Source organism: Perissodus microlepis, chromosome 7, assembly GCF_051167445.1.
Source record: "Perissodus microlepis isolate ML-2025 ecotype Zambia chromosome 7, ASM5116744v1, whole genome shotgun sequence".
Lineage (NCBI taxonomy): Eukaryota > Metazoa > Chordata > Actinopteri > Cichliformes > Cichlidae > Perissodus > Perissodus microlepis.
In genome coordinates, this window is record NC_140467.1 from 21,871,566 (window position 1) to 22,142,157 (window position 270,592).

The 270,592-nt window shown below is 39.4% G+C and overlaps 14 protein-coding genes, 1 non-coding gene and 1 pseudogene across 26 annotated transcripts in view; 9 read left to right on the top strand and 7 right to left on the bottom strand.

The window, feature by feature from the left end:
• The window catches only part of rerglb (RERG/RAS-like b), a 10,629-nt gene extending 1,386 nt beyond the window's left edge, over positions 1–9,243 (bottom strand). Inside the window, exons 1-5 of the mRNA XM_084934166.1 lie at positions 8,923–9,243; positions 5,639–5,695; positions 4,802–4,875; positions 3,244–3,392; positions 1–2,437 (exon numbers count right to left, since the gene is read on the bottom strand). The exon at positions 1–2,437 is cut by the window's left edge and continues 1,386 nt beyond it. Coding sequence (XP_084790292.1) covers positions 2,152–2,437; positions 3,244–3,392; positions 4,802–4,875; positions 5,639–5,695; positions 8,923–8,974 — 618 coding nt within the window. The 5' untranslated portion in view covers positions 8,975–9,243 and the 3' untranslated portion in view covers positions 1–2,151. The remainder of the gene's footprint in view (positions 2,438–3,243; positions 3,393–4,801; positions 4,876–5,638; positions 5,696–8,922) is intronic.
• A 4,017-nt stretch (positions 9,244–13,260) lies between these two features.
• On the top strand, positions 13,261–13,337 carry LOC146383046 (U4 spliceosomal RNA; annotated as a pseudogene).
• Positions 13,338–18,047: 4,710 nt separating this feature from the next.
• On the bottom strand, positions 18,048–23,714 carry LOC146383047 (uncharacterized). Its single transcript, XM_084932540.1, has 9 exons — positions 23,309–23,714; positions 22,840–23,037; positions 22,572–22,711; positions 21,709–21,889; positions 21,042–21,622; positions 20,829–20,952; positions 19,849–19,923; positions 19,497–19,649; positions 18,048–18,964 (listed from the first exon to the last, which is right to left on the bottom strand). Exons 2-9 carry the CDS (start codon positions 23,017–23,019, stop codon positions 18,761–18,763), a joined length of 1,638 nt encoding a protein of 545 aa, XP_084788666.1. The 5' UTR covers positions 23,020–23,037; positions 23,309–23,714; the 3' UTR covers positions 18,048–18,760.
• Positions 23,715–26,738: 3,024 nt separating this feature from the next.
• On the top strand, positions 26,739–32,952 carry rpl27a (ribosomal protein L27a). The gene is made up of 7 exons (XM_084936766.1): positions 26,739–26,882; positions 26,980–27,041; positions 28,569–28,671; positions 29,277–29,340; positions 29,436–29,511; positions 31,702–31,876; positions 32,777–32,952. The coding sequence occupies exons 1-7, from the start codon at positions 26,739–26,741 to the stop codon at positions 32,903–32,905; spliced, it is 753 nt and encodes a 250-aa protein (XP_084792892.1). The 3' UTR covers positions 32,906–32,952.
• Positions 31,389–31,519, top strand: LOC146383049 (small nucleolar RNA SNORA3/SNORA45 family). The gene has a single exon (XR_014800947.1). It is a non-coding gene; the product is annotated as a small nucleolar RNA SNORA3/SNORA45 family (small nucleolar RNA).
• A 1,438-nt stretch (positions 32,953–34,390) lies between the features above and the next one.
• Positions 34,391–36,193, top strand: akip1 (A kinase (PRKA) interacting protein 1). Its single transcript, XM_084934167.1, has 5 exons — positions 34,391–34,741; positions 34,865–35,049; positions 35,190–35,264; positions 35,352–35,483; positions 35,853–36,193. The coding sequence occupies exons 1-5, from the start codon at positions 34,681–34,683 to the stop codon at positions 36,000–36,002; spliced, it is 603 nt and encodes a 200-aa protein (XP_084790293.1). The 5' UTR covers positions 34,391–34,680; the 3' UTR covers positions 36,003–36,193.
• Positions 36,194–36,261: 68 nt separating this feature from the next.
• c7h11orf16 (chromosome 7 C11orf16 homolog) lies at positions 36,262–40,166 on the bottom strand. The gene is made up of 7 exons (XM_084934168.1): positions 39,959–40,166; positions 39,209–39,571; positions 38,990–39,114; positions 38,773–38,920; positions 37,965–38,196; positions 37,259–37,741; positions 36,262–36,470 (listed from the first exon to the last, which is right to left on the bottom strand). The coding sequence occupies exons 1-7, from the start codon at positions 40,163–40,165 to the stop codon at positions 36,277–36,279; spliced, it is 1,752 nt and encodes a 583-aa protein (XP_084790294.1). The 5' UTR covers position 40,166; the 3' UTR covers positions 36,262–36,276.
• A 1,874-nt stretch (positions 40,167–42,040) lies between these two features.
• On the bottom strand, positions 42,041–45,140 carry LOC146383052 (nuclear receptor-interacting protein 3-like). Of its 2 annotated transcripts, none has more exons than XM_084934171.1 (7): positions 44,835–45,140; positions 44,107–44,268; positions 43,900–43,982; positions 43,632–43,771; positions 43,478–43,530; positions 43,189–43,277; positions 42,041–42,731 (listed from the first exon to the last, which is right to left on the bottom strand). In XM_084934171.1, exons 1-7 carry the CDS (start codon positions 45,048–45,050, stop codon positions 42,701–42,703), a joined length of 774 nt encoding a protein of 257 aa, XP_084790297.1. In that variant the 5' UTR covers positions 45,051–45,140; the 3' UTR covers positions 42,041–42,700. The 2 variants fall into 2 exon arrangements, with proteins under 2 accessions (XP_084790297.1, XP_084790295.1); XM_084934169.1 differs by having other exon boundaries at positions 44,107–44,271; positions 44,835–45,139.
• Positions 45,141–47,761: 2,621 nt separating this feature from the next.
• On the top strand, positions 47,762–59,219 carry znf143b (zinc finger protein 143b). 6 transcript variants are annotated; one of them, XM_084934173.1, is made up of 15 exons: positions 47,762–48,201; positions 50,190–50,305; positions 50,552–50,740; positions 50,939–51,019; positions 51,523–51,719; positions 52,441–52,509; positions 52,596–52,712; positions 52,861–52,936; positions 53,500–53,625; positions 54,224–54,403; positions 55,009–55,236; positions 55,673–55,821; positions 56,699–56,851; positions 57,784–57,912; positions 58,929–59,219. In XM_084934173.1, exons 2-15 carry the CDS (start codon positions 50,200–50,202, stop codon positions 59,010–59,012), a joined length of 1,884 nt encoding a protein of 627 aa, XP_084790299.1. In that variant the 5' UTR covers positions 47,762–48,201; positions 50,190–50,199; the 3' UTR covers positions 59,013–59,219. The 6 variants fall into 6 exon arrangements, with proteins under 6 accessions (XP_084790299.1, XP_084790301.1, XP_084790300.1 ...); XM_084934175.1 differs by having other exon boundaries at positions 50,193–50,305; XM_084934174.1 differs by lacking the exon at positions 47,762–48,201 and adding an exon at positions 48,227–50,077.
• Positions 59,220–60,382: 1,163 nt separating this feature from the next.
• wee1 (WEE1 G2 checkpoint kinase) lies at positions 60,383–68,236 on the top strand. Its single transcript, XM_084934178.1, has 10 exons — positions 60,383–61,360; positions 61,807–62,021; positions 62,421–62,487; positions 63,371–63,543; positions 63,839–64,107; positions 65,340–65,429; positions 65,523–65,608; positions 65,701–65,871; positions 66,421–66,566; positions 66,986–68,236. The coding sequence occupies exons 1-10, from the start codon at positions 60,872–60,874 to the stop codon at positions 67,137–67,139; spliced, it is 1,860 nt and encodes a 619-aa protein (XP_084790304.1). The 5' UTR covers positions 60,383–60,871; the 3' UTR covers positions 67,140–68,236.
• Positions 68,237–69,468: 1,232 nt separating this feature from the next.
• swap70b (switching B cell complex subunit SWAP70b) lies at positions 69,469–104,309 on the top strand. The gene is made up of 12 exons (XM_084934179.1): positions 69,469–69,689; positions 72,135–72,275; positions 79,580–79,753; positions 81,059–81,286; positions 81,798–81,944; positions 82,179–82,287; positions 83,547–83,728; positions 91,735–91,842; positions 94,863–95,029; positions 97,369–97,567; positions 98,213–98,309; positions 99,990–104,309. Exons 1-12 carry the CDS (start codon positions 69,594–69,596, stop codon positions 100,097–100,099), a joined length of 1,758 nt encoding a protein of 585 aa, XP_084790305.1. The 5' UTR covers positions 69,469–69,593; the 3' UTR covers positions 100,100–104,309.
• A 12,937-nt stretch (positions 104,310–117,246) lies between these two features.
• admb (adrenomedullin b) lies at positions 117,247–121,567 on the top strand. Of its 2 annotated transcripts, XM_084934182.1 has the most exons (4): positions 117,247–118,884; positions 119,128–119,243; positions 119,691–119,816; positions 120,144–121,567. In XM_084934182.1, exons 2-4 carry the CDS (start codon positions 119,140–119,142, stop codon positions 120,427–120,429), a joined length of 516 nt encoding a protein of 171 aa, XP_084790308.1. In that variant the 5' UTR covers positions 117,247–118,884; positions 119,128–119,139; the 3' UTR covers positions 120,430–121,567. The 2 variants fall into 2 exon arrangements, with proteins under 2 accessions (XP_084790308.1, XP_084790307.1); XM_084934181.1 differs by having other exon boundaries at positions 117,247–119,243.
• Positions 121,568–125,710: 4,143 nt separating this feature from the next.
• Positions 125,711–144,253, top strand: ampd3b (adenosine monophosphate deaminase 3b). Of its 2 annotated transcripts, XM_084934183.1 has the most exons (16): positions 125,711–125,945; positions 128,718–128,789; positions 134,075–134,297; positions 134,424–134,586; positions 134,998–135,163; positions 136,588–136,807; positions 136,925–137,054; positions 137,235–137,429; positions 137,678–137,809; positions 139,067–139,230; positions 139,379–139,505; positions 140,424–140,587; positions 140,670–140,790; positions 141,837–142,010; positions 142,241–142,351; positions 143,480–144,253. In XM_084934183.1, the coding sequence occupies exons 2-16, from the start codon at positions 128,729–128,731 to the stop codon at positions 143,654–143,656; spliced, it is 2,328 nt and encodes a 775-aa protein (XP_084790309.1). In that variant the 5' UTR covers positions 125,711–125,945; positions 128,718–128,728; the 3' UTR covers positions 143,657–144,253. The 2 variants fall into 2 exon arrangements, with proteins under 2 accessions (XP_084790309.1, XP_084790310.1); XM_084934184.1 differs by lacking the exons at positions 125,711–125,945; positions 128,718–128,789 and adding an exon at positions 128,808–130,696.
• A 4,589-nt stretch (positions 144,254–148,842) lies between these two features.
• Positions 148,843–151,579, bottom strand: LOC146383058 (RING finger protein 141-like). Its single transcript, XM_084934185.1, has 4 exons — positions 151,347–151,579; positions 150,747–150,843; positions 150,284–150,438; positions 148,843–149,311 (listed from the first exon to the last, which is right to left on the bottom strand). The coding sequence occupies exons 1-4, from the start codon at positions 151,481–151,483 to the stop codon at positions 149,215–149,217; spliced, it is 486 nt and encodes a 161-aa protein (XP_084790311.1). The 5' UTR covers positions 151,484–151,579; the 3' UTR covers positions 148,843–149,214.
• Positions 151,580–154,542: 2,963 nt separating this feature from the next.
• Positions 154,543–161,249, bottom strand: LOC146383059 (RING finger protein 141). The gene is made up of 6 exons (XM_084934186.1): positions 161,132–161,249; positions 159,604–159,807; positions 158,946–159,054; positions 157,788–157,969; positions 157,060–157,167; positions 154,543–156,972 (listed from the first exon to the last, which is right to left on the bottom strand). The coding sequence occupies exons 2-6, from the start codon at positions 159,738–159,740 to the stop codon at positions 156,822–156,824; spliced, it is 687 nt and encodes a 228-aa protein (XP_084790312.1). The 5' UTR covers positions 159,741–159,807; positions 161,132–161,249; the 3' UTR covers positions 154,543–156,821.
• A 4,834-nt stretch (positions 161,250–166,083) lies between these two features.
• LOC146383060 (alpha-1,3-mannosyl-glycoprotein 4-beta-N-acetylglucosaminyltransferase C-like) lies at positions 166,084–242,137 on the bottom strand. Of its 4 annotated transcripts, XM_084934189.1 has the most exons (6): positions 241,823–242,137; positions 233,999–234,093; positions 226,398–226,486; positions 167,839–167,984; positions 167,580–167,727; positions 166,084–167,483 (listed from the first exon to the last, which is right to left on the bottom strand). In XM_084934189.1, exons 4-6 carry the CDS (start codon positions 167,965–167,967, stop codon positions 166,321–166,323), a joined length of 1,440 nt encoding a protein of 479 aa, XP_084790315.1. In that variant the 5' UTR covers positions 167,968–167,984; positions 226,398–226,486; positions 233,999–234,093; positions 241,823–242,137; the 3' UTR covers positions 166,084–166,320. The 4 variants fall into 4 exon arrangements, with proteins under 4 accessions (XP_084790315.1, XP_084790314.1, XP_084790316.1 ...); XM_084934188.1 differs by lacking the exon at positions 226,398–226,486 and having other exon boundaries at positions 234,003–234,093; XM_084934190.1 differs by lacking the exon at positions 226,398–226,486 and having other exon boundaries at positions 167,839–167,981.
• Between the last annotated feature and the right edge of the window lie 28,455 nt (positions 242,138–270,592).

A 270,592-nucleotide genomic window follows, 5' to 3' on the forward strand; every position in this document is an offset into this window, starting at 1 on the left:
TACAGCATTTACAAAAAAGAGCATTCATCAACAAAAAACTGCATAGATGAAGATATTTTTCACGATACACAGTGCATTCCTTCTGTACAAAATCATGGTGACATAACTGAGAAGAAGTTTTTCTTTAGAAGAAAAACAGCATTTTGTTGAATAAATTTCATGGCCTCACTTGGTATGTGTTATTTCTACAGTATGGTGTTAAGTTTTTAGGGCATTTTCTTCTTCTTCTTCTTTTTTTAAACTCAAATAAATACAAGATTAAGATACTGAATCTATACAAAATACATACAGTATACAACCGAAGCTGAGTACAATGTGCAACAATAACAATGTTAAATTAAAATTGATATCACCTTGTAATAGATGCATTATTTTCTAGTCCAATTAAATACTATTTTATCTTATCTGTCATTAAAAGCAAACAGGATACAACAACATATGACATACAGGTTCCACCTTTACAATAAAGTAAGACTAAAGGGTGCATAGGAAGAGTCCAAGTGTCAGTTAAAGGCCAGACAGCCACACAGCCATGCACTGATATAGGTATATGCCTCTCACTTGGCACAGACACTGATGGATGTAGCTGCTGGTTTGTGAAGTTGGTGTTGTTTCGTCTTTTTAAACCACACATCGCCAGTGAAGCAAACCGAGAAGCCAAGGCACACTACACACTGATTGTATTTGACATGTCACTACCCTAAGTATTATAATCTTCTTCATCATCTCCAAAAAAGACCTGAGAATCTGAGAAAGCACACATCTATCCCCGCTATCACAGGGCAAGAGGCTTGGTGCACACTGGACAGATCTCAAGACTCCAAAGCTAACACAGAAGAATCGCCAGTTAACCTAACCCTGTTCATGTCTTTGGACTTTTCCATTCAACTAAATAAATTGTGTTAAATGTAACATTCAGCATTTTAGTGATAATGACCACACTATATATTATGTATTAGACAATCAGAGGATTTACACAGTATGCGTATTACAAATCACAGTTCAGTGATCCAGTAAATAAAACATTATGGTTTCCAAAGAGTGGCATTACTATGAGAATATACATTTAACGTGCATTTAAAATAACCATGTAATATCAATTATACTGTCTCTAAAATATTATACCAGTATAAAAGGATGCTGAGCAAAAGACTACACAACGCTGAACTATAGGGGCAATACTCTGGTAAAGTAAAGCTAACTGAACCAATCACAAACCAATCACCAACAATATGGTGTTGAAAGTTTCATTCAGTGTCATCACTGTTGGCCTACACTGTACTCATGCAGGAGTCGGTGATGCAGTGCAAGCGTTCGACAAATAAAAGACAGCTGATCAGCCTCCCATGTTGTGTTGTTGGAATAAGATAAAAAGATAAAGTGTTAAGGTAACCTTTTTTCATACGTTTAAACTACACCAATAAATCATGTTTTCAGTCTCTCAGCCAGATCCGATCTGTTTTTGGAAAGTGTGACCAAGTACAGTCAGTGATTGGAAACCCATGGTCTAATAATTAACAATAAACATGTTTTTTGACCTCTGCATATTTATACAGGGAGCAAGTGCTCCTACACATAGCTCCTTATATTGATGCTTCTACAGCAGCCCACGATGGACAAGTGGAACTGTTTCTATAGAGAGGCTATTTTGGGGGCCAAATTAGGTTTAGTTACATGCTTAGAAAGTGACAGGTATTTAGTTAGTTGCAATCTTTATCCTCTAGATGCCGGTACTACACACAGGTCCTTTAAATATAAAAAGTAGGCATTTCACCAAAGGTTCAGTTAATACACATTAAGAGGAAAAGAATAAAAAGTGTATGTAGTAAATTTCTTTTTATGCTTCCCTCTCCTGTATAGTGTTGTTCTACTTAACATACCTGCTTTATATATATATATATATATATATATATTTGCCTGTAAATTTAGTAACTATGGCCGTCTGAATCTTTCCACCAACCACTCATGTTGCCCATGATATAAAGAGGCTCACTGTTTCTATCATTGTCTATACACTCAACAGTTTTCTGCTGAGTGTATAGACCAACACATCACACATCAAACCCAACACATTAAGGATGCATCCCCTTAAGGGCCACATACAGCAGGGACATCTCAGCGTCCGATTAGCTGCTAACTGTACTGGGATCATCATACGGACTTCCTCCTCTTGCCAAAAACATTGTTGATGAGTTTGGCCATAGACTTTGAGCCGCTGTAGCGTCGTCTGTCAGCGCGATACTTCAGGTGCTCCATCACCTGCCGGATGAGCTGTGTGAAGAGGTTGGCAATGTCTTGGTAGCTCTCGGCTGCTGAGACCTCCTGGAAATTACAGCGGTTTTCCTGCGCCAGACCGCGGCCTTCATCCTCACGCACCTGACGAGCATGGCAGAGGTCCTGCTTGTTGCCAACCAGGCAAACAGGAACATCCATCTCCCTGAAAAAAAGACAGCAGGGAGGCGTTAACGCCATCAGTCTGCAAGATGACTGAGGATAGCAATATGAAGAGGATGCAGAGGCAAATGTGTTTTATTTTACAGCTTTTGAGTGCTTTTGCTCACAACATTGCAACAATTTTGGCTATTAAGCAACCTATCCTATCTTTCTGAGCGTAAAGTAGATGTTTTGACTAGCTGTGCTTGATTTACATTCACACAATCCAACAGTTCCACTTGTGATCTACACCTACATTCATTCTCAAATACCTGTCATTAGGCTACACAGCTCTTCCCTCCGTGTTATCAGGATGCCTTGGCATGCTGCCAGGCAGCCTGATAGATGTGGATGGCCTGTTTGTTTGTTTTTTTCACACTTAAATTTATCAGACACCTGCGCTGGCAATCCCTGTAAATCATGAATCATTTATGAGTTTGAGTTTGTCGGAGGGCAGTCAGGACTCCCAGCATTCCTCAAATTCAAAAGTGCATGTAGATTCATGTCCAGTTACAAAGAACCTAGGGCACAGATACTCTGTTTTGTTGTTTTCTTGGAGCGTTTTCAGCATGTTCAGTTCATATAGTGGGTGTATATCATTTTCCGGACTTGCCACTTTACTTTAAACCTCTGATTACTGATTCTTTGCATGAGGATTTCATCTGACATTTGAAATTGTAGAATTGAATGTAGGGTTTTGCCTCCATTTCAAAACAGGCATTGTTGTAGCACCCAGAATTACTGTTAAATAACAACCAATCCAAACATCCATTATATGTCAGCAGCATCTGTTATTAAGTTTCTGCTGACCCTTTGCAGTTCTCCATGCGTGTCTCCCGAATCTGCCGCAGGATGTTTTTGGCATTGATGAAGGAAGTGCGGTCACTGATGTTGTACACCACCACAAAGCCATCTGCCCAGTCCACTGGCTCTTCAAGTATACACCTGGCCTCCGAACCCTGCCAAGAAGAGCATGTGCTTTTATGTTGGTATCATCCAGTTTGTTCCGAGTCAACGTGCCGACTGGGTTGTTTTTCCTATGGAGCACGAAAAAAGAGTTGGAGCCTGTATCCTTTACACTGTGTCACTTTCTATGGATGGTATTATAATAATATAGCTGGATACCATTATTATTTCTATAGATATGTTCCAATGCTGAAAACACCTTGTATTTTTATTTTTATTTCCCTGTTTTGAGCAAAACTGAGTTGCTTTTATACTTTTTTGACAAATGCACATTGGCATTACTGTCTTCCCATTGATTATACAGATTGGATTTTATTGCTCTTTTTACTAATCAAGCATCTTACAGTTAGTTTTCATACCTGTAATATTGAAACACTTTCCTTTTATGGATCCATAGCGTATTGGTTTACAAATTTGCTCAGCAAGCAGAGGGTTGCTGGTTCAGTTCCATCCAGAGATACAAATCCCTTTTGGAAAGTGTCAGAAAATGCATCTGGTATAAAACCCTGCCAAAGGAAACTCACAGAGCTATCTGCTGTGGCAACCCTCTGTGACAAGTGAGCAGCTGAAAGTCACTAATACCAGAAAGCATTTCAAAGTGGTGCCTTAACAATATCAGTAACACCAGTAAATAAATTCAGAGTGAGCCTACAAGTGCTTGTGACCTTGACATAAACAGTGTAAGAAGGGCTTGAGGCCTGGCGACACACCTGAGTGCTATAAAACCCAATTTTAAACCTTTTGTCTTTACTGACTTCTTTTAATGCAGTCTGGGTCAGAAGGGCTGGATTGTGACTCTGTGTTCCTTATGGGACAGCAATATTACAGGGGGTCTAAATGACAAAGACAATGACTGGTTTTTGTTTTGAGCCAGGGTACTCCAATAAAACACTAACGTTGTAGTAAAGTCCCTCTCAGGCCTTTAGTTTTGTTGAATGAGAAGTAAGAGGTTTATATGGCTCCCCTTTTTTTCAAAGGGACATTCATCTCCTCAGGATACTGTCATAAATCCTTATATTCCCACACTTGCTAACTCTAAGTGAACACATGACCACAGCTAAGCCACAGGCAGCTCTCCAGCAGCCTGAAAACAAACCACTGTTTTGATAGATAGATGATAGATAGATGAAGGCAAACCAAATTTTGGTTATGGCCCGACAGTCAAACAAAATTACTCAAGAATGTAAAAATTTACTCTTTATGAGTAGTTTAGGTGAATTTTCTTGAAAAGGCATTATTCTCATCAGTGTCAGATTTTAATTTTTTCGGTTTGTTTCCTGTCAGTGGTTTGTCGGTGGTCCTCCAGATGAAATGTTAGAAGAACAACAGGAAAAGTTGGTGGTCCTGCTGCAGCTCTGCTTTTCTAATATATTTCTGTTAATACTAAAAACAAGAGTCTTACCTGAGAGCAGGGGTCAAAAACCTCCAAATTCAGCTGCCTGCCATCGATCGACAGTCTTTTGTGGTACAAAGAGTCTGTGGAGGAGATACAAAATGCATAAATAACTATTATATTATATTATTGATGGATGTCAAAATTACACATGGAACATGTCAAAGATGTGGTGTTTGGGACTTTCATCAGTTTTTAGTAAGACTTTCAAGACACAAATCTATTACCAGGTATTAACATTACCTACCATGAATTTGTCACGAATCTACTTTTACTACAAAGTTTGTTGTTGTTTTACAGGAACTGGACTGCTAGTGTATCAAGCATAATTAAAAAGTTGTGATGGGTCAGACATACATACACAAGTATATATTTTGACTTTATTGTTATTTATTTTAACTTTCCATGTTTATTCACTGCATGACTTGTAATCACGGCTAACAGAGCTAGAGTAGCGTCATTGCTGCAGAAGCATCAATGCCTAAAGCGGTAATGAAAACAGTGAAAACCACAATTACATCATTACAATAAAGGATATAGGATAACAGCATCTTTATGATAAATGCAAATAGAAAATAGTATAAAAAAACAAATCCATTACATATCCAAATATACTATCAGAAATGTTGATGTTGATCGGAGCTAAAACACTGGAAGCTGTGTCAAAACAGCTACACGAGAGGATTGTCTACATTACCTGCCTGCAAAAGGTTTATTACCCAAAAGGACAATATTTTCCTTGTCCATGAATGCACAGGTGAAAATGTTGTCTCTAAGTGGATGAGAGCAGTCTTCTAGACCAAAACCTCATCAAAGTGCCATTATATGAAATCTGGAAACACTTACTGGTATTTGAGGCATATTCACCAATAAAGCGTCTGGTCAGGAAGCGCACAAGGACAGCTGGAGAAAGGAGATGAAATGGAAAACAATAAAATGAATCATGGCATCATTACACACTCATCCCTCTCAGTGAAGAAGGGGGGGGGCAGCCTTGTTCACCCCAGCAGGCACAACACCGTGTTAAATGTCTCCAGGATTGGAGCGATGAAACTGAAGCCCCACATAAAAGAATGCTGCACGGCTTTCCTGGAAGGTCTGTGTGCATATTTGGCAAGCTGAATAGTTAAATCCCCCCCCCAGCCTGTGCTTTGCCTCTACACTGCAAGCTACACATAAAACTGACTGACTGGGCCAGTTTTGGTCCCACAAGACAATCAATTTCAATTAAAGGCTGAAGTTTCAAGTGCTGAACTCTGGAAGCTTGCTCCTAATAGTGGGCCTCTTGAGGGGTTGTACAGAGGTTAGGACACGGTGACACACAAACATGGATATGGACATTCAACACTTAGGACTTAACACAATAGGAATTGTCCTGGTTACATTGTCACACAAAGATACATTCAAAGATAAAAGATGTGTTGAAAGCAACAAATAGAGCAGAAGGGAGCAGAAAAACATGTCGAATGAACTCAAGCACCCACATACAGCTTCCATAAGCTACAGCATCTCCAAGGTAACGGCTCTGCTTCACTGCCAAGCACCAAGAATGGCCATGTCCCATTGTTTTAAAAGGTTTGTACAGTACAGTCTGAACTACCTTCTCACAGACAGAAGCAGAATCATAAGTAATGCTTTCTCCTAGACAGCATTTTTAACAAGAGCTTAAAAATCCAATCTGAAGTGTGTCCAGGAGAACTAAAGTATGGCTGCATGAACTGGTTCTCCGAAGAACCCATAAAAAATACTAAATGGTCCAATATGGACATATGAAACTTAAAATAGACATAGAAAAAAAACAAGCAAAAAAACAAGATAACAAACTATCACTGCGACACATCAAAGCCAGTGAAAGCCAAGATCAAATTACACTCTAAACAACACCACAGGTGGAGCAGCAGGCCGATTGACTTATTGATAAAACATGTTGTGCTTTCCTCTGTCCAGCCTTGAACTAAGCCCTGTCACTGAGGAGTTTTAAAACAAAGGCAGATAATCTCTGGAGGGAGAAATGGTCTTATTAGTTTAGTTAAACCTCAGTGAATGGAGCCAATAATCCACTGTTGTCTTTGGTTATGTAATGCAAAAGCAGAGCTCACACAATGCTGGAAGAAAAGAGAAACATGTTTATTCAAACTTGTGTTCGCAGCTAAAAATAATTACTTTTCATTTCTCAAGGCCACTTTTCCTGGACAGCAAATAACAGTTAAAATCGCATGCCAAAAAAAGTGACATGCAATTAATTAATATTAATTTCTGCTATCATTCAACCTAATGTTTATTTTTTGTTTACCGTGTTTCTGAATGAGCTGTACTTGCACCATAATAGTCACGCACCCAGTCATTTCTGCTGTTTTCATTATGGGTATGACATGAACCCAGCATAAACCTGGTGGTACCCTGGTGATTTGCTTAGCTCTGATTTAAGTTTTAGCTGTAGCCTGTAGAAGTGTCGAGAAACACTAAGAAGAGATTTTTCCACTCTGTGAATTGATTGTGGTTGGGCTCTGTGGGAATATTCATAGTTAATCACACTTTTCAATCACCTTTTCTTGTCAAAGTTTACAAGAACAAAAATCTGTTTTCCTTCTCTCTCCCCAACCGGTTGCGGCAGATGGCTCCGCCCCTCCCTGAGCCTGGTTCTGCCGGAGGTTTCTTCCTGTTAAAAGGGAGTTTTTCCTTCCCGCTGTCACCAAAGTGCTTGCTCATAGGGGATCATATGATTGTTGGGTTTTTCTCTGTATGTATTATTGTAGGGTCTACCTTACAATATAAAGTGCCTTGAGGTTACTTTTGTTGTGATTTGGAGCTGTATAGATAAAACTGAATTGAATCAAAAATCAACTCTCATGCTCCATGGCTGGCTAGTTAAAAAGTACGCCCTCAAAAATTTCAAACAAAACTTGTTTTGTGGTTAAAGTGACATGTTTTCAAGTGTTAGCATATTGCAATCAAGAGATCTATCCAGAAATTACACTTTCCTTTGGTAGAAGAAAAAATAGACAGATCTCAGATAGTTCACAGTCTCAGCAGTATCAGCATGTTTTGACTGGAAAGTTAGAAACAACAACAAAAAACCACCAAAACTTCTTTTCAGATCGCAGCAGATTGCAGCGCCTCCCTGAGCCTGTTTTTTGCCGAGTTTTCGTCCTGTTAAGAGGGAGCTTTTCCTTTCCACTGTTGCCAAAATCTTGCTCAAAGGAGTTTGCTTGCTTGTTGAGGTTTTCTTCAGAATACTGTCAGCTCTTTACATTATAAAGTACCTCGACACAACAGTTGTTATGGTTTGGTGCAATATAAAGACACCCGAATTGAACTAAATAGCTGTTAAATCATTATATGATGGAGAGCTTTTGTTGTTTTACACATCTGCATTACTGTTTAGAGCACATATGTAATAACGTCTCTAAAGTATTTATGCACATAATTCTGTCCGGCGTCTTTTTTGATGAAGACCATGATAAGTTCGCCCAAACTATGCAGAGCAGGATCGTACTCAGATAGAGCCGTGAGTCACATTCTTTAAAATCTTTAGCTCACCTCAGAAAAGTGTGTTAAGCTACATTGTGTATGTTCTATAATAATTACAAAATCTTTGGCCCTAAATTTAATATAACTGAGACACTGAATGTCTGAGAGGGGAAATTCAAACATGTTAAATCAGCCACAATTTGTCACTTTATCATTTAATTGTTTTTAATTTTAGTTAGCAACAATTTTGATAATATTTAATTATCAGTTTTTCAAGAACAAATACCAACTCTGATTTACCAGTTATCTTATGCACTGTACTGTCAACTGAATATTTTTTGAGTTTTTGACTGATAGCTAAGCAAAAACAACACAATGTAGCATATAACCATAAAATTAAGAACTTGATGACATTTGTTGACCAATTGATTAAAAAATAAAATGATGATAAAACACGCCAAACTGCTACATTAGCAGAGACATGTGTTTAAATTCAGGTAATAAGCAAAATAAGCAAGTTAAATGAGGTGGTTTGAAGTTAAGGCATCATAACTTCCTTGTCAGCAGACTTGACAGTTTTTACAGTTTTTATTGAGATACAAGTATAAAGAGACACTTTTTCTCCCTTATAGATCACTAAATCACTCTCAAGTACTTACCTGATTTCCCAGCCCCCTGGCTTCCCAGTAGGGCCAGTTTGATGTCGTTCATGCCTGTGTTGTGTCAGGTCCTCAGCTGTATCTCTAGCTGCAGTTCTGTGTTGCGTTTGGTATTTAGGTTAGCCTCAGCTCACTAAACACTCCTTATCGTTGAAGCAGAGTGGAAGTACATGACTGCCCTCCCCTCTCTTTCTCTTCAAAGAGCTGTTTCACATTTTAAAACCAGAGGCAGAGGAGAGTGGGGAAAACAAGCACCCTCCTCTTTGGTCTCTGTCTCTCTGCCAGGAGCTCTTTTGCGCTCTCTCTCTCTCTCTCTCTCTCTCTCACACGCACCTCTCATTTTTCTGTTTTCTCTCGCGCTCTCTTTTTTCCCCTCAGTCTGTCTGTTTTCCTTCTTTCATTCCTCTCTTGGACCTATTTCTCCTCTCTGTCTCTGCCCCCTCCTATGCAGAGCTTGCTCAAAGGTCATGACTGACTAAACCTATTGTGCCAGTCCTTCTCTTAACATTTTAACTGTGGATTTGCTTTCATCTATGGATTTTAGTGCTATTTTTCATGGGGTAATGGTATAATGGTATGGAAGCCAGTTATGCTTGTTTGCCAAGAAATGGTCAATATAACAAAATATAGAATTACAAGAAGCAAAAATAATGCATTACCGCAACAAGTTACATGGTACTGAAAATATATTTTTAAAGATAAATGACACAAAACCTGTGATAATGTTGAGTGAAAATCTCTTATTATGATACTTATCATAATAATGATAAGTATCATAATAATGATAAGTGATAATGCTTTGAAAATTGTGAAGAAAACTCAAAACTACAGTTTTATATTTTAACACGTTGTAGCTGATATTTTTAAAGCTTTTGCTGTGAATACCATTTACATAATGTTTATCTACAAGAGAAACTAACTTTGAGGGAACATCAGTGCCATATAAATTAAAATAATAGATGGGGGGGTATATTATTAATAAACATATCTGTTTCTGTCCATACATAAAAAGGTTTATTTCTTTTCTCTTCATACAGTATACATACTTCTATGTAGTCCCATATTGCTTCGTTCACAAAAGGTTGATTTATTGTTCTGATTGGACACAATAACTGGATCATGTGACTAGCGACATGTGAAGAGTGAGTGTATGATAGGTAATAATGGGATTGCGGTACACGAGCTGTTGATTTTTCACATTTATTGCTGACTTGTTTTTGTCCCATTCTGTAACTGTGACTGAAGAAAGATTCATATTTTTATTGCTGTGGTTAGTCAGCTTAAGGAAACTTAGTTAAAGAGCAAAAACCTATTTTTTCTGCCAGGACTGGCCTTCCATATAAACCATAATTTATCTTCTTGCCATGCTTACTCTGATGTTTTCCTGTTTTGGTTTCAGGGAAAAGGAATGGCAGTGATATGATGTGGAAAACATTTTGCTGATTTTTAGTTACACACTTTATCAACTGCACAGCTCAAAGTACTGAAGCAATATAGCAGCAATAAAAACACTGATTGGAGCATCAGTCATACTCCTCACATCCAATGAAACTGATTCAGACAAGCAATCCATCTCCTTCAGTGTCAGCCTTCACACAAAATGTGACACTTACAGCCTGTAAATCACCCTGAAATAGCTTTGATTTCACAGGCACTAACTCCAGCCAACAACAATGAATATTCTTCAGACGACAACAGCATTTTTGTATCCACTGACCCTCTTGCTGGTTCATTCTGGGCATTTTAGGTCTATTTATTTGATCTTGTTCTGTGTAAAAAAAAAAAAAAAAAAGTCAGATGTTCTTGTGTTTTATTGGTGAAGGTTGTCTAGACTTGGCTGCACTTGTATTGTCAGGCTTTTACAAAAACAATTACGACACTGTTTAAAGCCTTAATTTGGGGTCGTGGCTTTGGGGTATTTACATAAGTTTTTTTCATTGTTGTGACGATTTGATTAAAGGCAAAAAAAAATCCAGGATTGCCATGTGGTTTCATTTAAACATTACAATGTAAACTCAACTTTTATATTTTGAAATGCATTCAAAATGTCCATGTTCGTGAGCGCTGTCAGTCAATTTTGAAGTGAATCATGTTTCCAAATCACCTTTTCCAGACTCTAAAGTACTTTCATCTTGTTTACTTTAGGACTGTAGATTTATACCATTTTTTAAAAAGCCATAACAATGAAATGAAAACAACCTGACCAAATTTCTATATGTGGGTCCAAATCTATTCATATTGCATGGCATATGGACTGAATGTGCTTTTGGAATGTTTACTAAATTATCCTCTTTCCATTCAGTGATGTTTGGAGATCACATTTCCAGAAAATCAGCTTGCACGAGGAAAAAATAATTGGAACCAGATAACTTCATGTTTTGGGAATTTAGATGAGGACTGAAATCACCAACACATCGCAAGAAATTCTTTAACTCCTCATCAGAACAGAAGAGAGATTAATATTTCATACTGGGGAAATATGCTAGCTCCAATCACTCCTAATCCCAAACCATTAGCTAGAAATCTAATAAGCATTGGTGGCTAAACATTTGATGCATCAGCTATTCATCAGTGCAAAAAATAAAATTTAAATAAAAATCCATTTTCTGTCATGCTTCTTATTCACAGTGGACATTCCCATAGCAATGAGGAATTCCTCTATTCTACTTCCAAGGTGAGCACACAGTGAAGGACCCAGCCATCCATGGAAGCTTTTAATCAAAAACCATTTCTCCTGAGCTGATCAACACGTGGCTGTAAAGAAGCTTTCATGTGCCCACAAAACTACACATACCAGGAAACACGTTACTCTCCCCAGCTGGGTCCACACATGAAACTTCAAAGGGTACCATAGCACTGTCAGCAACATCATTATATACTGACTGTGCACGAGGAAACCTTCTAGAAGATTTCTGTTGATTCTGTGAAATAAGATTATCTGCTATGTATGACATGGGAAATTTTATGTTGAACTTAAACTGGTGAACTGTTGAACTAATTGTCAGATAAATTAGGTCAGTGCTTGCTGAAAGTCATTGCAGTTAGGTAGCCTACTTTCCAGTAGGCCTAATCTACCTTTGTAGGCGTAATATTTATATGACCCTGATTCATCATGCATTTTAGATTTGGTTTGGTTTAGCTTGTGAAATATACTTAGACTTCTCCGGATGCTTCAGTCATCATAGCTTAGCATGATTTAATTTATACAAAGAACTCATGCAGTCTCAAGAACTCACACTCTCTGTACTTTGATTTCATTGGAGTTGCACATAAGAAAGTCCAGAATGAAAGATCCCCTGAAGCGCTGTAGTCCAAAAATGCTGGTTTTGAGGAAGGGAACCATTTTGATTTTACAAATAAAACCACCAAAACCAGATTTCATTTTAGGTTTTGACGTCTAGTTATTATTGGCAAATGTGTGCCACCAAAGGAGTCTTTTTCTGTTTGAAGTCCTTAATTGAAAATTGGGCATGCATTAGCAGAATGCTTTATGCAAGAAAGGAAACAGAAAAAAACTAACAAATATCAAAAAAACAAATTTCTTATGATCAGCATAACCAAGCTTTATGGGAGCTATTTAAAAAATCATTTGTGTATCTTAGCTTCACTTTAGATTCTTAAACTTTACTTAAGTGCAACTAAAGGATGAATAGATGTATAAATACGCCTATTGAAAAGCAATAAAAACATGAACATATTCACTGGAGCTGCTTTGCTATCTTAGCTTAGCTTTCTTTAAATGCTTAGAAAATTGCATCTTAACAAAATAAAGTTCAAAGTGTTTACATGTATTTAAAAAAAAATGAAAATACTAAACCAGAACATGAATTTAAAATGTTCGTTGCAGCCACATGGTATTAGCTTCATATCTGTAGCTAGCAGTTTAGCTAGGTTTATTTTCATGTAGCATAGTTTTTTTAAACTCTCTCTATATATGTAGAGTTATTTAGTGTCTTGGGATAATTTAATTAGACTAATCTGATATAGATAAGCGGGGAAAAATAGCAAATTGGTAGTTAATTAGCTCAATTTAGCTATGCTGCTAATTATCGCATCATGGCTAACAGCAACTTGGCTATACCAATCAATGACATTCATGGCAGGTGAAACAGCCTTCTCAGTTTCTACTGGAGCAGTTTGAATCTACAGCAATCCATATTTAACTTTGTATCTTTTACATTTGTTTTTACATTTATATTTCTGTGACTTTTTATGGATCGGCCATTTGTTAAAAGGTGTTACCCATACACCAAACTTTAAAATACAGCTTGCTGTCTTAATTTTAGCGAACCTTAACAGTTTCACTCATAGGGTCGTGTAATGGGTCGTCTTGGGTCCCCTCAAGTGCAGAGGCAATTTCATAGTCTATGAAGTTCTACTGAGACGAGATTATTGCTGGTTGAAAACTTTACTGTGAGATCAGTGGCGCGATTGGTAATGAAACGGATCTTCAGCCCAAAGGTCCCCTCGAGCTTTTACGCTTACTATTTGTAAAGACTGGATTGTGTGACGCTACAAGCCGGTGTGTTTTATTTATTATTAGGCTACATTTAATTCTATATCCAAGGCTCAAAATTTTGTTGTTAGCTTAGCTTTACTCAGTAACTTAGTAATATGTCCAGAATTAAAATATTAAACTAAAATGTTTAGTTAGTCTGTTTAATTTATTTAATTCGTTTAGTATTAGGTTAACCAAATATGTGTGAAATATTGAAGCATAATAAAGGAAAAAGTAGCTAAGAGGCAGAGACATTACTGGACAATTGTGAAACAGTATACTGACTTCCAGCCAGTCCTACCACACATTATAAATGAGCAACATTTAACAATCAACACATACTTTAACTTTAAATCAGATGAATACATGATTGTCCAGATCTACTAAACCATTTCATCAAAATGTGCAAAAGCTTCACGCAGCTGCAGATGGTGGAAGAACTGATGGCACTGGGGAAAAAACTAAATAAAATTACTGCTGATTCATCCCTTTCGGGGGAGAAACAGCAAAATCCTTTGACTTTGCTTGTGGAAAACGTGGTTCTCATTTCAACAGGAACACATCAATGGGCTGAGATGGCAACTATCAATCTTTCTAACAGAGGTTTCACTTAGTGATTGTTTCAAGAAACCAGAGTGACTTTGGTGTTTAAAACAATACCTATAAATCCAGACATGCCAAATGTCTGTTGGTCTAGTTTTAGTTATCCAGTCAGACAAACTCTCATAAACATCTTGAATATGTTACTGCACTGAACGTCAGGCTCAGACTGGATAGATGACGTGCACAGGCAGCGGTTATCCAACCCACTGACTTCATATGATGTTTCTGTACTGGCCTGCTTCTTTTTCCTTTTCTTTTACCCCCAAATTTTAGTTCCCAAATTTAGTCATAAGAAAAAATCTTCATAATGTTTCCATTATGAGGATTGAATTATGAAGTGAGATGGCCAATGGTGATTAATGGTGGTCTGTGAGCTTCTTCTTTTTTTTTTTAATTTATAGCATTAAAATATCTATGCTGAGCCAAAACAAATGTCAGAGATGATGAGCAGCAGGATCTCCTTTGTCCTGGACAACATAAAAAATTAGGTAAATTTTGGCTTTACACAGCCAGCTTGATGACCACTACAGCATTATCTTCATAAAAGGTGGTACATCCTTTCCAAGAGGGTGTAATAAACCAAATCAGCTATGCTCTCAGTAGCATCCAAAGTCAACAGCATGCACTTAGTCCACTCACAGACACAATAATTCAGTATTTTCATGCAGTAGCTTACCAGGAATGTGAGTGAGGAAGGGAGTTTAAACAACCCTAAATAACACAAAAAGCAAGAGCAAATCATGCAGCAGCTTTTTGGAGGAACGATACATCTTTAACTGTTCTAAAGTGACAATGCTCTTATGATGAATCAAAACTATCAGAGGTACAATCAGGGCTAATGGCTGCTGGTGAGTTTGATCTAAACATTAGATGTAGGTCTTATCTCAGAGACGATATTCTCCATTGCAGCTGGAGGTATGTCAGCATTTTCCTCCTTTTTATACGTTGGTGATTCACCCAGCTTCAGACAGACAGAGTGAGGGGGGCTTTGATGTTATTAAATGAAACATCTGGACACGGGAAAAAAGAAGGAGAAAGAAGAACTGACGAAAGAAAGAAAACAAGAAGGAGACACGTGACTAAGGTTTAATGAACTGAACAAAGTAGATTTCCAAAGTCATTAAACCTCCTGTTAAGGACATCCCAAGGTCAGTTTATGCTATTTTATCTTAAATTAGCCACAGCGATGGCGACCCTGAAAAGCTCGCTCTCATCCCTTTCTGTATGCTTTCTTTCAGTGGCTGACAAATTTTAGATGTGCACACAGTTCAAAGATATTGTTTATAATGGGACCACAGTGGGTTTTATCAGTGGTTGCAACAGATTTTGTCCATTTGAAAGCCTTTCATTGGGTTTATAGAGTGCAGGCACTCATGCAGCACTCACAGAGCGGCTTTCATCACTGATTATACATAAGAGCATTTTGACAATAGACTATAAAAGCATGAGCTTGATGCTCTCTTATGTTTGGCAAATTACAATGAGCTGCAGGAAGGAAGAACAGCAAGAACAAAATGTCCTGAAACATTAAAAAAAATTACACGTTTAAGAGCTGAAAAATTGAAAACCACAATCAGAAAATGACAACAACACAGAGCGAGCCAGCCACAAGGCAGGGCAGCAGAGTCCAGGAGAAACACAGGCTGTCAGGTTTGGCAGACAGATCCACAGCATGATTTTAATGTAAAAATCACCAGGAAGTAACTGTCTTTATCGTTTAAGAAAAAATATATATGGTCAAAAAGAATTAGTGAAGACTGCTGTAAAACAGTGTATTTTATTTATTGTATTTATGCTGCTTGTCCATCCATCCATTTATCCATCCATCTATTCTCTTCTGCTTATCCTTATCTGGGTTGCCAGCAGGCTGGAACCGATCCCATCTACCATAGGGAGAGGGGGGGCGGGGTACACCCTGGACAGGTCGCTAATCTGACCCAGGACTAGTTGCTGATAGGGCTAGTAATCTTAGTCTTAGCATATCTGACATCTGATTGTTTATTGTCAAGCAAACATCTGTTGCAAAATAATTCAACATGTCAATTTTACAATTTTGGTTTTAACAATTATACAGTTATACAAATACCGAATTTCTCTTTGTTGCATATGTTACAACAACTTGTTCTTCATTTTAACTACATGTCTCATGTTATTGTTACTTTTTTATTCAGTTTTTATGGTAAGTCTCCCTTCACATATAGAAGTACAGCAATGGATCAATTGATGTTTATTAAACAATTTGCTAATTAATATTTATTATTTATCAGTCAATTAGCAAGAATAATTGTTAGATTTCTAGGTTGTGGAAAAAAATTACCCTGCAGTATATTTGTAATTATGCTTGTGGATAATAACCAGATAAACAGGTTGAAGCACTACAATAATGCAATGCAATAGGTTTTGTAATAAACTGAAGTATTGTTTTGTACTCTGAAACAACCACAGCTGTTTCAAAGTAAAATGCACATACTATGCATAACTTATGCTGCAAAAGTATTGAGGTAACTCCTGCTGGCAGATAGTACAGCAGATAACGTGTGTGTGTGTTTTTGAAGCACTTTCCTCCAGCCTTCACTGGGTTTTACTAGCTTGGCTCTGCATGATGTCATTTAAGGAGCTCGAGCCGCTGTCTCATATTTCTGAAACACTTGGCAGCTTGTTGTGTGCAGAGTGTCCAGACAGCATGATTTTTTACCAGTTAGTGTCAAGTAGGTTTAATCAAAATGATTACTGCGAAAAATAAGTTATAGTGTTAAAATAAGTTTTGATATCACCTAATCAGTGTTCATTTTGCTAGTGTTGAGGGGAAATTGTAGACTGAAACGTGCCCCGCTTAGATAAACCCTGGCTCCTCCTCTAATTCCTCAATCGGCGCTTGAATAAAGACACCTGAAGCCCATTGCTCAATCCCCCCTTGGCTTTCGGGTTGTATTTTTGTGGGGAAGTTGATTTATTGTACACTCATTATCCAAAGTATGTTTAGTAACTCCTTTTTTTGTTTTGGTTACTGGTGTTTGTGGACCAGTGGAGGTTCACCCCGTGGTGACCCTGTGTTATGCTGCCCTCTGCTTGATGGTGGTGAGTAAGGTTGCAGCAATTAAGGTGGCAAATCAGACTGTAGGAGAGTGGACCCCAGATACAACACCCCCCTCCTCCTTCACACACACACACTGGTTTATCTCTGCTGCTGTCTTGACTAAACCTCTTATTGTACTATAGTTTAAGGCTATTAGCGGCCCTGGACACTCGCTTGCCTGGCTAGCTGCTGTTAACCATTTTTGTGCTGTTATTGTATTTTTTTTAAGAAACATAATAAAGTAACTTAATTATTGAAACTTTGTTGTTTTTGTTTGGGCTTTTTCTTCATTGCAGCTCCAATCTCATTTCTTGATTTCTTTATTTTTATTCTTTATTTGTTACTTTTACTGTCAGCTGGTAATATAATCAAGCTTTAGATTATAATTTAGATTAATATTTCCAAAGGTGCAATTCTCTGGTTGAACACACTGGTAAAAATCCAGACATTAGTTTTACTTTTTCTCCATTTTATATTAACTGTTTCTAGTTTTGGGGCAGAATTTTATTGATTAAATACATCACTTGCTGCCTTTTCAGGCTTTACATCTTTTTTTTTTTCTTTTACTTGTCATAAATTATGAAACTGAATGCTGTCATGGATGAGGATTTATTTTTATGTGAAGTCTAACCACACAATAAGACGAAGGCAGAGCAACTGTAGGTATTAAGAAAGAAAGTGGATAGATAAAGATGAAAGTTGATAGATAAGATGGTATAAATGGGGAGTGGGACACAAAAGCCTCTTGTGCTATAATGGGCTCACTGTCAATAGCATAATTTGCACTGAGGGTACATTCAAAACAGATGTCCTTCCAGTGTTAAGTCTTACACGGGCTCCCCCTGCTGGGGAAAGTTTGTAATAACTGCAGAAGCACAATAACCAACAATCAACCAAAACAATTTTAATGATATTTATTTGTCATCAAACCCACATTGCTGAGATGTATGACACATGTGCCAATGCACCATTATGAAGTAGTTTTTATGAAAAGGTGGAAAGCCTTCTCTCTACTGTATAAAGTATACTTGCATCACCTAAAATCAGTGTTGGGCAGTGATTTAACAATAACAGAGTTAAAGTAGACCTATTGTGCTCATTTACAACTCAATTTTTATTTTTAGTCTTTACGAGAGTAATGCTGGGCCTATGAGCAGCTCCTCAAATAAGCCATTTAGCTTAGTTCTTCTAGCCTTCAAGCTAATGTTCTTCTGGTTGGCTACCACTCATAAACAGAGGTCAGCCAATCAGAGATGTCAGAGATGTGTACCTGAGATTATATTAAGGATATTCCCTTTTATCAACATTATACCAAGCCAATAATAAAACAAACAGCCTGAAACTGAGTATTTAAGGAAGCGATCAGGATAACTTTTACATAAGCTGATATTATTATTTAATATGAGCACTTTAATATGAAAATGATAAATCATGCAACTGATCTGATTTGACTGATTTCATTTAAAAACTGTAAATAGCATCTGTCTCTGTTTCATTCCATGAACATACCTGAAAAATGTGACAAGTTTTCAGTTCCACGATATGTATTTTTAATATAAAAAACACAAGTTATTAATGTTATTGTCACCGTTTTTAAAGACTTAAATTTCAACATGTTTTGTATTAAATGAGAAGCTGTAAGGAAATTAATAAATTGCAAGTTATAGGCAATATTTTTTCCCGCTAAAAACATTTCTCTTCTTTCTGGAGTTTTCCTTGTTCTTCCTGTGGAGCCACTGAAGGCGAGCTCTGTCTGTTGTGCCCTGGTTGGCTGATGGGAATGTCCGGTCTGGAAAAATCTCCTTCAGTTTGCTCAAGAAAAACATCTCCAGGTTTCGACCAGCCTGAGCCACCTCTGAGTCTGGCTGCACAGCACAAGGAGAGAAAAAACAACCCACAGTGACTTACGATGAATTAGCTTACCAGAATAAAGTCATAAATATTTCAGACCAAGCAGGTGCAAGGGGATCCTTCCAGATTCAAAATCAAATTTCTATTTTGGTTAAACTTATTTTAAAATACCTCAGCACTTACTTGATTACCATACAGTTTACACAAATATCCACGTTCCCATGGCATATTGTCTACTATGCCATAACCATGTACTCAGCACTGAGGAGAAAGAAAATCAAAGACTACAGATTTCCTCCAATATACATTATAATAACTGCCTTGGCTGTAAACATCTTCATTCCTGGTAGATATAAGTAGTAAATCCAGAGATTTGATTGATACTTGATTTGCAGATGAACACAACCTTGACTGGCAGGCCCCATGTGAAGAAAGAGGCCCAGCTTGCTGATACGTGTGGAACTTATCTCCACAGACTGCAGTGCAGGAATAACTCAATTATACCAGAAATTAGGTCAAAGTGGGAAATCCGCTCATATTCCTTACGTAATTGAAAGTAGCGCAGTTCTTGAACATCAACAAGACGTCATCAACAAACTGCTCAGCAGTGAAGTAGTGGAGAGTGTTGCTCTTGTCCAGTTTCCTGCGGATCACTGACAGGTCGATGGGCCTTTTGATGATCTGGTAGTAGTTTCGAGCCTGGCACACGAGAGCATAGATTTGATGTAAGGTCACAGAGGTGGAACATTTTACATCCTCAGTTAGGTTGTAAGAATTTCGCTAACAGCGATGTCTTGTAGTTATTGCTGTATATACAAATATGCACTGTATATTTAAACCGTTTGGTGCTCATGTATGTTACATTACTGCTGAGGTGATTTGTTGTTGTTGGACTGACCAGAGGGCTGACAGGTTCATGGAAAGGAGCGCTGAGGATTTGACAGTATAGCAGCAGAGTCAACTTCTCACATCTCTGCAGACAAAAGAGCAAAATCAGTTCAAGCTTCTTTACAGTGGAGCACAACACGGATTTATTACACCGGATAGAGGCGAGTGTGAAAACGCAGTCTGATCTGGTTTGTGTAATAAACATTGATAACCCTCACGTGACACGGTATTTTAGTCATTTATGGCCCAAATATATTTCACACAGGAATACTTTATTAATACTATACTGTTTTCTTTAATTATTACAGATATTATAAAGTGTTATTAATTATGGTTTTTAATAAATGGTAAATGGCTCTTATACAGCAAATTTTCTACTCTATCAAAGCACTCAAAGCACTTTGCACAGGAGATTGTTTGCTTCAGAAAAATCTGGATGCAATCCACTTAGTTTTGGTGAGGGAGCAGTCTGGGCAGAGGGGGCAATAAACCAATCTGTTTTCACCATCACTCTGGCCATTAACTGTCTAATAGAAAGCTTCTGCACCAATAAATATTACTGTTGTAAGTCTGTTAATCATTGTTGACCCCAAACTGGACTCAAAAACTGCAATAAAATCAAAGCTTAAACCTTAACAAATGTATATATATAGAGAGAGAGAGTCATAAATGAGTCTACACAACTTAAAATTGTGTGGATTCTTGCCACACCGGTGGATCAATTTCAGTTGGAGAGTAGCCCTTTAATAGTTAATAGTCCTTTAATTTCACAGTAAGCGAGTGAACGTGTGTGTGTGACCTGGCGTTTTCACACTCTTCCCCAGGCAGCTCTCTCACCAAAACTAAGTGAATTGTTTCCAGATTTGTCTGAACCAAACAATCTCCTGTAAGAAAGGATCAACATTTAAGGCCATCCTCACAGCAACAGAATGAAAATAAGCATTATAGCTGTACTTTTCCCCTTTAATTTAGGAATTAAACCAGCCTTACCCTCTGGTCCAGGTTGGATAGTGTATAAGGTGCCTTGACTCCCTCGCAGGAGTCCATGATCTCACAGTCGTAAGCCTCCACGGGCTCCTGCTCACTTCTACACAGAGTACACACCCAGTCACCTCTGTGGAATACACAGGACCACAGTCCATGAAAAAATACATTAAACCCATATGTCATATATCCAGATTTGTATGTTCACACAGCACTTACAGCGGGAAGCTGCTGAGAGGAGGTATATGACAGCCTATGTGATAAACTTTGGGGCAGCGGTCACAGCAGAGCAGCTCTCCTCCATTCAGACAAGCAGCGCAGAAATCTTCACTCTCCTCAGTCCCAGCCTCAGCTCCAGGCTGCTGGGTGGATGAGAAGGGCTGTTCTCCCAAGCATCTAATTTCACCTCTTTGATCTTCACCATCGTCCACTTCGATTATATCAACCACACATGTACTTTCAACTTCATCCTCCGGGGGCAGGCATTGATCCTGATCTGCTTCTTCTTCTCCTGGATCCAGTTCGATAACCAGAGTCTGCTCTGGATCTGGATCCAGATAAAATGCTTCAGATTCAGCTTTCCCATCATCAGATCCACAATCAAACAGGATGTAAGGCTGATCTGGATTAGAGTCACAGTCAAAGCCTGAGTCCTGCTCTGGCTCTCCAGAAAGGGAGCTGTCAGGACAATATGGTTCAGTCCAGGATGTTGGACTGAGATCACATGGCTCTACTGGTTTAGGCTGGAATGATCCTTCAGTTAGCTCCAGTATATCTTCCTCAGTTTGACTGAATCCATTCTGTTAGCAGAGATCAAGACACAGAGGTTAAAAAAAGAAACTTATCTTTGTTGTACATGAAAGTGTTTAGACCTTCAGCTCTGTACCTGTTCAGAAATATTTAATGACACATTGTCACAGAGCTCAGCTTGTTTTTGGCACGGCAGACGTTGCAAAGACACCACAGGCTGCAGTGATGATAAAGACACAGACTGGAAGTTCAGACGCTCCAGGCTCACTACAGGTATGCAGGAATTACCCAGAATCCTCTGGGCCTCTGGGTGAATCCTGTGAAAATGAAGGTGTCTTATGGCAGTGTCTTCAATTCCATTACCAAGATTATTGTCAGCATAAAGTCTCAGTGAGGCTAAATTTCTAAACCGGATTCACCCAAAAATGGAAAAAACAACACTGATAAAGAAATAGTTCAGCATTTTCCAAGACTTTGGAGAAGTGCATTGATAGGGCAAGCTTTTAAAAGTGATTATCAAAGGTTAGCATTAAGAGTGTAAAATTCATAAGAACATTTTCCATTTTAAACCCATGGAAAGAACAAACAAAAACAATCCTGCCTAAACATTGTTGCAGATCAAGAAAACCACTTTGAGGCAACAACATTCCCCAGTGACTCCCCAAAAAAGGGCAATACATAACAGAAACAATTTAGGAACAGGCATGACAAGGACCCCAAACCTATATCACCCTGCTTTTGCTGGGCTTTATGATCATGCAGCTACAGAAACTATAAATAGCACTCAAGTCCAAATGAATGTATTCTACTACACTGTGGACCATGGATATCTGTCACCATCTGATCTGGCAATAAAAGTGTCTATAAACTGGCTGCCCAGTCTGTAACGTACCAAAGCATAGATTGGTTTGGATAAAGAGAACTTTAGGTTCATCCATTGCTCTGTTGTCATCCTTTAAAATCAACATGGCTTTACAACAGCATACTCCCCTTTTTTACCTTAATCTTCTCAATAAAGCTTTCACACTTTTGTCTGGAGGCCTTTCCCATTTTTCAGATGACGGAGATGCTGCTTTTGTTTTTCTGTCATAAGACTGGTTTGGCTCCTTTTCCACCTCACAGAATCCAGTCATGCTGACCTATTTTGTTTAAAAATTCAAAAAAAGAGACTTTGCATTATTTTCATCTTTCTAAAATCCCATTTACTCATCTCTCATTTACTACTAGTTGTAGTGATGAATCCCTCCTTCTTTAAACCATTGTTTACATCTATATTCACATGTTCTGCCCGGGGGGTTGGTTCCTCTGCTGTGGTTGCCAGATTTGGACCAGTCTCAGATGGCATGGCCTCCAGTGCCAGCCTTACCCTACACTTGGCTACCCATGGTAACATGGTGGCTCGCCTTTGTGGGAAGTTGCCATGGCGTCTGCGAGGCAAGTCTGCCATCTCCAGGAGACTGGGCCTCTTGGGGTGAAAAAACAGAAGAGAAAACAGAGAAGAAGCCGATGGTTTAAAATCTTCTGTGTGCTCAGTGTTTGACAGTGAAAAAAAAAATAGTACAAAACCATAAAAGAGGTAGATTAAGAATCAGCAATGTAACACTAATATAACTGCTCATTTGCACAAAGAGTAACTTTTACAACACAAAAAGAGACATTATGAGCATAACAAAAAGTTACATCACATTAACATACAGAAGGAATCAGGTATAAGGTGAATTGTAATCAAAAATTACCTTAGTTTGAAGGCAAGTGATGAAAAAACAAGATGTCTGCTTCAGAAAGTCAGGTGAATGTGTCCTCAGGTGGATGTGAGCTGAGCAGGAGAGGAATAGAAATGTTCCATGTGTCCAGTGTCAAGGGGAACTCAAATGATTTGATTGGTGGAGTGAAGATTCAGCCTCAGCCCCCTGATATTTCAGCACAGCTCACAAATAGAAACTGCAAACAGGTGTTTAATATTTAATGCGTTTTCCAAGTAATCATGTGATGCCTTTTTGTGCAGTAGGTAAAAGATATATTGAGGGTGTAAAAATAAAAGCTCTGCATGTAAATCAGCTATGAAAATATTTGTATATTGTAAAGCCAAAAACAATGTGACAGTGTGTGTGGTTGCTAATAAATCTGTAGCTCTATCAATGGTTGGCCACAAAACAACCCCTATGCTTTATTTTCAAACTTTATTAATGACATAAAAAGAATTTTTTTACAAAACAGCTTTGTTTTGTAAAAATGATGGAATTCCTCTTTAACGTACAAACCAAAGTCTAAAAACGTTTGGACACTGTTCCATTCTGCTTTTATTTACAGTTTTGCACAATTTGCAAATCTCATATTTCATTTACATAGAAAAGGTATCAAATGATTAAATTGAGAAAAACTATCATTTATAATGAGATGATTTTGAATTTGAAGGCAGAAACACATCTCAACAAAGTTACATTAATGAAATGAAAAGTTAATATTTGTCTAAAATTGGTGCATTTTCTCATTTTAAAGATTTAACGCGTTGTCTACATTGTGATTGTTGTGAACAAAATTGTTGTGAACAAAACATTTGAGATGGACTCTTTGACATGATACATTTTTCCCCTTTTAAGCCAAATGAAGTCTTTATCATGGTTTAGTGTGAGTAAAGTGGCATGAAATGGAAATACTTCAAAGCAGAACAAAACTTTGGGACACGCTTCTACAGAATTATTTATCTCTTATATTGACCTTATTCATTTCCTTGTTTCTGAAATAGAGACAAAAAGTATAACTTCAAACACATTAAATATATATACACAAGATAGATTAGGGATTAATAACAAAAATGTCCTTACTTGTTCAGTGATGCTGATCTCTAGGGCTGCAAAAAGCTGGTGGCATGGCAGAGGTGTGTCTTATCTTCCTTCAGAGGCTGATTTTGCAACCTGTTATTCTGGCCAGTGACAAGTTACACGCTGGACATTTCACTCAAACTTTGAATAACAGACTGACTTTATGTAAATCACCTTTAACTGTGTCTGTTTGCGGTTGCGTCGCCACAGAAACCCAATAAAGCTACGTGGACATGTATGACTACACGTCATCTTTAACTGTGTGCACGTGATCCAAGCCTGTGTGTGTTTTTACTCAGGGTTTATATTCTCTGCATAATGTGTCAGGGTACTGTTTTGTTACACACATTAGTGACTAATATTTTCTTTAAAATGGAGCATCATATAACACCTGAGTAATAAACAAGTTTAAAGAGTTCACTCCTTGTAAATCGGTCAAAGATTAACCCCTGAGTGTGGTGCTGACGTCAGATTATTTATTCAGAGTGTGTACAAATCATCACTATAATTGGCAAACACTATGAAACTGGTATTAAAGGGGCGGGGCAACAGCTTACTAATGTAATGATGAAGAAGGGGGAAAAAGCAGCATATTCAATTTGTTTCAGTCAACATTTAAATCTGCATAGACAGAAATGTAAGCAGAGCGTGTCATAGACTGACAGTCTGCCACATAATGATTTAGTTACGTTATTGTTTTATATCTCTAGATTGGTGGGAGAATAGAGTCTATAGGCTAATGTGTTTAATCAAAGCCCAGCATTACTGTCATTTTCTTTTGTAAGTTGTTTTTAGTTTTCTTTTCCCTAAAGATCTAGTTCTTTTTTTATTTCAATAGTTTTGGTTTAGCTGTAATAAACTCTAATAATCTTGTTAAGGACATTATATAAGCGCTCTAGTCTGATTTATATATGATGATTATATGTTGAAATAGTTATTATTATATCATAGTCTTGTAAGACCCGGCATTTCACTTTTGTCCTCTGTGGAGGACATGTGTCTGAGACCACTACATCAAGCCCCATGTGTGGAATCTATGTGGCTCCTAATGAACTGTCGAGATGTTTATGGCATGAGTCAGATAACCTAGCATCCAAATTTGCTAGTTCCTAGTTATAGTCAGTTCAAGAAGTCGAGACAGATTCTTCAAGATTAGGCAGTCCATCAAAGTTATCTCTTATAAGAGGAAAAGAATAAAGCCCTCTTGAAGGTGAGACCCCTCTTAAGCACTTTTTATCCATAATTGACGTTGGATCTTATTATTTTAGCCCTGCTCAGGGTCCTCAAAAACTGGTACATCCCGAGCATTCTCCTTCCTAATGTCTGATCGCCATCTCAGCAACTATCTCACTCAGCCCTCTGTCAACCATGTATGGTCATTTTAGAATTATTTCTGTCAAGGTTCGGCTGTATAGCAGGCAGAGGTAGGAGCCAAACACAGGACTCAGAAACAAAGAGATCAACTAAAAGAGGCAGCTTTATTTCCTTAAAGACGAAACTCCACCCAAAAATTAAAAACTCTGAAACTAGAACCTGGGAACTATAAGCTAGAAACAGACAACTAGCAATTAGCAGCCAGGAAGTTACAAGGGAAACACAGTACACAAGGACCCACACGACGCCACAATGAGCAGAGGGAGACTGAGGACTAAAACAGGATAACAAGAGGTTGGACCACAGGTGGGAGCACAGCTAGAACTAATTACAAACTAACAGGACATCGAAAGCAAAACAGAACACAGTGCACACAGGGCAAAGACTACCAAAATAAAACAGGAAACAGATGGACCAAACACAAAAGGCCAGGGGAAACGAATACTGAGACGAAACAGACTGGATACACTGAACACAGGGAGGGAACAGAGACAAGGCTACGAAGACAAGTGCAAAAACACTGAAGATGGAGAGAAAGGGCGAGAGCGAGGAGCAGAGAGTGAGAGTTAGGGAAGGGAGAGACACAGAGAGGGGAGATGTAAAAGGAACTACACCTAACAAATCTAAATCACAAGCAATATACAATAAAATCAGAAAACTCATAAGTTTCCTTGTGAAAAAGTCCTCTTAGATTAAAGACTGGTCCTACTCACCGACTGGCCTCCCCTATAGTCCAGTCATCCACATGGGCAGTTACAAACACTTTAGTACACATTGCTGATGCACCCATCACATTAGAAATGGGGAAGTAGTTTATAGTATTCCACTAAATTTGAATGTCAAAAGTGAACTTTAATTAAATGTTAATTTTGAATATATTAGTGTTTGTTGCTTTAGTGTGAAACATTCGATTTCATTTTCTTTCCTCATGTTTGTCCTCAGCCATCCAGGATACTTTGGTAAGGTGGGCATGAGACATTACCACCTGAAGAGGAATACCTCCCACTGCCCTACCATCAACCTGGACAAGCTGTGGACACTGGTGAGCGAGCAGACCAGGATCAACTACAGCAAGAAGCCCAGTGGACCCGCCCCCATCAATGTTGTGCGTGCTGTAAGTATTGCCAAATGTTGCCATTATTAGAAATGTTCTCTCATTAAAATGTCTCTAATTAGCAGTTTTTGTCATAATAATTCGACCTTTCATTCAGTTAAAAGGACTAGATCACATCTTTATGGGAGTTCTTGTTGCTCTACTTTACTGTAGCTTGGAGTAGGTGGTGGCATGTCGACTTGCCATTTATATTTATTTAGAGTTTGTTTCTCCAATAGATCCTTCTGTGTCAATTTCAGTAATTACTTCCTCCAAACCACCAACGTGTCTTTTAGACCTCATTCCTACAAAACTGCTCAAAGAAGTTCTGCCATTTATTAATGCTTTAATCTTAAATTTAATCAACCTATATTCCTATGTAGCACAGGCCTTCAAGCTAGCAGCAGTTAAACCATTACTTAAAAAGCCATCTCTTGACCCAGCAGTCTTAGCTAATTATAGGCCAATGTCCAACCTTACTTTCATCTCAAAAATCCTTGAAAGAGTAGTTGTCAAACAGCTAACAGATCAACTGCAGAGGAATGGCTTATTTGAAGAGTTTCAGTCAGGTTTCAGAGCTCATCACAGCACAGAAACAGCTTTATTTAAGGTTACAAATAATCTTTTTATGGCATCTGACAGTGGACTCATCTCTGTGGTTATCTGGCTAGACCTCAGTGCAGCGTTCGATACTGTTGACCAGAATATTCTATTAGAGCAATCAGAGCATACTGTAGGCATTACAGGTACTGTGCTGCAGTGGTTTGAATCATATCTAACTAATAGACTCCAATTTGTTCATGTAAATGGAGAGTCCTCTTCACACAGTTGTTATGGAGTTCCACAGGATTCCTTAATTCTGTTTACATTATACATGCTGCCTGCAGAATCATTAGAAGGCATAGCAGCCATTTTCACTTCTACGCAGTTTACTCCCAACTTTATCTGTCCATGAAGCCAGCAGGCTTAGATTTCCCGAGTGTGATGAACAGACAGGGACCCAGTGAAGTGCTTGCTCATAGGGGTCATATGATTGTTGGGTTTTTCTCTGTACCTATGAAGTGCCTTGAGGTGACTTTTGTTGTGATTTGGTGCTATATAAATAAAATTGAATTGAATTGAATTGACTTGGGTTCAGGTTCTGGTGTCCCTCGGGTACATGCAGAGGTCGTGACAGGTGGCGGCGTGATGGCGGCGTGAGGTCCGCGGCACGTGGCGGCATCCATGGCTGCACAAAATTGTAGAAATGGATGATTTCTGTAAATGTTAGATTTCCATTCATCTAATTGTAATTTTCATGAAATAAAAAGACATTGTACCAGAAACAGAAACAATGTTGTTATATTACATCACATCATTCTGTAAACAAACAAAACTTTAGTCAACTTTTGTTTATCAGTCACTGTACTTAAATTATCTAAAGAAAATATCTAAATAGTTTTTTTCTTCTGGATCTCAGAAGGATATTCATGTATTATTTTTGCATAGTGATTAGTTATTATCATTAGCTTGTGTTTTCAAATATATATTTGCTTGATGTAACATGAGAATTTAATTGCTAAAATACAAGTAGAACCCGTTTAATTCTATCAATGTCAGACTTTAATCGTATCACTTTTTTGTTAAATTCACAATTGTCTTCTTGGACTAAAAAAAGAAAGCGAATTTTCAGTTGACTCTTGTGTCGTTTCTATCATCAATCACCAGATGTCGCTATGGAATTATTGCACTTTGTATTGTTGGGGGCAAATCTCGCACAAAATCGCGTTCGTTCCGAATCCCGTTCCTCTTTCAACTAGCCTCCAAGATGGTAGGTTCTACGTTTTATCCCTGTGCTTCCAAACTGGGTTAAATCTACTTCCATCCTTACTAACCTGTATAAAATAATCCACTTTAGATGGTGTCTTATAATATACTCATGTTGTAGGAATAAATGTTGGGTGTTATTACCGTTATTTACTCATTTTTGTGAGGACTTTGATGGGTTCACTGTGTGATATGTCGCTTCTCCTGGGCCTCGGCGCTAGCAGGGAACCTACAGTTTTACCCACACGCAGAAAACAAACATTTGTAAATTTTTTGACAACGGTAGTGAGAGTTAAATGTGCAAGGTGGTGGTGGTGTAACCCTGAAACAACCATTGGCATAAAGCGTTAAACCTGCGATAAAGGTGGTTGAGCTAGCATTAGCCTCCTACCTGCTAAGCAGCATGCAAGTACTCGGACAAACTCAGCGGTTTACTTTAGCGTTTCTGTGGGGAAAACATGCTATGTATACTCATTACAGATTCTTAGCAGACTAACATCACAGTCGACCTGCCGGACTGTTAAGTCTGTTGCTTTGCTAGACGGGAGCTAATGTTTCAAATAAACCTCATCCTTTCTTTAACAATACCTGCAAAATCTTTGCTTACAGCCTACCAAGAAGTCGAAGACCAGGAAACTCCGAGGACATGTCAGCCACGGACATGGTCGCGTTGGTGAGTATACTCTTTTTGACACAAGTTTTAATTGATTGTTTTTCATCCCCGGACGATATGGAGATGGAGTAAACGTTTACCGACTCTCTCCACAGGCAAGCACAGGAAGCATCCTGGAGGTCGTGGTAATGCTGGTGGCATGCATCATCACAGAATCAATTTCGACAAATAGTAAGTCACTCATAATGATATTAGTGAAATTTGAGTACAGTGTGACTACTGTAAAGTGGAACTCAAGTAAACCTGGCTTCCCTGTATTTGGCCATAAAAGTCTTTGTAAGGTAATATGTCTAAAAATACAAAGAAGTATGCTTTTACCTCAGATATTTAAGTTAGATTATGATGTCCCTAAGTGTTGCCTGATATGATTTGGGTTGTTGTGTTGGATTCCTTTAGCGATAAAGCCAGGTTTTGTGGCTTAAGCAGTAGGGCTGAGTAATATGAGGAAAATCTAATGTCACAATATTTTTGGCTGTATCACAAAAAAAAACTATTTTCAGCCATATAGAGCTTAAAATTGCACTGCTATACTCTTTCAAATTAACTGTTTTATATTTTTGACAATAATATATCTGAATGAATTGAAATGTTTGGGGGGGGGTCCATTTGTTGCACACAGAGGTTTTTGACAAATGGCAATACTGTCACAGTAAGTCTCTTTCTGTGGTCAACACTAGATGTTTAACAAACAAAAGATCATAGCAACAAAAAAGGACATCGGCAAGAATTCACGAGACAAATTAAAACAATTGAGATTAGAAAGATGCTCTTTTGTTCTTATAACATAAAAATTATGAACCAAAAAATGTGATGGCCTTAAATTACAGGAACGAACGTTTAGATAGTGGCTATAAAAACAACTAACCTACAACCGTCACAGGTACCACAGCTGGTTTATTTAACGTTTTCTTTGCTGTGTGGGAGACGCTGACATGCAGGGTTTAAAACAGGCTTCATTTTGCAGTGGATGACTTTTCAGCTGATGGAATAAATTCGTGATACTTTTTGTGTCAGTAGGTTTATGGCATGTCTTGCAAATTACCGTATTTTGTCTCCTCCTTGTGAAATCCAAACAACAGTCTCATTCGCTCGCTCCTCTGTAACTCCGGCTGTCACCATATTTTTCCTTATCAGGTAGTAAACACGCATGCTCAGCGCAGGTAAAATGTTTTCCGGTTGGGAGGGGGAATTAATGATGCATTTGCAGCGTGTAGGAGGAAAAAAAAACTGACAGTGAATTGCATGCAGACAGCTTTATATTGCGGCAATTTCCACTTGATGTTTATGTTAAAACCATTTTAATCATCGTTCGTGGAAAACACGTGATACATCAAGTATATTCGATGTATCACCCTATTCTATATAGCTGTAGTGTTTCCTAGATGAGGCTTTACAGTAATAGTTTATTTTAACAATATATTATTGTGTACTATAGAGCTTGCTGTAATATATAACAAAATTAATCGGCGGCAAATTCAGCAAGTCCCTCAACCTGTAGACAGACTCGAGTTATATCAGCTGAGTTGTGGCTGCTGACAATAGTCCCTGTTCTGCTCCGCAGCCTTGGTGAGCTACAGCAGAACAAGGACTACTGTCACTGTAGGGCAGTGGAATTGGAGTGTACCTCACACAGGCAGAAGAGAGTTGAGGTAGCTGATTGAGATGCCACCACAGCAGCTTGGTCAGTCTTTCTGTAGATTAATACCTAAACAGCTGCATTTTCAAAGAAAGAGTAAAGATTTCATCCAGTAAATCAGAAACATGGTAGACCATCCCCACTACGGAGCTTATTTACTCAACCCAAGTCTACTTGGTGAAAACTGCCATGCAATATATTATTGAAAGATATGGAGAGCAGTGCACTGATACTGTATATTATGAACACAAAGAATTTATTAAACTTTCTCCCAATTTGGGGACTGTGCTCATCTATGGAACACATTTATGCAGGGTTAGTTCTGCTGTCCAGTTAAGAGATGTGCTGATTAGTTTTTACCTGCTTGTAAAAAAAGGCTGTAGGAAGAGAAATGCATTTATCTAATGTTTCTATAGAGACTAGAGTCTCATCTTGACAGACTTCATTGTCTTGGTGTGCTTGAGTCCTCTTAGATTAAAGACTGGTCCTACTCACCGACTGGCCTCCCCTATAGTCCAGTCATCCACATGGGCAGTTACAAACACTCTAATACACCTTGCTGATGCACCCATCACATTAGAATTGGGGCAGTAGTTTATAGTATTCCACTAAATTTGAATGTCAAAAGTGAACTTCAATTAAACGTTAATATTTAAAATATTAGTGTTTGTTGCTGTAGTTTGAAAACATTCGATTTCATTTTCTTTCCTCGTGTTTGTCCTCAGCCATCCAGGATACTTTGGTAAGGTGGGCATGAGACATTACCACCTGAAGAGGAATACCTCCCACTGCCCTACCATCAACCTGGACAAGCTGTGGACACTGGTGAGCGAGCAGACCAGGATCAACTACAGCAAGAAGCCCGATGGACCCGCCCCCATCATCGATGCTGTGCGCGCTGTAAGTATTGCTAAATCTTGCTATTATTAAAAATGTTCTCTTGTCATAATAATTGGACCTTTCAAATCTTTACGGGAGTTCTTGTTCCTCTACTGTAGCTTGGAGTAGGTGGTGGCATGTCAACTTGTCGGTATTGAGTATCACCTTAGGAAATTGGATTGTTGTTGAGCAGCTGGAATCAGACATCAGAAACAGTTTTCTTGGTTTTGTCTTTTTTTTTAAAGAACAGGTGTCCTTTAAACAGTTGAAACACTCATAGTGCAAAGTTAAACCTTTTGGATGGGTTTCTGATGAATTTGGTGCAAAAGTGTACATGGTGCTAATAAAACAGATTTAAGACTTCTTGGTTTTCCTTAATTTTTCTGCTTTCAGGACTTTTTTTCCTCCATTTTACACAAAATTATACTCAGACATTTACATTTTTAAAGAGCTATAAATTCTGGATTTGTACCAGATAATTTTCCTGTTTTCAGTCATTGAAAATTATTTCTTTTTGTAAACATACTTTCATTTTTATAGAATAGTTACTCTTGTCTATTAAAACTTGACTTTTGTTTGTTTGTTTGGCTGCATTTTGCTTATTGTGCTCACGTTAGCACACTCCCTTCTTACAGAAAGTTATACTGGGCATAGCTCTACCTGATGCAACCCCAAAGGGGATTTGTGTCTCTGGCTAGAGTTGAACCAGCATCCTTTTTCCTCGCCAAGCCAATGTCTAACGTTTGAGTTTTGTTGGGTCGACAGACTTTTTTACTTAACTAGTGTGGTTTTGTTTGTGGTGGTTATCAGTTCATCTTAGGTTGGCTTACATGTCGTAGTTTTAGCTGTTAGTCTTATAAGATAATATTACAGTGTATTGTCAGATAAAATAATGATCTCCACCTGTGCTTTACTTTGCAGGGTTATTACAAAGTCCTGGGCAAAGGCAAGCTGCCCAAGCAGCCTGTGATCGTCAAGGCCAAGTTCTTCAGCCGACAGGCCGAGGAGAAGATCAAGGCAGTGGGAGGAGCCTGCGTGCTGATGGCATAACGATCTTGTCTGTGTTTTTTTGCAGAAATAAACTGTATAAATGGAAACTGGTGTGTGTGTGTAATTTTTTTTTCTCCCCCCACTCCTAAGTTGCAATTTGATTGGCATGGAAACTGAAGAGATGCTGTTAATTTTGATTGAAAGGTGTGAGGAGCAGAGGAAACTTTTTCATGTGAGGAAATCACCTGGATCCTCAGCACTGTTGGTCTTGTCCTTGTAAAATCTTTTTGACAAGTGTCCAAGTTGCAGACTGAACAATCTTTAAAAATGCACAGACTTCCTGTTTTGTTCTTTTAATATAGCAAAAGTCAGTCGTTTCTAATGACTTACAATGAAACGGTATTGCTATGCTTTTTGGTAATAATAATAATATAAACTCACCAAAAAAATACAAATGTTGCCGTATGTGCTTCAGAAAGTCAGCACTGCATTGAACAGTTAAAGAAATGGTCAGAAAGTTAATTCTGATGTTTTTTGTCACGTCATTCCAATTAGAGGCAAAATGTATGTATATTCAAATTTCTGAGGAACTTGTTTATATAGTGCTTAATGAGCTGCTTTTAAACTGCTACCTTTAAAAGAATTTTGTTTATTGGGACGTGGTGATACCCAACACAAACTACCAGATATAACTTAACAGCTTGTTTTGTAGTCCGGAGGCCCGAAATGGTGCATCTAACAAGTCATGTATAGAATAAAACAGTCAAAAATAAAACTTTAATATCAGTAAATATTAAAGTTTTCTCAATTGTATCTGTGTGCAAGCAAAGCTGAAACAATTCAGTAATTGTTTGTCATGAAAGTTGTCCATCATTTTAAGAGCTTTCCTTGGAAACACTGGCAGTGTGCTAGATATGGCAACATGAACTTAAGAAGTTCAATTATGAATTTCACTGCAGATTAAGGATAGTTAGGGACAGTCCTGCTTTTAGTTGGTTTTCCTTTTTATTCTTTTTATTTGAAGTTATATGAATTAACTAGCTGATTGATAGAAACAGAAATGCAGACTAATCCACAATCAAAATATTCATTATTTGCTTTCCACAAAACCGCACAGAAAAGATAACAAGGTAAGGTAAACGCATAAATTTCACCCTGGTTCATGATTTGAATACTTCCTCCACCACTAAGGGGCGGGCTTTAATATGTAGGATTTCCTGCCGTGTCATTTGAAAGCAGCTAAAACCGTGACGTGAATGCGACTGAAACGAGGGAAACGTCAAAGCCAGAGCATAAGTGTACGGAGCACAGTTTTCTCTAACTTTGCATTCAGTAACCTGCGTACATGTTAAACGTGCAGAGCAGGTAGACGAAGTCTCCTGACACGAGGTTTGTTGACGGTTCCTGGAATAAGCAGAATGTGCTCTACATGTGACAACGTCATGCTCTAGAATGTGAGGCGTGCACTTCGAAGTGTTTCACGTCTCAGTGTTCCTGAGCTTCCATCGAGGGAAACGGATCTGTGTTTAACAGTTGAAAGTAAGTAGCTTCAGAAAGAAGTGACAGCCCAGCTGATTTAATTTGCACGCATGCGCTGTTTCTAGGATATCCGTCCCATATGTTCCTGTTTCCCACACTGCATTTAAGGTGATTATAGTTGGTTCAAACCTTGTCGGAGGAAAAAAAAAACATTGATCTTTGTTAACTGGCCAAAATTTGTTAACACAGTCTTATTTTTGTACTGATGTAGCTCTGTTAACTTGTTTTCTGACATATTGTGTTTCTTACGAAGCAGCTGAAAAAGGGTTTTCTCAATATCAGATTAGAAAAATCAGATGCCTATTAGATATGCTGGATCCACAGAGCAGTTTGACATCTTAGTTTTAAAAAATCCCAGTAAGTGATAAATTCTTTTGTTGTATTATATTGGTATATTTACAATTAAATTCTTGTCTTTTCAATATTTGTGTCCTGTAAAGCGATCTTAAAGCGTTCTTTGTGCCCGTTCCTTGGGTGAAGGGCACCTGAGTTTTTCCCTCCACCTGCCCATGGACAGCCAAGCCTGGCTGGAGTCCTCCCTGCAGCGCTCTGCCAGTCTGGGCTTGGAGGTGCTGCAGCGAGCCTCCAGGCGGAGTGTGGACTGGGCGAGCACTGCATCCCAAAACCCCACTATGGCAGATGAAGACACAGATATAGCTGACGAGGTGCTTTTATCTTTCGCCTTTAATATTTATAATAATATAACCTTATAATGTAATCTAAATATAAATACTTTTAATTCTTTGTTCAAAGTTTGTTTTTGTTTTTTTATCAGCTTGTCTCTTTTCATCTCTTGCTTTTCCAGAGAAATCCCACAGAGCTTGATGATGCCTTTGCAAAAATCGCTGAGTTCATGGCACAAACCACTAGTCATTGCAAAGTTAGTGACTATGTCCCAAAGCACCTCTATGTGGACTTACAGCTACAGACCTGGGAGAATAAAATATGGATTTTGTCTTTGTTGCAGAGATTTTACAAGTCTGGTTGTTGCACGCAGCCCAGTGACATTGAAAAGAATCACATGTCCAGGTTTCACACACAGCCAGCATCTGCAAAGACATCAGCTGCGCTACCAACCAGGAAATGCGACAAATGCCAAGTAATTCTGCGTTGTTAAGAGTGTTTTTGATTATCTGGAATAGGAAAAGCTCAGAGGCTGACGAACCCAGAGCATTTAAGGCTTTATATTTAAGCAAATTACAGTAGGTAATTTGTTGGCCAAAAAAGTGGCTTGATCATGAGGAAAAGGGAAACAAAAAATTGAGTTGGAGGCTTCAGAAAGTTAGCATGGCATAGACAGTACCAGCAGAATTCAGGAAACTCCTTTGAAGTTGTATAGATGAAGTTTGCATTTCAGTTTGGGAGCCTGAGTTTTACTATTTACATGTTGTCAAAAAGTTTGACTTTAATTAATCTAAAATGTAAAAAATAATCATTGCATTAAAATCTTTTTATTTGTTGCTTTCAGAACCGCGCGTCTGGATCCAGTGAGGATTTTTATATCGAGCTTTCACCTGGAACATATGCCATCACTGCCAGTGTGGCAGCGTCACAGCAGCAGACTCAGCTGGTCAGTGTTAAAGCTGGGGAGAGTGTCAACCTCACCTTTGACCTCTGACCCCTCAGCTGACCAAACCTGTCACCCTTCAATAACAACTGACCATTGCACATGCTCTTTGTTTCTTGCTTCTTGTATATAGATTTTTGCATTAAGAGTTTACATTTTATTTTACTGTAATGCACTTAAACACATTCTTACCTGCACTAAGACTACATCAGTGTATTGAAATAAAATATTTTTGTAATCAGTTTTTTGTTTGGCTCTTCAACATGCACTGTACACTGTACACGAGTTTACACTGAGATAATATGTCAATATATTGGCATTGTTCTCAGAGAGACTGCAGTCCCACTGGTGGTCGAGGTTTGAAGCTGGTTGTGGACAAAATGTCTCTAATGTTTGCTCTTCTTCCTCTGGTGCCAGGAAGTGACTGAAACAGGGAGCTGTGATTTGGTGAGGTACTAATTTGTGGTTCAGGGATGCTGAAACTCACAGGTTGGGTTGTCCTCCTGGGACCAGCACTCCCTGCACAAAAAATAAATTCCATCTGAGCTCATGCATATTGCACACATATCAGAACGCATACTGTATACTGCTATCATCAAAAACAGCATGTTGCATCTTTATTGACATTTTGTGAGACAAGTTTGCACTTATTTGTGACCATTAAACATGAGGGTAAAGGGACTGGGAATGCATTTATATTTACAATACATCAAAAATAACATGCATGTGTTCATGTGCGCTCACACTGTGTAGCAAGCAGCATCTGCTATAAAGGTAACAGAGAATAACATTTAGTCAAAATATGAAAAACATCATCGAAAGGGTTTCAGGACCACTCTACACAGCACTTACTGGGGTCCCCAGTAAAACACCCAAAAAAGGCAAAGAGGATTGGATGTTTTTAAGATTGGATAAGAACAGACTAGCAGATGGAAATACACTGATTTTTTTTCAAGTTATTTATGAGTTTACTAACAAAAATTCAACCAGGTAACATAAGGTCAGGTACAGTGTCTTTTAAAATGTTTAATTTCATACACTTAAGTAGATGATGTCAAAATAAGGGATTTTAAACATGATGTGATTAAGTCTTCAATTTCAATATTTCCTGTCTTCTAACAGTAACACTCCAGTGTTCTCAGTAAATCTGTCATTAACCTCAAACACTGTAGGACCCATTTGTTTATGTGATATCTCCAGTGGAATCTTCCTGTGATCTATTTTTTCACAAGGTTTCCTTTTTTTTTGCCCAGTTTTCTTTTGAACTTCTTCAGAACTTATTAACTCAGTGTGTGTCTGATTTTCACCTGGCTGCCTGTGCTGTGGTTCTGGTCCAGTTCTTCTCCAGTATCTCCAGGGAGGACGCTGTTGTTTACTTCTTATCTTCACTGAAGGAGAAGTTGATGCTCTGGTCTCATCATGGGAAAGAGATGAGGAGGAGGAGGAAGATGGCAACTCGGGGTCACTCGTCCTCACATCTGCATCTCTGCGGTCCACCTGCTTGACTTGCTCTGTTTTATCAAGTTCATCTGATTTTCCAAAGCTAGCTCCAAGACTGGGTGGAACTAAACAGGACGAACAGTAGCAAGAGGCACATGCTGAATGGCAGCAGTCGGTGCAGTACAGCTGGGGGGCACAAAGCCAGCTGCAGCACTGATTGTGAGTGACTGCTTGGAGCTCCCGTACTATTCTGGCATGGCGAGAAGCAGAAATGGGCAAAAGCAGACTTTCAGGAAGCACATACACACAACTATTCCACATCAGCACCTGGAGGCTTCTAACACCGTTACCTACAGGAAGGAAGAATGAGCCCTTTGAGTGGATTACAGATGGTGATCATGAACAGACATTGGTGATTTATCATGTGAATATTTATCTTAGGAAACAAGTCTCCCGTTTGAAAACCTTCTCATTAGAATTATTGACTATAAAGAAAAATATCCTTGATTGTATCCACACCACTGAATGTCATATGATGATGTTATAATATAAAATATACGACTTCTGCCGTACCTCCATAACCATCTCTATGTTCTGTGGCTGCCACCACTTGACCTGGACCATATCTTCTCAGATCTTGTTCCCATGGTGACAGGACAGCGTCGCCAGGAGCCAACCTGCATGTGCAACCTCTGCTGTCATTGACCATGTCAAGTGAACAAACGAGCTGGCGCTGGGAGGAGGCAATCTCAAACGTTGCACTTTCTGCATGGTCAAAGTCAACCATCCAAATTCCACTGCAGCCCTAAAATTGGAAGTCAGTCTTCAAATATTTACTCGTCCCTTTTTTAAAATTTGATTTTTAGTCCGTTAGCGTCTGACTTTTGGATAAGAGCAGTGACTTTGAGACTAAAACTTTTTTTTTAAACTTTGGCTCATCAGGTTATATTTTTATGATCAGTTTTTGTTGGATTGTACTGAAGCTGCGTCACAATAGATTAAATGCTCTATATTTATTCTGCTTTTCCTCTGAAGACCAGGAGCTTTTCCGCCACTTTTTAAATCTACCCCAGCACTGACCCTGTCACAGCTGGGACAGATGGGAAAATTGGGAAAACACTGGGCACAATTTTCGGGCAAAGTGCTTATTAAAGCAGTCAGTCAATGAGAGCCCTGCTCAGTGCAGCTGATGTGCCCCTGTGCACTCATCCAGATGGTAATACATTAAAAGTGGTGTGGCTGAATACCCTTAAACTTAAAGTCAGCAAATACTGTAAATGTATAGTTTCATTTTTAAAACGGTTGTGCTTTTGCAGGAGTAAATAACTGAATTAGCCCGTATTAGCTGCAGTAGAAACAATATTCAACAGTCATGTGTCACCTGTATTTGCTTTATGATAGTGCCCATGTAATAAAGGCCATCCCGCACTCTCCTGGCCAGGACTCTGCATCCTGGGAAGAATTCTGGGCTGCTTAGGGTTGACAGGATACAGGAGGTAACCGGAAGATTGGGATTACTCCGACTGCTCCTATAGTGTTAAATTGTTGTTAAAACAATGCTCAAAATTTAAAAAGATAGAAAAATTGTGCAACTAGACCTGAGCAGGGGTGAAGATATGTGGTGCAGCTGTGGTATTGTGACAGAGGTGGGGGGACAGCACCACTTGGCTGGATTGAAGCTTGGCAGTGATGGTTGGCTCTCAGCAACGTACAGAGGAATCACCTGACAGCAGTAATAGAACCACACATACTCAGACTCACAGTCACTGTGGGGCCTATTTTTTTAGAACTACCGAGCAATTCTCAGTCGCCTATACCTTCTCCAGCGTGCCATTCAAATCGAATGGAATCAGATAACAGCTCCCCCTTGTGGTCTGTGTGAAAGACTGCAGATAGTCCCTAGTGTTTCTGTCCAGTTTATTTCCTATATCTTGCAGGTAGAAAACGTTCACAGGCCTCCCAACTGCCAGTGCAGGAAGAGCTCTCAGCACGGCCTCTGGTTGATCAGGAAAGCCTGTGAAAAGAAGGTGAACGGCATGACAGGCAGGGTCGGTGAGAGCAATACTCAGAGCAGACAAGAGATCTCTGCCTGAGCTGCAGCTGATGGAGTGAATCCAGGACAGAGCTGTGTACACTGTGTCAGGAGCACAGGAGCACATGTGGCGGGACCAGCAGGTCACCTTCAAGGGAAAGAAAGACTCAGTAAATCTGAGGTTCTGCTCAAGCTTAAAAAAAATGTCCTCAAAGTACTAAAAGCTCAGGGTGAGATAAAAAAAAATGAAGAAAAGGAAAAAATAAGAGTGATTAGTTATTTAAAAATCAAATCATATAAAGCTGAGGTAGTATACTATATGAGTTTACTCAATTTTGCACTTGACTGACTTCATGCACAGCTGGGATCAAAAGCCCTGTGTGTGAATTCACTGGATCAAAAATCCAAAAGAAATTCAAACTTGTGCACCTGATTCTTGTTTTAAGTTAATAGTATGCTGTACAACCATTCTACCCTGGAAATGAGCATATACAAAGAAATTACTAAAAGCCCCAAATTACCAGATCCCCCTCACCTTGCTTGAAAAGCTCATGATGTTAAAGAGAGAGTCCCTGTGAGACACTTTATTCAGCAACGTCTGGATCAGCAGGTGTTTCACTGACCCCAGAACAGCTCTCATGTTCTCAGAGCTTTCCAGGACAAACGTGATGTTGCATCCCTGCTTTCCCAGGAGCAGTGGTATCAGTGCAGCCTCACATGTCACCATCTGTCCAGATGTCATAGTAACACTGTGGTAATGGGAAGGAATCACACAGTTTTCTTTTATTTTTTGCCTTTTTTGTAAACTGTAATAGTGAAAAGACAGTGAGAGAGGGCGAGGAATCACCTGAAAATCTTTGAACTATATTTAGGCCAAATGTAACATATTATCAAAAAGCACAAAACACATAGCAATGAAAATATCTACATATCTTGTGAACATTTTTTAATCTTTATTTCGATTTTTTTTTGTTTTAGAACACACTTTACCAAATTTTAAACTGAGCGCCTGCATCAATTTTTATGAAAAATAATCAACTTGCGCACTTTTCTAAATGTATAGATAAATTAGACAGATTTATAGATAAATTACAGTTTTTGTTTTTAATGTTATGTTTTTAATAATTATTCCAATTAGCCATAATGCAAAGAGGCCAACGTTAGAACTGTCTGTATTACTGGATCATATTGGAATAACTGATATACTAATGTGTACGTCTCTTTAATGTTGCAATAGGTGAAGATGGGACTCATTTAATTACTTTCATGTGTGACTATATATACTGAACATATACTGTATATATATATTGTATATACTAACTTTATATTTTGCTGGGTAGTAGTTTTTTACATTTTAATATATATGTTGGGTCTGTATTTCCACAAGCCCCGCTAATTCTAGAGACTTATTCATCATGAAGAAAACAAGACAGTCGATTGATCGATTATTTGCGCAAGGGAGGCCTCGTCTGTGTCCACCACGAAAATGACCCCCAGATCTGACCTCCTCCTGCTACCTTTTATTGGGAGACAGTTCACACAAAACACGTCAGAACAAAGCCACGCCCACATGGTCCTAAGACAAGGCACTTGTATGTATATGTGTGAACTTCTGTAAGAATATGTGTGTGTGTGTGTGTGTGTGTGTGTGTGTGTGTGTGTGTGTGTGTGTGTGTGTGTGTGTGTGTGTGTGTGTGTCAGACCTCCTGCTGACCAAAGGGTCGTAAACCCAGGAAGCTTACATCAAAAGAAACAGATCTTTCAGATAGGATGTATCTACAATAAAACCTCCCCCAGCACAGAGTGGTTGGAGAGGTGGTCAGGATCAAAGGAATGGCTTTGATCCTACTGCTTGAACTAAGACTGTACAAATTTAAGAAACACAATGGCAACATTCAACAATTAGACTTAACAATATATATTTTTAATATTATATATATCTTTTCTTATTTTATTGTACTTTGTAATATCACCCCAAATCTACAAATTCACCATACCATCAGATAAATGTAGTGGAATAAAAGCATGTAGTCTAATCAAATGTAAAGTTAGAGGACTTAAGTAAATCTACTTCCATCAAGTTGACTCAAATACGGAGAGAAACTTGAAACATTTCTTTCTATGTCCGCAAAAATAGCAAACACAGTTATTAACCTCCTTCAGTAAAGAAAGCAGCTACAAACATGAGTCACTACAATTGAAATATAACACATTTAAAACACAGATTACATTACCTACATTTTTTGTGTCGATCACAGTCAGCTGCAGACAACAACTTCAACCCATTGTTTATGTCGGTTTCCATGGTGTTCAAGCCCGAGCTGGCCCTCTTCATAACCACTGGTGGGCCTGTTTACCTGCCAGTCGGCAGGCCGGGTCACACTACAGTTGCTATGGTACAGCTACACAAAAACAGCAGCTGTGAAAAATGACACTAATCTCTGCAGATGTGTCAGGAGTTTTCTTCTCCTAACTCTATTTGATTTTCCCTCTAATTAACAACTCTAATTAGGTCACCTTCAGCTGGTCCCACATTCATAAATGGCTCTCAGATAAAATGGCACTGATAAGATTTTCATGGTGCTACAGCTCATGTGAAAAAATGAGCAAAGGCACAAAAATGTCACTGTTTATTTGTTTATTCAGTGGTACACTTTTGCCTCCGTTGGGTGATAAAACCTATCACAAGTGTCACTACAATCCTGTAAACATTAAAAGGCAGTGACCTCAATGCAAATACATGATTCAACTAGAAAATACATTTACAACATTATCAAATATAGTAGAGAAACGTCTAATCTGTATTCAATAGATTGTGCTGAGCTCCTAATCTACACAAACTAACAGTTGTTCTCCACGGCTGCAGAATACCATGTCTGGCATAATACTAATTTGCTGGATATTACAAAGAGCTAAAAATCACAGTTATATAACAATTTTAGAGATTACAGCTTCTGTTAACTACCTGCACAGCACGTACTACTGTAGCGACTGCTAATACAAGACTCACACACTCTGGGCTAAAAGAACGCTACATGTTAACCTGCAGGTGCGAGCAGCTGCAGAGTGAGAACGGCTGCCTTAAAGGCTGCCAACATTAAGATCAGTGAAGTCATTGTGGAGCATCAGGATTTCTAAACGCAGCAAGCAAACCGGCAAACAGAAACTGAAAGTGTGTGAAGGTAGAAATCTGAAGTTCTCCAATGAGGCATCTGGTTGTAGGAGTAAATGTTCCTATTGCTTTTGGTCAGTGTGGGTTTATTTGTGGGTAGGAAGATTAGTAACCCAGGTCTCTGAAGTCTGTGGAGCTGCAGAGACGAAAGTGGGGGGAGAAGAGGCAGATTTGGTTAGACTTACACAAAGATGATCTGGCTTTGCCAACTTAATTAATAATTAAAGCTAAGCAAGGGTTAACATTAATGAAAGTCACCATTATTATGTTTTCCATATACTGCTACAATAATGAAAATGCAAAACTACTCCAGAAAACAAAATGTGGTGCTTGAAATAAGCAGTGAACGGATATTTTTTTTCACTGCGTGAATGCGTGAAAAACTCCCAGCAATGCACAACTTTCTATAAGTAGTGGATTACACCCTAATTTAAAAATGAGAGTTTTGTGAAGGTTTTGAATGTTTGATTGCACCTCATGATACTAATTTGTAGGTATGATAAACTGCATGATACCTTATTTTGAAAGGTATAAATATAATTTGCACAAGAAAAAAATGTTTTTAAAGCTAAAAGATGAGAAAAACATCTTACCCTTCACTGAATTGCTTTTTGGCAAAATGAATCTGCTCCCTCACAGTTGTCCCAATCACCATGATCTGCTTTTCTGTATCGATCACACACTGCAAAAACAGAAATGTCAAAACATTACAGAACCGCGTTGGTTATAGTAGAGCCATTTTAGTTAGTGTAGTTAATCATCTAGCTTTTATCTTGTATCTGTTTACATCACTGTGTTGTTTCCCCTCCAGGATGGATGGTGGTGATGGATGGTGGTGATGGATGGTGGTGATGGATGGTGGTGGCAAAGCAGAAGATTTACCTTGAGTGTCTTTAAAGTCTTGCTGCCCAAGGACATGAGGTGCTTGTTACTTTCTGAAAATAGATGTAATAGATGAACAGTAATATGATGACACCGCTTCATATAAAAGTGTTCTTATAATTTTCATTCAGGCAACGATTGTTGTGTTCCTTACCCACTATGGCAAATGAGCAAGTTATCCTGATTTGTCCGACGGTCAGGCCGAGCTCCTTGATGTGACCATCGATGCAGAGCCTGCGCTGAAATGGGAAGCCATCGGTCTCCATTTTGATCTCTTCGACCAGTTCTTTTAAACTGAAAGGGAAACAAAATGAGTCAACAGTTCTCACCTCACATGCTGCAGGTGTTTGCAGTACATACTTAGGAGACACTGAAAAATGAACTGGTGTCAGGAAAATGAAAAATTAGTGAAGACATCTCACCCAAATCTCTCTGCAGTCACAGAGGACATCAGATTCAACTTGCAACCTGTATCAATCAGCAAATCCACTTCCTGTCCTAAACACTGTATACACAGGGGAGGTGCATGTCAGATAGGAGAAAAAAGAAAGAAAAAAATCCTTTATACAAACAATTCACGGATATTTTGTGCTTGAAAAGAATTTTTAAGTAGCCCAACTTCCACCCACCTTGCAGGGCACGAGGATGAAGTCATCCTCCTCATCCTCCTGTGAATTTACATGGCTGTGGCTCAGACGAACTTCTCCATTGTTTGGTGTAACTCCACACATGTTTATCCTGCCTCTGCACAGCTTCGCCTCCAGTAGGCGCTTCTGGAGAATATTGTGTGGCTGCTACAACAGAGATTACAAACAATACAAGCACGCCTACTGAATATATATCCTCAGTATTGTCGAAGCCTAAGATCAGATCTACAGTCTGAGCTAAAAATGCTATAATATAAAGACCATCTTTAAGCTCATGTATACAGTTTAGAAAGTACTGTATCGCCTGACTTTGACATATTTTTGTGTTATGGATTCTTCACAGAATCCAGAGTCATCCATGTTTGGCTCATTGGTGATTCTAAATTGGCCCTTGGTGTGAATGTGGAAGCAAATTAAATAGCTGTCTGTCTCTTTAGCCCTGTGATGGACTGGCAGTCTCTCCAGAGTATACCTTGCCTCTCACCGGGTGGCAGCTGAGATGTGCTCCAGCCACCCTGCTAGAAGTGGTTAGGAAAATGGATAGACTGATAACAATATAGATTAAGGTTTCACACACACTCACACACACACACACACACACAGAGAGAGAGAAAGAGAGAGGCAATGGTTCTCCTCCCCATCACCTATATAATGTCTATATAATAATGTCTATAACTATAATAATGGAAGGCCTTAGATATGAGGCTCACCCCCTGCTTAGAAGTCCCGAGTTTCTTTAGTCCATCCAAAGGAAGCAGATCAGCGGAGTCCTTATGGAGGAACTGGATCGCCTGTTTCAGCCTCCTCTGTTGCCTCAGAGTCGCTGCATCCAGGACCCCCTTTTCTCCGCGGTTCTCTGTCCGCATCCCTGTAAACATGATGGCGGGCGTGTGCGTGTGTTGCCCCGGCTCTCTGACTGCCTGCATACAACCGAGCCTAATGAGGAATCCCCGATGCGTCAAGTCCACTTGAGAAGAGGAGACTCCCCCGTTACATGACAGGTAGTTAAGACAGCCCAAGTTGTAAAAATGAATCCTGCTGTGAACTTTCAAAATAAAACCCATTTTCCAAACGCTGCATAGCCCATCGCGCAATGAACACGGATGGATGTTTTTAATGCTGCATTACAGATTCATGAACTGCTCAACTCTGAGACCCCTGAAAAGTGGATTTACTTCGTTCTTCCACTAACACAACCCTGAATTTATGTTTTTATTGTACAACCTTTAAAAACACTCAAAATAATTTTTCTTTCTGTGTACAAAATGCTGAATTAAGAATATTTCAGTTAAAAGTAAGATTTTTTTGCTTGCCATGTCAGAAAAAGATTGAGAACTGCTACAATGCGAATCTGGTAAGCTATGTTCATTTGCTTCAGATAACTCAGACTACAGTCTATTAAAGTGCCTACAGCTCACTGTTTACAAAGACCAGCTGTACTGCATATGTCCGCGCCACAAGTTTATTTATTTATTTATTGTGTTTCATATAAATGTTCAAGGAACATAAATGATTAGAAAACGGAAAAGACGATGGGCCAATAATTCACTGGAACAAAACAGATGCAAACATCAAAAAGTAAAAGAAACACTGTGGTGCACTGAATGTTTAATAATGACTGATAGCGCTTGCACATAATCCACAATATGTTATATTCATGTATGCATTTCTTGGGTGTTTGCCAGCGCTTTAGTGGGATGACAAAATTTAGAACTTTCTGAATTCTCACCGGTTTTATTTTGACAGCAGCTTCCGGTCTCATTCAGTATGTTTGCGTGACTTTGCTTTTACTTGAGGCAGGTAGAACGAAAACAGGGAAACATACGTCACTTTGCTGCAGCGTGACTCCAATAACACGCTCTCACGTGGAAAAACCACTTGCACAAAATGTGAAGCTCTATGAGCAGCAGGCCTGTAAGAGTTAACTCACGTTTTGCACAACAAAGGCTTTTTGGTGAGGGTTACAACAGGAAATAAAACTTTTTATCAAATCCCTTTTTTTCTAAATTCTATTTTTAATAACATTTTATTGTTTGTTAGAAAATATGAATCACTAAAAAGAAAGCAGGAGCACTGGGCTACAGCAAATAATTCAAAAATATTCTCTCTATTCAAATGGGGAAAAAATTTATATATATGACAGCACTGTCCAAATGTTCTTTCAGTGAGCAGCTCACCCTTGCTTTCACCAAAAAGGAGGGATATCCACAAAGCCATCTCCTCTCTCATTTTGCCATCACTGTCATTTGCATCCGAGCAGGAGACAGTGGTTTATGCTCCCTAACAGGACAGACTGGTATTCCTGACATTTAATTCATTTCAATTCAATAGACGATGAAGCGTTCCCTTCGTGTTTGTTCTGTTTCGTGTCTCTGAGGTTATAAGTGTTGGTTTCAGATAAGAAGGCTCAAAACTGTCCCAAGCTGGTTGTGTTTGAAACCTAAATATTGACATCAGTTGGAGCTACTACATTTACATCATGCAGGTAGTTGTTTACTTAATTAAAAGCAATAATACAAGACTAACAAAATCATTTCTCATTACAAATCCATATTTTTGCTCTGAGGTCAAAGTTTATAATGTGAAAGAATTTACTGAAAGTGTAAAAAAAAGTCTTACAGATAATTAAATCATTATTTTCTGTGCATGTGTGTAATTAACATTTAGTTTTTCTCCATTCCATAGAAATCACTTTAAGCAGTTTGTTTACTTTATTATTTTATCTTTTTAATTGATTTTACTAGTTTATTTTCTTTTTTCAGTATGACATATAGATCAGTATTATTATTGTCATATCAATCTATTTGGATTTTTTAAAACTTTAATTGCATCTTTGTCAGGGTTGAACTCAAGGTTGTCAAACATTCCAACATCCCAAATCTGTCCCACCAAAGAGTCCAACGCGGCCCACTGTATGACTTTGCAAAGTGTGAAAACTGTAGCCAAGTATTTCTAGATTTTTACAAAGTTATGATTCATGTGAACATTTGGTGTCTTTCCTCCTGTGATCTTTAAATGAAATGAAATTCTTCTTCTTTTAATGAATGCAAATGTAATGATAGTAGACTCAATGAATGTCAAAGAACTGAGATGTATTTTTGAAAATTGATTTTTCTTTAGATATCCAATGCTAATTATCTATTTTGGTAAATAGTCCTGTCATCTAGAAGACTTGGGAGGGCAAAGGATATCTATCAGTGTGGCTTATGGTTTAACATTTTTAAAATCTTAGTTACCTATACCAGGTGAACTTTCATTCAGATGTACTTCTTTACATTTAATGAAATGATAACATTTGATGGGATTTTCTTATGCAATGACGTTATTAATCTGCTCAACTTCAGATCTAATCGGGCAGTATCTGATCCATGAAATACAAATAGACAACCCTGAATCCTGCATTTCTACAGTCATTCTCGCCTTATTGAGGACTACATCTCTACGTCTTTTCAGCTTCTTTTGTAGGTGTTCATGAGGTGAAATTGTATCTGCAACTTTTAAAAGATGATTATCTGATGTCCTGGGTGTAGTTTGTAGTGTCATGTGTCATTTTATCCCACCGAGCCTCTTTTCACTGCATTGCCCACATTCCCCCTTTTTTTACCCACACGACCTTGTTTTCAACATGGATGCCGAAAATTCTTCCACCACAGCGCAGTTTATGTCGCTGGCGAACCCATTTAACCACATTTTGTGTCGCACGGTGGCTCGGAATCTACAATGTCGGCTGACTATCGCCTACCTTTCATGCTTAAATAATTATTTTGTAACGACGTAGCAGCGCATTTACAGTCAAAAAGCCGAGACAATGCGAAAACGGACGCGGAATGGCGTCTGCCAGGGGCCCGGGAGGCTGAATAACAGCAGTATAGACTCGAATGAACGTAACAGGCACACGCCTAACCCAATAGGAGCGGGCTTTGCGAGTCGGTGACCAATCCCTCAATAGAGAATAGGCGGGACAACACAGTAAGGATAGTTCTGTCATACATGTTCCCGGGTTGTGAACATCGCCGACCGTTTCCTGCACTGTTGCATGGTGGTCGAACAGGAGGAATTGTTGGAAATTTTTCGGAGGTTAGTATATAAATTGGTTTTTACCCAGTGTGCATTATTCCCTCAGCCATCTCTGTGAGAGGGAGTGACAGGTTGCGGTGGGGATTCAGTCCAAGAATGGGAGACGGCTGTTTAATCATAAAATAAAATTGACACCCACCGAGCCAAAATGCTTATGTTATCATTAATTAGCTCGCGGATTCCTCGCTCTTGTTTTCCAACTGCGTCGCTCGTTAGTCAAACGGGAAGCTGTATGGCGTGAGTTAGCTAGCCCTCCATTTGTCATTCCAGAGCCCTTTTAGACTTCACAAAATCATTTCGAAGTCTCTGTGATCTCGATAACCGCAGTCATTGAGAAACAGTTCGCCAACAACCGCTGTGAAAGTCGTGACAGCGCTGCTTGTCATAATTAGCAATGTCGTTAGCCTACGAAGCGGCTATCAAGCTTACTCCATTACGGCATGTTTCTGTGGCTGTAGTCGTCAACTCAGTGTTTAGACACGCTGTCAGTGTGATAACTGAATCCTGGGATACCAAAGCCGGTTAAATACACTTGTTTGATATACAACAGACTTGACTAATGTGGCAAGTCATAGTTGTGCTACATCGTAAGTAGCTAGCTCCAAGTATTGAGTCCAAATCAACAAGCGCCAAAAGCACATCAGCTGTGAGATTATATGCTTATAATTAACGTAAGGTCAAAAAATAATAACTCTTCAGCTGTTAAGGGGAAAAAGCAAGTAATGTTGACGTTAAGTTATTGATAAGACACTAGTAAAAGATTGAATTACCAAATGTGAGCTGAGCAGAGCTGTTAGACTGGTTTATTATAGTTTAATAATAAACTATTATAATAAGTGATGTCATGTTTATGACTTGAACTTGAAAACAGAGCAAGTCAGAAGAACGCTATAACGAATCTTAATATGTTTCTTCTTTCTGCGTTTAATATCCACAATATGTCTGATTAGGTCACCAGAGTTGTAGGGATTTCTTGACATTTTTATTTTGTATTTGTGTTAGATTTTCTGTTCATTTAACTTCCAGAGTTAGTTTGTTCGTTTCGGTTCACTTTTTGTTAGAGATGTTGTAATATATCAGCTGAACAATGTTATCAACCAGTATCGGCCTTATTGACTCATATCACCTATTGGCAAACACATGACATTTACAGATGTTTATCTTTTATGCAACATAAATTTTCCACTTAATAAATGTTAAAAGGTGTGATGAAGATTTGAAATTTTGCTTATTTTTTTATGACGATAAAAGAAACAAAATATATGAGATTACTTTGTTTCCTTGGTACAAAAAAGAAAATGAATAAAACAATGCAAACACCTAACACTGGTATCAATTCCATTGAGTCAATAGAAATAGATTAACTATGAAGCCTGATATGAAGCAGGTTGTTACATTGGCTCCAATTTTACAAGTGTTGTATCTTTAGTTTGAATGAGGGGTATTTGTCTGGGGCTGAGCTTAGAATAAGAAATATATGTTGCAGACATTTCATAAACAAACTTGACTCACTTCGCAGGTAAATATGTGCTAATGTTGTTTGTGTTCACACATGTTACCATGCTGAAACTGGCAAAACAAAAAATTTCATGTAGTGCAGAAAATCTCAAGTTAATTTTTGTTTATAAAAAAATCTATTTTTGTTTTACTCTTTCACTTAACTTATTTTGTTCCACACTTAGGTTAGGTTATTCTAGTAAATCAAAACAAAGTTATAACACAATATTTCTATGCAGTTGTATGGTTGTTTGCCAGTTTGTTGGTTGTATTTACTGAGTATGTTTAGACACTGAAAAAAACATTTATATATGTATGTATTGCACATATTGGAGGAATAGCGATGATTTGGGGGGCACTGCAACAGCAACAACATTAAGTAAGATTCTTAATGGTTACATCCAGTTATCAAATAACTGCACAGTATCTGCATTTCCAGTGCCTGTGTCAGTATGCATTTCATTTGAGTGTCTTGCCTGTTTCCCCTGCAGCAGCTAAAGCATGCTCTTGGCCCAGATAAACCGGGACTCCCAGGGAATGGCAGAGTTTCATGATGCAGATGGGCAGCCGGTCACACTCTGTCTAGCAGAGGCTGTGACAGTGGGAGGTGAGCCTTTAAACTTTCTATTGTTACAAAAAAATTTACTGACATCACTGCAGAACTGTACATCTAGTCACATTTGAATTTCAGTCCCAGTTTTGGTTGAGGATGGCAAAACTGTGTCCAGAAGTAATCGGGTATTAGCTGGGACAAAGTGCATCACATCGCAGTCCTGTTGTTTCATTTTGTGACGATCTACTCCATTACTCCTTAAACTAAAAGTCTATGTTTTACTACTCTCTTATTTCCCAGATGCAGATCAGATGGAGAGTATGGACACAGTGAGTCTGCAGGCTGTTACACTTGCGGATGGATCCACTGCATATATCCAGCATGACACCAAAGGTTCCTTTTCAGATGGACAGATTATGGACGGCCAAGTTATCCAGCTGGAGGATGGCTCTGCTGCCTACGTTCAGCATGTGCCCATGCCTAAAACAGGTAAATAAAATGGAAATATTGTAATACCAATAGCAGAGTAGAGCTTATTCTTTGTGTACTGTGTTTGTGGCACAGTGCAAGGCTGTAATTTAATTGCATGTCATCTATAATATGTAACAAAAGCTCACTAGTAGCTAACCAAGAACACACTAATGAAGAAGTGAATGTGAGTATTGTTTATTTTTAATGCATTTTTAGGGGGGGGCAGTTTACAGCTTGAAGATGGACAGGCTGTTCAGTTAGAAGACGGAACAACCGCCTATATTCACACACCCAAAGGTAAATAGCATCTAATCAAACTGAATTGAATTTTAAGCATCTTTCATCTATTTAGTTGATTATTTTAATGTTTCATTGCATCAGTAAAAGAAAATGGTCAAAAGACATCTGCTTATCCTTTATTATATTCCCTTCCTATAAACTCTTTTTTATAAATTTTAATAAATTTATTTGCAGAGTTTGGCTAAGCTGCAAGTTCACAGACATTAAAAATGTTCATGTGCATGTGTATCTTCTTTTTTAAAAACCAGTCTATTCATGGGACAACACGGTTACATAAAAATGGTTACATAAATGTTAGTGTTGGACTAGAAAATGTACAAAACATTTATAAATAAAAACTCTTAAGGTGAGGGATTTCACCACAAAGAAGCATTAAGTTTGGGTCCAGACATGCAGGAAACTATTATTTCCCTCCCCAAACTTTTTGATTTTTACTGGAACAAAGCTCAGTTTCATCAGTGAGTTTCAGTTTCTGCGTCCTTCTCCTAATTTCTGTGCAGAAACATATGATCAGGGTGGCCTGCAGGAGGTACAGCTGGAGGATGGGAGCACCGCCTACATTCAGCACACTGTGCACATGCCCCAGTCCAACACCATCCTGGCAATCCAGGCTGATGGCACCATCGCAGACCTGCAGGCGGAGGCGGCAGCTATTGACCCAGAGACCATCAGCGTGCTGGAACAGTATACCACTAAGGTATGTGTGCTTTGTCTTTGTACTGGTGTGGTACCAGCTCTACATTTTGTGTGTGTGCGTGTGTGTGTGTTGACACAGAATTATGACAGCGAGAAAGTGGTGGGGTATGCAGTATAAGTGACAGGTGGATTCAAGGATGGGGGTGGGGTGGTACCATCTGAGGCCCTTCTTGTTTGGAAAGGTGATGGTCACGCAGAAGGCTCTGTGGTCTGTGATGTTTACAGATGACACTATGATCTGTAATGAGAGTAGGGAGCAGGTGGAAGAGCTCGGAGAGGTGGAGTGCACTGGAGAGAAGAGGAATGAATGTCAGTAGAAGCGAGACAGAACACGTGTGTGAGTAAGAGGCAGACAGGTGTAACAGTGAGGATGCAAAGAGTAATATTGATATGAGCTTGCAACGTAGTGGCATTTTATCATGTCACACAATATTTTTAGGTAAAAGAAAATCACTAATACCATTGTGTTCTGCACACATGTAATTGGCTTGTGTAAAAAGTTATTATCTTGTTATCTTGGCAAGATGGTCACTTGTGAATATGAGATTAAATATTATCTTATTCATAGGCTTTATAAATTTGCCTGTTTTTGAATGTTCCATTTTTGCTGTAATAATGGTTTATCAATTTTAAATATTCTAGTTTCATATTTCATATCCCTTGGTTTAATATATTTATGATCATCCAGTAGATATTAAAATACCCTTTCTTTTCCCTCAAAGGTGGAGAATATAGAGAACCCCCTGGGGACCTTTGGCAGAGTTGAAGCAGACAATGGTGTCCACATGCGGGTAATGTTTCTTTTTATTTATTTCTCCTTTTTTTTCTCTTTACGTTAAGTCTAACATTGAATACATAATTGTGCCTTGTCTTTCAGATTGTGTTACAGGGACAAGACAACAGGCCAGGAAGGGTCTCCAATGTTGGGGAAAAGTCCTTTCGCTGTGAATATGAAGGCTGTGGAAAGCTGTACACCACTGCCCACCATCTTAAGGTAAGTGTGGGTGCTTTGTTTTTCTAAAAAGTTTTTTTTTTTTTTTTTTTTTTGCCTCCTCAAGTGTAGATTATTTAAAGATAACATTTTGTAAGATTTTGCCATTTACTGAAATGCAATGCTTTACAGTTTTGTTTGTGTTCTGCAGGTACATGAGCGTTCCCACACTGGAGACAAACCGTACATCTGTGACTATCCCAACTGTGGAAAGAAGTTTGCAACAGGTAGCAACGGATAATATAATTTTACAAATTCACTCATGGCTAATTTCTTTTATTTTTGTTGCCAAATTTAATTTTTTTTAAACCCTTGATTAAAATCTCATTGTCACCATAGTGATGTTGACAATTGAACTAGTCAGGTTATTACTGTGTAAGTAAGTTTTTTTTTTTTTCCTTTTAATGAAGGCTGTAATTGAGTGGGATTTAATTTACTTGCAAAAAAAATAAATTTTTTTGTTTGTCAAATGACTTAATGTGTGGAAAATGCAGACTCTTCAGTAAAGCGCCCCAGACAAACTGCCTTAATTACCACTTGTAAACACAAGTTTAGTCAACCCCATTCAATTAAATTCTATTCTTTTTATAGAGCACCAAATCACAACAACAGTTGCCTGTTATGTTATATTGTAATATAAAACAGTATATTGAAAGGTCTGTTTTGAGCTGGAAAAAACTCTTGCTGTTAAACGTAAGACCATATCTGAGATCAGTATAAATATGGAATAGGCTGCTTGTAGGCATGGAATAATAATTTAGCTGAATGTCAAATTGTGTGATTCTTTAAGGCTATGGACTGAAGAGTCACTCGCGCACACACACGGGGGAGAAGCCATACAGATGTCAGGAGTTAAACTGCTGCAAGTCCTTCAAAACCTCTGGAGACCTTCAAAAGCACACAAGGACACATACAGGTAAACAACCACACCCAGAAACTCACTGACAAGTCACAATGTTGTTGCAACACTCAATAAGCCTGATAAGGTTTGTAAACAAACCCAGGAGATTAACTGTTGTTTGCTACTGCTGGTAAAAGCTACATTACTTCAGGGCTGTTAATACAGAAGGGGCTGTGTAAGGAGTGTTTGGAATCAAAATGGAAGGAACTAACTAGCCACACAGCACTGTTTTTTTTTTTTAAACAAACAACACATGGTGGTGAAGAGCTAGGATTGGCTGAACAACTTGAGGTGGTTGTGTCAAGTTGTTCAGCCAATCCTGAACAACAGATGAGGGGAGCTGAAATTTTTCAAAGCCACCATAGTGCTGCAGGAGCACAGGCACATGGTCATCACGAGAAGCATGACGCCAAGTCCCTCCTGCTTGTTTTTTAAAACACAGCAGACATTTTGCAGTTGGAATCACACTGGTTATTTATAAAGGCCTGAAGGCTACTTTCATACCAGCATTAGTCATGTTAAACAGCTGCTTACAGTGTTGTGTCCTATTTCTGTCAGGTTTACAATTCTATAGATTTCAAGCTGCAGGGTTGACGTACTTCATGTTTTGCAGGAGAGAAGCCTTTTAAATGCCCAGTTGAAGGCTGCGGCAGGTCATTTACCACCTCCAATATCCGTAAAGTTCACATCCGAACACACACCGGAGAACGGCCATACTACTGCTCTGAACCAAGCTGTGGACGGTCATTTGCCAGTGCCACTAACTACAAGAATCATATGCGAATTCACACTGGTGAGTCTTCGGTATTTTATGACTCAGCTTGCTGAGTCGTTGTGAGTCACTAAGTGCTCTCCAGTTGAACCCCTGGATCTCAGCACAGTTTTTTTTTTTCACAGAAGCTGTTCAAAAAGCTTTTAAGCTGTTAATTGATAAAGTTTCAAGATGGCTTAAATCATCATGTCTAACACTGAAGTTTGAAAAACTCTGTTTTACTAGGAAGAACAAACAAACATTATTTCCATATATTTTTAAAACTATCTAGAATATCTATAGAATATCTAGATTTTTAGTCTTTTTGTGGACATTTAATCCTTTTACTGGTCTTCTATATAGGATATGTATTTGGATTTCATAGCTTAATGCTAGCTCTAATGTTGTCTATATGTGCAGATGGAAATAAGCTAGTAAACTATAACTGGGAACAATCCCTCTGTTCACTGTTCTTCACTACATTGTGATCTTACATATAGAGAAAACATGATGTAAAAGTAAAGCACATATTAATTCTTGAGTGCTGAAACAACACACCAATAAAGATGGGGGTCTTCACTTCTCTTGCAGTTTAATAAATGAAGTCAAAAGCTCATTGTCTTACTGTTTTTTTTTTTCCACTTCAGGTGAGAAGCCGTATGTGTGCACAGTGCCTGGGTGTGAAAAACGCTTCACAGAATACTCCAGCCTTTACAAACACCATGTTGTTCATACGCCCTGTAAACCTTACAACTGCAATCATTGTGGGAAAACCTACAAGCAGATTTCCACGCTTGCCATGCACAAAAGAACAGCGCACAACGACACCGAGCCCATCGAAGAGGAGCAGGAAGCCTACTTTGAACCCCCAACAGGTCAGTAAAATGTAACAAAACAGAACGAATATTTTAAATGTTTTTTCATCATCATCATCTTTATTTATAAAGCACTTTAAAAACAACCACAGCTGACACAAAGTGCTGTACATTAGAACGAAATAATACAATCACATAAGATATAAATAAAAGCCAAAAAAACCCCAATAATAATAATTAATTTGTTAGTTAATAAATAATTTAATTAAAAGAGAAACTAAGTCTCACTACGGTCAAAAGCCAAAGAATAAAAATGGGTTTTAACGTGTGTTTTAAAAGTGGACAGTGAAGGGGCCTCTCTAACGGCCTCTCTTTTTTGATAAGTCTGTGAGGGATGTAGGAATTTTAGAATGGAAACAGATGTTAACAATAGTTCAGATAAAACTGTCTATTTATTAACTTACAAAATTCTAATGAATCCTTAATGTCAATTCAGATGCCATCGATGACCCCAGTGTGAGCTACACGACAGCTGTAGTGGAGGCAGATGACTCCGGATCAGAGCCGGTTCCAGTGGAAAGCTCCGACATGGTTGGTCAGCAGCATGTTGCCCTGGTAACACAGGAAGATGGAACACAACAACAGGTAAGAGAATACAACGACATCATGACTATAAACATATTGCAAATAACAATAAGAAGAAGAAGAAGAAGAAGCAGCGAGTATGCTCATCATATACCGTATGTGAAGCAAACGCCTCAGAAATCCCTTAAAACTACATTCATGATGATGGTCACTAGTGGCAATAGCCATGACTGCAAAATGACATCTGATCCCTGAAAACTATATAGGGAAAGCGACCTTCTGCCCTGACTTTTGTAAACATTTTCCTAATGTTTGTGGGATCAGTCACCAATGTCAGGTCATGTTAAATAAAACATAAAATTCATTTCTTCTACGAGTCAGGAAGGAGGGAAGCCCAGGATGGTAATTGGCTAACAACTAGTAATTGACAAATGGTTAGACGATGAGCAGACTGACCTCTCACTCTTTACGTTCGGTGTCAAATGACCAAAACAGCTCTGGTGAAAATGCTCTTTACAAACAATGTAGTGACAAATTACTAAATCCATCATTTGAACTGTTAGTTGGCAGTAATCACATAGCTGAAACTGTTGTGAACTTCTATTGTGCATACTTGTCAGCGCAACTAGACAGCTGGCTGATATGTTTCCTAGTTTGGATGTTCATTAGGTCTTTGAGGGAAGGGCACATCAACCATCATTAGCATTTCAGAATTTTCCCACGCAATAAATTGTCTTTTTAATTTATATTTTTATAGCAATAAAGTTGCTTTTTTTTAAATGCTTTTTTGTATCAAGTGACAGCTGCAAAGTCTCATGACTGTTTGTCTACTATTGAAAAGACAATTTCTAATCTCAGTGGGACTTTGACCTGGCTAAAGGATGCAATCTGAAGTTGTCAGAGTGTAATTCAGACTCAATGTTCTTTTCTCTTTCAGGTCAGTATCTCCGAGGCAGACCTTCAAGCTATGGGTGGCACAATTACCATGGTAACCCAAGAAGGCACAACCATAACTATCCCAGCCCATGAGCTGGCAACTCAGGGTGCTCACTCAGTCACCATGGTAACAACAGATGGCTCAGATGAACAGGTAAACAACTCTCATAGCTCAGTAGACTGCACTCAGAATAATGTGAAGGGCTTTTTTTCTATTTAGAGGGCTTCAGTGTGGCGTTGTATTCAGCTTAAATAACTGAGCTGAAAATCAAGTCTATATATTATAAAAGTAACTTAAGAAATATCAGTTGCTTTTATTTTTAGTATTTTTTTTTAAATCAGGTTTTCAATTTTAATTTATTATTTATTCGGTTTTCTGGTAAACTTCCATGATGGAATCTATGGAAGCCCGTTTCCGCCACTAAATAAAAACAAAAAAGCTAGTATCCATAACTCGAAATTTCGAGTTATTTTCTCGAAATTTCGAGTTAGCTCTGCCAATCAAAAATATACGTAAATGAGGTCGCTTTCTTGTTACCCGGAAGCATATGGCGCAGAGGAACGTGCACTCAAAAACGGATCCCAACAAATTGGCGCTTTCGCGAGTACGTTTGCTGATAGTAACACCATGTGATTCAGCTAATAACACAGGGATTTCATCATTTGTGAAGCCAGGCTGAAAACACTCAGCAATCTGTGCATTCACGACTGGATGTAATACCGGTAGCTTAGCTGTAGCATTTGTAGCTGAGGGCTTCAGCTTCCGGGTAACGAGGAAATGACGTCATTCACGTAGAGTACTGATTGGCAGCGCTAACTCGAAATTTCGAGTTACTTTTTTCAAAATTTTGAGTTAATAAATCGAAATTTTGAGTTAATATGTCGAAATTTTGAGAAAGTAACTCGGAATTTTGAGAAAATAACTCGGAATTTCGAGAAAATAACTCGAAATTTTGAGTTATGGATCCTTTTTTTTTTTTTTAGTGGCGGAAACGGGCTTCCATAGGAATCAGATGTGTTTTAAAAATATATTTGTGGCTCAAAAATTAAGCTGTAATTTGAGTACAATGTTTTTGTTGCCCCCAGGTGGCCATCATGACACCTGACATGGCTTCATTCCAAACTGTGGAGGAGGCAGGTTACAGCCAAGAGCAAGATGATATTCATCCTGTCACATTACTGGCCACATCCAACGGCACACACATCGCTGTACAGGTTGGTAAAGATCATCAGAGGGACCGAGTTCCAGTCATTAAATGTATTTAGTTCACTTTAAGAAGAAGATAAAGGAAAAATTTGGAAAATGTTACATCTTTAAGTCTGGTTGGAACAGGCTCTGCAGTACAGAGGCCCCACCCTGAAAATATATTTGCCTAAAGGCTTTTGTAAATATAGTGAGCAGGTGGGGTTCATCTCAGGAGTGGTAGGTGTGCTGTTGTCCTCTTACTGGTTCAGTCAATTCGGGATCAAACCAAAACTTAGTATGGATGTTATTCAAATTCATGGTGACTGCTAACTTGTTATGCAAAAAAGAAAACCAGCGCTGTAAATAATTGTTTGTTTTTCATTGACACACAATCTTATTATGGAAAGTAAAGGGTTTGGTTGTTTTTTTTAAATGCCTCTACATATGGGAGAATGATTTATTTGTTAAAGTGCAGATGTTATCTTTATGTTTATCTAATAAATTCACTAACATTTATCCACTTAAAATACCCTTTTTTTTAGCTATGTATTAGAGTATCATGCTTAATTTACTATCAAGGCCAAACCCTTAAGGGTATTATAGTTACATCAAAGGGCTAACAACCTTTTTATTTCCCTCCACTGTCTTTATTTAACAAATTGCACTGTTTCTGTTATGTTAATGATTTAGCAAAGGCTTATTTTGCATCTTTTCCGTCATGTGACAGTCATCCTCCAGCAGCCTGTTGGGCAATGGTGGTGGTATTGTTTTTGAGAGGGTTGGGAGTATGAATGCATTTACTTCCATATGTGTTTAGACATTGGCACAACTTTTATTTTAGCTCCTTTATTTAAGTTGCAATTAAAGTGCTAACTCTCTGAAGTACTTTGAAGGATATTCATGCTCAAGGGATTACAGCACTTTAATATGTGCGCCTTTATTTTGAAGGGACCAAAACCTTGTATGTGCTAATTCTAGTACTGCTCACCTGTGGTCATCAAAATGTCAATATTGTTTGCATTGTTTTCCTCTCTCTTTTTTATAGCTTAGTGATCAGCCTTCGCTGGAGGAAGCCATCAGAATAGCATCAAGAATACAGCAAGGAGAGTCACCAGGCCTGGATGATTGATCGATAAGGACAGTGATTATGAATTAAGACTAATTTCAAATGGACTATGTCAGTGGGAGAAATCATGAGTCTTCCTCAATGTTTTTCCACAAAAGAATTTAGCTTTTATGTGTACATAGAATTTTGATAACTGGAGTTCTGGTGTGCTATTTTGTCCCTCTACATAAAATGTGAGAGGATGAGGGGGGTGGGGAGGGGGGGGGCTTTCTAATGTTTATGGTGCACAGTACTGCAGTGTACAGCTAATGCTATTTCTAATAAAAAAAAACAAAAACAAAAAAGTGTGATTGTGTGACTGCAGTTGATTTTCAACACCCACGTGCTTATTAACTTTGTCTCCTTTCAACCTTGCTCCATTTAGAAGGTAAAAATACCTAGAGGACAAAGGGAAACTGTATAACACAAAATTTTTATAAAAGATTACAGAAAGATATGAATGACAAGCACAATAAAAAAAAGATCCAGAATAGTTAAAAAGAGCATTGTGCAAACACATTACAGTACATGGAAAACTTTTTCAACTACCCTGAGGAGTGAAGTGTACTGGTACTGATTTTCAAAGAGCAGAGCTGTAGTAACTACACGGGAATAAAGTTGATGAGCACTACCATGAAGATGTGTGAAAAAAATGTCTAAGTTAGGCTTCATTCTGAGAAAGCACACTATAGATGTGTTGTTTGCTTCGAGACTGTTGATGGACCCTAGGTCAGAAAGTTTCACTGTGTCTTTGTGGATGTAGATAAAGCAGACAATAGGGTGCCAAGAGAGAAACTGGTACTGCATGAAGAAGTTGGGAATGGGATTTTTGCACGAAATCTTCTTTTTAGCCACATTTTTTTTAATCTAGTGTGTTTTACGCGTCTCCCATACTCCGTTGATGAATTTTGCACCATTTCAACACCTTCGTGCACAAAATCTGCCATAGAATCCTCATACAACAGTATATTTTTCTGCTTTTTTTCATAAATCACTTAATCAACTTGAGCCCTTTTCAAAATTATTAAACATTAATTTATTTTCAAAAATGTAAACTTTTAATGACAGTTTCAGATATTTGAATTATTAAGCATTTATTGAAAAAACTTTGTCAATAAACTTACTAACTACTATAAACATACTAACTCGCATAACTTGTATATAACGGGTGGGTGTTTATGTTAATGGTTTACTTGATCTTTATCTATCGCGGCGTCTTTGATCTTTCCGCCTGAATAAATTGTCCTTAATGGTCGCGTCTCGGTCAGCGTGTAAAGGCACGCGTTCGCGCCAGATTGTTGCTTTGCTATTCATGACGTAACGTCTCCCGAAACCACACTGGAACGCCCATCTTTCAAAAGTTAGGGACGAGATGTGATTGGCTGCGCATGGCATGTGACCAACGGTCGCGGGAAGTCCTTTCCCACGCGCGTGATAGGAAGGAGTTGGTAGTTGACTCATTCAAACTTTTTGTAAACATTGGAATGGTTTAATTGTGGAAAGACGTGTTTCTCTGTCAGCGAGCCGTCAAGAAGGTAGTGACGGACACTCACACCCGTCGGGTGGGGGCTTTATTTTTCGGAATTAATTCAATATCAGCTCAACTTCGGACGTTGTTCTCGGGGCCATTTTTCAGCGTTGGATGGGCGTGTGAGATTCAGCAAACACGTTAACTTTGTAGGCGAAGCTTCTGAAGGTAAAAGTCGTTCTTTTCAGGCTTTTGGATCAGTACCTTTAATTTGAGGCAACTAGAAGTGTTCTATCTCATTAAAAAGAAAACCAAACGTCATTTCAGCAGTGCTGTGGATCCGCCGCGTGCTTTTCAGTTTTGGGGTTTTTGGTTTTTTTACGGCGTCAACGAAGCCGGGTTTTAAATCCTGAAAATGTCGAGCTACAGCCGCCATCGGCACGGATCTCCTTCTCCCAAAAGTCGGCCAATCCGTCAGAAATTACAGTTCACATGCAGCGACGGAGAGGACGACATCATCGAGGACATCAATAACAGCACAGGGGGAGAGTCTGGCTTCACGGAGATGGATTCCCCGATGCCAGTGCGACGGATCATCGCCGATAAATGCCTGGACGGGAGCAGCAGCCCCCTGAATCAGTCCGGTGGGGACGAAGACGTGGAGCTATGGGACGAGGAGGAGAGTTTTGGATCCCCAACTCACCTACAGTCACCCAGCAGTGTTATATTTGCCAACTGCTCGCCATCCCCTCGGAAAAACTCTCGGCTGTTTGGAGGGTCTCCCTGTCGTCCCGGATCTCCGGACGACGGGGGATCCAGCTCCCCGATCCCGGACTGTCCAGACACCCCCCCGCACAAAACCTTCAAGAAACTGCGGCTTTTTGACACACCTCACACACCAAAGGTAAATATAATTTAATTTTTGAGACATTATTCATAATCGGACTCTTGCAAAACCGAACATTTGAGTGCACTTGTCTTGTCTCTGTAGTTTAGCTTACTGCTTCGATCGTTTCTCTGTCTTTTCGGGCCTAAAAGTGGAAAGAGACCAGGCCTTTTAGCAAACACACTGATTCAAATTTTTGAACTCCTGGAGAGTCCGTTAATCACCCACTGACCGACTTAATGTATAGCTGTACTTATTGCATAACGTTATAGTCATCCAAACAGTTGTATGTCTGGGCATGTCTATCAACGAGTGAGCATTTAATTTAAAGTACCTTTACATTATAAATACCAGTTATTGTTCTTAGCTTATTTTATACGCATTTTGGTTGAAACAGATGGGTTTTTGGTGTTTTTAGTCCTTCTGCTCTGTTATTCACTCAACTCTAAAACTGACTTTTGCAGAGTTTATTGTCCAGAGCTAGAAGCTCAGGCCCGGGGTCCTCCAGCAGGAGAGTTTCCTTATTCAAGAAAGTGGACGTTTCAGGAAAGTCACTTATTGACAGTGGCAAGAGACAGCAGACCCCCCTGGTCAACTTTAACCCCTTCACCCCTGACTCCCTCCTCATTCAGTCTGCCACACAGCAGAGAATCAACAGAAAGCGAGCACACTGGAATGAGTAAGCTCATAATTTTATATCTTGCATCTTTAGATCAGTCCTCAAAAACCGCGCGTTACACGTCATTGTACTTGAAATGTGGCTGTTGGAGTCGATAAACTGCTGTCAATGATTTTGTTCCAGATTTCCCAGCCATAACAGTTAGTCTTTATTTACCTTAATGTTAATACAGCTATGCAACAATCGTTAAACACACAATGTAGTAGCCGATTTTGTAGACCTGTATTAAACTTTACCTGCTTCCTTCAGCACTTTCAGAATATCTAAACATTTGGCAGTATAAGACCCGAGGTTTACCACGACCTCACTGAACTCTGCCATGTGCTCTTGAAGTCCTCAGTGCTGCCCCCTGCTGTACAGAATGCTAACCCACATTATTCTTTATCTTTAAACTTGTAGCTCCTGTGGAGAAGACATGGAGGCAAGTGACGGTGAAGGAGAGGAGGAAGTGGTGCCACCATCTAAGGTATTTAGATGTTCTTGTCATTTCTAGTCAGATTCAGTGCCTCTATTTTATTGTTGGGGTGTGTTGCTGGCACTGCAAACCAGAAAAGTTTTCTTTATTCTGTCCGGGTGTGAATAGTGTTTTCTAGGAGTCTGAGAGATTTGAGGTTTTATAAATGACTAAATTGTCATATATTTAAGCCTTCCGTCAGCAGATGTCAAACTCTATAAATATGTGTGGTGTATTTTGGGCTTGTTAAATACATCTTTCCATCACCATCAGTAAGAGCACCAAATGAGAGAATATTTTTCGAGAAATGGTTTTCCATCTGTAGGTAAAGGTCTAGAATTCTGTTTTGGTTATGTTTTTTGTTTTTTTTTTGTTTTTTGGATGGAAGCCACATATAAACATAAGTAAAATGAATTGCTCTTATAGGGCAAATTATGTGAAGAAAAGTTTGCTGCTATTTAAATTTTATTTGGTTCCTTTTAAATTTGTAGCTACAGATGTAAAATTTGTGAAACATACCACGGAAGTTAAAAACAAAACCAAAAAAACAAAACACGAACCACACAGGTTAACTTTTTTTTTTAAATTAATTAACGAATCTACAACAAAGGAAAATTTGGTAATTGTTGAAGTTATAAATGTCGTGGAACGAGATTTAAATGGAAATTCCAAAACGAGTATGTTGCACAATGCTCGTTGTTATTCTAAACACAACATAGAAAAGGCTCATTCACATGTGTATTTCATATGTAAATTGCCTCAAAACTATTAGCTGGGTAAACCTGTTGGTTTCTGTGGTAACTGGACTGGAAAAGTGAGCTTCGTGCTGGTTGATAGTTGGATTTAAATGATTGTATCAGATTTTCTTTTGTTAAAACTCCTCTCCCGCCCTCAGAGGATCACAATGATGGAAAGCAACATGACGTCCCGGTATGCTTCAGAGTTCCTCGAGTTGGAGAAAATCGGCTGCGGGGAGTTCGGTGCTGTGTTCAAGTGCGTGAAAAGGCTTGACGGCTGCATGTATGCCATCAAGAGGTCAAAGAAACCTCTGGCGGGATCAGTAGACGAGTAAGTAGATTGGTTTGTTCAAACTACGCAAAAGAAGATCATATTTATTTGTGGTGAATATTGGATACAAATTGGATGAGTGGAAAGATGGCTGGATTATTCAAACTTACCTGTACTACTGTGTTTGTAATAAGACACATGTGTATATACCCAAAGAGACCCATGTTTCCTCTTTCATGTTTTTAAAGGAGCTCACTAAAAGTTCTTTTACTGGAAAGTTTTGACCTCCACTCATGTGAACTACAAAACCAGCTCCAGTCACGTCCTAATTAAAACGGTCTGTTCTCCTTCACAGGCAAAATGCCTTACGGGAGGTGTATGCTCATGCCGTGCTGGGCCAACATCCCCATGTGGTACGCTACTACTCAGCCTGGGCTGAAGATGACCACATGCTCATCCAGAATGAGTACTGCAACTGCGGCACGCTGTCTGACGTCATCGCAGAGAACTACAGACGGCTCGGCTACCTGTCGGTGCTTGAGCTGAAAGATCTGCTTGTGCAGGTCACACAGGGACTAAAGTACATCCACTCAACCTCTCTGGTGCACATGGATATCAAACCAAGTGAGTAATTGATCTTGATGTTAAAATATTGGGAGTTGCAATATTTGATGTATTTTTTTTTTAAAGCAAAAAAGAATGGCCGTCGAACTTATTGAGAAGTTGGATTATTGGGCTTTCCTGCTTGAAAAAATGTTTCGGGGATCTCGGCAAGTTCAAGACAGCCAGAAAAATCATGCACATTGGTTAAAACGAACAGTCATTACAGACTTGATGACTTGTTTGTTACTCAAAAGTAATATACATTTTGTTATTATTAAATAACAGGAAATAACTGTTATCTGTCATCACTTTATCTTTAGGCTTTTTGTCTTTGCTATATGCCATGAATGGGCAAAATTAAGACAGGCTCTCTTCTGACAGGGCTGTGTTTCCTGGTTCAGTTCAGTTGTTCAAAGTCTGTCCCCTAGCTTTACCCTAGACCAGGGGTGTCAAACATGAGGCCTGGGGGCCAGAATCAGCCCAGGAAAAACAATCTGGCTCACTGCATGGCTTTGGAAAATGTGAAGGAGGACATACATTTTTAGACTTCTAACTGTATTTTCTTAAGTTTTACAGCTTTTCCTATATTCTTGATACATCTAAGTAATTAGGACTAGAAATCTACCTTAGAAATTTTAGCTTTTTTTCTTTTCTTTAAATGAACTCACAACTTAAAACCCTCGTTTTCTAATTACAAGACAGTCTGAGCAATGAGATGTCAAAACCTTTTCTACAGTTTTTACACACTTTTTACTATTTAAGCTATTTGTATAGTAATGGCTACTATTTAATTGACTAGTGCAGCTTTTCTTTATCATGTTGAAAAACCTTTATGATGTATAGTTGAAATTGCACTACTTTTCTTATATTACAATGTCTCATAGGTTTACACTGACAGCAGGGGAGTTTCAGAGGCCACGCCTTGAGGCGACCATTGTTGTGATTTAGCGCTATGTAAATTGGATTTAACTGAAGTGGCCCAGCCCACTTGAAGTGAAAGTGGGTTGTATGTAGCCCACAGCGTAAAATGGGTTTGCTCCTTTAAAGAAATGTGTACCCCTGCTTTATGTGGCCCATTCATGCTGATCTGCATAGCTGCCCCCCAATATGCCCATTTTAAAACAGGAAAAATCCACACTAAGGTATTTGAAGTTGCGACTGGCCTTCATTCTTATATTTTGTAGAAAAGGAGATGAGACATTTAACATTAGTTTCGGACTAGGAAACTTTAATGGAAGCTTTCTTTGTTTTAGGCAACATCTTTATTTCACGGAAATCCATAGTGAGCTGTGATGAATGTGACGAGGATGAAGGACTGACTCATACTGTCATCTACAAAATTGGTACGCTCACTCCAAAGCTCTATAATATCTAGTTTGTCATTTTATTAAATGTCAGATAGCTCATTCTCACATTCACCTGCGTTCCCTCTCCAGGTGATCTTGGTCATGTGACAAGAGTGAACAATCCACAGGTTGAAGAGGGCGACAGCAGATACCTGGCTAATGAAGTTTTACAAGAGGTTTGTTTTCCTGCTTAAAAAAACAAACCGAAAAAAAAAATGCTTGTATTTATTCTGCTGCACTTCCAACATAATTTTTGTTTTCTCTTTAGGACTACAGTAACCTGAGAAAAGCAGACATCTTTGCTTTGGCCCTGACTGTTGTCAGCGCGTCAGGGGCCGAACCTCTACCCACCAATGGAGAGAAATGGCACGAGATCAGACGGGGCAAACTCCCTGCCATTCCTCAAGTGCTTTCTCCAGAGTTTCTCAGTCTTCTTAAGGTAACTGCACAACACTTGTCTTTCCTTTTAGATCCTTTTAGAGTTTATAAGAATGGGTGTTATTATGTCTTAGCTTTTGTGCTAATCTGAGCCAAGCTGTATGTTCCCAATTACTTTAATGTATAAAGATAAACTTTATTTTTCTGTGAGACAGTGCAGGCCAGTTCAAGTTTTTCAAGCGGCCCTTTTCAAGCACTTTCATTGGGTGCTTGAAAAGTTTAACATTTTAGCTTTCATTCTGATTGGACATGAGAGAGCAGACAGGTCAGTAGGGAGTGAGTGAGAGGGAATTTCACATGAGATGGGCCGAGGTGGATTCAAACCCTGGCCTCTGGCATGAGTCATTGACAAATCAGATAAGCTATATTAGCCTTCCTGTGGAAAAGTTTCTTGAATGTTTTTATTTATTTTATGAACCAAACAACTGATCTAATAATTGAATTGTAGTTAATGTATTTCTTCTATTTTTTGTAAATCTGAGCACTGTCAACCTCAGCTTTTAGTTTTCTGGTGAATTTGTTTATAGGTTTTTGTTTTGTTTTCCCCCAGCTTATGATCCACCCTGATCCAACAAGGCGCCCATCAACCTCTGACCTCATCAAACACCCGGTACTTCTGACCACTGCCAGAATGAGTGCTGATCAGCTCCGAGTAGAGCTCAACGCAGAGAAGTTTAAGAACGCCCTGCTTCAAAAGTACGTACTGCACAGAAGCTTACCAAGTGTTTATTGTCTTCACTCATCAGTGGTTTGACAGTCTGAAAATTCCTAGTTTGTTGGGACAAGTTGTGTGATGGCAGAAAATAAGCCAGTTATGGAGTACCTATCCTGCACCAGTGTTAAAGGAGGGGGCTGGGAATCATTGCTCTGTCACTTTGAAAAATAAAAGTAGCAAACACATTATAAGAAATATGTATTCAGCAATTTGTTTGTATTCCTTAGTTAAAATAATAAACAGTGAGCATAGTGAGCTTGAGGGAGAAACCCAAGGATTGTGCTCAGTTATCTTAGCTCATTTGGTTACAGTTTTCAGTTAAGTCTAGGACTGTTCTTAGTGTGGTCTACCATCTCCCACGTGTCTCATTTATTCCCTTTTTTCTTTTAATGTTCTTCAGAGAGCTGAAGAAAGCCCAGCAGGCTAGAGCAGCAGCCGAGGAGAAAGTTTTATCCACGGACAGGATCTTAACCCGCTCCACAGTCCAGAACTCCAGAACCACCAGGCTTATTGGGAAAAAAATGAGCCGATCGGTCAGCCTCACAATCTACTGAGACTTTATTCCATCCCGATAAGAAGTAAAACACGAAGGCTTATGGACCTTGTAACCAGAACTGATCACTTAAAAAAGAAAAAAAACAACAACAACTTTTTGTTTTGGAGGGACAACCCTGTCAGTTGAGGAGTTGGGCTCCTCTGTCCAATCAAAGCTGTAGAGTGTTGACGCACCAGACTTGAACTCATCTCACTAGACTCTTTGCCAATATAGTTCAGTCCTTTCACCAGTGGACTTCTTTTTTTCTTTTTGAAAGGAAGGTAGTTGCTTTACCTTTTACACTTTGTCATTCTTTAGGTTTGCATAGATGTCAGACAATTCTCTCCATTCCTGTCCTTGCACTTCTCTCGACTAAGTCGAAGCGCATTTCAGCAGATCAAAAACTGCAGTGAAGCTTCCCCTCCCCCAATGTGTGAATGTACTCAATGTAGCCGTGCGCACCTTACTGCCTGTCGCATGCCTGATGCTGGCTACTAGAGGATCTGAGAACTTACAGTTTCTGTGTTTGTAATGGAGCACTTTGGAGGTAACATGTGGCGCTTACCACATTGTTTCAAAAGAGAAAAAAAAAAAGAAAGAAAAGAAAATGAAAACCTGCTGCTATCGATGTTTTTGTGTGTCAGGGTTTGGTCGGTTTCAGGTTGGATCGTTAATTGTCACTGGCTCTTATTTTCAAGTAGGAGGAGCTCCTGTTTCCATCCTGTTTTGTATCTGGTCGGATGGAAATGGATCATGCTAAAAAAAAATAAAAAAAATTATCCAATGTCTGTGAAGTACCGCAACCAGTGAACCAACTTGTTATCTATGAGGTTAGAATTGATCCATGCTTTTAATCTTGCCTATTGATCAGTGCTGCCAACCCTGCCTGTAGCATTACTACAATCATCGTCCCGTTCTTACGATTCTCATGTGTTCTGTTGGTTTGTTCTTTCTTCTGTCTGTTTTTCATAACGCTTGTCTTCGATTACTGTTTAGGCGAGTATTCCTCAACCTTTTGTTCTTGTAACCCCATAACAGTAACTTTTCTGTTGTCTGTTCTGTTGTTGTACCATGTACATATGTTCTTTTTAATAAATTCTCACCATCTACACTTCACCTTCTGTTCAGTGGCATTTTTATGAGAGAAAAACCTTCAGAAAGATTGAAAATGAATCTTTAAGCACAAATGATTATTTGTGTTTAACAAAAAATAGAAACAACATCCAGCATAGTGATATACAACAAAGTATATCAGCATTAGTATTTCTCACACCAAAGATGTTTGGGCAATAGCATGTGGCACTTCTAAATCACATGATAAGTATTACAGGTCAGGCCATCTAGAATTAGTCACAAATTTGGTACAAATTTATTTTCCTGGAGTTTTAATCATAACTATTTCATTTTTAAACCCAAGTAAAAATTCACTGTGTAAAAACAAAAAATTCATTATATAAATTTTTTTGCATAAAATAACATATAAACTTGACTTGGTTCTATCTGAGATTTCCACAGAAGTTCAGATGAGGATATTAAATCTTTAGTCAAAACTTTAGAGTTTCTCCTATAAGTGAACTGTATCGTCTACAGTTTAATCCAAAAATTGAGACCGTCACTTCACTTTGTAAAATATTTTCAGAATATTCAAGTACTTTTAGCCATCTAGATTTTAACACAAACATATTCTCAGTTACATTTTAGCGCCTTAATCAAGCAACATTTTTAAATCCAGAAATTTTATATTTTAATCTTTAATTTCCCATTTTTAAGTTGTCAGAAAACCGCTGAAAAATAAAGAGATAAAAGGCTTACATGACACCACAGATAAATGAATGTCATTAAATATTAGAGAAAGGCATGTGTACACGATCTCTGGACTGATGTCAATCAATCAACAGGTGAACTTAACAACATGGCACACCTTTGTATGAATCTACAAAACATCTATATACACATGCAAGTTTTTATCAAAATGAATGCCTAAAATATTATTATTTATTTACATATAATTGGCATACTACTACTAATAATAATATTTTTGTGATTTTTAAAAGTTTAGTAATTTTGAGCTGGCAGTTTAGGTTTTCCATATATTCATATGTTAACGACTGTCTCTTTTTTAGCAAGGTCGTTTCAAACACCTATTATCTGTAATATTTTACATAAAAAATAAATAATGTTTTTTTACCCACAAAGTCCTCACATACCCTCCGCACAGAGCGTCAGTGACACACACTCGTGCCTGATGTGTGTGCGCTCCTCTCGCTGAGCGGTGCTGCAGTTCTTCCTCATGATGCCGAGCACGCAGCAGCTGACGGCGGGTCACGTGACCTTTCCCCGTCGTATCCAACAGCAGAAGAGAGACAGTTCACACAGCAAGAGAGTAAGAGTGACACACACGCAGCCGGAGAGGAGAGAAGAGAAGTAAGAGGAAAAAAGTACAGGAGAAGAAGACGAGGTATATTCCACCGATATGGCCTTGCGGGATGAACTTTTAAAGTCCATTTGGCACGCCTTCACAGCGCTGGATGTGGACAAAAGCGGGAAAGTCTCTAAATCTCAGCTGAAGGTAAGCTGCTTTCCTTGATGGTTTTGAGTTTCGTTTGGCCGCTGGAGGTTTTAACTTTTAGGATCTTTGGCTTTTTTCGAAATAGTGAACCCGTTTCTTCCTATTCTGATTTGCGTGGAAAAAAACAAACGCACACACTTCTGTTAGGCAGCATCAGCTGAGACGCACCTGTTGACAGTTTGCACATCGATTAAAGGAGAATCCCACACTAAAAACCACCACAGAACAAGTAGAGCCAACAGATGTTTGAAAAGGAGGCATTAACGCAGATGAAAGTAAAGTTATTCAAAAGATCTGCCTACACCTCTCATCACTGGAAGAATCCACTTTAAAACACAGACAAGTAGAAGATATTTTTATATGAGTACAAATTTCCTGGAGATGCCTCCGTGTATGTAAACAACACGCACTCACACTCCTGTGCCAGCCAAACATTGTTCAGGAACGGATGGAAAAAAACAAAAACACTTTTCACTTCAGGAGCATCAAACCAAAGTGAAAATGGTTGCTGGCATGGGACGGCATAGGCCCTTCCTGGGTTCCCACCCTCTATTGCCAATGTACCTGCCATCCATCTTGTTCTCCTTATCCATTCAGGGTCGGGTTCTAACCCAGTTCTCATAGGGTGAGGGGCAGGGTACACCCTGGACAGTGCCAGTCTGTCACAGGGCTAACACAGACACACACCTATTCAATCCTGCAGTCAATGTGGAATCGCCAGTGAACCCAACATGCATGTCTTTGGACTGTGGAAGGGTGAGGAACCTGGGGTACATGGAGAGAACCCAGGCAAACACAGGGAGAACATGCAGACTCCACACAGAAAGCCTCCAGCCGGTGGATTCAAACCCAGAATCCTCTTGCTGTGAGGTGCCAACCACTACACTACTTTGCTGCACCCAGCAGATTATAGTCTTTGGTTATCTAACAATGCCAAACACCACTGGATGAGAGCATGAATAGGAACAATGGCTGAATGTAGCTCAAGTACTTGTTGTTGTCGTTTAAGTATTTCTATTTAATAAGTGGAGCTGAAGGTTATACAGTGGGTTTTAACATGGCAAAACCAGGGGTGTAAACTTTTCATTAGTCATCACCATTCACTACAACTGGTAGTTTATCTTTGCTGGAATAGAAAATATTGTTTGACAGAGCTCAGTTGACTGACTAATATTCCGAACAATAAAATTGCGCAGTGAAGATCTGAGAAGGAGAACAGTAGATTTACACAAGCTGGGAAGGTCTTTTTGGAGCCATTTCTAAACAACTGCAGATTCCAAGATCATCCCTTCAAACAACTCCACGCAAGTACAAGTTATTCTGCCTACAGTGAAGTGACTTTTACATCTTCATTGACTAAGAGGGTGCTGACCAAGACTACTTCAAATTTGACACATTCAAGTGCCACTGAAATTTGCAGCTGTCCACACGGACAAGCCAAATGCCTCCTGGAGAAAGGTTTTATATGAGACATGACGAATACTGAGGTTTCTGGTCACAATCACGAGAAGTATGTTTGGAGGAGTAAAGGTGACTCTGTCAAAACTAAGAACACGAACATAAATGTCAAGCAAGGGCTGTTGTGCTGCCAGTGATACTGCTACATTGCACAAAGTGGATGAAATGATGACGGAGGGCTACCTTCGTATTCTTCAACTTTACCTCAAATCAACAGTAGATGGTTGAAACTTGGAGACAGTTGGATGTTCCAACAGGACAGTGATCCCAAACGCACATCAGAACTACCTACATATGCTTGGCGACTGTCTGAAATACTTACTCAAAACAAAACCATCTTTAAATTCTTGTACAGCTATTGCATCGATGATAATGCATAATAACTGCATTGTCATTGGTACCAGGGCACAGGGCTGCATACGTGCACACCGTGTCTTCAACATTAGTTGTCTGTAGTATACTTATTTTAAATATTCTGATCTGGTTCCCCCCTTTTTTATTATTATCCTGGGAATGTCCCTGTTGCTACTTGCACAATAGTTAGACTAGTTTCTACACAACTGTGGTCTAAAAAAGGAGAAAAAAATGCAATGCAGCTTTAAGACGCTCCACGTCTGTTGAAAATGGTGAAACACCTTCCTTTGTGGTTCTCTTGGTTGTGCCACACTTGTTCTCCAATTACTGCTGTCATGTCCACATGTGCAACCCCACATGGCTGCGAGTCGTCAAAAGGAATTCTGAGCAGGGGCCTTTGTATGACAGGGAACAGTATTTACATTTTGTTTTATTTTGTAAATGTCGACTGTAACCTACGACTTTAACCCTACGCTGTGACCTTTCATGTAACCTCAAGTGCATTTCTCAAGAAATGTAACCAAGACATGGCTTAAATGGAATGTAACTCATAACTATTAGCTGAAATTGAGTTAAACATATCAATCGATCGTTATAATAACTAGTAAGTATTGTTTTCACCTCTGATTTCAGGTGCTGTCCCACAACTTATGTACAGTCATGAACATTCCCCATGACCCGGTGGCTCTGGAGGAGCACTTCAAAGATGATGACGAGGGTCCTGTCTCCAACCAGGGATACATGCCATACCTGAACAAGTTCATTCTGGATAAGGTCAGTCAGCTGTGTAAGCACATTCAGTCACACTTTGTCAGCCTAGGATAGTAAAGTGGTGTTTATTATATCTAGGGCGCTGTCTTTTTCAGTGTCAACACACTGACAAACAATAAGTGCCATTGTTATAGAGGAAATAATAATGGCAAATTATCAGTCTGCGCTACAACTCTTCATTACTTTGCTTTGAAAATGATACATTAGCTGAAGGCTGTTCAGAGGCTTGACCAGCCATAACAAGTACTTTGTGGGCGTTTTATCTATTTTCTACTAAGGCAGGAGATTGGAGTCATGTTATAGTTGCTGATTGTTTGTCCCTGAGAGCAACAGTCCTGAGTCTTCGTCAGGGCTGCAAAAGCTGCCTGTATGGGCCACTCATAAATAGTGGTGTGATGCTCCTCTCAATCACAATTCTAGACAAATAAAATCAGAATTATTTTCAAAGTAGCCAATTCTTTTTGAAATACATGTTCTTTTCTCTCAAGCAGTTATTTCAATTTCTTGTTTTCTTGCATCATCCTAACTTATTTTAACAGCTGACCTGATATTGTTCTGTAAATTTTCTCCAATCCATAATTTCTTGGGTAAAATATTAAACGCCACCAACTGTGAAACATCATCGGGTGTCTGAGAGAGTGCTGTATGTGTAGAGTTAAAGCACTGAATGACTGGTTGAGAAGACCAGAAAAACTATATAAATCGGGTCCATTTTTAGCATCCGGGCCTTCACATAGCAAACTAGTGTCAAACCTCAGTGCTTCCTCCACCATGCTTAACAGTTGACATGTGTTTTTTCATTTATTTATTTATTTTTGGTTGGGCAGTGTTTGCAGAACCATTCTCAATCAGTATCTGCTTCGTACTCAACAGAATGGGCACAGATTCAGATTTCTGCAAGTCTTTGCCGTAGTTTAACGTCTTTGTGTAATCTTTATAAGATATCCTCTGCTATGGGATGTAGCAGCTTTTGATTTCGTAGACATTTTGTCTTACGGTAGATGTTTGAAAATGGGGCATTTAGACATGAAACTGAGAAAGTTGTGATCAAGATATGATTCATACTGACCGGTCTTTCTTGATATGAGGAGACTTTTTCATTAAGTAGACTTTGTGCATCTCTGAATACTTTTAAAACCTGATCACGGGTAGCTTTTGGAGTCTTGATCTTAATGCTACTGAGGTGCTGTGGCATGGGCTGACATTTTGTACAAACATGCCAATATAATTGTATTAAAAACCACGTTTTGGGAGTAATGTTCCCAAATTCTCATAAGTGTCATAAGCAACTACTTATCTTATAGAGGGTGTTGAAGCTAAATGTGTTTTTTTTTTTGTTTTTTTTTAGTTACTAAACCAAGAGCTGGCATACTTTTCCCAGCCTGCATTGTGACTGATTACGCTGTGTTAAATAAAGACTTAAAGCTATTTGTCTGTCTGTCACTTGATCTAAGATTGGAACCCACTGTGACCAAAGGGTTCACAAACTTTCTCATGCAGAAACCTTGGGTTTTTTTTGTTTTTTTTGATCATGTTTAAAGGTTATTTATTAGTCATATTTAATCGTGCACTACAAAGGTCCATTGATGGACACAGTGTATTAGTAGCTACATTGTGCTGGTGTCACCCTCTGTGTCCATCCATCATTGTATTGCTCCGAGACGGCGGCACAAAACCATTTATTGAACATCAGACCTTTGTGATGATGTAATAACGGGGTCACGGAATGAATGGAGCGTTTGTGATTGCATAGCTGGACATCATGACAAGAGAAAATGCTTATTTAGTCATGTCATGAGCAGCAGTGAGCTCTAGTGGAATTCCTTCTGAATGTTTGGAATTCTTGTATAACATCAGTGCTAAATGGCTATTGCCATGATTTAAAAAGGTCCTTGAACTCTGTCTTAATGAAGGGTTTAAGACTTCTTATTCTTGAATGTTGCTGATTTTATTTTATTTATTTTATATTTTCCAGTAGTTTAGTGTGGCGTTTGTTTGTTTGTTTGTTTGTTTGTTTTTTGTACAACTTCCATTTCAGTCATTTTAAAGATGTATGTAAGAAAAAATAGATACTTGTAAAAATATGAGTTCTGATTGGCTACCTGATAGACTGTGCTCACTGTTAACTTCATGTCTCAATAATCTGTGACACTTTATTAAATTGATCTGTTAATTAACTGATCAATGAATATAAAATACTTTTTCTCCCCTGCTTTATATAATTAAATGACCGGCGTATAGAAAAATCTTTTGTTTTGCCCTTAAAATGAATTGACTATTTCCAGCAGACCAGTTGGTTCAGCTGGAGCTTCAATATATAAAAAGCTTGGATTAACACTAGTTTAGAGAGGCTGTTTGTATTTGTTTATCCTCTTCGTTGTCTCTGTGGCAGTGCACATTTCTGACTGTTTTATGTCTGAAGTGATTTGTGATAAAGCTGCTTAAATTTCTTTCTGGACAAACAGACATACTTGACATACGTGTTGTGTAGATAAGACGTGCTCGTGATTGGTGCTGAAAAATTCTAACCACATTTTCTTTAAAGAAACTAAATGCTGGATTTAGTTTGAGGAACACACACACACACACACACACACACACACACACACACACACACACACACACACACACACTTGTATTTTTTTCACACACAACCATCCCACCCATGCATTGGAGTTGGATGGTGTTCAAAGCATTCAACTTCACTCACTCCTGAGGAAACTCCACCCTGTCACACAAGGAAAGTGTGTGTGTGTGAATCAGAAACCCAAAACCCAGGAGAGCAAGTATCTTATTTTACAAGTGAACACAGTTGCTAGTCAGGAAAAACTTTAAACTGCGTGTGTGTTTGTGCCTTTGTACAGCAGACAGGAAGTGCAGATGGGGCAGTCTGTACTCACCCTCACCAACTCACCCGTATAGTGCAGCAGAAAATAAAAGGCAGACCTCTAACATTTTCTTTTATAAGAGCACAGAGACGTGTGTTGGTGTGATGAGATTGTTGAACTCTGTACCATGACCCTGAAACACTTACCACTGCTGATGTAGCAGAAAAGTGATGATGATGTTGAAGCTCAGGGCCGCACACTTTGTTGTGTGATAGCATGTTGCACTACATAGAAATGTGTGTGCGTGTGTGTGTGTGTGCTTGTGTTACAAACAGAGATTACTTAATTGTTCCAAGTCAAGAATTTTGACACACACAGTCACTGAAAGTGTTGACTGTTGTGGTGACTCCTCTTGTTGCAATAGTTCTCTGCTGTTAGGAAAGATGGAGGACAAAATCCTGAGTCCTCACTTCATGAAAAAATGCGTTGAAGCTAATTGAGGTTTCACCAGTCTGAGACTGATCGGGCGGGTTTGTAAGGCACAGTGTTTCCTTGCTAAGCTGCAGCAGATTGGCAGTAAGACATTTGTGCTAACATGCCTTAAAGCGATTATCTTAATTTGAAATCCATTCTTCTGAAACATCACATTTAATAGGGAACACAGAAATTTAAAATGCATTCATGCACAGAACATGGACTGTTCTGTTAAGGGTTAAGAGCTTAATGGGCTGGTTTCTCTGTTTAGGAACTTTACAAATAAAATAAGAATTCCTTGAATTTATTTTATTTATTTATTTAACACAGTTGTGCATGTAAATAATGTCAGATCTGGAGTAATCTGTGTTCTTGCTGCAGAGCGTGTCTTAGAGTTCAGATTTGGTGAACTTTGTCATTCAAATTCACACTAACCACAAAAGACATGGAGAGGAAGATTTGGCTACAGTAACTGGAGGATGCTTTCATAGTTGTATCGCAATATACACCTTTAGTTCTCTGCTAATGAGAGCCTCAGCAGTCTGTGTTTAGATTTATGTATATTTATTACGCTTTTTTTTTTTTTTTTTTTTTAAAGAAATGAGGATGTTGATGCCAGATGTTGGTGATGAACCATCCTAACAGCACCTGTTTTGTGCTGTGGACCATTAAAAAAGCACTTTGTTACTACTTCCCCCTTTTCAAATGCTTTCATATCACATCATACCGTGTTGAACATTCAGCTGCTCCTTCACCGGTGTGATTCTCATTCCACTCAAGTCTGTGATTTTTAAAAAGCAGACAGTCCGGTTGAACTGGTAACAAGATTTTCTTTTTGTCTTCCAGTTTATTCTAGTCTGACTCCACTTGTTACATTTCTGTGTTGTGTTGTTTCGGTGTGAGATAAGGTTGAAGTTTAGATCCTGAATCCTAATGAACATGTGGCAGTGGAGAGGAGGGGGCGATTTGCTGACAAAGATCTCACTGTTGAAGGGAAAAGACCGAGAGGGATCTTGAAGGGGAGGAGGAGAAAAGACAGCGAGAACCAGCGAGCTAAGAACAAAATGAAAACAAGACGAGCGTGACACAAAGAGAAGCTCTTTCGTAACAAATCCTGCTTTCACGACTTCCCCTTTGCCCTATCCTCGCATGTTGTGCTGCTGCAGAGTGATTAAGCATTCAGAACCACAAACATGATGTGAACACATTCAGCTACCTGAACACATCATCATGAGAGACTCGTCCTTATTTATAACAACAGCAGAATATGTTGTTTTTGAGTCAGACTTACTGCCAGAACCATTGACGAATGGCAAAATATTCATGATGGGAGGAGCCTCTTTACACCAGCATGTAACTTTTTTCATTTTACTCCACCCAAAATCTATTTTTAGCCTTACAAACAATCTTTACCTGTTACAGTCTTTAATAGTTGCCAGTAATTTCACCTTCACAAAAGACCTGCAGCTGTTTTCAGCTTCAGTAATCTCCAGAAAGCTCCCAACAGCAACAAATATTCAATACACATTTGTACCATCTGAACACGTACAGAGAATCAGCATGACTGATAAGTTACTGGTAGGCAAACCCACATTTAATCTGCATAGCTAAAGTAAATGAGGATATCTATTTTGCTTATTTATTATTGAATACACACTTAATTTATTGCTGCTAAGGTACATGAAATACATTTTTATTTTCTCTCATTTTTTATTTTTGCATTTTCTTCTGTCTTGGCTTGAAAAGGCTCTGAATGATGTCATAGAGATTGGCTATCTCTGATGGGAGAGGTGACGATGCAGAGGCCAATTAAAGAGAAGTTTGGCTGTCGTGTTTCTGTAAACACAGTAGCTGGAGAAGTTTGAACAAATTCTGATAAATCTTTGTAGGTGTGTGGAGTGGAGTCATGTTTGCGATGACTTTATAAAGATTCAAAATATTATGTCACATTTGACCTCTGACCTTTCCATCAAGGTCAATAGATTGAGCTGAAGGCCAAAGTGATAAATACAGAGAATAGGGGGTGAGTTGAATTTGCTGAAGTTTGTGCTGTCTGAGTGCTTCTTGTTTTAAAATAATAATTTAGAACATAGACGCACAGAGAAAAGAGTAATACACTACAGGAATGTTTGTTTTTGTTTTTTGTGAATTTAAAAAAAGTGTTTTACTTCATTTAGACGTCAACTTTAATTGACGTTTAGTCCTAGTTTGCAGTGTTGAGTAAAGCAATGCTTCAGGGTGACTCTCAAAAGTTGAGGAAGTACTATCGCTTTAACATCTAAGACAGGTTTCTACACAGGCACTCAACCTAAATGAGCACAATAGCAGGTTACATCAGATCTTGAGAACCGTTCAGGCTTTCAAGCTGGATGTTTGTCTCTCTCTGTCACAGCATGGAAAATGGATTCAGGTTCGGGACTAGCTGAAGCAGCACACAAGTCAAAGGTTTATTATCATGTGAACATAATTCACAAACTCACTGTTCTGTATGTTGCCTGTGAAAAAAGGACATTTTAATGAAGCATTTGATAAAACACACAAGCTCAGAAGCTATTTGCTTTGTAAATAACTACTTGCTTATTTTAGCGTTGTGCATGTTAGTGTGGCTGAGCCCCTCCCTCTGAAAGCGTTAGTCTTCCCCACATTTACACAGAGGAAAAAGGAGTGACTTCCCACGCAGCTCTGTAAAGGGGACTGCAAAGCACATTCTGGAGAGTTCAGCTGGAGGTGATACTTTTAGGTGTTCCTTCCCTGAAGAGCTCAGTTCTCCTGCTTAAAGAACTCAAACAAAGACAGGGCTATGAGTAAACACCAGGCCGCCTCTCTGAGATGATAAACTGAGAGGGGAAAATTTTTCAAGTAATGAGGTCAGCAAATGACAAATAATGCCTTTGTAAGCTCAGTCTCCAGATTTGTACACACTTGGTTTCACACATCCCTCCCCCCGACACTCTTGCCTCTGTATGATGTCATAGAGGATATCCTTAGTATGGTCAGCTAAGTTGTGCCCACAGAAGCTACAAACCTATTTGAACAGTAGTCTTTAAAATAAAGACGACTTATAGGGGAAGGAGCTAAATGGTTTGTTAGCCAGTTAACTGGGGGTCTCCACTAAGGCTTAGTGTAAGAAAATCGAGGATTATTTTAAATGGAGAATAATGCAAAGCTGCTCAGAATAAAAATAAAAAATCTGGAGATGAAAATGGGTGGTAGTTCCACTAAAGTTTGTACTGTGTTAAAGGCTGAGTGTTCAACAGCAATATGAAGTGCTACTGAATGTCCTGAATGCCACCTTAAACCAGTGTTTCTAAAAACTGTGTGATGGCCACTGCAGGTGCCGTAACCATGGTTTTGAGCAGGATTCATGGACTGTAAATATAATAGTTGATGAATCCAGTTACAGGGTTGACTGGTTTCTAATTGCGGCAAACGTTGGAAGATGTTTTGGGATCATTTGCTGGTGGTTGGATTTGCGGGGCGACTGCCAGCAGGACAAGATGTGCTTCTCATCCAAACGACTGCGCACTCAGCCAGCCGGTAGTCTCCATGGAGATGCTACTGTTCACTGGCTCAAAGAAAACATCCCCTCCACACCACTGACTAGACCTTTTTAAGAACTTTCCTCCTACTTGGCTCTGGAATTTAAACCCTAGAGGCACTTTTTCTTTTTGTCCCTTCTCAGTTTCTGTGTGCGTCTTACTGTAATACACAATCTGTCTTTCCGAATACTCCTGCACACATGTACATCTTATATACCCTTATGACATCATTTTGCCTAGCCACCCTGGACTAACTAGCATGGGCATGTGCTAGTAGATGAAACGCATGTTGTACGTTACTAAAATTTGTGTATTATGGATTTGATAAATGGATATATCCCATATGTATAATATCTATGCTCTGTGGTTTGAAACGTCAGCTTTGCAAAAATGTGAGCGTCTGGAAAAGCAGACTGTTCTCCTTTGGTGTGGAACATAACCTGATGATGTTTCTGTTGTGCCACAGGTGAAGGATAACTTTAACCGTCAGGACTTCAACAAAATGTGCTGGACGTTGTCGTATAGGAAGAACCTGGAGCAGAATGAGCTGAAGATCTGTAACGATGACGCCTTCAAGATCTGGTGCATCTTCAACTTCCTGTCTGAAGACAGATACCCCCTGATCATCGTCACTGAGGAGGTCAGAAAACATGGGATGCTGTTGTGTTGTAGTACGCCCTTGTTTTTCCTTTTCTTTTTTTTGTGGCCCTTCCCTCAGTTGGTGTCATAGAGGGTTGGTTAGTATTAGATTTACTGATTAAATCATTAAATTGAAAAACGTGACATTACTGGGTTTTGTACTTTTGCAGATCCACTTTGAAGTGCTCTGTAGTGCACATATAAGTACCCAAGGCTGTTGATGTGTTACGTAAATAGATGTTAAATTAAACGTGAATACTTTTAGAAAGCCTTGTGTACATTAAAACAAAAGCACTTTGCAGTTGTTTTACCGCTCCGTCCTACTTGAGATCTCATTCACTGGTATGTGGCTCATGAAGTAAAATGACTTTGACACCTCTGGTCTGGATGTAAGAGAAGTGACATTAAAAGAAAACAATTCATGTAAACACCAGATGGCTCTAGAAAGGAAGAGACAAATTCTGGGTGAGTTCTAGGTGTCGTTTTTTTGTTCACATCTCCAACTTAACATGGAGTAAAGCAACATCGAAAGAAACTGAAGAAGCTAAATTAGGTTTTGAAAAAATTGAGACCACACCAATTGTGTGTAAAGACGCAGCTTTGGGATGCCATCTATGCCACATAATTAGCTTAACCACTTTTCTGACAAAAGCCCTGCCTTGCACCCTGCCGTCATAAAACCACAGCACTGAACACAAACGTCCTTGTGAGCTGTCTTTGCATCAAAAGTGCTTCAGAAGCTACGCAGTAAGACGCTAACCTGTGAGGATGCCATTGACTGGTTCAGGAATCACATTAAGGTTTTTTTTTTTTTTTCTTTTTTTTTTTTTTTTTTTCAAGAGACAGTAAACATCTTACATTTTAGACTGGAGCACTTTTTTTCAAAGTGCTTACTAAAAGGGGAAAAACTGGCGTGAACAGCCTTTTTATTCATCTGTAGTCTGTTTTATTTGCAGCATATGATATTGTACGTGTCCCTTCACTGTGTCACTTAGTAGCCAGTGGAAAAAGTCCGTTGCTCAAGAGCAGAAAAGGAAGTTTCGAGCTTCCTGTTCTTTTACAAATGCTGGAAGATTTATTGTTGTGTAGGAAAAACATCAGAACTCAAACACAGGAAGATTGTTTGCAAAAGAAATGCACATTTTGCTGCTGCAGTCATGTAAGGATGAATTGTGGGAAAAATGCAGAAATGGTGAAAGTTATCTTTTATTGTAAATGAACAGCTGTGCTTTTGATGAAAAATGACTCTGTGCATGTGATGTGTGTGTGTGTCTTTGTGTGTCTGTGTGCATGTCTGCATGTACAGATTGAGTACTTCTTGCGTAAGTTGACAGAGGCGATGGGGGGAAGCTGGGTGGAGGAGCGCTTCGAGGACTATAAGCTGCAGCTGAACTCAAAGCAGCAGTGTCTGAATGCATGGGAGCTCATCAGCCTAGTTGGGTCGGGTCACTTCAGTAAGGGCATGGACCATCAGACGCTCTCAATGGGAATCGGTGAAGTATACCAGGAACTCATTCTCGACGTGCTCAAACAGGTGGGCAGCACATCAGCACAGACTGATGGTACAGTCTTCATCGCAAAGCTCTGTCATCTTACTCTGATTTCAAAGAGTGCCGATGCAGCCTACTGTAATAACTGTGAAGCATATACCACTTTAAATGATAGGAGTCATAGATTTCACACTAAATTAAACAGCACGTTTAGCACCTGGCAATGAAAATGTCAAAATCCCTCTAAATGTCTTAGTTCACAGTAGAAAAAAGGCCCCAAAAAATGCGCAAGTTTTTCGATATTTCGATTAATTCTGCTAAAAACTAAAACTGTTTTTTTAAAAAAAAAAAAAAAAAAAAAACGCTGTTTGGGACCAAGCATTTTGAAAATAATTACAAATGAAATTCTAATCACAAATGCAAATCATTGATTAAAAATAGTGTCAAATAATGACATTTCAGTTCATAAAGTGTTAATTATTGATTTATAATAAAGCCTGCTGTTAGGAGGATGTGAATGTTATTTAAGCCGCTAAGTATTCTGTCTTACTGCAGGGCTATATGATGAAGAAAGGGCACAAGAGAAAGAACTGGACAGAGCGCTGGTTTGTGCTGAAGCCAAACACAATCTCATACTATGTTGGTGAAGACTTGGCTGAAAAGAAAGGAGACGTCCTGTTGGATGGAAACTGCAGTGTGGAGGCAAGAGCCTGCTGTCTGTAGTAAAACTCTGTTTCAGCTTCCTGGCCTTGATTTCTATGAGAACAGCAGCGGAAGAGAATATAAACATGTGAAACACAGAGATTAATACCCTATGCACATAAGAAATAAAAGACCAGAGAACCTCTTATAAAAAAAAAAAAAAAAAAAAAGTATGTTTTGTTATTGTTTTTTGTCTGTGTATTTTCAGCTTGTAAATTCTGTTTTTCTTTGCAGCATTTACAAGATAAAGAGGGAAAGAAGTGCCTCTTTCTCATCAAGTCATCACAAAAAAGCTTTGAAATCAGTGCATCAGACAAGAAGAAGAAGCAGGAGTGGATCCAAGGTGAGTTCTATCGAAGCTGCTCGATAGTAGTTCGATAATAGTTTTCTGCTGTCTGCCTCATTGTTAATAAACAGTAAATTAGTTGTTCACTACTTCTACTGCAAATAAACCTCTGGTAGTTCGACACAGTTAAAGAAAAACTTTGTTCTGCTCAAAACACCTGACCTACAAGGTATCCAGGAGCCTGCTGTAGTTGTTCGGATGACTGAACTACTTCATCTTACGCCTTTTTGATGCGGACAAGTAGCAGCTCTACTTTGAACCATTCCCAAATGACTGAGCTCCTCCCTCTATCCCTAAGGGAGTCTCCAGCCACCCTTTGGAGGAAGCTCATGTCCACTGCTTGTTTCAGCCATCTCTTTTTTTTTCTCTCTCACTATTCAGTGTAACGTCAGTAACAGCTGAATTTCTCTCTTTATGAGAATACCCAGGACATGTAGCTGCAGGTCTGATGAAATGATTACAGAATCAATCATCGACCTGTGACTTAGGGTGTCCTGGGGCCAAGTGCACATATGAACATCGTGAATTGTATGTTCAAACACGATGGTCATTATGGACAAGCAAACCATGGCTCAGGCGGTCCCTCCCATTCGCATATCCCCAGATTGTGTCGTCACTAATCTAGTGACAATTCAAGTTGCCTGAAGGGGACAATGGAGTCCCCGGAAGGGGCACCTTCAGTCATCCCATGCATATACCTACCCCTGACTGCCTGACGATTGCCTTTGAGCAATGGCAACTCCAGAGTAGTATAGAGCCCAGGCTGTGTATTGAGGCAAGCCCAAGTATCTCTAGCAGTACTTCCCAACCCCTCACACTGGCTCAGGTGCCTTCCTGCCCAAAGAGGTGATATTCCATGTTCCTAAAGCTAGATTTGTCATCTGTGGATTGGACAGTGAGGGCATCCAACCATGACTGCGGCCTGATCCACAAAACACCAAACTCTCATATCCCCTACTGTTAGTGGTGGTCCCACAAGAGAGCAAACCCATGTAGTGCTTTCAGACTGTGCCCAGCCAGACCCCATATGTTAAAGCTCAGCCTCCTTACTGTGACCTCTCACCCAGGACCAGTTTGCCTTGAGTGATCCTTCCAGGGTTGAATTGCCCCTGACAACATAGCTGCTGGGATCACGCTGGCATGCAAAACTGTCCTCCAGGAAAAAAGTGGCAATTCATAGAGGGGCTTGGAAAAACCAAAACATGAAACAGGAAGCTCTAAAACTAAAGATTTTTTGTGTGATATCCATGTCTCAGCTGTTCAGAACTGCGTGACTCTGCTGCGTCAGGGCAGACCAGCGCCGCACCGCGAGGCTCGACAGAAGCGCAGAGAGCTGCGGCTGAAACAGCAGGCTGAACAGGAAGAACTGGAGCTGAGGATGAGGGAGCTACAGACAGCCAATGAGGCCAAGCAGCATGAACTGGAAAATATGAGGAAGGTAGGAGATGAAACTCACACAGGCAATAGTCCCCCGTGGATCCAGTCTGGTCAGATAAAGTCTGCCTCACTATCACTTCTGTTTCGTAGCATCTCAAAGGTGAAAATGAACAGAAGTGAAAGATGCAGAGATTGTCAAAAATATAACAGATAAAATCGCAAAGCGGGGGAGGAAAAAACGAGAGACTTAAAGCAGCTCTTGGCCATCTTCACTATGCTGTTTGTATTGAAACAGGGAAGTTGATCTTTGTGGTCATGTGAGACAGAGGTCCATATCTTCATGGGAAAAACTGAGTGAGTGTGCATCATTTAGAGACAAAAAGCTATAATAAGTGCAAACTGTACATATAGTACAAGATCAACATGTGATCCTCAGACATTAGAAACACCATGTAAAGTGAAGCCACCGACTTTCATCCTCTGAGCTAAAAATAAAAATAAAAGTTTATTTTCCTTTGTTAAAATGGAAAAAAAGAAGAGAGCTTATCAGAAAACAGCCCGACGGTTGGGCAGGCAGTAATAACAGTAATTAAAACAGCCTTTCTCTTGAGAACTTCTTGAAAATAGGAAGTGCACGTAAGGGAGATGTGGTTACTGAGGTTATAACGAGAGAAACGTCTGCATATAAGGCTGGAGGTGCATCTGTTGGATCACAGATGAACACCAGGATGTTTAAATAAGATTAATTATGAATGGAGCAGAAAAAACGTCTGTGCATTCTTTAGTGAGCGAGACAAACCTGAGGGATTTCCCTCACTGAAGTTCTGAACTTGTATGTTCGAAAACGGCACTCCTCAAAGCACAGCTCAGTACTCAGTCTCAGATTAAAGAATGAGGAAGGATGGGAGGCATTCCTCTTCCAGCATCCAGCATAAAGTGCACTGGAGCAACTGCACCTCACTGTCGAACTATTCACACAATGTTACAGCACACTGGTGGTTAAAGACCAGCTAATTTGTGTTCTCACATTCATGTCAGAGAAGTCTTAGAAATGTTCAGGGCTCAACTGTATGTGTGAAGAATTTGCAGTGTTAAAGATGCAAGCCTGTCCTCCATTTTTCAGACAGTCTCCACAGGAAGGTGCTCACTATGTGGCACTAATTTTGGGAAAGTGCCTGAAGTATCTGAAAACAATGTTCTGCCTGCCTTGCCTTTTATGGAATTATATTTCCTTCAAAAGACAGCAAATAATTTGTTGCCATTTATGCAAATAGAACTCGACAGCCAAGTGCACAAAGGAGCCATCATGCAGGCGAGCGCGTCTCTGCTTAGCTGTAGCTAATTTATGCTCTTGCAGATGGCTCTGCTGTCGGAGCTGACTTCTGCTTGCTTGCGTCAAACTGACTTTTGAGAGCTTGTGGAGGGGGGAAGCCCAAAGAAAGAAGGCCTCTGATGGGCCTAGCTACTTTCAAAGCAATCACACCTTTAAGCCTCGGTGGATGGTTTTTTTGAGGTTCTTTGGATGTATGGTTTATTTGGTTTGTTTTTATGAGCGATTCGGTCCCTGTACGACCACAGTGAGAAGTTGGTCTGCATTGCAGGACGTGAGCCCTAGTGGGTGTTGAACTCTGCCAGGGCTGCCCTCTGTAATTGATTACAGTCATCATTTTTTATGAACAGGCATAGCCAAGTGTTGATATACTCCTAGCTTCATCTGTGGTTACAAACTGTGGGGTAGTGACCAAAAGAATGAGTTTGTGGATACTAGCTGTGAAAACGAGCTTCCTGTAGAGGCTGGCTTCTTGCTCAAAGCTGAGGTGAGGAGTTAAGTCATTCGAGACTGACTCGAACAGCCGCCACTTTTGCACACTGAAAAAAGTCAGTTGAAGTGGTTCAGGTATAAGTGTAGGATGTTTCCTTGATGAGGTGTTCCAGGCATGTCCTGTCAAGAGGAAGCCCTGGTGTAGACCAAGGACACGCTGGGGAGATTATTTCTCAGCTGACCTGGGATTGCCTCAGTTTTCCCACAGATGCGTTGGAGGTGGCTGGGGAGAAGGGGGTTTGGGCTTCTCTTCTTAGACTGCTGCTTCTGTGTGACCTGGCCTTAGATACTAGCAAAAACTGGATGGATGGTAATGGAGCTAACAAAATGGTCCAGTCTGGTTACAACTATAACTGTTTTCATAAATCTCTCCCCCCCAGACCATAGACATATACTGGCTATGGTCAGCAGCCTGCCACCTCTCTCTGTGGCCACCCACTGCACTGTGAAGTGATAAAACTAAACGGATAGAGCCGACTGGCACAGATACAGCAACTTAGAAGTACCAAGATGTCTCTAACTATTATGGTATAATGTTGGGATTGCATCTTGCTTAACCAGTGTTAAGAAGGCGGTTTGTGGCCAAGAAGGAACCACTGTTTTCAGTCAGGTATGTCATCACGGCTGTCAATGTCTAAATTAAGTGTCAAAACCAATCCAGCAACATTCCTCTAAGATCGCATCACAACTTAAAATAATCATTCAATAATCATTATCTTGCGCACTTTTAGAAGTGACAGTGTATTTTTGTGTCGCACACTGCAGGGTTACACACACGTCTCATGCAACTATTTGAAGTAGGTCAACTAAAAACCCTCGTTACCACTGAAACTTGCTGCCAGCTCATGAATGCCAACAATAGACCAGCTCCACCCTGCAGTCTCTGACTAATAAATAGTCCATCACTTCCTGCAAATAAAGGAATGTGGATTGAAAGAGCAATGTGGGGGCAGGGGGTGCAGCAGCCATTAAACATGTTGCTCCAGAAAATCCTCCTGCTGAACCTCACTCTCTCTGCTGCTACCAACACTGCTGATTTCTGCAATTTCATTTGTCTTTTTCAAATGCTGATAATTAGTGGCTGCTCGCTGCTAATTCTGAGAAATAACAGGAAGTGCCATCTTCAATATTGTCGTGGTTAAGTATTTTTCTCATTGCTGTTATTCATCTGTGAGAAATCTGTTTGTTTGTACTGTCCTTCTGCAAGGTGGGCAAATGTTACAAATGTTATGAAATAGTCTCTCAACTGTTTGATTTTGTGATTTTTGTTATAGGAAAAAAACATCATTGCAGAGCAGATGGGCTATGAATAATTAAAAAAGGCCTCTTATCTGACTCAAGGGGTCAGATAAATCTTCTGAGAATGGTATTGTTTAGTTAAACTTAAATCACCGCATTGACCACGTATCAGTGGTTAGGTTTTCAGTTCAGTGTAGGACCGGGGGGTTTGCAGCCAGCATTGTGAGTAAAGCTAAGTTGCAGTCAGACTGGTTCACGCTGCGCTCGTCTAACAGACTGAAGAACAGGACAAGAGTTCTTTGTCTGGAACAGCGACCTCTAAACTCACAACAATCTACCATTGAGGTGTAAGTGTACAACTCGCATAGTTAGCTTCATGAATTAACAATGAACACAAACATGTGTAGCCACACACAGGCATACAGTAGACATTCTCACACACTGCTGCTATAAGAGGAGCACTGTGACAGTCTGCAGACAGTTCACATCAGGGGTGAAGCAAAAAGAGGTTATTGATCAACCACTAGCACAGTTTAATTTACCGAAATGTTTTTCCCTGTTATGTTCGGTTTTGTTTCGAAACAAACCCACGCTCTACACCAACAGCCGGCAAACTTAAAAATGTGTTTTCATAAATTGTTTGTATATTCTAGTATTGTTGGTGTCACATTCCTCATAGGTCAGTGAGATGCCAAGAGGCCAAAAACAGCTACACACAGTTCGCACAAGACTGTGTTGCCATTTATACGCTTCACAATGTATTTAAATGATTGTAGAACAAAAACAATGGCAGCAATTATAAAAGTTTAACCTTGCAGTATATAGGCTAGGTTGGACTTTTAAATGTATTTTAGTTTAGTTAGTATTATTCTAGTATTTTTGAACCTTTGCTTCTTTTATAAATACAAAAGCTGACCATATAAAGTTTTTAGAGCTGATTTGATTGACTTGGAGAAAGAGTTTCGTTACTCATCCAAGTGACTTCTTCACTCTCAGCTGACTGCAGGTTTCCCCAACCTTATAAACAGGTTTGACTCTCATCATCCACTGGAGCACAAACTGTATGTCATCAGGATGCTACAGCACAGAGCAAACACCATTCCCACAGTCACAGAGGCCAGGGAAGCAGAAGAACATCATATCAAGAAGGTCCTGAGTAAATGTGGTTATCCCAGCTGGACATTTGTCAAAACTGAGAAGGCGCCAAAAGAACGCTCCAGGAGAGAAGGACAACCGCTGCCTAAGTGAAAACTCCCGCATCTCTGTGGTTTTTAAACCCCAAAACACACTGCACCAAAAATTGGTCCACCCCAAGGATTGGGTCCTGCGACACAAACAGACTGACATAGTGTACGCTGTAAAGTGCCAGGAGGATTGCCAGGATTAAACATCAGGGAAACCAAACAACCTCTGGCTAAGCTGATGGCACAACACAGAAGAGCTACCTCGTTAGGCCAGGACTCTACAGTCTGTCCACTGCCCTGTAGGTGTAAATAATGATGAGGATGTACACATCCTGGACAGGGAGGAATGCTGGTTTGAGTGCGGAGTCAAGGAGGGCATTTACGTGAAAAGGGAAAGACCATCTCTGAATCGAGGAGGGGGGGGTCTGAATCGAGGAGGGGGCCTAAGGGTACATCTTTCGCCAACTTACAATGCTGTGATTGCAGCCATTCCCCAACTCTCTGTGAATGGTACTCATGGTACCATTCGCACTGATCAGTGGTCTTTGATCAATGGTTGTTGATCAGTGGTCATGAGAATTTGCACATTAATGATCAAGGAACCAACCTCACAGCCCATTGTTCCTTCAGTGGTGCTAGTTTCAGTCATTGTACAAAGGTACTTTTTATAAGTTTGGGGAAACCTGCAGTCAGCTGAGACTGAAGAAGTCACTTGGATGAGTGATGAAACATTTCTCCCACTGAAAATGCTACGTCCAGATGAACAGAATCAACTTTTTGGGATGTTGTCTTTATATATCAGGTAAATTGCAATTATGGTCAATTTCTTCTTGGAACTAAATTTTGATTGCGTTTCTATTACAGCATACGGGGAAGATTTGTCTTTATTGAAAAAAAACCCAGAAGTATAAAGTGTTGTTACAGCCTGGCAAGATAATGAAACTGGGCAATTTAAATAAATGGATGTAAATGAAAATGGAGTTAATGAAACTGCTGCTGCTACATTTTGTAATAAATTCAGGGACCTCTAGAAACATCTAGAAGCACCAAACCTACTTATGCTCCTGATAATATTTTATCAAATGTCCTGTTTCAACAGTCGCCTGCAATTCCACATTGATAGCAACTTGTGTTGTATTTTATAACTTTGTCATTCAGAAAGTTAAATGAGGGAAAAGTCTTGAAACAGGCAACAAAACTTGTAGCGTGCACTCAACATTCTCTCTTCTCTAAATCTAAAAGGAGACTCATGGTGAGACAGTGCAAATCAAGCCTCGTCACACTTGTTTGCTGGGTGTGTTTCACAAATGGCTAAACTGAATTTCCCTTCATTCACAACCAGCTGTGGCAGATAGCTGCCCCTCCCCGAGGTTGGTGGTGCTGAAAGGTATACTCCTATTTTTAAAGGGAGTTTTTCCTTCCCACTGTTGCCCATTACTTGCTGATAGAGGGCCTGGTGATGGTTCTTTCTAATATTGTTGGTATTGTATCCTAGAAAGTGCCATGAGGCAGCTTTTTTTTTTTTTTTTTCTTTTTTTCTTTTTTCTTTTTTTTTCTCTTTAAATTGGTGCTATATAAATTTTTTTTGATCTTCATGTTATCAATGCGGGTGATTGTGGCTCAAGAGTTGGGAGTTTGCCTTGTAATCGGAAGGTTGCCGGTTTGAGCCCCGGCTTGGACAGTCTCGGTCGTTGTGTCCTTGGGCAAGACACTTCACCCGTTGCCTACTGGTGGTGGTCAGAGGGCCTGGTGGCGCCAGTGTCTGGCAGCCTCGCCTCTGTCAGTGCGCCCCAGGGTGGCTGTGGCTACAATGTAGCTTGCCATCACCAGTGTGTGAATGGGTGGATGACTGGATGTGTAAAGCACTTTGGGGTCCTTAGGGACTAGTAAAAGCGCTATACAAATACAGGCCATTTACCATAGTTTAAAAATGGTCAAATATGATACCAGTATGTGAAGTAACTGGCTAGCATGCTTACCACTGTCTGAAATCCTGATTATTTATCAGCCATAAAATCCTGATGGGTATTGTCATTAACTGGCCTTGCAGGTAGTGTGGACCCCCAACTCTGTGATTGCGATAACGATCGAGAACTAGGCAGTGTAAGATTTTCAAGTTGATACCATGTTTGAATCTAATAGGATGCTGAGCGGCAGCACTGGCAGGCAACAGTTTTCACATTTTGTGTTTATATTACTTGTGTTTTAAATTAGCACTGTAGCACAGTGCCATCTCCATTGTGTTGGTCTATTTCAATTGTTTTTTTGTTATTAAATTGAGATTTTAGCAATCAGCAATAACATGGATCGATAGCAGAGTTGGGGTGCATTGATTAACCATGTAGAGTCTGCAATGACAAGGCTAAGTGTGTGTGTGTGTGTGTGTGTGTGTGTGTGTAACTGTAACTGTAATGGTTACATCAACCCGGATAAACGTGGAAGGTCATGAGAGAATGACTAGTAGTCTTCTTCTTCTTTTACTTTTTTTTTTTTTTTTAATAAAAACAAAAAAAACAAACAAAAATAAAATGCAACCGCAATGGTAAAACATTTGTTATTCCAAGAAGTCTGAACTCTGCAGGAAAAATGATTTCAGTGTGTATTACTTCATGCTCAATTTGCCTTCATAGAGCACTGCTGGTGTTACATTTGCATACCTATTCAGAGGCAGCGTATTCATTTCTGTTAGTCTGTTATAAACCACAGTCTTACAACTAAAATTAAACATGCAGCAATCCCCCCCGACAGGTCTTTGCTGAAACTTCCCCCTCACACCAGTTTCGTTGTTTGTTTTCCTTTTTTCATTCTGTGGTTTTTAAAATAGAGAAACTGCTTTTTAATTTCAAGTTTATTTAAAAGTTATGATGTAGTTCGCCAGTTTCAAAATGGAGCATGAAACTGATGTGCTGCATACTATATATGTGTTACTACTTTTCAGTTCTCATCCTTGGCTAACCTTTTGTCTGCACAGCAGTTTCATAAAACTACTAGATGCTTAAAACAAAATAAAACATAATAGATATAATTACCAAGCTTTAGAAGGGAAAATTAAATTAGAAGAGCTACAGTTCTGGTTGGTTTTTAGCCAATCCCTAACCTTTACTGCAAAATCATTTATCTCCTCAACTAGACTTCACTTGGCAATATGTCTCAAAATGTTGGCACTTTAAGGAGAAACTGTACAAATTAAGTATTACAATTACGGCCATAGCTATGAGGACGCCAAAACAAAACACAAACTGGCACATGTGCGCTCTAGATGGCTTTTTCTTTGAAAACACTGGACATGTTGCCAAATTGATATCATTCCCCCCAGTGTGTCGAGTTGGACTGTAGCATGACTCATTAAGAATGATGACTGATGATTGGTTAAGGTACGAGGAGTGAATCGAAGGTAAAGCCAGTTAATAGTAGGTAACTTTTGCCTTGTGTTATTTTAATTCCAATAAAGGATGAAGTCCACGCTTTATCTTGTTTTTTTTGTCATTAGTATACACCCACAGCACATATTTCAAATTTTCATATATGTAGTTGGTTCTGCAAAAGCAGGAAGAGTGAAGCCCTTTACAGTTTTCAAAATTCCAGGCTTTTTTTTTTTTTGGCTGTTTTACGACTCTAGGACTTTAATATATTGAGAAGTGTAGCTTTTCTAAGCCCTGGTTATATCCCTGACTAGAGTGTGATATTTTAGTGAATGTAAAAGTAACGCCACCAAACAGTCTCTTTAACCTGACACTACAAGGGTGTAAAATGTGTGATTTCACATACTGCTTTAGTCCACTCTGCATTTCATTTTTGGCTTGTCTGTTGCTCTTTTGGCAGGCTCTGGAGGAGGCAGCAGCTAACGCAGCAGAAGAAGAAAAAAGACGCCTTCAGACCCAAACTGAGCTCCAGGACCGCTACAGGAGGGACCTGGAGAGAGAGAAACTGGTCTGTCAATCCTTTTCATCTGCATGTAATGTCTAATGTCTAGCCAGTTGGACTTAATATCATACATGGACATTTCCTCTGCACCATTACCACAAACCTCTGATTACTCTGCCTGACAACATCTTAATATTGTTGCGCTACACTTGATTAAGTACACTCTAGTACTGGATCTTCCGATCTTCTGATTAAAATGCCAATTTAGAGTTATTTACTTTAATTCCTGAACAGAAAAACTATTTTAGTGGTTTAGTGGTTCCTACTTCCTACTGTTTAAGTTAATTCTGCATCTCCTCACTGTATCTCTGCATAATTTCCATGATGGCTGTTCATCAGTGCAATTCCACTCAGTCTTTGGTCAGTTATCTGAGATATTTATTGAAACATCAGTAGTAGATATGTGCAAATGTCATCAATGGTGGCCTCCATAGTTGAAGTGCCACATTAAAATGACAGCAATATTAGCACTGCATACTCCTTGTGTAGTCTTAAGTACTATTACAGATAAAACAAAAAATAAGCAAAGTCGAACACTACCAGGTCCTGAGTTAGACCCCACCATCTGGCCGGAGCCTTTCTGTGTGGAGTTTGCATGTTCTCCCCGTGCTTGTGCGGGTTCTCTCCGGGTACTCTGGCTTCCTCCCACAGTCCAAAGACATGCAGATAGCAAGGTTAGGTTAACTGATGATTCTAAATGTGAATGTGAGTGCGAATGGTTGTCTGTCTCGCTGTGTTAGCCGTGAGACAGACTGTGACTAGACCTGTCCAGGGTGTACCCCAACTCTCACCCCATAATAGCTGGAATAGACTCCAGCCCCCCTGACATGGATGGATTGGGGGGGGGGGCACCAGACTGGTCAATTACTGCACTTGCTTTATATTCAGGGACATTAATCCTCAATTATCAGGCTGCAAATATATTTATAATAATGCATTTTATTTGAGGGCACCTTTCAGAAACCCAAGGTCACCTTACAAGGAACAAAATTAATAAAAGGAACAATATATCACTGTATTATTGAGAGCATGCAATAATGGGTAAGTCGGAACAATTTTCTTGCAACATTGTTTTGCTATGACATAATTCATCCATTTCAATTTGACATAAACCTGTTAAATACATAAACTGAGATTAGCTACTAAAATAAACACAAAACAGAAAAGTACTGCAGAGTCTTGGGCAGCAATTTGGAGAGACTTGAATGGATGTTGTTTGTTGCCTCACATTTAAGAACATAGTGTGTGGTTAGGAAGAGTCTATGAGGCTCAGCTGACACTGATGGCGTTTTCTTTCTTACTCACAAACACTTGTTTGTAAAAGAGCCCCGTTTCACTGTGCTCGAATGCCACTGATAACATCTTGACATGCTTGCTACACAGCATGGATGTGGTGAAATGGCAGAGAGATGTTTAACTGTGGTTCTTTAGTCACAGTTCTGCTCTTGGATGTCCCACTTAGTTGATCCTAAGAGACGGCGTAATTTTGATTTGTATTTCTTACTTAATCTTATACATCATTAATATGTTACTTGGTTTAAGTTGGTTGTAACAGCACTTCGCTTAACTCCACTTTCTCTCACACTCGTCCACACCAGCTGAGCTACCCACTGAGAATAGCATGAGGTTTTTAGTGTTTGCTCAAGATCATCTCCACTAATGAGTTAAAACTCATTCTGCTGATCAATCCTGATGGCCCATTGATCAGTTGATTATAAAAACTGCTGATTAAGATTGTGTGTGCTAATTCATAAACTTCTGATCCCAGAGGTGTTATATGAAGCAGTGTTAATGCTAATAAGTATGTTATACTTCTTCCTACTCCATTTCAGACTTAATAATTGTAATTTCATGTCATTTAGACTCTATTTTATTTTATTTATTTTACTTTTTTGTTTTGTCTGAGCACATACATGTGTGTATTTACATATATATTCGTATTTGTACATGTAAATGCAAGTATGTGTACTTGTATATATCATTTTTTTCTGTATATGTCTGAAATAAAGATACAATAACAATGAGTTAGTGAGGTACGCTGAGCTCTAAGGTGACTCTCAAATGCTTTCATTGAGGCTTTTCCCGTCAATAAGCTCCAAGTGGGATTTGAATAATACAGCAGCCTTTTGAAGGCTGTTGAACAGCAATAATATTCAGTCAACAGAAAATATTTAAATTTGATCTGAGCATAAACTAAAGTGATTTACAGCCCTCCATCAGAAGGCTTTGGGACAGTGTCACAATGCACTTTAAATGCACCCACAATATCAGAAATAAACAGCAGCACTCAGGACGTAAAGACTGCTAGAATAAATATTAACTTATGAACTCACAAGGCTGATTTTTTTTTTGTCATATTTTGCTGTTATATTTCTTTGCTGTCACCTGTTCCTCTGTCTCTGGATGTAGGCGGCCCTTTTTTATGTGAACGCACTTGGAGCAGAAAGCCTGAGTTTACAGAGAGCTGATAGCAGTTATCTCTGACTGAGGTTTTAGGTTGCACCTGTCTATGTCTGTTTATTTTACACGTCTAATATCAAACTCGGGTTTCCTGTGAGATGTCGATTAATCATGACAGGAGTACTTTAGATATGCGCACCTGCCGTGGCACTTTAGAGTTGGCACCAATATGCAAACTCCAACACTTAATTCAAGTCAAGTCAGTTTTTAAAAAAAAAAAATATATATATATATATATGTATATAGCATGAAATCATTACCAGTCCCCTTAAGGCGCTTTATATTGCAAAAAGACCTGTAAAGACCCGACAATGAGAAAGAAAACCCTGAAAATTAGATGATCCCCTATGAGCAAGCAGTTTGGAAACAGTGGGAAGGAAATCCTCGCTTTCAACAGGAAATAACATCCAGCAAGAGATGGGACAAAAAAAACACACTGAGGAAGGGCCACAGATTAATAATATCTAATGATTGCAGAGTGGTGTATAAACACATACGAATGGATCTTATGAGTATTAATTTTGAATTCCAGGTGAAGTATACTTCTGTGTTTCCTGGTTTTAAAGGTGCGGCAGCAGATTGAGAAAAACCTGGCTGAGAAGTCCACTGAGCTGGAGCAGTACCTGCAGAGGGTCCATGAGCTGGAAGACATGTATCGCCAACTGGAGCACGCTTTGGAAGACGAGAGGCGTGCCAGACAGGATGAGGAAATCATCCGTAAGCTGCAGACACGGTGAGTCAAAGGGTGTGCGGAGGGAGAAATGTTTGGGTTTGTATAAAGAATATTCCTCACAGAGCCTCACTCAGATCCTCTGATGAGGAAACTTAGGTCACTCGGATCTTTGCATACTTCTCCTATCTGGAAAGCATAACACTGGGATAAATATATTCATAGAAATTCTTTTTTGTTACCTTAACAATCCAGCACTGGTGCTACCAAATTTCAGTGAAGCATGAAACTTAATATTCCTAATGAAGTGCATCACATGAACCTCTGTCCAAAGAGCTGAGTCTAAGTCTTTGTTTTCCTAATATAGGAGGCTATACACAGCCAGACTTTCAACTTCTCCTTCATACACTCGACATTTCCTCCCTCATCTTTCCTTCCTATCTGCTGATGAATACATTCCAGGTCACGTTTGAGAAGTCACCAGCGAGTATTTCCTTTAAATGTAGTCGTTGTGTTAAAAATGGCAATCAGTTCTTTAGAAGAGGACAATTTTCAGTGGCTGTTTTTTCTCTACAACCACAGTTAAATGAGTAAAATATGCCTGAGACCTAAATGGCAGTGTTTTATAATGAAACGTATAGGTGCTTAATGAGATACAAGAAATATTAAAGACTTGCCACTGAAATTTTGAGAGAGGAGATTTGCAAGGGGCACAGTTGTGCAGCACTATATACATATGAACAGTCTCAGTGTCAAAAAATATCAACTATACAAATCATGACATCACCATTATGTTTGTATATATTTATGTTTATTATATTTACTTTATATTTACTTGTCTAACTACACTATTGCACCACCTGCTGACACATCTGTTTACAACTGATTTATACATTAGCTTCTTTATTATTCTTTTTTTTTCTTTTTAAAACAATTATACTTTTACAGCCTGGAAATATATTTCTCTTTTATTTGTGAAAAAGTGTTTGTCTCCTGCCTGATTTTCTCTTTTTTGTGTGTTTTTGTCACACTTAAATATTTCAGATAATCCAAACAAATTTAAATGTTAGACAAACATAATGCAAGTAAACACAAAATTAAGTTTCTAAATGAAGGTGAGCTGATTGCCCCCTAAACCGAATAACTGGTTGGAGCACCCTTAAAACTGCAACCAAGCTATAAGTGGTAATGAGTCTTTTACAGCACTGTGGAGAATTTTGGTCCACTCATCTTTGCAGAATTGTCGTAGTTCGGTCACACTGGAGGGTTTTCGAGCATGAACTGCCTTTTTAAGGTCATGCCATAGCATCTCAATCGGATTTAAGTCAGGACAAGGCAACTCAAAAGTCTGCATTTTGTTTTTCTTAAGACATTCAGAGGTGGACTTGCTAATGTGTTTTGGATCATTGTCCTGCTGCCAAATCCAAGTTTGCTTCAGCTTGAGGTCACAAACAGACGGCCGGACGTTCTCCTTCAGGGCGTTTTGGTAGACAGCAGGATTCATGGTTCATTTACCACAGCAAGTCTTCCAGGTCCTAAGGCAGCACACAGACCCAGACCATCACACTACCACCACCGTGTTCTACTGTTGGCATGATGATCGTTTTCTGAAATGACACACACCTTTTTGTCTCGTCAGTCCACAGAGTATTTTCCCAAAAGTCTTGGGGATGATTAAGATGTTTTCGGGCAAAACGAGACGAGCCTTTATGTTCGTTTTGCTCAGCAGTGGTTTTTTGTCTTGAAACTCCCATGCAGGCCACTTTTGCCCAGTCTCTTTCTTAAGGTGGAGTCATGAACACTGACCTTAACTGAGGCAAGTGAGGCCTGCAGTTCTTTGGATGTTGTTTTGGGGTTGTTTGTGACCTCTTGGATGAGTCGTCGCTGTGCTCTTGAGGTAATTTTGGTCAGCTGGGCACTCCTGGGAAGGTTCACCACTGTTCCATGTTTTCACCATTTGTGGATAGTGGAATCACTTTTTCCACACAGGGCCATGTAGGTTTGGATTCTTTTTCCTCTTAAGAGTAAGCACCTTCATTTAGAAACTGCCTTTTGTGTTTACTTGTGTTATTCTTTGACATATATTTACATTTTTTGATGATCTGAAACATTAATGTGTGACAAACATACAAAAATTAGAAACTTAGGAAGGGGGCAAACACTTTTTCGTGTGTGTGTGTGTGTGTGTGTGTGTGTGTGTGTGTACAGTATACAGTGCACAGTGCACACACTGTTGATAATAGTAACTACACAGGGTCTAATATTTTTCTCAAGAAGTGTCAAATCTGTGGAAAACGCATGTATGGTCCACATGCTTTGTTTATGCAGTGATCTGACGCTCCTGGGGGTAGGGCCCATGCTGAAGCCTGCCTGTAGTAAATGATATATGTACTGTGGACCAGATTACTGGAGGAGGAGGCCAAGAAGAGAGCAGAGTTGGAGCAGATCCATTTGCAGCAGAAGCAGGCCATCTCCGTCACGGTGGCTGAGAAAGAGGAACTGGAGAAGGAGCGTCTGGCCAAGGAGAGCGCCCTGCAAGCTGCAATGAAGCAGCTGGAGCAGCTGGAGCTGGAGAGGCAGGGGGCACTGGAGCAGTATGAGGTCAGTGATGGGGGGTATGAATATGGATGCAATAGGACTAGTGTGAAAACTCCTCTGTGGAACGGAGCTGTTACCCACAAATAAATCATTAAAACAATAAAAAGGGAAAAACTCAACTTATCATCATTTCTATGAATGTTGACATTTTATGACTAAATTGTGCCTCTTGCTGTAGTTCAAAGCAGTTACTGAGCAGTCTTTGAGGTTTGCACCTAACATGTGTCCTCAAAGCTGCTTTCAGTTGTCCTTCCTCATATGTAGCACACAGCAGGAGACGGTCTGCTCCACAAACTACAGAAGCTGCTACATGTGGTTTAGAGGTGGGGGCCACCTGCATGCAGGAGGCAGAACATGCAGCATCCACCTTGCTAGCAGTGACTGGACTATTTGCACAGCAGCTTTCCATGCAAATATGCAGACTCATCATGTGATTAGTCTGTCATTCCCAAAAGAATTCACATTTAATCAAATACTTTGTGGAAGCCTCAGGGACACCTGTTCAGGCTTAGCCATTTAGACAAGATTTCTTTAGACAAGAAATTTAATACTAACCACTTGTGAATCAGTATGCTGATAGGTGCCATTTTTACATCTATTAAACCTCATACATGTGTTGCGTTTTCTGTTTCTCCATGTGTGAGCCAGACGGTAAAGAAGAAGCTGGAAACTGCGACCAACAACACCAAGACCTGGAAGCACAAAGTGGCTGAACATGAGGGGTTGTTACGGCTCATTCAACCAGGTAAACAGAAACCCAATGAGCATCCGCCTGCACCATGTGGTGCTTTTCTTAAGAGCTGTTTGACAGTTAAAATTCAAGTTTAAGGTTAGGGTTGGGATTATTTTTAGGTGATAGTGATATATTCAGAATATCATACATCTGTTTATTCATATAAAAAATATAAAATGAGTTGTTTTTTTTCACTATAACATAAATTCAGATTAAAAAAAATAGTAAAAACACTTTAAAAAGCTTTGGACAACCTAATCACAATGATAGTTAGGATTTTAAAAAATGTTGTATTATAATAAATGCCATTCTATTTCATGTAAAAACTGACCTATGATATGTTATAAACTGTGCAGTCAATTGCAGCTGGTTATAATCAGGTGTGCACATAAGTGGTCTGCAGGTGCGCATTCGCTGTCAAAATAAAAGACGCGCACCAGATAAGAAGTTGCAACGCGCGTTTGCGTTCATAAGATTTTCTGGAGGAGGACAGACATTTGTTTAGAACTCTTAAAGATGTCGGAGAAGCTCCTTTAAGCAATTACTTTGGTTTTCCTCCACCTCCAAAGAAATGACAGAAGGAGTCCAAACCACAAAAGAAGCGCGTATTCTTGGAAAAGTGGTTGCAGGAGGTGAGCTGGCTTCAAACAAATGATGAACGCACAGAGATGTGGTTTAGAATGTGCCGTGAAAATCCCACTCTAGCGGACAAAAACAGTGCCTTTTTATATGTACGCAAATGCGCGTTGCAACTTCTTATCTGGTGCGCGTCTTTTATTTTGACAGCGAATGCGCACCTGCGGACCATTTATGTGCACCCCTGGTTATAATCATAGAAGTTGTCAGTACACTCTCGGTGTCTCTCTCCGTGTCTGCACCATTGCAGACGCTGAGACAACGGGACGCACAGCAGTCCTGTCATTAGTCAAGACTGAGATAAACTGTATCTGGAACCATGCATGTGGTTTGGTTGTTGCAATAGTTGGCAGCACAGCTGGTCGTAGTTGTGTGTGTCGAGTAATGGTTTTGCTCGCTGATTTACAGCAATGACTCCAGTGAGCGTGATGTTGGACAGCGCCACCTCCTCGAAGGGCATTAAATCACATGCCAGTAGAGGAAGGCATAAAAGTAGAAGGCTACACTCTGCAGGGACAGAGTGTAGATAAGGGAGAACTCTGTGGGTTTGGTAAACATTTCCTCTGTGGTCTACTCTGTAGCTGCTAATCAGACAGAGGCTATCATCTAGAGTCCTGCAACTTTTTTGCAATGCTAGCTTAATTTGAAGAAAAATGGCAGTTACACATACAATAAATCCTCAGATTTTTAGCTGAGGATCAGCTGTTGTGGTCTCTTTTTTAAGACTTTTTTTTGGGGGGGGGGGGGGGGGTTGTGCTTGGGATCATTGCCTTGTTGCATGACCCAGTTTGGGTCAAACCTAAGATGTTTATTAGATGGCCTCAAAAATTTACTCCAGAATACTTTGGTGCACAGAGGAGACTCAGTGACTGCATGGAGCCTGGGTCCTGTGGGTGCAAATTAAGCTCAAATCATCACTGCTCCATTGCTGCGCTTTACTGTTGGTATGGCAAATTTGTGATAGTATGCTGTGTGGTTTCCGCTATAAACAGTTTTGCTGTGTGTGTGTGTATTTGCCATGCAGCAATGTTTTTTCTGTTTCTGTTTCTTGCTCAGGTGCCAAGGGGCAGCAGAATATCACAAACTGGGGCCCTGCAGCCTTTTCTGAAGCAGAGCTCAGTCTGAGGGAGAAACAATGGCAGGAGACGAAGAACCAGGCAACTTAAGCTCAGTAAAGCTGTTGTAAACCATTATCATAACCTTAAACATGTTTAACTAACAAGGGAAAGATGAGACAGGCCTGCTGGGATGTACTGGAACGTCTCTGATGAAGCATATCTTTGCCGGGATAAAAAGGCATTTTATAATAAGGTGGCATTAACTAATCAATAAATCTCACGTTACCCTGTAGGAAGCACAGATAGAACTGATAAACTTGACTCTGCGGCCACCATTGATTATCTCTAAAACCACCAACAAGAAAAAGTCACCTCATAATTTAGGGAACGAGATTTAAAATGATAATTATTGCAAAATAACTTTTCCTCAGTAGAAATATGAGAGATAATCAGCACAAAATCAATAGAAGGCATTCGGTTTATATTTTTACACACAACGTGACAGTGACAATGGGAGTAGTGCCAAACCGAACCAGTGACTATGACAACAAACACGGTCCACGGCTCAAAAGACGAAGACGTTGTTGAACAGAGGGATCCAAAGAATTCGGTATTGTGGAGATTTGTAGCTGTCCAACATAGGAGTGGAATATCATACACTGCAGATACTGCACATACGTGCCTTTATGTGAAAGCATGTTTCAACAAAGCCACGTAACACCACAAAATAGTTTTTGCCGTCCTTGCAAAGTGCAAAACTGACAGTTTCTCTGCAAGATTTTACAGTGTACATTTTATTGTAAAAGAAATGATGGCAGTAAGGACAGTGGCTGATTAAAGTAACTGACCCTCCTTAGCAACTCCCTTGCCGTAAGCATTTCTCTCAGATAAGTGCAGGCACGTGTCGGACATGCGATCCACACGAGTGCAGTTTTACCAAAATGTCAGCAAAACCCACATCAAACCACAGACGTCCACAGATTATGTGTAATGATGAGAAATGTCACAGGGAAAAAGTATTGAACACATGAAGAAAGCGAGGCACAAAAAGGAATGGAAAGTCATGACACCAGCTGAAATCTATCAGTAATTAGAAAATAATCCTGACGCTTAGTGCAAATTAATGTCAGCTGGTTCAGTCCAAACCGACAGCTTATAAAAAGGTGACTCATTACCAGTGTGTCACAGAAGAGACTTCTCATGATGGGTAAGACTAATGAGCTCTCTCAAGACCTTCACAACCTTATTGTTGGAAAGCATGCTGATGGCACCAGTTACAGAATTTCTAAAATAATCCAGAGGTGAAAAGAACATTTTTCACCATAAGCCGACCACAACCAGGTGCTCCCCGCAAGATTTCAGACAGAGGAGTGGAAAGAATTGTCAGAGTTGTCCCAGAGCCAAGGAGCACTTGTGGAGAGCTACAGAAAGACCTGGAATCAGCAGAAGGCACTGCACATCACCCCCAAAACACCATACCAACAGTGAAGGTTGGAGGTGGGATCATCATGTGTGGGGCTGTTTTTCAGCATACAGCACCGGCACACTTCATATTATTGAAAGAAGGATGAATTGAAAAATGTACTGAGACATTCCTGATATAAATTTGCTGCCATCTACCAGGATGATGACGATGAAACGCTTCAGCAAGATGATGTTCCCAAACACACAGCCAAGGAAACTCTCAATTGGTTTCAGCGAAAGAAAATGCAGCTGTAAGAATGGCTCAGCCAGTCATCTGACCTGAATCCAACTGGAAATGTATGGAAAGAACCAAATTTCAGAGTTTATAGAAGAGAGGTGTGGAATCAGGATTTGAAGATGTTTGTGTGGAAGACTGGGCCAAAATCACACATGAGCAATTTTGAAGCTGTTGTCACCAACACAGGCTTTTGTACCAAGTATTAAATGACTCAATATCAAATGTATAAATTATTAAATTATATAAATTTATTATTAATTATATAAATTAATTTAAAAAATTGTTCAATACTTTTCCACTGTGTCATTTTTCATTCTGTCACATACATTTTGGACATTTTGTGTCAATGGGACCTTTAGAGATAATTGATGATGTGTTCAATACTTTACCTGCTGTATACAGAATGTTTGTTGGGTTTTTGCCTATAAATCTTTCTTGCAGTTATTTGCAAACCATTTAAAACTGTAAGAATCGGCAAGATCCTTGTGATTTCATTTTTTTATCAATATCTACATTATTGTTTCTCGAACTGACCATAACCACAACTTAGTTTTCCATTTTGTGTTCATGTGTAACACATCCGGCATCTGTACGATGATTGTGGAAGGTGACTTTGAGCTGTATGATCTCCTGTAGGACCAATGGGAACCTTACCCGTTACCTTGATACAAAGTTAATAAAGAGTAGAGTACTTAGAAGTTAACAGTGGTCAGTGCCTGTTGTCTGTAAAGGCAGGCCATAGTCCAAATAGACCTGAGCTAACAATATACATGATTTGAAATTGGTTTTAAGACATTCAGCTTTATTAAAAACACAAAAAAGAAAACTGTTCTGTTTTAACAGGTTTCATGGATGGAGAACTGTAAAGTAATATGGCCATTTCAGGCAGCTAATATCTGTGTTTTTGGTTTGACTCTAGGAAAAACAAACTCTTCATGTAAAACTTGTTTTTGGTCAAATATGGAATAATTATTTTTTTTCTTTCCTGAATCTCTGCAATGAAGGTGGAGAGTATAAATTTAGCATGACCCACAAAAACACAATAACCTCATTAACAGGAAATACACAAGGATGAAACACAATGAAACTAGCCTTTAAGCCACGAGTATAAACAATGTGCACACCAGTGCTTTGCACCGTTTTTCTTCTTCCAGTTTGTCTCGACTGTGTCCATGATATGCACTACTTTTGATCAGAGTCTGACCCGTCTAACAAGAATTAGCCAAAGTGTATTTTAGGTTCTTTGTTTTAATCCTTTTAAAGAAGCAGAAACTACTAAAACTGCTAAAAACTACTCTACAAACTAGTCTCCTTAAGATCATTTTTACATTGAAATGTAAGTGTTTGTACATATTTAGTCGGCTTTATGTTTTAACAATGTTACCTTCAAAAGAATGTAAACTATCATGTACAATTCACTAAATGTTTTATCGTCAAAGAGCTGTTTTCAATACTTTGTTTCATCAAGCTTGATTTCTAAGTGACTCTGGAACATTTCTTGTTTCTAAATATTGTTAGCAGGATTATTTTACTGAAGTCTAACTCCCAGCACAGATGCTAACTGCAGAAAGTTTGTTATTTTAGAACAACCAGTGACTTTGATACTGTAAAAATTGAAAATTGTGATTTTTTTTTTTAAAATATATATGTGTGTGTGTGTGTGTGTGTGTGTGTGTGTGTGTGTGTGTGTGTGTAAAAAAAAAAAAAAAAAAAAAAAAAAAAAAAAGCTCGAAACTGAACCATATAATAAATCACATCTTGAATAACTGACTTTTTTTTCTAACACCGTAGAAGAGTTACAACGATCCATTTAACAAGCTTCTTCCACTTATCGAATTCGGGGATGGGGCTCTTGCTCTCAGCAAGGCAGACGATGTGTATCTGCTAATCTACAGGTAACATTAGACGGACAGATATTTGACCTAAAGGCATTTAAATAAGGTAATGTGCTATTTATCCTAAGGTGAGAAGTGGGAGCATCTAAACATGAAAGACTATAACAAAATGACTTAAACAGGTAAAATAAATAAATATATAGCTCAATTTAAAAAAAATCAAAATCAAAAAAAAAAATCCAATATGACATGAATTTAATTGAACACTGGATATAAGTGGCCTTGCAATCAATGTCTCTGAAATGGAGAAATTCTCAAGATACTCCTACTTTTATCTCTCAAACTCCAGAAACTTTGGTTTACTTTGACACATCTCTCTCCGGCCAGTCAGAAATGAATCTGTGTATGAAAGAGGTCAGCTGACTTCCAGTTTGTTTGTGCATTAAGAAATGTTGTGGGGAAAAAAGACATTTGAGCGATTCAAATTAAATATTAAAACAAATTCAAATATGAAATATTCAAATTCAGGTTATATTTGCACATATTTCCTCTACCCTATTAGCCAGTTTATAAAGTAATAACTGTTTTAACCATGAGTGATCACTAGAGGGCGCTACACTGTCATAAAATGTGTGCTGTGAGTTTATAAAGCAGCAAAACGGTAAGAGTAAAATGTTAACTGGAGCTCATCTGGGGACAGGATAGTGACAAATGTTGACTTCATTTCTGTGACTTCACTGTCTAAACCTTTAGTTTTACAAAAATAAAGCTCATCACTGTCTCATGTCTCCTGTCTGGTTGTTATAATACAGACAAGATCATAGATACTGCATTTTTCTACAGTTATGTAACAGAAATGACATTAATTAAATTGCCATCCTTGCATTGTATTATTGAGTAATGAGGAAATTGCTTAATATGAGGTCCAGAGCATACAGGGAGATAACATTAGTCAAATATGAGCCAAATATAAAGACGATGATAATATTTGGAAAAACCAGATGCAAGACAAGAACAGCAAGAATTATGGAAATTTATTTGTATTATTTTAAATGTATCTTTTCGGATTAATCGTTTCAGTGTTGTTATTTAATAATTTAGTAGTACTATATTTCTATGTTCCATTGAATCATTGTGATTTAGACATCTGGCTGTTGTTTCAGTGTACCAAAAAGGAATCTGAAAGTACATCTGACATTCTTCGAGTTTCTCTGGTTTTGTTCCAGGAAGTTTAAAAAAACCAAACAAAAAGCAAAACGTTGACTTTCAAATGTTCCAGTTCCAAAACAACTGATTAGAGTTGATTTAATCCCAGATTTGTTCAGAGTTAAACAAATGCTTTGTGAATGGAAAATAAGGCATCATTATTTAAGACTCTGATACTATGATTCAACATAGCAGTGAGTAAATAAAGAACATCTTATTCCAGCGGAAGCAGAATGTGACCGTGCACATTTATCTTCATCTCACGCAGCAACGGGAGCAATGAATGGCTTGAAATGGAGCACGGAAAAGAGTCAATAAACAAGCATCGCACAGTGTTTATGCTGCAGTTCACTCATTCACAGCGGCACAGGTAAAGCTGAGTTCAAATTTCGGCCGTCTGCCCTACATTTTAAACGTTTTCTTCAAGATCGCTGAAATTTTAAAGCAGCAAAGTTAAACCACCATGAATTATGGAATGTTAAGAATATATGCAGCCTATATTTAAAAGCTTACTTTAAATCTTTAAAGCTGCACTACAAACATCCTCAATCAGAATTACACATAATTCCATGTATGCTGTATTATGCTGTGCTGAAGTTAAATGTTTGAATATCTTGAAATTACAGATTTATTTAAACCAAACATGACAGAACAGATTAGACCGACATGGTAATTGTATCATATAAATAAGGTAGACATGAATGCATAATGACTGTTGGCCAATTAAAAGTATGACATTGTATTTTTTTTGATGACACAGTATTGACATAATGGCTAATTAAAAAATGAATGGTTAGTAAAACTAATGATAAACTTTACCCAAGCAACAGTTCATCTGGACGTAGCATAAAATATGGAAATCCCGATGAAAGCAATGACTTCATTATCAAGGCTGAAGCTCTGGTCACCTTGATGTCCAACTTGTATTTGTTTAATTCAGTTAAATTGTATTTATATAGAGCCAAATTACCACGGTGGTTGCATCAAGGCGCTTTATATTGTGAGGTAAAGACCCTACAATAATACAAAGAAGACCCCAGGAGTCACGGACCCACTGTGTGCAAGGACTTGGCGACAGTGGGGAGGAAAAACTCCCTTTTAAAAGGAAGAAACCAGGCTCAGGGAGGGGCAGCTGCCATTACTGGTTGGGGGGTGAAGGGAAAAGAATTCACTTCAGTCTGTCACAATATTTAATTAATCCTAAAATGTCTCAAATGAGCACATAACCAATGGAAACTACAACTTTAAACTGTAATCTTCCCTTTATTTTGATCACTTTAATATATAAACAGCCATCTTTCTGTACAGTGTTTTTATAAGCTTACATTACAAAGTGTTTTAGCCAGGGTGGCAGCTTTATAATGGGAAACTTTTTGCTACCTTAACATAATTTTCATTATTTCCAAAAAATAGAATATTTTTCATGATGATCTGCATCACTTTGCAGCACCATTTTCAACCTTTCCTTTCCTTTATTAAAGGATGGTCCAGTGTATCCTGTCTTAAAGGAAGTATTGGAGGACACTCTGAAATATCTTTCCTTAGTATTACTGTGCTTTCTAGGTTCCTAACTGAGTGACGTGACCTGGAAATGTCTGCTTGGCGGCAATAATAAGCAAAATTTTCTACTTGGCCGCAACCTTGATCTTCTGCAGCTCACTAATTTTTTCCTCTGTTGCAATCAACCTAGAGTGTCTAATATGATTCAGAGGAATGTGACTGACACAGTGTAAGTAAACACTGTTCAAAACAGACTAGATTGTAAAGTCTCCACTTTTAGATCACCCCCCGCCCCCACACACTCCCCCAGCTTCTCCCCGTATGATCCCCTGCTAAGTTAATTCGCTCCATCCTCTCTCCGTATCGTGCAATAGTCGTTAATTTGAGTGAGACTGGGCAGACCAAACAAACACACACAAAATGCGTTCCCAAATCTGTGGTCCAGATGCGCTCGGCACATACCACAGCTGCACTAACATTGCTTTTCTGCAACAACATGGCCTGTCAATAACGTCAAATACTGCACCGGACGCACCCCCACCCCCAGAAACGTCTGTATCCCATCATCATCCTTTCCTTTTAAACATCCTCACATTCATCAGCTTGGGGTTATGAGGCTTGTGGCACGTGTGCCGCATTCCTGGGAGGTGATGCGAAACAGAAATGCATTAAATTCCAGATCTGGAATCCATCGCAGGGGGTGTACATGAGCGTGTGTGTGTGTGTGTGTGTAAATATGTCTGTGTGTGAAGGGGTGTAGGGTAAAGTGGTTAACAGGTCTCATTGCCCTCTTGAGTACGAGAACATCCGAGTGTCTGAAATGTCTGAGGAACTCAAAATATACAGCATTTGAAGGTTTTAGGAATTCTGGGCATTTACAGCAAATGGGGCTCTCGCAAACCCCCTGGAGCCTGCGGAGGTTTGCGGAGCAGAAGCGTGCTGTTGGGACTGTAAAATAAAATGTCTGCAGAACATTGACTTTCTATCACAGTATCGCATGTGACTTTTCATGGACCCCAGGGGTGTGATGTGAGAGTATTAAGAGTTCAGGAAAGCATCTGGTGAGAGAGTAGACAAAAATAGCATATCGCAGCATCTTCACATTGTAGATCTCGAACGGATGATTAAAAGGTCCCCAGAGAATTCCTGTAAGGGTTGACTATGCAAGCAGATGTCCTCCCCTGCCTCATAAAAATGAAAAACACCAAAAGTGGGTCCAGAAGAGTGAGGAATTAACAGCAGCCTTCCACTTCACAACAACTACAATAACTATTACTATTAAAAGGCTGTCTTTGCCTCCCTTTGAGACTTCACCTTCGACCTCATTTCACCTGCACGTCAACTTTCTTTTCCAACAGTGCGTTTTTTATCCCGCCGCATCGCCCTCCTGATATTTCACAACATTAGATTTCAGTTGGATTTGTGTAATGTGGGACTTTTAGGTTTCGTGAGGTTGAAGGATGTGAGGATTTGGAATCTGGGACAAAGGATCTGGCTCCAATCAGAGCATCAGATTGAGGTTGACTCTGCACCCACAGGAAGGTCAAACCCGAGGCCGCAGAGGAGAACTCAAACCCATCTTTCTCAATTGTTCATACCTGATAAAAATATCTCCTGGCAATGCAAAGAGCCAAGCTAAAGGTGAGCCTTGTGCCACTCTGACCTCGAATTTGTGTTTTTACCAACATAGGTCAAAAGTTACTCGTAATACATGCAAGAGTTCATGAACCAGTCAGCTTGCCTCCTGTAAATATTATGCAAATGGACATACAGATGAATACAGGTGTTTAAGCTGCACACCTGACACGAATACCAGCACTCAAATGCATGTATTTCCTGCCTGCAAACACGGAGGACACAAATGCAGCAAGCATGCAATTGTACCTAAATGTGCAACAGATAAGAAGAAGAAAAAACACCAACACATGCACGCACAGGCAAATTTTTAATTCAAGTCAGTCAGAGGAAAACTATAACAGGGAAGCAGTGAGAAGTGACTGCTTGGCTGAGTGGTCCAACTCCATCGGTGAGGAATGCTTTACGTGACAAGACCGCAAGACTTCAAAAGTCAGCATCTCATCTTCTTCCTCCCCCATGAACACAAAAGAATGTGTGGCAAGGCGCAAATATAAAACACAAGTGTTCCTGTTAAGAAAAAACCTACAACCCCCATGGACTGCACTGCACTCGTTCCAGCACATGAAGTTATTTCTTTTTTTCCGTTGAAACCGTCTGACTTTTTATGACTAAGCCAAGTTTGGAGTTGGCCTCCAACCAGAGCATTGTTTACCAGCATCCGACTTAATTACAGCTTTATGAAATCATGCTAAAAATATCCAAGAGCAGCAGGCTCGAAGAAAAGAAGTCAACGAGTCAGCAGAGCTCTCCTTTACCAGGTGAAAGTCGTGCATGCGTGTGTGTCGGGGGTGGGGTTACCTGCACAGTACTGTCAACATTTCGTTATTGATGACACACCCTTCCTCCAGGGTAAGAGGGTCATGAAGGTAAACATAGGGCTGCTATTTCAGACTGGAGAGGAACAGAAGCTGCTTTGTCCTCACACCCAAAAAGAAAAAAAAACACAACAGGAGAGCACGGCACTTAATCTTAACTTCTCAGGCTTTGAATGTGGAGCTCTGCCACAGGTCTACCTCCAGCATCCTCACTGGCAGTTTATGTTGAACAAACTGATGAGGAAGCTGCTTTGAATGTGTAACAGTTACTTGACATTGAATGCTGTTCAACTACATCGAAGCTAGCTGAGGAAAAAGTAGGTTTTAAATTTTTGAAATTGACAGTGTACGGTGATGTGAAGGTACAAAATCTTAACATACAAACGTTTTTTTAAAAAGCCACTGAGTTGTGTTTATTTCAACGATGGCTCATTTATTCAGAGGTCATCCAGAAAAATATAATGAACTACTTTGTTCTGGATAAAATGTAGAAAAGTCAGCTCAGCTACTGAATATAATGGCCACCAGTTTCAGCTTGCATAGCTCACAGGTAAAAGCTTGAGTCATGCAGAACAAGTCAGTGTTGTGTATTTGCATAAGGCTGTGGCGATGCTCATCCACGATGACAATGCTGCTGATTGAGCACCACCCTGCACTACACAAGGGTCCAGTGTGTTGCTTGTGCTGGCCTGATGAGTGCTTTGCCCAGTCGTTCACAGCCATCAGGATGAAAGAATAAAGAGAAAAAGGGTTCAGCTTAGAAGGAGAAGGGTACTTTTTGGGTTCAGGTATAATTCAAAAATAATTTAATTTAGTGTGCAGATAGTTAACTACATAGAAAAGGATTAAACTTATGTAAGAAAAATATATGAATATTATTACCTCCACCGAGGAGGTTGTGTTTTTTGTAGTATTTGCATGAATGTGTGTCACTTTGTCAATCTGTAAACACCATAGCTCAAAAGGTTTTGAATGAATTTTAAAAAAACGTTGTAGGGGTGTAGAGTGGGGTCATGTTAACAGTCCATTATAATTTTCTTTACATCCACCAAGGTCTTTAAAGTCAACTGAATCATTTATTGGCTGAAAAATGACAAACAGCCTTTTAACTATGATTCTTACAACTGTGGTTTGTATAGTCGACATATATAAAGTACTGTATAAAGATTTAAAATATCAAATATGGGTATAAAATATCAAATTTCACATTTGACCTCTGACCTCTCCTTCAAAGTCTTTTTTTAAGGTACTTTTTGAGTATAGTTGATGAATTTGATTATAGCTTTGTTATGCACATTACAATAACAGGTTATAACCTTCCAAGATTTTCAGTACATGTACTATGTTCCCGAATAAGTTCTTTTTTGGGAAGAAAATAAAAATGTGTCATATTATTATTAATTATCAGAAACTATGCGTTAAAAAAACACCTACTCACAATCGTTCCTCCACTAAATATCCTATGTTATATAAATATCCTATTTATGTTGTAACCTGTGAGAAATTAGCAATCAAAAGACAGTTTTATGTGATTCTGTGCAAAAATACAATCACATTATTATAATTAGGAATAATTAAAATAAAAGGTAAATGAACAGCATTTTCTCATCCTTCCAAAGTGCTTACCACTGCAAGCCACTTTCAACCACTTACACTTTTCATCTAGTCACAGCCTTTCTTCACCTCACACACACTCACGCTGATGATACACTGGGGGTGTTTAAGGGGTTCAGTTTCTTGCCCAGATGCCAAAATATTTTATAGTTTTTACAGTGAAAAGCACAAACATTCCACAAACTCATGAATTTCACACCATAATGTTATAAATTATAGACAGAACTTCCTTGTCGTGCACCTGGCATGTAATGAACAAGTCCAAATGAAATCCACACGTTACACAATCCTTCTCTCCACTTCGTTTGAAAGTCATGAAACATGTCTTAAACTATAAAGTTGTAATGAGGACAATATGACAGTAATCCTTTGGTTCCAAAACTACAGATTAACTCCCCAGTTCTAATGAGGTGTTATACAATCGCTTAGCTCGCTGGAGTGCCAGGTTCACATTTCAAATAGGCTGCATCACCCAGCGTGCGTGATGGTCAGCGATGCTGGCAAGATTTGCTGTTTTGATCCCTTATGGATTCAGTGTCGGGTGATGCTCGCTTCCTGCATGCAACGCTGGCGTGACAGCGATGACTCACGATGGCAGAATGCGATGAAGCAGGAAAGATCATTTCCAATTACACGATTAGCTTCGGAAGAATTACTATAGTAAACATGCTATTTTCAAAACACATGTATGGGCCACTTGTGGGATATCCATCTCTCAGAATTGGAGAAGACAACGTGGAATAAAGCCCCGAAACATCTTGGAAATGCGATCTACATTTTCTCCACTTGTTGCCTTAGTTCAAAAATAAACAGGATAAACAAGGCAGCAAGGAGTACACACCAGTGAACCACAGCAGCATGACCACTCACAGATGCACGGATGTTCTGAGTAACTGATGATCTTATGATGACAGAACATGTGAAGTTAATCTGGACCCAATATTTAGTGTGTTGGATATGAGAGGAATGGGCTCGCCTGAGAGTCAAGCTGTTAAGGCCAGGTGACTGGGTTTGAGCCAGTGCAGGGTAGTAAGACCATAAATCAGTATCACAGAATATTTTAAGATTCTGGCAGGATACTCTTGTGTTATTTATATTACTATTATTTTGGTATAAGTGGCCCTTTACGGAAGAATAGGTCATTCTTCTGTCAGGCCAATGTGGAAAATAAAACATGTTGTATCATAATAAAAAAAAAGAGAAATTAAACATAAACCAAACCAATAAATATCATCCTCTTAAGCTTGTTCACAAAGATTAAATACAGGATGTGTGATATAGTGTTTGGTTATGGTTGGTTACTGTTTTTTTTTTTTTGTTGCTACTAGATAGAGCAGAGATCTGAAGCTTTAAAAATTTGGACATACCCTTTCACAAACTTAAGGCACAAATTCAGTTGTCCTCAGGAGAAACGGCTGTGATTAGGTTTGCCTCACCTGTTTTCCTGTCACTGTTTGTGGAAATGAAGCAAAACAAGTCCAATAAATTTTTATAAGTGAAATTGCAAACAGCAGACATGACTCTTTAGATAAATCTGTGGTCTCTTTTCTTCATTCCTATTCTGTTTGTTTTCTTAACCCTCCCATGTCAAGTACATAGCTACGGTGGACGGTGCAGGACTAACAACTCTATAAAACTTTGTGAAAGAAGTCAGATTAAGTGTATGAGTCAGTGAAGCTCACTTCTGTCTGATGATGTTAGACTGAGGTGAGCCACAGACAAAGAATTCAGTTAGTTGGAACTGGGATGTCCATCTGTGTTCAAGATGCATTTGTTCCTAATTCTAAGCTCATGAGAACACATCAATTTGTTGGAAAACACAATTACAAAATTCTTTTTTTCTGTTCAATAAGCCCCAAAATGACTGATTGTACCTTTAAAGGCACAGCTTACGCTGCGGTGCCACCTTCAGCTCTGCTTTGTCTACTGAGTTAAACTGTGTCTGAGTGAAAATATATCTGAGTTTAATAACAACAGACAAGAAATGTTCAAGGTACAAGAACTTTTCTCTCTTTTTTTTAGCCTAGCAGGGATGAGGGAACGCCTATTTTTGAACAAAACAAGCGTCTCTGGCATTAAACTGAGACGTTTACAGAAAAACAGGACAAGTTCATGAATATTGTTTGAGTTCATAAAGCTGAAAGTAGCAGTAGCAAAAGAAAGAAAGAAAAAGAAATAATAACAATATGGCTCCACAATAGACTCCACCAGTGCACATGTTAGCAAAGCTGGTAAATAAACAACAACCCCCACCCACCCCCTTTAAATATTGCCAGAAATGTTAATACTCTGTCCTAGAAATATAGCTATGTTTAAAAAAGCTGCAAATTTTACAACATTACAAGGAGGGAAGAAAAGCAGCTGAGAGTTAGAAAGGTTCAGTCTTCAAATCTTCACAAGAAAACAACACCTGCAGAGTCAGAGACGATATTAAAACGCTCAAATGTTGCTCGGTGGTGGTTGTTTTGATACCGCGTGTGTCAGGCAACTAACAGGTGGGAATCTGTGAAATATTTTATCAGAATATTTGATCATAATTTGGTTCGTTAATGCCAGCTTGTTACATAAGCATGCATGTCAGAGGTTGTTAGCACGAGCAACAGCTGTTTTGAAATCAAGCAGAAGCACGACGCCCGTGCTGACAACACAACGTTGTGTGAGATTTCTATAAATATTTACAAGACTAAGAAGTAAGATATTTATTGGCCAATGGTGCAAATGTAAAATTTATCTACGCGGTTGACAGCGTTGTTAATAAATATCAGTCAAGACTCTGCCAGGTGCTGAAGTTTCTGGCTCTCAAAGCCCACTTTCCATCCTACATCCCACCCATTGGAATTTTAGGAGTCTCCAAATGGATCCCTGACGAGGGAAAAAAGCAAATTTAGGTGTAGGGTGTTGTGGGATACATCTAAATACAACTAAATGACCACTGATGCAGGAGGTAATATGAGCGACCCGTAAACACGATCGCTCAAGCTTTAAATTTTGTAGCGGTATATGTTGATTCGTGTTAACATTGGAATAAAATTTAGCTTAGATCCACCAAGGTCTTCAAGACACAAAACCTTATAACTTAGAAACTACGATTCTTACTTCTTACGTGTGGTGTGCATTATCAACAGAAAGTCCCATTTAAAGGTTTAAAATGTCACACGTGACCTCTGACCTCTCCTTGATCGGGGATAATAATGCTACACAGAACTATTTAAAATGATGTTTCTTCCTGTCATTGTTTGTATTGAGAGCGTGTAGGCATATGGGAAATAATATTTGGGGATCCTAAACATCATGTCATGTTGGACTGCTGACCTCTTCTTCAAGGTCAAATAAGGTAAAACCTTCAACTTTTAAAATGTGTTTTATCTGTAAAAGTATGCTGAAACTTTTGCTGCTTTACTGCTTTTGTTTTTATTTGCAACATTTAGGAAATGAAATCTAACATGATGAAAATGGATTAAACTGGTGACTCCATCAAATGGACCAATCTGTATGCAAGAAGGCTGTATCGGGGGAAAAGGAATATAAACCAGAGTTTTCTTTTAATTTTCTGAATTAAAGCAAAAAGTCTAGATTGTGAGTTTAATGTGATCCCTGTTTCCTTTTGGTGTAACTGAGTTTGACATCAAGCAACATGCTGAACAAAAGTTCCCAATCTGGAATGAATATTATGTAACATTTAAATGACCAGCTGTTTTATTTGGTACGCCATACTGGGAATGAGTTCTTTGGCCTTCAGAACCTGACTTAATTTTTTAACCATCCTAACAGATTTTGCTCCACATTCAGAATCAAAATCAGAATCAGAATCAGAAAGGGTTTTTTTTTTTTGCCAAATGTTGAGCAGGTTTACAACATTAGGAAATTGCTGCAGTACTTAGTGCAAAACATACTGTAAGACAACACTTAAATAAACATAAAAATAAGTGCTAAGCAGATAGATAAATACATGAATTTCCTGTAAAAGATGCTCTGTTGGATTGAGATCTGGTAACTGTGGAGGCCATTTGAGTGCAGTGAACTCATTGTCATGTTTAAGAAACCAGTTTGTGATGATTTGATCTTTGTGACATGGTCCATTATCCTGCTGGAAGCACGCTGTCATAAAGATGAACACAGTCAGTACAAATACTCGATAAGCTGTGGTGTTTAAATGGTGCTCAGTTGGTGCCCAAAGTGTGTCAATACAATATATCCCACACCACCAGGCAGGATTCATGCATTCAAGTTGTTTATGTCATAGCATGACTCTGCCATCTGAATGTTGCAGCAGAAACTGAAACATATCCAACCAGCCACTGTTGTTCCAAATATTTGTTGTCCAATTTCATTGTGTTTGTGTGAATGACGGCCTCAGTTTCCTGTTCTTAGCTGCAAGGGTTGGTCTTCTGCTGCTGTAGCCCATCGTCTAATTTAAGAGAAGAGGTGCTCTTCTGCATATTTTGGTTGTAATGATTGATTGTTTGGGTTAATTTCACCAATCTATCAGGTCGTGGCCCTCTGAACACTCTTATCTCATCTCTGGCATCATATTTTCTCTTCTTCCAGGCCGTTTTATATAAACCTTACAGATGCTTATGTGGGGAAAATCCCAGTAGATTCAGTAACACTCAGACCAACCAGTCACTTTAGGAGCGACCTAAATCAATACTCATGTTAACTAAAAGTTGAACAGGGATACATAACAAAGTGCCAGGTGAGGTGATTTGAAATGAACCAAGCTACATTATCCATTAATGTAGCTTGGTTTTTTTTTTCTTGCTTTATTGGCTAGGCAGACAAAAAACTGGAAAAATAAGTCATTAAATGCTACTGAAAAAACAAAACAAAAAATGAAATGGAAGATATGGATTTGTGGACAGGTGTGTTTTAGACACATAACAAGTTGAAAGTATCTATAACTGATTGATTGATTGTAATCTGTGTAATCTGTGTGTCTGTTTTCCAAACAGAAAAAAACCCTCATATTGTAACTTTCCGTTCGTTGGAAAGGAACAAAAAGGAATGTAAGGGCCCCACATTTAGGAAAGCACAATTCCAGGAAGAAGGCTATTGCATACCAGAGCAAATAAAGAGTTAATAAAATTCCTACAGTGCCTGCCCTTTTATCTCAGTAGTAATAAAAACAGAGTGAAATAAGTAACTATGAATAGACCATGAATATCACATAATGGATGTCTGCCAAAAGTGAGCTCACACTGTGTTCTACTGACCCTTGGCTGTGGAAGTGTATCAGATTCACTCGTCTCCAAACCAAACACTACACTGTCTTTGAACTTGTCAAAATGTATTAATGAACAACAACAACAACAACAACAACAACAAACTGATTTGGATACAACAGCCGTTTGGTCCTGGGTGGTTAGATTTTTATCATTAGTACACTTTGTTTTGGAAATTCTGCAGCAGGAAATGCGCCAACAGCTTGCAAAGCAAATAAAGTACAACTAATTTAAGAACGGGAAGGGATCACGTTGAAACAGATCACTGACTCATCTTTTGGCCCGTGGAAGCTGCAGTGGCGTTGCCATGACACCACTGTGTACATGTATTCTTGGCATCTAAACTCCGATAGACCACAAAGCTGACACCTGACAGTGGTCCAAAGCTTCTAAAAAGTTACATCAGCTGCTTGCAGGTCAATACATGTTGAAGGCAAGATATTATGAACAAACTGGGAAGAACTTTCAATCTACTACTACTAATACAGTTCATCAAAAGATGCAGAGAAAATAGAAAATGTCTTCACTGCTTTTAAAAGAAGCTTTTTTGTCATAGTTTATTAAGCAGAGTCACTGTTGAATATTTGTTTAGTACTGTGCTATAGCTTTTAGTAGGGTAGTATTGCAGTATTATATTATACTAGGGTATTTAGAGATTATATCTCCTAACTTTCTCTATAAAAAAGGTACTTTTTGCAATTACCCAATGCAAATTTCAACTAAATAAAATTCACCACTAAAGGGCAGCGTTTCACCAAAAACATATATTATACACTGCTGTGGGAAAAAAACAAAACACAGCATTTATTTTGAGATCCGGTGCAAATTGTCTGGTAGATAGCTATGAAGCACAAACTGTCTACTCCAGTGGAAAGCTCCCCTGATACTTTCTCTCGTTTTTAGAATTGTACCTTTTTTTTTTTTGTAAATCCCCAAAAGTTGATTCTGTTCTTCTGGACGAGGCATTTTCAGTGGAAGAAATGTTTTGTCCAGAAGAACAAAATCAACTTTGGCCCCACAGGAGTTAGTGTAAGAGTTGGAGTTGGAATAACATTCTCTTACCATTATTTGCTGTCCCATTTATTAGAACATCTGTCCTTCCACACTAATGTCAGTTTATTTGTAAAATCCTCACATACTGTATATGGGTTTTAAAAATAAGTAGAAAATAAAAATAAGATACTGTACGCCTACCCTAGATATAATAATCTTAGGCTTGATCTTGAACTTCTACACCCATTGCTCTTAACCAGCCACAGCAAGTTTCAGGTTAGCATTCACAATATATGCAGCTGTTGAAACACAAGCAACAGCAAAGACGATAAACTTCTATGGGGGATACAGGAACAAGGCCTCTAAAACACAGCACAGATGATTCATTTTACCACACCTTCTTTTTAAGCCCGTTGTTGCCTCGACCACAGGAGGTGCAGTTTCAGTTTCTGCGGGTAATAAGCCTGTGTATATACAACACATAGTCGGAACCACAATTGGACCCAGAAGAAAGACAGATGCATGCGTTCATGCATTGGCTTTACAGTTTTCAATACTACTTGTATTGTGATCATTTATTTAAGTATTTGCACCATCAGGGTGTGCCAACAAAAAGGCAGCTCAGCTTAGAGAGAAAATAAACAGTAATCTACACGCAGTCCGTGTTTATTGGCTTCAAATCTTGACGTTTCCACAGTTTTTAACATCGCGTTTCTCCAGCCTGGGAGCACACCACCAAAACCTACAGTGCCATTAGCCACGCACTGTACTTTTAAAAAAAATTACTGTGGGGACATAAAGGCCCATCAAACAACTGAACATCTGGCCTACTTTGCTTGTGGCGAAGGCATTTATAGTTGAGTTAACAGAATCGGTTCTTTCAAGGATGTAAAATTGGCGCACTGTGAGGCAGTTACTCATTCTTTTTTTTTAAGGATGCTCCAAACTAGCCACTAAAGAGATCATTACTCAAATGTTTTACATGGAAGAAAAGGACAGGCTGCCAAAAAGACGTGTAAGGCAGTTTACGGGCAGTATTTTCTGTGGAAGGGAGTGAACTCCCTTTTCCTGGACTTTGGCTTGTGTTAAAAATAGTGCGTGTTGTAGAAATGCACTGCAATCAGAAATAGATCAAATCCATAGAAGCATGGTGTGGGTTGAGATATGTAACATCTTTTTCAAGTCGAGCTGATTTTAAGTTTAATATTGTAGTAAATTAAATAATAAATTTAATAGCTAACCTTAGCCGTTAGCTCGTATCATTTTTTCATATTGCACCGCTAATTAATGAAGCATTTTATGGTTTCTGATCATTCAACATAGAGTACATGCCTGGCAGCTACATCCCCAATCTGGAGGACTAACCAAGTTTTTTTTTTTTCTTTATTTTGGTAATTTGCAGTTTTGATGCAAAGATCGGCCTCTTAAATATCTGAAAACGTTAGCTGTAGCGGACAGAGATCGAAAAACATGTTTAACCTTTATACCTTTGTTAATTAGGATGCCTGCAAGCAGCTACCAGTGATTGAGAGCAGCACTTTGAACGATTTAAGAGATCACTTGGAAGTGCACAAAAGCACACTCTTCTTTCTTAAATTGCCACACTGCATGCGGTTGCCATAACAGCACAGCGCTAATTTACACATGGTTAGCTTTTTGCAGCTACTTAAAACTAACAGATGGCTCGCTAACACTCAAACGGAGTCATCCAACACACACATTTCAATTTATTTCAGTTATTAACACATTTAAACCCAAAATAACTGCCTTAAAGCATGCAAGACCACAGAGTGTCCTCTGTTAACCCCTCTAAACAACCGATTCCTTCACAGTTGCTGAAAGAAAAGACCAAAAATATGTAAATGGACTTGCAAACAAGTCTTCCATTTGCACAATCAAATACAAACCTTTGACAGAGAGAAGCAATGTAGTTAGGTCAATTTGCAAAACCCCTGAAATGCAAAAAATTCTTTCAACACTTTCTCAAAGAGAGAGGTGGGGGGTGGAGTAATAAATCAGAATTATGTAAGTATCTATTAGTCACGCTATTTGCGGACTGCTGGGTCGATTATAGTCTCTATCTACGTGTTTTTGGTCTGACTGACTGTACATGTGGGGTGGATGGGGTTGACATGAACTGTCCCACAGTCCCTCCCACTGGGTATGGCATTCAGGTACAACTCCCTCCCTTCTACTATAAAGCCTCTCATGTTAGCAGCATAAACTTCAGACTTCAACTCATGGTAAAGTCTTTACAGCTTTCACCAAAAAAACAAAACAAAAAAAACCCACACAGCTAAAGTAGTAAAGAACAAACTTGGATGTGCACCATTAATTTTGTACATCACAACACAAACTAGAGCCAGAGGTAAGTGAATTTGTCGCTGATTTCTATTTGAGTAAGTTTTGTAAAGAATTTAAATTCTGCAAAATTGGTGAAAAAATTCTGAATCACTGGAAGAAAATATTTTATTTACTTATGCTGTTCTGTGCAGATAACTCTACATGTTACTGCAATAATGTGTCTAAAAGAGCTTCATCGCTCAGATGTTGTGGTAATAGATAAGGCATGACTGCTTCAGTGCCATTTCTGTCTGTTTACCATTGGCAGCTCCCAGCCAACATGAGATTATCTCTGCACACCATCATCTGCTGCTGTGTTTTCACCACAGTCCTGCCATTGGTAAAAGGGGCCACAGGAGAGACCAACGCCAGCCTGAGAAAAAGGTAAGCTCTCAGAACATTGTGTTCATTCTACATTCATCTAGTAGAATAAGATGCCCACTGTTGGTAACACAAGGAACTTTTATGCCAAGTAGATTCTGAATTTTAGTTTTTTCTTGACATAAGGGATTATTAAGCCAATAATGATAGATATATGTTCTTTTTTTTTACTTGAATATAGCATAGCTACATCAGCACTACATTTCATAAAGGGCAAAGTTGTAGTGTCTTCAGTGGACACTGTCTCTGAATGTCTTTGGCATTTATTCATTGCTATTTCCTTTTACTCACCACATGTACGTGTGTATGAACATATTTAGATTGTATAAAGTGCTTTGAGTGGTTGAGTAGGGTAGAAAAGTGCTATATATATATATATCACTTAACATCAGTGATAATGTGACAGAGTTGAAGTTCTGTGGTTAACAACCTGTTTGTTCTTTGTGGCAGGTCTAGAGTATGGCTGCAGAGCCATATGAAGAGAGACTTGCGCAGTCGCTTAGTGACAGGCGATGACCAACACTTTGGTGGACCGCAGCAGGACAGGCTTGCCAAAACTCTCCCAACCCCATCAAGGTAACAAGAAACATTGGATTGGTGACCTAGAGTCACATAGTCATTCAGTGTGCTCCTAGTTATTTTCCTACTTAGAATACCCCCATGGCTGTCATTTATGAGAGGTGTTCAAATTTTAAAAGTGTTAAAATTCAGAATTTTGAAGCATCTATTTTTGTTCAAGACGCTACAAATGAAGTCTGAAAATGATCCATTCTCTACTGGATAAAACATGCAAAAATCTAGATATGAAACATTTTGGATTTTACACACTGTGAACATATTATGTGTTGCCAAGCTAGACTTAACAGCACCTCTAAAGCAGTAAATCTTCCCCCTTTTTTCCAGCTTTGGCCCAAATATAAGGTCCAGGAGGTCAACGTCAAGTCAATCTGGTTGCCTCCTAATCACATGTATATACCACGACTTGTTCTACCGATTGAGCCTGACAAAGAAGAACGCTCAAACAGACACCACTGCTCCTAAATCAAAGATGGGACCGGGTGGCTTTGGACGTCGCCGCCGCTCACTTCTGGATGCCACTCAGCTCGTCTTCGAGACAGGAACGCATAGATGGAGCACGGAAACTGGTCAGCGAGTCAGCAACCCCAAAAGCACCCACACGGTGGCCTAAGGCAGGCATGAGAAAGCAAAGAAGAGTCCCTGTTGGGGTTATGTGAGCACTGCAGATGAAGATTAGTCCACGCAGAACTTTTATTCCACAGATTCGGCGCTAGATATAGCGAAAGACTGGCTGCTACATCTGCACAGCCCATCAGAGGAAGCTCAAACCACTCTGGATGAAAGGAAGATTGAAATAAATCAAACTGAGACGTTTGTGTGCACATGCTTAGGTTCAGGTTTCAGTGTCTCTGAACAAGTGTTTGATTTATTGATGAATTCAAGCCAGACCTATGGGACTTGACAAGAATGTCTGTCTCTTCTTCAGCATCCAAAGCGAGCTTGGCAGCTGAGACAGAAGACAATTCATGAGGATCTTCTCCGAAACACAAAGCTTGGAGGAACACATTCTGCAACAAGGGAGCCTTTTTATTTTACTTTTTCTTCAAGGAATCAGCATTACTGGGCCCCAAACTATCAAATGCAGAATCCTCACAAAACTGAACTGAATGTACTGAATTGCTTGTTAGCTACAATTTTTATATATAGATAAACATATAAAATATGTACCTTATATGTTAAAATATGAAAGACTACCTTATAATGTATGCAACTATAATTTCCAGCAACAAAACTACATATTAAACATCTTTAGTTTAACTTCAGTGAAGTATCTGATGTATCTGAAATGTGTCAATTTTTTTGTTTTGCTTTTTTATTTCTATGTATGTATCTAAACAATGAGTTGTACCATTTGCCTTCACTTGATTACACCTTTTTGGAACTTACTCATATTTAACATGTCTTATGGATATTTATCTGCACCTGAAGCAAAGCAGGCCTTTTAGTTTGGGGCTGAGCTTTCACTTAAAGGGAAGGAGAAGGATCGATGAGCTGATGAAAGTACTGTGCTGCCATCTAGCTTTGTAGCGGGCTTATGTGTAACAAATGCAGGCCAAGCCATTTCAAAGCATCTACTTTGGTGTGTTAAATGTTAGGTGTGACATTTATCGCCTCCTATATTTGAATGTTATAAATCATAATCAGTTGCTCACAATTCAGCTGAAATTACTTGAAAAGGTATTACTGAACCAGATTAATGTCTTGCTTCGAATACCAGGAACTGTAATAATTTTCAGTAATAAATGAACAAATAAAACAATAAAATAAACTTGAAGAAACCTTATTTATTCTGTGATCCACATCAATTATTTACCTTGTGTGTGTGTGTGTGTGTGTGTGTGTGTGTGTGTGTGTGTGTGTGTGTGTGTGCGTTCGTGTTAGGGGGAAATACATGGCGTGTCCTTGTCATTTAAGGATTGCGTGTGCTGTTTAATAAAATTAAACTCTGAGTCATATTGAGAGCAAAATATGTGACCCAGTGGTTTACATTCCATTCTAAAAATAGTACTACTCATCGCCTGCACTGTCTCAAGAAACACATGTACTAAAATTACATTTGTATTGGGTAAACATGTTGCTCGGATTGTGTAAGTTCGACCTCTCGGGACAATAAATTACGTTTTGGCAAAAACGTGACAGTCCAAGTTCTGCTTAATGGAGAGGAGAGTGGTGTGCTCTTTTATATATTAGAAACACTTACATGAGGGCTAGAAAGATATAATCACTGTGGAATGTGACCCCCCACCCAACCCACACACACACACACACGCACGCACCTCCCTGTATGCTGAGTGGTCACAGTGCCCTGAAATGATAAACAGATTTGACATAAATGACATAAATTTGACATAAAAACATCAACTTCCCCTCTAGGAGGATTAAATGCTATGATGGTCTCTGGCTTTGCTATGGGTTTGTTTGCAAAGAATCCTACAAACATTTGAAATATTCAATTATAAAAAGCTCATATTTCACCCATTGCTGTTGCCTGTGTTATTTAATGTGCAAGTAATGAACAAATGGCACACAGACATGTGAAGTTTTCTTCCTCTTGTCAAGTCCAGTAAAGAACTATCTGGGCCAATGGAACTCTGCAACAAGCACTGCGATAAAAACAGCCTGCGTTACATTTCCATTTCTGCCAAGTGGAAGATTCATGATATATCCAGTCCACAAAATAAAGATGTTGGAGTGGTTCATCAACATATTGCATGTGCAGTATCTTGAAAATGGTCAAAGTACACCCTTTCATTTCTAAGGATTTACATATCAGGACATACAGTAAAAGCCAAATTGCAGAAGCTGTGTATGTAAAACTAAGCATACTCTTATTGCTACCATAGGAATTCAAAGGTTAGGTAACAACCAGGTGCTGTTAATCAAGTGCACCTAATTAACTGATCAACAGCAAGTTTGAGTGCCTCAATAAAAACACAGACATTCTGTCAGTTTGCTGGTGTGGAGCATTCAGGTACATGTTAATACGTTAAAATGTCACTCATCCAAGCGACTTCCTCAGTCTCAGCTGACTGCAGGTTTCCCCAATCTTATAAACACTACCTTTGCACGATGACTGAAACCAGCCCACTGAAGGAACAATGGGCTGTGAGGTCAGTTCTTTGATCATTAATATGCACATTTTCATGAGTACTACTTACAGAGTTGGGGAATGGCTGCAGTCACAGCATTGTCAGATGGCCTCCTTGACTCTCCGCTCAAACCAGCATTCCTCCCTGTCCAGGGTATATACATCCTCATGGCCCTGGCCTGTAGGTGTAGACAGACTGCGGAGTCCTGGCCTGATGAGTTAGCTCTTCTGTGTTATGACATCTCGTCAGGCCAGGACTCTGCATTTATGCTAGTTTGAGTCATTATGCACATGTACTGTTTCTCCCACTGAAAACGCTACATCCAGATGAACAGAATACATTTTGGGGGATTTCCTTACCTGGAAGATAGAGCATGCATCAGGACACTCTGAGGGTCATGTTTTTCGACTTTTCTAGAGGATACAATACCATCAGGCTAACCCTCCTGGGTCATAAGCTGACAGGAATGCAAGTGGATACCTCTCTTGTGACCCGGATTATTGATTACCTGACAGGAAGACCACAATATGTGTCTTCAACATTGTGTGTGTGTCTGACAAGGTGATCAGCAACACGAGGCCACCACAAAGTACCGTCCTCTCCTTTCCTCTTCACCCTCTACACCACAGACTTCAGCCACTACACAGAGACCTGCCATCTTCAGAAGTTTTCTGATTACTCTGCAGTGGTTGGATGCATCAGTGAGGGTGATGAGTCAGAGTACCGGGCTGTGGTTGACCCATTTGTCACATGGTGTGAGCAGAATCATCTGCAGCTCAACGTGACAAAGACCGAAAAATTGATCATAAATACCTTGGAGAACACATAGATAATAAACTGGACTGGGACCTTAAGTGCATGAACGCATGTCTGCAAATGTGAATGAAGTGAAGCAACGCTGAAAAGATGAGTGAGCCAAGATTTCTCCACAACAATCTGAGAGACTGATATGTCATACAGAAAATGATTACTTCAGCTTATTTGTGCTAAAGGTGGGTCTACAAGCTATTAACAGATGGGCAACATGATGCTATGTCAACACAAGACAACCCCGAGTCTCCACTTTTGTGTTAAAAGTTTGGACTTCAAACTTTATACCAGTTTTTAAATTGTGTTGATAAGACACGTAAAACCAGTTATGCTAAAAATGTACATAATGTTTTTCCTGAATACTATTGTTATGTTTACTGCAGGAAGAAACTGTAAAAACAGCGTTTTCTAAGGAGAGCGCTCGAAAGCACTCTCAGCTTGCAAGCAAAAACAAAAACCATGTAAACAGGAGGAGTGATACACCTCCTGCTTTCAGGCCTGCAGGTATCAGGCTTATGATGTTTCATTTATCTTATAGTGGACAGAAATTATTATTTGAAGTGGCAAAAATAATTTGTGTGGCATCTTATTTGATGCAGAACGCCTGATTGTTCTGCAAATAGTTAGAAATGGATATATAAAAACAAAAACACTTTGGCTGTGTTTTTATGTAAATAGCTGCATATAACTTTGTTGTTCGCAAAAGTTGAGCATAGGTTTTTAAAATTTACAATAATATTGTAACTCAGTTACTAACTCAGTTACTTTTCTGAAGAAGTAACTAATAACAATAATTAACCCTGTCATGCATGAATTATGACAACCTCAATCAGGATTTTTTGCTTGAGTATTTTTATTCATCTTTAGGCATGAAAAGATGAATAAAAATACTTACAATAACAATAACAATAATTACAATGGAACACGTCATACATCTATAGGCACATTAAACGACCAGTGGGCGGCAGGGTATGGAGTGACACATCAGTGTCCATTGTAGTTGTTTATGTGCAAGTATACCATCAGCACCGACACCAATACAAGAAAACAGCCTTTGCATAGCTGTCCACTGTAGTGACCACTATGCGTGAAACGGCTAATTACTTTATCAAAGTAAGTTGTTCAACACTGCTAATAAAAAATAACAAACTGCAGTGCACCAATGTTAAAGTAATATCAACATTTTATAAATTTAGAGTCACCCTAAATTTGAAGTTTGACCAGGTTGACCTGTCCACCTGCTGAATGCGCAGCTGCTGTGGCACTGTATGCTACAGCAGCATAGGACCATAAACCTGAAGAACTGCGACTTTAGAGTTTTAAATGTGTCACGTAAAAGAAAGAGAGATAAAATACTCAATTTTTTAGAAGAAGTATCATGACTACACAAAGGAGTATAAGGCTTAAAAAAAATTATCTAGCCAACCGAGGAGAATGAATTTTCCTTCGCTGTCCAGATGGTGGTGTTGCAAGCATTACAGTAGCATTACCTTATTCTGAGCATACTCAGGACCAGTTTACTAGTATTTCAGACAAGTGTGTAGCAGCGGTATGCTACACACACACACACACACACACACACCACCACCACCACCATGACCACCATTTCTAAATCAGGGTCCTTATATATCAGTGCTCTGTTGACCAGGTCAGGATCGAACATCTTGACCTTGGTCACAGGAACCTTAAATAAAAAAAAAATAAAAAAAACTTTGTCAAAATTTACTTCTCTTTTCAAAGTGGTGGAGAAAGCAATCCTTTTATAGAAAACAAAAGTCACTTCCCCATGTTTGTTTATATTTGCACACACACACACACACACACACACACACACACACACACACACACACACACTTTCTCTAATCAAATACCCTAAAAGGAGACGGTGACTTGTCGCCAGCCCAGTGAATTACACATACAACTTAAGTTGACAAAGAGGGGTGGGGCTTATGAAGTCTCGAGGCTTTTAAAAAAGTGACACAGAACTGCTTGTTCATACAAACGCTTCCTCCTGCACTTCCTCTACTGCCAAACAACACTGATGCAGATTACTTCCTTGTTTGCAACACCAACTTTGTACCTCCTTCATACTTCAACCCGGCAGTGACAGCCCGAACCAGCCCGGTGTCTGCTGGAACCTGCACTGACAAGGCTTCAGTCTGCTGACACCTGACAACGGTCTCTACAGTCCCAGGACGTTTTAGCTTTGTGCAAAGCCCTGCCAACAGTAAGTACACGGCAGTCATAATGATTCTTTGTGTTTCCATTGTTTATATTAACTTTATGTCAGCATTGCTTTTAGCACTTACCTCATTTGCATGGTGAGCTCTGGCAGACATACCTAGATATAGTTTGCATATAGATTAAATATCTTAATATGAAGGTGCATATTTCTGTTTCTTTTTCTTTTTGCTTTTTTGGCTTCCAAAGGAGTGAGCATCTGTAGGTATTAAAACAAAATAAATGATATATCTTAAACTGCAATCTTAAGGCACAGTCAAACTTTTTTTAAGGCAACAGTTAGCTGTGGTTAAAACTGCTGCCTGACATCAAAATGTTTCTTTTTTCCTTTTTTCTTTTATTCTGAAACTTTGCTCCAAAACAAGCCTGATCAAGTACGGCAGCCACACATTTCCCAACAGGTACCAACATGTGTCTTAGTTAACTAATACAAAAATAAATGGAAAAAACCCAAACAAAACTAGATGCCGACTAATTGCCTTAAAAATAGGACTGGGTGGTATTCATTCTGTTTCCTCTGTTGTAGAGGAATAAATACAAGACTGCGTTACACCCTAGAAAGACACGAACCCGTGATACAGATCTAGTCAAATGACACTGATGAGCTTATGCATGGCATAAGAATAGTTCATGCACTTCAAAGAAGACACTGTGGCAACGACAAGTTTCCCACAAGTACCAAGTTGTCAGAATCTCCTTTGAAATGCTTAGTTTGCACATACCTTTAGAGGTTTTGCACTGGTTTGCTGTTGTTTTCTCTGGGCTATTTACACCAACAAAGCAACATAACTGTGAAGCCACATGATTGCTACTTTAGCTTGTGACAACTTTAGCTTTTATGTGAGATCTGGAATATCAGACAGATTTTATTCATTCACATTCTTTCAATCAGGTAATTTGTTAATGATTCAATTATTTTTGTATTTTTTTAGACAAATTCTTCTAGACAGCTAAAATTCCCACGACTACCTCCTTAAGTATAATCCACTACAACACTGAGATAACACCTGATGGCAGCTGACAGGATTCAGTCATGTTGGCATTGTGAATATCTGAGCCTGGTTCTATTAGATGTCACTTCCTGTTACAAATGACTTCTTTTTTTACCCTGTGGCACCAAGTACTTCTTCATAGAAAACTGCTAGATAGTTGAGTTTACGATGTTGTAGCCTTTAATCTAAAATTATAAGAGGAGTTCTCATAACGGGTGTGAACTGGTGATAGAGAAATTAATTTTTTTTTTAAAAAAGTTACACTTCAACACATAGTTAAGTAGTTAAAATGTGTTATAGAATCAGCACTCGCATCTGATGCTCAGCAACTGTCTGCACATACCAGGAAAGTAATGTTTCTGAAATGAGCTCTTTTCAGTCTTTAACTGCTAATGCATTATGTGGATATTTTTTAATTCTATTGTTCATGTTTAAAATGATTGTAAATGGCATTCTATAGTAAAAAATGACTACAGGACTTTTCACATGGATGTTGTGACAACACTGACACTACATGCTGGTATAGAACTTTGAGACATGCAAAACTGTGTGTAATGTAATGTTGTGTAATGTATACACAGAATTATAAACCCTAAACTAACAAAACATAAAAAAAAAGCTTGTGAAACACAACAGCCAAAGACATTAATTTGGCCTCCAAACTTCCCAGATTCCAATCCGATCAAGCAACCACGAACTCTATCAAGTCAAATCTAAAGGCATTAAGGATCCACCTCCTTCATTTTGGTTCCACACAGCACAAGACACTCCCAAAGGTGTCCCAACAATGGCCATACTGGTTAGAGCAGTTTTTGTCAGCAATTTACTGAAATGACAGTTGATCAATGCAAACAAAACAAATTAAGTGGGATGTTTTTTTGTTGTTGTTTTTTTAACTAATGTTTTGCCCAAAACACAAAATACTTCATTTTACAAAAGTCAAATTAGAGTTCCAGTCCCTTAAAATATGTCAAGTAAACAGCTACATTCAATTTATGATGGCAACATTAAATAAAAAAGTAATAAACAAAACTAACTGCTCATATAAAACCAAACTCAAGCTAAACAAACCAAAGCTAAACAAACCAAAGCTAAACAAAAATGGGAGCTTAAATATTGGCTGATGATCCCTAAAACTTTCCTCTTTTTAACATAATGTGAACACTCCAAATACAAGTAATGCATTTCAACTTCTTCTTTTGGCTACTCCCTTTATGGGTTGCCACATTGGATCATTTTCCTCCACTTCACACTATCCCTAGCATCCTCCTGTCACAACTTTGCATGTTCACCTTCTATCGGGTCCGGCCAACAGCAGCACAGTCTGCACCGTCACCCTGTCTGCTAACAGTACCAGAGATGCTCCGGTATGGAAATCTCATTCTTGATGATCTCCATGTTTGACTTGTCACAGACTTTTTGTCCTTCCTGACGCAAACCTCCCCACTTTCCAGTTCACTGACTTCCTTTCAACAAATTCCAAGTTAAATCAGAGCATAATACACGAGCATTTCAAAAACTACGATAACTCAAACAGTCAAGTCAAAGTTGTGTAAAATCATGGTCCTCGGGGTGTGACTTTGGGTGTGACCGTCACTCTAGCAAACAAAGGTAAGGAAGAAGGGATTGTGATGCGAGATAAGGCTGTACTGCTTTGCTAGGAGCCATTAAATGACACCTTTAACCAATGTCAAGTTTGAGTAAATGCTGCCTTACTGAACAACATATGTGTACAGTGTTATTTATTAAACCTTTGTTTCTTCTAGATCAACTCAAAATGAGTAAGAAAATCAACATGGCCCTTTGGAAGCAACAGTCGACACCATGCATGGGAAAGGGTGAGTAAATAAAACCATGCAGGACAAACATAATATACAAAAGCACAACAAACAGCGATCTCACTAAACTAACACAGGCATTCGTCTCACTCCCACGTATTCAAATGCAGCTATTACACGGTTTATCACGCATCTGTTCACACACCAGTTAAGTTAAACTGTCTGCTGTCTGCAACCTTGAGTGGCTTTTTTGAACAGTGCGCGCTCCTTATAGGTGTGCTAAAAGTGAGGGCAGTGAACAGATGATTCCAACTAACCAAACCACTAAATAATTTGCATACAAAGATGGACTGTTACCAGCAATGTGCTTTCTTTTACTGCAGTAAAGTTCATACTTGTGTTCTTCAGATTCTTTGCTACACAAATGCTTTTATGAATGATCTCTAATAGTATGTAAAATGGACTACTTGGTGTGTTTTGGATCATTGTCTGGCTGCATAACTCTGGTGAGGCGTGGTCGGCGGTGCCATGCGGACTCACCTGCACGGCATCCGTAATCGCGCCCGCCTGTTAAAACACGGGGACTCAGTTGCTGGTGGATTTTTGTGGTGTGTTGCATGTGCGGATGGCAGCCTGTGAGCTGCAGCCCCAGCAAATAAAAATGGCTCAAAGCAACAACCTGTGGTCCCGCCGTGCCTTATTCACGCCACAATAACCCAAGTGCTTCAGCTGAGCTCCAGGTCCTAAAGTAGGAAACAAGTCCAGATGACACTACCACAACAACTTGACCGTGGGAATGATGTTCACATTAATCCACAGAATATCTTGTCTTAAAATACCTAAAAGGCCTTTTTTGGTAAATGTGAGATGGGCTTTTTTTGGTCAGCAGTGGTTTTCACCTGGAACTCTTTCTTTCTTTCTCCCAATTTCTTATTATTGAATCGTGAACTCAAATCGTGAACTGAGGAAAGTGAGGCCCGCAGTTCTTTGGATGTTGTTCTGGGATCTTTTGTGGCCACCTGGATGAGTTGTCGATGCACTCTTGGAGCAGTTCTGGTAGGCTGACCACTCCTGGGAAGCTTCACCACTGTTCCAGGTGTTCTCCATTTGTGGATAATGGCTTTCACTGTGGTATGCTAGAGTCCCAAAACCTTCGAAATTGCTTTGTAACCCTTTCTGGACTGATAGATGCCAGTCATTCTGTTTCTCGTTTGTTCTTGAGTTTCTTTAAATTTGCGGTCTCTAGCCTGCTAACATACCTCTATAATTGATTTGTTGGTTCAGCAGGTCTGGCTGTTGTCATGCCTGGGTGTGGCTCGTGAAAATGAGCTCAGTTTCCCAAGAAGTCTGTTACTCACAGTTAATTAATAATTTAGCAAGAGGAGACCATTACTTTTTCCTACAGGGCCAGCTAAGTTTGATGGCTTTTTCCCCTTACTTTAGTGTTTACATGGTAAACACAGTGACTGTAGCTGCCAGTACTTACTTTTTGCCCTACTGCCCCATATCACAGATCAGAGCTCACATGTTAGCAGCCAGTTGTGACATACCAGCTTGGATTAGCACCCCATGTTACCCTGACGCGCTCAATACCCTAAAATAGAGATAGAAGGACACTCAATACAACAACAACTAGCAGCTGCATCATACATACAGGCAGTGGACCAAATAAACAGCAGAGCAAAGCCCGACAGAGTCAGTCAGAGAGAAAACCCTGAAGAGAAGCATCACAGATACGAGCAATATACAGTCACCAGAACTCAGGACAGTTTACATAGGTGTTGTGTCAGCAGCACTCAGATGTTTTGTAAGTCCTGCCACTGAGTGCCATACCTGTAGAAGTGGCGGTGCAAAAGCTAAGAGGTAAGGGGTCCACAAGAGACAGAACCAGATACGTGAAAGCTGAAATACCTGACTCAACAGGCAAAGACCGAAAGAGCCAAACATGGCCCAAATCACGACAGAAGGTAAGAGACAGATAGTGCTACCCCTACTGATTTTATGTTTCTATTAAAAAAAGACTATGAAATGTGATGACAACTATTCAAAGAATAATTTCAAAGAAGAGTTTCAAAGCTGTTTATTCAGTGGCTACTGCCTGAGGCACAGAAGCAGCTAGATTTGACTTTCTGAGTGATGCTATAAGTACAGCAGTCTTTAACTGAGGAAGCAGGTGGATATTTATATATACTATAAGTGAGTATTATGAAATACTGGCACATTTTATTGATTTTTTTTCTTTTTGTGTTACACACTGAAAACTTAAAAATCATTCCAAAATTGAAATTTTATCATAATATTTCAGAATTTCAGTTTAATTGACGTTTCCAACATAGTCAGAGGCTTTGTGAATGTTAGGTTTTTATAACTGGGGTGTGTAATCAAGGTCATCCAAGAGACTGTTGAGCTGTTCCAGCAGGGAGAGAGTGCACGTGCTGAAAGGCTCATCAGAAACAGCAGCTCCCAAAATGTGCTAGCCAAGGAACGGGCAGCAAGCGTGTCAGTGTGAGGGCAAATGTTAACGGTATCATCTGTGAAGAATTCCAGATCACTCAGAGGTTTCAGACAGAGTGTTGTGTAAACCAGTAGGGATGCAGTGTGCAGCTGAGAAGTTTGGCATCTGATACACTGGAGCTGCATGTGCTATCGTGTGCTTGTTGATTCCAGTATCCTCACACGGATATATTCTGGATGTGTCCCAGTGACCCCTATGGACTGCAACGTTAATATCCACAGTGATGACACGGTGATCAGAATATCCAAACATCTCGACTGATGATGGGATGTTGGGTAGCAACAGTAGCTGTCGCACTGTGGGAATTAAACAAGGGGGAGAAGCTATTAAAAAATATAAAACCAATCTGCTGTCATTCATCTGCTGAAAATACAAGATCAGGGGGTCCTGAGTTCAGAAATAGCATGCCATGCATGTATGAGAGAATGAGATTAATACAAATAAACTTGACTGTTTTCCCACCAAAAAGCCTTGAGAACCAAAATGATGGCATGCTCATAACTGCTGCTCTAACAACGGGGTCAAATATTTCCTTTCCATGTACAAGCCTGGAAGAATCCTGTGAACTACATACAGGATATCTGTCTGAAGATTCTTAAATGTACTTTACTGATGCCTACCATTCAATAGCAGACCTGTATCAGGTCTGTATCAGACCTGTAACACCCTTGCAAACCTAAAACAATGTAACATAAGCCAATCAATATTTGCATGAGCCTGAACTAACCTTCTGATAATATTACATGGTAAATGTCAAAATAAGGAAAGACGGACTTCCCAGGGCAAACTGCAGCGGCAATGATAATATAAACTTCAACAGCTGTGCTTTTCCACATGTTTGAATGTGGCACGTTTGTTGGTGCCAGACAGGCGAGTATTTTTGAAGCCGCTTTTCTTCTGGGATTTTCCCACAAATATATCTGTAGGGTTTACAGAGGATGGTTTGAACGGCAGTTCTCTGGGCAAAATCAGAGGGGACTGGCCAGGCTGCTACAGGCTGATAGGAAGCAAACAGCAAATAAGACCACACCAGGTGCGAAACTGAGGCTACAGTTCACACATGGTCATCAAAAGTGGACAACAGAAGACTGGAAAAATGTTGCCTGGTCTGTCTCGGTTTTTTAGCATAAACACCATCAAAGCACCGATTTATCCTGCCTTGGATCAGTGGGTCAAAGTAGTGGTGGAGTAACGGTGTGGCACAACTTATCATTACTGAAACACTACATTTTAAACAGTAATGTGTTTAAATGCTGACCATTTAAATGCCTGTATTACAGTGTAAAGTTTACAATGTACCATCTTCTGATGGTTGCTTGCAGCAGGATAGTGCAGCATGAGTTCAGATCATCTCAAACTCATTTCTTGACCACATTGCACTCAAACGGCCTCCACAGTCCCCGGACCTCAATCCGACAGGGAACCCTTGGGATGTGGTGGAACAGATTGGTAGCCTCCATATTTACAGCAGCTGTGCGATGCTATGAAGCCAATATGGACCAAAATGTTTCCAGCAGTTTGTTGAATGCGTGACACAAAGAGTTAAAGTTGTTCCAACCTGGAACGAGGTGCAACCCAATGAAGTGCCCGCTGACTGTATATTATTTATTACAAAATAAACATGAAACTAATGGTGTCACAATATACCAGTAAGGATGATGACAACCATAAATAATAAAAATAAATAAATACAACCTTACGAATCATTATGTAATTTTTGTTTTGCAAATGTTTACGCAGCTCTGGTTTCACAAGTTCCATCAACATGATATTTCCTACATAAAAATATCTTGCTTATCATCACAGCACTTCAGTCACATCTAATTAACACGCGGCGATGCACCGACAGAGGTGCACTGTGTAAGCAGGAGCTTTCAGTGTTGTTGCTTTTCCTGCTGTCACATACCGTCCTCAGTGCGGTGTGCTCTCAGAACACGCGGCCAGACTTGGACACACAGATTTGTTTACTGTAACTTACCTGTTGCACTGGCAGCAAGCACTGAAACACGAGTTAGCCACTGTTAACGATCAACACTTTACCGAGTTCTTTTGATTCCTCGGAGGCATCCGATGGAAGACAAAACACTGCTCAGTAGACCATTTAACACTTTATTTCTCTTTCACATTACTTCTAGAAGGGAGATGCGTCCTGCATGACACGTTGCCGCGGATCTCAAAATGGTGGTGCGCCCCTAACAGTTTTATTACAGAAGCTCTCTTATTCTAGTCTAAACAACAGTGTCTCAGTAACTTTCCACTAGAGATGGTCCCCTCTTATCTACTTTTTCCAAGGCAAGTGTGAGCGAGCGTCTACAGCTTTCTACTCCCCAAGGACACATGATCTAATGCCTTTATTTTTCAGGGCTGTGTCCACTCAATACTACACTATATGACTTTATAACACTTATTAATAAAAAAGCATAGCATTATTGAGGCACTGCAAATTATTTAATTCCAACACCACTCAAGACACGTTCTCTGGTCTGTGTGTTGAAATGAGAAGCTGGAAAACAGCCCCACAACCCACCGTCGTCACTCCGGATTATGTTTCTGGTATTCATGTTTACTGTCATTACTAAGATAATGTTATTTCATCTTTCGGCACTCCCATATTTAAACCCGTTTATGAGACGAGTTATAACATGTCAGTATTTTGTTCCATTTTAGATTTCAAACATAATTATGACATAACTCCACTCCGACTAATAATGACCAATATTGGAATGACAGAAGCATTCTGAAATATGATTAGATTACATTTTTAAACACTACTTTTACTGGTAAGAAAAATACAGGTAGTTGCTAAAAAAATGTTCTCAATACTTTTCAGATTTACCACGCCTTTTCCCAAAAGTGTCAATACACGAGGTGGATGAGAGGGTTCGTCTGATGGCAGAGAAGGTGTACGCCTCTGCTCTGAAGGAGGAAGACAGCAAGGATACTCTGGCTCTGTTCACTGTCCCAGAAGACTGTCCCATTGGTCTGAAAGAGACTAGAGAGAAGGAGCTGCAAAAGGAGCTGGCTGAACAGCAGTCTCAGGAGTCAGTTAAGAGGTATGGATTAGAAACATGCTTAACTGAACATGTCTCTCTTTCTGGATAGCCAAAAAAGAACAAATAAAACCATCAAAAAATACTCAGCATAAATAGTGCTTGCTTCTTTTCCCTCTGTGTAACTAGGAAGAAGAGTTTCAAGTTGAAGCGGTCACAGTCGGTATCTTTGCAGATGCCTCCTGATTGGACACCTACCCCAGCGCAAACACCCGCCACTGCTGAATCTTTGCTTTCAGACTCCTTCCCAGACTTCCAGAGAGTTACCATCAGTGGAGATTACTGTGCAGGGGTAATCAACGAGACTAGTCCATATGTTGAAATATAAAAGATGGACCACAGCCTAGTGAGGAAATATACCATAAAAAACAACTAATTTTTAAATTCAGACCAATGATGTGGTAAAATGCATGTTTGGCCTATGAGAGACATATTTTTACCCAGAATTAAAAAGTCGATCCACTCTATACTTATAAAATGGCATTTTCACACAAGAAAAAGAAAAACATGACAGTTGTTCTTTTCTTGTTAAAACTTCATTCATGGCTGTAAGCTGACAGGGCAACAGGAGAGATCCTTCATTTAGCTCGGTGCCATAGTTTAAATAGATTATTGCAATCTTTAAAGGCCATCTTGAACCTTTAAGACACCGTGGTTAAACACAAACAAAAGTCAAAAATTAACAACCTCACGATGTTTCCAGATCACAGTTGAGGACTATGAGCAAGCAACCAAGGGTCTCCTCAAAGCCCTGTTCATCCGAGAGAAGTACTCCAGGCTCGCCTACCACCGATTTCCAAGGACCACTGCCCTGTTCCTGCGAAATGCTGAAAATGAGAGGTGGCTAGAAGAGGATGAAGTCCTGCCAGGTTTACTAAACTTTTCCTTTTTGGTGTCAAAAATGTCCAATTTAATCTTCCAGCAAAAGTGCACATTTTGTAATTTTCCATCTACTCGCTCACACACAGCAAGAGGTTATGTACAACATGCGCAAGTGCAGGTGTTTAACCAGCTCAGCTGTTTAACCAATGAAATACTCCGACATGGAGAGGAAAAGGAGCAAGGCCATTAATATTAAAGGTTCAGGTTTCAGTTCACCGTTAACCTCAAACAATTCACACAGAGAGCAGAAACAATATTAAACTTACGAAGGATGCCAACTCCAATATCCAATAAAAGTGCTCAGACCTCTTTAAACAACTCACTAATGATTTGATGTTTAGTTGTGTATTGGAGATAAAGATAAAACTTACTGTGTGCCACCTATTCTATGCAGAGCTAATTTAAGACCTCTCTGTATGTGTGCCAGAGATGGTGTGAAGTGTCTGTGAGCCAAGGTCAGTCAGCCTGTTTCTGACAACAGATAATGTCGTCAGAAACAGAACCTGAGAATAATCCAGACAACAGATAAAGAAAATGTACAATCTCAAATATAACTCCAGTGTAATAAAGTTTACCGGCCTTAAATTACCTTACTATTTGTTATAATTTTTGCTCATTTTGATACATTTAAGGTTCAATCACTTGCTGTTACTTGCTGTACAAAATAAAAAGTAAAACAAACACACAAAGAGAACAAAACAAAACTCAGTCATAATTAAAAGCCAAAGTTTAGGTTTAAGTGAAACATAAATAAAAGATACTGTATAATTTCACCCTTCCTGAATACACTGGGAAGGTTATACAAGCATGGAAATATCACAGCTCAAACCTGATTGGGCGATGCCTGACACAGAGCCTAAAAAAACTGACCTCAAGTGAGTCAAGAGAAAGACTTGGAGAGTTGGAATTATCTACTAGCCATCATTTCATTCAAATGTCAGAGGTCTATTCGACTCATTTCCAGTTCCTGTTTTTGTATTCTCACACTTCACCAGAGAAGCTTTGCATGATTTTGCACACTTCAAAACAATACTTCTTTATCTCAGCCCCTGGGTACATCTCAATGTGTGAAACAAGCCATCTTAGCTCCTTTACCTGCCCTCACACAGTCTTTCTTCTGATTGGATCTCCCTCATAAACAGAAGGTCTAAATAACAGGTGTGTGGCCAGGGCTTTGAGCCTGAAATGAAGGTATTAACGATATTTGCTCTCTTTGATGAGGTTGACATCCTTATTTAAAATTGCCAGTATTCAATAGGAGTAATTATAAATTTAACAGTATATTTGTATGTGGTAGAAAATAAGGAAAAATACACTTTAAGAATCTTTATTCTATAACCAACACTTCAGAGAGTGACTGTTTTTGCAAATGTGAAATAACTTCTGATTGACCTGCTGTCATCATCTGCAGACATCTGGCCTTACCCTCATGAAGGGGAGGACCCATACTCCATGGAGGGTATTCCTGAAAACCTGAACTATGAGCTGCAGATAAAGGATGGTATAATTCATGTTTATGAGAATGCTGAGGCCCTGAAACAAGAGCAAGCTTACAGCCTTCCTTACCCCGACCTCGAGACCTTTGCTATAGACCTGAGCCATGTACTTGCAATGATAGCTGACGGCCCAACGTGAGTGCAAAAGCTTAGTCAATATTTCTAACAGATTGCCATTACAAACCTTTTGACTGATACCGAATGACATTTATTACATTTTACTCGTAACTGTTTCGTTATTTTGCTTCGCAGAAAATCCTACTGCCACAGACGGCTGAACTTCCTGGGCTCCAAATTCTACCTGCATGAAATGCTGAATGAAATGGCGGAGCTAAAAGAGCTGAAAAGAGTCCCACACAGAGACTTCTACAACGTTAGAAAGGTTGGCTGAAATCTTTCTGCTCAGTCTGCGATGCCCCAGACAGAGGAGAGGGGCTGACGCACTTAGAGCAGAAGCTATTCATAACTTTAGTGCTCTCAGTATAAATAAATATCACTTTATAGGGATGCTGTGAGTTGTCCAGTAAGCCCCGTGCCACTGTCTGACTTGTGTCAAACACAGGTGGACACACATATACATGCTGCCGCTTGCATGAACCAGAAGCATCTGCTGAGATTCATACAGACCACATACCAGACTGAAGCAGATCGAGTGGTCTTGGAAAAAGGCAATAAGAAGCTCACACTCAAGGAAGTCTTTGACAGCCTCCACATGGACCCGTACGACCTCACTGTAGACTCTCTGGACGTGCACGCTGTAAGAGAACTCAAAGCTTTCTACTTGTTCCTATGTCAGCATTACCTTGTATAAATAGAAATTGTCCTTGATGCAAACAGTTGAGGCAATAACTCAGTGACTATAAGTGAGTTTGGTTGTTTATCTTTACAAACAGCTTAACAGTCCCTGTTAATTTCTACTGCAGTCCCTTTAATGAAATGAAAATGTTGTGATCGCAAACTGCGCTGCATGAGCCTCACTGTCTGACCGATCAATTATTCTTCTAGGGAAGGCAAACCTTTCATCGGTTTGATAAGTTCAACTCAAAATACAACCCTGTGGGGGCCAGCGAACTGCGGGAGATTTACCTGAAAGCGGACAACTACATCAAAGGAGAATACTTTGCACGTCTCATTAAGGTATAGTATGAGTTAAAGCACTAACACCACTTGAAGGCCTGCTTAGCTGTAGCTAAACTGAAATTATGTAAAGGCACCAAACTACATGCAGAATTTATTTGCTCTTGTTTTGGCCTGTCATGTTTGACACGCGTGCGTGCAGGTAAATAGCCAAGGTGGAGAACAAAAAAAGGAACAACTTTACATTATTCATGTTGAAACAGATCCAGATGGTGACAAAATAGGAGGCACAGATGCAATTCAACAATTAAATAATGACATTTATACTTTTCTTCTGTCAGTCTCTTTGAGACAGATAACTGAAGGACATTATCAGCTGCTTCTCAAGTGAATCTCTATTAAGTATAAATTCATTTAGAGCTACAGATGTACAGTTCTTGTCCTGGTTTGCAGTCTCAGTGTGCCAGTTGATCTACAGTGCAGAACAAGCACTACCAATGAGAGCTACAGCCTCATATTGAGCTTTACAAGATCCTGTTAGCAACTGAATAATAATGAGGACAACTAGTTAGTAGAGCCAGCTGTCATGGAAAGCATGAAGGCCTTTTTTTCCCATTCAGACAAAAGATATACAAAAATACAAAATGCTAAAGCAAGCCAACAAATATGAGGCGTGACCTAATAAAGCCTATGTGTGGGAAACAGTGCATTTACTCATGTTTAAATTTGAAACTGTAGCCTGTTGTTTGACTACATTTGACATTTTTATCAGCGCAACTTGAACTGATCCCACAGAAAAGGAGGAAACTGGCCTGGATATAAACTGGCTACAGTTAAAGCAATGAAGTACAGGCCACCATCCCCAGAGATTCAATTATAAGATGCTAACTCATATGTTCAGGATGTTCCCAGTTTTGTTCCCATATATTTTTCTAGACATTATGACACTACTGTGGAAAAAGCCCAAACATAAATAATCAAATGAACAATGGCTAAATTCCACAAAGCTGCTTTTACTTTTTAAGGCCCTGGTGTTGTGCATGCTGAGTCACTGTGACATTTTGATACAATCAAATGTTGCTACACGTACAAAGATTTGAGTCATATTCATTATGAATTGGAATAAGATATATATATGCCTCACACGCACTGGTAGTGCTGCTCATCTAAGCGATGCTTTGGAATATGCAGTAAAAAGCACTTTGCTGAAACTTGGAAACAGTGTTGCCATATCCGTCCACTGAGCAGTTACAACTAGTCACTTCTGCTTTATCAAGAAACATCCTGTTTCTTCCTGTGGTTTGTTATCCGTTTCAGGAAGTCGCCGCAGAGCTAGAGGAGAGCAAATACCAACATGCCGAGCCCCGTCTGTCAATTTACGGCCGCTCTGCGAGCGAGTGGGAGAGCCTAGCGACGTGGTTCATCCAGCATAAGGTCCACTCGCCCAACATGAGATGGATGATCCAAGTGCCCAGGATTTAGTAAGCATCAACTGAAAGCTAAATCCAGCATAATTGGGTTCTGAATAATTACACTTCTCAGTCAGCTGTTTTCAATAAGCAAACAAACTGTAAAATGTTTGTGTCACATGCAGGAAGATGGGTTAAATTTGCTCATCTTGTCTTGCAGTGATATTTTCAAGTCAAAGAAATTAATCCCAAGCTTTGCCAAGATACTGGAGAATGTGTTCCGCCCCCTCTTTGAGGCTACAATCAACCCTCAAAAGCACAAAGCAGTCCACGTGTTCTTAAAATATGTAAGTGTCAAAAGGGAGAAGTTTTAATGTGCAATAGCAACCATATACAGACATGAAAAAATTTAATGGTTCCTTTCCACAATTAAATAAACAAAAAACATAATCATCTGATTCTTATATCAGCTTACAGAAGAATCAGATGATTATTTTATGCTACTTAACAAAATGAAAATGGCAGGACAAAAAACAAGGTGGTGGCCTTAATATAATACTTTGTGGCAACACATTTTGCAGCCATCAGTGCCAACAAGTGATCTCTGTACTTCACAATAAGACGTCTGCATTTCCAAACAACAGGTAGTTTGGCCCACTCTCTCATGTTTGACGGATCCTGACTCCACACTGCACTTTCAGATGTTTCCATAGATGCTTAATAGGATTAAGATCCTGTCTCATGGAGTGCCATTTAAGAATAGTCCAAAGTTTTATTCCCAGCTATACATGCTTTTAGCTGCATGTATTGGGTCATTATCCATGACTTGCGACTGAGGCTGAGCTTTCTGACACTGGGCAGTATTTTTCACACCAGCATGCCTTGGTACTCTCTAGACTTCATTGTGCTCTGCCCAGATTATATGTTTCCTGTGTCAGATGAAACAAAGCTGCCCCAAAACAAAAGCACCCCCTTACATGTTTCACAGTAGGCTTGGTGTTCTTCTCTTATAAGGGTTCATTTTTCCTTTAAACAAAGAGCTGATGTGGGTGGCCAAAAAGCTCCAGCTCTTTCTCCTCAGTCCAAAGGACATTTTCTTAGAAACTTTGGAGCTCGTTTTGGTGAATTCCATTGAAATGATTCATTGTTTCAATAAACTGCAAGGAAACAAACAAATGTATCCACGTCCGTCCGTTCATTTCAGTGTTGTGTTATATATACTTTATGTTTTGCAAATGTGCTGATGTGAATCTGTTTTCCTGTAGGTGACGGGATTTGACAGCGTGGATGACGAATCTAAACACAGCGACCACATGTTCTCTTACAAGAGCCCGAAGCCTGAGGCATGGACCACAGATGACAATCCTCCCTACACCTATTATCTGTTCTACATGTATGCCAACATAATGGTTCTCAACAACCTCCGCAAGTAAGCCCTGCCCATTAATCTCATTTAATCAAACATGGCTTCCATGTAGTAGTGCACAAAGTAACTATGGATCGTTCTACAGGCAACGAGGGCTGAACACCTTCCTGTTCCGTCCCCACTGTGGAGAGGCGGGTTCCATCACTCATCTTGTCTCCGCCTTCCTGACAGCTGACAACATCTCCCATGGACTCAACCTTAAGAAGGTTAAAACCTTAAAATCATATTGAGGTTTGATACTCAAACGCACAAGATGCTGGCAGATGATATTTTCTGCAAACAGGTCCATCAGTAACGAGCAGTGACACGCTAATCCACACGAGTGCTTGTTTTTAACTGTCACATTTTAGCTTTGCATTAAGCTTAATTTCAGCATCTTGCCAAACCCCAAGTCCCTCTCCGATGTGCTCATAGGAGAATAAAAACAGCTTGCTTGAGTAAGATGTGTTGGGTAGAATACCATTTACCATCCAGTTGATGTCTAAACACCAGAGAAGTTCCTGCTGTGTAATATAATATCCGACTAAATGTGAAGAGAAAAATAAACAGCCAACAGATGAGGTTAAACACTGCATGTATAAATGTGTAGCAAAGATTTAAAACAGTTAATCACATTCTCTAATAATTGCATCATGTTTTCAATACTGCTCAAATTTGGAACACATTGCATTATTGCACACAGACGACATTAGATTAGTATGACAAGTGTTGCTAAGATTAGCGCTGCAGCCCTTAACATCCAAATGCCTGTGCAAAGAATGTGGCTACATGTTGCTTTAGTCAGTTATGTCAGTTTACATGGACACATCCTCCATACAAGCACTTTCCAGAGTGCATGTTTAAAGCTTTTTCTCTGTCACAGAGAGAGAGGGGAGTGCTGCCATCTTCTGGGCTCCATAGCCCAAGGTTTGTTGTGTCATAACATAAGATATGGTTTCTAAAAGCACCAATTAAACATCTTGTCATCTACTTATGCACATCTGCAAGGAAAAAAAGACAATATGACAACTCAAAAACTTTGCAGGACAAAAACCTTTTGAATTTTGATGAGAAAGTCAATATTGATTTAACGCTTAGTTTTTAATAACTTCTTATAATTAGGAAGACTTGCGTGTCTGCACCACCTACAAAAAGTTTCCCTTGAACTTCTACTTGTTCTGCTTGTAATTTCATTTAGTTTTCCCACAAATAAAATGAAAATAACAAAACAAAATCGTTCTATTCGCATTACTATGTTGTGTCTCGTCCCCAGAGCCCAGTGTTGCAGTATCTATACTACCTGGCCCAGGTCCCAATTGCCATGTCTCCACTGAGCAACAACAGCCTGTTCCTGGAGTACTCCAAGAACCCCTTGAGAGAGTTTCTGCACAAGGGCCTGTGTGTGTCCCTGTCCACCGACGACCCCATGCAGTTCCACTACACCAAGGTCAGAAACACAGGAGAATATTTTATTTACCGTTTCACAGTCACTTTGATCACAGTAATTTGCTCCAGTCTGGTGACATCTGTGAGACTAATTGAATAATCACTGTCAGTATGTGGTGCACAGAGAAATACAAGAAATTTCTCTCTTCTTGAAGGGTGCTGTACAAATAGACCTCCCAGCCTAATCATAACATTTCATTTGCTAATATCAGTTTTTTTGAAACATTTCAGGAGGCCTTGATGGAGGAGTATGCCATTGCAGCTCAGCTGTGGAAGCTGAGCACTTGTGATTTGTGTGAGATTGCCAGGAACAGTGTCGTGCAGAGCGGCCTCTCACATGAGGTAAGGTCAGACCTTTTGTGCTTGGGGGATGCTCTCTTTAAAAGTCCTTATTGTAAAATGATGCATTTGAAAACAGATACAATGGATAAAATAATAGATAAACTAAAAACTTCTTTATTTTTTTGTCCCAAACTTTTGTATTAAACATGAACTCAAGTTGATCTGCTGCCAGGGTTGTTTAAAAAGACAAAAGCAGTACTTTTTGGAAGTTTGAAATCCTGTTACTTCTGGTGTAAAACAGCATTTCATTAAAAAAAAGTTTTTATACAAACAGTCACATATAAAGGTGGTAGTGTGATGGTCTGGGGCTGCTTTGCTTCTTCAGGAGCTATTAATAAAAGATCAGTTCATGCCCTGAAGTTCAAACTGACTTGGGCTTAAACAGCAGGACGCTGATCTCAAACACACCATCAGCTGCACTGCTCAAAAATACTAAGACAAAGCTTTTAATGCGGTTCAATCAAAGTCTGCACTTAAATCCAATTGAGTTGCTTTGGCATGACCTCAAACACACTGTTCATGTTCAATTAAAGCAAATCAGCAACGAAGAGTGAACAAAAATTTCCCCACAGCGATTTGAAAGACTCATTGCCAGTTATTGCTAATGACTGACTGTAGTTAACAACCAGTTATTAGGTTTAGGGGTAATTACTTTTTTCACATAGGGTCAGATAGGTTTGTGTTTGTGTTAATAAATGGAATCATCATTTAAAAACTGCTTTTTTGCTGTATTTGGGTTTTCTTTGTGTAACCCAAATGAGGGGTCAAATACTTTTTTGAGGCACTAAATAGCAGTGCAGACTTACTGAAAGCTAACTAATTTCCCAAAATTCTACAATATTCCAGTAATTTCTTTAGAAAACTTTATTGCTCACAAAAATGTCAATCGGCACATCCAAGAAGAACCCTAAAATATGTCCTTCAGATTAGTACCGACCCTATTACCACTGAAAAGCTAGACAAGAGAATGTCTGACAGTCCAATAGTACTGACTTCATTGACTGCATATTTATTCTGTGCAATCTCTTTTTTTTAATGAAATTCAAACTCCACAATGAGTTAATTCTGGAAATATTATATCTATTTGCAACTTTCCAACCTACATCTTTTTAACCGTGCTCCCTATAGGAGAAGAAACACTTCATTGGGCCCAACTACCTACAGGATGGACCGAAGGGCAATGACATCAGGCGGACAAATGTAGCACAAATCCGCATGGCCTATCGCTACGAGACTCTGTGCAATGAGCTCAGTTTTCTAGTGGATGCAGTGAAAACCGAGTTTGGCCACAGTTCAGCTCAGTGACCGAACACACCAACACAAACTGTGCTTGGATATGTCACACAGGGATAAAGGGGCACAGGCTAGACAGCACAATCTTTTAAACACCCTCTAAAGGTTCCTGATACTTATTAGGAAAAAATGCAGTGTTTTCTACATATTTGATGCTTGTTGGTAAAGGTGCCGGTGTTTTGACCTCGTGTCACAAAATGAAAATGTGATTGTGACACCTTCCAGTCAGCATGTATATCGTTTCATTAGAATAACAGTCTATTTTCATTTTGCAAGTTGTTTACTGTGGATGTGGCTATTGGATTGACACATTAAGAAGGGGGATATGGTTTAAAAGTTAGAAAGCAACAATTGATTTTTGTTCTGCATGTTCTCTGCTTGAAGATAATATACATTTGGGGTCAGACTATGCCGTGTGCATGGATTTCAGGCACGAGCATAATTTTGACAGACGTTAATGAAAGGCCAGGTAAACCGTTACAGTGAAACCTGTATTTAAGACCTGCGTTACACTCGCAAACATGTAACTGTTTAGAATTTTCTTTTTATATATGTGATGTCATTTTTAAATAGTTTTCCATTCCTAAAATAAAGGCTACAGAAATGTCAGAGATGTTTGTCATGAACTTTCTTTGAACCAACCTGCCAATAAGTTACAGAGGAAACAGATGCTGTTGAAACTGAGCAATCGTCTGCTGTCTGCACACGGCATGCAAGGGGAGAGGTTTCAAAACCTTCCACACATGTGAGTGTTTTATCATCATGATAGCAGAAGCAGGCACAGTTGTGATCAGGAATACAAATTTCTAATTGCAAAAGAGGGATCATAATGTCAGCAAATATTTCTGAATCTCTTTTGAAGCCAAACATCTGACACTAATTTGATAAGAATGCTAGCTGATGTTTAAAAAATAAATAAATCATTTAAAAAAACTGACAGTCTCTCAGCAGCTTATGTGTAACCTTAACTTTTGAAGGCTTTTGAGGGCGTTAACTCTTGAAAGGTTAAAATACCTTATCACAAAGTTCAGTTAAAAAACAAAAACAATATATCTTATTTTTCACTTTTTAATTTTTCTTTTCTTTTTTTTTTATTTGGAGCCTAAGCCAAGTGGAAGGACTAGTCATTAGGGATAAGTCAATCAATAACTTTCAGTCATGAAACAGTGCCCAAGCCTGAAGGCAACATGTTAGATAATAATCATTTGCAAAGTTGATACAAAGACACTAAGACAAGCTTTTTAAGTTTTGTATCTTAACTACAACATAGCAGACAACTACCAGAGCAGCTCTGGCCTCTGAAGGTCAGACCCAAAATAAATAACAGGTCAAAATGATCCCCATATGCCCATTTGCAAATGTTATCACTTTAAATTCTCAATAACCTTTGTTTTTTTAATGCGGTCATTAAACCACACGAAGAAGTACTTTTTACTCTTATTTCTAAATGAACCTCCCACACAGCTATTGTTCAGACCTGTAGAACAATGCTAATGTGAGCCATTTAAAACTCAATAACTAAAGACTCTGAATTTTGCCTTTACATTCATCAGAGGCCCCACACTGACAGTGGCTATGACATCAACTATTCACACTTGTGAAACAGACTGTAGTGAGTTGACTTGAAACAGTTAAACGGGGGTTGTTTTTTTGTTTTGAACATCTAATTACTTGGCTTGATTAAAGGGAGACTGTACAGAAATTTTACTTTTTAACACAACAAAAAATATATAAATATATAAAAAAAAAAATGAAAACAGGCATCCAGTCCACCGGAACACAAACCCATGAAGTACAAAATAGTGAGCATCTTTTTATTAATGATAATGCTATAAGAACGCATCTGTTTTATTACACTTCTTTTCACTCACTTTCAAATTAAAAAGTATCCTTTACTGATGCTTGGACTCCTTTCAGAAGCAATGCAGGATAATGCTGCCACCTCATGGTTGCAACATCATATACATCCCACACAGCAGTTTATGTTTTAGGGCATGTTTAAAATATGAAACTGGTTTATGTAGATTCAGATGCAGGTATGCTCTTTAAGTTTTAAAATTTAAAGTTTTTTGGAACACTTGCTGACCTGACCACACAGTCATGTAACCACAAGATCAGATGCCATTTTCTGAAGAACTTGTTGAAAGAGCTGCACATCTTTTGAGCCTGTAAAATCTCAACTTGAATGAATGGATTAAATTGCCAGATAACATTTTATGAATCTCTTTGTTACTTTGCAGGAAAACCCAGAGAACTGAGGTGTCAAAACGTGACAGCAGTGGAAAAAAAGAAAAAAAATACCCAAAAGTTTTACCTTTGGTCACATAAAATTCTAACTTTAGTATAGTTGAACTGAAATAATATTAAAGAAAATTCCAAAATTGTTGTCTCCTACATAAAAAATACTTATAATAAGTTAAAATACAGGGTGGGCCATTTATATGGATACACCGTAATAACATGGGAATAGTTGGTGATATTAAAGTCCTGTTTGTGGCACATTAGTATATGTGAGGGGGCAAACTCCTCAAGATGGGTGGTGACCATGGTGGCCATTTAGAAGTCGGCCATCTTGGATACAACTTTTGTTTTTTCAATAGGAAGAGGGCCATGTGACACATCAAACTTATTGGTAATGTCACAAGAAAAACAATGGTGTGCTTGGTTTCAACGTAACTTTATTCTTTCATGAGTTATTTACAAGTTTCTGACCACTTATAAAATGTGTTCAATGTGCTGCCCATTGTGCTGGATTGTCAATGCAACCCTCTTCCCCCACTCTTCACACACTGATAGCAACACCGCAGGAGAAATGCCAGCACAGGCATCCAGTATCCGTAGTTTCAGGTGCTGCACATCTCGTATCTTCACACCATAGACAATTGCCTTCAGATGACCCCAAAGATAAAAGTCTAAGGGGGTCAGATCGGGAGACCTTGGGGGCCATTCAACTGGCCCATGACGACCAATCCACTTTCCAGGAAACTGTTCATCTAGGAATGCTCGGACCTGGCACCCATAATGTGATGGTGCACCATCTTGCTGGGAAAACTCAGGGAACGTGCCAGCTTCAGTGCATAAAGAGGGAAACACATCATCATGTAGCAATTTCAAATATCCAGTGGCCTTGAGGTTTCCATTGATGAAGAATGGACCCACTATCGTTGTACCCCATATACCACACCAAACCATCACTTTTGTTGTTCCAACAGTCTTGGAGGGATCCATCCAATGTGGGTTAGTGTCAGACCAATAGCGGTGGTTTTGTTTGTTAACTTCACCGTTCACATAAAAGTTTGCCTCATCACTGAACAAAATCTATTGAAAAAAACAAAAGTTGTATCCAAGATGGCCGACTTCTAAATGGCCACCATGGTCACCACCCATCTTGAGGAGTTTGCCCCCTCACATATACTAATGTGCCACAAACAGGACTTTAATATCACCAACCATTCCCATGTTATTACGGTGTATCCATATAAATGGCCCACCCTGTATATGTGATCAAATGCAAAAACTGAAATTCACACAACAAAGACCTAGATAACCAATTTCTTTAAATACAACTTTAATTAAGGATTTAATAAATAATAAAGATTAAGGCTACTGCATATTTACATTTAATAAAATCAACACTTTAAATCCACTTAAACAAAACAATTTTAACTCATAACTGTAAATTATATATGATATCAACTTGGATGGATGGAAAAGATTTCTACAACAGTGAGATTAAAATCATCCTAACAAATAAATGTAAATACTTTTAGAGAAATCAGCACAGCTGACAGGCAAGGTGATTTACAACAGTTAAGACACCACAACGAGCCAAGTCATTAAAATCACATGAGACTATTCAGTCCTGTGTCCTGAACTGCACCAGAACAGGATTTTAGTACAGATTCACATAACACAGCTCATGGTCCATGTCATGTGGGGTACAAACATGCAGGGATACATTGCACAGACATCCAAACAGCTTTATAGATGGAACATAAATTTTCACTTTACTGCTTGTCCAGAAGCCCTGGCAAATACAACAAGTATGTTTGGTGTCTTGGATTTGAACATGAAGGAAGAATAGGACATTTTGGGAAATAATACTTATTTGCTCTTTGCCAGGGGTTTAAGATTTGATCAATACCAATTTACTGTCTGTATGTTCACTGCAAGGCCAGAGTCAGTTCCCAAATTTAGCACAGAGACTACAAACAGAATGAAAAGAGCCTGATGCTGTCCAAAAGTTGAAAACAGTCCTGCAGGGACTTCATGAAGCAACTTAGCCATGAATCAGTCGTATTAAACAAATTAGATATAATTAAATATAACATATTCAAAGATGATTTAATAACACTTGCTACAGCCGGCCCTTTCTCCTTGTTTCCAGTCTTTGTGTGAGGATAATCTAACTGCTGTCCTACATTTACAGACATCTGACTTTCCCTGGACAGCAAACAAGACACTTTCCCAAAATATCAAAGTGATGATTTAAATTATATGAATGAGAGTCATACTTATCAAACTTTACAAGAAAGTGCAACTGTGTCTCTCTCATTCATATCGAAGGAAGGCAATGTCAACATTTATCAGCATTTGTTTTATAAAGTGCCTAGTTAACCCCAACCACCTCTTCTTCAGTAGTACTTTAAGCAACATTTGGTTATTCTGGGTTCCATTAATAGAATAGAATAGCCTTTATTGTCATTGTACAGAGTACAACGAAATTGGAGTGCCACTCCCTTGGTGCAAGTTTCAATAATAAATACAAATGTAAAATATAAAAAGTACAAAAAAATCCAAAAAACAATCGTATTACTCAAACAATAGTATGTACAATATATACAGGAATTAAAATGTTGATGTCAACATGGCGGCGCACAGTAGAGCAGCGGCTACTCATGCTCCCGGAGAACGCGTCTATTCTAATGTTTTATGTCACTTTATCAATGCTGGTCATTATGCCCTTTGCTGCTAAAATATTTATTTACACCTATATTTATACCCACACTCCTTACCCATACTCCATACTGGTACTCAGGTTGTTGCACTCTAGTTATAGTATTATTTATTGTATTGTCTTATTACTTGTCATTTCTGTTTGTTAAAAAAAACAAAAAACAAAACAAAACAACCCAACTATTTATTCGAACTTTAAGAAAAAATTTCTGTTTCTTCATTATTTTTGTTTCTTTTCACTCCGGACCGTGTGTACATAATTTCGTTCCACCTCATGTTAACATGTGATGTGAATGACAAATAAAGCTCCTTGGATCCTTGAATGTTACAATTTATTGTAATATACAAATACAGATTTATTTTTCACTTCAAACAACATATCACAAAACTGGTTTCAAAAAGCATCCTGGGATTTTTAGGACTTAAAAGAGGAGATTTTCATTTTCAGAGGCTGTCACAAAGAATATAAAGAGAAGAAATCTGCTGGATTCTTTTCTATCTTGCTCTTTAGGAGGAAAAAGTCTTCTTATGTGGGTATATCTCCATTTCCTTTGTACTTAGCTAAGTATTCGACATTTTAAAGCATGTATGGGTGGCCTCCCTCATTAGTCACATTAGGGAAGTAATCTCTGAAGATCAGATATTACCCACGATTCGCTGTCAGCAGTCACATGCAGATGACATGCTAGGTCGCTTAGGCTCTGACCACTCCTACAGAAACAGAAGAGGGTGTGGAATAATTACTGTGTGTGTGTGTGTGTGTGAATAACAGAAAGTTTAGATTTTTCAGTAACAAATTTTCATCATCAATTCATCAATTGCTGCTTGTATACAGAGAAAACATAAACTGTTTTATTATTTATCTACAGAGGAAGGCAACTTAAATTAGCTTTTCTACCTTTTTTAGTAGAAATATGTCTGATAAATCCCGAGGGTTTGCAATCAAGGAATTGAGAAAATAATATCCCTCTGTGTTCTAAAAATGTCCGAAAGTTTTAACACGACCCATCAATCAATCAGCCCCCTAGCCTTGCCTCTGGATGAGAAATCACTCTGCTGCAAAGAAATTACATAATTTATGCAGATTGTGGGGCATTAAAGAAATATTTCTGTAGTCTTACAGCACTGACACCTGTGGTGAGCAGGAAAAACTGCATTAACTGCATTGTTAGGCCACTTGGAGATTCGGGCCGGAAACACAACATTTGATATTAGCACAAGTGTAATGGTTTTAATGGCACGTACGTTCCAACATTATCATTACTGCTCAGCTGGCAAATATAAGATCAAGTGGGTGTATTCAAAGGGACTGAATGCATTTGCATAAGAATCTGTGGGAGCTGGGGATCACACATGCTCTTCCTGAAGTCTTTAAAGGAGTCCTTTTTTGTTCCAAACAAAACAACGACCAACCTGTGGTTAAATTGTCCAGAAAAGCTTTAGCTGAAACCTTTTAAATAGCTTTTTAAAATGGTAACCCTACAGCTGAGTTTCTAGACCACAAACATGCCCAAGTAGTGAGGTCCCACTTTGATTTGGCTGCAATGACCTTTGGTGTATGTTGTTCCCATGCTCTCTTTCCCCCTATTTCCTGTTCATTGTCACTATCAAATAAAGTCATAAAAGTACTTATAATTGCTGAATGTGCTATAAAATGTATGCTTTATGTCATGGCTGCCTGACCTGCTGGCCTGGCAGGAGTCAGCCAGGAGCTCAGTAGAGGGGCTCTTTGCACACGGCACCTGAAGACTCTGGCTGGTGATGTCATGATACAGCTTGATGAACTGATACAGGTTCATGATCTGCGATGCTTCCACCATGCCATTCTCCTTACTGATCTGTGAGGAAGAAAAGGCAATCATGTGACTTAATGACTGGTAGTGCATGCAGTTTCAGTCTTACACTGTGCCAAAATAGTTGGCTATAACCCACCAATGACAGGCTTCTCAAGCCCAGCACGGTTTTTTAATCCAAGCTACCAGTTGATAGCTGCTATCAGCAATCTATTACAGGATGTATTTCTCTAGGGGCAGAATTACCTTTCCCCTTTTACAGGAGTATGGTTTCACTCACATCTGTCCCTCTCTGTCATAAATGTGTGGGCAGATGCCTCTGTTGGCATGTGGGGAAGGCTCTTTGGTCTCACCTTGGTACACACAACCCTGACAGCCACTTTCCACAAGGCTGTAGCATCAGATCCTGGCTGCACTTCAAACAGCAGGTCATTCTGCTGTTCAGCAGTACTGACAGAGAAGAATGAGAGAGGGGAGAAGTTATGTTTCTCTCCATAAACCATTCAGCCAAATGACAAAGCAGTGCCACAATATTCATAACAGAATTTTTACATTTATTTTTCATCATGCTGAATTTCAAAAATGTATTTTCATTACTAATACTTAACAACACTGCTCTGTGCTGTTCACCTCGTGTTTTTATTTCACCTTCAGCTGCACTATCATGCCTTGCAGTTATTACCTCCAGGAGCTTGTAAGCTAAAAAAAAAAACCTAGCTAGTAAACTAGCAGAAATGTATGTAATGCTAGAAAATAAGGAAGGTTAAATCCCAGATATCATAAAAGCACTGACGCTAGCTCTCAAATTGAAAAGTCTACGTAAAATCAGCCCAAAGGTACACTTTTGAACTAGGTTAAGTTTCTCCGCCTGTTCATTCTGCACAAAACTGTTTTATGTTAAAGAAAAGCCACTTGCTGTTCTCTAAAGCTGTCTTTAACGACCTGTCACTTACATGTCATTAAGTTCAGCCAGTCTTCCCAGGAACTCCTCGTAAGTTAAGTAGCGACTGTCACGAACCAGTTCTAAACATTTCTCCAGCTTCTGACGGAGCTGGTTCATAACTCCCTGACCTGAGATCTGCTGACCCATCCCGATGTTGTGTTAAAAGCACCAGTAACACTCGCAAACCAACAGAGGAAAAATATTTTTCTAAGTGGAGGATGAAGCTGGCGGTTGGTTTAGCAGTTTCCGGTTGCCTAGGTAACGTATTTACCCGAGCCATTTGGTAAGCCAGTTATTTGGAGCACTTTAATGGTCACAGGTTAATAATAGCTATATTTGTAACTAGTAAAATCTTATAAAAAGCCAAAGATTTGTGACTTGCAGTGACTTACTGCAAAAACAGATTCATGCTGGTCTTTGAACAGTCATAGTAAAACAGCATAGGAGTGATCACACATGGCACACATAGGAACAAAGGTTATACAGAAGTTAGAGAGTGCCTTGACACAGGAATATCTGAATCATTACACTGTGGTGGTACAGTGATTAGCACTGTTGCCTCAGAGCAATAAAGTTCCTGGTGCAAATCCCAGCTGTCACAACTGACTCATGAAAAATGAAAAATTCTTGAAAGATGGGTTGTAAAACAGCTAACTGATTATTTACAGAAACAATGTTAGTGGAGGTTACAAATGATCTTCTTATGGCCTCTGACAGTGGACTCATTTCTGTGCTTGTCCTGCTAGACCTCAGTAGAGCATTCGGTACTGTTAGCAATAGTTTATTACAGCAATTGGAACATGCTGTAGGTATTAAAGGTATTGCAATTTGAATTCTCAATAATCCTCGGCTTCACTGTGTCTTTACCTCCGTAAAAGCTATGATGGGGTATTGTTATCACTCTGCTGGGCGGGTGGGCAAGCAGCTTGGACACCTTAGTTTGTGAGTTAGGTGTTCTCAATAACTCAAGAACGAGGCAGTGTAGAAGCTTCAAATTGACACCATAGGTGTAACTACAAAAAGTCAGATGAGTTAGAATCTCAGTGACTTCGACCTCAAGGTCAAGGTCAAAGGTAAAGTTTTATGAAAATCTTATGAATATGATAACCTAAGAATAAGGTGATGTAGGAGCTTCAAATTGATACCACGGGTGCAACAACTAAAAATATTCGATGAATTTGAATCTCAGTGACCTCGACCTCAAAGTCAGAGAATCTTGTGAATGCAGTAACTTGAGAACAAGGCAAAGTAGTCTAGTAGGAGGCTGAGGTGTAGCACTGGCAGTTGCCAGTTTCCTTTACCATTTTTTGTCCCCATCCATCTTCTTCGGGTTATCCACGGCCAGCTAGCGGGGGCAGCAGCCTAAGCAGAGAAGGCCAGACCTCCCTCTCCCTGGCCACCTCCAGCTTATCAGGAGGGACACCAAGGTGTTCCCAGGCCAGCCGAAATATATAATCTCTCCAGCATGTCCTGGGTGTGCCCCGGGGCCTCCTCCTGGTGGGACATGCCTGGAAACCGTCCAGAAGGCATCCTTATCAGATGCCCGAACCACCTCAACTGGCTCCTTTCGATGCGGAGGAGCAGCGGCTCTACTCTGAGCCCCTCCCGGATGGCTGAACTTCTCACCCTATCTTTAAGGGAGAGGCCAGCCCCCCGTCGTAGGAACCCCATTGCCACCGCTTCTATCCGCAATCTCGTTCTTTCGATCACTACCCACACCTCGTGACCACAGGTGAGGGTAGCAACGTAGATCGACCGGTAAATTGAGAGCTTCGCTTTTACATTCAGCTCTCTCTTCACCACAGTGGACCAGTACAATGTCTACATCACTGCAGGTGCAGCACCAATCCGTCTGTCGATCTCCCGTTCCCTTCTCCTGTCACTCGTGAACAAGGCCCTGAGATACTTAAACTACTCCACTTGGGGCAGGAACTTGTTCCTGACCCAGAGTGGGTACTCCACCCTATTCCGGCTGAGGACTATGGCCTCCGATTTGAAGGTGCCGATCCTCATTCCCACTGCTTCACACTCGGCTACAAACCGTTCCGGTGCAAGCTGGAGGCCATCACCTGATGAAGCCAACAGAACCACATCACCACAGCCTTCCACCACTTGGCTACACCTAGAAATTCTGTATATAAAAATTATGAACAGAATCGGTCACAAAGGGCAGCTCTGGTAGAGTGCTTCACCCACTGGGAACAAGTTCGACTTATTGCCGGCTATGCAGACCAAGCTCTTGTAACGGTTATATAAGGCTCAAATGGCCCGTAACAATGGGCCAGACACCGCATACTCCCAAAGCACCTCCCACAGGACACTCCGAGGGACACGGTCGAATGCCTTCTCCGGGTCCACAAAACACATATAGACTGGTTGGGCAAACTCACATGCACCCTCAAATATCCTTGAGAGGATAAAGATCTGGTCCAATGTTGCACGACCAGGACGAAAACAGCATTGTTCCTCCTGTATCCGACTAACGGACGAACTCTCCTTTCCAGCACCCTGGCATAGACTTTCCCAGGGAGCCTGAGGAGTGTGATCCCCCTATAGTTGGAACACACCCTGCGGTCCGGTAAACATGGGAACCACCATCCTGGTCTTCCAATCCAGAGGTACCGCCCCTGATCTCCATGCAACATTGTAGAGGCATGTCAACCAAGACAGTCCTACGACATCCAGAGTCTTCAGGAACTCAGGGCGGACCTCATCCACCCGAGGTGCTCTGCCAGGCTCTGGGTCTGGAATTATTTAACTGCCTCAAGTGAGAGGCCGGACCAGGGGGACAAGGGCCCGGACAACATATCTCCTGGGATCCCTGGGACACACAAACCACTCCACCATGATAAGGTAGCAATTCGCGGAGGGGTATGGTTAACGTGTAAACCACATGAACAACTAGGTTTCACTCTTTTTTTATTTTAAAATGAAATGTCCCACACCGCCATTGAGTTTACATGTTCAAACCTGTAAAACAATGCCAATGTTAGCCATGTAAAACTCATAAGATTAAGCATTTATGATTTTTTCCTTTACATCTTAACACCAGTCTGATACAGTAGGCTACATCACTTAGACTTTTATTGCCAAAGAAAATCTTGTTTCCAAACAGAATAAGCTGTATAAAAATGCAGCTTATACAGTTTATTGCATATTAAACAACTTATTAACAAAAGTTGTAAAAACTTTCAATTCAACAGTCATAAAGTGCCAAAAATTGAGTATCTGTTTATTAAGGATAATACAGTAAGAATGGTTCTGTTATTACACTTCCCTTCATTCACTATAACAAATACAATGTCTGTACTATGCCAGGACCCCAGAAGGAATACAGGATAATGCTACCATCTTATGGTTGCAACCTCACATTACACAACAGTTTATGTTTTTAGGGCATGTTTAAAAATATGCCCTAAAAACATAAACTTTATAATGTAAATATTAAAAACTTTCTTTGACATTTTTCTGAATGGACCATGCAGTCATGCAACAAGATCAGACACAGTTTGCTAAAGAGCTTGTAAAAGACTTCTCTTACTGCTGCACATCTCTGGGGTGTGTATATTTCAGTTTGAATGAAAGGATTAAAGCGCCAAAATAACATTTATGAAGGCAAATATAATCATCTCCATCAACTACGCACAAACACCCATAGCAGTGAGGTGTCAAAATGTCATTTGATAGATAAACAAAATGAACAGAACTGAAATATTACTGATATTTCAAAACTATAGACTCATATATGGAACAAATTGCTAAAATAAATGTGAAAAAATGCTAAACTGAAGAATTCACTGAACTTCACACAACAAAGATCTAAATAAGTCATTTCTTTAATACAACTTTAAATGAAGAATTGGATTTGAGTAAAACAGAAATGAAATCTATAAGGTTCATACATATTCACATTTAATAAAATATTTCCGGAAGAATCAACTTCGAGTGTCACAGCTATGTCAACTTAAACTGAAAGTGCCACTAGGGATCGGTTAGACCCAGGGGGAAACAAAAAAACTAAACACAATTTCAGTGATTTACTTAACTGTTCCCCTACAAGCTGCCCCTCTCTCAGTCATTAAGTTGCTTTTAATTACAGTCACGTCGAAGCACAGAGTGCAGTTTTGGGAGTGCAAACTAAAAGATTTCTACAGAATTCATAATAAAATAGTGTAAATAAAGATGAGAGAAAAATAATTAGAAAAAAATTCATAAAAGTAAAAAGAGGAGAACAACTTATGTGACAGGCAAGGTGATTTAAAACAGTTAAGACACCACAACGAGCCAAGTCATTAAAATCACATGAGACTATTCAGTCCTGTGTCCTGAACTGCACCAGAACAGGATTTTAGTACAGATTCACATAACACAGCTCATGGTCCATGTCATGTGGGGTACAAACATGCAGGGATACATTGCACAGACATCCAAACAGCTTTATAGATGGAACATAAATTTTCACTTTACTGCTTGTCCAGAAGCCCTGGCAAATACAACAAGTATGTTTGGTGTCTTGGATTTGCACATGAAGGAAGAATAGGACATTTTGGGAAATAATGCTTATTTGCTCTTTGCCAGAGGTTTAAGATTTGATCAATACCAATTTACTGTCTGTATGTTCACTGCAAGGCCAGAGTCAGTTCCCAAATTTAACACAGAGACTACAAACAGAATGAAAAGAGCCTGATGCTGTCCAAAAGTTGAAAACAGTCCTGCAGGGACTTCATGAAGCAACTTAGCCATGAATCAGTCTACAGCAAAAAAAAAATCACCTTTAAACTTCTCTATTTTTCACATTTAGATATAGTTAAATATAACAAATTCAAAGATGATTTAATAACACTGGCTACAGCCGGCCCTTTCTCCTTGTTTCCAGTCTTTGTATGAGGATAATCTAACTGCTGTCCTACATTTACAGACATCTGACTTTCCCTGGACAGCAAACAAGACACTTTCCCAAAATATCAAAGTGATGATTTAAATTATATGAATGAGAGTCATACTTATCAAACTTTACAAGAAAGTGCAACTGTGTCTCTCTCATTCATATCGAAGGAAGGCAATGTCAACATTTATCAGCATTTGTTTTATAAAGTGCCTAGTTAACCCCAACCACCTCTTAGTAGTACTTTAAGCAACATTTGGTTATTCTGGGTTCCATTAAAATTTTACAATTTATTGTAATATACAAATACAATTTTTTCACTTCAAACAACATATCACAAAACTCCATAAAGTAGCACATCAACAATACTCTGGTTTCAAAAAGCATCCTGGGATTTTTAGGACTTAAAAGAGGAGATTTTCAGAAGCTGTCACAAAGAATATAAAGAGAAGACACCTGCTGGATTCTTTTCTGTTTTGCTCTTTAGGGGGGGAAAAAAGAAACCTCTCAGTGAAAGCGGTGTTTTGTGTTTCAGTATGTAAAGTCTACTGAAGTGGGTATATTTCCCTTTGCTATCTACTTGGCTCAGTATTATGCATGTTAAGGCCTGTGTGGGTGGCCCGCCTCATCAGCCAGGTTGAGGATGTAGCCGGCTATGTCATCCTCTGTGGGGATATCAGACATTACCCACGATTCGTTGGCAGCAGTCACTTGCAGACGGCAGATTGGGCAATTTCGGCTCTGGCCACTCCTACAGAAACAGAAGAGGGTGTGTAATTTAATGTTTTACAATGCTATAGATGAATTCAAATAATTCAAGCTTATTTGATTATCTCACCATTTATCAATGCATTTCTGACAGAAGCTATGTGCACAGGGCAGGATGAGGTCAGATTTTCCATCCATGCAGATGCAACACTCCTCTTCATCGGTCAGCTGCTTCACTCTGCATGGAAATGTATACAGAAGAGGGGAAAACAATTTCATTATTTTCTTTAGCGCTAGGCACACTTTATTTTCATTTTTTAGAAATGAAAACAAAAAGCACAAGAAGTGTTTTAGAAACACTTCTTTATGCTCAGGATTCGCCTGAGGATAAATATCTCTTGGGGTTATAAAATGTGTACAACCTTAAAAATATATAATTCATGCAGATGGTGGGGCATTAAAAAAACATTTTCTGTAGTATTGCATCAGTAACACCTGTGCTGAGCAGGGAAACTACATTTTGGGCACTTGGAGGCTAAAGCTGGAAACAGCATTGATATTTGCACAAGTGTAACATTTTTAATAGCGCATATGTTCACAAACATCATTACTGCTCAGCTGACAAATAAAAGTCCAATATTCATTATTTTTTCAGGTCTGTTGTAGGAAAACTCTCCTTCAAAATCTGGCAGTGATTACAAGTGAGTGCATTCACTGAACAAAGACCTCTGCTGCATGTTGTACCACTGCTCTCTTTTCCCATAATCCCTGTCCATCTTCACTATTAAAAAACGTCATAAAAATCGAATTGTTGTGTGTGCACTTTATATCATAGCTGTCCATTTCCTGGTAACTGACCTGCCCATCCACATGCTGGCCTGGCAGGAGTCAGTGGAGGGAAGCTCGGTTGAGGGGCCCTTAGTGGCACCCTCTACAGACAACACTTCAGCTGCCTGGCTGGTGATGTCACGATAGAGTTGGATGAACTGATACAGGTTCATGATCCGCGATGCTTCAACCATGCCATTCTCCTTATTGATCTGGAAGGAAGCAAAGGCAATCACAAGAGCACTCACAGAGCAACTCCCACCAAAGGGCAAAGGTTATACTAAAACTGTCATGTTTTCATGACAACGTGCTGATGTAAGTAGTTCTCATAGATCATTTATGCTGATGTGAGCATTGTTAATATGGAAATCTAGTGTAGCATATTAATCTTGTTGTTCATTGTGATTATAATGTATTAAAAAATAATTTTTAAAGAGTTCAAAGAAAGGAAGTGCTTATGCTACTCAATGATTATTATACTGCTTTATTTTATTATTTTAACCATATGATTGAAGCAGAATTGGCTGACATCTTTTAGCTTCTATAACCTGTAAAAACATGAGACTTTAACATCTATTCATGCAGTATGTGATTTTGTGGAACTTTATGGTGTCATGTTATGACTCAAGTTGTTATTAGTATCTACCATCACACAAAATTTGAAAATGATATCTTGGAAACTGCGGACAGTTGACATCTAACAGACAGACACAAACAAATGCAACCAACTACATACACAACTTTTTGTTTCTTCATATTAATTATGAAGAAACAAAAACTTTCTATTTTTGTTTGGCCTGGTCAGTGGCAGTGTTACATTACGTTTACAGTACGTGTTACATTACGTTTACAGTACGTGTTACATTACGTTTAAAGTTAAAAACCGATGTGGAACAATGAGTTAAACTGCCAGGGATCTATTACCCTCACCTACCCTGTAATATTATTATGATCCCCAGAAAGGGCTTGATTTTTGTGAAATAGTAAACATCATTCTGATAGGAGTCCATTTCCAAACAATAAATTGGTTTCAACACTTGCAGACATCCCAGGAGATCCCTCAGAGCACGGTTTCCACATATAAACACAATTTACAGGAGTATGGTTTCACTCACATCTGTCCCTCTCTGTCATAAATGTGTGGGCAGATGCCTCTGTTGGCATGTGGGGAAGGCTCTTTGGTCTCACCTTGGTACACACAACCCTGACAGCCACTTTCCACAAGGCTGTAGCATCAGATCCTGGCTGCACCTCAAACAGCAGGTGCTTCTGCTGTCCAGCAGCTAGCTTGGCCGTACTGAGAGAGACGCAGGAGAGAGGGGAAAAGGTTATGTTTATCTCCATAAACCATTCCAACCATCCTCCATAAAGCACGCAGATTTTTGATTTATTTCTCATCATGATGAATGTTTAAAAAAAACTATTTTCATTGCACCTTCTTTTTCAGGTGTTTTCAATGATTATTTTCATCAATAACACTGCACTGTGCTGTTTATTTTGTTGTCACATTAATCTTTTTTTCAGAATTGCTGTAACAAAACCTTTCTCTACTCCACCTTCTGCTGCATTATCATGCCTTGCAGCTATTACCTCTAGGAGTTTGTAAGCTAAAGGTAAACTGGCAGAACTGTGTCTAATGCTGGGGGAATAAGGAAGGACAAATCCCATATGTCATAAAAGTACTGATGCCATCGCTCAATTTGAAGAGTCTATGTAAAACTAGCCCAAAGGTACACTTTGTGAAATAGGTCAAGTTTCTCCACCTATCCATTCTGCACAAAAACTGTTTGTCTTAAAGAAAAGCTATTTGTTGTATGGGAAAGCTAATCATCTTTAACAGACTTACACGTCATTAAGTTCAGCCACTCTTGCTAGAAACTCCTCGTAGCTTAGGTAGCCGCTGTCACGAACCAATCCGGCATGTTTCACCAGCTTCTCAGGCAGATGGTTCATCACCGCCTGACCTGAGATCTGCTGACCCATCCCGGCAGCAGTAGAACTCACACAAGAGCAGAGGCAAAAGGCAGCACCTCATTCAGTTCTTCCAAACCTGGTGGGAAATGATTGCCTTAAATTATTAGTGCCTTAGATTAATATTTTAGTTAAAGAAAGACATACAAAATATAGTGAAAACATAAAAAAATGAAGTGTGCATTCATCTATATTAAAATATGCTGTGGCACAGATGATCGTAGGCATTAGAAAATATGGCAAGTACATGAAGCATACCAAGACCCAGAATTTAACAAACCAAAATTTCACAAAGGAGCAAAAGGCATAGGACCAAGATAAAGAAGTGTACCTTTCTTTCTGGGATTAGTTAAAGGTCACCCTCTCACATTCAGCTGGTTCAGAATGCAACAGCTCGGCTTCTTAGTGGACAGTGTCACATCACCAAAGTCTTTGCTTTTCTCTACTGGCTCTCTGTACATTTTAGAGCTGACTTTTAAAGCATGTTTGGGTCCTTGCTTCCTAACGGAGATATTGGTCCCAAATGAGCCGGTTTGCAGCCTTAGCTTCACAGCTGGGCTTTCTTGGCCATCCCACATTTTTGGCTTAAATCTATGCATCTAGTCGTTCTAAGAAACACGTTTATCAAATTGCTTTCACATGATATTGTTTGTTTTTTGCGTTTTTCCTTTAATCATCACTTATGGTTTCATAATGGTTTGTGTATTGCTTTTAACTGAATTTTCTTGTGTACTTTACTGTTATAGTTGTTTGCCCGGCCTTTGATTTTTTTATTTTTGTATTTGCTCGTCTAAAAAGTTACTATTACACTAGTAATCCCTTTAAAACTTAGTTGGAAAGGGACAGAATATTAATAAAACACGACTAGATAATTAAAAACACTTAGATGACTATCAGGTAATAACAAACTCATCCTGTCCCACCAACTACCTCGAGACTTCTTGTGGCTGCATGCATACATAGAACATATCGATGTGTCAAACCTCACGTAGACCTGACAATAATCTATAAGTCATAAAAAAATAAACAGCCAAATGCTCGCAGGGACAGCAGCTCTGCTGTATTAGCTAATTTAGCATCAACATCCAGCGACGCTAACAACGTCGGCGTTTATTTTAGACTTCAACGTAATAACCGCATAGCAGCAGCGCTCCTTCTTCGAAAGTACTTATAGTACTTATAGCTGCAGAGTTTTAGACCACTCCAGACAGTAAACCTCAGTTTAAACTTCACAACTGTAGTAACAGCGTAATATTACTGAGGAGCTCTCTGCTAACAACTAGCTGCATTACTTTGCTTGAAACTTAACCAATACCTGAAGAAGCGAAACGTAGAAAATAAATAAATAAAAATGGGATAAATATGATCCTCTGCTGCAACTGTGACACGTAGGTGCTTCTTACCAAACAGTGCAGAGTCCACGTAGGAGGCACCATCCAAATTTCACCACTAGCCTCGCTTTTAGCTTCTGTTTGTCTTGGTACCACAACACTGGCGCGGCTTCATGACGTTGGAGTGTGACGACTTTACGTCAGTCGTTTGCGTTAGTAATAATAATACGATTATTGATAAACAAACAAACAAACAAACAATTAATTATTTAAATAAATATTAGGCCTACACAACATTTACCCGCTTCTGAAACTTGTTTTGAAAAGATTCAAAATAAATAATAAGTTTGGTCTATAAATTAATTCGTTCCCTGTCATTTTTCCATTCATTTTTTTCCTTATCATTTTATACATTCAAGAATGATCTGGATTTAAAAAAAGAAAACTTTACTGAATGCCTGCTGTAGTATTTATAAGTCAAAATAACAGTAAATAATAAATAAATAAATAAAGTAACATAAATATAACTAATAATAAAATTATTAAAAAAAAAAAAAAACTAAACAAAAAACAGGAACCAAGCCAACTTTCCTACATTTCCTTAGAGATTAAACAATATAGGACCATCTTATCGTGAAGTATCGTGTTTTTTTGTTTTTGTTTTGTTTTGTTTTTTATTGTTGGTGTACAGTTTTTCTTTTCCCCACCTCAGTTTATTATGCTGAAGAAAATACAGATCCAAGAAAGTTGTGTAGTTGTGTTTTATAAAACACATTAAAATAAGAATGCTGCCACCAGAATCACCCACTGATTCTGTTTATCTTTATGCATCTTCAGTGAACTTCATCCAGCATTCATGAAAAAAACTTGTGCTTTTTATTTCCTAGTCTGTTATTTCTGATACAAAGGTTTTAACAGTTAGATTAGATGACTTTGGTTGCACCAAATATATTTTTAATGTTACTGTTATTTCTGCAGTGTCATTTTAAATATATTGCATAGATTCATACATACAAATAACACAAGCCAGATATCAATGCTCTTAATCTCCTGAGACCCGCACATGAGGGCATCACATTTTTCTTCTTGTGCTTCATCAGTATTGGCTTGGACAAAAGGTGTCAAAATAGCAGCCAGCTCACCAAAATTAAAGTTTAAAAGTTCTTCTAGATCCAAGTTGTTTGGATTATATTGTGTTGTTTCAAACACTATAAATCTGACTGTTTCGTGCTTTTATCCAGAGATAAAACAGAGTCAGATATGGCCAGCGATCTACAGTGAATGTTGTCCTCATCAATGAGATGAGGACAACATTCATAATGTAGCACATGACTTTTAGAACTAATAATGTGAATCCTTTCTGGAATATATTTCTTTATCTAGAGCCCAGACTGCATGCTATATACAGTCTGTGAATAACTGTAGTGATTCTTGAGCACTGTGGTTCTCTCTGTAGGATCTTTACTGTAACATAGAACACACTTTGAGAGGATTGATATGGTGAATTACTGCTATATAAATAAAACTGCACTGTACTCATTAATTGTACTTTGGTCAGCGATGATGGCAAAGTGTGCTCATCCTTTTAGTGAAAAGGTGTAAAAAGGTGGAGAAGGAAATGCTCAAAACAAAACAGTTATCTGCTTTATCAAGTTGCTCTTTCACATTAACAGTCTCGGGAGAATGTTTAGCAGGACTGGAGTCTGCCCGTGCTGCTGTTAGTGGTCCTCCATGTGAATGGATGATAAAAACCTTCTGACTGACTAGCAGGTGTATAAGCCCTCTACTGGCTCTTATCTAGAGGGGCTCATTACCACTAATAATGTTCACTGAATGACATACAAAACATCTTTTATCAATCGCACTGCTTTAGTTCATTGAGGTTGGCAGGTATTTGGATATACACAGCTCTCTTAAGCTTTCAATGTCACATTTCATCAGGTTTAAGTCTGGACTGTGACTTTTCTTTTTCAGCCATTGTTAAACAGACTGGTTACTATATGGCACTTTTCTGCTCTACTTTAGCCCTGAAGGTGCTTTATACAACATGTCACCCATTCATACCCATTCAAACTAGCACTTTTTTCTACACCTAAGTGCTTTCTATCTAACATTCATGCACATTCGTACTCAATCAATCATTTCATTTGATTGTTGGTTTTTTTTCTCTATATGTATTATTGTAGGGTCTACCTTACAATATAAAGCGCCTTGAGGTGACTGTTGCTGTAATTTGGTGTTATATAAATAAAATTGAATTGAATTGAATTCAATAACTGCATCAGAGGAATTTAGGGTTCAGTGTTTTGCCCAAGAATACTTTGGCATGCAGACTGGAGCAGCCAGAGTTTGAAGCACCAACCTTCCAATAAGTAGATGATCTGCTCTCCTGAGCTGCATCCTCGTCCTGCATGACCCAGTCTGGGCAAAACAAATGGCCTCACATGTGATTTTAGAATACTTTGGCATGCATGGTTGACTGCATGGTGCCCAGACTCTGTGGCTGCAAAACAATCACTCCGACAACACTGTGCTTGACAGTCAGTGTGAGCTGTTTGTGCTGATATGCTGTGTTTGGTTCTGTGCATTATGGCCAAATGTTGGTCTCATCTGTTTGTTTACATTAGTAACTTTGCAGATCTATGCCATGTTGCCATGTTCTTTTCAGAGAGAAGAGGCTTTCTGGGAAGGATTCCAAACAAGCCAAACTTGTTCAGTCTTTTTCCAATTTTGCTCTCATGAACTTTAACATTTTACATGCTAACTGAGACCTATAGAGTGAGATGTAGTTCTTGGGTTTTTTGCAGTTTTTCTGAACATTGCACAGTCTGATCTTGGCATGAGTTTGCTGAGACGTCCACTCCTGAGAAGATTATGGCGTTGCTTTTACACATGCCTGAATGCTCCAGACCTGCAAACTACTAGCTTTTGTTTTAACAGAGGTTGTCACACTTGGTGATTAGTTAATCAAGTGCAGAGCATTAAAGGTGTACTTAGCTTTTCACATGACTGTACATTATAATTTCTAGACAACCATGTTGACGCACAGAATTAAGTTTTATTGTCAGGCACAGTCAAATAAATTCATGCTTACAATTTTTTAACTTATCAGGTCCTAATATTTCCAAGTAATTGAAGAAATAGGAATATTAATGATCAGATGTCTGGTATAAGGTTGAAAAATAGTGGTTCTGTAATCTTTCTCTTCTAAAAGTGCAGGGGGACGCTGATGTGAAAGTGATTTGGATTGCACATGATGGCAGGAGGTCAGGGCGGCAGAAGGTGATTTTTTTTTTTTTAAAAAGCAAGAGGAGGTAGTGAATGTGATGAGGAAAGGATGAAAGGGACAATACATTAGACTGGAAGCTACCTGGAGACAGATATAAGTGAATATAATGTAAGCCTCAAGAGGAAGACATCACAAAGTAAAAGGTGAAAAAACACTTACACCTGAACCGAAGCATGAGGAGAAAAGTCCCAGAAGATTGCTGCTGAAAATGAGGTTTAGGATGTGCACAGGATGAATAAAAATGAAGGAAAAGCATTGAACTTAGTTCTTGTGAGCTGAAAACTTATTTGGTGTTTGGCTCCATCAGTAATCATGCCATCTGTTTATTTCTGGCAACCTCAACACCTGAACACATGGCTTACTGTGCTTCATACATGGTTGCACTTTGTTTATTTACAGTCAGCCCCGCGCCTCTGCAGCGTAATGATATTCCTTCTGTTTACTATGCATAATATTTATTTGCATATCTGTTCATCCTGAAAGAAGAATTATGTCCCATAAGTTTCCCAGATGGTGAAGCATCTTCAGGCAAAATTGTGAATCTTTCTGGGACACACACACACACACACACACACACACACACACAGATTTACTATAAAAAGTTCCAAAATGGTATTATGTTAAAATATAAATATTTAATCATTTAAGCTCTAGAGCCAGGTTTCTCAAAGTGTGGCCCGTGGTACCGCATACAAAAAACATACTATGGCACATTTCACACTTTATGTATAATTCTGATATTGCTCTTCAGGACAAAACTGTGGTTTACTCTTGCTTTGTAGATTTTGACATATCGCTGCATGAAACAGAGAGTGTAAATTATGACATTATAATTTAGATGCCTCACTTTCTGCGCTGCCTGTTAGAGTTATAAGATTTTTAAAAGTTACTCTTTATTTTACTTGTAATTACACTATAGTGTATAGACTATTATTATATATATATAACAGTCTATACACCTTCAATGCACAATTTTTGTCATATTTTATGATATATGTACCTCTTAGGTCAATAGGTAATCTGTATATTTTCCGTTGTTATTTTTATAATTTACCACAAGGTGGCAGCAAAGTACTCCAAAGAGCATATTTGTCAACTCTCATAGATTCGTTTAAAACTCACAAAAACGACCTAATGACAAAAACAAGAGCTTGTAGTTAATATTATAGTCTTTAATTAAATTTCTTGCCCATCTAATTTTTTTGCCAGTTCATTTTGCATTTGTTAGAGTAACCTCACACAGGTGGTAGATTCTTTTTACTCAATTCAGGGATGATGATCGTCTGAATTTTTTTTTAACAGTATTACACAGCTTGACTTCTCTTTTTTAGGCATGTACTTGCACTGAACAGCAGGTGGAACCTTATTTTTTGTAAATCATTAACAGATTGTCAGACAGCTCTATCTCAGGAACTTAGAAGTCCTCACTCGACACATCACGCATAGTTTAATGAGCTTTGAAAACACTTCCCTATAGTTTTTGAAAACGGTGTTTAATATTAGATGTAGGTAACAGCTATTCTATGCTCTTGCTCACTTCTGTTAGACAATACTAACAAAAAGGTAGCTGATGAGTCTTTGTGCCATAAAAATGTTTTTGTTTATTTTACACTTGTGTATTTTGCCCCCCACTGTGGATTTAAAAAGTAAGCAGCAAGTTTATCTTTTGAACCACAGACTCTGTGGAAAAACCCTTGGGGTTCACTAATTGAAAAAAAAGAGATATAATACCAGCCAAGTTTGAATATTTTTATACACAGATTTTCTGAAAATGAACAGAAGTATAAAAGCTCCATACTGTACACATCAGTCAATTTAATACATCACAATGAAAACATACAGCAGATCTCTGGCCAACCCAAGAAAAATGTGGATTGATTTGAATTCAGCAAACAGTAGAAGTCCCAAATGAAGTCATAGCATCTGCATCCAAAATCACCATGAGCAGAGAATCGTTTAAAAAGCTTTATTTCTATATTTGAGCGACAGGCTGCGCGGTCCATAAACTGACACTTCTTATGATGAGCCATTCTTTCTGGCTGGCAGTTATGACAATTCGTACGCACTCAATATCAAAGCCTATCTTGTGGTCCACATTGTTAACCTCAATGTTTCCAACTTTAAACTCTCCCAGTGTGATGTAGGATGTGCACTGCCTGCCCTGTTTGGTGTCCACAGACTTCTGGCCCACTTCCAGAGCTCCGTGGTGAAGAATGTCATTTTGTCTGTCCTCTGTGCCGGTCAGGATTTTAATTCTGGTGATTTTTGTTGGTTTGTTAAAGATTATGATAAAGAAGTCTCCAGTGCACGGAGGTTTCCCCCAAAAATACTCATCAACAATACTGCTGTAAGCCTTGGTGACATCATAGTTTTCAAAGACATTGATGTTTGTGTAAAGGCTGGCGGGGGGGTTGTCGGGAATGTCTATGGAGTCTTCCTCAAAGTCATCGTCCTTCAGCTTGTTCTCTGCACCTTTATAAGAGGAGTAGTAGCCCATGTGCTGGAACAGTGAAGGCTTGAAGCGGATCACGTCCTTCTGTGCCAGCAGGCCTCTGAAGTGGATGAGGAGCCAGTCGCAGGGCATTTCCTGGTAGAACATGAGCAGGAAATGAGCCAGGCGCGGCAGGTCTCTCGAGTGATACAGCTTCCCGATGTAGCCCAGCTTGGAGAATTCCAACATCACCCAGTAGGAACCTTCTCTGGAAGTGATCACCTTCTTCAGTGCCGTCAGGAAGTTCCTGGAGCAGCGCACATCGTCCTCTAACATCATGTAGAAGTCGGAGAGGTTTGTGCAGAAGTTGAGCAGGAAAGCGTAGTCCACGTTCTGCTTGGAGCGGAAACGGACCCTGTCCTCTGGGTCGTTGTAGTTCCTTTTCAATCCGTCCAGAGACGGATAGTACTCCTCTGGAGCTTGGATTACTAAGAGACGTCCAGCTATGATGTGGTGTGCAAACTTCCTGGTGATTTCCTGCACTAGGTTCTCACACCAGACCAGGTCGAAGTCCGCCAGATGGACGACAACCACAATCTCTTTCAGTTCCTCGTAACTGGACTGATCAAATATGGATTTGATCGTTTCCAGGAGGTAGTTTCCCTTTTTCCTCTTGACCGACGACAAGCCAATGGTGAGGTACTCTGTTCCAACAGTGAAAAACAGTTAGTTCAGTCAGTAAATATTTTCCTGTTCGAAGTAAAAATGAATTCAAACTGGTATCTGGTAGAAATGCCTACTTTTACGTGGTAAAGGAAGCCCCGCAAGGTAGCGGTACGTCACGTTAATGGTCCCAGAGAAATTGGACAAGTCTCTGAACGTGTGCACGTATCTTTCAGAGTTCGGAGGATGGATCAGCGTCTCTCCTAGCTGTCTTTTTTCAGCCTCCTAAATCACACACAAACATGCAAACACAAAGAGTAACACCTGTAGGAACACTTCAGGCAGAAGAGTCAAAATTTCAAAAAACAAAACAAACAACAACATGATTAAAGTTACCAGCACATATCCATCATCCATATAATGGTTGAAAAAGAGCAGAAAGGCGATGAGAAAGCCGAGGAAAGGGAAGATGGATCGTTTCCTGAAGCACCTCATCTTGTCCATGGACTTCCACATTACCCTCATGATCACGTCTCTCACTGCTGAACATGACAGATAAAACAGAAATGTAGACATCAAAAAGCAAATAAAACTTTATGAGAGCTTGGCAAAGTAATTTCGGTTTTATTTCAATCCCTGTGAACACTGGGATTACAATATCGTTATGAAGGATTAGTGGAAGACTTACGGTAATAGAATAACAAGGACTCGTAATCTGTTTTAATCAGGAGCTGTAATTTAATTTGTGTATTGTGAAGACTACAGAGCAAGGTATGCTGACCTCATGTTTAACTGGAAAAGAAGTCCTGAAAGTGCTGATAGGAGTTGCCAATAAACCATTTTGTAAATTTACAACATTTCTATTTATTTTTGTTAACAGAGCTGCTTTATGTAATTTATCTTTCCAAAAAAGCCCAATACTCACAGGTTTCAGATTCTTATGTGACAATTTTTCCACCTCAGAGATTCTCTTTTTAAAAAATCTTTAATTAAAAGAATAAAACATGACATATAAAGAAGAAAAACACATAAAGGAAGAAAATCACAGGCAGGGCAGAGTTGTTAAAGAAAACAAAAGAGAGGTAATCGTGACCGCTTGTAGTGAGTGAGGTTGCTCAATTTGCTGGAAAGAAAAAAAATAATAGGAAAATTTCTCATTTCAAACTAAACTCTGTGTTTGCACTGAATAAACTTCAAAGAGCTTTTCAGAAACTTGTAACATTTTAAAGGATTTACAATTGATTAAATCATTCACAAATGACATCTGTTGTATTAAATAAGGAAAAATGTCTTTATGGCTTCTGGTGGTTGGCGTGCAAACTATAAATATAACAGTAAGATGTTATCACCTTCTCTGGCTGTTATGGCTGATGTGTTATCACCTTTTCATGCATCTACCAGTAACATTAGTATTCATTTGAGATGTTGTTGCCTGGCACTTGACATGTTTATGGCCAATATTTACACTCTTGTTGCTAACGCCACTAATTCCAGAGAAAAACCTAACCAAGGTAAGTCTCTGTGTGCTTTTGCTTCTTTTTTGCATTAAAAGGTGTAAGCCATAGAAATACAGACACTAAAAAGCTTTGTGGAGCAGAGGGAACTGTGAAGTCAGATGGTAACCCTCTCTGTTGTCAAGCTAGTAACATTTGATCCATTCGTACTGTCTGTGACCTGGGGATGTCCTTTAACTCCCACATTAAGCAAATCTCTGCCTATTTTTATCCGCGTCACATTGTCAACACTGCAGACAGTCTGTGTCAGAGTGACACTGAACAGTAAATGCCTTCTTTTCTATTAGACTGGACTGCAGTAATTCCATATAGTACTGTGCAATTTCTTGACCCGCCCCAGATTTCTTCATATTGTGCCTCCACACAGGCTTGCTCCTCCCCCTTTTGTGAGTGTGGACGCTTCCTCTCTTTGCTCTTTAAATGCTTTGCTTCTTTTATTGATTTTTATTGATTTTTATGCTGATTTTTTCCCTTTTTTTCCATATGAGCTTACCTGCGATAGCTTCTGGACACTTATAGATCATTAGGACTAAAGTGTTCTTAACAGAAACAGCAACATTTTTATAGTTACCGTATCTTCAGCGCTCCGTGTGTCTGTGGCCTAGACACAGCTGAAGCCTGATTACAGCGTCTGGGCACCGAACAGCCTCAATAGCCTGGAAAGGTGCTAACCGCTAGGCTAACTAGCAACAAGATGCCTTCCCTCTCCACAGATGACTACCACAGCCTCCTGCAGAAGATTGCAGTACTGGAGACAAAAATTCATCGCTTAGAAGTAAACGTGGAGGTAAATGGACTGTGTGGAAATGAAACAACCTTGCCTTTGATTCAAAACAATGGCGATGAGCAAGCTAGTACACAGCTAGGAGCACAGATAACATGACCAAGAAAGTAGACTGTGCATTATAATAAATCCTCAAGCGATAATCCCCCCTTGGACTGTCTTGGTGCAAAACCAAGACATAAATCATGTCTCCTGGAAGGGGGAGGACGTATCACAGGCAGGGCACAGCGAGCTGAAATCTCTGAAACCGACTGGCCTTCACTTCCTACAAGACAGAGAAGCTCTTCTACCCCTGTATACGGGAGGAAACAGGACTGGACAACCGTGAATAGGAAGGTTAACAACAAACCTCCAAAACAACTGAATGTGAAGTAAGGTCTGAAAATCTGTTGAAAAGTAAAAGGCCATAGGGAAAGCTAAAGGCTAGGCCTGAAACTCTGATTGTGGCTGACTCTGCCGTAAAGGATGTACAAAGGATGTGTGGTAAGAACACTAAAGTCCTCTGCTTTCCTAAGAATATGGTCAACAACCTGAAGGAGGGAATTCTTCAAATTGCAGATGAATATCCAACTGTGACAAACATTGTTCTGCATACAGGATCAAACGATGCATCCAAACAACAGACGGAGGAACAAACAGTACTCCAAGAACAGACAAAGCCCAGCAGAAACCTTGAGGAGGAGCCTCATCTGCCCCCACCTGGGATGAGCTTCAGAAAGGAGAGACATCAGAGGCAAGAAGAGGGGTCCCTATTTGCCTCCAACTCTCTCAACAACACCAACGACCAGGACCAGGGACCACGACCTTTGCCAGTCCCCCAAACCCCTGACAGGCCATCACCCTCCTCCCCCTCCCTTTCTCCCTCCTCCCCACACCTGAAATTCACTGAGGAGATGATGGAGCGGGTCAATGCTGGGCTCAGATCTACCCCCCGGCCCAATCCCTTTTTGTCCCCCATAAACCCCCCACCAGAGCAGCCAATGGTTCGCCATCGAGCCCCACCCTCAACAGAGCAATCAAAGTTACATTGCCCAGCCTCGCCCCCCTTAGTTCCTCCTTACCACCTTCATGCTCTGTCTCCACAGTCTGATGTGTGATGTGTGGAGGGTCCGGGCTGCGAGGATTATGGCAGTGGTGACTTTTCCCAGGAGAAGCTAGGACCCTGTTTACTAGAAGGTTTTAAAATTTCTGTACTTTTAGGTGACAGAAGGAGACATGTGGCCTGGTCAAAACACAGAGAGCTGCACTCTAAAAGACCTTTAAATATAGTAAACATACCTTGTGTGCCACAGACTGCTCCCAAACACGAGGGGCAAATAATACCTCTAAAACACTTAAGTTGGCTTTATTAAACGTTAGATCTTTAGCTGGGAAAACATTTTTAATTAATGATTTAATCACTGTGCACAGCCTTGATTTTATGTTTTTAACTGAAACTTGGTTGGACCAAAGTAACAGTGGAGCTGTTCTCATCGAGACGACCCCTCCTAACTACAGTTTTATCAGTGAGGCCAGGGTGAGCAGAAGAGGAGGGGGGGTTGCTGTCTTATTTAATGAATCATTTCAATGTAAGCAGCTATTTCCTGGAAGTTTTCAGTCTTTTGAATATGTGGCTTTACAGCTGAACGCCCCATCCAAAGTTGTGATTCTTAATGTTTACAGGCCTCCCAAATACTGCACTGACTTTTTTAATGATCTCAGTGAACTGCTGTCTGTGATCTGTGTTGATTTCGACTGTGTAATTATTGTTGGGGATTTTAACATCCATGTGGACAACCCTCAGGACAAAGGGACTAAAGACCTGAGTAACTCTGGGCAACTTTGGGCTGACTCAGCATGTAACAGAGGCCACACATAATAGAGGACACACTCTTGACCCACTGATCTCCAAGGGCCTGAGCATTTCGAAGGTTACTGTGTCTGATGTGGGCCTGTCTGATCATTACTGTGTTTTCTTTGAAAGTAAAATTTCAGCCCACACAAATATATCAACAGCAGTGATCACAAAACGGTGTATAACTGAAGACAGTAGTGAGATCTTTAACCAGGTCTTCCCATTAACACCTGGCCTGTCCAGAGGTTCAGTCAATGAGCTCGTCAATAGCTTCAATGTTAAAATGTTAAATGTAATGGACACTATTGCTCCCATTAAGGTGAAGGTTATCTCTGGAAGGAAAAAGTCTCCCTGGAGAAACTCCACACTGGTGAAAAAAGAAAAAAGAGAGTGTAGGGAAGCTGAGCGCAGATGGAGAAAAACAAACCTCCAGGTTCATTATGACATCTGTAAAGAGAAACTTCACAATTATAATTTACAACTGAGGAGTGCTAGGAGGTCCTACTTCTCTGACATCATCACCAAAAACAGTCATAATGCTCGGGTCTTATTTTCTACAGTTGACAGGTTAACAAACCCTCCTGTGTCAGTGGCAGCTGAACTTCATTCGACCATGGCCTACAATGACTTCGCCAAATTCTTCACAGACAAAATCCAAAAGATTAGACAAGCAATTGGTACATCAACAGCAGATTCAGGATATGTACTGCAGCGGTCCCCAACCCCCGGGCCTCGGACTGGTACCGGTCCGTGAGTCGTTTGGTACCGGGCCGCGAGAGTTGAGGCTCAGGTGTGAAATGTGTGGTTTTCAAGGTTTTTATCGGTTTTCAGCGTTATTTTGTTATCGTTTTTATCGTTAACTCGGTTTTCCTGGGTCTTTTCACGTGTGTTATGAATAAATCTTCTTTTTTTCAGTGGCGGTACTAGTTTTATTTTGTTGTATTTTTCCGCGACACCTTAAAGGCCGTTCCGTGAAAATATTGTCGGGCATAAACCGGTCCGTGGCGGAAAAAAGGTTGGGGACCGCTGATGTACTGTGTCCACCGAAAAACTGTTTAAACACCATCAAACAGTTTCACCCTATTAACAGCAAAGACCTGGAGGACATCTTAGGGCAACTGAACTCCTCCTCCTGCTGTTTAGATGTCCTGCCAACAAGTTTTTTCAAAAAGGTCTCAAAGACTTTGGAGTCAGACCTGTTACAGATCGTCAACTTTTCTTTAATGTCAGGTGTGTTTCCAGAACCACTAAAAACTGCTGTAATTAAACCTATACTGAAAAAGGACAATCTTGACAAGACACAAATGAACAACTACAGGCCAATCTCAAATCTCCCATTTTTAAGTAAGATCATTGAAAAAGCAGTTTCTCAACAGCTCAATTACTTCTTAAAACAGAATAACTGCTATGATGCCTTCCAGTCAGGTTTTAGACAGAACCACAGCACTGAAACTGCTCTGACCAAAGTGTTCAATGACATATGTCTGAATACAGACAATGGAAAAATGTCAGTCTTAGTTTTGCTAGATCTCAGTGCAGCATTTGATACAGTTGACCACAACATATTACTCAAACGACTGGAGAACTGGGCAGGTCTTTCAGGAACTGTACTAAACTGGTTCAAAACATACTTAGAAAACAGGAAATACTTTGTATCAATAGGTAACTTCACATCTGAGCAGACAAGTATCACATGTGGAGTTCCCCAAGGTTCCATCTTGGGACCCCTTCTGTTTAACATTTACATGCTCCCACTGGCACAGATTATAAAGAACAACAAAATAAACTATCATAGCTATGCAGATGACACACAAATATATATCACAATGTCACCAGGAGACCGAGGCCCTGTACAGGCTCTTGGTAAATGCATTGAGGAAATTAATGACTGGTTGTGCCACAATTTTCTCCAGCTAAACAAAAACAAAACTGAAGTAATAGTCTTTGGTGCCAAAGAAAAACGATTACAGGTCACCAGCGAACTTCAATCTATACACCTAAAAACCACCAACCAGGTGAGAAATTTGGGTGTAGTGATGGATCCAGACCTAAACTTAGAAAAACACATTAAGACAATAACAAAATCAGCTTACTATCACCTTAAGGATATATCAAGGATAAAAGATCTGATGTCTCAACAGGACCTGGAAAAACTAGTCCATGCATTCATCTTTAGTAGGCTTGACTACTGTAACAGCATCTTTACAGGTCTACCTAAAACATCAGTCAGACAACTACAGCTCATTCAGAACTCTGCTGCTCGAGTCCTCACTAAGACCAAAAAAGTGGACCACATCAGTCCAGCTCTGAGGTCTTTACACTGGCTGCCTGTCCGTCAGAGGATAGACTTTAAAGTTCTGATGCTGGTCTATAAAGCTCTGAATGGTTTAGGACCAAAATACATCAGTGACCTCCTGACCTAGTATGAACCTTCCGGATCCCTCAGGTCATCTGGATCTGGTTTTTTATCAGTTCCCAGAGTCAGAACCAGACACGGAGAAGCTGCATTCAGCTTTTATGTTCCATATATCTGGAACAAACTCCCAGAAAGCCTCAGATCAGCTGAAACACTCAGTTTATTTAAATCCAGGTTGAAGACTCACCTGTTCTCAGCTGCATTTGAATAAAGCACCAAATCCACACTTTTAAGCTTAAATTTCAAAACTTATATTTTAACTACTGATTTTATCTACTGTTCTGATTTTATCTACTGTTTTTTTAATCAAATTTAAATCATGCTTTTTATTGTTTTTGTTTTTTAATGTCTCTGTAAAGCACTTTGAATCACCTTGTTGTTGAATTGTGCTATATAAATAAACTTGCCTTGCCTTGTTATTTGTGGTCTTGAGCAATAGCTCTCCAGGATTTCAAAGTTTTTCTTGACTGCTTCTTCATTTTCAGTCCAGTCCTTGCACCTGCTAATTTTCAGAGGACTGTTTTTTGCTTGTTAAGCCATTTAACACTGACCTATGAATTATTCAGTCATAAAAAAATAAACCAATTCAAGGGATGAACTAATGTTGTGTCTACACGTGAAAGACAGCCCAGCAAAGGACCAATTTATAGATTGTGTCTTTAGAACTTTGTTACTACAAATCACAAAGATACAAAGCATCAAACATCTTCTGCAGGACCATCAACACCACAAGTACAGTATGCCAGAGCCAGATAGTCACACTATCATTAACATCTACAACAGCAGTGATCTGCAAAGCTGTCCTCAGGCTGTGTATGTCCTTAGGATGTTTGAGCCACCACGCTATGATACACTGTGGGCTCATCCTCCACTCACTCCTTTTCACTAAGTTCTGTCTAGTCTCCTGTAGCCTGCGTTTTGTCCTTTTTCTCCTCATTTGTGGTTTCTCTATGTTCTCCCTACTGTTCTCATTCCCATCACACCCAAACTGTCATGGCAGAAGGATGCCCGTCCTCGAGCCGGGTTCAGCCGTCGGTTTCTTCCTGTTAAAAGGGAGTTTGTTTTTTCCTTTGCACTGTCACAGAGAGTTTGCTCATAGGAAAGCTGATCACTGCGGTCCTTTCTATAATATTGTGGGATCTTTACTTTATAATATGAAACACCTGTTCTATAGTTATATAGTTCTACAGTTGCTATACAAGAAACTGAATTTTAAAAAAAATTGAATTAGTGCAGCTTTAAAGGGGCGTTTCACTCCGAATTCAAAAATACATGTTTTTCCTGTGGCCCGTGTTACTTTTGATCCAGCTTCATTGTTTTGTTGAAAAACTCTACAGCCATGTATCACTCCCAGAAATCCTGACCCAGTTACTTGGAAAAATCCAGAAACTCAGTGAACAGATTTAACCTTCTAGGACCTGGCGTCCACATATGTGGACATCACATTTTGGGTTATTTAGACCAAAATACTGAATTTTGCTCTACAAGGGCCTGACATCCACTTACAAGGACATTATACTGCCACTGTTCTATCAAAATTTTATATTAATATCCTCATATGTCGCTCTCATTTTTCTTAGAAACAAAAATTAGATTAAAAAAAAAAAAAAATCTGGCAATTCTTTGTTTTTACATTCATCAGGTCCCAATCAGCCCAAATCAAGAGAAATTAAAAATGCATGCCATGGAAGAGTTCGGGTCTTAGGAGGTTAAACCAGTGTTAAGGGTCGACTTGGGTCAGAGTGATGTAAATGGCATTACCGGATTGGAATGCGAGGCTCTAGCAGCATTTGATCCTATGTTATTGTCTGTGACCTGGGCTGTCCTTTAACACCCACAGACTGGAATGGAAGGCTCTGTGTAGGAAAAAAATCTAATAGGAATGACAGTGTCTATGTGCATGTCTGCAACTGAGTGCATAGGAGCCATTTCTAACTAGAACAAGTTCACTGCTACCATCCCATGACACTTTCACCCACACAGAGAGCCAGCTGCTCCTATTGTTCCACAGAAAATGGAGACATCTCTACAGCTGACATCACCAAAACTGGATAACTTCCACGAAACAATATAGATGCATAAATAGCACTAAAGGCCAGACCAAAAACATTTATTTCCAATTGTTTCAAAGTGGTCCCTGTATCAGGACGAGGTTATTTAATAAAAACACTACCACTATGACTTCATGAGAGCTGGAACTGAGAATTTTTAAAGCTGGTTGAGTAGCATCAGTACTACACTGATTCCCTGTTGCAAGGCTGCTGCGCGCTCTGGTTTAGATTCATCATCATCTGACTTTGTGGTTCAGGCTAGCTCAGAGACTTTTTGTGTTCCAATAGTTTCTCCAACAAACAGGGTTCAATGCTCATTTTGGCCACACAGTTTTTGAGCCGTTTTTACATCAAACTAGGCCTTAAGGGCTTAATCAAAAAATAATAATTGCTGGTTTTTGCAGCCCTGGAGTATCAATCACAAAGCTGGAAGGATATCCATCTTTAATTAGATTCTGATGAGCTGCTCAACATGACAGATGTGGCCAATGGCAACGGCACAAATAGGCTATAGAAGGCTGATTTTGAAGGTTTATCATTGGATTATGCAAAACGGCTGCTATTAATGGATAATTTCTGTCATTAATCTACCTGCTTGTGCAGGGGTCTGTCGGTCATCTGTTTAGCTTGCGTGCAGAAGGAACACACGCCCAGTGATGTTTCAGAAGTCATTAAACATCAGTGACATCTCTCGAAAGAAAACAAACGCTCCCAGGCCTGTTTGGGGTGATATATGCTCAGTGTCTTCTAACGAAAAAGAATCACCCCGACTACACAGTATGTCCTATTTGGAACCTCATCTAAAAAAACAAAAATTAAGCATCCCAGGACACGCTCTCTAATTTTGATGTTTCGTAACATGAAAACGCAGCATTCAGTGTGAGAAACCACAAGCTCCCCGGTTACAGGGACAATTTTGGCAAAGGCCTGCTGCTGGGCCCAATAACTGAATAAACAACTTATTATTCATTGTGTTATTCATTGCTTGAGTTCCATTTTAGAGGTGGGGGAGAAAAAAAACAAAAGATCTGCCATCTGCAAGAGAAATAAGCCATTTTATGTTTCTGTCATGAAAAAGCTCTAAACGGCGGCACCTGAGAGATGCAGCGGTGAAAATAAGTGGAAAGACAACGACGGCTGTAAGTCAATATTATGAACATCTTCCCTAAACCACCTCCACCTACACACCAACTCACACATGAACCGTCGTTTTAGATAGAAGCCTGCGAACATCAGATATTGAGACAATGAAAGAATGTCCAACAAGGCCAAATAAGAGCCACATGCCTGCGCTGCAAGAGAAAATACTAAGAAATTAGATTTTTGTTTGCTTTCTCTCAGTGAGTCTAAACAACAAACAGGCCCCTTATAGGTCACATACATTTATATGGAAATGAAGGTGCGTCTGTGAATAAATAAGCACCATTTGTTAGTGTGTTTGCTTTAGTTTAAAATGTTTCTCTGCCAAGTTGTTATTTTTTTCTCCCCCTCAGCAAATTATCAGTGCGTCTGCCCTGTGAGCTCATTTCTAGGACTGAAGTCATTTTAGATTAGAGCCGGTGAAATAATAACAGGTAGAGGGGAATACCAATGAGTTCCAACGTTAAAAATTGTTATGCGTCCTAGGAGGGTTTATGTTAAGTGCTGCGCATTAACAACAGTCTCTCCAAAAACGGAAATGAGAGGGAGATTTGTCCTGCTCAGTAATATTTTTGTTTTACAAACACAACAGGGAAAAAAAAAGGAGCAAGAACGGTGGTAATTTCCTTTTTTACTGACGTGTTTTCTTAAACCGACGGAAAGAAAGGGAAATTGCTGCAATGCGTAAAGGGATTAGAAGCCAGGTCGTCCTGGCTAAGGTTTTTGGAGGAAAAATAAATTTTTTGAGAAAACTAAATAAATGCTGCTTCAAATACAGCGTGGAGACATTTTACGTAGTCCTGAATTGCTCTGAGAAGTCAGAGAATTGCAGAAAACTTTATTAAATTAGAGTGACTGTTCTTGAACTGCATATTCAAGCTGCCAGAAATCAAAGCCATTTTTATAGCCCAGCTGACAGGGTTTCAGTTTTTCCTCCTTTTGTATCTCCTTACCAAATGGGATGTATGTATCTGTCTATGTATATATTGTCTATACTGTCTATATTGTCGCTTTCTTTTTAACCCCAGTCATTAGAAAAAGCAGGGAAAGATTTATTTAAATTGATATGGAAAAGTGAAAAAGAACACAGCTTGCCTTTGCAGCTCCTAAGTGTTGCAATTTCAAGCTTGCTTGATCTTCTTCAGGAAGCTTCAAGAAGTAGTTTCTTTACACTACTGATATCTCAGTTTCCGTTAATATTTAAAGGGATAGAGTTTCAGGACAACAAGGTCAAACACTGAGGCAGTTTAGGTCAGCATATGCCACCTTTTACACCCCATAATGGATACTGCAGATATGTCAAGACGCAGGATACACTAGTTTGATTAGGTAGGTTCCTCTGATAGTGAGGGTTCTGTGAGACAATGAGCTACACTATATGGACAAAAGTACTGGGCCATCTACAGGAGTTGCTCAGCCCTATAAACTCGTGCCACTGAGCTCTGGTGGAGAGTTTTTGAGCTGATGTTTATGCCAGGAGAAGATCTGGAACTATGCAGCTACTGAGTCAGCAGATCGTTGGTGACTTTACACACTATGCACCACTGTAACTTTATATGGTCTTCCACTTTATAGCTGAAGTGGCTGTGGTTCCTCAGTGCTTCCACCGCATAATATCACTTACAGTCGATCGTGGAATATTTAGAAGAGAAGGAATTTCACAAACTGTCTTGTTCCAGCGGTGGCATCCTATTACAGTACCAAGCTAGTGTAGTGCTCCCTGTTGCCAGACCTGAACGCGATGTTCCTCTCCTTTAGCAGCTGCTTGACCTCCCGGGTCATCCAGGGCTTTTGGTTGGGATAAGCCCGGATACATTTGACTGCTGCAACAGTGTCTATGCAGTGTTTTATATAGCAGAGAACACTGTGAACATTTCCAAGTCCTGATGTTCAAAGATATCCCAGTTAGTCCTGTCAAAACAGTCCTGCAGCTGCTGAGAGGCCATATGGTAATATTCTTTGTGATGGTAGGAGCAGTTTTCTTGAGGGGGGCATATACAGGGATTAGAAACAGTGACAAGTGGTCAGACTAACCCAGATGTGGCAAAGGTCTGGCCCTGTAGCCCATTTTGATGTTGGAATAAACTTTGTCCAGAATCTTGTCACCCCTAGTGGCACACTTGACATGCTGGTGGAATTTGAGGATTGCTGTTTTTAAGTCTGCGTGATTGAAGTCCCCTGCTACGATATGTACAGTGTCAGGGTAAATGCTCTGTTTATTACTGATGTTTGTGTGCAGGAGTGTGATCGCCGAGTTAGCATTAGCATCTGGTGGTATGTAAACAGCTGTTATTATGACAACGGTGAACTCCCTAGGTAGGTAGATGGGCCTGCATTTGACAGTCAGATATTCAATGTCCGGTGAACAGTGACGGTCTGTTATCACTGTGTTGGTACACCAGCTGTTGTTCATATACATACAGAGCCCCCCTCCTTTGCGCTTACCGGAGTCCACTGTTCGGTCATGTCGCTGTGTGGTGTAGCCTGCAAGCTCAATAGCTTCTATTTCTTTTCCATATTGATCCTCTTGGCAGATGCACAGGTTATCACAACACATTATTTAAATATGGAAAGTATGTACAGTCGGTGGGCCCTCTTTGAGCTTCTGCAACAACAGCTCTGTAGTTTCCAAACATATGAAACCTTTTGGCAGCAATGTTCTCTCTAATTTTTCATGTGTCTGAGCGAACACACAAACTCCCTGAGCGATCCCCTGGACCACTGTGAGCAACATTAGACGTGTGCACTGTGGTCACGCCAGCATCGAATCCATCCAAGTTACATGGTTTATTAAAATAATCAAATTACAGCATTTACATTTATGTTAGACTACTTTTAATTAACTGCTTTAGCCCACTTACAATGAAAATTAAAAAAAAAAAATCTTGTTCATGACCTGTGTAGTATGTTAACACTATTGGAAGTAAAAATAACTTGAACTCCAATTTTGAAAACACAACTTTCTTTTGTTTTTTTTATAAAGCTCTGACTTGTATCATGAGTATGAGTCTGTGGTCTGGGAGAGAGTCTGTAACTCTCTGTCTGCAAAATACAGTATATAATGACCAATGTTGGGCAATTAATTTAGAGATGGCACGATACCACTTTTTTATGTCCGATACCGATACCGATATCATAAATTTGGATATCTGCCGATACCGATATGAATCTGATATAGTGTATTTTTTAATCAATAAAACATTTTTTTAATATCTTGCTGCATTTTGTATAAGTTTATACTCAAGTTTAAATAAATAACAACACTAAAGCTATTCTGTTATACCTGTATGTAAAAAATACACTGCGCCCAAAATATTTCATAGTTCAGCAAAACCAATCAATCTAATAAACTTAAACCTACTCCATCCTCCCTATTCTGGTATTTTAAAGAGTACTTAGCAGAAATATTAAGCAACCTAACTAATAGGGTTGCAAACTCCCAGCAAAAAAAAATAGGGAACCACCCTCCACCTCATGATGCTTAATCGATGTAATCAAATTTAATTTGATGCAGGGTGAAAAATGCACAGAAATAAATTCTTTTTCAAGAATAATTAAATAGATTCAACATCTTTCTTCAACAGAATTGCAGACTGCACAGATGGTATCTTCCCAAAGGAAAAAGTACTATAGCTTACTAGGGTATATTAGACTTAACAGTTACTATATACAGTAATGGACTTCTATATATTTTACACCAGATTAAAACTTTGGGTGTAAGATTCAGATAATTATTTATTAAAAGCTAGACATTTTAAATGAGAGTAAGAAAGAAAAGTATGTCTTTGTGCCCCCTTTTCCCTGTTCATGCCCTATCGGCCCCCCTGGCTAAACTTTGCTAGATCCGCCCCTGCACAGTTACCAGCTACGTAGAAAAAGATCCTGGTGTAGAAAGTAATATTAAATAAATTCTAACAACAGCTTATCAAGCTTAATAGTGCTGCTGTTGTTCAACCGCTGGTTTCCTCTTTCTGGTGAGAAGTGGGCCAAAAACTAAGAAGAGAGACGGACTCGTGACAGAAAAGCCGATCAGCTGATCATTAAGCAGTTTCACGATTGAAGTAGCAGCAGGAGAGAGAGAGAGAGAGAGAGAGGCGGTCACTCCATATATCTGTTGTTAAGCTTAACGCTAAAATGCTTTACAAACATTCAGAGATGAACTTACACACTTGCTTTACTTCTCTCTGGGATAACTTCCTCGGAGATGAAATGCTGGTTTGGTAGCGAAGCTACAAATACACACAGCCGCTCTATCACGTGATGCATACTGCTGCAACGTGCTACGGTTATGAGCCGAGTTACGCCGTGTAGCAAGTTTTGTGAGGTGCTTTTTTGATATTTAATGGATCGGATTACATTTTTTATTTCTCACCGATATCCGATCCAGTAATTTGGGTCAGTATCGGACCGATACCGATACGTAATATCGGATCGGTCCATCTCTAAATTAATTATATAGTTACTTCTTCAAAAAAACAGTAACTGAGTTTTGCAAACAACAAAGTTTTTTGCAGCTGTTTACCTAAAAATGCAGCCAAGATGGTTTTTTAAATAAACCTTTCAAAATATTTACAGAACAATCAGCTGTTCTGCATCAAATTTGATGCCACACAAATTATTTGTGCCACTCCAAAAAATAATTAATGCCCACTATGAGATAAGGGAGAACATCACAAACTTGATAGCTGCAGGCCTGACAGCAGGAGATGTATCACTCCTGTAACACCTGTAACATTCAGCAGTCGCATCATTGTTCTGACACACACAAGAAAACTATTGACTACACTGCATACTAACTACACAAGACAACACACTAACTTTAGACTCCAAACACGCTAAACGTTGCAAATCTCTCACATCTCAAAACACTGCCAACACTCCTAAAACTTCCCCCTTTCCTAAACAACTAAATGCCATGTTGCCATATCATTTTTTGATTGGTCGACATGGTACATTTTTCGACCAACAGGAAAGAGTGGAGGGTTTTTTTGGTTTTGGTTTTGCTCACAGGCGGAGAGTGCATTCGAGCGTTTTCCTTTTAAAACGCCGTTTTTACTGTTTCTTCCCGCAGTAAATATAAACAACAACAGTATTCAGGAAGAAAACAAACATTGCATATATTTTTATCATAACTCTGGTTTTACGTGGCCTATCAACACAATTTAAAAACTGGTATAAAGTTCACACAATTGTTCCGTCTGTCCTGCTCACATCTCCAATGGTTGTACACGCTTCACTCCACATCAGCCACGCCGCTTTGCCAGCTAAAACACCGGTGTCGGCACATAAAGACGCTGTCATAGCCTGTCAACCACGTTGATTAGCTGCGTATATACGAATGTGAATCGCATCATTGGCTGGACTATGGGATAAGGTGGCATCGTTCTAATCCCTTTTTTTTGTGTGTGCGCAACGCAGATTTTCTGTGCGCAGAGACCGTGCCAGCAGTGCGCAATTGCGCACGCGTGCAGTTTAGAAGGAACATTGTCAGTATTTTAGCTTCAGACCACAATATGGAGCAAATATGAATCTGACATAAATATTAGAGCTTTTTTATTCAATGTATTCTCTGTTTCAAACTCCAATGTGCCTAGTTCTTCATTCCAACTCTAAAATGAAGATTTAGAGCTTCTTTAAAAAAAAAAGAAAAAGAAAAAGTCTGATTTGGGGAATAATTTGGAAAATTGAAGGCCTGAAGCCTGTATGAAAGTTATAGGAGCCAAGCTTGTGAAGCTTTAATAAGTGAGTGTGTTGTGAAAAGTGCTGTGAAAGTGTGATCAGAGAAAATAAATGAGAAATGCTTTGAATTCAACAACTCCCATCTAGGTACCCTTCAGCAAGGCACTTAATCCCCATTAGTGTCAGTAGCAGCACTAGGAGACTGTGATTGTACTGGGAGGCTCCCAAGTGGGAACGCGTGTAACTGTGTGAAATGCTGAAACAGAAACCGCTTGCTCAGCAAAACTCTCGCCTGTATACATTTAGACAGGAAAAGATGGATGAGATACTTGTTGCAGCAGAGAAATTGCTGAGAGACGCCACAGGGATGTATTCTTATACATGACAGCTGGCTCATTATTGACTCGATGAACACGGATGATTTAAAATAATTAATGACACTAGCAGAGACTGTACCACATCTGCTGTGTAAAGACATTCATCAAAGATAGCTCTCAGCCACATTACCCCTCCCTACAGCTCCGTGCAAACTGGGCTTTTGGACGACGACAAGGAATGGGGAACAAGACACGGTGGTAAGTTAGAAAATTAAAATGTAAGTACTAAAACATAACTCAATTAAGAGTGGGTGTTTTTCCGCAGGTCAGTAGTGAACTACATGCACAAACAATCGCAGGAAGAAAAAGAACCACACTGGGCAAAGTCAGGAAGCCAGGAAGAGCCTGAGGGACGGTTTGGAGGAAGAAAGTGGCTTTTACAGCTAACCGTGCCCAGGTGTAGCTCATGAAGCTAATTACCATCAATTAGCTTCTGCCACACAAAGCAAGGCACAACTAAAACAGAGCAGAGACAGCTAGTGCCTGGATGATCGTCACACTTCAGCCTGAAAAAGCAGAAATGAAAGAAAGGTACCGTATAACACAGTGAAGGGGCACCATTATCTTTAACAGGTTTCAGAACAAAAGTTAAAGTCAAAACACATGTCCTCTGTTTTATTCCCAAGCTTTTTTTTTCTTTCCTGCTCTCTATTTTCATTGTGTGTTTTAAAGTAGGAGCTTCACTTAAAGGCAAATGCTGTAAACGCCTCTCAGGGAAAAGAAAACAGCAACATGCTACTGTCAGCAGACTCGAGACATACTCGTTTTTCCTCCTGATTCAGTCGTTGCTGATTCTCTAGATGTGAAACTCCAAAACCGATTGTTCATATTGTTTATATCAATTTGGATGATGGCTGGAATTGATATAATTTATTTGCAGATTTTTTAGCCCCCTGTTATTTAATTCAAGTGTTGTCATTTAAAAATGTCTTTAATAACTGTTTTAAGTCTGTTTTCTCCACGCTGTCTTCATTATATTCGACCATTTAGTCAGTGCAAAACTCATGTCACACGAGAGATAAATATGAGCACGTGACTCCGATAAAAGCCATTTAGCGACAGGCGGATATCAGTCAACAAGGCAAATATTGCCCGATACTTGTATTCAAGCTTGTTCATTCCTGGAACATCAATTAGTTTTGTCACAGCCGCCGACTGGGTAATGATGCCATTTTTCAAGCCCGGTGTATTTTCCCTCACATAACAACCTTTTCCTAAACATAACATAAGTCAGTTTAAGTGCCTAAACCAAAGAAAGATCCTCAATGAATGCAAACCACAGTCTGCTGGTTGAATAACCAACTCATCCCACCTCCACCACCATCACTCCAACCTTCTAACACACACTGGTGATTCTGATTCTAAAATGGGAGCATTAACTTGGTATGCCCAGACACCAGCCTCAGGAGGATATCTTGTATGAAACATTAAAACATGTGCGCTCTGACAAAACTGCATTATAGTACCGTACCACAAAAAAAACCAGACAATTTTAGATTAGGTCAGTGACAAGATTGGGTGTAAAAAGATGATCCTAGAGAGGCAGAGTTCCTCAGAGGTAAAGATGGGCAGAGATTCAACAATCTGCAAAAAACTGCATTTACAAACTGTGGAGCATTTTAATTGTTTCATCGTCTTTCTTCTTCTTATTATCAAATTCAGTGGCTGTTACAGTCTACAGTACATAACATCTGGAAAAATGTCTGTGTGCAAAGGACAAGGCTGAAAACCAATATTGGACGCACATTAAAAACTGTCGTGGAAATCATTGTGTGGCCTCTTCCACGCTTCCAGAAATCATTGTCCGTGAACACGCTTCACCATGGCGTCTACCAATGCAGTTTAAAGTTCTGTCATGTACAGAAGTCGTGTGTGAGCATGATCCAGAAGCACTTCTGTCTTCTCTGGGCCAAAACTCATTTAAAATAGATTGAGGCAAAGTAGAACAACTCTGTTGTGGTCTCTGCATCTCTGACTGTATGGGGCTGCATTACTGCCTCTGAACGCACTCGAGCAGCTTTCATATGATATGAAAACTATATATAGAAGTTTATAGTATACAGGAGTAACATATGCTTCCAGTCTGATGAAGTCTTTGAGGGAATGCATTGGATATTTCAGCAAGACAATGCCAAACCACATCCATCGTCATCTGCAGCTGAAATTAGCTCTTATATATATGTAAACTGATTTTCTATAGTGAGATTTGCATTTTTATTAATTTTTTGTTTCTTACAGACAGCATGACTTCAAAAAATCTCTCAAATTTTGCAGAGAAAGAAATAAGTCTGCATCCGCTGATCTGCTAGACTGTGGATGATACATTTAAAACTGTTTTTGAAATTAAGAAAATGTTGATGTTAGGTGCATTTAACTAGATATAAAGTATATTCCCACACTCCTTATCACTATAATTTTATTTTCAAAAACAAATATAAGAACAACCTTTTGCTCATGATCACACAGAGCATTTATCTTTTAAACGATCAGTCTGATATTGCTGCATAAAGGAGTCAGTCCATTTGTTTCCACTGAAGATAAAAAAAACAAAACAAAAAACAACAGAAGAAATAAATCTCATAAATGTGTAGTTCATTTATTTTTAACAAACTCAGTCTTTTCCTCACACTTGTTCAAATATGTGGAAATAGTGGATTTGCTGCTGACTGTTTTTGGCTTCACATTAGCATAGGCATTAACAGCGGTGCCCACTGATTTCTTGTTACGTTAGTTTGATAATTATAGATTAAAAATCTGATTAGATACAGCATATATAGCTTCAATTTGCTGCTTTTGTGACTTCCAGCATGCAAAATGCTAGCACTCCCGTCACATGTCTCAGATTTTTCCATTTCAGTCTTTTATCCCACTAAAAAGCCTAAAATAAAAGGAGTTCCTTGTGTGTCACCTTGAACAAAATAAAAGCGCCCTGAGTGAGTGATGTTACATCAAATTTATTGCATTCAAAGTCACTGCAGTCTGAACAATAGTAATGACAATGCTTTTGCAGAAAGGTTGTTTCACTTGTGATTTAGAACAGATAATATAGCGATCATAGCGCTGAGACGTGCTTGGGAATCTGTGCCAAGGGCTCTTAATGGCTTTTTTAAAATCCCCTCCAGTTTATGAACTTCATGCCGTCTTGTGGAACTCTTGTGAATATAATTTAACACACATTGTACGTCTCACACTCTATCCTGCTATTATTCTCCATCTCCATCCTGCCTCGGCGGGCCCTGGGCAGAGAGCTAATGTGGGTCAAAGCACTGACTGCTGTGGAAAGCCCATCCTCATTACAGTCGCCACCACTGGGACCGCAAAAGCCTTTTATGTTTGTCTATGACCTGAAAGGTAAATACGCTCCAGCTGCAGTTTACATGTACTGCAGGCCTGCAGCACACATCATGCTTTAGAAGTAGAGAATTATGTGTGCTTAGGGCGAAAGCCTACTTTAATCACTAATACAGAGCATCTGCACTTTGCAGTAACTCACAGAGATCTGATTATTTTAGGCAAAAATCTGAGACCGTTACTGGGACTACTACAGCTCGAGTATCCTATACTTGCATGATTTTACTCAGACAGTTTTAAGTAGGTATACATATTTTGGAGCTGTGGAAAATTTCACCCTTTGATTACGTATAACACTCCAGTTAAACTCACAACTGTTTGAAACGAAGAAAAAAAAATCTGCAGGAGCAGGAGCAGAGATATCATCTTTTCTATTCCATGCATTCTACTTCCTGCTACCCTGAAGCGCAGATTAGGTCCAGTCTAGAGAGGTCTGATAAGCTCACGTCTTTCTAACTATGCAGCTCCCCATCCACAGATCTTTTGTTTTGTTTTTTTCATTTTTCAAACGTGTGCTCTTCACCCCCCTGTGCGAGAACTGCAAACAGACTTTGATGTGTAAAATCGGTGCAGTTACCCTCTAAGGTAAATTCAGTCCCTGCAATGAACAACTAAGATCTGCTGCTCAGCATAAATGCTACATGCTGCACCTTTTTAATATCCCAATTACACGAATCATTATCAAAAATGTTTTGTTTTTTGAGGGGAACCTGGAGAGAACTATGGGGGAAAAACACCTCAACAGACCCGTCCATAGAACAACAGTCCAAAAGCTGCAGTTTAAATGTTTTCCATCAGTACGTACTGGAGGCTTTTTTGTTTTTCATCTGATTGCTGATTTCTGTTGTGGACAGTTTGTTGTCTCTGTGTGATGCTGATATGCAATTCAGTCACAGTCTCATGATAGTATAATCAAATAATTAGGCACAATTTGGTGTAAAAAGCTGAATCTTTTGTAATCTTTTGTTTGTAGTCCATTTAGACTTTTTATCAATATATACTCACTGGTCACACATCTGGCTAGTATTGGGTTTGTCCCCCTTTTGCCTTTAGAACTGCACAAGTTCTTCATGACAGGGGGTCATCAAGGTGAGAGACTTTGGTCCATATTTACATGAAATCACACTTGTAGATTTGTCAGATGCACAGTCAGATGGAAACTTCCTGTTCCTCCACATCACAAAGGTGTAATATTGGTCTGAGATCTGGTTACTGAGTACGGTAAACTCTGTCATGTTCAAGAAACAAGTTTGAAATGATTTGAGCTTTGTAACATGGCGCCTTGTCCTCCTCAAAGCAGCCATCAGAGCATGGGTGCACTGTGTCCATAAACGGATGGACGTGGTCAGCAAAAATACTCACGTAGGCTGTTGCATTTAAACGGTGCGTAGTTGGTACTAAGGGGTTCAAAGTGTGCCAAGAAAAATATCCCCCACACCATTACATCATCACCACCAGCCTGAATGGTGCTTTCATGATGTTTATAGCATGTTCTGACTCTATCTGAATGTTGATGCAGAGCTGAGACTCAGGACATGCAATGTTTTCCAATCCTCTACTGTCCGATTTTGGCGAGTTTCCTGTTCTTAGCTGACAGGAGTGGCACCCAGTGTGATCTGCTGCCGCTGTAGTCCATCGCTTCAAGTCTGGATGTTGTGTTTATTTAAAGATGCTGTTTGCTACACGTTGGTTGTAACAACTGTGTATTTGAGTAACTTTCTTGGGCATTAAAAGCTAAGCAGGTGTACCTGATGAACATACTGAGAGTATATTCTATTTTTGATTGCTCTTCTTTCTTTTTCTTTCTTCTGTGTTTGGGTGTTGTGCTACTATAAAGACTGTTTACACTTGATTTCCTAGATTCAAAACTACTAAAAAACTTAACAATCAAAGAAAAGTCTTAAACACACCCACTGAAAGGATAACGTCCTTGCAGCATCAATGGTTTGTGGCTTTTTAAGAATGACATATTTTTAAAGTATGATCTCTGTTCTTCAACCAGCATTTACTCTTTTTTAAAAATAAATTTCGACTAACTTCAATGTACGGCCACTGACAAAAACCAAAATGCAAAAACTGAAATAATGATAACGCTGTTATTTTCTTTGGTGCTGTGAAGTTGAGATAAACTCACAGTAAACAGATAAACGTGATGTACAGGTGATCATCGCCAGTCAGAAAACAGAAGAAGAAATAATCCAGTTAAAAATAGACTGCCTTTGTACTTGATATCAACTTCAGGCAAAGCTGGGCATTACCATAAAACACTTATTAATAATTATATTTATTAGAATATTGTTATGAAATTAGTTGGTATCTTACAACATTTTGTTTTTGTTTTTATCATATAGCCTATACATTTACCAGATAGTTTGTTAGGTATAAGGCCTTTAGGTATGTGGACATGGTTAAAATGATCTGCTGAAGTTCAAAGTGAGCATAAGTATGTGGAACAAGGTCATTTAAGTGACTTTAACATGGTAAAAACTGTTGATCTGCTGGGATTTTCTCACACAACCATCTTCATGGTTTATAACAATGGTCCAAAACAGAGAAAAATCCAGTGATCAGCAGCAGTTCTCTGAGCAATAAAGCTTTGCTAATGAGGTCAGTGGAGACAGCTTCAACCTGATGGGTAGGCAACAAATGCACAGAATACACAACACGGCAAACTACAATTTGCATGGGGTCCCCAAAATTGGACAATACAAGAGTGGACAAACACTGATTCGCCCGAGTGTTTCTTTGTGGTATGACCAGAATTTGGTGTAAGCAACGCAAAAGAACGGATAGACCAGGGGTCAGCAACCTTTAAGACCCAAAGAGCCACTTGGAGCCGGTTTCCACACAAAAAAAACCCCACTGGGAGCCGCAAATACTTTTTGACATCTAAAATGAAGATAACACTGCATATATTGTTTTTTACCTTTATGCTTTGTGTGAACAACTAAGGTATGTTGCTTATGAAATCCATGAAGTGCTACAGAGAAAATTACATTTTATTTATGTAATTAACACATTTTGAACTCTTAAAGAAATATAACAAAAGGAAAGACACCAGCTGAACTAAAATGATCCATGTAGCAAACAAAAACTGTTGTGCGTCGCCACCCTTATATCGCCTTTGGGCGATATAAGGGTGGTGCTGCTAAAAAAAATGAGGCGTGGTCTGCAGCGCCGCTGTAGGGGAGGAGGACACACCTGAGTGGCACCCGCAATCACGCCTTGCCACCTTAAAGTCTGTGCCATCTATGCTGTTGTTGGTATGTGTTGGGCTGTGAGCTGAAAAGCTACAGCCGGCTGTATGCGTACAGCAACCGTGTGTGAAAAGTGGTCAATAAAGAGATGCTGAAAAGCATGTTCATGGAAACATCGTCGGGTCTGCCGTGGTATGTTTACAATGGGACTTCTGCTCCTGAACCTCTGTGCACAGCGTCTGGAAATCGGGGCTGTACGAAGTCACTTTCATCTTTACGCAGGACTGTAAGCTGTCATCTGTGAGGCGTGAGCGGTGTTTGTTTTTAACATAGTTCACAGTGGAGAACAGCTGCTGACATAATGTGGATCCGAAGATCCATAACTGGCCTACCTGGGGTTGAAAGTCTGGATATATGCACGGCGTTTCGGCGGGTATACCGGCTTCCGCGAGTGTGACGCTTATTTTGAGCGATGAAAAAATAATAAAATATAATTTTATTTTTATATTTCAATGTCACAATAATCTTCCAATTTAGAACTACAAGTTAAAAAAAAGAACTAACATAAATAAAATACACTTCAGCTAAATACTAATTTATTTTCCCAAACCACGCGGAGCCGCACTATACGGACTAAAGAGCTGCATGCGGCTCCGGAGCCGCAGGTTGCCGACCCCTGGGATAGACTTAGAGCTTTTTATTGTCATTGTGCAGTTTCTTGCACAGCGAAATTGGGTAGCTGGACCACAAAGGTGCAAAAGTAAGAAGAAGAGAAACCAATATACAACGAGGGGGAAAATAAATAAATAAAATAAAATAAAAAGCAATGTATATGTATACATATATGTGAGTGAAACTATATACATGGTGTATGTGTAAGAAACATTGAAACAGAAACATTGTGGGTCTGTATACAAGGGCAGTTATATAATATAATAATTAAATAAGGATGGAGGGGCTATGGTCATTTAGGGTGGAGATGGTAGTTCTACTGGGACCAAAATATTGCACATAGATGATCAACAGCAGTGTCAGAGTGGATGTGTTGGGGAAGTCTTTACACACTCTTAGTTTGCATTAAGAGTTCTGACAGCCCACGGGAAGAAGCTGTTCTTTAGTCTGTTGGTTTTGCACCTGATGGATCTGAGCCTTTTTCCAGAGGGCAGGATGTTGAAGAGGTGGTGGTTAGGATGGAGGTGGTCCTTTATAATTGCCCTGGCTCTGGAGAGACATCTTGAGCTGGCAATTAAGTCCAGGGAGGGGAGTGGACAGCCGATCACCTTCTCTGCAGTTCTGATGACCCTCTGTAGTCTCTTCTTGTCAGCTGTTGTGCAACCAGCGTACCACACAGGGATGGCGTGCGCCAGCACACTCCTGATAGTGGCACGGTTCAGTCTGCAGCCTGTTCCATCTCAAAACCCTCAAGAAATGGAGGCGCTGCTGGGCTTTATAAGGATACATCCTTATATTAGTGGTTCAGGTTGGGAGTGTTGTTGCAATGGTGCGAGAGATATTTTAGGCCCCTCGGTACATATTTTTAAATGCTACAGCCTACCTGACTATTGATGCTGACCATGTTATTTTTTTATAACCACAGTGTACCCATCTTGTTTGCGACATAATTCAGAATAATGTGCCACGTCACAAAGCTCAAATCATCTCAAACTGGTTTCTTGAACGTGACAGTAAGTTCACTGTACTCGAATAGCCCCTACAGTTTCAATCCAATATAGCACCTTTCGAATGTGGTGAAATAGGAGATTTCATCATGGATGTGCAGCCAATACATCTGCAACAACTGTGTGACGCTATCATGTGAATATTGACCAAAATCTTCGAGGAATGTTTCCAGCACCTTGTTGAATTTCTGCCATGAAGAATTAAGGTTGTTCTACCTGCAAAGCAGGTACTAATATACTAACCACTGAGTTTAAAAGACAGATGTAGCCATGGTGATGCCATGTGTTGTTTTGTTTTATTGATTGCGATTTTGAATACTCACTTATGTCATATTTGTCTTTGCTGTTTTTTGTTTTGTTTTTGTTTTTAAGTTAGAGGTTACCATATTAGTGCTAAGCACCAAAGATCAGAGCTCATTTGGTCGTATTTTCTGAATTTAATTAGACAATGGTTTCTACGTCATTAGTGAGCTCAGGTCAACACACTCCAAATTCCTTGTTAGGATTGTTTTCCATAAACGCACCAAGCTAATTAACAGTTAATAGGCTGTAGGCACTGATGCACACATACATTTGGACAATGTTATAGACAAGATGACAGCATCTCATTCAAGTCAGCTGTTTCAAAGATTTTGTTTGGCACGACATGTAAATGTAGCCACAAAAACAACACAGCAAGACATACTGTCAGGGTTATACAATGATCATTAGCGTGATAACACCAGGTTGACAATTCGTATGAAATAAAACACGGAGAACTGTGTCTGACTTTAACCTCCTAAGACCCGAACTCTTTCATGGCATGCATTTTTAATTTTTCTTTGCTATTTGGGTTGATTGAGACCCGATGAATGTAAAAACAAAGAATTACCAGATTTTTTTTCTTTACCTAATTTTTACCTCTGAGAAAAATGAGATCCACATATGAGGACATTCGTTTCAAATTTTGATAGAACAGTAGCAGTGTAATGTCCTCGTAAGTGGATATCAGGCCCTTGTAGAGAAAAATTAAGTATTTTGGTTTAGACATCCCAAAATGTGATGTCCACATATGTAGACGCCAGGTCCTAGGAGGTTAAAGCAAAATCAGTAAAATGATAATTAGCTTCTCATTCATCCACCACAAGCAACTATCCGTGCAGAATTTGTTACTATGTAACAATCCGGTCAGACATTACTCCTACAACCCCCCCAAATTTTTTTTCTCATTTAGATGCAAAAAAATGTGCGGGTGCATTTTTTGAATTGACTGATGCTGTAATTTGTCTTGAGAGAAAAGACTGAGCTTGTAAGATACGATCAAATGCTCTATTGCAGATAAGAGGATGTGATTGTGTTCTGAGATCAGCATTGAAATTTGAACTTATAGCGTTTATGGCTGACTGAAGATAATTATGAAGATCAGTGGAATTTACTGAAAGCTACAAAACAGCTACTAGACGAATCTTGTGCTTTTTGTTAACCTCGGCTTGACAGAAGATCAGTGGAAGATAAATTTTTGGACATTTCATTAGTTTAGCAGCAGAAATGTCAAAAGCAAAAAAGCTTAAAATTTAGCATCTGTGTGTACACCATCGCAGCTCCGCCTTTGCCTCATTTCCTACCCATTTCCTAAGCTTCCTGTAATATGAATATCAACAGCTATTATGGTCACGGAAAATCCATATGCAATGCGGAATAATAATGAAGAGAACGTGGTTTCACAGAATGCAAATAATCTCTTAAAACTGCTGCTCAGCGCCTGTAATGAGATGCCATTTTAATAAGCCTGCGTGTTGAACAACAAAGCCATTTGGTAAACACCATTGTTCATTTGCCTGTTGACACCAGGGCAGCACATGAACTGACGCGGACACTGCTGAGCTGCTGTGTGTTTGTGGGTTGGAGTGTGTGGGTGTGTCGGGAAAACAGGCATCAGGAAAGCTTTTGATGAAGGGAGAACATTTTAGTGTTTTCACATCGCATGTTTTTCAATGATTCTTTTAAATGAAGTTTTCTAATATATTCAACATGATAAATGTTACGCAAGTAATTTTTTTTAAACTTTGAGTTTTTATTTACAGAGGAGTCTGTTTACACCGTGGTCACCGTACTAAAACTACACAGACTCATTTATGGTAGGAATTATTTTGAAAAATAGACTACGGGGACACCTGGCGTCTTTGTTTTATGTTTGTCTTTCCAAATGAAAAAGCACAAAAATTTGATGTATGTTTTGTTGGTGACTTAAGAAAAAATTACTCTTAAATTGCCATTTAGGGCGCTAACAAAAATGAATTGCTATCAGCTAGTACTGAAGTGTACATGCTGGCTGAAAAAATACATACTGTACATGTCAATCTTTTTTTATCCAATAATTTTGATCTTCTGCAGATTTATTTTTTGAGCCGTGTTTGTATTTTTCAGAACAAGTATCAGAACAAGCTTTATTTTGGAAGCTTAGTTTATACACTGAAAGAAAGTTATTTCACAAAAAATACAAACTAGAGGGTAAAAGTAATTATTTGCTTCATAATAATAGTCAGTTGTGTATTCTTTTTGCTGGATAACATCATTTGTTGTACTTTTCAACAAGTCTCACACGTGTCTCCTGAGAAACTGCAACCTATTCTTGTTTGGCAAATCTCTCAAGTTCTTCCAGATTTGATGGTCTTGTTGGATGGAACTTGGACTTCAGTCACAGGTTTTCAGTGGGATTTGTGCAGCCCAGTTCATAACGTTCACCTTGGTCTTCTGGAGGTAGTTATTTAGTGACAGTTTTGGGTCATATTGGAAGACAAAGTGGCGACTCAGAGGGTTTTTTTCAAAATCTTTGCACGTCTTTTTTTCTTCATGATTCCCTCCACCTGTACGAGATTCTCGGTTCCAGATGGGCTGAAGCATTCCCACTGCATAATAATCCCACCACCATGTCTCATTGTGGGGATGGTATTCTTTTTTTCTTTCTCCAAATATAAACAGCACCTCCACCACCAAAGAGCTTCAATTTAATCTCATCTGACCAACAGGCACACTTCCAGTACCCATAATCTTTCTCCAGGTTGTTCTTAGCATACGTCAGTCTGGTTTGAAGGTGTCTCTTCTGCAGAAGTGGAGTTTTTCTTGGTCTGCAATTTTGCATTTCTGTGTAAGGTTATAGTGACTGTCTTCTAGGCAAAGTCATTCACTCGTGTCTTGGCAGATGTCTTCAGACACATCTCTCACTAGTTTTCTTTTCTGGTGTCTTTGAACTCTCTCACTTCCTATCTCTGCCAGACTTGTTCTGTGCTGTGTTGCTCTCTATGAATTTCTTGATGATGATCCAATCTTGGCACTTGGAAACACTGTGATAACTTTGTATATTCATTTCTTGCTCTGTGAACATCAACAATTCTTTTATCAAGTCCAAATGAATATCTTTTGTTTGAAGTTTGATGCTTTCTCATGTGACAGCTCAAACTTACTGTATGCAAATTGGAAGATAACACTCAGCTGTAACTTGGTTTTACAAGCTTTGAGTATTACAAAGTTAAAGCATTGTACTGCACTAATTTGTGCTATGGCTCAATACAAAGGTCAGTTTTTCACAGGCCCAATTATATTTACCCTGTTAATTCTTCCTAAAATCATTCTGTTACAAATAGAGATAATTTATTCTTCTTAAAGAAAACTAGTTTACAAATGCTATGTTGTAAATCCTTTGCTTTGTTGAAAAAACTCCCCCACTTGCCCTCGTTAAGGCCAAAATACTAGCTGGAGGTAGGCGTAGTGAGTGGAGCAGTGAGCGTATGCTGCCGTATCTTTCTGCCGCTGCTCTCTGTATGTTTGTTTATTTGGTTTCGTTTTATTTTCACTGTAAAGTATTTAACGTACCATTTAGCCCTTGAGCACTATCTTTGATTTGACTCTGGAAAACCTGGGCTGTATCGTTTATCGTGCTAATCAACTCCTCTGAGCACCTAACTCACCAGCCTAACACGAGCCCTCACTGCTGTTTGGTTGGTTAACGCACCTCAAGTATCTGGCTTCTCAAGCTGTGGGTCGTATACAAAGTGCCAAGCAGGTAATTACAACTACTTTTCTGGCAGCGGCTTGTTAATCGTAGCCCTGTGGCTTGTTGGCTAACGTGGTTTAACCTGGCTGTGTGAACAAATGGAGAAACTATGACTCCTTTTTTAACTGTATGCTTGCCGAGTGTTGCTTGGCTTTATTGTTGGACTGTGCTGTTTTTATAGCCATATCAAAAGCTTGGACCTTTATGTGAATAGTGAAATGCTTCCTATTCAAAATCTGAACTTCTACATCTAAATACGAGGACTCTGCTGCCTCCCCAAACTTATGTGTGCTGTGGCCCCTTGGGGATCGTTTGAAGCCCACGCTATGCATGCATTTACTCGTTTTTTGGGAAACTGACTTTTTCTGCAAGTCCCATCTATCTGGACAGTCTCTAATTTTTCTCAACTAGACTGGATTCTCCGCCCCTTAAAATGGTGTTCAGTGAAAGTTCTGTGGTGAATAAGACTTTCATCTTCCATGACCTCTTTGTCTCCTATGGTTTCGCCTTTTTTTAATGACAGAAATTTGGCTACCAGCCGGTGATTTAGCTCCTTTTGTTAAACTGATTCCTGAAAACTGTAATTTCCTCAACACATGAGGTTACCACCTGGCAACCTCATGGCAACCTCATGTTGCCAGGCCACCTCCACAACAGTTTTCAGAGATCACTTTGAATGCAGAGTGATGCTCAGAAGGGACTACAGTACTTCTGTACTAGAGCTGTTCGTGATGGATCTGTCCTCTCCTGTACTCGGCGCTTTAGTGTATAGACGTGTTCTTATCAAAGATTTCATCCAGGAATTTTCAGACTTTTCGTTTGTGACAATGCCGCCAATGATAAGCTTCTAATTCTTGGTAACTTCAATATTTACTCCTCCAAACTTTCGTTTGCTGAATTTTTACAACTTTGGAGTCATTTAATTTAACCCAGTATGTCAATGGCCCTACATACAAGGACACACAGACCTCATCTTGATTGATGTGTGTCCATCTGATCATAAACTCATTTTCTTCAATATTCCCATTCCTCACTCACCTCCTAAACAAACCCTCACCCCCTTTTTAATACGCCCTAAACGTCTCAACCTTCCCCATTTTTCTGCTGCTTTTGCTACATCTCCTTTATTAATGAAAGTTCTATTCATCGCAATATTCCTGATGAGCTACTTGCATGCTGTAGTTCACCTCGCACCAACATTATGGACTCAAGTGTTCATTTCAAATGCAGACGGTATAAACTAAAACTCAACCTTGGTTAAATAATGCCACTCGTGCAGTAAGACAGGAAAGTAGAATGTGTTTAGAGACTATCTGAATAACTATTAGCGCACCATCAAGGCAGAAAGAGCTAAATATTTCACTAAGATTATTACAAAGAATTCTGGTAATCCTAAAGTCCTATTTAACACAATTAATTCTGTACTGCATCCCGCCACTGCAGCCATAGCTGAGACTGCCTCACACACACGAGGTTCATTACTAAAAAAAATTCTAATATCAGAGCAAATATTCTGCTCTAATCTCAAGACCCCTGTGAGCCACAAACATGCTCTTCTTTTCTCACTTATTTCAAACCAGTCTCTTTAGCTAATCTTACTGATATAATCATGCACATGAAACCAACTACTTCCTCTCTGGACGTGTTCCCTACGCCATTTTTCAGAGATGTGGTGAAGACAGTTGACTCCAACATCCTTGCTATTGTTATAGCAGTGTCTCCAAAGGGACTGTTCCTCATTCTCTTAAAATATTGTCTAGCCGCTTCTAAAAAAAACTGGTTTGGATTTATCATTTCTAAGCAATTTAAGACTGATTTCTAAGCTGCCATTTCTGTCTAAGGTTCTGGAGAAACTCGTCTTCCTTCCTTTCCTCTTCTCTTTCAAGGATGCCAATATTCACATTTTGGACAGAGAAGACAGATGGTGGTTTGACAGAGGAGTGAAAGCAGCCATCTATGCTCGATGTGAACAACCATCTTTGAACAGAGGGGGTGGCCAAAAATCACCTACACCTGTCACCTACAATCCAGTTTTGAGATCCCTTATGAGGGATCTCAACACTCATTCCCATCTTGCATCAGTTGAGGCAAGGTCTCACAATAGTTTCGCCTGAAACCTCTGCTGATAATGATCCAAACACTTTTTCAAACTTTGGCACATGTGATGAGCCATATGATCAAAAGTGGGTCAACAACCCTCTTAAGGGACAACTCCCAGTATGGTTTAAAGATCTGGGACCCTCCACTGTCTTAGAACTGAAGAAGCTTCTTGGATGAGCGGTGAAAGGTCTTCAAGAAACTTACAGAACTGCAGTCGCTGTTCTTTCCAAGCTCCTTAGGTTACTATGACCTAGATGACTGAGAACCTACACCGAACTATGTCTTCCACCAGTTGTCCTCATTCTTGAATACACACAGTATTCTGGATAAATATCACTGTTATGCAGCTGATACACAGTTCTATCTCTCTCTGAAGCCAGGTGATGATGGTACATTACAGAAAGTTTCAGATTGTCTTAGTGACATAAACTGCTGGATGCCCTAGTTCTCAAACTAAACCACGACAATATTGACATTATAATTTTCACCAACCACAAGTCTGTCTTATAAGAAATAACTTGTGCCCACTATCAGCTAATGTACCTCTCCACATTTAAAACCTTCATTTCATTTTCAGTTCTACTCTCAAGCTGGACAAAAGACTAAACTCAGTTGTTTCATGGCAGTTTTTTCCAACTCAAGAACATTTTTAAACGTAAACTTATCTTATCATCTAAGGACCTGGAAAGAGTTATCCATGCTTTTATTTTGTCCTGTCTTGATTACTGTAACTCTCTCTATTTAGGCAACTGTCAGTCAAGTCTGTTCTGCCTGCAACGTGTTCAAAATGCAGCTGCAAAGATTTTGACAGCAAAAAGAGAGACAGTATTACTCCAACACTTGCATCTTTACATGGCTGCCAGGTAAGTACAGCGTCGATTTCAAGGCTCTCTCTCTCTCTCTCTCTCTCTCAAAAAGGAGCAACAGGATTATTGGTCTATGCTAAAAAAACAACAGTAACATATATATTAAAACATATATATATTTAAAATCTAGCAGAAAGAAAGCGGCCTAACCAGTTTGTCTAAAAATAAGCAAATTTGCAACACCTGTTATCACATTTGTAATTTTTTTTAATGCATGAGATTCCCTTAAAAAACTCTCTCTGCCCACTTCAATCACTGAGGACACACTAAACACAATCTCTCAACAGGAAAAACCCACTGTTGCTCTATCTCTGGCTGATTGGCAGAGTAGTTGTTTAACAACACAGCAGGCATGTCAGGCGCTTTGAATCAGAAACTCAGGTAAATAAAGAGTTATGCAAAAGCCACTTTATTAAAAGCCAACTATCAAGACCGAGAAGATTTTTGCATATATTTTAATTAGAGTTGCTCTGAGTATGATTGAGGCACTAAAATTGAATCTCCCGGCCAGAATTAAAGTTGATGCAGGAATCCAGACTCAAAGGAAAATGTTAATAGAGTTCAGAGAGTGCGAGCAGTGGAATTATCAGCAAGTAAACAGCATTTCTTCCAGAAGAAAGCAAATCTTCTTGCTTCCAGCTGGGAATTTTACCAACTGCATCTCTGCCTGGTTCGATGTGTTTACTTATTCATCAAGGTGGACGCGGCCAGCAAGTTTCTTAGACTCCAACAGTTACCATCTTCCTGCTGTTGTACATGAGGGGTAGACGTGATTAAAAATGAATGGGAACATGTGCAATTGCAAGACCTGTGAGGAGTATTCATGCGCTCATGCTGCATGTTTGGTTGCAGCACACAGAGATGATGTGGCTCTCTGATGTGGTGAATATGGTAGTAACAAGATACACATTAGCTAATCACATTTTTTTGGATATGCATTGTTTTTAAGATGTTTTTAAGCAACAACTATAAAGCTAGCTGTTATACATATGTCTTTATGGTTTATTGTCATAATCAACTGCTAACTGTACAAAAAAAGAAAACACCCTGAAAGAGCCAGAAGAAAAAAAATATACAAATGAGGAATAAATAAGAATCAGGAAAATGTTACGACTTTTACTTTAAGTGTTTCAGCTTGTATCTGTCCCTTGAGTTCAGTCACTAATTATGGCAGACCAAAACACAGTCAGCGCTCTGCTTCTCCCTCTCTTTCTTTCACTTGTTCTCCTCACAGTGGCAGCAGTGTGTATGACTTGCTGTGGGGTTAATTTTAGGCTACTAAGAGGCTGAAGCAAGGAGAGCAGGCCTATGCCAAACAGCTGTTCTGTTCTGACACAGAGTGCGTGTTACTGTGGAAAAGCAACTTTACATTCACAGAGTGTTGCTAGCAGCCTTTTTGTTGTTGTTTTTTTTCCCACAATAGATTATACATTTTCATAGTTTAATACTTGAACTGCCAAGGGAGTGATTATGACACCTTTGAATTTTAAAAATCATTTATCGCTGTTAAAATTCATGGCTTTTCCTAAAATGCGTTTGTTCGTCATATAGTGAATTTAGTTTGAGTGAAACAAAAAGGCAAACAAACGAATAACAATAACGGTCACCTTATACCTGGAACTGCCAAGGACATAATTCTCACCCACATAGAAATGTTACTACAAAGTTGTTTATAGCCTGTGCATCAATATGCTGGTCTTTTTATTTGACATCACATCCTCTGGCGTACACCACCGTATTTGTGGCACTTCGGTCGGTCGTGCATCTCTTGATATTTGTAACTTGCCACCACTGCCACAGCTGGGTGAAAGACACGAATGTACAGTCATATTTTACCGCCTTTTAAAAATAATATTCCAGTACAGAAACTCAGATATACAACTGGATATGTTGCACCAGTTTGAAAACTTGAGACTTTGTGCAAAAAAAGACACACACCAAAGTCCACTTTTGACTTTTTCTCTTGCTATATCAGCGCCTATGTGGTGGTATTGTCTTTGTGGCGACTCCTGTCGCTCAGGACAATACCGCAACAGCTTTGTGCGTTTTAACAGCTTGCATAAATTGAAGTGATGGTGAGATGATGTTGCAGCGCTGTGCAAAGCGACCGATGTGGAGGGTGTACTAGCGCTTCGCACGACAGGGGGTGCGTGGCAAGCATAAAACCAGCATTGTACCCTGCTTCTTCCTTACTTGTCACGTTCAGCGTCTATGTATGTCATCCATACGTCAATTACGATCACCAAAATTTGCCTTTGTGACAAAACTTTGTTTGCATCAACATCAAATGCGGAATAAACACCTTGAAAAAGTGCTGCAGCCTAATTAACATAAAGCAGCAGTTGTGGCATTCCATGTATTGTTTACACACATTTTGATATGAAGCGAGAGCTAGCTAGTTATGATTGACATAACTGCACAGGTGAAGAGCTGTAAGCTGAGGCTGCATGCCTACACAATACATGGAAGTCCACCAGACAGCTGAAATATTACAGGGATTACAAGTCACAGCATCATCAGTAGGGATGGGTATTGATAAGATTTTCACGATTCCGATTCCAGTTTCGATTCTGTTTAACGATTCGATTCTTTATCGATTCTCTTATCGATTCTTTTTAAAAAAGGAGAACACTAAGGTCGATTAGCTTAGAACTTTGTTTTATATCTTCTCTTTGAACAAGATAGAAATTTAGGAGTAACATGGCCTTACAAACCCAACAGTGAGATCTTAAGAGATCCAGCCTACGGCTCTTCCATGGGGTGTCACAGGGTCCCCAGGAAAAAAAAATAGTAAATGTAAAATAATAAAATAAATATTCTTCTGTAGCAATAACAAAGTATAACATAAATTATTCTGTAGCAATTACACAAGAATATCCAGTAATTTCCCTGCCTACAATTAAACACATTCACTTACCGAAAATCGGGGCATGTACTGTGGCAAATAGGTGCAAGCCTTTGACCACAAACTTAGTCACTGCTCGGTGACATTCGTCTATCCTGGCCTGAAAGGAGACGCTACCGGTAAACTGCAGCGAGAACTGCCAGCATCTGAGCCAGCCAGACTGTCGCTCTCATCATGGTCACCTAAATGCACAGTAATGGCAGGTTTTGTGATAAGGCAGATCGCGCTAACATAATATGCACTGTTAGTTGATTATTTACCTGCAGCATTAACGGGAGAGGACGTGCAAACGTTACCGCTGCTGCTGGGTTGAGATTCACGAGTCCGGAGCGGAATTAAAAACACGACATTCATTTCAGGTCATCGCGTGTTTTGTGAGCAAATGCTTTTGCATATTCGTAGTGTTTCCTCCCTTAAATGAAATATCTACTTTGCGAGTATTGCAAGCTGCCCAGTTGTCATCCGTTCTCGTAAAGTATAACCAAACTTTTGAGCGTTTGAGCCGCCATGTTTCCTGCCAGGTAAATGACGCTCCGCAACGTGGTGACGTCATTCGGGGCGACTGGAATCGATAAGGGAATCGTTTGCAAAAATGGCAAACAATTCCAAGGAATTGAAACAGTGGGAACCGGTTCTCAACAAGAACCGGTTTTCGATACCCATCCCTAATCATCAGCTTGGAATGAAACATCACTGAAGTGTTGTAAAAATGGCAACAAGGTCTCTGCCTAATCCTAATCCTCAGATTATTGTTGAGGATTAAATTCTAACACTGACACAAACAAGGCAGACCAGTTTAGATTGCACAGCTGTTGGTCGAGTTTTGCCGTCTAACTGATTTTATTCTGGACATGAAACCAAGTTCTTCATGCAAGTTCTCATTCAAAAATGATCAGTTTATGATTTAAACTAAAGGACACGCACGGCCTGCAGTAAAGAGTGGGAAGAAAAGTGTTAATTGAAGTTTAGCTTCTTTTTTTGACAGCTGTGATTTTTTTTTTTGTTTAACCAAGGGGAGAGAAGGAAACATAGCGGGGAGGCGGTGATGCAAGTTTTAGTTCTGAGAGGTGGTATCAGTAAAAAACAACTATCAAAACAAGATATGACAACCCAAACTTTCATCTCTAGAAACCTGACTTGTATAATTAAGTGGGGGATGACATCAAGTGGGTGGCTAACTGAAGCAACATTTTTTACGCATGACATGCTCCACAAAAAGAGCGGTAAAAAGCTCAAGTCACATGTGATGCAGTGTAATGTGTCTGTTAATGATAGAGAGGGTGAACCACATTGACAGTTTTTAGAATTTGTCTGCAAGTTTTATGCTTACACTAATAATCTGTAACATGTTCTCACTTTTGTTCTGAATGTCTAAAATGTCAGCTAGGTTTTGGAGGGAATACTTTTATACACAGACAAGAATTTGGAAACAATCAGTATATTAGACCTGTTTTTAGGTTTTGGGGCCTTTTTCTCAACTCACAATACAAGTAGGATGACAGAACAGCAAAAGTTAACATTCGGACCAGAAATATGTAATCTTCAGACCTCAAACATTTTACTTCAACTGTCATGACTTGATACTTGTAAATGGCCTGTATTTGTATAGCACTTTACTAGTCCCTAAGGACCCCAAAGTGCTTTACACATCCAGTCATCCAGACATTCACACACACATTCACACACTGGTGATGGCAAGCTACATTGTAGCCACAGCCACCCTGGGGCGCACTGACAGAGGCGAGGCTGCCGGACACTGGCGCCACCGGGCCCTCTGACCACCACCAGTAGGCAACGGGTAAAGTGTCTTGCCCAAGGACACAACGACCGAGACTGTCCAAGCCGAGGCTCGAACCGGCAACCTTCCGATTACAAGGCGAACTCCCAACTCTTGAGCCACGATCGCCAAATCACTTGTATACTTTCCAGTTAAAGAACTTGTCTTTACATAGACTGCATATAAAAGATGGACAAATCCCTGAAAACATGATTTGTGGATGACCACTTTGAAGTGCTGAGTTTGACATTTTGGCCATTGTCATTTTGTTTTTTAGTTTTGTTTTTGTTTCTTGAGCCAGAATTTACTATATTTGGATGCAAGGGAAGAGTGTTAAATTATTACACTTCAGAATACTTGTTTTCTTAGTATGATGCTTCCATGGACTGCGCGATACAGATAACATCTGATTAGTGCTAACACATAAAATACTAGAAACTAGAAATTCATGGACCAAAAAACAAACTCAGTCCTAGCCTAGCCTAGAATTAAACCCACATTATATTTTATATTTGAGAATTACATTTGAATGTTCCAGCATGCAGTGGGACAAACTGGCAGGTGTTACAACAAATGGGTGTTGCAAATGTGAAAAAGAAAAAATGTCATCCTAGCAATGAATGGATATTTTTGCATTGTATAATACACTAGGACGTGTTATGCAAGTTAGTGATGAAAACTAATTATGTTGTTGATGTTCATGAGGGTGAGGAGAGCACTGAATATATAAAGGCCGTTTATTGCACTTTTGGAGGCGAATGAGACTGAACATGGTGACATAGGCTAACACACGGGTGTCAGGTGGCTCAGCCTGGGCTAAAAAGAGTATGGGACATGAGAGCAGAAATTCACGAGCTTTGTGAAAACAAAGGCAAGGATAATGTGGGACTCCCAGATGCAGAATGGAAGGCAGATCTTACATTTGCTGTTCACGTGACGGTCCATCGCATTTCCTACCTCAGACACTGAATTCGACTGAACTGAAAGAAAAAAAGAATCTGCAGATAAAGTAACTGAACTATGAGCAAAATAGCAAGTCTTCAAAATTTTACAAAAACATGCAATTTTTTTTTCATAATTGGTTTTGGAAATGTTGATTTAGTAGTGAAAAAATGTTGCAGTTTGTACTATGCCATTTTCGTTGCCTAATTGTAACATCTATTCTTACCAGTAGCAGTTTATAAAGAGATCAAATGAATACCGAGCAAAACTAAATTTAGCTTATTGGTGCGGCCCTCCACAACAGTCCCAGTTTCACATGCAGCCCCTTGAGAAAATTAATTGCCCGCCCCTGCTGTACAGACATATCAGTAATCCTGCAATTTAATTGCACGTTACTCTGTGTGAGACAAGTCTAACAAAAGCTTGGCCGTAGCCAGTTTCAGGCTGTATGATATCTATTTTGGTCAGATCCAGCAGTGCAATAACAGTACGATGAACGGCAGCCCAAGAATCAAAGAATAAAATGCAAGGAGAGCCTCTCAGGTCATCTATCTACGTTGCTCTTTGATCCTAAACTTCTAACACTTGCAGAGTTTTCCGAAGCGCCTCTTTTGTCTCCAAAGCTCTAAATCTTGCTGTTGGTGGGTGCGTCTCACAATGAAAAATGGGGCCAGTCTTTTGAACACCACCATCACCGCATTTCTCTCCCAGAGTCACACAGTGTAAAGTGCTCTGACAAGTCAAGCGTACAATCTACAAAGCCCCAGCACCAGAGGTTCGGTTGGTGTCGGTAGCTTCTAAATGTAGAATTGATGAAATTAACATCAAGATAAAACATTAATATGTAAGAGAAGATTTGTAGGTACAGAAAGCAGAGGATGTTAGTGTTTATTTCATCTGCCAAAGGCTAAATTATTTTTAATACTGCTAATTTTTCATATAAATCATTTTCCGCCTCTTCAACTTGTTTTGCTTGATGCTAACAAACTGCCTGTAAGCGTATAGGAAAAAACACTGATACAAGCAAAGTTATGACAGAAGGAGAAGAGTTTCAAAGTGAATCAATCTCCCAGGAAACATTACGCCTGTTTCAACGCTGATGTAGCCTTCAAAAACACTTTGTAATATATTTCGCTTTCATCATCTGTCAGTCAGCAGAACTGTGGAAAATACTGTATATTTTAAATGTAGCTTATGCAGATGAGAGCTTTCAGCTCTGAGCAAAGGGGGAAATAAAGCCTGTCTGACTACAAGGTTAAAGCATAAATATGTCTATTATTGTTTAAAAGATGTTTTTAAAGTAGTTTGGTTCATTATTATTAAAGAACAGGCTTGCTCGTCTCAGCGTTCTCTGCATTCAGTGTGTCGGTCTTTTCGTTGGAGCCAGGATGCAAAAAGCTCGACTGATTATTATGTAGTGTCAGGATCAATGATGGGGCGTGGTTACTATCCCAGTGAGCTTTTTTCTCCCCAAGGTTTTTGGGATGTCAAAGCTGAGCTGAATGTCGGAAAATGATAAAATTCTGTAGAAATGTTAGGAGGTGGTTGGTTTTGTGGTGGTAGCGGGGGAGTGAGTAGCGCTGGGTCAGTTTGAGAAACATGGTAGCCTTGGAAACATTAATAGCCTTTGATGACTTTGATAAAATTTTCTTCCTCCATTAATTTATCACAGGAAAGTCAGTCAGTGTGATGCTTTCAGCAGCGCCGGCTATAGAAGTACACCGGGAACTGACAAGGACAACAGGTCAGATGCCTTGCTCAAAGGTATTTAAGAGCAAAACCTTAAAAACTGAGAAAGAGAGAGAGAGACATTTTGAAAGAGATGTTTTCATTTGGTCAGGTTTCTTCATGCTTGGTTCACACAAAGGTCTCAGCTCTATCTGTGCTCTAGGTGTTTATCTGAGTCCAGCAGTATTTAGTGGCAGATATAATGACTCACAGTGAGAAATTACTGCCATGGTAGTACAGGTCTTTACAGCAAAAAACTGATAAAAAGAAATCTGATATTCACTGGGAACTATGGGACGCTTCTGCAAAGATCTCCTCCACCCCAAACTGCTCTTAAATGACTGCTTACTTGGGGTACAATTATGGCATGTCAGATTTATCAGGCAGAGTTGCAACTAATTTTTAATATATTTTCAGAACTTTTTGACGGCTGTAGTAGTTTGTTTGATTTGTGCAGTAGTATCTAATTTCACCATACCACACCTTTGTTATTGTTCTTTAATGGTAGTTCAGTCACCTTCTGATAGTATCAGTTTAACATTGTAATAATGTAACATCCTTCCAACAACTGCATTTCCCACCAATGTATTTTCTTCCACAGGGCAGCAGCCTAAGCAGAGAACCCCAGACCTCCTTCCCCCCAGCCTTCTCCATCTTATCCAAGCGAACGCCGAGGTGTTCCCAGGCCATCTGAGAGATATAATCTCTCCAGTATGTCCCGGGGCCTCACCCAGAATCCAGCCAGGAGGCATGCAAGTCAGATGCTCGTGAATCACCGCCTTACCATGGTGGAGGACAGGCTTGTGAGGGTGCACAGGACCAAGGAAAATTGGTTCTGGATGAAGGGCCAGATGAAGAGAGTATCAGGCAACCTGTGAGAGGCAAACCATGGAACCAGTTTACCTTGCTTAGGATAAGGTTACTGGGGCCCCACCCTGGAGCCAGGCCTGGGGAGGGTGCCCAAGGGTTGCCTCTAGTGGCCTTAGCCCATAGGTCCTGGCTGGGAACAGCGTGAAGAAGAGGTATGGGTGTAACATCCTGTAAGCCCACTATCTGCAACACATGCAGTTGAGTGTAGCGTGCACTGGGTGGCATTCAAGGATGCTACATGCCCCATCCAATCCTTTTTGAGAGCTGCCATCAATTTAAAATAAGCTAAATGTTTTTTTCAAAAGTGGTACATTTTCTCACAATAAACATTTAATGTTTTCTGTGTTCTCCGGTGACTAAAATATGGATTTATAAGACTGGCAAATTATTGCATTGCAAATGTTCCAGATTGGAGATACAAAATTAACCAGTTCATTTAATCCAAGAAAAGCAGTGGGGATGAAAAAAAAGGTAAAGGGAAGAAAGAGGACAAGAGGAAGTGGGACAGAAAATCTGACAAACAATAAAGAAAGAATTTCATATGTGATGAAATTTTAGTGTATTTCACACATGCTCAGCAGCCCTCATTACTCAACAGAGGTGCATGTGAGAGTGCATAAGAGTTCAAACACTCAGCCTGCCAGCTCCTTGTTAGAAAGTCTGTGTGGTGTTACATAACATCCACGTGACACTTCTGCAGGTAACTGTCGCACTCTAACACCACCAGCATGATCATCTAAGAGAAATGGTATATTTCTAGTAGTTAGAATTACAATTCATGTCGTGCAACGCTGAAAAATTCACAGCATCATTCTCTCAGCATTTCCTTCTGTTAAAAGCTTTTGTGAGCTTATCGCAGGTCAATTCTTAATCAAGTATATTTTACTGCAAGAAAGTTATGTGGTGAACCCCCCCCCACCCCCCCCGCCGCAAAAAACAAAAAACAAAAAACAAAAAACAACAACCCAGAAAATCTAAATTAATACACAAAACTATAAATCACCAAAACATTGTGAGAGGAAAAAGGATTCAAATATTTGTGTTGAGAGTGTGAGTGTCCTGGACTAAAATAGGTGAATCCAGCTGCTTCATTTCATCCTGTCATTGTTTCATTGATGGACAGTTTGATGGTACTGCTGTGTGGTTTAAGGGCACTTCAGCAGAATTTACTGAGGATGCAGGTGTTATCAGACGGCTACAAGCAACATAACATTTTGTTTGTTGCACAAAATGCAGGAAAACATTAAAATATATTATATTTTTTACATCACATCTGGTACACTGTACCAGGGGTCATATAATAATTTTTATGATTATTATCATTATTACCTTTGTCAAGGAGGTTGTGTTTTTGTAGTAGTAAGTTAGCCAGTTCGGTGAAATGCTTCTGTAGTAAATAAAAGAAATCTGTCAGTATGACTCGTATCGACTATATAGATTTTAAGGTTATGTGTATAATTACATGAATCTATAATTAAATTGCTCCCAGTTACCTGCTAAGCTAATCATCAAAACACAATCTAGCTGGTCCAGGGATATAAACCAGGAACCAGGCATAACTCTGCAAAAATATTTTCCTGCATTTACCTTTTTTTTAATGCCTCAGGACTGACACGCTGCTGATCTACCTGTGTGAAAATGTGTTTGTGTGGGCAGTTATAGAAGCTCTGTGACTCATTAAACATTCATCGGGCAGGCGAGCGTCTGCTGAGAGCTGATTCTTGGCATTTAGACGAGAGGGAGACTACAGTAAACACATTTTCTGAGTGCTGCTCTGTGGTCCACATATAATCAATTCTGCTGTTATTGCATTTGACTTGCTGTGGGGCAATAGGGTGAAGGGATCTGATATCACAGAGGACCTGCCAATATTAAATTTCAACACGTGAGAAAAGCCCAAGGGGTGGGGGTTGTTCTGGGAAGTGTCAAGCTAGTCTGAACCACATTTTCAGTAACAAACAGCGCTCCTGTGAGAAGTCAACAATGCCCCAAGGTGAGAAGAATGCTATTTGTCACTGTAGACGCATGACAATGTGTGCTGCATCAGTGCAAATCACGCACTAGCTGCCCGCAGTGAGATTTCACATCTGAAATGAAACTGCCTGAGTGGGAAATACAGACGATATTAAGTATTCTCAAAGCACATCACTTCCTCTCAGTTTTGCAGGAACAAGGGAAATCCGCACAGAGCATTAAAAAGGGCGCAGTCTCATTGCCACTACTTTGGGCGGTACATATGTGGGAAACAGAAAAGATTTAGAGATGCAGCAGAATATGGGGGAGAGGATGTTGGTCTCCATGGCGACAAGTGTAATAGAAACATCAGTGTGAGCTCAGTGGAAGACTGGCATTGAGATGCCCGAATCTTTGTGACTCTGAAACGATACAGCTCACTCTGAAATCATCCCACACCTCTACAGAGAGCGAGAGGAGGGAGAGGTGTCAGAGCGCACAAAGCTCTACTCTGAAGCGCACGCTGTCACTTAAATTCCCAGGTTTTTTTTTCGCCCAGAAATATGATCATCATCAAAAAATAGAGCTTGATTCACACTACAGCTTGGTGTCCTAATTCAGAAGTGTTATAGAGGAAGTGATGCGCGGAAACAGCATGTGATATAAAGCAAGTCGTCACCATGTGACACGTAGTGAGTTCTGATGACAGAACGGAGGAAACTGAACAGTAGGGATGGAAATCAAAGATCACTCAACTGATTTAAATAATTTGAAGGATTATGAAGATTCTGCTTTTGTAGTCTGCTTTTTCAGTTCAAATCCACTTCACTAATTACAGCAGTGATGAGAAGACAGCACCATTCAAACTGTTGTCAGTGCAGCCACAATAAGTCTGATGTTTGAGGCTTATTCAGTTCAGTAGAGCATTCAGACTATTATTTATCCAAGCTGTCACCTTGAGCTCACTACCAAAAAACAAAAAAATGTACGAGTTCAGTCAGTCAGCAGGCTAAATGAGCAGACTCATGATAATTCCTCTGGCTTCAAGGAAAGTCAGTTTAAAAGTTTGTTGGCTTTGCACAAAAATAAGGTTTAAAAAGCAAGTTGTACTTCTGCTCCGCATGTATTACATTATACATTCCTTAATGGCCCTAGCCTCTACCCACCTCTACTCATCCCACACAAGCAATTCAATTCAAATAAATCTTATTTTATTTATATAGTGCCAAATCACAACAGTATTTGCCTCAAGGTGCTTGATACCATGAGGTATGTAAAGACCCTACAATAGTAGATTGTCCTCTGGTTGTTGAGGTTTTCAATGAGCAAATACGGAGGGAAGAAAAAATCTATTTTAACAGGAAGAAACCTCTGGCAGACCCAGGCTCCAAGAACAAAAAAAGTCACTATACCACAATCAGAGGTTGAAATCTATGCCTTCTACTATGACGTAGAAATAGTTGTAATACAGAACACAGAACATTCACTGTGAGTAACAACATGTTTGGCTTAAATGTTTCCTGTTTCAGCTGTTAAGTGGCTATTTGTGGGCAAACTGTCCTAATAGCGTCTCAAAATTCTACCATAGGTTAGAGGAAACCCACAAACTTGGAAACTATTAGAGATGCATGGATTGCAATTCTCTTGGCACATGACAAATAGCACATTGCTATTTCCTTTCTAAGAATTACATCAAGAAAAAAAAATTGTTCGATGCAAAATATTATTTTCATAATGAAAAAAAAATTGCTTTGAAAATTTTGATCCTTTGTTTTGATCCCTGCTGCTGGCTTGTGGCTGGCTTTGGGCTCTGGATAGCTTTGGCTTTAGTCACTTTTCCTTTGTTAGCTTCTTTCAAATATTAAGCTAAGGGGGATTTACGTGTCTGATTCGGTCTGTTGTCGCAAGCGTTTTCATTGTATTGTCGCACGTTTTATTTAAACAAACTTTGTGTTTTTACATACTGTGACAACCTTTAACACTATAAATATATTAGTGTGTGGCTGTGAGTGTGTGTGCAACTATTTGCATGCGCCACTGTGTGGATGTTGTGTATGCATGAAACAATCAGCTCATAATTGTAAGCAGCAGGCTGACCAGATGCTCTCGGACCGAGAAAGCTGGAAATTGGCCAAATTAAGTCCCTGGCTGGTTGATCGGTGCATCCCTAGAAACTATAACACCTATCTTACTTTAAGCTCAACCCATATGAAGGAAACTCATTCCAGCTGTTTGCGTTTCTAACCTCATGATCTCATTCTTTCAGTATTTGCAGTCATGGCCTTATGCAAGGATTAGAGTAGAGATTTAAACTCCAGTTAAGGTGATTTTTCAAGTATATATATTTACAAATGTACCTGATGTTAATGAGCTCTGTCTGGCATTTTTAGCCCATTCATCGCCTCAAAGCTGTGCTCAAAAGATTACAAGCATTAAAAAAATAGTAAGCGGGAATTCCCACATCAACTAAGGACTACATGTAACTGACCTGTCAGTTCATCAGGTGTGGGTTTACAGTTGATACAGTCCACAGGGTCTTGCATCACATTAAATTTGACTGCTATGTGCCACTGTGATGACCAGTGTTGGTCAAGTTACTTGAAAAAAGTAATCAGTAACTAATTACTGATTATTTCCCCCCAAAAGTAATCCCGTTACTTTTCTGATTACTTATTTTCAAAAGTAATTAGTTACTTAGTTACCTTTTTTAAAAAATGATTTACAACCTGAATAGGTGATAAAGCGATAGATCTTTCAGCCCAATTCTATTTTTTATGCATAATTCATCATATAAAATGTAATCAAATGAAAAAGTTTCGTTTTGAAACTAGTTTTATTAGTTTTAATCTTTTAACTTTACGCATGAAGCAAACATTAAATTATATGCAACATTCTCTGACTGGAAGAAGAAAGTTACTTGTAACGCGTTACTGCCCATCTCTGATAATGACATTATTTAGTTGTAGTAATATCACTCTATACAATCAAATTAAGTTTTATTGGCATTAGTCCACCAACTGTTCATCATCATTATCATCACTACAATCTTTAACTAATGTTGTTTTTGTGTAGGCCTAATGTTGCCTGGTCATATTTTTTCTTTCCCTGTTTAGACTGACGTTGGATACATGACAGTTTTGCCGTTAATCACAGAGCATTCCATGAGAAATGGTTGTTATGTAGAGTCCTGTCATTAAGAAATCAAGGATTTGCTCTTCAAAAAGTAACAAGTAAGCAAAAACTGTGTGAAAAATTAAACCTTCCTCCTGTTTTGCTGCAATGCAACAGACAGAAGAAATATTTCAGGAAAAACTCTGAACTCTTCCACAACAAGGAGATCCAGTGCCTCAGCTGTGTAGTGGAGGGGTGCATTTCCAGCATGGTTTCATCTGTCTACTTCTAACTTTCCTGTGATGGCACATTTCTGTCTTGACTAGTGTAATCTATAGAGCGTGAAATATGACCGAACGGCTTTATGGCTTTGCAGTGATCAGATTTCAACCAGTGTGTAGACAGGACTGGTAGCTGAATATAACTTTGTAAATTATATTCTATATTAGAGTCAAAGACAAGTCAAACCCTTGGAGAAAGGATGAGTATGTTGGCCATTTGATCTTTCAGGTTTCATATAAAAACATGTAGCAAGTGATTTGTGCATTGAAACTAATGAAAGGATGCTTAAAAGTCCATTCACAAACTTAATTTCACGAGGATTAAATTCAAAGTAAAGCCTACAAAACTATGGCTAAGTACCAGTATGTGTTTTAAATTATATAATTTTTCATGCATTACAGCAGCGCAGTAAAGATGATAACTAGCCAGGACTGTCGGGAATGTCCTGAGAAAACAGGACATCGTGAGCAGGAAAACGCTGGAGGAGTGATGAGTTGCCAGTTTGAGTAACAGTGAAGTTGTAAATGATAGCTGCAGTCTGTAATTATTTACATCAGTCTAAAAAGGAATGTCAGTTATTCACAAGATGAAGCAAAGCAACAGTGAAACAAGATGCTTTCCAGGAGCAAGTCAACCCCTCACATGTCTGACTGATGAGCATTCTGGGAAACATCAGTCTGAACTCCCGGTGATCTCCAAAGGATTTATTAGCATTCTATTATGTTCATCTTATAGTAGCAGCTTCCTGTGCACACTTTTGGCAGACAGCTGAAAAATGATGGCTTGCTGTTTTTCTGCACTCTCTAGCTACATTTACAATGTGGGTTTTGGGCTTGTTTCCAAATTACTGCTCCTGTCTGATTTTTTGGATCACTGTTTACATCTCTGCTTGGATGTAATAAATATCTGATATGAATGTGGGCTGACAGCAGTGTCACGAAGCGTTCAAGGGATAAGAAAAGCCTCCACGCTTTTACTGCTCAAATTAACACCCAAGGTAGTGATAACCAAAATCATGATTGCATGCCAAGAAGAAGATGGATAAATAACAATTCTGAAATTCAGACTTGTATTTATGGAGCAGGTATAATAAAGTTACCCCCCTCCACTACTATTAAAGATGATATCATGAGTTAGGCACAATGTTTAAAGTGTAAGGAGCAGCATGCATGTGGACCTGCTAAACTGAGCAAGTAAAATACAAAGTAGGCTTTGTATTTTATCAAACAACAGGACACCATCTGCACCATCCATCCATTTTTTGTCGGTCTGGGCCTTGGGAATTGGAACAGCAGTCTATGAAGAGATGCCCACACCTCCCTTTCCACGGCTACCTCTTCCACTTCTTTGGTGGGACACCAAAGAAGTGGAAGGGGTCTCTCCTCAAGCAACTAAGAGGAGACCCTAAACCTACATGTTGAAGAGATTATGACTTTTGGCTGGCTTGGGAAGGCCTTGGCATTCCCCCAGAAAAGCTAGAGGCTGGTGGCTGAGTAGAGGTCTGGGCATCTCTATAGACTGCTGCCTCAGCGACCTAGACCCAGATAAACAGCAGAGGATGGATGGATGGATTTTTATATATTATCCTGACCACTTCTATTAAAGAAACAATTGTGTAACTGTTACCCAATTAATGTTTTAGGGCCACAGCTCTGTTGGGCCCTGTTTATTCTGGACAATCTAAAATGTACTGGCTTGTTCTTAGTTTATGAAACATATGCATAAGCCCATGTTTATGGAAGGGAATTAAAATAGATAGGGACAGGCTGCAGGTAGAGGGTTGACTGCTTACAGCAAGTATTTTTTTTTCCGCCTTATAGATTTTGGATGGATGGATTTTAGCTAATGCAGCTTTAGGCTAAGTAAGACATTTTGTTGTCAAGACTGAACTTCAGTGCTCACTGTGAAACACATCTTATGAAATCCACACAAACATATTTATATTTGACATGTTCCTGTCTCACTTTGGAAAACATGTCTGACACCAGGGGTTTTGAAACTGTCATCGTGAGGTTCCCTCATCATGCTGACACGAAAATTGCCCGACTGACACAGTTTGTCGGTAATAAAACGAACCTTTAACGTGTGTGAAAATGTCACATGAAGATTGTTGAGCGGTTTTGATGGGAATTTCATATTTCAGATTAGATGAAATTGGAGTGGATTGGATTAGACTGGATATACCTATAATAACTTAAGTTAGAAAAAAGAAAAAACATGACTTACGGACTTTTATATAAGAGGATTTGCTGTTTGGTCCTCTAAGACGAAAAGAAGTTGAAATGCTAAACCAAACTGTCCTACATCACTTCTAAATTCTTTTTAAATTAGTAGCAATAAATGAATAGATGAATATTAATCAGCTAATACTTAGCTGCTGTAAGCCTCCTTGTTCCTAAAGATTTCATCAGCATTAACACAGGATTGTTGGGGTGGGATTTTGTTTGTGTGTTCTCAAAAGGATTAGCTGAGGACATCCCACAGTCTCACAGTTTATCTTTCCACTTTAAAGTGGAGATGTGGATGTGCTGGGAGAAAAGGTTTCTCTTTTTTTCTTTCTTGGCAGAGAGCAGAGTCTCGCTCCCTGACGGTTTTTCTTCACAGAGGCGCCGTTTTGACGAGAAGAGAAAGCGACAGAGAAGGACCTGCACATCAACCTCAGCTTCATCAATTAAGATTTTTAAGCCATCTGAAGTTACTCTCATTTTGAGTCTGAGAACTGCACGCCTGCCTGGAAGAATAATGAGAGGATGGCTCTACCAGAGGTTTACTTCGACTACGAGTATAACAATTCACTGCAGGAAGTGTAAACCATCTTCTCTCTGCTGACCGGATCAATTCTAATTTTGTTCCTAAAGTCAATACTTCCCTCATATCCCCCTTTTTTCCCCTGCAACGACCTTATTTATTGGACCTTTGTGTGGATGTAGACGGTTAAATTCAATCTGATTTTCTCACTGATCTCGTAATGTGTGATGCATTTTTGTACGGTTCTCACTTCCACTTTGTGATCTGATGTGGCACCTTTTTTGTTCAAAGACACAGATATCTCGTCCACTGTGATTCTGTTTCTCATCTTTAGGGAGACCTCCTTATGTAACACTCTACTGTGGGCTCCTCTGTGAAATGGCATGACGGCATAACTCTATTAAACAAACCTGTTCAATTCACAGCAAAAATAAAGATGAAAATTTACATTTTTTCATGAAGGAGTGATGCTGCTTCACTTTTCAAGGCTGAGTTGGAAAGAAATTAGCATATTTGAACTCTTGAGATCAAATATGCAAATATCTTCTAAATGGTATTAGAAGACAAACAACACCTATTTCCAACCATGTCAGTAAGGCAGACATGCTGGCAGCACAGGTGACTATGTTCAGGCACTGTTTACATTTCACGCTGCAGGGGGTCCTGTTGAGTCACACGGACTTCTAACTGATTTTGAGATCGTCTGTGCATTTTACAACTTTTGATTTTCAGTTATAGACTACGCACATTTGGGGGAAATTTTAATTACAGTGAATATCTAACTGAAAATGCAGTAACCAAATTTAAAGAAGTTAATTTAATGTGAGGCAAAGTACGGCTCCTACTTCTGACAGTATGTGAGAGCAAAGTTATTAATGTATTTGTGTCTTTCATGGGTTCTTTTTTCTGTATTGCACTTTTTTTTTGCAGTCTTTGTCTCTGAAGTTTGCCCAGTGGCCCAATAGTGTGGTTTGCACACTTGTCTAACTAGTAAAAGATCCCTGGTTCAGTCCTAGGAGGAAGCCCAGATCCCTTTGGGGTTGTTTCAAGAAGTGCATCTGGCATCTGCCAAATCAAACATGAGGAGTGACATCTTGTCAATAAGCGAACAGCTGAAAGAAGGTTTCATTCACAGAATGTCACCTCCTTCCTTCCTTTATTTTTATATTATTTATTTATTTAGTTAGTTTTACTATAGTTGCCTTAATTAACATGCAGAAATAAAAGTATACTCAAACTTGAGTATTAAGTATCTGTCTTCATTTATTTATATTCAGGATGTGCATGAAGCATGTTTAACCTTTGCAGTATTCATCTAAAACCTTAAAGTAGCCGTTGAGGTGTTTTAGGGTGGGTGCTGGTTGACCTTTAACCTTGATGGATTTTTTTTTTTTTTAGCCTGAACTTCATTTACTCAAGAAGCTTTGCCTATTGCCAAGCTGCCATTACATATAGGAACGGGGTCTTCACAACTTGCTGGTACACTGGTGTTACCTGAAAGTACAGCCAAGTCCCAAATGAACTTGAGCTGATAACAACATAATATGAAGATGTTTGGACCGACCCCCTCATCCCAGTCCCTCGGACTCGCCACTGGCTGTTCTAGAAGTTAAGAAGTCTCTCGGAAGAAGGGCGAAATATCCATTTGCCTTTTTCAAGCTCTCAGCACTACTATAACCCAACAAGTTCTCACTCCCAACGCTAGGTGACAAATCGTCAACATGTTACGCTTCCGGGCACACAACACGGAAGATCGGAAAAAAATGAGGAAACATGAGAACCGTTTGGAATCAATCTACACATGTTCGTTCATTTTACTTAAATCGCTTTGGAAAATACTATTTAACGTCATTAAAGTGCTGGTTAAGGTTAGGGTTAGAGCTGGAATACATGGCTGGAACGTATACAGGGAGTGCAGAATTATTAGGCAAATGAGTATTTTGTCCACATCATCCTCTTCATGCATGTTGTCTTACTCCAAGCTGTATAGGCTTGAAAGCCTACTACCAATTAAGCATATTAGGTGATGTGCATCGCTGTAATGAGAAGGGGTGTGGTCTAATGACATCAACACCCTATATCAGGTGTGCATAATTATTAGGCAACGTCCTTTCCTTTGGCAAAATGGGTCAAAATAAGGACTTGACGGGCTCAGAAAAGTCAAAAATAGTGAGATTTCTTGCAGAGGGATGCAGCAGTCTCAAAATTGCAAAGCTTCTGAAGCGTGATCATCGAACAATCAAGCGTTTCATTCAAAATAGTCAACAGGGTCGCAAGAAGCGTGTGGAAAAACCAAGGCGCAAAATAACTGCCCATGAACTGAGAAAAGTCAAGCGTGCAGCTGCCAAGATGCCACTTGCCACCAGTTTGGCCATATTTCAGAGCTGCAACATCACTGGAGTGCCCAAAAGCACAAGGTGTGCAATACTCAGAGACATGGCCAAGGTAAGAAAGGCTGAAAGACGACCACCACTGAACAAGACACACAAGCTGAAACATCAAGACTGGGCCAAGAAATATCTCAAGACTGATTTTTCTAAGGTTTTATGGACTGATGAAATGAGAGTGAGTCTTGATGGGCCAGATGGATGGGCCCGTGGCTGGATTGGTAAAGGGCAGAGAGCTCCAGTCCGACTCAGACGCCAGCAAGGTGGAGGTGGAATACTGGTTTGGGCTGGTATCATCAAAGATGAGCTTGTGGGGCCTTTTCGGGTTGAGGATGGAGTCAAGCTCAACTCCCAGTCCTACTGCCAGTTTCTGGAAGACACCTTCTTCAAGCAGTGGTACAGGAAGAAGTCTGCATCCTTCAAGAAAAACATGATTTTCATGCAGGACAATGCTCCATCACACGGGTCCAAGTACTCCACAGCGTGGCTGGCAAGAAAGGGTATAAAAGAAGAAAAACTAATGCATGGCCACCTTGTTCACCTGATCTGAACCCCATTGAGAACCTGTGGTCCATCATCAAATGTGAGATTTACAAGGAGGGAAAACAGTACACCTCTCTGAACAGTGTCTGGGAGGCTGTGGTTGCTGCTGCACGCAATGTTGATGGTGAACAGATCAAAACACTGACAGAATCCATGGATGGCAGGCTTTTGAGTGTCCTTGCAAAGAAAGGTGGCTATATTGGTCGCTGATTTGTTTTTGTTTTGTTTTTGAATGTCAGAAATGTATATTTGTGAATGTGGAGATGTTATATTGGTTTCACTGGTAAAAATAAATAATTGAAATGGGTATATATTTGTTTTTTGTTAAGTTGCCTAATAATTATGCACAGTACTAGTCACCTGCACACACAGATATCCCCCTAAAATAGCTAAAACTAAAAACAAACTAAAAACTACTTCCAAAAACATTCAGCTGTGATATTAATGAGTTTTTTGGGTTCATTGAGAACATGGTTGTTGTTCAATAATAAAATTATTCCTCAAAAATACAACTTGCCTAATAATTCTGCACTCCCTGTATTACCGCGGGACCATCATTCTACTGTATTTCACCCATAACCCGGCACGTAGCATAAGAATGCGGAAGGTCACCTTTCGCGTTCCTCAGGAACGTCGCGGGACGTGACAAATCGTCAGGATGTTACGCCTCGGCAGTGAGAACGGGCTGTATAACCTGGATGAATGCAAATCTACACAGACAGCTGTTTACTCAGTATTCACAGGGATGGTTGTTCAGTATCTGACCACCAGGGGTGCAACAATACTCGTATCGATATTGAACCGTTCGATACAGTGCTTTCGGTTCGGTACGCATATGTATCGAACAATACAAAATTTTTAATTTATTTTATCAACTTTCCTTCTGAGATGCTGTCTGTGTTGAGCGCTCAGTGGATCTGCGCTCGACAGTGCAGCCTAGGCGGAGTAGTCGAACGCAGATTCACTGAGCGCAGGGCACGCTAGCGAGACAGAAGTTAAGCTCTCGTTGCAACATGGCAAATTGAACCTCCCCCACCCTCATTCAGATCTGGCGTTTGGAACTATTTTGGTTTTCATGGGACGTATGACCCTGAAGGTAAGCGCGTCATGGACTAAAGTAAAACAGTATGTTGGATGTGCCACGCAATGCTCAATTACATGGGTGGGAGCTAGTGTGTTAGCGCAGTTAGCTCGTTAACGCGTTGGACGTCCAGCCCCACGCACGGGGCGATTCGCGGTAGCTCGTTAACGGAGATTTGCCGTGTTGTGGCGTTAACGTCATTTCAACGAGATTAATCTCTCTTGTGGGAACACAACGAATATGACTGCACATTTACGCCGACATCATCCTAGTGCAAAGACAAGTGGAAGCAGACAAAAACAACAAGCACGCATGCTACAAACTTTACCCAAGTCATTTAGACAGCCGTTAGCACATGATTCTCCTTATGGGGACCTGATGTTTAATATGCTGCTGAGAATATAGCCCAGAAGAAGCGTATAGTATAGCTTTTATTTTGGAAAGAGACATTTCTCTGTAATAAACTCTCTTTTCCAAAGATGAGTGATTCCTCAATCAGATACAGGGCTCGCAAAATCGCTAGCCCGACGTCCCGGGGCTAGCGATTTTTCCAGTCGGGCTACCAAAATCTATCTCAGCCCTGCCCGCCGGCCTATTGTAGGAAGGTAAAATATATGTCAATGCTTTTGCATTCTTTCGGAAATGTAGCTGGGTAATTATGTCATTGGCATCGGTGAGCCACTGTCAATATGTGACATATTGAAATCGCGTTTGAATTTGCGCTTGTTTTTTGCTTTCACTTTGCAATCGCGCGAACTGTGTATAGAGAGAGACAGCACTGATTGGTGAGTGATGATAATTTGCGCACCAATTCCTCTGACATCGTCTTATCAATCGTTAGCTTACTATGCAAACATGACAAGTGAAATCTCCCGCAGCAAGCTTAAACATGTGAGAGGTTGATCGCGCAGAGAATCGCTGAGCGTTATGTGAGTGCGTGTGTAAAAGCAGCAGGATATATATTTTAGTTCTGCTGAGCCAAATAAGACAGGTCAGGGTGAAGAAGTGACAGCCAAAGAAAAGCTTACCACAAAACGGAAAAGTTATGACAAATCAGACTATAAGGCAAAAAGAAAGTGCAGCTTTATGGTTTCATGGACAAAAGAATTTCTGTGGCTGCAATATGACGAGCTAAATAACCAGGGGTGCGCATAAGTGGTCCGCAGGTGCGCATTCGCTGTCAAAATAAAAAACGGGCACAAGATAAGAAGTTGCAATGCGTGTTTGCGTACATAAGATTTTCAGGAGGAGGACAGACATTTGTTTAGAACTCTTAAAGATGTTGAAGAAGCTCCTTTAAGCAATTACTGTGATGTTCCTCCACCTCCAAAGAAATGTCAGAAGGAGTCCGAACCACAAAAGAAGCACGTATTCTCGGAAAAGTAGTTGCAGGAGGTGAGCTGGCTTCAAACAAATGATGAACGCACAGAGATGTGGTGCAGAATGTGCCGTGAAAATTTAATAAATGACAAATTAAAAAGGCATGAACATTTTTTTTTTGTATCGAAAAAATATCGAACCGTGACACCAAAGTATCGAACCGAACCGTGAATTTTCTGTATCGTTGCACCCCTACTGACCACCCATCTAAATATTGTTGCAAACTACAAGAAACCACCAGCTCCTAACATTGCTTAGATCCTAACACGCAGACATCTTCTTTCTGATTTGTAGAGACCTTGGCTTGAGGACAGCTGGATTCAAACCATCAGATCTGACACAAGAAAAGTAATTTTAAAGAGCAACTCCCACTGTAACCCCTTTAAAGTATGTTGGGAGTTTCATTTTTTTATAGCTGCTCTAAGAATGTGGTGAGCCAGCGCCTTTGTTCCCGTAGAAAATAACTCTGTAATGCCTTTTTTTTCTTGCTGCCCACATTCACGATAATCAAAAGGATCTGTCAGGAAACTTTGAAACTGGGTCCTTCACAAGGTGTGGCTGTCTGGCAAACCTGCCACCAACAGAAGAGACAGGCTGAGCTTGTTAGGACTGGAGGAGCCGCATATTGTATATAGCTGCCAACTGGGATCTTTAAACATCGCAGCAAGGCAAACTTTGCATCATCTTGCACACAATAATCTCAGAACAATTGCCAAACCATACTGCCCCAGTTTAAGCACATTCTGCTTTATATTATGCATGCCTGCAAGCTGAAAGAAAAGAATCTTCTACTGTTAAACTGTATTTGAATCTGTATGCTGTCTGCTTTTATCCTTTACCTTTTTATGGATTTTATTTTTCTTTGCTTGTCTTGTGTAGTAGGGGAATTCCAACACTGAAAGGAAAGGGTGATATGTAGAAAACAATGTGTGTAGAAATAGGGTCTGGTGTGGAATAATGCAGTTTGTCCCACCTACTCACAGACTAATAGTAGAGGTCGACCTTTTCCTTTCGCGTGTCTTTCCTATCAAACACGACCGGCTGCGAAGTTAAGCGTGACTAAAGCCGTCTACAGTTTAATGACTGAATCAGCAGAAGGCCTTGTGAAATCTGTGTTCTTAATGAAACCTGAAAGCCAACTAACAAAGTCTCAACAGACAGAAAAAAATGATGCATTCAGGTGCATCTTGCATACTTGTAAAATTAAACATTTTCAATTCCCCATTCCTTGAATTACTGTCAATGTTCCTATGTCGTGACTTGATGACTACTGTTTTTAAGCCTTGTGGCGAGAATAAGGCACGGCGGGACCACGGAGTATCATTTAGAGCCATCTTTATTCACATCTCACCACAACACAACCCCCACACACCTGAGTCCCCGTGTTTTAACCCGGCGGGCGTGATTACGGATGCCGTGCAGGTGCGTCCGCCCTCCCTGCACGGCACCGCAGACCACGCCCCACCACAAGCCTCTAGTTTGGAATTTTGGTCATCACCGTCCTGTTTTTTGCAATCCAGTGACAAATCTGAATGGTGAATGGAATGAAAATAGTATAAAATGATACAAAAGTCACCACAAACTACTGTGAAAGTGTGTGAGGCTCACCCAACATTACGCAAATTACATTTATTGACCGTCAAGGAACCAAACTATTTTGGTAACTAAAATATAATTTATAACTAATATGGCAGTATTTTAACACCCGAAAATAGATGAACTGGGGACTGATCACAGAATAGAAATAGTAGTAAAAGGGCACAGAGAAGAAGAAGAACCTTAAGAGGCTGAAATTTAAAGCAGAGTATATCTGAAAAATATTACCAGCATTTTACTTCTTCTACATTTTTTCATGTTAAAGCTTTATACCAGAATTAATTAAATTAATTTTTCTCCTCCAAATTCTACACATAATACCCCATAATGACAAAGTGAAACAAAAATATTATTGGAAAAAACATATATAACATGTGCATAAGTATTCACAGCCTAGATTCAATACTTAGTTGAAGCACCTTTGGAAGCAAATACATGCTGAAGTCTTTGACTATGATGCTACAAACTTGGAAACCCTATTTTTGGGAAGTTTCTTCCATTTTTCTTTGAAGAACCTCTCAAACTCAGTCAGGATCAGGAGGTTCGGTGCACAGACATGTTCAGATCTCTCTAAAGTAGGTTCAAGTCTGGGCTCTGGCTGGTTAACTCGTGGACATTTACCCAATAGTCCTGAAGCCACTCATTTTGTTATCTTGGTAGTGTGCTTAGGGTCATCGTCCTGTTGGAAGCTGAACTTTCGCCCTAGTTGAAAGTCTAGAGCGCTCTGGAGCAGGACATCATCAAGGATATCTTTGTACATTGCTACATTCATCTTTCCCTTAACCTTGACTAGTCAGTGTCCCAGTTCCTGCTACTGACAAACATCTCCACACAATGCTTTAATGTAGAAATGGTATTGGACAGGTGATGAGTTGTGCCTGGTTTCTTCCAGACAAGATACTTGGCATTTAGGAAAAAGAGTTCAATCTTTGTTTCTTCAGACCAGAAAATGTTGTGTCTCATTGTCTGAGAGTCTTTCAGGTGCCTTTTGGCAATCTCCAGGCTGACTGTCATCTGCCTTTTACTGAGGAGTGGCTTCCATCTAGCCACTCTACCACAAAGACACAAATATTGGTGGAGTGCTACATAAAATGTTTTCCTTTTGGAAGGATTGCCTCTCTCCACAGACTAATGCAGGAGTGCTTTCAGGTCCTCGGTCACCTCGCTGACTAAATACCTTCTACCCTGATTGCTCAGATTGGCTGGGCGACCAGCTCTTAAAAGAGTCCTGATGTAACGATATATCTATCTTTGGGCAATAAGCATCTATCAATGACTGTCTGTAGCCATAAATCTTTCTACTCTAGTTCTGTCAGGAAGTTTACTGCATTAAAAGTGAAAAATTACAATACAATGAAAGCTTATAATGTTAAAAAGTATATATAAAAATTTCCATCATCATTGCCACACCAGTGGGCCAACTGTGGCAGAAATATGAATAAGAGAAACAGACTGACCAATTTAGCGTAGGACATATTTTTCAGATTAAAAATACCCCAAAGGCCCCCTCAGTCACTTACATGCAAACTAGAATCATTTATGTAATTTATTTCACATACTGGAGGGCCAAAGTAAAAAAGAAAAATCACTATTTTATTGTAAGCATAGACTATATCTGGTTAGTTGTGTAAAGTTCATTTCAAATTGCAGTTTGACACACTTAAAGCTAGATCCTGAGTGCATTTCTGCTTTATGCTTCTACTTTTAAAATGCCCTTAAGGGCTGTTTTGCAGAAGAAGTACTCAATGAAGTCAAGGGTAACAGAATAATAGAATGAAAGAAGCCAGCTTACTTTTATTTGTCTACATATGACAGTTGGGGGGGAAAAAGAAGATGGGCAGCAGCTTTTCACTCTGAGAATTCAAGAGCCTTTTACTGTTTTTCTCTTCTGAAATGACTCAAGATAGATGGCGAAAAGCACGAGTTGGAAGGGCACTGGATTGAGAAGTAAATCTTCCTTTACATCACTTATGAAGAATTTCTCTTTTGTTAAAAAGTATTTGATCATACTTATTATTTAAAGTGTTAAATAAATCTTAAGGATTAAAAAAATGTCCTTTAAATTGTTTTTTTTAAATAACCCTAAACCGTTAAGAATCTGTTATTGTTAATTTACACATGTGGTCTTCCTACTGTGACATCTCAAAATGTCTTCCTCGAATAAGGAATTATTTGTTTTAGTTAGAACAGCTGTGGCCTTACCTAAGCTTGCACTACTTGCAGTGCACTACCAAGTGTCCAGATGCTGGTGCTTGTTGCAATCAAAATGAATGAATGCTGAAAGTTTCAAATGTTCAAAGGTTATCATATTGACTACATATTTTGCTGAAGAGGAGGAGCTAATAATTTTTGAGCCAGTAGGGTCGGCCCCCCTGGCAGTCATGGTTTCTAGAAAAAAATGTGTATTCCTCAGCTGGTTGGTGACTGGCTGTTGGTTATTACTAGTTGAAGTTGGTTGCAAACAGGCGTATGGAGGTCACTGTCAGGTTGCTCTGGTTCCCCACAGTTTGCCTGGAAGATGACAACATATCTATAAACATCTCCTTACCACTTGGTAAGTAGTTGGCAAGTGTTTGCAGACAAGCTTGCATCATCTATGCAACAACCAACCATGGCAACCTGCCAACACCTAAACCAATTACAACGAGGTTTTTGGTGCAGCACCCTTTTTGTGACCAGTTTTACATACTGTATCAGCAGCCAGGGACTTCCAGCAACCATTTACCAACTGATTGGGGAATGTTTTTTTCCCGAGCCAACTGTGATTGCCAGGGGGTCACTAACCCATTTTATGGTCTGAGTGAGTGAGCCCTAACAGCATCAGATTTTTTTTATGTATTTTTACTCAATGATGTTTTCTTTTGTGGCACTGTTTGTTAAATTGTCAAAATTTTTGTTTTCTATGTAGTCAGGGGACTGGCAGCGTGCTCATATTTGCAAAAATCACTCAACTATAATTTTAGTAGAGTGAAAATTTGTTGTGTTCTGTTTCAGACAATATAACCCTGTCAAAAATGTAGAAAACACAGAAAAACTATCGCTGAACAACATGATAGAGTTCAAAATAAACAAGGGTTACCTACAATGCCAGAGCCTGGAATATCCAGAATAGAAAGCAATTGTTGATCACAAAGTGATGTGCAGTGAATAAAGGAAGGAGACTTGGACATAGAGCACAAAAAGAAACATTGAAGTTCACTTACATCTCCAGATAATATATAAGATGAACCACCAGCAGGTGATACCTGTGGCTGCAAAAAGACATCTGATCCTGTCTGTGGGAAAACAGGAATTGACTCTGACCTTAATGAAAAATGTTCTGATGACATTATTGGCTCTGTCACTCATTTTTGGGTAATACTATTAAATTATGTTAATTCAAAGATTCAGAAAGAAGGTATTGGCCATTGACTAATGACTTGTGATTAAGAGGTTGCAAGCTAAACAGCACATCACAATCAGATCCACACTTCACTCATCACAATCCAGTTTGAAAATACAGAGGATGGTGAGGACAAAGATCACTCAGGCTGACGGGGTTTCACTAAGTCATAGGTGTAAAGTAGTGAAAAGGCAAGAATAATCCAACAGAAACTAAGACAAAAGGACACTTGACTTCCGTACACAAACTTTCTGAAACCAAATAAGTCGCCAACTGCTGGTTATTAGGAAGAATGCAGGTTTAAAGAAGCTCCCCTTTGGCTTCACTTTTCAGACCCAGAGGCTATATTCATCTTTCATATACAGTCTAGAAATCCTACTCGATATTCAGCTGGAAAACATAATGGCACTACTCTACAACAAGTTAACACTGATACACAGCACAGCACTACTGCAGACAGTAAAAATGGTAAAGAAGAAAATAGAATTTGACAGCTCAGTAGCAGGCAGGCGTCTGTTATGAAATCCTCCCTGGGATTTGCAAAAAGAGGGGTAAAAGCAAGCTCTGAATGTCAAATGCTTATCTGATCCAATCACTGACGGGTTTCAGTTTTTGAAGAGCATATCCATGCTAATTAACGCAATAATCCCTGATCTGAAACACCGTCGAACACATGTCACAGACCATGTGTTTGACTCGTGTGCTCTTCACAGTTCAGCAGGGTGCTGATATAAATGGAGGATTGATAAGCTTCCATCTGATTGTCCTTCTGGCTTCAAATTTATGGCCCACTCAGTGATTACTGAACTGTTAAGTAACTAATTTGCTCATTATGAACAGCATTATCATTGCTTATCATTCATTTATATTGACTTCTGTAGGAAAAATCTGACTGACGGATTTTTTTGTGGCTGCTTTTTTAGTCCATGACAGTCAGCGCACGTTGGTCTAAGGCATGAATACTCATAAATAAATATATAAACCAGTCAGAATAGTATGACTCCGAGGACCGCAATGCTCCTTGGTCAGGAAGATGTCGATTCACTGCAGGGGTCTAAATTATGATAGCCATAAATTTGAATATTCTCCCCACTCGTTTCAGTGTAGATAACACTTACACAAACCTCTCTGTTACTGCCAGTAATCTAAAACTAACCTAAAATCTAAAACCTCAGTCATCAGGAAAAAGGACAATTTTTTCAGTCAATCACAGTGAAATGTTAGTCTCAGACTACCTCGCCAATCTGACCTTGTTTCCTTCCACAAGAAGCGGTTTAGAGACTCCTGACTCCTCTGCTGGACAGCCTTCTTCTGACTGTTCTTCTTTATTTACATTATCTGTAAGAAGTCCATTAATAAGGGTAAATTAAACATTTTTCACATCATCTGTGATCAAATTGCTTCTCCGTCTCTCTGCCAATACAGCTAAATGTCTGGATCCTCTGACGGTGTGGTCACTTTCAGCCTGCCTGATCGTGTTTGGGAAACAAATGTTCCAGTTTCCTCACAGTGTTTTAAAGTGAATTGCCTCACCTCCACAGAAACCTTGAGTCTTGCTATGATTTGATGCAGAGAAGGTCTGTCATTGCTTAGAATAACAATTGGACTTCTGACACGATTCTATTTGGTGAATAAAACGTGAGGCACAGCAATGGCAGCACTTCTAACAAATGAGCAAAGGTTGCAAGATTATTTCCTTGAACCAACTTTTGATGCATGTATCTGTGAACAGTTTAACAGGTCATATAACTTAAATTTTTGAGGTTTGTACAGAGCAGCTCACAGTCATTTAATAATGGAGACTTTGGCAATGTTCCTTCTTTGTGTTGCATCATACAACGCTTTGTTATTTCCAGATCTACTGTATAGGACATGCTACCCCAGTGTCCCCTACATACTCCAATGAGTTTGCACTTTTTAAATTTTTATCTTTGCACACAATTTAATCAAACTCTTCTCATCTCTTCTTTTATGTTCCTCTTATAATCAACGTCCCTTTTTTAGACTTTTAAATTGTTGCTTTGCATGCAAAACAATTTCTTGTCAACAAATGTCGCAATTTTTCAGCAAAAAATTATTTTGCAAAAGATGATTGGTGCACTTCACTGATCTTGTCCTCATCCACGTTCCCTTTTTCAGCCTCACGTGACTTTCTCATAATTACTTTTCCCAACAGAGGTGAAAGCGGCTATTTGAATCATTAGACATGGATGCTCGGCTCTCCTCTCCTCCTATCTGATATAATCATATATCATCGATTGAGATCATCTCTAAAATGTAACCTTCAGCATGGAGGTGAATCCACTGTGGGAAAGTTTCTTAAAGTGAATAGGGGCAAATGTCAGAAAAATCAATTATCATGATATAGTAACTAACCATGGTTGGTAATGTTGCAAAATATGGGTAGATTTCTTTTAGGTACTTTCTTTGTAGGTAAGTCAAATTGCTGCTTTTTCTATCCATTAAGCAGTTTAGCATTAGGACAGCTCTTTCAAAGGATAGATTCTATTTTCAAACTAGATTATGCACAAAACGTCTTTTAAAGGAAGCCAAAAGCACAGATCTATACAAAAAAATGGGTTTTAAAAGAAACATTCTCCATCAGAATGTGGCATCAGGATCTGCACTTGATAGATGGTTTGCAAGTTGCTCTTTGTTTTCTATAGAGGACATATTCATGTGTCTGACTGCACAGTAAGCTTAGCATTAAGCATATATGATACATAGACAGATACATAGATATGCATATGGTGGTTTTTGTATGTAATTATATATAATGCCACACATCATAATTATCTTAATCATCATTTCTTTTGTCAGTGTCTTTTGAGCTGCTCTCTTTTTTAAACATCACTTTTTTGTCTATTTTTCCTTTTTTTTTTGAGAAAATGTCCTTGAGTTGAAAAAAAACCCCCCATTCTAACAATATTTCATCTTATTGCATCTTATTGCAAGAGAGATGCACTTCAGAAGAGAAAAAAAAGATGATGACCAAAGATGAAAATTTGCTCAAAATTGCTTTCTCTCTGGACACAAAGATCCACAGATAATACAACAGAGAGCGAGTAAAATGTAAGAATGGATGGATATATTAAAATGCCACAAAACTCTTAGTACTATCATACGAAAATTTGTCAATATTTATAAAAACAAAAATGACAGGAAAAAAGAATCATTCTGCTCTAGGGCTGTGAGGTCAGTACTTACCTGCGCATTTTGATGAAATATTTAATATGATTCATGCTTTAAGATATGTATTTATGGAAACGATATGGCAGAGTTCCCATTGGCTGGTCAGTAATGTCTTGCCCTACCCAGTGAGCTACACAGTACCAGAAGTTTTTGGCACTGACAGGCGAAATCAAGAGGATTATGTGCTCCGCCTGCCAACACAGTCTTTTGATCAGAGGCCAGGTAATATCAGACAATCTACATTAATCCTACCCCCCCACCCCTCCCTTGGTTCCTGTTCTCATTCTGGCCGACCTCCTCTCTTACCAGGTTGTTATCAGATGGAGGGATAATTAAGCCTTGTGGGACTACAATAAGCCTTCCTCTTCTAAGTTGTCAAAAGTTAGAGGGAGGCAGACCAAACGCCTTTGAAACACAACTGAAATAAAAGAGCTAATCTGACAGAGACAACAAACGTATTATTGACGATGCCTGATTTCCCTTTGACCTTTATCTTACTTCAGGATAAAAGTTCAGTCAGACTCGGGGCAGATTTTGTAATCAAAGCCTTCTAAACAAACCTGCAACGAGGAGAACTACGCACCAGCGTTTCTTACTGAAATATGAAAGAACTCCCAAAAATGAAGAATTAATTTTAGCAAAAGATGAATCTGTTTTATATCATTTTAATTATGATAGTTTAAGGTTTTGGACTGAAATCTATTTTCTAAGGCTGACAGTTTAATATATTGTTAAGTGGTGCGGCGCTCCCTTATTCCTTCTTGAAGTCACAAAAGGGTTACAGTTTGCTCATGGCTAAATATCAGAGATGGGAATTTGGAGGGATACATTCACTTTTGGAGCCAGCCTCACATGACCATCACATGACCATCAGAGTAACTGCAGTTTTTGGCACTTTTTCACCGAGTTATTTTTTTCATTTCCCAACCTAACTTCAACTCTAAATGGATTTTGGACTCCACACCTAATGATGTGCAGGGACATACAGGATAATACATATAGTACTGTGCAAAAATCATGAGACAACTCTCATTTCTTCATATTTTGCTTCCAAAAGTTCAGAAGATGATTTTTTTCTTGTCTGTTAAGATCTTTAACACTAACCTATGAATTATTACAGAAAAACAAAGGCACACTGGCATGGTGGCCTCACAAGAAGGTCCTGAGTTCAATTCCACCATCAGGCTGGGGTCTTTCTGTGCGGAGTCTGCATGTTCTCCCTGGGTACTCTGGCTTCCTCCCACAGTCCAAAGACATGCAGTTAGTGGGGATAGGTTAATTGGAAACACTAAATTAGGTTAACACTAAATTGCCCATAGGTGTGTTTGCTGGAGTGAATGAGAAGACAGTGAATGGTTGTCTCTGTCTGTGTTAGCTCTGCGACAGACTAGCGACCTGTCCAGGGTGGACTAGTGATGTGTGCAAACGAAACGGCTCTTAGAGCCGGGTCTTTGACGTGAACGACGCGAGCCGGATCCTTATCGCGAGCCGTGGGGTTTTTTTTTTTTTTCTTTCTCTCACCCTCTCTCTTGCACTTTTTTTCCGCTTCACTCCGCATGCGAGCCTTGTGCTTTGCGCTGGGAAGAGGGGGGAGGGGTGGTAGTTACACTCGCAGTAGCACAGGAACAGAGCAGGAGGGAGAGAGAGAGAAAGAGAGCCAGGGGCAACAACGTCACATTAGAAAGGTATAGTGATAATCCACAACTATTTTCAGTTGTGGATGATAAAGGATTCATAAAGTTTATTCATGCAGGCCCATATGACAGATAATATGCATGTTCTTTTTGTTTTCATATTTTAATTTATATTTAATTGTGTTGTGGTTTGCAGTGTTTTGTGTTGTTTCACTTTAAATTTGTTTAAAAGGAAAAAGCTGGAAATGTAAATAGTTTAAAGTTGAAATCTGAATAGTTGGTTTTTGTATTATATGATTTATTTATTACATTTTATGTGGAGTGAATAAATCAAAGTATATTTACGGTGGCCCCTACAGACAAAGCACGTACAAACTCCAAAACACGTACGAACTCAAAACACGTAAAAACTCCAAAACACGTACAAAAGACAACAGAAGTGCTCCAGGATGCTAGGCGCAGTGTTGAGCGCGGTAGTGTGTGGTAGTAACAGGTGAATGAACTTTTGAATTATTATTTGAATATATATGAGTGCTTGTGTATAAATACACAAACAATACACATATGCTTTCAATTGTGTAATTTAAGTGATCTAGTAGCTCTGTTTTGGAAGTTCAGTTAACGCTAGAAATGTGTTTTGGAGTTTGTACGTGCTTTGTCTTTAGGGGCCACCGCATATATTTATATATAAACATATATAAATAAAACCACTTTTATTTTATATTAGTAATTCCTTTTGTGCATAATTTTATATTATTGTTAATAATAAATAAATGAAAGCAACAAAACAACCTGAAGAGCCGGTTCGGAGCCGAAAGAGCCGGCTCTTTTTAGTGAGCCGAGCCGAAAGAGCCGGTTCTCTAAAAAGAGCCGGAAATCCCATCACTAGGGTGTATACCGCCTCTCGCACTAAGACAACTGGGATAGGGTCCAACAAAACTAGATATGTCTATCATTGTGTGCACTGTGTAAAAATAATAGGGAAACTGGACAATCTGGGTACAAAGAAGCAGTGGGAAGCCTAAGAAAAATTACAGCAAATGAAAATTATCCAAAAGTCATGTCCTTCAGAAACAGCAAAAATACAGAAGCGTCCAGTTCTACCCCTCAGCCTCCCAGCAGATGCACTTGTGGTATGAATTTAAAAATCCTACGTCGCTTTGTTCTCAAGTTATCGCGTGCATACTTGGATAGGAAAAGCACACACTACAACATTATCAGTTACAGATCAGCTTCCCAGAGCTGGATCTCAACATTACTGAAACAGTGTGGGATCTTCTCAGCAGAGAACAGAACAAAACACAGCTTTTAAAGAGCTTTGGAATGTCCTCCAAGAAGCCCGGAGAACTATTCGTCAGGACTACTTAATGATATCACAGAAAAGCTTGCCTGAGAGAGTTCAGACTGTGTTGAAGAAGAAAGGTGTTCAGAACACATCGACTTTCAAGCTTGTTAGAACTGTACAAAATGCTTCCACATGCTTCAGTAAATAATTGCACATATTTCCCATTTTTATATAAAAATAAGGAAATTGGTGCAAGACTCACAAAATATATAGTTTCTGTATTTAAAAAAACCCAGAAGACTGTAACATACTGGGTAGTGTAGACCTGTGAAATTTTAATTTAAGTGTATTCTTCCAAGAGAAGCATTTTTGGCAGGAGGATATGTATTTATGGTAATGAAGGAAGATATCTCTTAATGACATGTGGATGAGTTTTTAATAGTTTCGGGACAACAGTGAAGTTCCATGCAGTTCCACATAAATATGATGTATCAGGCTTTGGTTACAGACAGAAGCTGTTAGCAGTCAGTTCTTGGTTGGTTACTGTCTAAATCTGAGAATAGTCAGGAAAGCTATACCAGCTGTACCCTTAAATAATTAATAATTGGTCTGTTCCACTTCAATATGTGGATAGTTTGAACTATTACTTACAGACTTTATGGTCTATGGTTCTCCAATTAAATGTTTTCAGGATGCCTGTCCTTGCAAACATGCATGCTGCATGTTAATAAAAGTATTTTTTAATTCATCCCTGTGCCCCATTTTATTGATTTTTTTATTAGGAATCGCTTAGCACCGATCAACACTTAAGCTGAAAGAAAACTAAATCAAGGACTGAATGTGACCATTAATCAATCATCCACATGGTTTAGTATATTAGAAGCTACAGCAAAGCAAAGCAACCTGTGGAGAATATCAAACGTCATCGTACACGAGAATTGACCCAGAGTATTACATTTAATGCTATAAGTTATTTGCCAAAGTACTATGTAATTCAGCAAATAAATACATTTACAATTTAATGTCTACTTCAGAAGAACTCTGGACCATAGTGTTGGTGTCGACAATATCATAACCTTCTCTCAATCTGAAAGAGTCAGCAACAGAGAATTAATAACATTTACTGATACCTGACATGTCTGAAACCTTCCTTGGCAAACAAAAGGTTGCTGTTTGATTCTAGCTGGAGACACAAATACTCATTGGGGTTGCATCAGGAAGCGTATCTGGTGTAAAAGTGCTAAATCAAACATGCAGAGCTACCTGTTGTAGCAACCCTTTGTGAGGAGGGAGGAGTCAAAAGCAGCTTAACTGAAACCCAACCCAAAAAAAATTGTTTGGGGGAAAATAAAGCTTCAAAGCTTACAGTGGGTTATCTGTTCCTCAATCTCAAGTTTTTATACTAAGCTAAGCTGGTTGCAGCTTCATCTTTATTGTCAATCATTTCGTCCAACTCTCAGCATGAAAGAAAATGAGTTTTATTTAAATATACAAGTTAGATTATAAGTGCAGCATAAATCTCCTACATACTTTCCTTCCAGGAAAGGCAAAGATTAAGGTCGCACCCTGAAGCAATTGCATACACCCGATCAGCACCAATAATCTTTATGCGTGTCAAAAGTCTCCCTTTTACTGGACAAAAACAGCTGTGGGTGTTTATCATATAGGGTAGTAGTTGTGGTTGGTGTTGCTGAGAAATAGAGCTTGGAAGTTGAACACATGCTATTTAGATTCAGACGCATCAATTTCGATGAACCTTTAACCCGCATTTACGTAACTCTGAGGTATAAACCAGTAGAGCCTGTTTAACTGTTAAATTTGCAGTCATTTAGAGAAAATGGGACTATTATTTCATCTGCAGTTATATTTGGTATAGCTCTGTTCTAGGAATTCCCTGTCATTCTGCAAGCTTTACCTGGAAAGTCTAAAAAGGAGGGAGAGCAAGGGCAAAGAACAGAGCAGCCTTCACAGTCGACTGGAAATGGCACTGATCGAGTCTGAAATAACATGAAATAGGGGTGCTGTGGTAAAGCTGGGTTGCAAAGTGGCTTGCAAGAGCAGCATCAACCATATGCATCTTTTTTTAGTTATTATAATAAAGAAAGTCTTTGTCATTGGCAAAATTTTAAGTGGAGTTAAATAAGGCAACAGGACACGACAGGCAACTGACAAATTGGCAAAAGATCAAAACCAAGGACATTTCCTCTGTTTATATTTTTTCATATAACTAAAATGTTTTTTACACCTAGTTTTGCTTTTAGTTACATTAACCAGAAAAACTGTCATAACCTGAAAGAACTAAATGCTCTTCTTCAATGCTTCAAAATACAAATAAAATGATATTAACAGAAAAATGTTCTCACAGGATCTGAGTTCTCAACACATCTCCTTTTGCCTCAGGTAGGTCAGAACTGATAAGCATTCAAGGGTTTGTAAAAATCAAAGTGTTATTCTGCTTGTTTTCTTTAGACTTCTGATTCACAGCCCAATTCCAGAACAAACAGTATTCACAGATTCTGCATACAATTACAGCTGCGAATTATCACATTCGAAGAAATGATGACACAGAATGATTAGCAGTGCCTGTGCTGTTCTGATGACGAGAGTCACATTTGTGGCAACAATTAAAATGTGTGATTACAACAAACTTGACAACATTGTGGAAAAAAATCATTCACATACTGAACCCTGAAGCACTTTTAAAAAGAAACTACAAGAGTTAGAATACAAAACCAGTACCTGCCTGCTGATGTGGTCAGGTTGTGTGCTGCTTGTCCCCTGTGTTCGCTCTCTGGGCTGGCATGGGGCAGATTTAATCACAACAATAAGACAGCCTGAAAGGAAAAAGAAACAGAGCAGAAAAGAAACAAATATAAGGTGACACATTTTATTTTTATCATTTAAAAGACTATAATGCTCTTTCACCCGCGCACACTCTAATGAAGTGTCTGTCCATTAGAGACTAAGGACTGCATGTTCAGTCAGACTTGAGCATTGGACTTTCACAAACAGCATTTCTCTGATGAACAGGTTTTTTCCCAAAACATTGTGTATGTGTTCAAACAGAACACTCTCATTATTGAGCATCTCTGTAACAGCAGACGTTTTAGGTACACCTGTTCAACCGCTCATATCTAATCAGCCAATTACATTGCAGCAATTCAATGCATTTAGGCATGTTGACATGATCAAGACATCTTACTGAAGTTCAAACCAAGAATTAGAATGTGGAAGAAAGGAGATTTAAGTGACTTTGAATGCAGCATGACTGTTGGTACCAGACGGGTTGGTCTGAGTATTTTAAACACTGCTTATCTGCTGGGATTTCCCACACAATGTGAGAAAAAATATCCACTGGCTGGCACCAGCTGAAAATCCCTTGTTATTGTCAGAGGTCAAAGAAGCTTGGCCAGAGTGCTTCGAAGGCAAGAGTAATTCAAATAACCACTTGTTGCAACCAAGGAATGCAGAAGAGCTCTGAATGTAAACCTTGAACCTTGAAGCTGATAGGCTACAGCAGCCGAAAACCACACCAGGTGCCACCCCTGTTAGCTAACATCAGGGAACTGCAGCTAAAATTCAGACAGGCACAACAATGCCTGGGTATTGTTGCTGACCATGTCCATCTCTTTTTGACTACAGTGTACCATCTTCTGAAGGCTGCTTCCAGCAGGATAACACAGCTTGTCATAACGCTCAAATTATCCTCTTGAACAGCGGTCCCCAACCCCCGGGCCTCGGACCGGTACCGGTCCGTGAGTCGTTTGGTACCGGGCCACGAGAGTTGGGGCTCAGGTGTGAAATGTATGGTTTTCAGGGTTTTTATCGGTTTTCAGCGTTATTTTGTTATCGTTTTTATCGTTAACTCGGTTTTCCTGGATCTTTTCACGTGTGTTGTGAATAAATCTTCTTTTTTTTCGGTACTGGTACTAGTTTTATTTTGTTGTATTTATCCGCGACAGCTTAAAGGCCGGTCCGTAAAAATTTTGTCGGGCATAAACTGGTCCGTGGCGCAGAAAAGGTTGGGGACCGCTGCTCTTGAACATGACATTTTGTTCTTTCTACTCAGATTATCTTTGCAGTAAGCAGAATTGGCTCGGGTTGTCCCCAATATCCCATTTTTTGCTTTCTTCTGACCACTACGCATACTAGGGCCTTTTTCTCCAGGACCCAGGTCAGATTGATTACTTTTTATTTTCAAATATTTATCTATCGCTATTATGGGCCGTGTCAGCTCACAGCATGACTATTAGTCTTCTTCTGTTTTACTGCCAGTTGGCAACCCATTTAATTAGAGCAGGTAGTTGTACTGCCCTCTAGTGGAAGAGAATGTAATTGTTCTGCACGTTACGCCGATCGTTTAGAGCACTAATCAAGTGGAACCAGATAACCTTGCATGGCACACCTGATCATTTCTCAAAGCACACCTATGTGCCGTGGCACAGTGGTTGGGAAACACTACAATAAAGTACTTGGTCTTCTGAATGTGTATTCATAGATACTTATGTTTTAAATGCATTATATTCCGCTTTAATGTGTATCCGAAGAATCTGGTTCACATTTTTAATGAATTTCAGTAAAACTCTAACATAAAGTGTGTTTGTGACAAAGTTAGAAAAAGAATCTAAAAATAAAAAAGGAAGCTGCTCAGGAAAAGCATCAGCATCGAGCGTCCAACAGCAAATATCTGACTAATTTGTCAAATGGAGCATCTGTTTATGGCACCAAAGCCACTCTTGGATTTCAACTTGGATTTGATGTAGCTATCATGTTATGCTGAGTGTTCTGTTCCCACTTAATACAAGATGCTAAATTGTGGGAGTGAGAGGGAGTCTGCTTCTTGTGGGGCTGCAGCCTTGATTAAAAGAAAATTCTGGTGCGAGCAGATGGCTGTGTAGACTTCGCTTGCTTGCTTAAAAGTAGGCTGTCCACCCACCTTCCATATTTTTCACACTTTAGTTTGTCGAAGAGAAAGCTGAAAAGGAGCGCGACGACTCAAGGCCAAGGCACATCAAAACACACTCTCTATTGTTCCATTGTGAAATTGTTTTGTTATTATTTTTTTCTAGTTATGAGGTTTGTTGTGACATGCTTTTTTTCACATATCTGTTCTGTTTGAGCCTTGTTGTTTGTGTAATGCATTTTCTTTTGTGCATCATAACTTTGCAGCTACAACATAAAATTACTGATATTAAATGATTCATTTAATGATTCAGAAGTGAAACTTAATTGATTGGACGTTAATTATCAAAAAATTGAATATGTACTGAATTTCAGATTTTGTCTACCTAAATATGCTTATGTTCAGCTACTCTGTTTTTGCAGAATTCAGTTCAATTCAATCCAATTTGATTCAAATTTTTAGTGCCAAATAAAAAACAAATATTGCCTCAAGGTGTTTTATGTTGTAAGGTAAAGACCCAATAAACGGAGATGACCCCCGATAAGCAAGTACTTGGCGATAGTGGGAAGAGGAAACTCCCTTTTAACAAAAAGAAATTGGTTGGGTGTTAGGGGAGAGAGACAGGACAAAAGAAGGGACCCAGAGATTAAAAGCAAGCAAAACTGTTGTTTTTTATTTTATTGATTTTTTTATGTTAAAGAACTGCTTGACATGATCTTAAACCTGTAAGACCTGCTATAGTCTCAGGTCTCAAAGCTTGGCCGGTTGACCTGCTCTTGTGCAAGCACATCCTTGTTGGTCTGACAATGTGTTACTTTAAAAAGGACATAATAAGACCAATACATTAATTTTGGAATGCAGGAAAAAGAAACTTTAAACACCCTAAATTGTGACAGCTTTGAACACACCAAACCTACGTCAGGTTTCATGCCTGAATTTGAGTTTTTGCATTTGCATTTGTGATATTTAGAGATTCATATTTTGTATTCCAAAATGTTCCAGGTTGGTTTATTTCTGTTTAATTTTCATCTTTGTTATAGTTTACCTATGTGGGATCTGGTCATGGTTAGTTTTGTTAATATTTTATAATTCGGTATTTCAGTTTATCCTGCTGCCCCTGTGTTCCCTGTGTCTTAATTAAGTCTCTGTCTCAGTTTTCATGTTTGGGTTTCCTGTTTCCTGTTTTATTGTGGCAGTCACTTGCTGCGTAGTTCTACCTTCTCTGTCATGTCATTGGATTAATTTTTGTAGTTCAACTATTGTTCATTACTTTATGTGATTTAGCTGTGTTTAGTTTCCCAGCTCATTCCCTATTAGCCCAGCCTGTCCTTGAGTTCTTTTTTAGAGCACCAGTTATTTTTTGGGGGGGACTATTAGGATTTTTGTACCTCATGGACTTTTTACAGTCAGTTTTCAGTTTTACTTGTTTTGGTATGTATTTGGGTCCTTCTTCCTCAGTCCATGATAACCTAATGAACATTGCAAGTCTAACCTAAATTTGCAGAAAGTTTACTTATCTCCAAACTGACGGACCCCATTAAAAAGAAAAAGTCGAGTTGAATCTCATTTTATATATCACAAACTCAGCAAGCCACACACCATATCTTCTAAAAACAGAAAGCTAACTTGTCTGTGTACTGATGTTTCAACACATCTTACATTTACCACTCAAGGCTTTGAGTGTAAACACAGCAGAATTGACATATTTCAATATGTGTGATTTATTTATAGGTTTGTAGCAGCTTCCCAGTACCTGCCAGCAGCAGCAACACGCAGACCATGCTACAAGAGAAGCCTCCTCTTTCATCAGATATATAAAGAATTATATCATGTGTGGGATTTATTACTCAGAAAGGCTTGTTTTTCTTCAGCATAATAATGTAATGTACAAGATTACATTACAAAAAAACACCTGGATTTGACTAAGCAGTGTATAGGCAGGTGTACAAATCTGTAATCATAACAAGGTGAAATATCACTTAAAATGCTAGTTTTTTACTTTTATTTCTAATTAATTTTGGTGAATAAGCCTTGAGTGTGCACTCAGTGTATTGAAGGAGATTTAATTAATCTAATGACAACCACAAACCCATCCAACATATATAAATCGAAGAGAAGCTACAATTTCAGTCAACCAAGATTTTCTTTGTTTTTTGCTGACTTCCACTCTCACACCAGCTGCAGTGATGTAGCACCAAGACATTTTAGCTGCGCGTAACAAGTGTTACCACACCCAGCACCTCCTGTCGGTAACAAATGTGAAACTTTTCAACCAGCAAGGCTCACCTAGTGCTGCTTTTGAGCAAGCATAAACACTTAACTGTGTTTCAGTGACAAAGAAAGTGAATATTTATTATGAACTGGCAAAAGTCGAATTGCTCCCATCAGACTTCTGCTTTCTTACTAACTAACAATATTTCTCAAAGACAGAGGTGCAACGTGACAACTGAGATTTTAAAATGCACTGAGGAACATTCATAGACATAAAACAAATCTTGAGTGGACATTTCATATTTTGTAACCAGAAGACAAGTTGCGTCACGAGAGTGTTAAGAATGCTCCTTTATTGTCCTATTAGAGGTACAAAAGCTTGTCATTGGGGTGCTATCCTATAAGATAATTGACAGAAAACATCTTTGGTCCAATAGAGAACAGCTTTGAAGGACTATTTTAAAATTTAATGTAAGAGTACAAAAATGCATCTTTTACAAAAAAAGTAAAATACTGCATCCTGGGGTAATAATCAACTGTACATATTTTTATAATTATAAATTCATAGCCTCGGAAATGCACTGCAGTTCATATAGCATATTTCTACTCTTACCAACCTCACCTCAATTCATTGTTCTCAGTTGTTATTTTATCCTGGAGAAAACCAAACAGGCCTAGGGAGAAATGATCCCACTGAAACTAGAACCTTCATGCTGTGAGGCAACAGTGCTAAAAGTCTGCCACCAATATAGAAGTGAAACACAATATGAGACTTGAATTATTATTTTTTTTAATTTAACTTACTACTTTGCATTTAGTAATTAGTTAATATTTAATCTCTGGCTCACTTCCACAGCTTGTCTTTTGTCCCGTCTCCCTCTCATCAGCCCAGCTGGTCATCACGGTAGATGGCCGCCCCTCCCTGAACCTGGTTCTATTGGAGGTTTCTTCCTGTTAAAAGGAAGTTTTCCTTCCCACTGTTGCCAAGTGCTTGACTTATGGAGTCACCTCATTGTTGGAGTTTTCTCTCTACTATTGTATGGTAAAATGTAAAAATCTTAAAATTTAAGAGCAACATTAATATTTTACCAAACTTTATATTTAATAATAAAAGCTAAATGAAAGTGTGCAATGATGCACCTATTATTGCTTGGGAACATGTATACCATTGTTTGTGGGGGTTTTTTACCCTTGAGATTGCACGCCTAATTACTTTGGATACCACTAATTAACCCTGCAGGCTACTTCGGTGTTGACTGGGCGGCTATGGCTCAGGAAGTAGAGCGACCGATTGTCTACCAGTCGGTTGACGATTCGCTGCCCAGCTACAGTCTGCATGTCAGGAGATCATTAGGTTGCAATTCATCTATTGCGGTGTGAATATTAGAGAAGGTGCTTGAATATAGAGAAAAAAAATGCTTGTGTGATCGGGTAAAGGAGGCTTGTAGTAAAAAGTGCTTTGAGTGCTGAGTTAGAGTAGAAAAGTGTTATATAAGTACTTGTCCATTTACTGTTTAAACTGCACTTTTAAGGACAGCAGTGCACTTTTAATGTACTCCTATTTCTCAAAGTGCAGTGAGTGATGTGAGTGAACATGAAAGGACTGTACTGTAAAAAAAAACAAGCAAACAAAAAAACTGTTTTGCTCTCAAGAAATTCGGTGCATGCTTCAAAAACTTTATTTGCCCAATTTAGCTCTGCTCGCTCGATATGATGGTAGCAGACTGACACTGACTTGTAAGTAATACCAACCGTGGTACAACTTGCTATTCGTGTTTATTAGCTCTGTTGCTTCTCTCATTTACACTTTTTTCCCTGCCTGTTCATCGATCCATGAGCGTGAGCTATTTCACCTCTCTGCACCCCTGAATCTTTCATATGATGTCTCGAATTTAAAAGAAGGCGAATGTGTTTGTTTAAAAGTCCCGGGCAGTTCTCACTTGGTAACAAACTGAATCTAAAAAGGTGTCAGAAGCTCTTTGTCTTTCCACAAACAACACAGATGAGGTCAATCCAGCCATTTCCTTCATTGATTCCCTGTATTAAATCTATATGAATCACAACAGAGGGAGTGCAGGTAGAAAGGAGGAGACGAATCAATGAAAAAGGATTTTTAAGCTGCAAGAAAACAGGGATGTGGAGAGAGGGCCTGAAGATCAATGCGAGGGCAGTGACCCTAATATTTTGTACATTCAATCAAGAGTTGTGTTGAGGACTACTTTGTGGGCCAGCCAGAAAAGATAAAAATATCCTCTGGAGTTGTCCTTTAGCAAGAGTGAAGGAAATCCTGGCTGATGGTAAATCCAGTCTGCACTAAATGTAATTTCTAATTTTAAAGGGTCTATTAATTCTTGTCCAACACCTCTGCCAGTAGTAGTTTTCACAGGGGTCAGAACTAGAGCTAACATTAATAACAACTGTTGTCAGTCCAGCTGGATGTGGCTGACAACAGTGTTTACTATTTGACAATGTCCTTTTGGAAATAACATATGAGGCCATTAGGTGCCATAATAGGTCAAAACCCACACAAACACATCCAGGCTAACGGGGAGCGACAGTAAATCACTCTAATCCAGCCATGAGATGAAGGCAGGTTATTCCCTCATGACGGTGGGGGTGGGGGGGTTGTGTCACAAGCTGAGCTACAGTTTACCAGCTTGAGTCATGATGAAAGCTGTGATAGAGCTCAGCTGTCACTCAGGATGTCTGAGCCACAAATCTCTGATCACCTGCCTTAAGCACACACACACACACACACCAACAAAACCACAGGCTGCACACCTCAGTTAGTGGGGACATAGAGAGATGCTCAGGGAGAAGATCCAGCTGTGGAGCCATCACACAGGATCTACATGCACGCATTTGGCATCAGCTTTGTCACAGACATAAAAATACTGTGTAAAAATCTGACAAGCAGCCAAGGCTTATTTGTGCAAGATTATCTCTTTTTTTCCCTCCCTCTCTCTCTCTGTCTCCATCTCTGCTCTTCTACAGATCGACATCATCATCGCTGATGCTGCTACCCTCCAGGTCCCTCAAGCAGAGATTTGAGTCATCTCCCTCTCATCCTCTTCCAGCCCTCAGCCCCGTTGAGTCCGACTGTCAATACAGAAGCACTAAATGCTGCTCAGACTGTCAGAGAGAGACTGCAGCGTGCCTTTCACACTTTACACAGTGTGTGTACAGCCTGCACGAGCACAAAGTATCCTACGCCTGAGAGGACAAATGTGGGGAAAGGAGGAGAAGCGGCTGTTTGAACAAGACCCAAACTCCGCAGAAGTTGGTTGTACGGCTTCTCACAACGAGATGGGAAAGAAAAAGAGGATGAAGGGACCAAACTGTGAAAATAACATCCAGGGAGATACGGAGCGGTCTTACCTCCCCACGGTCCACACACACACGCACACACACAGATCTGTGTATTTCTGCTGCCGCGCCGCTCCACTCACCTACAGTAAATCACTTCCATGACTCACGCAGAGGGGAGATAACCGGCTCTCAGGAAAAGTGGAGTAAACACTCGTTGCAAAGGCAGGAAGGGCTCTCGCTCGCTCGCTCTCACTGCAATGCTGCTATCTCTCATCCTCGTTTCTCCTCCTCTGTCTCTTCTTTCGCTTTGATCTCTCCCTCTCTCTCTCTCTTTCTCTATCCAGTGGTGCCCCCCTCCTTTCTCTCTCTCTCTCTCTCAAACTCTGCCACCCCCTCACGCTCCACCACAAGGTGTCACAAACACTGTGTCTGCTCCCACTGCCTTTTATTGGCTCCCACTTTTCTCTCCTCTTCTCTCCAGCCCCCACCCTGCACTATCTCTCTCTCTCTCTGGATTTTCTGCCTTAAAGAAGCAACGTGTTACACCTATAGCTACACAAACTCAAAGCATGTCACTTCAGCCGCTTTATTTATTCTAAGTGGGTAAGCATCGCATAAAACCACCATCGCATTTGTGCCTGCCTCAGGGAGTTGTGAGCCCTGGGGCTTATGTAGTGACTTTGCATAGCTGGAAGGATATGCCAAGTCGCTTTGTGTAGGCACTTTTATTTTTTACTTCAAGCAAATTTATTTTTACTAACACTATTAGCATGATTGAAATGCATAAAATACATTTCTGGTCCTCTTTAAAAAGGGATCTCCAGACACACTGCAAAACATCCTAAAGCCAGCTTCCAAGTGTGGCAAACTGCAGTTCCTCTAATGGCCACTTGAGGCCAGTTCCAAAGGCTAGTTGAAACAAAACACTCCAATGTCAAAATGCCCTACTTTACAGCATAAATAAATGTAGTCACAGTGTGCTTTGTTCGCTTTATGTCAAACATAGCTGGTATACAGAGGCTCGTGGCTTACGAAGTTGCATTTTGAAACCTCGAGCTCAGCAGTTTCAGCATCACTGGCTTGATGTTTTGAACCCGGACCTGACCTGCGAAGTGAAATGGATTTTGAGAGGAATGGCGCTCATTCATTGGCTCATACTTTGTGACTGACAAATTATGAGCTAGTGTGCTTAGCCTGGATAATCCTCTTTTCAGACTCTCATAATGAAACTTATGCATTCAATAAGGAAGATTGATGGTCTCACATCTGTCCACTCCTAGGTGCTGCTGGCTAAAGAGCTTTTTCACTCTCACTTTCCCACGCTGTCAAGCTGTTTGTGTTATCACTGGTCTGGTCAGATCACCTTCTCCCGGCATTCTCCAGGCCAATCAGGATTCATGCTGCGTAATTTAAATCTCACTGCACATCTGTCTTTCTCCTTTGCAGACGCCTTTGTGCAACCGACCTTCTCCCCATGTCCACCGCTCATCACTCAAGCGCCGATCCGCCAAGACAGGCCATTGGAGTCTAACGGCCAAACGCCTATCTATATTCTGTTCATATTTTCAACAAATCATGTTCATTCTTTCTAATGATCTCCCCTTATTGAAATGACCATAGGTTATAAAATAAACCTAATGAAACCTTGGGGCATATTCTAATAGAGTTCTGTATGATGGGAAGTGTTTTTACAACCACAGCAATCACCCCTGGCCAGCCATTAAAAGACTGCAGGTTTAAAAACACACCGAATTATTAAAAAAGCCCGGTTCTCATCCCTTGCCCACTTATGCTTTCTTGTTACAGTAGCTCAGTTTTCATCAGTGTTGCTGGTTCCTCAACACCTGATGTGGACCTTGTTAATCTGGGTGACTTCCAAGCCAGTATGGCTTCAGTTATCTCTTTCTCGCTCATCTCCAAGGTTAGCATGGGGTGGGTCTAGCTGGGGGACCCTTACTGAATACAGATGCTCTGGTTGGGAGTCGAACCCCCGACTTGAAGTTCCAAAGGACATTACTGGGACATGGGAGTGACAGGTGGGTGCCAACCTGGTTATCTGACTGTCGTCGCTGTTTGGTTAATTGTGCGTCAGTAATGGCAAATTTCAGTCTTGCATTTAAGCTGATTATTTAGCACTTCCTTCTAATATGTTACCTTGTGGCTCTTCAAAAACTAAATGTGTCAGTCAGTGAGTATGCTCCAGCTAAGACTTCAGAATGAGAACCTACAAACTAATCTTTGACTGTTGGTAATGTCCGTCTTTTATGCAGCATTCTTCTATGAAACAGTTGAAGAGATTTTAGGTCCCCAATTCCAATCCAGCCAAACCATAAAAGGCAAATGATGACGAACGATGAAGTCCTGTTACCACAGTGATTAGGGCTGCCACGATTAGTCGACTAGTCACGATTACGTCGACTATCAAAATCGTCGACGACTGATTTAATAGTCGACGCGTCATTTGAAGCTTTGTAAGATCACAAAAGACGCAGGAATAAGTAGTAGAATTTAAGAGTGTAATAACGGACTGAAACAGAAGATGGCAGCACTGCATGTACAAGGATGCCAGCTGCCGTTAAACCCCGAAGAAGAAGAAGTAGCTCTGTCCCAGAATTCATAGCGCAGCCCAGCTCAGTTTCCAACAATGGCAGCAGCTAGTTAGTGTTAATATTAACATATTTTCAGGCGAGAATGTAGCTGTGTAAACCTCAAATATCTGCTCAGTTTATCAAGACACCACATATTTTCAAAAGCGCTCCGACGTTTTCGGAGACGTCTGTTACCCACTAGCTCGATAGCTAGCCGGGGTTCAAGGCTCACTAGAGCTGGTGAGAGCACCAGACTCCCGGCAAATCGTTTTCACACCCACCGCCGTCTTTCGCTACTCAGGTTAAACATGATATATAAATCACTTAGATAACTTAAAAATGATATTATTTGGCTTTTTTTAGTATTTTATTTGTTCCTGAGTAAATCGGTTTGGCTGAGATTAAAGTTATAGTTTTTACACAGCTGAATAAACGTCAAGCAGACAGCTGATTATCAGAAGTGTGAGATGCTCGAGAATATACTCCGGTGTCCTGTTATATTTTAGATAGCAAGGAGTTTATTAAACTTCACCGAAACAATCTGCAAACTTCATTAAAATTTAATAAACTATCATCTTGTCTTTATTTTTAGTTAGCACCTTAAACACTTCAAGCTGTAAGCTAATGATAGTTATGTAAGAGCAGATGCTGCTGGTGCAATAAGCTGTACGTTTTACGTCCAATGGATGCATGATCTGATTAGTCGACTAATCACAAAAATAATCGGTGACTAGTCAACTATCAAAATAATCGTTTGTGGCAGCCCTAACAGTGATATAATTATCTCTCATTTCTGTTAACTGTTAGATAGCTAAGCTATTTTGTGAAGGCACTAGCTTATGTCTTCTAACAAAATAAGCATAAATGCACTTTAAAGACAACACCTGGGTGTGGCTGAACGTCCTTGTTCCTATTTTCTCAAAGATTTTTCTTCTCCACTGAGACAGTTAACAGACTCTATACTTTCGACTGTCCAGCAGCATCTGAGTTCATAAAGTAACTAGTCTGCTACGTGGAGCTGAAAAACTTGGAAATGGTTTGAACTTCTTATGCTCTCATTATTTCTGTCACTTTTTTAGGTACAACTGCTGTGACACCATGAAAGCTGTTATCTCCTTTGTACCTTTACCGTGCCTCCCCACTGTCTTTAAAGTCCAACTTTTCGTTCCGTCTTCAAGTGTTGCCATTAGTAACAGGTTTTAGCTTCAGTTTTAGACGTGATAACGTGTCTTTTATATCCATCGTTATATATCAAAGCTATCTACTGATAAAGAGATTTCTTTTTAAAATGATAACAAAGTTAGAGATGCATTTAATGTGATACAAATATTTAACATACATATGGCCATGAATGTCTGAGGACTGGGGAATATCAGTGGATGCAACATTTAATGATGAGTTCAAGCTGGATCTCTGCCAAAGGAGAGCCAGGAGTCAAGTTCCCAATTTGCAATTATAATTAGCCTTCAAGCCCCTTTAAATGTAGAGCCCATGTATTCTCCATGCCGCCCTGTCTTTATATGATATTTGCTCTAATTCAGCGTGGAAAACACATTAAAAGCAGAATCAGCGATGCGCTCGTGCTGAAGGCGTGAGGTGCTCCGTGTTTTTTCATGTTTGACTATCAGAAAATGTGCTGCTGCTGTTTTAAAAATGTAAGGGTCCTAAATCATGCAGATCACACCGTGTAAGACCACACAGGAGCACAGCATTCCTGCTGTTACAGCACTGCTGTAAGCACGAGCCTAAGTCAAGTGCAGCAGCTTTGATATGACAGAAAATTAAAGAGGACTGCTGGAACATCTGTCCTGCTCTTACAGGGGGCTGGAGTGTCTGTCGATTATGTGAGAGGTGTTTCTATCCCTCCGTGTCTGCTTGTTTGTTTATTATCCTGAAGAAATTTGGTGGAGGGACTCCCTTAGTGGACGTCCAGATCTAAATTCGTGATTGGCACCTTCACATCTTTATTTACAATTCTGAGATTCATTCACAGACATGCAGATACGTTTTTTTAATGTTATATTTTGTTTGGATGATGCAGTTCAAATAAACATATACTGTTATAGTTAGAAGAACTTGCTTTTACACATGCACCAATATTGTAATGAAATCATTACTTCACACTTATATTTTATTATAGTAGCTGTTTGATATATTTCAAGGATGAATATGAATGTTTCTGCAATCTTCCCAAATGCACAGTTATTTGAGATTATGATGATTATGATTGCAAAAACGGAGAACTGAAAAGTGACCCCAGTGGTGTTGGATCAGAATCCATGTAAACACTTTTAAATTGACTTTCAGTTTTCTAGGCTGAACAACCGCTTACTTTAACATAAATTTTCTTGCAACCTAAACTAATTTAAACATTTTTCTTATACACAATATTACCAAAAGTATTCAATCATCCATCCAAGTAATTGAATTCAGGTGTTCCAATCACTTCCGTGGCCACATGTGTATAAAGTGAAGCACCCAGGCATACAGACTACCTCTGCATTTGTCAATAATGGGTCCACTGTGGTACTATGATAGGATGCCACATGTGCATCAAGTCCAGCTGTGAAATTTACTCGCTACTAAATATTCCACAGCCAAGTGTTAGTGGTGTTATAACAAAGTGGAAGCAATATGGAATAACAGCAACTCAGCCATGAAGTGGTGAGTATAAAATCATACAGCACATAGAGTACAGAGATGTCCAACTTTCTGCAGAGTCAATCACTACAGATCTCCAAACTTCATGTGGTCCTCAACTTCATGTTTGTATGTGTGCAATCACAATGGGACACCTGGACCAAAAATTCTAGGCCGATATTTTTTTTGTCCCAGTGAAGCCCTTAATATGACTGCACACCAGTGCACAAAGCAGGCTCCATAAAGACATGGATGAGCGAGTTTGGTGTAGAAGAACTTGACTGACCTGAACAGAGTCCTGACCTTAACCCTACACAACACCTTTGGAATAAATTAGAGAGGAGGCTTTGAGCCAGGCCTTCTCATCCAACAGTGTCTGAACTCACAAATGCGCTTCTGAAAGAATAGTCAAAAATTCCCGTAAACACACTCATCACCTTGTGGAAAGCCTTCCCAGATGAGCTGAAGCTGTTATAGCAGCAGAGGGTGGACCGACATTATATTAAACCCTATGGATTAAGAATGGGATGTCACATGTTCAAATGCATGTGAAGGCTGATACGGGAATACTTTTGCCAATATAGTGTATAATAGCATCTGATATGAGCCAGCTCCAACAAGTAAATAAAATTAAAAAAAAAAAACAAGACATGAAGGGTAGCACACAATAACTATGAGCTGATTGTGAAATGAGCTGAAAAGTAGCCAGAAACACGGAAAAAAAAACAAAACATGTGGCATTTTGCCTTTCATAAGAACTGAACAGTGGGTATTTTTAATAACTCATCCATTTAGACTGTGTATCATTTTGAATCATTGAATTGAGCCTCTTCACCAGGTTTGTGTTGTTGGTGCTTTTTTGAGCACTTTCAAAGAAAATACATGACAAACAATGTGGCCCAATAAGTTTTTGCTTTAGTTTTGCAGAGTGAAATTGTGGTCTTTTATTAGTCTGTTACTTAACTGTAATTAGCAGGTCTTTGTGTGTTACAGCCACACATTTTATGGATGAAATGTGCTAACCAGTGCTGCTAGAGCCCTAGTCACCTAAGCCTAGTGATTGGTGGGGGACCCCCCTGGCAACCCAAAATCTTTGTGAACTTCAGCCACCACTAAATGAATTAATTCCATTTTTAACTTAATAGGTGGCTGGCATCAGAGAATATACACGTTCCTACCAAATGCTTGTTGCCAGGGGACCAGTCTCTATACCTGTTTGATTGGGGCTTAGCCATGCTTCCTAGCACTGCCTACCCTGCTTTCCAATTATGGTCTCTTGTGGCTCCAAAGTTTTACTTTAGTTTGACATTATGGTGGTTACATCTTCAGTTTTACTTGATTTGAATCCTTGTTACTTTATCATTCTCCGAGGGCTTAAATGGTAAATGCACAGCAGTTTAGAAAAATAATTTTAACAGGAGATAGCTAATCTTGGAGCTAGTGAACTAAACTAAAACAATAATAAATAAAAATTAAATGTATATTAATATAAAATCCATAAACTTGATTATAAAATGACCATAATGATCAAATATTATAAAACTGCCATTTATGTGGGTGGCGAATTATGAATAGTATCTTTAGTCTGTGATCCCACCCTGTACTAACTAGAGCTTCATACTGCATAGCTTAGCATGGCTGCAGTCTTTGTTAAGTAATCAGTGGACTTCACATAAGCGTTAATTTAAAAAGGTTTTTGAAGGGAAGAGGTAATTTTGCAATAGTTGCTCTTCCACTTGTGAAATATAAATGAGTAAATTAATATTATTATTCTGCCAGCGCCACTCAGCATAAGATGCAGTGAGAGTTGACATGATGATTAAGTCAGAAGCCTGAAGCAACTGTCGATGCTCAGTCCACTCAAACAGAAAACAGGTATCAGTGTCCACCAGACCCACTGATGCTCAGTATCACACACACTCACTCACGTAAAGCCATATATTTTGTATATTTTATTAAATATTATTTATTTAATATTTCTATACTTGCTATCAGCACTACAAGGTTGTTCAGTTATACATCGGGTGCTTAGTGTGTACTTTAGATATTCACACATGCTTTGCAGACAAGCTAAGCTCAGTGAATAGATGAATAAATCAATAGAAAACCGATGAAGTGATACAAATATATGCTCAAATACAACCATGTACTGGTTTCTTGGTGTTGTACTTCATGACCTTCTTCTTTATGAAATGTGAATATAGATTTCCTGTTCGGAAAACTGGCTATGAAAGTTTCAGAACACGGCTTAATTAAGTGTTTTAGACGTTCAAGACTCTCCAAGAATGTTTTGAGGTCAACCGATGACTCTTTAATCCAAGGGAAACACAGGAGGGCAGGTGGAAGGTGAGGACAGAGAAAAATATTAGAATTTTCTCAAACAGTTTGACACAGCGTCGTCTTGTCTCTCCGATAACGGATGCAAATTACTATTTCCTCCATCTGGGATACATTAGAAAGAAGATCTTATCATATTTGGCTGCCAAACAAACTTAGAACTATAACAACTCTGTGCAAGCCTCGCAGCCAGATAGCAAATGAGTAACAGCCACAGATACAAAAACACAAGCAACAGACTCTAATCTAATGTGTTTGCCTGATTAATGTGGTTTTAAACAGATTTTCCTCTCACATAAAATAATAGTTTATTTGGTGAGTCAAAAGAATTTCTTGAAATTCCAAAACAATGGGCCTGAGATCACCAGATTAGATATACTCCCCCTTCGTGTATATCATACAGAGCCAAAACAGTGAAACTGTATTCTCTAACACCACAGTCATTTTAAGTTTGAGTTGTCTGATGATATACAATATCTGTATCTGCTTGTGACCTTTACCAAAAGTAAACAGACAATATCTGTATGTTTGGCCCCTTGCTTGTCATATCCAAAGTCCTTTGCCTTTCATCCAACTAGAATCATCCCCACTTGTTTCTAGTAAATATACAGGTGCCAGAGCAGCACAAAATTACTGGTCCTGAAGTGAGAATCACTGACTTTAGAGGCTATGGGAAGAAATTTACATCAGATTTGCATATGCAGCTTGAAGATTATGTAACATTTGCTTCTCAAACTTTTAAAAAATGCTGGCTGGTTCACAAAAAGCAGCAAGACAGAACTGGCTCAGCAACAACAAAGGAACCACATCTATAGAAAACAGATAAATGTTTGATTTGGAGTTCAACCTAAGAGATATTTCTCCTCTAAACTTTTAGATCTTTTTTTTTTTTAGATAATTGTCGAAAACTTGAAAAGGTAACGCTTCTCAATATTTCATGAGAAAAAGAACATCCTAATAACATTCATGAAGGAAAATCTTGTTTCATCATCTTTCCCCTGCTGTTAATCATTTCATCACATCATCATCCGATCATTCACGATCAAGGGGATTGATGGTGAAGTTGACCCACTAAACCACCAACCTGTATATAGAACTCACCTGGGTTTAAGCAGCTACGACAGCAAAAATGATGCTTACAAACCGATGCATCTGTGTTGATAATAGAATAGAACAAATAAGATAAAGGAGGAGAATTTTCCAGTCTTTAATGAAAACCTGTAACAGATGGTGTTATGTAAGGGATCTAAGTACTTCTTTCACCACTGAAATACCATTAACTCAAAACATGATGCAATGAATGATTAATACTGGACCTTGAGGTGTGCAGTCAAAGCAATGATTGTTCAAGGTAAAAAAGTCAATACTTTCCCTCATCACCTCCATACATCATGCGATTTCCAAACACTGTTAGAGCGTAGACTATAACAGCAGCAGCAGTGAGATTTCTTTTTCCATCATTGGTGGCCAATAGCATTTCACATCACCAGCACAACAGAACTGGAGCGCCATCCATTAGCCTGTCAGAAACTTTGAATTAGAATTGATTCCTCTTGCCATAATTATTCATCTGTTCCTATTATTTATCACGGTGACAACAGTGCTGCTGTGTTTGATTGGGTGATTGCCTCAGATTTTGGGTGCAAAATTAGAAGTCAGAGAACAGTTGCTCCCCAAACACTTGACAACTGATCTGTTTGGCCAGCGTCTGGAGAAGCAGCTGAGCCCAAATGAGCACACTTATCTGAGTTGCACTCCCTACATACTGATTTACGAGATGTTTTCTCTGTTATTAAATTGTTTTGTCATTTGTCATGTTTTGTTCAAACTATAAAAAAAAGACTAACAAAACATCAAAATTGTGATAATTTGCTTTTTGAGGTGACATGTGTGAGGCATCGTTTCAAGGCGTTTCTTTATGTGTGTGACTGACAGAGAATATACTGCAGAACTGATTGTGAAAGCACTGAAAAACTGTTGAAACACTAACTAAAGCTGCAGCTTTATGTTGACTGTGGCATGTCGCTTAGAGAAAGTATGAGTGGCAGCAAATAACTACTGCTGAATGGCAGAATGCGAGCATTAATATCTCAGGCAAAGAATAAAAAATGGCTATAATCTAAATGACATCGGGTAAAGTAAACAGGGACATCGGATCACTGAGGTGAAGCAGATGACACAGCTCAGCAACTCAACAGAGAGGAGCAATGGATACATGATTGATGGATAAATGAATGAATGAGAATGTGAATAGTGCCCCAGAGTTGCTCAGACATGCAAAATACACTGGTATTTCACCCAGGCTAATTGTAGGAGACATGTAAACTTCTGCAATACTAACTCTATTAGACGCTATCCATTTATTCTCTTTGGTTACAAAGCCATTTCTAAGGCTTTCGGGCTCCAGGGAAGCACAGTCAGGGCCATTACAGTGGGAACATAGGGATGGGAACCGATAAGAATTTAGTGATTCAAATTCCATTATCAATATCACTTATCCATTGGATTCCCTATAAATTCCTGTCGGCTTCACTTTAAGAGTCACCACCATCCCTAAGCAGCATATCATTGCGTTCATGCAAATTGTTAAATACTGTGTGGTCAAATGTTTGTGCATGTTGGAGGTATTTTCCATCTTGCCTGTGATCAGTGTTGTGGTCATTACTCAAAAAAAGTAACTCCAAAAGTAAAAGGTAATTACAAGTATTACACAGAACACTCTTAAAAGTAACAGGGGAAAGACAAATACTTTTTTTTCTCCAAGGAGAAAGGCATTCGTTATACTAGTTGTTACGCTACTGTTATGTTACTCTGTAAAATGATATGAAACACACCGTCTCATAATTACCACCTCATAATATAAACCTAGAGGCTACAGCCCCTAATGAGGACACGTGATCTTTCTCTTAGTATTTAGGTATGAACACAAAGCCGACAGCATACATCCAAGATGAAAACCATCACAAAGAGACTTAATATGAACAGATAGAAACGGAGTTTGTTACCTGTTGAAGTTCAGCAGCGACTGGCTTCACCACAAATGACTGCTCACTTCATCACGGTGCTGGACTGGGGTCAGCATTTATGCTGCTTTAGCATCTCTCTGGGTTCTTGGGTAGCTTAGCATTAGCACGCTATGCTTGCGAGGAGGCAAAGTTGCGCAAACAGTGTAATACAAATGTTTCTCTCCTGAAGCAGTCTCCATTTTACATTCTCCCTCTCATCCTTTTGTGCAATAAAAATAAAAGTAATGTCCATATCCACTCTGTAAACTGCTTACGTGGGATTACGTGGGTTAAAAACTGCTCTTTTTGTAGAAGACGATGGATATAAGTGCAGGCACTGACTTCACTTTACTACACAAACATCCACCATCAGAACAGGGTATGGATAAAATAACTGTTTTGAGTTGTGACCTTTTTAGCTGGCTTAGTGCAGGGACCCATGTATTTTCTTTTTTTTTTTATAATTCAAGTATTTATTAGATTTTGCATTTTATAACAGCAAATACAGAGATGCAGCAACCAAAAGCAAGAAGCAAACAAACAAAAACAAACAAACAAACAAAATAAATAAATAAATAAAAAACACAACAAAACAAAACAAAACAAGTGAGGTTTTAACATATGTTGTATTAAGCTCAAATGTCCAAGTCCGGTAGACATAGGTGCAAAAATTGTCCCACTGTTCCAGCGCAGCTTCCGTCACATGATGTATTTTTCCCAGCATCTTTTCGCATGCAACATTCCCAATCATTCTGTCTTTCCACATTTTAAGCGTTGGAATATGGGAGTCCTTCCAGTGTTCCAAAACGACACGGGCACATGCAGTACTTAACACTCTAAACTGGTGTTTATTTAATTGCAGCACCTCTCCTTTGTCTCCTAGTAAACATAATTTAGGTGATCTGGGTAGGTTACAAAGTGTCCACCCCTGCAAATAATTCAGTACAGTGTTCCAAACTGGAAAAACCAGCGGGCATTCCCAGAGGGCATGTATCAGAGTACCTTTGGCTTGTTGGCATTTCCAACACAAGTCATCTCTACCAATCCCCATTCTATACAGCCTTGAAGGAGTATAATAGTATCTGTTAAGAATTTTGTATTGAATAAATTTCCCCTTGGCTTCCCTAATGTATAATCCATTGTTCGACAATATAGAATCCCATGTACCTTCATCCATTGTACGCCCTAGATCCCTTCCCCATGCTTTTTTCAGGCTCTTATTTATATTATTTTTAATCCATGGGCAAATATTATACCATTTCACAGCTGTGCACAGAGATGGGGGTAGTAGCATAAAATTCTCTATCGAGTTACTTTCACATGTTATTGTAACTCCTCCTTTTAAACAGTTTCTTATTTGCAAATACTTCCAGAAATGACTGTTACCCTCTAAACATAACTTATTTTTAATATCCTCATACGACATGAAAACACCCCCTTCAAATAGGTCACTAACAGTTCTGATACCTCTTCTCAGCCATTGTGTCCAGTAAACAGTCTGCTTACCAATTTTAATTTTAGGATTATACCACAAGGGGGCATACTTCTGTACATATGGCACAAGTTTATATTTCTTATGCACCTCCAACCATACCATTTTCGAAAATTTCAAAATAGGGTTTTGCGTCTCACCGTGATTATTCACTTTTTGTGATAAAATATCAATTGGTGTGAATGGAGATGCAAGCTCTTGTTCTATTAAAATCCAATCTATATTGTTTTTCCCTGCTCAATGTTTGCCTAATCTAGCCATTTCAAAAGAGATGCTATAATACTCTATATTGGGCAGGGCTAGTCCCCCTTCTTTCTTAGATTGGGACAGTCGATTTATGTTAATACGGGGTTTACCACCCTTCCAAAGAAAATCTTTTATCATATTATTGTAGCTTTGCAACATCCGTCGCGGGATACACATAGGCAGCATTCCTGTATAATAGTTGATGAGTGGTGCCACAACCATTTTAACTGTGTTCACTTTTCCCCACAATGTCAAATTTAGTTTACTCCATTTACCCAAGTTTTTATTGATCTTGTTTAATAATTTTCCCATACTGTTAGCCATAATATCCTCAATATTGGGGTTCAATTCAATTCCAAGATATTTAATTCCCTTGTCCACCCACTTAAAGTTAAAGCCCGATATTAAGTTATGACTGCAAGTCTGGGAAACTGGCATCGCTTCTGATTTATGCCAATTAATTTTGTACCCCGAAAACATTGAGTATGTATTAATCACCTCTAATAGTTTTGTGATAGAATTAGTTGGGTCTTGGTTTAATACCAGCACATCATCTGCATACAGGAATAATTTGTGTTCTCTGCCTCCCCCAAATACACCTTTAATCTCTGCATTTTCTCTGATTTGAATAGCTAATGGCTCTAAAAATATTATAAATAGCAATGGGCTTAAATTGCATCCTTGACGTGTTGATCTGGAAATACTAAAAAAAGGAGAAAGTACCCCATTTGTAAATACAGCTGCTTCTGGACCAGAGTACATGGTTCTAATCCATCTGCAAAAGTTGTCACCTATTCCAAACTTTTCCAGGGCTGTGAACAGAAAGTTCCACTCCACCCTATCAAAAGCTTTCTGTGCATCTAAAGATGTAGCCAATACAGGATTTGTGTTATTTCTATTCAGCCACAGCAGGTGTAGTAATCTCCTCATATTATCAGAAGCAGATCTATTCTTGATAAACCCTACTTGATCTTGATGAATAATTTGTGGTATTACAACCTCCAACCTTGTTGCTAAAACTTTGGATAGAATTTTGCAATCCACATTGATTAAACTTATCGGTCTGTAATTACCTGGATCAGTTAAATCCTTGTCGCCTTTTGGAATTAGTGATATCACTGCCTGATTAAAACTTGCAGGGAGTCGTCCAAATTCAAAGGCTTCATGTAATACTTCAGTTAGAAAAGGACATAGCAAATCTATAAATTTATGGTAAAATTCTGCTGGGAATCCATCTATTCCTGGTGACTTCCCAGCTTTCATTGCACGGATAGCTTCTTTTACTTCTACCGGGACCCATGTATTTTCTTAACATCTCATCCAGCTTGGAGTCAATGGGGAAATTGGAGTCTATCCCAGCTTTCATGTGTCTAACACAGGGAGACTCTTCATATGCACACATGCACACTTCCATCCAAGTTAGAATCACCAGCTAATACAACAGTCTTTGGACTGTCGGCTGAACACAAACTACTTGAAGCTGACCCACAGGCACAAAGAGAATCTATATACAGTCCCGATCAAAAGTTTAAGACCACTTGAAAAATGGGAGAAAATCTTACTTTGCATGGTTGGAGCCTAACAAGGTTCAAAGTAGAGCTTCAACATGCAACAAGGAGAAATGGGAGTGAGACAAAACATTTTTTGAGCATGCAATTGATTGACAACAACTCTCATATTTTATAAACTGAATAGAAATATTTTTTTTAAAAGTAAGTAAACCTTGGGTTTGGTTGAGTTGTACACAGTATAGATGGCAAAAGAGCGCAAATGGGCTATAAACACACGTTTAGCAAAAGAACAAACAAACCATGACAGGGCTATTTGGACAGTTTTGTTGTTTCCTTTCCAAAAGGGGAGGGGAAGGAAAAGATTTAGCTGTCTCCATATTGTCTTTGTGTTTACAAAGATGAGCTGAAAATGTGAGACTGGATGCATGCGGCTTCTGCTGGGAAGAAATCAATAATCAGGACCCCTGGAGAATCACAAGATAAGCCTAAAGTGTTGCAGAAAGATTACAAGGATAACAAGAAAAACTATTTCTGCTAAATAAAATGGTTAAAGGACACTGCCCTATTAATTTTTTAAATTCTTGATTTGTTTTCTTTTGAATCATAGTTGCACCTCTAGCTCCCATTACATCCAGGCATCACTCTTTAGGTGGGATAACAATATTGTAGAGAAGTCTTGACTTTGACAACGAAGGTTTACGCTGAGTCTGAAGTCTACTCTGACCTTTCTGAAGATCATGCCGTACATGTTGATGAAAACACCACTTCCGAGTCTGTTTCATGAGATTTTGCTATATTGATACTCAAGCAAAATGCTACAGAGCTACCACAGAATTACAGACAACTTCAAGCTCTTTTCAAACTGTGACACTTAGCCTGATTTTTTTTATCTTCGGTATCAAGTTACATTTATGAATGTCGGTTTTTGAACCTGGGATTAAGCATTATTTTCTCTGCCTAAGATGCAGTCATGACATGAGAAACATCTATGATTTTCTTATCAGCTACCTAAGCTGTTAGCTGTCATTTATCTCTTTGAAACTTTCATTTCCCCAAAGTTGCCCTAAAAAACACTACATGTTCAACTATTGTGGGAAGGCTTTCCACAAGGTTTAGGAGTGTGTTTATAGAGTTTTTTAACCATTCTTCCAGAACCAAATTTGTGAGGTCGGACACTGATGTTGGACAAGAAGGGCTCCACTCTAATTCATCCCGCACCAAATTTACTCATCCAAATCTTTATGGAGCTTAATTTGTGCATTGGTGCGCATTGATGTTGGAACAGGAAGAGGCCATCCCCAAACTGTAGTCAGACAAGTACTGTTCTCCTGATAACCACCAAACTCATCCATTGGCTTGCCAGATGGAAAAGCATGATTTCTGTCTCCTGAGAACACATCTCTCCTTCTCTAAAGTCCGGTGGCAGCGTGCTTTCTAGCACCATCTGACGCATCTGGTTGTCCAAACCATTCCATGAAGCTCTGTACGCACTGTTCTTGAGTTAATCTGAAGCATACATGAAGTTGGGAGGTCTGCAGCAATTTACTACTCTGTGACATTTCTTCAGCATTTGCTGAGCCCGATCTGTGATTTCACATGGCCTGCCACTTCATGGCTCGGTTGCTGTCGTTCCAAACCGCTTCCACTAACAGTTGACTGTTGAATATTTAGTAGCGCGGAAATTTCACAACTGGACTTGCATCCTGTTAGGATGCCATAGGTGGCATGGAATTTACTAAAGCTCCACAGGACAACCCATTCTTTCACAAATGTTTGCAGAAGCAGTCTTCATGCCAAGGTGCTTCATTTTATACACCTGTGGTCATGGAAGTGATTGGAACACCTGAATTCAATGATTTGGATGGGTGAGTGAATACTTTTGGTAATATAGTGTAAAAGTGCTGTATGAATATGACTGGGCAAATGAGACTTGTAGTAGAAAGCACTTAGAGTGCTAAACTCAGTAGAAAGGTGCTATATATAAACATCAGGCCATTTTCAATCTCACAAATGTTTATTTTTATCACCGGTAATGGAAAGCAGTTAACTTCTAACCTGCCTCTTCCAGTTGCCAATTACTATATTTTCTAACTGTGTATCTATTTATGTCAGCCCTGTTGGTGTAAGAGGTGAATGCAGTTACAGTGTGCAGTAAAGGGAAACTCAGCCACCCAATCAGCCCCTGCCATGCTTCTGCTCTGTCCCCACAGAGGCAAGGTCTGAATATTTCATACCCGATAATTTGAAGGGTTGCAAGAGTTCCCAGTGTGACTGCATATTCAGTGAACCACTGCTCGCATTTTAACCCACTGGAACGGGATGAAAGGCAGTGCCGTGGATGAGATGTGAACTGCTTGTCTTCACCTGGAGGATGAGCCAGGAATTTCTCACTGCTGTTTTATTAAGGTCATATTTTCTGAAACGAAATGCAATGTTCAGTAATGGATTTGAAACATCACTGGGAAGATATACTTAAGAGTAGTGGTCCTCAAACCACCATCCTACAGACTTGCAATAGAAAGATTTGGAAATTAAAAATTTTTAAAGAACAAATAAATGAATAATGCATGGTATCAGATTATATGTGTTTATAATGAAGGTGGGGCTAATTTTATCAATACTTAACTCCAGGTTAACACTTCCAGTCTTACTGTTAGATAAGACTAAGCCTTACCAGCCTGGTTTTAATTTACTGTTCCCCAGTCTAACCTCATGCCTGTCAAAGGGCTTTCTTTCTAAATTCTAGTTACAGTCATGGCGTAAATGAATTTCTGGAGATATTCTCATCAGATTTGCCCGTGCAGTCCTTGTCAGTATGTAAACCTGACTAGAATGAGTATATGAACAGTTGTTAATGCCGCATTCACTCTGATGCACTTTCAAAGACCTGACAGTGTGGCCAGCCTCGACTCTTGAGTGTAATAACCTTCATCAAATAGAAAAATAAAGTGTTTTCTCACAATAATAACGGCTTTTGTTGTGTTGAGTGAGTCATCTGTTTGAAGGAGTCTTCATAAAATGAAAAGGTCACAAACTCAAGCTGCTGCTTGGTGATCTTTCAAGCCCAGGTTGCCACATCATAGTTTACAATTACACCTTATTCTGCATCACACATTGTTTCACAAACTCAGGCATGATTAAGGTTTCAGACTTTTACATTTACACCATGTAGTTGTGTTTGAAGATCTTCTTTTGACATTAAGTCCAGTTTAAGTTAAGTTCGGTGTTACTGACAGTAGTTATATAACTAGCCGTGTGAAATTCAGGACTTATTTATTAATATAGTGAAGGATTTGTTAACACCCAAAAGCTACACGTCATAACCAGTGCAGGCTGGAGAGGACTGAATTCTGTCAAGACTGCAAATCAAGAGAAAATAAAAGAAACATTTTAGGACTTAAAAAAAACCCTAAAACCTAATCATCATACCTAGACAATAATGAAACCTTAATATTATACTTTATATAATAAAGCTGTGGTATTCTATTAAGAAAAATCACAAGACAACCAAAACAACTGGTCCTTTCTGTCTTCCCTACACCCTGGAGTGCCCGATTATTAAAACTGAAGATTTAAATCCTTTGAAACGGGTCGTAATTATACAGCTATTTAAAAAAAAAAAAAAAAAAAAAGATTCAACTGTTATATCTGATCAAAATCAGGAGCTACAAAGAGGACAAAGTAGGTACAAATAAAGAAGTAAAGTAAAACTTAATTCTAAGTTGATTACATTTGCAAAAGGTCCAGGGAAAAAAACACATTTCAGGTGGAGTTAGCTCCCATGAATGCCAAACTTTGCAGCAATAAAAAGCATGATCATAGCCCGGGACAAGAAATTTTCTTGTACCAGGTTTCTCGCTTTATAACAACTGTACAAGTTTTAGTTTTTTACAATTATTTCTCATCCATTTGGATAATGGTGATGCTTAAAGTTGGTGGTGTGTGATCAACAAGCTTTTCCTTAGTCTTATCTTCATTATTTCAAACCTTCGAAATGCACCTTGTGAACATGTTTGTGCTGTTGGTACCTCCTTGAACATTTTTAATCTTTCTGTGTGGTACAGGTGACCCAAGAAGCCTGCGTTTCTGGAGTCTGGAGTGAGATTCTGCTATTCTATTAGTCTGTTGCTTTTTAGTGTTTGGTTAAGAGCATAATTTAACCAGTATTTTAAAAGCACTACTCTGAGCACAGAAAGTGCACTGCAGGCTACATTCACTAGTTCAAACACACAGTTGTACTTACACTACGATGGACACATCAGGTCAATTTCAGATTCAGAATATTGCCCAGAGACTTTTTGACCAGTTTTTTAATCTGTGCCTGAAAAATGCCAGCGTTCAAATCACTGGCTTTCTAATTAGTGTGTTCTTTGCTTCTGCACAGTTTAGGAATGCAGTGTGCTAACCAGGTTTTCCAGGTTTTGCTGATACCTATGCATGCCACCCTCTTATCAAAGAATGGTCCCGTCTGGCTGCAAAAAAAAAAAAAAGCAACATAGCATTGACCAAGCAACCATGGAGAAGAATGAGCTTCTGCCTGTGCAGGCTGGCAGAGTGTGGCCAGAACTGGCAAAAAGTTGCTGAGGAGATCACAAGAAAATGGCACATAAAAAGAGACAACGACAGAAAAGGGCAAGGCAAAAGCAATCATCTCTCACTGCTGCATGAAGGATTTCCATTCCAGATCAGGTCTAATTAGAATCTGCAATGTCACACTATACATGATAATACTTGAAGTTGAATGAATGAATGATCTTTATTGCTATTATACACAGTACAATGAAATTCAGTTTGACTTTGTTTTAGGATAAAAAAAATAACAATAAATAAAGAGCATAAATACAAATTGGTAAGTTATTAAGGATAAAAATAAACTTAAACTTAGCAGCAAACTTAAGAGCCCCAGATCTCAGAAGAGAAGAAAACAGCACAATTACCACAATGTAACCAGTGTAAAGTGTCATTAACCAGGTAAAAGGTCCTCAGTGTGTTTTTAACATGTCCACTGAGAGAAGCGAAATAATACTGATTATCTCTTCATCATGGCAGCTGATAGTTATTAACCTCTGTCTCTCTTCCACAGCATGTCTTTTATCCTGTCTTCCTTCTCTCACCCCAACCGGTCGCAGCAGATGGCCGCCCCTCCCTGAGCCTGGTTCTGCCGGAGGTTTCTTCCTGTTAAAAGGGAGTTTTTCCTTCCCACTGTCGCCAAAGTGCTTGCTCATAGGGGGTCATATGATTGTTGGGTTTTTCTCTGTATCTATGAAGTGCCTTGAGGCGACTTTTGTTGTGATTTGGCGCTATATAAATAAAATTGAATTGAATTGAATTGAATTGAATAGTGGGGGGGCTATATTAGGGAGCAAGCGAGCATTTTTTCAGAGAGGGAATGGTGGGTCATCAGGAGCTAAGGCTGATTGATAAATGTGGGGAGCAAAGGCTAGCCAGTGCAACAACAAACATCCACAAAACACTTTGTTGTGAATGCGGCTGAAAAGCCGCAGACCAGTCAGGGTAACTATCCTGACCCCTGTCCACCGACCAATGCACTATGAAAAGAAGGCAAGAGGCAGTGTGATGCTTTGGCTGGGAAACCTTGGGTCCTGCCATTTATGTGGATGTTACTTTGATGCGTACCACCTACCTAGGCATTGTTGCAGACCATGTACATCCTTTCACGAAAAGAGGCTGTGGCCTCTTTCAGCAGGATAATACGCCCTGCCACAAAGCAAAAAAGGTTCAGGAATGGTTTGAGGGGCACAACAACGACTTTGAGGTGTTGGCTTGGCCTCCAGATTTCACTCCATTCCAGCATCTGTGAAATGTGCTGGACAAACAAGTCCGATCAATGAGGCCCCCAACCTTGCAACTTACTGAATTTAAAGGATCTGTTGTCAACATCTTGGTGCACCACAGCACACCTGCAGATATCTAGTGGAATCCGTGCCTCTATGGGTCAGGGCTGTTTTGGCAGAAAAACAAGGACCAACACAAAATATTAGATACCTAGATAATATTAAATACCTCGGAGTACACACTGACAATAAACTGGACTGGGCTAAAAACACCACAGCACTTTACAGAAAGAGCCAGAGTCGTCTCTGTTTTTTGAGGAGACTGAGGTCCTTCAACATCTGCCAGAAAATGCTCAGGATTTTCTATGAGTCTGTTGTGGCCAGTGCGATCCTCTATGCTGCTGCATGCTGGGGGAGCAGGCTGAGGGTCGCAGATGCCAACAGACTCGATAAACTGATTCGTAAGGTCAGTAATGTTGTGGGGATGGAGCTGGACTCCCTCAAGGTGGTGTCGGAGAGGCGGATGCTGTCCAAGATAAAGACAATGTTGGATAACACCTCCCACCCACTCCATGACATGCTGGTCAGTCACAGGAGCTCGTTCAGTGAGAGACTGAGATTACCGAAAAGCACCACTGAACGACACAGGAAATCATTCCTGCCTGTAGCCATCTCCCTGTACAACTCATCCACTTAACACACCGTTTACTGCAACAGCTACACCCTTCTTGCACATGTTCTTTTTCAGCTATTTATTAATAAGTGACTTTTATGTATATATATGCCTGTATATATTGTGCTATTCTTAGTTAGTGTATTGTCTGTCTCTGTTAATGTTTGTTTATAATGGAGCACTGTAACAAAAAATAGTTTCCCCTAGGGATCAATAAAGTATTCTGATTCTGATGATTCTGATAGGCAGGTGGTCATAATGTTATGCCTCATCTGTGTATATCTTTATATGTTTGTTTAAATATGTTTTAGACTATGGTCTTCAAAGTGTGTGGGGTAGACACGCTCTCTCTGGTCTACTTCCAGATGGGCACAGCACAAATCACTTTACTTTCTAGTGATGTTTGGCACAAACAACTGCAGATAATGGGATGTTGGGGAGAAAGGGATTCTTTCTTTTCCTTTTTTTCTCTCCAGTTGAACATGTTTAGAAAACAACCAAACACAGAGGACATTTCACTTCAGGCCAGCTTGCTCACTGCGTTCTGCTCTGATCAAACCTCAAGGGTCCTCCACAGCCTTTTCACCGACATGCTCCAACTCATCTGGCTACAGTGTGTTCCTGGAAAAAAGCATTTGGCTCAACCTCTTATCTGCTAATCAATGTGAAGAGACCACTCAACATAATTGATATAGGATGTGATGATGCATGTTTTTTCCCCCCTCAATCTGAAGCACACACACACACAGCTGGATCACACGGCTAACTGGAAACTGAAGAGCAGGGCGTTCTTTCAGACAATAAGTTTGCATTTGCATATGAATAACAGCGAATAATGAATTCCTCCTACTCTTTATTGTTCGACGTGAAGCTGTACATGTGTACTCGCTTTAAAAAAAGCTGCCGTGAACAGCGGGGTGCTCAGTGGCATTGTTTGAGATGTATCACTAATACGGTATATCTGAGTGATTCCATTTAAAACATCAAAGCCTAAAACCGTAACGCACACGTGATGATATTTCATACGACTTTAGTGACACTAATGTGTTTTACTACTTGTGCATAGCACTGATGATAATGAGACTCTCTGTATATTTCATTTAGAGTAACACAAAAAAGAGCAGAAATGAGCTGTAAACAAAAAGGCGCATTTGTAACCAACAGTTGTACGCCGAAAAGCAAAACATCAGTGTTTTGGGACCTGAATGAAAATGTCCTACAGTAAGAAAGAGTGTGCTTCTGCACCGCGAGAGAGAGCAGAACTCCCAGTGGCTTGTTCGGCTCGCTCATCTGAGCGAGTCAAACATAACAGAGCAGTGACGGACGTGGCTCCTGTCTCACCGGGTTTCCTTCTCTCCTTTATGAATAATAGATGAAATATTTTTGCCTTCATGAAAACAGTCACTGGGAAAAGATTTTTTTTTTTTGTAATACACAATCAAGTGCTGTTTTTTAACCACATTATTTTAAAGTCAAGGCCTCAGCGTAGCCCAGGTTTTGTTGATTATTGTTATGCACATTTATTTGCATTTTCTTCTGTAAAGTTTCTGGAAATCAAGACTAAGTTTACACCAAACATTAGATGGAAATTCTGCAGTTAGCAGCTTCAAAATATCCATCCATCCATCCATCCATCCATCCATTCATTCATTTGTCCATCCATCCATCCATCCATCCATTCATTCATTCATTCATTTGTCCATCCATCCATCCATCCATCCATTCATTCATTTGTCCATCCATCCATCCATCCATCCATCCATTCATTCATTCGTCCATCCATCCATCCTCTTTTGTTTATCAGAAGTTGGATCACAGTGGCAGCAAGCTTTGCAGGGTATTCCAGATGACAGAAGTTTCTAGTTCTACCCAGGGTTCTCAAAGCTGGGAATCTAGCAATAATATCGAGCTTATTCTGTGGCAGCTGGATGTATGGTTGAAAAAAGTAGGCTGAGTTAATACTTTGCTTTTGAGTCCTTTAAAAAAAAAAAGATTTCATACAATTACCTCTATCAGTCCTGTAAGTACAGCTGTAGAATGCACTGAATGCACTGGGAGTGAGGCTGTGTTAAATCTGTGTGTGCTTTTTTCACATTTCACTGCATCTCACACTTCACTACAGAAGCCTTCCTTTGCCACGCTGCCTACTTGGGAATAGTGAGACCTTGAAATCTCAGGAGAATTCACTGAGTAAACAGGAATTAGCTCAGTGTGCTGTTTGGTGAGAATTTTAAAAAGCTGCTCCATCAACCAAAGTCCTAAAGGTGGAGAAAGAGAACCAACTAACAAAGACAAAAAAAATGAAAAAAATAATAAGATTTTATGTAATTGTGAAATGTTGTTTATGACTAGTTGAGCTTCAATATTTGGTTGAACGGTTAAAGGTAAAATTTGGTTTAGGGTAAAGAGTTTGGCACTTACAGTGCGGGAAAATTATGATTTAATTCTCTGCTGAATTTGTAAGTTTACTCACTTTAAAAAAAAAAGGAAAAACTGAACAGTCTCTGATTTTTATGATAGTTTCATTTTAATGGCGAGACACAGAATATCAACCAAAAATCCAGAAAAAAACACTTTTATGTAAATGTTATAAACTGAATTACATGTCACTGAGTGAAATAAAAAGTATTTGACGCCTCATAACCTAGACAGAATTCTGGTTCCCGCAGATTGGCTGTGTGTCCAAGTGATGCACAGATTACAATCAACCCATCAATCAATTATAGATACTCCTAATCATAACTTGTTATGTGGATAAGGCACACCTGCAGAGGTCAGGCTTAAGTTTGCCATTGAAGATCTAGATGATGTTCAGTGGCAAAAAACGAGAAGGCTCCTTCTTAAGGTGTGGCTGACAGTCATTCTTTGCTGGATCATAAACTTACCTTATTGGTAAAGCCCCGGCTCATCTCAGTGTTATCTAACCGTGTTCCCTGCGAATTCTAACTGATAATTGTGTGTTTCCCTGTGCACGGGTCTTCCCTGATGTTCCGTCCCTTGTGTATAGTGAGTATACTGTGTTGAGAGAGAGTCGTTTCGTTTCTCATTGGATTTGTGGATTTCCCCCTTTGCCTTCTCTCCCTCTGAATGTACCTTCTGCTAAATCTTGTGTAATTAATATTGCCCGAGAATAAACCTTTCAAATCTGTAGACGTGAGTTTAGCTTTTGAGTCCTGCCCACCTGCTTAAGATGTGACAGCACTCTTGGAAAAAGAGAAATGTTGAGTATGATCCAAAGATCACCATTCCTGCAGTCAAGCACAGCGGTGGAAACATTATGCTTTGGGACTGTTTTTCTCTTAAGGGTACAGGACAACATCACTGCATTGAGGGACCAATGGGTCTTCCTTCATAACAGTGACCCAAAACATACCACCAAGGCAACAAAGAAGTGACTGAAGAAATGCATAAAGGTCAAGGATTGGCCTAGCCAGTCTGTAGACTTCAGTCCAAATAAACTCCATGGAGGGAGCTGAAGCTTCGAGTTGCAAAGCAGCAGCCGAGAAACTTAAAAGATTTAGAGCAGGGGTTTCAAACTAGCAGCCTGGGGGCCACTTGTGGCCCACGTCACCCCTACTTGTGCCCCGTATATTGACTTGAAGAAATATAATGCAATGGCCCTTGAAGTGGGGAGGTTTGTTGTTGAGTGCAATGTTAAAATAATTTCTTTAAAAAGCAAAAACTTATTTAATATGAAGGCAATATGAGCAGAGAGTACAAACATGTTGAGGGATTGGCTGTGTTAGTTCAGTGAGCGAGTTATTTGTAAGTTTTCACTAGCAGTCAAAAACTAATGTGTACACTTATGCCTGCTTTTTTATTTTGTTAAATACGAATAAAATCATAGCAGAAGTGTCGCCACATGTCTGGCCAGAAAGAGAGTAGTATTGTGTTTATTTGGTAGTTCAATGAAAGGCTTCAGTTAGTTAAGAGTGAGAAATGAGAGCTGTTTGGAAAGAATCTATACATGTAAATGTGTTTTACACTCTGATCATGAATGGCTTTGGAAAACACTATCTGATAGGGTTAAGGTTAAGGTTAGGGCTGGAATAGACGGCTGGAGGGTGTGTTACCACTGCGAGCGGCGCTCTATTGCATTCAACTGAGAATCTGGAGCGTATCATAAGGACGCTGAAGGGTACCTTTCACGTTACTATGAGACGCCTCGCGACGTGACAAATCGTTGGTATGTTATGCACTGGGAATGAGAACGCTCTGCCTGAGACGTGTGCAAACCTGATGAACAACTACAAGAAGCATTTTACTACTGTTTCGATTCATGCTCAATTACTCAGGTAAGCAAATCCCAGAAAGTTGATTCCGTTCATCTGGATGTTGCATTTTCAGTGTTTCTCCCACAGGAAACACAACATCCAGATGAACAGAATCAGCTTTCTAGGATCTTACCACTGTGTTTGCCAAAAACAGTGATGTGTTTCTTCTGGATTTTCGGTTGATATTCTATCTCTTCCTATTAAAATGAAATTACAGTACACCATTCAGTTCTAATGTTGACTGGGTGACCAGATGGAGAACCATTTAGAGATTTCCTCAATCATCAGAATGTGTGACGCACATCTAAGCAAACAGTTTGATCCACCATTACCAGTACACTCAAATACCTTTGGTTAGACATTGCAGTCACTGAGACATCTAACCAAACTGTAGATACAACACTGCTTCTACACAGGATAATCAGAAAAATAACCTTAATAAGATATTCACCCTTTCACAGGAGGTTCTAATGTTACTCACCTACTGCTCATTACTCCTTTACAAACTGAGAGATCAGATCCAAACAGCTAAGCGTGTATTTCAGAGATTAAACAGCAGCAGAGTGAATGTGTTCATTAACATGCGCATGTCCTTCTGAACACAGCTACAGCAGTGAATGACAATGGACTGTACATAAAAACATGTCGTCTCCTGTAGCAGCTCTGTGTCCTTCATAGCACAAATGTGCAATGAAGCAACAAAGCGCTTTATTAGATGTCCCCGGATAAATCCGGTCTGAGGCAGAATTTGTGTTTCTACTACACCAGAAATGTTTGGCTGCAACTCAAGAGGGAGGATCCACTGGGTGTCTATCACTGGAGGGGACTGCCTACAAGTTTCTTTTTAAACCATGTAGGTTAATTCTTCAGAATGAAAGTCGATACATTCAATACACATTCTCCAAGCAGACCTGCCATGTCTTTCTTTATATTCAGTCATATATTGTTTACAATGGGACCCTTATACTAAATATGGCCAAAGGGTTAAATAATAAGGCATTTTAAAAAAAATAACAAAGATTCCTCTGAAGCAGCTTGTTCAGCTGACTTCAGTTCACTTTTATTTAGATAGCACCAATTCACAACAACAGCTGACTCAGTTTTATTTTGCAGAGTAATGATGCTACAATATTAGAGAGGAAACCCCAACAATCACACAGTCTGCTCAGAGAGAAAGGAAAACTTCTAGCAGGTCCTCATGGAGGTGCAGGCATCTGCTGGGACCTGTTGGTGGGTGGAGAAGAAATGCTCTGTTATAGGTCCCAGACCCAAGTATGTCAAACAAATATATTGTTTTTTAGTTATCAAATAATCGGTCAATTTTTAACTGTTCAAAATAAAAAGACAGACAAAAGTGTTCCTATTAGTTGCACAAGGTTGCAGTTACTATTTTCATTCTCAGCTGATCAGCTCAGTATTATTTTATTTCTTTGGATAGGAATTACGAGGGAAAAATGCATGTCTTAGATTCCAAGGAAGTTTCTGTACTTTTACTTCATGTCTTGTGCAACCAACATCAAAATGTCACATTCAGTTTCCAGTCACAGAAAACCCTCTGGACTAAAAAAGTTATTTTATTATTTACTTTTTGGAGGATAAATTAATTTATAGTCCTGGTCATTTTGATTTTTTATTTATTTATTTATTTATTTTTTGTCATTTTCTGGAGTTTAATCACAATCAGAAGTTGGAAGCAGATATGAAAGATAAATAAAACGACTTCTGTCATTCACATAATTATCTGAACTCTGTGAACTATTTTCTTCTTTAAATGAGCACAGAGACATAAAACATAACAATTGTCTGGCAAATTTCCACTCTTATTGCAGAAAAACAACCAGTGCCGGTTTGTATTTTTGACCTGAGAGATGATGGGGATAAGAGGCCTGGACTTATTTTTATGTTTCTAATTTTAAGTGGGGCAAAACAGGAAGGAAAAAGGCAGCAAACCAGCCTTTGATTTATATTCAAATGAGAAGTATACAGGGGAAATTGGATTTCTCTTTCATTTCGGAGAATGAATTTCCTGGTGGCAGATCGTATTGTATCATCTCGTGGCGTTAATATCCAGCTCTGAGCGTCGGTAGCTGCTCTTCATTACAAAGACTTGGAGGAACTTTTACACCTCCTTGCTGCATAAATGCAATGACAATTTCCATTTCTGTTCCAATGTTCAAACAATACCCCCACGGCCATTTAAGACATTTTTTTAACCCATTTTAATTTACACATGAAAGGCGATAACATATCAAAGGAGTTCTACTTTAAATTCAACAGAAAAGTTGTCTCTGCCTTATGTACCATATGTCAACGAACTGCGCTAATTCTGCACCTCAAAGCAATCCAGCCGGAGGAGGATCCTTTTGTAGGTGTAATTGAGTTTGGGGTGTTTATACGCTGATGAAAAATTCAACAACATACACAAGAACTCTAATCAGACCACACTGGCTCAAGGGGGGAAGAAAAAAAAACCCGACCACCAGCCACTCGCCATTAGCAGCGAGCTTTTTCTGAGGCAACATCCTTTAATCACTGATTCTGATTTAGTCTTTAAGTTTGGTCCGTATGTGTTGTAATCCCCAGTGGGAATCACCAGGCTTCCAGGCTTCTGTGATGTTGCTCATCCAAGCACACACGAAGGAAGCTGCAAGTTGATACCACAGCACCCTATGTAACTCTGAGGACCAGCCAAGGGCGCCAACACATTTGTTCCTTTCTATTTTTCATGCTTTAGTAGTAGAAATACATAATAAAATTTAGTACAATACATGCACAGTCAATACAAAATACAGTAAGCTGACAGCCATATCAAAACACAGGAACAGTGTCAGGAAATTCTTCTTAGTATGCTCTTCAACTACTGTCAGACGTGCTAAAGAGAACCTGTTATTCTCATTTCAAAGTCTTTATTTTTATTCTTGGACTCTACCAGAGTAGTTTGTCGTAATTTAAAGTTTGTAATAATCCCTGTTTATCTTATTATTCAACCTTGATTTTCACTATCAGAAAAAAAGCAGTTTGAGTTACTCTGATCTTTCTTTAGATTGGCTGCAGCTCATAAACAGAAGCCTGGTTCTGCCTGCGGTTTCTTCCAGTTAAAAGGGATATTTTTCCCTTTCCACTGTCACCAAAGTGCTTGCTAATACTGAGTCTTATGATTGATGGAGTTTTGGCTGTTTTCTCTTTATTTAGGATCTTCATCTTCACCTTGAGGCAACTGTTGTTGCAATTTGGCGCTATATAAATAAAACTGATTTGAACTGAATTCCTGCTTCCATCTTTCCGCTGTAGTACCCTTGGGCAAGACACTCTCTAATGCACCCATCTGTGTTCGACTGTTAGAGAATCAGTCTTTTTACCATACAGGTCTGGCAGTGGGGAAAACTGTTTGGGGCAGCCTGTAGTCTAAGATCTTGGCTCACGGAGTTTCTTTGCAAATATTTTAATGTCATTATTTGGGATTGAATGTGGGCACTGCCACTGTAACGGTGTATATTCTGTCCACTCACCAGCCACTTTATTGGGTATACCTTGCAAGTATCTGGTTGGATCCTCTTTTGCCTTCAGACCTGACTTAATTCAACATACAGATTTGTGGCTGCACATCAATGATGTTAATCTCCCGTTCCACCACATCCCAAAGGTGCTCTGTGGGATTGAGATCTGTTGACTGTGGACGTCCTTTGCGTACAGTAAGGTCATTATTATGTCTAAGAAACCAGTTTGAGATTAACTGAGTTTTGTGGCATTGGACATGGTCAGCAACAATACTCATGTAGGCCGTGGCATTTCATTGATGCTCAGTTGGTGGCCAAAGAGAGCCAAGAAATCACCACCACAAGCCTGAACCATTGATACAAGGCAGGATGGCTGTTGTTTTCATGTTATTTATGCACATTTCTGACCCTACCATCCAAATGTTGCAGCAGAAATCAAGACTCATTAAATTAAACCAGACTGAAGAAGTCACTTGGGTGAGTGACGAAACGTTTCTCCCACTGAAAACGCTACGTCCAGATGAACAGAATCAACTTTTGGAAACCAGGCAATGTATTTCCAGTCTTCTATTTTTGTGAGACTGTGTGAAAAGTAGCCTCAGTTTGTGGCACACAGTGTGGTCTTCTGCTGTTGTAGCCCATCTGCATACCTCAGTTGTAACAAGTGGCTATGTGAGTTACTTTTGCCTTCGCATAAGCTCGAAGCAGTCAGGCCAATCTCCTTTCATTTCTGACATTAATGCATTTTCACCCAGAAAACAGCCGCTCACTGGATATTTTCTCTTTTTGGCCGTTCTCTGTAAATCATAGAAGGAAAATCTGTGAGGGAAAATCCCAGTAGATCAGCACTTT

What these genes read in the sequence shown, in the direction of transcription:
- rpl27a (XM_084936766.1), top strand. Translation starts at nt 26,739, where the DNA reads ATGAGACATTACCACCTGAAGAGGAATACCTCCCACTGCCCTACCATC. An exon ending in CTACTTTACTGTAGCTTGGA is followed by an intron (nt 27,042 to 28,568) that starts GTAGGTGGTGGC and finishes ATCAATCACCAG; the next exon opens with ATGTCGCTATGGAATTATTG. An exon ending in TCATCGATGCTGTGCGCGCT is followed by an intron (nt 31,877 to 32,776) that starts GTAAGTATTGCT and finishes TTTACTTTGCAG; the next exon opens with GGTTATTACAAAGTCCTGGG.
- admb (XM_084934181.1), top strand. Translation starts at nt 119,086, where the DNA reads ATGACTGCTTCAGTGCCATTTCTGTCTGTTTACCATTGGCAGCTCCCA. An exon ending in AACGCCAGCCTGAGAAAAAG is followed by an intron (nt 119,244 to 119,690) that starts GTAAGCTCTCAG and finishes TCTTTGTGGCAG; the next exon opens with GTCTAGAGTATGGCTGCAGA. An exon ending in ACTCTCCCAACCCCATCAAG is followed by an intron (nt 119,817 to 120,143) that starts GTAACAAGAAAC and finishes CCTTTTTTCCAG; the next exon opens with CTTTGGCCCAAATATAAGGT.
- wee1 (XM_084934178.1), top strand. Translation starts at nt 60,872, where the DNA reads ATGTCGAGCTACAGCCGCCATCGGCACGGATCTCCTTCTCCCAAAAGT. An exon ending in CTGGCGGGATCAGTAGACGA is followed by an intron (nt 63,544 to 63,838) that starts GTAAGTAGATTG and finishes TCTCCTTCACAG; the next exon opens with GCAAAATGCCTTACGGGAGG. An exon ending in AAGAACGCCCTGCTTCAAAA is followed by an intron (nt 66,567 to 66,985) that starts GTACGTACTGCA and finishes AATGTTCTTCAG; the next exon opens with AGAGCTGAAGAAAGCCCAGC.
- LOC146383047 (XM_084932540.1), bottom strand. Translation starts at nt 23,019, where the DNA reads ATGGCAGACTTGCCTCGCAGACGCCATGGCAACTTCCCACAAAGGCGA. An exon ending in GCTTTATTGAGAAGATTAAG is followed by an intron (nt 21,890 to 22,571) that starts GTAAAAAAGGGG and finishes TCATTTTCACAG; the next exon opens with GATTCACCCAGAGGCCCAGA. An exon ending in TATCCAACCTGGACCAGAGG is followed by an intron (nt 19,924 to 20,828) that starts GTAAGGCTGGTT and finishes TTTTGTCTGCAG; the next exon opens with AGATGTGAGAAGTTGACTCT.
- akip1 (XM_084934167.1), top strand. Translation starts at nt 34,681, where the DNA reads ATGCCTATTAGATATGCTGGATCCACAGAGCAGTTTGACATCTTAGTT. An exon ending in ACACAGATATAGCTGACGAG is followed by an intron (nt 35,050 to 35,189) that starts GTGCTTTTATCT and finishes TTGCTTTTCCAG; the next exon opens with AGAAATCCCACAGAGCTTGA. An exon ending in AAACCACTAGTCATTGCAAA is followed by an intron (nt 35,265 to 35,351) that starts GTTAGTGACTAT and finishes TCTTTGTTGCAG; the next exon opens with AGATTTTACAAGTCTGGTTG.
- swap70b (XM_084934179.1), top strand. Translation starts at nt 69,594, where the DNA reads ATGGCCTTGCGGGATGAACTTTTAAAGTCCATTTGGCACGCCTTCACA. An exon ending in TCTCTAAATCTCAGCTGAAG is followed by an intron (nt 69,690 to 72,134) that starts GTAAGCTGCTTT and finishes CTCTGATTTCAG; the next exon opens with GTGCTGTCCCACAACTTATG. An exon ending in ATGGAAACTGCAGTGTGGAG is followed by an intron (nt 81,945 to 82,178) that starts GCAAGAGCCTGC and finishes TTTTCTTTGCAG; the next exon opens with CATTTACAAGATAAAGAGGG.
- znf143b (XM_084934173.1), top strand. Translation starts at nt 50,200, where the DNA reads ATGCTCTTGGCCCAGATAAACCGGGACTCCCAGGGAATGGCAGAGTTT. An exon ending in GCACACAAGGACACATACAG is followed by an intron (nt 53,626 to 54,223) that starts GTAAACAACCAC and finishes CATGTTTTGCAG; the next exon opens with GAGAGAAGCCTTTTAAATGC. An exon ending in AAGATGGAACACAACAACAG is followed by an intron (nt 55,822 to 56,698) that starts GTAAGAGAATAC and finishes TTTCTCTTTCAG; the next exon opens with GTCAGTATCTCCGAGGCAGA.
- LOC146383058 (XM_084934185.1), bottom strand. Translation starts at nt 151,483, where the DNA reads ATGGGTCAGCAGATCTCAGGTCAGGGAGTTATGAACCAGCTCCGTCAG. An exon ending in TCAGGGTTGTGTGTACCAAG is followed by an intron (nt 150,439 to 150,746) that starts GTGAGACCAAAG and finishes TCTTCCTCACAG; the next exon opens with ATCAGTAAGGAGAATGGCAT. An exon ending in GACTCCTGCCAGGCCAGCAG is followed by an intron (nt 149,312 to 150,283) that starts GTCAGGCAGCCA and finishes CTGTTTCTGTAG; the next exon opens with GAGTGGTCAGAGCCTAAGCG.
- LOC146383060 (XM_084934188.1), bottom strand. Translation starts at nt 167,967, where the DNA reads ATGAGGGTAATGTGGAAGTCCATGGACAAGATGAGGTGCTTCAGGAAA. An exon ending in TGGATGATGGATATGTGCTG is followed by an intron (nt 167,728 to 167,838) that starts GTAACTTTAATC and finishes TGTGTGATTTAG; the next exon opens with GAGGCTGAAAAAAGACAGCT. An exon ending in GCTTCCTTTACCACGTAAAA is followed by an intron (nt 167,484 to 167,579) that starts GTAGGCATTTCT and finishes CTGTTGGAACAG; the next exon opens with AGTACCTCACCATTGGCTTG.
- c7h11orf16 (XM_084934168.1), bottom strand. Translation starts at nt 40,165, where the DNA reads ATGACATCTGGACAGATGGTGACATGTGAGGCTGCACTGATACCACTG. An exon ending in CTATCATAAAGCAAATACAG is followed by an intron (nt 38,197 to 38,772) that starts GTGACACATGAC and finishes TTCCAATTTTAG; the next exon opens with GGCTGCAGTGGAATTTGGAT. An exon ending in ACCACAGCACAGGCAGCCAG is followed by an intron (nt 36,471 to 37,258) that starts GTGAAAATCAGA and finishes TTTTTTGTGCAG; the next exon opens with GGAGTGCTGGTCCCAGGAGG.
- LOC146383059 (XM_084934186.1), bottom strand. Translation starts at nt 159,740, where the DNA reads ATGGGTCAGCAGATCTCAGGTCAGGCGGTGATGAACCATCTGCCTGAG. An exon ending in GTGGCTGAACTTAATGACGT is followed by an intron (nt 159,055 to 159,603) that starts GTAAGTCTGTTA and finishes CGTCTCTCTCAG; the next exon opens with TACGGCCAAGCTAGCTGCTG. An exon ending in TCAGGGTTGTGTGTACCAAG is followed by an intron (nt 157,970 to 158,945) that starts GTGAGACCAAAG and finishes GCTTCCTTCCAG; the next exon opens with ATCAATAAGGAGAATGGCAT.
- ampd3b (XM_084934183.1), top strand. Translation starts at nt 128,729, where the DNA reads ATGAGTAAGAAAATCAACATGGCCCTTTGGAAGCAACAGTCGACACCA. An exon ending in ATCCAAGTGCCCAGGATTTA is followed by an intron (nt 139,231 to 139,378) that starts GTAAGCATCAAC and finishes CTTGTCTTGCAG; the next exon opens with TGATATTTTCAAGTCAAAGA. An exon ending in TGCAGTTCCACTACACCAAG is followed by an intron (nt 142,011 to 142,240) that starts GTCAGAAACACA and finishes GAAACATTTCAG; the next exon opens with GAGGCCTTGATGGAGGAGTA.
- LOC146383052 (XM_084934169.1), bottom strand. Translation starts at nt 45,050, where the DNA reads ATGCAGGCAGTCAGAGAGCCGGGGCAACACACGCACACGCCCGCCATC. An exon ending in TCGGGACTTCTAAGCAGGGG is followed by an intron (nt 44,272 to 44,834) that starts GTGAGCCTCATA and finishes TCTCTGTTGTAG; the next exon opens with CAGCCACACAATATTCTCCA. An exon ending in AAAAAGCAATTCAGTGAAGG is followed by an intron (nt 42,732 to 43,188) that starts GTAAGATGTTTT and finishes TCGTCTCTGCAG; the next exon opens with CTCCACAGACTTCAGAGACC.